This window comes from Dermacentor andersoni, chromosome 8, assembly GCF_023375885.2.
Source record: "Dermacentor andersoni chromosome 8, qqDerAnde1_hic_scaffold, whole genome shotgun sequence".
NCBI classification, from domain to species: domain Eukaryota; kingdom Metazoa; phylum Arthropoda; class Arachnida; order Ixodida; family Ixodidae; genus Dermacentor; species Dermacentor andersoni.
The window spans coordinates 81469810-81692699 of record NC_092821.1 but is presented as its reverse complement, the minus strand read 5'-3'; the positions used below and the strand labels follow the sequence as shown (position 1 = coordinate 81692699).

Below are 222890 nucleotides of genomic sequence, written 5' to 3'. Positions count from 1 at the left end.
AGCTAATAATACAAAGAAATTATTATAAACACGTCGCTTTAGTATAACCTACGCCATATCACCCATTACAAAGAAATTTTCCTCTCCAATTAAAACGACTGCCATGTGCTACAGTTAATGACATCCTCAGCTGAAAATTATGTTTCTCAAGTAGCTTTCCACAAAATTGAGATCTGAGAGCTCTCACGTGTTGCAAGTTTCTTGGACAGAAAGATGGTAGAAGTTATTTCGATGGCTTGGCAAAAGTGACAATGAACATATAGGACATATTCGCTCTAAATTTTTCCATCGACATGCGTCTCAATGAACCACGCGCAAGAACTAGAACTATGACGCCGCCAAAGGCGATATTTATTGCTCCGTGCGCAAGGCTTTCCAAACGGACGTTACAATCTACAACTCTATCTTCCTCGACAGAATTGGTAATCAGGCACAGAAACCTGCAAATTCTATCACACAGTGGCTCCTGACTTTTCATTGTGTCATTGTCATAATAAGTAAACACTAAAATAATATGGTGCTGTACACTTTTATTGTCCGATTGCTCTTCGACAACCAGCTCTTCCTGGGACAAATTCGTAGGTGTTAAATAGGTCTCAAAATGTTTCTGGCGTCTTCAAAAAGAGTAAAAATCACGGTGCCAGCCACAGCACCTCTCAATAGTTCTAAATCACCGCCGACATAGTCTGAAAACTACACGAAACATTCGTGTCCCTCTGCCGCTATTTTCAGCTCTATGGATATCACAATGCCGGCTTTTTGAGAGCGATGATGAATGTGTCCTATATTGTGGCAGATAAGTTCGAATGTTAAAGGTGTATGCCCCTTTCAAAAGTGACCCTTAAAGAAGCGGCATAACTAAATAAATACTTGCCCAAAGCAAGCTTAATATGCTTTACAGGGGATATCACGGGAGTAATCAATTATTGGAAAAATTTTATAACGTGATAAGTACGTAAGCATACATAGCACACTTTCTCTGTTGTACTTTGATATCGGTAATGGTAAAATGCATACTGAAAAAAAAGAACACTCAGAAAGAAATTGCTATACAATACGCCGCCATGCTCTGAACAATGTAATGAGCATAGACTTTGGCTTGCTTTTATCACACATGTAAAGGAATGATCCCGTTAATGATCCAGCATCCAGTCAGGGATCCAGCGAGAATGTCACATTCCAGGAGTACTCATCATTGCTGGAGTAGAAAAATTACATTTCATTCATCAATAATGTTTGAACGGAAACAATCCCAAAAAACCACCACAAGGGGCAAAATAACTTTGCAAGCAATGCGTCGAAAGGAACAGTTCAGGGTTTTTTGTGTGTACGTGAACCATAAGGATTGATTGATTGATTGATTGATTGATTGATTGATTGATTGATTGATTGATTGATTGATTGATTGATTGATTGATTGATTGATTGATTGATTGATTGATTGATTGATTGATTCGTTCATTCATTCATTCATTGCTTAATTCCCGGTGCCCTTATATATGTAGCAATCGCAAATGATTGCTAGGTGTTATTGTCGAACATAAGCAGAAAGCTCACTTTCAACTGAGATCATTGTCATCACAGGTGGCAATGTTCTTGCTTCCCTTTACTGGTGCGCGCTTTGTTGCAGGTCAGTCATATCAGCGCGTGCAGAAGCACGGGAAGTGTGTATAGAACCGGTTTCATGACAAGGAGTAGCTCCACTACAGCTGTACCTCCAAAAAAGTTTATGAACATGAAAACAACATTTACTAATAATTAATTATACGAATAATCATAATATATCACAAAAAAACAAGTCACCTTAATCACTGCTTCCACGTACGTTTTTTTGTGGATAGTGCGTCTGCTATGCAAAATAGTGACCTTGAATCCTGCATCGCCCAATCTTCAACGGGCTCCAGATGTAAAAACATGCAAGCAACAAATGAAAATTTGAGTCTTAGTTTCGCCTTCCGAGTGGCAGCCACACTGCAACGAATACAGTGGTAACGAAGCAAAACATTTGGCAGGCTTAATTTACCAAAACTGATAAATATATGTTTATATAGCGTTTTATTCACTGCTGTGATTATGCCAGACAGTCGGCGTCCTTCAAGGCTCTCTGAATAATGCAAAGCCGATTAAAACGACAGCATCAGTCTGCGCCCTAAACCTAATCGAATGACTTTAGGAAAATCATAAATTTTGATTTTCCACCGCTGAAATGGCACCCCTGCGGTGAATAGAAGTGGTAGTGCGACACCACAGTCACGCAATGAACCCTGTAATCGCATACCCTGAACAGAAAGCTTATGCTTCAGCTTGCACGCCTTCCCTTCTGGGAAGACCTCGCTTGGTTTTTGTTTTTATATGCATGGCTTTACGGCTATATGTTCAACGTTACCAAAGTTCTTTCTGATATGATGGTTTGTGTATTAGAAGGTTAACAGTTGACCCAGTGAGGCAGATAATATCTTCATTTCCCCACTGTGATTGTGACCTTGTGGTCTGCTTCCCTCAGGGTTAACATCGTTTCCCGGGAATATCAATGTGCAGATGTGGTCCCAGGCCCTGTACACGTGCCTTGAAAGCGTGGGCATCACGGGAACCATCTACTTGGGCGTCCAGAGGTTCAACTCCTTCAAGAACAACTTCCACGAGTAAGCTATACACTAGCACACTGACAGCGACGATAATCTCGTGTGTGATGTCAACACAATGCCGTATATAGTTGATAAGTCGGGCTCGAGGCGTGACATCGCTGCTCTCAGGACGAAACGCCTCGCGTGTACAGGTGTCTTCCAAGCGCACGCGTCGTCTGAAATCGCCTCACCAAGGTGGACAGCCCCTTCGCTCGAAAAACTATACCCCTGAAGCTTAGGAAGTTGACCTTCTTCTATAATAACGTAACCACGAGCGGCACCGGAAGCGGCGGTTTCCTTTAGATGACGCGATGACGCGCAGGCGTGTTCTTGAGAAGCATAGCCTTATCTTTTACTCCAGTACGTAGAATAGTCGCCGTGCTGAACGATATAACTCAATGCACATTGCTAACTAGCGCCACGAACCCGTTTGCCACAGAGACGTGATGTCTGTACTCGTGGCTGACACCGCCTTCAAGGGTATCAGCACCTTCATGGCCTTCCTCTACCTCGGCCACTTGTCCGCCAGCATGGGCATGGATGTCAGGATGCTCATTGACTACGGTACGCAGTCCTGCACTACTGTTTGTTTAAGGCCCTAACCGCGTTGCTTCCGACGTTCGGAAAGCACATGTTTATTTCCTAAAGGTTCTGCTTATATGCAATCACGTTCCAAACAACGGCACACAAGAAATGGTGCTAAACGTTCAAAAGCTGCACAGCAGGCTATGAGGGACGTTGTGGTGGGTGCCCTGGATTAATTTTTGTTAACTGTGGTTCTGGCACCAGTCCTATAAGAATACATGCGTTTAAAAGGTAATAAAGAAATACCTTTCAATCTCCCATACAGGAGCCAGAACGCCGTTTATGCCTTTTAACCTTTTATAGCTGTGATCGATGTCCGTATTTGTGTAAACAGCTGTGCCATGATTATCCCCGAGGAGACTTTAGTGAAGCCCCAGATTTCCCTTGTTTCCTTTAGGTGCACTTAATACGTTTACTAGTACTCTAGAATTCCGGTCCTCATAAGAATGAAGGCGCCGTGGTTGAGTAATAAAGAAATACCTTCCAATCTCCCATACAGGAGCCAGAACGCCGTTTATGCCTTTTAACCTTTTATAGCTGTGATCGATGTCCGTATTTGTGTAAACAGCTGTGCCATGATTATCCCTGAGGAGAATTTTAGTGAAGCCCCAGATTTCCCTTGTTTCCTTTAGGTGCACTTAATACGTTTACTAGTACTCTAGAATTCCGGTCCTCATAAGAATGAAGGCGCCGTGGTTGAGATTTTCTTTCGTTTTTTTTTTTTTTTCATTTCTCTGTCCTCGTCCTACTCTCCTTCATACACCGTTCCCTCCCCCATTCCCCCTTCCTTGCATGCTGGCAGATCTACACACGACGACCTAATGCCAATGCGGTGTTATCCACACTCCGGCAATTATGAGCACGCCGCTGAAAAATGATTTTCTACATTTGTTATTCCCGACCACAAAATATCCTATCAGAATAAACAAAAGCGTGAACCAGGTGAGAACGTCTAGAATACAATTTTGCGTATCGAGATGCACCTCGCATTTGGACCGTAGTTTAATTCAGGCCACGATACGTACCCGAAATGTACGTTTCGCAAGGTATCACAGCTCTAAACCTGCAGCACAGCGACTGCACATCGCACTCTCATCTAATTTCACGCTACAAGCTTCATGATCAGTTTCTGTCTTTTGACATTTCAATTTATGCCGATGGTAGGCTTTCTCATGCAAGCACCACACTGCACCCTTGAAATCCAGCACGAGTACCGAAGCCGCGATTATTTTCCACTTTTCATAAATTCCCTGCTCATAAATGTTTCCGTGTCACGTGTACATGCACCTAATGTGTATTCCGAATTCTCCTATACGATTAAGCTGCTTGAGCTTCATCGCAGCAGCCAAGCTTTCGAAAACTCGTCCTAGAAGGCAAATTTCGCCTTTCCGCACAATTTGCACTCCTCGCGTTTCTCGTAAATCTCTTCGCCGCCGCTGAAACTTCGGGATGTGACGTTCTGCAACTGTTGTTAATATACGGCCACAGAATTCCCTTGCGACGTGACGTCAATTTCTCGATCAATCGAAGCGAATGCCATCGACAGCGTCGAGCCACGGAATGTGTACGCAAGTGTCACGACCAAACCCAATGTCAGATATTTTGGCGCCAGTGGGACGTCGAGGAAGCCCGTGCACCGTGTTATGGGAGTACTCTCTGGAAAACGCGCACATATGTACGATTGCTCTCTCCGGAAATGCATGCTATTGTCACAGATTGCGGGTTTCCAGACATCTTCGCCGCACGTTAGAAGCCTGACTTCCAGAAACGGCATAACAAATCTGCTTAGTGAAATAAAGGAAATTGGTAACACGATGTCGCATTTCATCGAATATAGCTACATTTCCTTCTGTTTTAAAGACAAACGATTCCCCCTGCCCCAATTAATGCGAACTTAAACACCCCACTTTGCATGGACTTTCCGCAATGTTTTTCATCTTGGTTAAACCCACGGCTATTTTCTGATGGAGGGAAAACAGTCAGACAGAGGAAACGAAATATTTACAGGGTGCTTAACAGGACACAAGTTCGATTCGCTGCCGTATACTGTGGAAACTTAATAACGGAATAAAACGACAGAAACAAGCGGACGTAGAGAGTTGGCTCTGGTAGTGCCTCCCGTAGTAAGCCCTCCCGTTTATCTGTGTGCCTTACTCTATCCTTGTCTTAAAAGTGCACTCCACCACAGTGTGCAACTCGCCCAAGAAACAGCGCACTAGCAGGAATTCAGCGCACGCTTGCAGATCCTGAGCAAGTCAAGCGGTCGCAGAGACCCGCCGACTTCAAAAACTGCAGTTTTTGAAGCAGCAAAAACTGCTTTTCGCGGCAGCGCAGCTACGCACGGCCATGGCCTGAGTATCTTCGCGGCGAAGAACGATCCTCAATCCAGTTGGCTTAATGCTATCAGGGGAACGCGACGCTGGACGCCATAGGAGCAACATTGAAGGCTTTAAACGAAGGAGCGTAGCAGCTGCTATACGAGTATTTGATTCATTTTATTTTGTGTAATTTTATTTTGCATTGTTTATTACTACGATCGCAATTACTTGGACACTACAAGCGCATTTCCGCTATGGTCGGCGGCGGTGGCGTGATGTTCCGCATACTGTCCAGGTGCGAAACATCGTGGCCGCGCACCGTATGCTACGGGCACGAGTGAAAGTGTGCTAAGGTGAGCGCATGATGGCGGCTCAATCTCGCGCGCGCGAGGGGGAAAGGCGGGGAGGAAATAGGCCATCTTTAGGGGGAGAGTAGTGATCGTTATACTCAGGCGGCGTCTGCTTATGGGGCGGTTGAGCGAGGCCGCGCGGCCGCTATTTCAAAACTATATGGGATGGGTACAGAGTCTAGGCGCACGCCCAAGACTGATAGCATCTTGCGCGCTGTGTTCTTGCCGCTTAGTTCGCCTTGAAGCTAGAGGCAGCACGAAGTTTAATTTGTTCGTTGGTGCCGCTCTTTCTCCCACCAGCATTTTGACAGCGAGCGTTCACGGTCATAGAGTGAGATGTGTTCATGTGTTACTGTACTTGCTTGACAGCATGCTTGTTAAGGTAGTTAGTAAGCGAATGCTTACAAGGTTATTCAGCTGATGAAATTACTATCTTTACTTCGTACAGCTGTCGAATAATTCGCTTTCGCAATCGATGCTTCGCCTTTCGGGCGACACTGTGGCTTTTCTTCATGCTGTCAGCCCTTTTTAAGGATTATACAGGAGTGGGGTTTTCAACATAGAATATGCATAAACAAAAATTATTAGAACGAGCAAGAATAGAGTTGTCTAATGCGCAAACAGGGAGCAGAAGGCATGCATAATGCATACTAATGTAAACGTAATAGTTTTTAGCACTTTATGAACTTCTTTCGCAAAAACAAAATTATTGATAGGTATCGGTTTTGAGGGTGCAGTTCTTGGTTAAATATATTCGGCCAACACTGAATGACAGCCAAAATTTCATTTATCCTGTAAGTGCAGAAATAGAGGACTAGATGACCTTGAAACGCCGCGAAATGATAGCGGCAGCGCACAATGAAAAAGCAACAGCAGCAGATCGCGCCAGCAGCAGAGGGCGAAGTGACCTTCGTGCTTACTACCGGCTTCAACGCAACAGCGCTGAGCGCGGCTGTCTGCACTGAGCGCGGCTGTCTGCACTGAGCGCGGCAAGAGCTTTAGTTGCTGCCGGAGGGGGGGCAACGCGGAAGGCATCGAGGAGTGTGGACGCACTCGCATCACGCTCCGCAATTTCCATGTTTTTCGTGTGGTCCAGTTCTTCGAACCTACGAAAAGTGCACCTCATCGTTTCCGGGAAGTCAAGCGGCAGCCAGGGAGGCCAGAATTTTGGCCCTTGGACCGTTTATCACGGAAATACGACCAAGGGATTGCTACCTCCACAAGTGAGCCAGTGTAAGCCTACCGACGAGTAGCGAGCGGCGGCAGCCGCGACGCCGGCTGCGACTCCGCCACCGCCGCGACGCCGACGCAGATGGCGTCTCAAACTCCTGCGCGTTGTGCGAAAAGCGGTTCAGCGGGAAGAGCCTCGACCAGCCATGATTCCAACACCGAAGAGCACATGGATTGCACGGACATCCGACCGCACCAGGCGATGACCACAGACGCAGGGATAAGCCCATCACCGTCCACCATCAACAGCGGTGAGAATACGACCGACAAACGCATTCAAGACGCCCAAGAGGGATGGACCACAGTTGTGTCCGTCAGGGAAAGAAAAATGCAACGGAGAGAACGTGCGCAGGAGCACCGGAAGAACGAATCTCCAAAGAACGCAGACAAGCCGAGATTTCGCCCGCGACGCAACGGGAAGAAACTACCACCCTTACCGAAGGACGATTTCAAGGTCATTGTGAGACCGCATCAAGGACTCCCGCTTCGAGCAATTACAACTCCCGTGTTGGCCCGTGCTATTATAGAGGCTTGCAATGAAAAGATCCAAGGTGAGCAGTTTCTGCTACGCATTAAGCCTGGATCGAACATTGTAATTGTTTCAACCCCAGAAAAGGAAGTCGCAAACACATTGCGCCAGATTACATCACTCAAGATAAATGGAAAACCCCATGCGGTGAAAGCGTATGTAGCTCTGGGGGACGGAGCAGTTCGGGCATAGAGAATTTTTTCTTTCTCTGTGGTTTGGGGGGTAATCCACGGACTTACCCCACATACGCCCTCAGACGTCCTTAAATCGAAAATCAGAGTGCGCACGCTAAATGTGGAAGTCGCTCACGCACGAATGCTGGGGGACACTAAGAGTGCCGTCATTGTATTCTTCGGAAACCTAGTACCAAGATATGTGTACTACGAGGGAGGCGAAATGGCCTGCTATCCGTATCGAAATACAGTGCAAGTCTGCAAAACATGTCAAAGGGTGGGTCACAGAACTGATGTGTGCCCACAACCGGAACTGTGTGTGTGTAAGGATTTGTGGAACGGAAGATCCTGCAGACGGACACGAATGTAACCCGAAGTGTGCCTCGTGCGGTGAAGCCCACCTAACGGGGGACCGAAGCTGCAGAAAGCGTCTAAAACAGGTTCGCCGACCAGAACCGTCATCAGGACGCCAAGAACGGAAGCCATCAAAGGAACGCAGCCTCAAGCGTAAACAAAGGTGGTTCGAGTCGGAGGAAGAAGAGCATGGATATACCACGGAAGGATCTATTCCCTTCGACCAGGAAAATTTCCCGGAAGTACACCGTCAAGAAACCGGGCGGGGACCAGAGAAGTTCAAGATGAAGAACGCAACACCTCAACACCCTCAGTCCAGGGAAACCATTGGCCAACCACAAATGGCGGCACCAAAGGTAAGCTGGGCGCAAGTTGCAGCTCCCACTGCACAACATCATACGAATCACAAATCGGTAGCGGATCAGAAACTTATAGAAGAAAATAGATCACTAAAAGCCAGTCTGGCAGAATTGAAGAAAGAGATGGCTGCCCTTAAGAGGAAGCTTTAGCTCGAGTGCTCCTATCTAAATACATGTAAAAGGAGAATTCGTTTTTCTCGGCAACCACTGCACCAAATTTGACGAGGTTTGTTGCATTTAAAAGACAAACTTAAAATCTAGTGACTGTTGGTTTCGAATTTTTGAGTTAGGTCGTCCATTTTTTATTAAACATCGGCAAAAATCGGAAATTTTCAGAAAACGAAACTATCAAGTTTACAACTCTGTAACTCAACCACTAAAAATTATAATAGAATTCTGTAAATTGCATCTAATAGTACATCTAAAGCGGACAAAATTGATATGTTACACATAGATTATAAAAAATTTTAATCATATGGAAATACAACTTTTACAAAACCGTTGTAACCAACGTAACAAATTCATGTAAGATGTAAAATGACATATTGAATTTGTCCGCTTTAAATGATCTAATGGATGCCGTTTACAGAACCGCGATATCAGTTCTCGATGCAGATCTATGAATTTGTAAACTTCGTGCTTCTATTTTTTACAAACGGTCAAATATTTGAAAATCGTTTTAAGAAAATTCAAACCCTAAATCGAAATTCCGTTTCCAACAGTCACTAGAATTTAACTTTCTCTTTCAAATGCAACAAATTTCATCAAAATCGGTCCAGGGGTTATCTCATAAAAACGTTTTTGCGTTTTACATGTATTTGAATAGGCCGCGTCGGAGTTGGGCCCGAGCTAAAGCTTCCTCTTAAGCAAACAATACACGACCTCGCAAACAAAACAAACGAAGCGTCTACAACACATGTTAGTAAACCCACACCAACACCAGAAGAGCCCATAGGCAAGCAGCTGGAAACAATCACACATCAAGTACAGATAATGTTCGCAGAATTGCGTGCTCTTAAGAGACACGTAGACGACTCCCTAAGCTGCATCAAAGTAACCACACGAAAACGCCTTAATGATAGCCCAGGAGCTCCTACCCGTCGTCCTAAAGTGATAGAGACGACGGATAGCGATAGTACCATTCATAGCTGACACGACACACAGAAACACTGAAAAGCTTGAGGTATGGCAATGGAATTGCCGTACGTTACGTAATAAACATGCTGCCCTTGCACAATATATACAGTCAGCGCCAGTCCTACCCGACATTATATGCCTACAAGAAATTGGGCAAATTACACAAAAACTAAAAGGATACGAGACGTATTCCAATCCTGATTATCCTAGGGTCGCCAGCTTTGCGAGAAAAGACCTGGCCCTCAGCGTCACGTATATGCCACAGCACGACACACAGCATCAAATACTAACGGTGTGGCCATGCAAAAGAAATAAAGCCAAGACTGTAATCGTAAATATATACAGTCCTCCTCGAGAGCGAGCACCATGCTTCGATACCCTACTAATTTATGCAATATCAGACATAGAGCGAAAAGACAAGCTGCTAGTGGTTGGTGACTTCAATGCACCACACTCCGCCTGGGGTTACAACAAAGACTCAGTGAAGGGGAAATCACTACTTGAGACGACAGATCGATACGGGTTAGAACTCATTACAATACCGGGGTGTTACACACGTTTAGGCAATAGTGTAGCGGCGGATACAACCCCAGATCTAGCTTTCTCGAGCCATCCAGGGGAGACGCGGTGGACAAATTTGGAGGAAAATTTGGGCAGTGACCATAACATTGTCTCGATAGGTATCAATTCCCCCAAAATCCGTCGCTCCCTAGGGAGGGCTTGCATTCAGACTGGACTGTATATCGAGATAAACAAGAGCAGCTCATTTTCACAGAAGATATTGAAACCTGGGTGGAGCAAATACGCGAAACACACGAAAGAGCAACGAGGGAGATTGCTACAACATCGGATATAACAGCGGTAGACAGCCGCCTCATACATTTATGGGAAGCACGCAGAAGCCTGACGAGACGATGGAAAAGACAAAGATTAAATAGAAAGCTCAAAATACGTATAGCTCAACTAACACAGGAGGCTAATGCTTATGCACAAACACTAGAAAGCAATAATTGGCACCAATTCTGTGAATCTCTACAAGGAACCTTACACACAAAAAATACATGGGCAATTTTGAGAAGCATGATAGATCCTGCAAGTACAAAAACAGCGACGAACCGAGATCTGCGATTACTTGAATGCGAATTTCGAGACGCTGATACCCATCTCCTAGACACACTAGAAGACATGTATATAGGAGCTAATTCCACGCAAAACCATGATACTCCCACATATTTAGGAGGGAACAATGAGGAGCTAGATGCCTCTATATCGGTGGCAGAGGTTTTCGCGGCAGCGCAAACTTTCAAGAAAGATACAGCGCCTGGACCGGACAAAATAACAAACGCCATGATTCGCAATCTTAGCCTCAATGCTTTAACAGGGCTAACAGATCTTTTTAACAAACATGTATGGACTGAAGGAGGTCAAATCCCACAGGCATGGAAGCATGCAGAGATAATTCTAATACCGAAACCATGGAAACCGAGGGACATAAAAAACCTCCGACCCATATCCCTTACCTCATGTCTGGGTAAGCTTTTTGAAAAGGTTATACAGATGAGACTCACTAGGTACATAGAAAACAGCAACCTTTTCCCGGAAACTATGTTCGGCTTTAGACAGCATATGTCGGTACAGGACGTGTTTCTCCTACTGAAAGAAGAAGTATTAAACACAGAAAGAGGAAATGCAAACAGATTCATAGTGGCATTAGATATAAAGAAAGCTTTCGATACCATCTCGCACGAAAGCATTTTAACGGAACTATCGAACATGCACTGCGGACAGCGCACTTATGAATACATAAAATCCTTTCTAGACAACCGCACAGCCACGATAGGGCTAGGATCCACCCGCTCAGATGTTCTACAGACCCCCAAAAGAGGAACGCCGCAAGGTTCAATTCTTTCACCGCTACTCTTCAATATAGGGATGAAAGGACTAGCGGTGAAACTACAAGGGATCCCAAACTTAGGACATGCGATTTACGCGGACGACGTAACTCTCTGGACCGCAAAGGGATCTTTAGGGGAACGTCAGGAAACCCTCCAGAAGGCAATTAGCATTGTTGAGGATCATGTAACAAAAGCTGGCATGAATTGCGCCCCGGAGAAGTCCGAACTAATCCGAGTAAGAGCACCTTATACACGAAAGGACGATAGACTTCCGATAAAGCTTGCTCTGGGAGGTCAAACAATACAGGAGGTATCTAAAGCTCGGATACTCGGACTATGGATACAGGAAAATGGAGCAGTAGGGCACACGATCGCAAATCTCCGGAAAACGGTTAACAGCGTGTCTAGGATGATAAACAGAGTAGCAAGAAACAGAAAAGGCTTCAAGGAGGAAGAGACAATAAGGCTCGTACAGGCATTTATCATAAGCCGTGTAACCTTTGGCCTTCCTTTCCAAAAAGTATCAAACTCGGAGGAAACTAAAATAAACGCCCTCATACGCACAGCTTATAAGGCGGCGCTTGGTCTACCGATTTGCACTAGCACGACCCTTTTTAATGCAATGGGTATTAGCAACACATTTGAAGAACTCGTGGCTGCAACACTGATTGCACAACGAGAAAGGCTCAATTCCACAGAGCAAGGTCGAACACTTCTCCGTCGATTAGGGTATCCACTCAGACCGGCACATTGTAACGACCAAACAGAAATCCTCCCACCGAACATACGAGCTCAGATCTCTGTGTCCCCAATCCCTAAAAACATGAGCGAGAAATACCACAGACAACGGCGCCTCGCACGGGCCAGGACACTCGAACGCAGGTTCGGTAGAAATCCGGAGGTTTATTACACGGACGCGTGCAAACAGGATAGCAAAACTTTTACTGTGGTAGCCACAAACGCACAAACTACTATTTCCGCAACAGTCAGAACAGAGTCGGTGGCCACAGCAGAGGCTACTGCGGTGGCTCTGGCTATACGTGACGCTGAAAATAGAGCACGTTCTGCGTTAATACTAACCGACTCGCAATCGGCATGTCGCCTTTTCATGGCAGGCACCCTGCCCAAACTCACCATCAAAATCCTAGGAAGAAATCTCACAGAACACAACGCTATTACGTGGTGTCCGGCGCACGCCGGAGTGAGGGGTAACGAGAGGGCGGACCGCCTCGCTCGAGAATATAGCATCCGAGCGACGGAACGCACTCTCGTAGAATCTCCGATCACAGCAAAAGATATCTTGGAGGCACAGAGACGAGGAAGGCAACGGTATAGCTTTCCAGACACATCCTTGGACTCAGCGCAAATGCGGGACTGGCGCCGACTACAAACCCGTACATACCCACACCTACTCCTACTACACTACATACACCCCACCCGGTATCCCAACACTTGCCCTTGGTGCGGAGGGCGGCCATCTCTTGACCATATCACATGGTCGTGCCAGAGTCGGCCACAAGAAATCCAATCACCCCTTATGGGGCAAAACTCCAACAGTAGGCAGTGGGAGGTGTGGCTAGCCAGCACGGTGCGGGAGGACCAATTGGCCCTTCTCGACCAAGCCCGGCGTGCCGCGATCGCCAGTGGGGCCCTGGACTGAGGGACCCACCCACTGGACCTGAATGTGATTTTTCTTTTAAATAAAAGTTTATACTACTACTACTACTGCTGTCGGAGCCAACCAGAGCACAACACCGCTCATTTATGGGGTCGACCCTTCTTTCGACGCCCGCACAGTGAGAGAAAACCTGGAAGCACCCGTCGCGGTGCTGTCATACTCGCGGAGTGGCACAAGCGTCACCGTCACTTTCGTCGGGAGCGTCGTGCCTCCAAACGTGCGACTTTCCAAACAGCTGCGCGCCGTTCGTGCCCGTCTGCCCCGACCACTTCAGTGCGACCGGTGCGGCGTTTTCGGCCACGCCGGCACCACCTGTTTCCGCGACGCCCGCTGCCTCCGCTGCGGTGAGTCGCATCCTACAGGAGACTGCCCCGCGGAGAAGCGACGCTGCGTCAATTGCGGTGGCCGACACCCTTCGACAGAGCCGAGCTGTCCCAAATGGCAGCGCGAGAGGAAGGCGGCCGTGTTGTTTTCTTCGTCTGTGCGGCCCCTTTCGAGAAAAAAAGCGCTTGAGCTGGCCGGCGCCACATCGTACGAGCTGCATACAGCCGCTCCGTCGACGTGTGCTCGCACCCCGCAGGGCCGATCTTACAGTGACGCCCTGCGTGGCCACAACACCCAGACGGCCGCTCCTGAGCCATTACGCGGCCCACAAACCGCTCCGAGCAGCGACCCCAGGGACGCGCTCATAGCCGCTCTCGCGGCTGCACTCCGTGCCTTGCTGGTCCAGTGCCCAGCTATCGACGGCAACGTGCGACAGATGTGCGACGCGGCTCTCGCCGCGCAGGAAGCTCTGCTTCACCACGACTAGGCGCGTCACCGCACCACATAAGCGAAGGCCACCAACTTGCCCACGCGCGCTGTTCGGACCGCCGCCGCCGCATCTCTTTCACCCCTCTTTCAATTCCCTCTCCCACTTGTAGCAGCGCGGTTGAGGTGTCCTCAACTGAGAGACAGTTACTGCGCTGCACTTAACCCCAATTTTTTCCTTCCGCAAACAAGAATCTCTCTCTCCCCTCCCTCTCTCCCATACCCCCCCCCCCCCTCGGCCCTTCACGTGATAGAATACGGCGCGTTTGCTCTCCGATTTCCTGATTCGCCCGTGTCAGATTCCGCCGCGATCGGTTTCCCTCGCGCGCTTTCACTCACGCATACAGCATGCGAGGCACGGTGACGGTTATCGCCCTTAAACTTTATGCGGTACGTCACGGCGACGGCGGTGGCGACGGCGAAAATGCGCCTGGAGTGTCCATATAAATGCTATCGCAAGAAACAGTTTACAGCTTTTGAGACTTATCATGCCCCAAACAATAATCGTCATCTACCTCGGATGCCTTTCCTTTCTTTAACGCTGCCTGACCGGCATGGTTCCAGATCACGAACAGCGTGCGCGTTATCAGCGTGACATACCATATTATTGACGGGAATGTAGCGAGTGCGGTGTTTTCAAGAAATGAAACACAAGCAAGCAGATGACGATAATTGTTTGTTATCAAGCTACGCCCCAATGGGTGTAAACATATTTTAGAGTGTAGTCTTATGTTCCACTTACATTCGATACCGAAGTACAGTTGTCAACAGCTGGGGATTTTGCTTCAAAACTATTTAGTCTCTCCCTGGTCCAGTCACGATAATTCCCGACAATCAATCCTCTCTACCATCCGTTCCGACAGTCCTGTCAGATAATCATTCATCATAACTGTGCGCGATACCGGTGCGCTGTGCACGCCCAGTGGACAAAACGTTCTCTGTGACGTAAATTTGGCACAGACCGAAGAATGGATGACACGGTATGTCATGTCAAATGTGAACTCCAACCTGTACTTTGAAGCCTCCATCACTAGACATGACATGACAAGAACTTTATTTGAGTCCTGAAGGACTGAGATCTTGGAGAGCCAAAACCTAAGGCTCCCGAAGATCAAGTCGGTGGCTCCTCCCACGATGGGACCGGGAGATGAAGTCCCGCCGCAATGTCGTGGGCCCTCTGGACAGCCTGGAGTTGAACGTGAAGATTACTGCTCTTGAGAGATTCCTGCCATTGTTCTTTCGTGATAGGTGGAGAGGCGTTAAGGGCTGGGCACAGCCAGAGCATGTAGTCAAAAGAGCATGAGTCATGACATTTGGGGCACGACTGTGAGCGTTCAGAATCTATCTTGTTAAGGGACCGAGGAGTGGGCTATGGACGGGTTTGCAGGAGTCTGGGTGTGGTAGCCTGAGGTTTGTTGAATTTGGGGTGAGGGGGTGGAAATGTCCTCCTGCCTAGTCGATAATGGGAAACAATTTCGTGAAAAAATACATAACGGATCCTTGTGGATGTTGACCTCGTTCCAAGCCTGGCTACCCGCGACAGCGCGGTGCGTGAAATCGCGTGCTCTCCGGTGGGCCTGCTCGTTAGGATTACATCCAAGCGGGTTAATTGAGCTATCTAGATGGGCTGGAAACCACGTGATTTGGTATCCTCCTTCGCTGCTCTCCCTAGTCCTTTGAAGAGCTTTAATCACAATGCTGTTCGCCTGTTCATATATGATGGCGGACGAGAAGGATCTAACCGCCGTGCGCGAGTCCGAGAAGACGATAGCGGGAACTTTTGAGCCGTGAAATGCCAGAGCGATCACCGCTTCCTCCGCCACATGGGCAAACTTCGTATAAACAGAGGCTGCATTGACCAGGTTGCCCCCCGCGCCTACCACCGAGACAGCGAACTTATCCCCACTGTCATATCTAGCAGTATCGACAAAGAGGGCATCTAGTTTCTGCTGATTTATCTTTTTAGGGATGGACTTGGCTCTCACGAATCTTGTACCTTCGTTATGCACTGGGTGGATGTTTCTCGGTACGGGGTCAACCATGATGCGGCTTCTGGTTTCCCGGGTCAAGCTAACTTTGGTCGCCGGTTCATGTCTGGGTTGGGTTCCCGCTTCTTCTAAAATCTTAATCCCGGGCTTAGTGGATGGAAGTCTCATTATCTGAGCCGCTGTGTGAGCTTCTATTAGCTCATCGATGGTACTATGGAGTCCTAGCTCCAGCAGCTTCTCAGTGCTTGTGGGCTGCGGAAGGCCGAGCACGTGGTTGAGGCCGGTTCTGATTAGGGAGTCGAGCTTTGCCTTTTCCGCTTTACCCCAATTAAGGTACGGCGTGATGTAGATGACATGACTCAGGAAGAATGCCTGATAAGCTCTGAGCAAATTGTCCTCTTTGAGACCGCCTCTTCGATTTGAGACGCGGGCTACAAGTCTTAGGACATTACTAGCCTGTCCAGTGAGCCTGTTGAGGGCCGTCTAGTTACAGCCCTTGGCATCAATGAGGAGACCTAGAATTTTGACCGAGTCCATCCTCGGTATGGGATGCCCATTTTTAGCTCGAATTTCTATCGGCAGAGTTTCCAGAGGCGCAAGATTTCTGACCCCCTGTCTAGACTGGCGGTATAACAGGAGCTATGATTTAGCGGGGGAGAGTTCAAGGCCCGTGTTTGAAAGAAAATCTTCGGTAGCCTCCAACGCGCTTTGGAACGAGCGTTCGAGCATGGCTAGCGATCCGCCCGGCGCCCAGATCGTGATATCGCCCGCATAAATGGCGTGACCCACGTTCGGAATTGCAGCGAGGCGAGTGGAGAGCTCGTGCATGGCTACATTAAATAAGAGTGGGGAGAGGACCGAGCCCTGCGGGGTGCCGCAGGTGCCTAGTTCGTAGGGTCCTCCCCTGACCATGCCTAGTCGGAGGTGTGCCTTGCGATCCGCGAGGAAAGATCTGCTGTAATCATGACACCGCTGGCCCAGGTTGCGAGACGAAATCTCCGTCAAGATGTGTTTATGCGCGACCCTGTCGAAGGCCTTGGAGAGGTCCAGTGCGAGTATCCCTCTCACGTCGCGAGTAGGGTTATCAAAGATTGCTTTCTTAAGCAAAAGCATAGCGTCCTGTGTGGACAACGCCTGTTTAAAGCCGATTAGGTTGTGCCTAAAGAGATCCTTGTTTTCAATATGTTCAGGGATCCTGTTGTGTATCGCGTGCTCCGCAACCTTGGCGATGCATGATGTGAGGGAAATAGGCTGCAGATTATATATATGTGGGAGTGTTCCTGGTTTGGGGGTATGAGTGCCACTTCTGCGGTACGCCACTCTATCGAGACCTGTCCACTTTACCATACCATATTTATTTTGGCCGTGACTATCTCGATTGCCCTATCGTCTAGGTTCCTGAGAAGTCTGTTCGTGATTCCATCAGGCCCCGGGGCTGATCTGCCATTTAGATTGAAGAGAACGTGTCTGATCTCTGACATGGTGAAAGGTTTATCTAGAAAGGTTCATCTCTGACGGGCGATCCGGGTCTTTGGCGAGGGGGAGATAAGTACGTGCTAAGCTCTTGGCTCATTCCCTGTCGGTGAGACCGATTGCGGTTTGCTTCTTAATAGAGTTCGAGGAATTTCCACGTTTATCATTCTAGGGCAGCATGTGCACTCCATATTTCTTCATTCATATTGTCCATCGCGCTAAACAGCCGCAACAGGAAAACCTCCTCGGAACTTGCCCGTGACCTAATTTTAATCAATGTCCCGTAGCGAGAACATAGCTTCAGAACTTGCCGTCACATGGCGCGTCTGTCTCGCATTACGGTGAGAAACATCAGAGCTTAAGGTTCGTAAGCCACATTCGAATTATCCACTATTTCGCCGATATGCTGATGAACGACGTCATTAACATACACAGCAACGCAACGATTCCGCCACATTTCTCCCCGTACTATGGAAGCACTCGCCAAAGCATGGTCGTCACCTAAAGAATTCAGAGCCCTTCCACTATGTGAAGATTGAAGACCAGCGAAGCTGTGTTGCCCTATATAGGTATCTTGAGCTCTATATGGTCGTTTGCTGTATTGGTTTAATAAAGGCACAAGCACATAACTTCATTTTTTGTTTCCTTTGTTTTAATTTTGTGTATCTTTGTTTCTTTCTTTGCTTTTATATTTTTATTCTTGCATGCTTTGTATTTTTGCATGTTTGCGTTCTCCTATATTATTTTATTTTTATTTTTGTGTCTTCTTTTTAACATTTTGTTTTGTTTTGTTTTAACTTTATATATATGCACTGACCTTTCGAGACGCATCGTCTAGACTAGCGTTTGGACAACAGCATTCGTCGCTCTGGCGCATTGTTTTTGTCAATATGATAACTTCGTTGTTTTGTCTTTTCTTGTATTTTTATTTTCATTATTCCTGTTTACTTTTCATTCTTTCATTTCCTTTTTGATTTCGTTTATTCACTTTCTACTTCAGTTTTTCATTTTCTTTGTACATATACACTAACGTTTCGACAGGCATGGAGCCCACAGGAGTATGTGCCATTGATCTTGGACCCTTTCTGCATAATCACCCGGATTGGCCCACATGACGATTTGTTTTTGTCAGCATCTTGGACACATTTTTTTTCAGATCCTAGACATAGACAGCTTCTCTGTAAAACTTAAAACGTAACTATAAAGATGTACTTACGGCACCTCCCGCATAAGAACTGTTTAATGTCAACGCTGAAGGCCCCTCGTTTATATTGACGTCAAACACAGGGTCCAGCTTCATCGTGAGCATCACGCCGCAAGCCGTGAGCCTAGCTCCGGACCCGGAGATCTGGAGCCAAGTGCACCTCCTGTGGCTGCTCTCGACGATGGTGCCCAAGTTCGTGAGTGCACTTGAGAGCCTGCGCCACCTATGTTCTCGTCACCGCCGCCGTAAAAAGAATAGGTCACTCGGCATGACTTGCACCTTTGCTCAGGAGTGAAGAAGCATACATGTTCACTTCTCTTTTAGGGCTTCTCCTTTATAGGGACTTTTACAAAGCATTTCACAACGTGTGTCATAAGCTGCTTCTGTACCCACAGCACCAGCCTAACATAGACCGCTCACATGGCATAGAATTATTACCTGCACACCGTTCCTAGTCTGTGTCGGCGAACAATGTAAACTCTTAGCACACATGGGGCCGTATAAGATAAGCCTTTTTCCAGTTTGTTTTTATTCCACTGTCATGACGTCAAGTTTACGCAACTGCCGACGCAAGCATCGGGCGTTAACTCGCTGCGTTGTACGAATCGACAAGTCCAGCGCTCTCCTAATTCATAGCAAGTCACTTTTGTTTGATTTCAAAAGGAGTAGCGTTGACTATCATTACACCTTTTTCCTGTCTAGTTGGCTGACAAAAGGCGAGGAGCACGCATCAGTGAGGGTTTTGCTAGGCCCGAGCTAGCGCGGTGAAAGTAAATAGCCGCATGGCGGAGGGTGGTGCCGGCATCTGCCACTGGCCGCTTCGGCGTGCTTAGCTTGCGGTGGTTGGTTGAAGATTACGGCGGCGTGTACCGGAAGGTTAGAAAGGCCGCTGAAACCGATCCCCATCGAGGTCGAATTGGCACAGCGATGTCGCAAACGTGCCCTAAGGCCTTGCCAACCTGATACTGTCCAGCAAAAACGTTCAATTAGGCAAATAGATTCATCATTCCCGGTAGCTCCCAGTACCCAGTGTCTGAATGATCAGTAGGTCAGATCAGTAGGCCAGTAGGATGATTAGATCTTCTATACCTGTCGAACGGGTAAGTCTCCCGCTAATCCGACAAAAAATCCCCTTTGTTCGGCATAATAATGCATCCTTACTGCGCACACGTCGCTTTGACGTGGTCACTTTTCGCAATTTTGAGACGTCGCGAGACAAACAGGCGAAATGGGCACAGCTCGAAATTTTTTTACCAGTGGTGGCGGGCTAATGTCAAAAAAGGAGAATTGGGAATAATTATTTTCCTTTTGTTCACTCTAATCATGCATAATGAATGTGTACACGTCATATCAGATGGAGAGCTTTCGTGGTTTTCGTGACGTCGCTTGACAGACAGGCGAAGTGGGATGAGCCCGAGAAATGTTTACCAATCGTAAAAGGCTGATTGCAGAAATGAACAGAAACAGTTAGGAATACCTTTGCGTTATAGCGCCCCTAGTGTCCAATTTTGGATACATCTGTGTAGATGACTCATGATAACTATGTCTGTTTCACTATTTCTAAGTGCAACAGAACAGCAACCATACATCTTTCACGAAATCAATCCTTCACCTGTCAACCCTTGCACATCTTAAGTTACCTCGTTTGAGCATTTGACATAACATATTTCATGATACTGCACACTGAGTTGATATCGCCTGCGCAAAGATAGTTCATTTCGCTCAGATCATGCACAAAAAACATCACATCACAGACAACCACCTGTTCAAGAATGTCTTAGGTAGTCTTGCATAATTAGAATTGTTTTAAATTTTTAAGGCGACAGCCTTAGATCTTTATGTATCAAGGTCGCGTTGTGAGGTACAGAAAATATCACGCTACCCAAGGAAGGCCAGAAACAAACCAAAGCGTGTCCAGTCGTGTATAAGAGTTGAATAATGATCAGCAAAGGTAATTAATGATAACATGGGGATTGGATTAGGGTGGATTAGAGTGGTTTCAGATGTATTAAGGTCGATTGAGGTGTATAAAGGGGCATTATGTGGATCAGGGTGGTTTAAAATCTAGAAGGAGGATTAAGGTGGATAAGGATTGAGTAAGGTGGATGAAGGAGGATTAAGGTGAATTAGGGCGAATTACAGTAGGCTTTACTAGGCTTTCACCTTCGCGTCTCTCAGGCGATAGCTAAGGACACCTGGGTTTCTTTATGCTTCATTTTTATCAACTAATCATTTGTAACCAACTCCCCTTTCTGCTGCCTTTGGACCTTCGGGTACGTTAATAAATAAATGAAATATTTGCACCACTCTGCAGACGGACGTATATGAATGGCGAGAATATCGATCATTACAAAATAATGTCCGTTATTGTTTTACTCTATTTAATGTGTCTGTGTGCGTGCGTGCTTGTGCTTCTGCTTCCGGTAATCCGCCACGTACCGTTCCTCTGTGCAGCTGATTGTCCCAGACATCATCATCGAGGCGCTGTCGGCGCCGTACCCGTTGATCCTGCGGCATCGCACAGCGGCGCACTTCATGATCTGCAGCCTAATGTTCATCATAAGCGTCGCGGGATGCAGCAGCGTGAGTGAAGCACGTAGTAACACCCGAAAAAAAAAAGACAATCAGCCGGGTACCCAACTTCTCAAAGGATTTAGTTTATTCGGGTATCACAGAGAGAGAGCAAAGGTTGCCTGGGGGACTATTCTGGACATATGGTCAAATTGCGCCATGGCGTAGACTTGGGCAATGGCTTTATTTTGAGCCAATTAGAGAGGCCCAGAACAGCCTCTGGTCGGCTCAAAATGTCGCCGTTACCGAATTCGATAACATGGCGGATTCTGAATGTCCAGAATAGTAACCCAGTAACCCAGATGAAAGAAATTTATAAGAACCGATCCAACAATAAAAGGATGAAATCCCCCGAGCGTAAAAAATAACACAGGCAAAGTTTGGGTTCCTGCCCGCTCTAAGCACCTGGATTACGCTATTTATAAAGATCTCCCGATTACCAGGCTAGGCTGCAAGGTTTTCTCCGGAAATGGGCCGCCTGAAAACTGGGCTCGCAATATCTCATCTTAGGCGCTTAAGCTTCCCCTAGTAGTGACACTTCCAATGTATGGTGAGAACCCTTTACCGCATTCAATTGTTTCTTTATGTACAGGGCGGCGCCAGCGTTGTCTCCGTGTTGGCCCACACACAGGGCCAGGGCTTCCGCCTCCTGATGGTAGCGCTTGAGTCGGTGGTCATCCTTCAGTTCTACGGTGAGCGAGCGTAACCTGCTAGGTTCACGTGCTTGTTGTCACACTTGGAACTATATAGACTAGTATAGCAGACTTCAAAACTCATGAAGAACAGCTGTACTAATGCAAAACTTTTCTGATATCATGACCCAAAATAGGACGTTGTGTCCAACCTACGAATAGCGAAATAGTCTCAAAAAGGACGTTGCACGGGAGCCTGAACGTGGCGCCTGCGACGATGGCAGACGAACTTGATTATTACATAGCCTTCGAGATGGAGCGGCGTGCATACTTATGATGATCCTCAGAGAAATACTTACTATTTCAGAGTTTCCAAAATGGAAGCTTTCATCCACCAGAGTTGTCCTCATTTGTGCATATTAAGCAGCCTGTTCGTGTTCGCTGTTCAAGTTGCTTATAATTTCAAAGCAAACAATGCGGGGATGCTCTTATAGTTGAGTACAGTGGGTGTTGCGCATTATCTTCAATTTTCACAATTATTTTAAGTGAGCTGTGGCAGATTGCCCATTGATACTCCTTGAGCTAGATTATTTGAAGAGGCAGCCTCGTTCAGTAACACTGGTTCACGTTTTATTCACCAACGCGTACCAGCAAGACATACCCGCTAGACGATATTCAGGGAAACTCACGATTATAAAATTTCGTTTAGTGTTTAGGGTAGTGACGGGAGGCGAATTCAGGGGGGGAAGGGGGGCTGTATAATATCGAAGACTAACGTGCGCTTAATATTTAGCAGACTCCCAGCAAATAACAATTACACCAGTGCAGCATTTGAAAGAGTGAAGTGAAGTGAGTGGAAGGAAAAGACGCGGAACAACATTTTAACGCATGCATAAATACCAAAGCGAGTTCACATGGGAACTTCCCGCCACCGTAGAACAAATGGTAATGCCTCGCACGTGTAGTTCGGAGGTTGTGGGTTCGGATCCCACCTATGGCAAATTGTTTTTTCGTCCACTTTCATTTCCCTTTAACTTATCATTTCTATACTTCAATAATAATTTACCCTAGCTTTCCTTGGCTTCATTATCTGTTGGCTTCATATGGTTGCAGCTAATGAAAATTCGCAGTTTCACACGAAAGGCGGGGCATCGATCGAAATAAATAATTATAAGACAGCTATTTGAATTGAGGTCGGTAGTGTTATCAGGTCATAAACAGCTGTAGACATTCGCTTACTCATTAAATTAACAAGCACGCTGTCACACGCGCCAGGCAAACAAGAACACATGTCAGTCAATGACCGCGGACACTCGTTAACAGAACGCTGGCATAATGAAAAGCGGAAGCAGCGGCGAGCGAATTCTCCTTCTTTTGCCTCTCACTTCAATGCGAACTAGGGGCAGGAGAACACAGTGCACACGAAGCTATCAGCTATTTCCGGTCGCCAACCTTTGAACCCATCGCAGATTGCCGTCAGTATATCACAATAAGAGCCGTCTTATCACAATAAGAGCCCGGCCCCTCTGTTCCTCTTCTCGTTTATTCGAGCACAAAGTGGAATGTGACGTTAGCGCTGGGATGTACGTATAGCCACAATCTGCAAAGTATACTCCACGTCCAATCTTCATGGGCACTCTCAAACTTGTGTTATCTCAAGCTTAGTCACTGACAAGTTCATCTTTAGAAACATGGTGGTAATTTGGGCGAGTTCGTTTAAAAGAATCTTCTGGGGGCCGATTCACGCTTACTGTAACTATGTCAATGGAGAGTAGGTTATCCATGGTGATGTTGTTTTAGCGTTGACTACGTTGCAATTTTATAATTCGAAGGACCGAAAAATTTCTTTCTTGATTTTACGAATTTCCGATTTGACGAAATAATTCGAGCGTTGTCATCAATTCGTTAAATCGAGCTTCAACTGTATTCAAACCGTTGGCAAACGTGCCCTGACCTTTAATTCTCCTTTTACCCTTCTGTGCCGCTAAGTCCGAGACTCACCGCCATAATGGTTCACGCTATACAACGATCCCACAGTTCCCCATTTGCCATCGTATGCACGCACCAAGGCATAAATTCTCATTCTGTGTTCTCGGCAACTTCGTTGCTGCAAATAATTATGGTTATTGCTGCAAATAATTATGGCTTTTGTGTGTCTTACACACGAAACGGACATGGACGTCTTTCCTGTGCAACTATTCGTGTGTCCGTGTGTAAGCGATAAACTGATCACCATAATTATTTGCAGTTGCCTGCAAATAATTATGGTTATTGATGCAAATAATTATTTGCAGGCAGCTGCAAATAATTATGGTGATCAGTTTATCGCTTACACACGGACACACGAATAGTTGCACAGGAAAGACGTCCATGTCCGTTTCGTGTGTAAGACACGCAAAAGCTACCGCGGCATTGTATTTGCCGATAATCCAGCCATCTGTCGCATAAACCATGAAATAACGAAAGCAACCACCGCCGACCCTAACGAGGCGGTGTTCAGTGTTGAGGCGGTGCTGTTCCGTGCATGGGCGCGTCGTGCAGCCTCGTCAGAATAAAGCTAGGGGCGTGATTAGGGCACCTAGATATTTTCACGCGATAGTTTTTGAGCGCACACTCAAAGAAAAACCAGTATGTATCAGAATTGGAAAAAAATTACCGCTTTTCTACTCATTTATTTCAGAAAGAACTTCGTTAAATCCACTTCGGCCAAGTTAGTTTCGTAGTTGCAAGTTGCAGGCAAATTGAAATTGCTTCATTAGAGCGAGAACTTCGTAAAATTGGGTGTCGTTAGATCGAGTTTTAGCTGTAAAACTGCACTGCTTTTGTTCACGATATCGTGCGTCAGAGCACTTCTTCCAGACTGGTAAGTGCCTCAACACGTACCATTCGGCAGGAACTGCTCTGTTACTAAAATACTAGACAATGCTGGTCTTCCGGCTTTTAGTTAAACTTTAACTTGAGTTTTTTTTATCATTCACTAGGAAAGTGCTGAGTGAACGTTCACTGCTGTCAGGGCTGCCAACGGGACTGAATTTCATTATAACCTGCGCACTTCAAGTCTACAGCTTCAAATGCCTTGAAATTTCACTGTCTGTGCCGATCAATGCTCTTGCGGGCACCCCGCATTGTACACTCGCATACGTATATTTCATTTCCACAGGTGCGCGAAGGCTGTCCATCGATGAGCAAGCCATGACCAATCGCGATCCGAGCACTTTCGTCAAAGTCTGCTGGACGTCGGTCGTGCCGTTCGTCATCGCTGTGAGTATGCAGGTCACAGAGACGAAGGCAGGCGGATCGAGAATTCGAAGGCCCTCTGCTTTTTCGGGGCACTCACACAGTTGCCACACTCTCCAATCCAAAAATAGACGAACTTCGCTGTGCTTCCAACCACCCTCGACACAGCCGCTTGCATTAAAAGCTTCTTGCTAAAGTGTACTCAGGCAGCAAGCGAGCGGCACTGCAATGTTTCCTGTGTCAAAAAATTTGCGATTGCTGTCGATGGCATGGCAACTGGTGATTTGACAGCCAGTGAAAAAAAAGTGTTATAGGCCACATCGGTGGTTTGGCAGAAGATGGTGGCATGGCCTATGGTAAAGGCCCGTATTCATAAAGCCTTCTTTCATGTACATGAGAGTGCTTCGTACGAACACGAGCCGACCAATCACGACACTAATCTTATTGTTCACGTTACCGTTCATCCTGGTGAACGAAGACGTTGCACCAAAGCGATGGCGACAAAGTGGTCTACTTATATATAGTAAAGGCGGCTGACCAACAACAAAGTCTTTACGAACGAAAACCTTTCTGAAATTTGGTCCCATGACCTTTTAGCGCAGATGCTGACGATAAGAGGATATGTACGGCTGATCTAGGCGTGAAGTGGACATCTCCGAGGCAATGCGAAGTCAATGTTACAATCTAGATAACGGTATACGTAGTTGACAAATTATTGATTGCTCGAATGATGTCGCTCAACGTTGAAAAGCAAACCGTGGTCTTTATGACATGCACCCCGTATTGACACGTGGTGGGGAGTTAATTTCTATCGCCGATGGTTATTTTCTTTGCACCAAAATGTGAATACACGAGGACTTTTACATTCCGCCACGGTCTGATTCCGGCCGGCAAAAGGAACCCGCTACCTCGTATTGAGCGGTTGAACGCCATAATGACTTGGCCACCGCGAGGCGGATAGCTTATGAACGGCGATGCAGAATGCGCAAGCGCGTAGTTGGTTTCCGCAACTGACTGTTTTTCTTCCCAAGTTCCTTTCCGAGCCGGAGCCGACACCGCGCGATTATGTGAGCGTCACAGGCCGGAACAATTAAGGTATCTCTTACGGCTCGCCTTTGTGACGAACCTTCGTATCGCGTTGCCAAAAACTACCCCATTTTCTTCCAGCTATCCCTCGAGCAATGGTGGTAATTTGGACAATTAAAGAACTCCAGAAACCCGGTATTACCAGCAAGCATAACTCGAACGAGCGCGCGCGCGTGTGAATATGAGCTTGCGCGTCTCGCTGTGCCCAAGTGCCCACTCACGCGCGTCTCTGACCAACTTGAGATGAAAAGTGAAAGAAACGAATATACAGCAACCCTTGAGTTGACAGCTGTACCCGGCAGTCGTCCCTTGTGCTCCTAGTTTTCTGTGTATGTGTTATCGTTTTTGTTTGTTTTCATTCTAGTTGGCCACGTAGCAACTCGCCCCGCACTCAGCCTTGTGGTCAGACTCACACCGATTAGGCCTGAAGAAGACGACTGTCGCGTTAGGCCGCGAGCACGGAGAGTGATGATTCCCTCCCTTTCCAAGGCGAGAGCGTCCGCGGAGATCTACAAAAATACAGCTCCCATCACGAGCAGCAGCTTGAGCCTTCGCCCATCGTTACGAGCACCTTGTGGAGCTGACCACATTTTACGTAGCGAACGTTTTGTTCATTATGTTGTCTCGTGTCTTCCTGGACTCTCTCGGGTGATGGACTTGGTCAAGTTCCAATAGCTTGAGCGGGTCTGCTTATGACCTGGTCAAGCCGGCGCTACCCGAGGGACTCGACAGCCCCTTCGCCATATGCCTGTGTTTAAAAAAGTATTGTTTAAGAGACAGAGATCATGACTCGGCGCCACGAGTGCATCTCAACAGCTCAATCGTGTCATACAGCGTAGAAGAGTGAGTATCAGTTCGAGTGTTAAAGCACAGAACAAGGAACAACTGAACAATGAAGACGAGAATGTAGGTGCTCACGGTAGTGCGTATCGTTAAGGTATCGCGCGTCCTTGAGAAAGCATTCCAAATATTTTGCAACCTAACAGACCGAACGCTACTCTAGATAATATGACCCGTCATGTCACAAGTCCTTTGACGGCCGTGCTGTGAAGTTCGAATCTATGGGATTATGTGCATGCGCGAAGCAACCTTGTACCGCAAGCATTTAACACATCGTGTGAGCAATGCAAGCAAGGTTATCGGGTTCGTCTTGCTTATCATTCATAGCTACAGGAAACGTAAGACATTGTTGAACAGCTCCAGTGCCCTACCTTATTGCCGTTCACAAACATAAAACATATATATATATATATATATATATATATATATATCGTTTGGCAAATCTCCGCGACCAAGTGGTTCGGATTATTGGTCTTTTCAAACACCTGATTACCTATAATTCCTTCAAAAAGGTTGTCTGGAAAGCAAGCTGAATTGAGTCGATCAATATCTGAGCTGCATGCTGAACAGTTCTACATGTACGGACACATTATTTATTTGCACTTCGCAGGCTATCATGTGGGGCAAAGTGGCGAGCACTTTGTGGCACGACTACCCCATGTGGCTCACGTTCATCATTGTCTGGTTCGCGTCGCTCGAGTTCAGCTTCATACCCGTCTTCGCGGTTACCTTGCTGGAGTGCACAAAGCTGGTGAGCACACAGCGTTCACTTCGAATGAACGTGCTGAGCAAACTGAGGCGACGGCTGTCACGCTTAGTCAAAAACAAAGTTACACCAAAAATAACTATATCATACGTTAAGCTGGATTAGTAAATTACGCTTCTAAAATACAAAAAAAGAAATGTAATTCTGGGGTTTTACGTGCCATAACCACAATCTGATTGTGCGACACGCCGAAGCGGAAGAATTCGGATTAAGTTTGATCAGCTTGAGTTCGGGAACGCTCACAGAAATATACACGGTTTTTTTTTTTTTTGCATTACGATTCCATTGGAATGCAGCCACTCCAAAAGGAATCCAACCCTCGACCTTGAGATTAGCAACGCAGTGCCATAGCCACTAAGCTACCGAGGCCGGTGCTTCTAATCTTCTAATAAAGTAATCATACATCGTTGGCGCTGGACAAAAGTTACGTTTGCCACAAAATCTTTCCGTGTAGACGACTGCAATAATAGCAGGATTATTGGCGCGTTATAGGCGTGCGTGAGCGTACACAGCTCACCAACAGTAACGGCTTTCGAGAAGACACTCAAATAACTACGCAAGCCTATGATTCTGTCTGCCCAATGTTGTGGCTGTAGCATCGTTCGCAGCTTGCGAGAAACTTTGGTCTTTATTTACACTAAAAATAGTACTTCAGCCTTAAGTGTTTCGTAAAAGAAAATGTACCGTGATGTTGGATTTATTATTACTGAGGGCGACCGGCCAATAGCGAGCAGCACTCAGGAACGAGACGTTTGGCGAATTCGGCCACATCGTAACTGCACATAAACTGCTGTTCAACGTAAAACTTTTTTTTCAACATTGCCCTTCAAAGTTTCGACGTTACTTCCCGATTTTGTCGCGCCTCCAGAAAGCCAAGCAGAGCGTCGCTCCGCTGCCTGTGCGGGTACCGTCGAGCTGGGAGCAAGCCATGATCTACCGGCAGCAGATCGCGGTCGAAGTCGTCGACAACCGGAAGCTGCTCGAGAAACGGAGCACACTGATGGCGGCGTCAGAAGTGGCACCCGGTCGACAGCCATCTCACAAAACGCGCGACTCCAACACGTCCCCGAACTCGGATACGGAGCACATGGCGAGCGACGTGTACGTGGCGTCCGATCGCTCAAAACGCGACGTCAAGTCGCCGAGCGACTGGCGAAACTTCTCCATAAGCGACGAGTCTCCTCCGGCCAGGAAGTCCAAGAAGAGGCGAGCGTCGCGCAAGTCCGCCCACGAAACGGGAACGTTGCATCAGTCCCGAAACTTGAGCTCGCTGCGCCGGTTAGCGAGGCGGGCTCAAGAGAAGCCAGCCAAGCCGACGAAGGGTAAGCCGGCCGCTTCTATCGAATCGACGCCGAGGTCCGTACTGGCAGAGGCCCCCAAGCCGCTTTACTTTCTTCCCCCCATCGTCGCTACCGCAGTAGCCGCAGTTCCCCCTCCAAAACCGGTGGACAAGATCATGCCCACGGCTGCAGAGCGCGACAAAGCCAGCGAGGAAAGTGGCGACAGCTTCGACGAGATGGACTTCGTCGTCGACTCGGCGCCCGTGCCCATAGTGTCCGCTCCGGCACCGTTCACGGATGCCGTCCTTCCAAAGCCGTCGGCCAAGCGGCTGCCGGTCATCGTGAAGTCATTCGAGGATGAAAGCGACAAGCCGGATTTCCTTCAGCGGTACCAGAACGCGGCGTCGGGCCCAGAACCAGCGTTCCGAGGGCGGCCCGCTAGACCGACGAGCGACTTACCCGTCGCCACGCACACTCCAGCGACGGCATCTGCTACCCCTGCTGGAGCCGGTGCTACGACGTCTCTAGCGCACAGCAAGACCTCTGGCCCGCGCGCGCTACGAGCCGTAAAGGACGCAGCCAGCCGGAGAGAAGAGCCTCAGGCGCCATCGGTGCCGCCCGATGGGCGACTCACTCCCGTCAGGAGAGCCTCGCGCAAGCGATCTATGTCGCGAATGTCGTCGATGACCTCTCAGAAGCCGGGCAGCTTCGCCACCTCTGGCCAACGCGTGCCGCAGGTGCCACAGGTGACTACGCAGGCATCCTCCTCGGTCGCCTCAGCTAAAGCGCCTTCTTACGGTTCAGTCACCCCAGCCGAAGCAGCACCCAGAAAGCTGTTGCACAGCCAACGCCGGAAGGTGTCCAGGCTGAGTCAGACGAGCGACAAGCCGCCGTCGGATGACCTGCAGTCGGCCTTCCAGACCGCGAAGTCGGCCAAGGACCACGAGTTGAGAAAAACTGCTTCCGAGCCAAACGTGTCTGCTCGGCATGGAGCGGCGCTTGCCGTTGGCGTTACCACTACCGGAGGGCCTTCAGACATTGGTGGAGCAAGCGGCGAAATTAAGCAGGCCGTGCACGATGAACCATCGCCTGCGCAACCAGGGCCTACCGGCAAGACGCTCCACACGGCGGCAGCAGCATCTGAAGCCGCGAGGTCGACCGGAAAGCGCACAGAGGGCGTCGAGGAACATCCTGGGAAGCACAAACCATCGTCGTCCGAGCCTCGACAAGATGGGGCGAAAAGTGTCGAAAGTTCCAAGGTAAGTGACGTTAGCAGAGACAGCGCTTACTTTGAGTCATTTTTTTTTCGAGAACCGACACCGCTGTTTCTCTTTGAATACGCAGTGCAGAAAGTGGCTGTAGTAGTTGCACTTATAATAAACGCCATTCGCAGTGAGCGTGTTTAACAACGGTAGACGTTTTCTTTTATTATTATGATTCATAAATGTCTTGTCTATTTATGGCCCTATTCGTCAATTTTTCTGTTACCATTGAAAGCACATACATTGGTGCACCCGCAAATTCCGGGCATTTCTATGGCCTTCCCCAACGCATAGCGTTTCCTACAATATACTAGAGGGAACTCTGGCGCTACAGTCATTGTCCTACCATGATGGGAAGTACATGAATTCGTCTGGTCTTCGTGCTTGCGGATTCAGACGTTCCTGTGGCTTTTTATATTACGCTATATAAATCTTATTGTAAATTTCAGGGCAATCTATACTCTTCGAAGTGCAGAAGGCACCGCGAACACGCACAATTGCTACTAATTGCAACGATTGAGCTTGTCGAAGTGGCCAAATCGAAACGCGTCAAGCGCCTCAAGGCGTCTCGTGCCCGCGATAAATTCATAAGGCCGTTTCACATCGCTTGTCGATACATGCGTCCGTGGCTTACACTACCTCTTCAGCCACCGAGGTGAGCGGACGCGGAATATCGGGCTCTTCATGAGCGCTCTCGGCGGCCCTCCCTGGCCGCGGTAACAGGATTGTAGCTGAAGTCGATAAGGATTTTGAGATTATTTTGCCTCATTTGCCAACAGGACGCGTCGTTATGAACACAGTGTTCTTGCACGGAGATGTTCGAGCGCGGCCCTTCACGGTCGAAGATTTCCGGGACGCTTTGCACAAGGAACGGCTGTTCCCTGACTCTGTGGCTTTGGGTGCCTGCCATATCAACCACGTGTGGGCCGTGACATTAAAAAGCCCGGAGGCGACGAAGGGGTTGGCTGGACTGAAAGAACTTCAGGTCAAGGGACAACGCTGTCTCGTCATCGACCCGCAGGAGCAGCAGGTGAGGTTCCGACTTAATTGGTTGCTCCACGGCATGGCAGACGACGACGTGCGTACGGCGTTGACTGCGTTTGGCAAAGTGACCGAGGTTACCGGGAGCGCTGGCGTGTGGAGGGAGTGAACGAGAAAGGTTCGACAACCCGGACTGCTCGTGAAGCTCAAGAGTGGTCTCAAGGTTGATAACCAGCCCCACCAGATTCACGTCACCCGTGAACTAGCACTGTTGGTTGCACCAGGTCGGCCTATGCAGTGCTTGCGCTGCCACGGTTCGGGACATGTGCGTCGCGAGTGCAAGGTGCCACGTTGCCCGCACTGCCGGCGTTTTGGTCACGTCGACGCCAAGTGCATTCGTTCCTACGCCACAGTGACGAGAACAGCCGACGACGAGGATTCAACGGTGCACATTATGGACGTGACCGAGGCAGAGGAGGCAGCGAAAGGTGGCGGGTATGTGACAACTGGGCCACATTGCGATGCCTCAACTCCAGCAAGTGAAGATCGATCAGAGGCAGTACACAGCCCGCCGGACTCTGCAGCAAAAACGGTTGAGGGAACAGACAACCCTGCAAGAGATGCAAGTTCTCAAGTAGCCGAAGCGTCTACGCTAGTGTCTAAACGGGGGGCCGCGAAAAGCGTCCCTCGTAGTGCTAGTGCGGACCTGGACGCTGTCGGCGTGTCACCGAACGCCAGCGGTGTCTCTGGGAGTACTTGCGTATCCTCGGCAGTCAAACGACCCCTGGAAGACACCACAAGCGAAGGAGACAAGGTCGGCGCGCAAAGCATCGAGGGACTGTTTGTGAAAACACCAACGGGTAGGCGCACGAACCTCAGGGCAAGGCTTGGCGGCATGGCGGATAGGATAGTTGACGACAAGTCACTTTCGCAGAGTGGTGAGACCGTCCCACCGCTCTTGAACTGGACGGGCAAAGTAAGCGCCACGCTCCGAGCCTACCTTTTCCAGAAATCAACGATGGCTCCTCAAACGTCACTAACACTCGCCACTTTAAAAGTTCGAGGTCTGACCTCTAGGAAAAAACAAAGTCAACTGTACCGGTTGTTAACGGAACAAGATCTTGAGTTCTTGGTTGTGCAGGAGACGAAAGTGGAAGAAGAGGAGGAGACGGCTATCATGCTGCGGGTTTTCACAGCACGGCATCACGCCGTTCAGAGCCACGCTCCTTGCATCCTCCTTGTTCATCCTCCTTGTTCGAAGGAATCCAGGACTGTCAGTGCAAAATGTTTCTTAATGTTCTTCCGGTAGATTTGCGCGGTGTGATTTCCCATATAGTGATATTTCCAGGCGTGTTATGTGTGTTTATGCTCCAAGTGTTGCACAGGAAGGCGTAAATTTCTTTTCTAACCTGAGACGGTATTTGGGCATTGATAAGCAGCTTGTGTTGGTTGGAGATTTTAATTTCGTTTTGAATTCAAGTGATAAGTCAAGTGGTAGAATGGTTAAAGGCAAAAGCAGTGAAGTGTTGTCACAAGTGATTACAGAGCATGAGCCACAGGATATTGCGGAGCGGTTGGAGGGCTCCCGAGCTGTGAAGTACACTCATCTTCAGGGCAGCAGCCATGCCCGCTGGACCCACTGTACCTGTCAGTGGATACATTCCTAAATTGTTGCAGTCATGGTGTTTCGCCGAGTTCGTTTACTGATCACTGCCTTGTAAAATGTCAATTGGGGTCAAAGAAAGAGAGCAAGAGTTTCTCGCGGAAGCGATGGAAATTGAATTCCAATTTATTAAGGGATGAATATTTCAATGTAGCAGTGATGCATGAAATTAAGAATATCCATTAAGATAGTGGGGACACAATAGGAGAGCATGCTTTCCTATTTTTATCTATTTTTATCTGTTGCTGGAAAGTTCCCACTGCAGAGGGAACTTTTCAAGCAACAGATAAAAATTCAAGCGATAGAAAGATCCAGCATTTTATTTTTTTAAGCCTAAAAGAAAGAGAAAGGGCTTAAAATGAGTTTTGGAAAGGTAACGGCGCTTGAATGTGAAACGCCAGGTGTGTATGCCGAAGATCTGCGTAGTATCAAACAGAAACTGGAGCTTTATCATGAGGAGCGTTATCGCGGAGCGCTAGTGAGAGTAATAGTAGATTCGATGGCTATAGATGAATGTCCAACAAAACGCGCACTTGGACTCTAGAATAAAGTCGCGCCCGGCGGAACGATATAGATGTTATTGAAGATAACGGGACAGAAATGACAGAAAATGACAGCATAAGACGTGCATTTGCTCGACATTAAGAAGCGCTTTTTGCTTCTAGGCCCGTGAATGCAGAGAGGTTTAAAGAAGAATGTTTTTAGAGAATGCCACGGCTGCACTACGACACCAGAGCAGTGTTGGAATCACCCATATCAGAAACGGAAGTAGAAAAGGCTATAGATAACCTGAATCTCGGCAAGTCGCCAGGACCCGACGGTCTGAGCACTTCGTTTTACAAGACATTTAAAAAAATTGTCTCGCGTGGTTTTTTGTTTTTTATTGAGGCTTAGGAATTAGATGTCCTGCCCCGGTCATGCGGGGAAGCACATACTGTATTAATACCAAAGACAGAAGAGACACAGAACTTAAAATTGGTTTCCTCATACAGGCTTACATCACTAACTAACTGTGATTATAAAATCGTGATTAAAATGCTAACAAGGCGGCTAAAGAAAGTAATTAAGGAATTGGTTTGTCCTCCTCAAACATGTGGCATTATGGGGCGTTTGATTGTGACTATATACATAAGATACGGTGCGTGATGGAGTGCTGCGAGATTATGCAAACAGGGGTAGTAATTGTACAGTTCGATCTTGAGAAAGCCTTTGATTGTGTACCTCACGGTATTTTGTTTGGCATTCTAGACCACATTAATGTCGGATCCATCACAGAAGTTATTTTAACTGTACGGTTCTTGTCCATTATATTCTCAAATGAGCACATTTTTTCTGTGAAACGTAAAAATCTGTACAAATATGTGTGCAATGTAGTGCAATGTACAGGGACATATACAGTGGAGGTCAAGGGCAAGACGTGCTTAAGCGGGTGAAAAGAATGCAAAAAACGCCAGGGACCAAGTCTTTCTTTTTTAAGCTTCACACGGATACGTTGCCTGTCAAAATCTTTTTAGAAGATTGTGGTTTTTTCTTACCATTGCTGTCACATTGCTTGATCTGTAAGAAATCGGAAGCTATAGATCACGTATTCTAGATTGTTGGGCGGGTGTCTTCTTTTGGGATGTACTTCAGAGGACTATCAAGAAAGACTTTCCTTTAGATCCACAGGGTATTAGATATTTATCTATAGAAGACGATGATGGACTGCCGTTTGACCTTATTATGCTAGTTGGCCTTCACTGTCTATGGCGCGCCCGTATGGGGGGGTTTCACTGCGATCCGGATGCTCGGCCTGCAGGAATGCTTTTTCGAGAATGCATGTCCAGTTTGTAGAAATTCAGAAAGCACAAGATTGTGTACCTGCGTGGGTGTCAAGAGTGGAGCCCTTGACCGCGCTCAAAGAATTCTAAAATAGTCAGCCCAGTAAGGCTGACACTTGGTGTTGAAAACTTACTAATTTATCTTTTTTTCGCAAATGCCATTTGTTGTTTGATATAGTAGTACAAAACAGGCAATACATTTTTAAAACAGCGTCTGTGGCTTAATGGTTTCAATATCCGGCTTCTGTGCTATACGTTCTGCGTTCAAATCCTGCCGTTGGACAATTTTAATAATGTTTATTTCATTACTTATTACACAATACATTGTTGAAAACGACGAGTTTATGAAGCCACAAAGCCGTTTGGAGCCGTAACAACGAAATTTAGGCAAATCCATGTACTTCCCATAATTCCCATGCTAGTACTACCGCTCCCATTGCAGCTCCCGCAGATGCTGGCGCCAGATTTCCCTCAAGTAATTATTGTATGAAACCATATGCCCCAATGTACTCGACGTAGTCTGCTCGCACTCGCCGCCGGCGCGCCTTCTCCAATTTTATTCCCGCCCAACGCATAAACTTTCTGTAAACTCTTTGGGGTGTCTGCAGACGTCATTCCGTACTGGTCCTTATTGGCACCCTTCTACAGGCACAACACCTAGATACGAGGACCGTGACCGCTGCCTCACAGCCGGAGGCTACCGACCACAGCAAGCGATCCGGTGGCAAGATGATCCGGTCGCTTCGCAAGTTCGCCGTCGGCTTCAGGCGCCATTCGCGTCGGCCGCCCCTCTCCCGCAAGAGTCTCGACTCGAATCAGAGCATCGAGGATGCAGCTGCTGCCAGGGCCGCCGACGTTTCGGCAGTGTCCGCCGGAAGCGCCGCTCGGCAACCGAATAACTCTGTTTCGCCGTCGGTGGCTTCCGTGGCCGGAACGTCGACGGCGCAGTTCAGCGATCCCCAAGCGCCAGAGATCGAAGCCGCGACAGGACTCTTTCAGCAGTGCGAGACAACTGCCTCGGGTCAGCGGGCTGCCGTGGATCATCCCCCCGCCGTCGTCGTGCACAAGTCAGCCTCACAGATGCCGGCCAAGACGACGTCCAGCGGGACGCCCCATTCGTCGTCGCTCGCCAAGGAAAGCGAGGGTGGTCCCACCGCTTCTGCCGCTCGCGTGAAGGCAAAGGACGCGGTGCCCGGCGACGCTGCTCGTTCCGCGGGCGTCCAGAGTCTCAAGGAATCACGGGACGCTTCCGCGAAGACCAGTGCTCTGCGGAAACGCCGTTCCCGTCGCTCGAAGAAGGGGCGGAAAACGAGCGACGAACGGGACGACCCCGAATCAGAAGGCCAGCAGTGATAAACGTCGAAGTTCACAACTGCAGCTTCATCTTTGCAGGTGTATGGCCTGCAATTCTATATTTGTGCGGAATACGGGGCTTCGAAGAACATGGGCCAAGAAATGTCTCATTTTTCATACTTTCGCTCGATCATTGGCTGCGTCATTATGGTCTGCATCATCCTGTGCTTCTATATATAGCGTCTTCATTTATTTTGTTCCCCTGCTTGTTCACATTCTGTCCTTTTCCTCGAGCATTTGAGCATCGCTGAGCACGTAATGCATAAATAACGCGATGCACCGGCCGAAGGTGTCCCCTTTTTTAAGTGAACTTCATGATAAACTGTAAATTCGACTAAGTGCCGGACATTACTTAGGTAGGCTTGATTCGTAAGCCGTCGTTTATGTGTACTCGTATGGGCACATTGACGAAGATGTGGTCAAGAATGTTTTCTTATATTTCAATTTACGTATTCAAGTAAAATTGGTCATACGCACGTGCATGCTCGTGCACAGTAAGTATCTGCAGAGTTTGCTGCTTTTCGGGCACAGTTAGCGGCAATTGCAAGACGCTGAATATCGGGCGTACAGCGTTATTACCATTGAAATGCGCACGCCACAGAGACTGACGCCATGTTTGAGCTTCAGCGAGTCGTTCCTTTGGCCGTGCATGCAAATGGGTGTTCTGTCATGAATGTGTGCCTAAATTGTGAACGAGGCTGCAAACAAAAAAGGTCGCAGGAAGATGGAGATATTATTGAACAGGGACAACAAGCAAAACCTCGCCATGTAGTTCCGACAAAGCTACGTCAGCTTAACGGCCACCTTTTGACTGACTGTTTTGAAACGGTGACCTCGGGCTGAGGTCAGATTCCTGTGTTCACCAACTTGTCGAAAAGCCTCCCAAGACTACGCTAAACTCATTGTTGATTAAAGGAAAAATTTTCGTCCACCCCGCTACAGCATTGTGAGCGAGCTGGGGGTAGGCGCGCAAAGTCGTCTCAATCCCTCCGAGCTCCAAAGAAAACTCATGTGGTTATCTCTTAAAAAAAGGTTTTCTGTTTGAAAATTTGTCCCAGTCTTGGAATCGAACGCGGGGCCAACGCCTTTCCGATGTTACTGTTTTGGATAACCAGGAGGTTATTAGATTGTATAGCGAGGCTGAATCGACAATTCGAAGCGAGGGGCACTGACCCCAGTATTCTACAACGTTTGGGCACCCCTCAACTGTGGTAGTCATTGTGCTTCATGGTCACCCACAGCAATCCCTGAAAAGTAATCAGTCGAGGAGCGGCACTGTGCTCAACTTGGTGGCATAAAAGAAGAGCTTCGGGCCAAGGGTCATTTGAGAATGTAGGTGTGGATGTGAGAAATCAGTTCTGTAGCAGCTCACAGAGGAGATCTGTTCTACAGGCCACGAGGATGTTTCCTTTCGTGATCCACCTTGCGGGATTCCCAAAAACTAATTTCCCAAACGAGTAGTTGCAGCCACATATAGAACGCATGAATGTTCAGCGTTCAGCGCCGACAAGGGTCCCAAGATGCGCGCGAGTGTTAACGACTACTGTTAGTACCCATGCCTCACGAAGAATTGCATACGACACAAATTGTGTCGATCCAACGCACTGCAGGAATCGACTTCAATCGACTTTATGCTAAGGCAGCTTGCAGACCATCCAGCATCGTTTGGTGTTCTACACGCACTTACGGAACGGACTGACATGTTTGTGGAAGACTTGACAGCTTTGTGTGACACGAGCATGTGCGTTTCGATAGCAGCAAGGTGCCAACGACTGTGACGACAATATTACTGCGGCGGTGGCATGACGGCTGATTTGTTGCTCTCCGTTGGGAAAATGTTAAGGTGTTTTAACGCACATGTCACAACATTGCACTCGTGCAATGTTCACGTTTATGCGGGGTTTCGTTGACAAGCTATGCACGACACACATAAAAAATATTTAAGCATCATTTTCACTTTGATCGAGGATGGGAACATACCCCGTGCCACATATCCAGCGATCCATGCCGACCTGAAGACATGCTCAAGCACCCACCAAGCGAATCTGAAAATAAAGGGGAAGCGGGAGGTTGGAATAACGAAACACAGAGCACTGTGGGGCCACAATTGAGCACTGTGGGGCCACAATTAAGTGTGAGGGGTGCGTGAAATCTGCAAAAGACTACTGATGCCAGCACAAATTACATTCTGCGTTTAAAATAGGATATCTTCTCGGGGTTCAGAGTTAACTAAAGATCGGTAGGCCCATTGGCTTTGGGAGCCCAAGGTAAAAGCACAAATAAGGCACTGCAGGGTGACATGGGTTGAGCCTCTCTTGAAGTGAGAAAAGCGCAGAGCAAAATAAGTTTTGAAGAAAGACTCGGGAACATGGATCAAAAGAAATGGGTGGCTAAAGTGCACAAGTATCTGTCCCTGAAAAGCGGGGACACAGAATGTAAGAAGAGGTCAAGAAAGTTGGCAACCAGTACAGGGTAATTCAAAGTGTAACTAGACGACCAGGAATCATCAGGAGGAGAGTGAGAGAAACAGAGACAGCGAATTGCATGCAAAGAATGGAAAGAAAACATACCATGGAATATTACAAGAATAGAAGAAACAAATTAGAACAAAAATCTGTATTATAACAAAAAGGAGAGCGCGAGAGAATAAACGTTTTTATTAGGTAACTGCAGCTTTGGGGAGGCGTCCTCATTCCAGAATGCCTTGAGCTCGGGCCGCGTCCTGGGCCCTCGCAATCAGCCCTTGCTGATCCTCGAGGTCAGAGCTGGCCAAGCCTCTCTCCCAAAGCTCGTTGGTGTGGTAAGGGTTCGGAGGATTTAATGGTGCCGCTCTGCAACCCCCTACTATGTGCCTGAGGGACCCGGGCTCTTCGCAGAAGCGGCATTGCGGAGAGAATTGTGTAGGGGCTATGAGGCGATTTCTGGTTGGGTGGTGGAATGTATTAACCTGTAGAGCGGGGAGTAATCGCTCCTGCTCTCTAGGTAGTGACGTGTCAGGGTGCATATGTTCTGCAGGTTAGCTTCTAGTGTTGTGTGATGTCTCGGTACGAGACTAGACGGTGCATGCGCTCGGGTTCAGATTCCTCGGCGTCGGCTCGGTGGGTCAAATCTCGAGCCACGTGGTTGGCGACCTCGTTGCCAGGAATGCCGTGATGAGCTGGCACCCAGGTTATCATGACTGATCTCGTTGGCAGCTTTTGATTGAGGATCTGGAGCGTAGTGGTATGAATTCTGCCGCTAGAAAAGTTGCACGCCTGTTAGGAGTCGGTCACTATGACTTCAACCTCTGTTTGGGAGAGCGCGAGGGCTATGGCCACTTCCTCGGCTTGGAGGGGATTGTTTCGGATGAGCGAAATGCTGCTCCGGTGTTCTTTGTTGACGACTACGGAGGCTGTTGTGAATGCGCGTTTGGGGTAAGACACCGCATCCGTGTAGGCTGTAGAGGGTAAAGTATCGTATTGCTTGTCTATGGCCAGGGCCGGGGCCTCCCTTCGCTCTGCGTGGTGCACTGGGTGCATGTTGCGAGGTAGAGGACGTACGGTGATGTTGCTCCGGATGGCATGGAGTAAGCTCACAGTCTCAGGTGGCGGATGGCTGAGAGGGGCCGAGAGCCCCAGGCGTAGGAGGATAGACCTCCCCGATTCCGTAACCGCGTCTTTTTCGCTGACTGGATAAATGTGCCTCGATCAGTTCCTCGGCCGTGTTATGCCCTCCTAGTCGTAGTAGGCGTTCTGTGGACGTACTGGTCGGCAGGCCCATCGCCTTGTATGCCTTTCTGATCATTGTGTTGGTTTTCTTGAATTCCGTCGCGTTGAGTAGTGCGTATAGAATAGCGTAAGTTATTCGAGACACGACGAAGGCTTGGACAAGCCGTAGCGTGTGCGCCTCCCGCATGCCTCTTGTCCTGGTAGTTATTCACCGGATCATGATCATGGGTACCTTGAGCTGTTGTGTTCTTAAGCTTGTGAATTAATATTGTGTCAGTGCGATCCGACTGGAAAACCATTCCCGATATCTTTACGCTCTGAGACGTAACGATGGTGTGTCCCTCCAGTTGTAGGTTGATAGTGGGCGAGTCGGATGCGTGCTTCTTTCGCGGTGAGACCAGTAGTAGCTCCGACTTTTGGGGGGCGCAGCTGAGGCCGCATGACTTAGCATAGTCGCTCGCCACGTCTGCCACTTCCTGCAATCGACTCTCCATTGCCCCGATGGACCCTGGAGACGACCAAATGGTAATGTCATCGGCATATAGGCCATGCCGGATCCCCGGGGTGTTATCAAGGAGTGGCGGAAGGCATATTAGGGCGATACTGAAAAGGAACACTGCGCCCTGTGGTGTGCCGCGCCCGCCCAGTAGGAAGGCGTTTGTGGCTTGGTCCCCGACCTTTAGGATGCCTTTTCTATCTGAGAGAAAATCTCTGATATAGGAATACGTCCTGGCCCCACAGCCAAGCGTGTTTAGCCTCTGTGAGGTTGCTGTATGCTTGACGTTATCTAACACCCCTTTAATATCTAAGGCGAGGATAGCCATGGGGAAGTTGCGTGTCGCTGGTACAATCACCTTCTCTGTCAGCTGAAGTAGGATGTCTTGAGTGGAGAGGTATGGACGGAATCTTATCATCGTTGTTGGAAGTTTCCCCGAGTCCTCCAGGAATGGTTGTAGCCGGCTGAGAACGATGTGCTCTAGAAGATTTCCTACACACGAAGTGAGGGATATCGGTCGTAGGTTCTCAATGGCTGGTGGCTTGCCTGGCTTCGGTATCAGACGAACTTCGGCCATTTTCCAGTCCTCGGAAAGGTCTCCTTCCCTCCATACTTAGTCAAGATGAGCGGTAAGCTCTAGTAGTGAGGGGTTGTCAAGATTGACAAGTGCCTTATTGGTAATTTGGTGCATTCCCGGGGCTGTGTGGCGTCTCAAGCCCACTATTGCCGCTGTTACTTCATGTAGATGGATGTCGTCATCTAGGAGCTCGTTCGGGGTGCCGGTGTAGGGTGGCAGACAGTTTGCTAATAACACAGAGAGCAGCTTGATATTTGAGGCTTGAGCTGGTTGCCTAAGGACAAAAACATACTGGAACAAATATTCGCAACAAGATGGGGCATGCGTATGCTACAGGAAAAATCCGGAGACCACTCAGCGCACCCTAAAGGAATGCGACGAGGTTCGCCCCAGTGAGCCCCGTAGGTAACGCACACCTTCCAGAAGCACTTGGATTTAAAGTGGACGGAAGCACCAACCGGTCAGCAGTGTAGATAAGCAAGAGACGTTAAAGTATTTGCTGAAAAGAAGCAGGCAAGAGAGTGATAAGGCCGGATCCGTTACAATCATAGGTAGATACAGGGTAGATAGAGAAGTTTTCAGGAAGAGGTTATGGAGATGTATACCAAAATGGTAGAATGAAGAACATGTATAGCATACAGGACTAGCTCAAGCATGCTAGGCGACTATTTGTCACCGCCCCATTTTAAAGGGGATGCCAAGAATTCATAATGATAATCATCATCATCGCTGCGCGGGAGAGGGGCCCCACTGTATTCCGGCACGCCGATTGCGCAATCGGGGATTTCAACCAGCCGAATCTACCATTAAAAATTCGCATTTACGCCGGAAAGGCGAAGCACCGATTGTGATAGCAAATTAGTAGACAGCTTTACGAAGTAAGCATAGTAGTTTTATTGGCCGTGTAAACTTGTAGACGATCGCTTCCTAACTAAATTAACAATGGCAGAATGTGTAATCGTGACTGAACGAGGGCGTAGAAGGAAACAGACACGCGGAGACAGCTATGTTTTTGTGTGTCTGCTTCTTTCTACGCCCTTGTTCAGTCGCGCTTACGTGTTCTATAATGGATTCAAACCAACTAGCCCGTCGACGTGTTTTAGTTAACCAGCACGGTGTCACGCGGGCACAGGTAAACATGAACACACATCGCTCGATGACAGCGGAAACAGTCTGTCAAAACGCTGGAGTTAGGAATTGCGGCAGCAGCCGCGAGCCAATTGACCTCCGTGCATCTGTCACTTGTACGAAACCTCGAAAGCACAGCGCATACGAAGCTACCGGCACTACGCGCACTCGCGCAAACATCGCAGATCGCTTTGAAGATGAGGCCCGCGTGGGCGCGCTTTTTAGCCAAGTCGCAGATCGCTTTCAAGACACACGAATGACGGCACCGCGTCATAATGGCATCTCCCAAAGGCGTCTACTACGGCGTCCGCGATTCGCGTGGCTAACGCCGCATAGAATGTCATACAATAATTACTAGAGGGTGCTTTGGCGCCGCAGTCGTTGTACCACCATGGGAACGATGGGAAATACATGGACTTGTCTGATCTTGGTGCTTGTGGATTGAGACGTTCTTGTGGCTTTGTATATTACGCTACATAAGTCTTATTGCCGTGTATTTCAGCGCAATCTATACTTTTCGAAGTGCAGAAGACACCGCGAACACGCACAATTGCAATCAATTGCAATGATTGAGCTGGTCCAGGTGGCCAAGTCGAAATGTGCCAAGCGTCTCAAGGCACTGGCATGCCCGTGATAAATTCTTAAGGCCGTTTCATTCGCTCGTCCATACATGCGACCGTGGCTTAATGGTTTCAATATGAGGCTTCTTTGCTAGAGTTCCTGTGTTCGAATCCTGCCGTCGGACAATTTTATTCATGTTTATTTGATTATTTACTACGCAGTACATTGTTGAAAATGACTAGTTTACAAAGTCACAAATTCGTTTGAAGCCAAAAGGACGAAGTTTACGCAAATCCATGTACTCCCATAATTCCCATGCTGGTACAACCGTTCTCACTGCAGCACTCGTAGACACTGGCGCCCGAGTTCCGTGTAGTATTTATTGTATGAAACTCTATGCAACGCCGTAGTAGACACCGCGGTTGTCTCCCCTCTGTACAGAGCGGCGGGCGAGGCACCCTAGCAGCTGCCGGAGAACGCACCTCCTCCTTCGCCTATATCCAGCGGCCGTGCCTGTGGAGTTAAAAGCTCAGTCGGGAGGGGGGGGGGGATTCGGCAGCGTAGTCTCGTAATCGTTACTTCAGTTTTTTCTAGTAGAACAGCATTTATCGTTCCAAGGAAAGTTGAGATGCTGGAAATGAGATGTTGACAACCATGACTGCGCGAAGTTATTTGCAGTGTAATATTTTCCGAATCGCGCCTCAGTGATAAAAGCTGGCGTAGGTAAAATGGTGATTACAGAAGCATCGTGGGATTCTACTGCGAGCGCATTTCCGCATTCGTTTAAGGCTACATCATTGTGGCCTTGCAGCCACACTAAATGCACCTGGCACGTGCCGCTTTTCCACGAACGTCTTTCAACGGTCTAGCGAGCTGCCCCGTAAATGCACTGAGGTATGTGGCCCTCTTCAATGAGCCTCTTGCCATATTGGGTCCCTGCCATACGTGCGCCACATTGAGCGAGTGATCAGCGAGGGAACTACTCTCAGCGTTCGCAACGCTTCAGTGCGCCGTGTAGCTCGTCTCGGATGCAACGCGCAGACTTCTCGGCAGCGCCGCTAGGTGGCGCGACACGTATAGAAAACAAAAGCGCCTTCCGCACGATGCGTTTCTCAGCGTTCGCACGTACCGGCCCGTCATGCATTCCGGGTGTCTCGCGCAGGCTTCGTGGCGGCGCCCGCTCGACGACGTAGAGTGTTCACACGGAAGCGCTAGATAGGAGTCCTGCTGAAGTACACGCCCCATGCATAAGGCGTTTCGATATTTGCAATACGTTGTGTCGCTGTATTGCCCGAATCCTAAACGCATTACCATTGACAATCATCGTGAGATGGGTTCTGCCTATCATTTTTATAACAGCACGGTTAGCATCGGTATTTCCTTAATTGGTTTGCTCGAGGAATAGAGACCGGCTTCGACCATTCACGTTTGTTACGGGAATCGCAAACTCGTTGCATGTATGCGGCGCATTGTGGAGCCACAGAGATAAGAGATGATTGTCTTGGAATAGACTTCTCTGTTGGTGTTCATTCAAGCCCCTCACTTTCAACCTCATCGGCACGCCCCTTTTCTTTTTTCTGTTTACTCCCATCTTCCTGCGATACTGAGCATAGCTGATACAATTTAGGCCGACCACTCAGCTTTTGCATCATAGTAAACCTCTCCTTCTCATCTCGGACCAGTGAGCAGGCCCGTCTTGCAATTCTGCAGTCCATTTCGCACGCATAGCCACCTTATCCAAGCCGTCGAAATAGCCCGACGCCGAAGTACGCCGTCCCGCGGTGGCAGCAGGTAGCCCCGGCCAACGTGACGCGGCGCGCGCCTCGGTAATGAGTCAAACGGTGTCCGCGCGCCTCGCACACGCGCTGACTCACGCATCTGCCACACTCTCGCCAGGCCAGCCACCATTTTGTTCTTTTGTTGGCGTCACACAGCAGCACCGCCACGGAATTTGGGGAGCTCCCAACACGGGGCCCGTTCTTCCATGGGACCCGATTTTGGTGCAGCGCTAACCAAGCCCGAGAAACGGGGTCCGCCTCAACTCCCATTCACAGCGTTAGAACCGAAGACAATATGTATGTACATAGCAACTCTTTAAGGACCCTTAGCTGGCATCAACTAAGGACGGTGTCAGCCGAAGGTGATGTTAACACACGATCTGTACATAGCTGATGTTAGAGCATTTGCAGTCATCAGTCAGGTCTGCCGAAATTCATATGAGAGCATTGGAATGTTTTAGGCACTTAGTTATTTTTCAGCGCAGTAATAGTGACCGGCATGTCTCTTGTATCAAAGGAGGGAGAGGGGTGGATAGGGCCCTTCTTTTTGATATACCAGTGTTCGTGCCTCGTGCAGGCGAAACCATGGCGCATTACGCTCTACGTACTGGGAGGTCATCCGGTCACTGACTGTGGGAACATTCGGGACACATTTGAAATGTCCTGCCATAAATACCGCTAGAACGATTGGTTTAATTTGGGTTTACATTGATTTCTGAAACCTCACAACTGTATATACCTACTTTTATTTCGACTTATAACTTATGCGACGACGTTCCACGATAAGTCTTCCGAACGTGTCGAGCATGCTAGGGGTCAAGGTCAATAACGCGTTTTGTGCATAAAGAACTGTGCATCTACAATAGCCATAAACTACGAATTAAATTTCAACGAGTCCAACTTCTGGATTACATCACGTCAGCGAAAAGAATGCGGAGAGCTTGAGAGAGAGGAACGTTGTCCATTTCTAGGTTCCTGCCATATTCCGCAACTACCACGTCTCGTCTTGCTGTACAACACGCAGTGCGTCGCGCGTACTGCGGCACCTGGAACTGCATAATCAGGAGCATCGTGGTGGAAACACGTGCACTATTTCCGGTTACGTTTCACTCATGAGACCAGAAGACGCAGCGCGGAATCGCGATACACTGCGCGCAACTCCTACAACTCTGCTCAATTTAAAAAAGCCAGTAGGCGGCGCGCGCGGCTGTTGGGACTATTTTTGACGCCGCGGAGCTTTCCCTCGCTCTCGGCGCGCGCTCTTCTTCGCCGGCACACACGAAAAAAAAAAGAAGAGCCCGCGGTGGTGTCTTCGAACCGAGGCAGCAGCCTGTATACACTTCGGGAGGGAAACTGGCGCCTGTCCTACGACGTAACTGCCTCGCGACGCTTGAAACATTCGAACGACGACGCTGACTCGAAGGGCTACTTTAACGGAGTGACTACGACGACGAGACGACGGTGCATCGAGTAGGCTTAGCGTGCTTCCAGCGTCTCTGAACGACTGTCGTGCGACAACCGCTTGGCCGGAAAGGTAACGTGTCAAGAGGCAGCAGCCCCGATCGTTCCTACTGCGTTCGTTGCCCCCCGCCACCGATTTTGGGTCCGTGCAGACGGCGTTCGTGGATTTGGAAGGTTGCAAGCTCGCGGGTGTAGAGTTTCACTTCCCAAAATCGCTTCACGTTCAGCGGTGATGCAGACGTCCAGAAGCGAGGTGTTGACATCGTGCACGTTGGATTCAGTTTATCGCTTCGTAACGTGGGTCTGAATGAAATTCTGTCAAGCTATTTCTTTGGAAACTAAAAAGTTGTGTTCAAACCGGATTTCCCTTCTACAACCGCTGCCCCCAAGTGGTACGTTGATTCATTCTTGAGTTCTTGGGAGAACCGAGCATAGCCTTGCTATGAGGGGCAACTTTCGTCTCTGTAAACGCCCCTACAGTGTTGTTTCTCCTTGCGGCTGAAGTATAGGGAGCTTTCTAGGTTATAGCGGGTTCACTCGGTACCGGTTGTCACAGCATGTCATCTGTTGCACAGCAACACAGCTCTGGTGGTGACAATACAATTTGGTGATGAGCGTTGTAAAGCCTTCTCTTGTTCTGGGCTCAAGAGCTGTTTCCCTCTCTTGTTATGGCGAGTTCATTACCGGTGTTATTTGCATTGGTTTAAATGCGCGTTAAGTGTCAGTGTTTTATCAGTCACAGGATGCATCAGCCGGTATAGTGCTCAGACTTGTGGTCAACAAGCTTCGCACTCTCTGGCACTTCTGTCAAAGACGCAAGCTTGCTCGCAGATGACGAACACCCATAGCAGGTGGTGCACTCAATCTCTGTCATCTTCAGCGAAATAGAAAGCGTTATATCATCTCTACCTTCAATATAAAGCAACCCAGCCACTTCTCTAGCGTGCGTGCGTTTACTCGGGGCAGCCCTCAGTCGTGCAGGGGACCCGTGAAGACCGAGATATTTCAGGGTCCATCAACACTTGGCACTAATTCTAGCGACTTTGGCCGCAGTTGCGATGCTGCGTGGGTGAGCGCGGCGGCAGGTAGGTGTAGATAACCTGATGTGGCGCCGTGTCCATGTAGCATCTGCTCAGGTTTCTAGACACGTACGTCGCGGAAACAGCATGTTTCCGGACGACTTCGGATTTCCCCAACATGGATTCGACTGGGCGCATCTCTAGCGCTGTTACTATATGCGACGCCATTTCAGAGCGGCCACAGTGTAGGCTGTGTCGGCATTGTGTGTAGTGAGATACAACGGAACGGAATACGACGGCGCTACGCAAAATCAAATCGTGGAATTGACGCCGTCCAGTTTGGTGTGACAGCTAGGATAGCACCATTTCGGATTGGATGGAACGACATTCCATAACATCGAGTGCAATTAGAGTGCGCAGAAAATCAATCGCTAAATAGGATCCCATTGGTTCATGCAAGGTTCTGTACTCAAGCATCCTATCCGACCGAATGGCATATCGTCGAATAGAGGGATGGGTATGGGCGTTGAGAAGTCTTGGGAGGGTTAGGAGGAGGAAAGGTACGTAGAGGCATGGTGCTGCTAAAAAGGAAATGCAACACAGGGGGTGTTCTTGAACTGCGGCTAATGTACTTCGTCTTGGTATGTTCATAAAGGTAGTACGCGCTGCAGAGAGTTAGTCTAGTTTCCTTGCGACGCGTTCACTCGTGGACTAACGCTAAAGCCTTCCAGAGTGGGCAAACTGCAAGCGAAAGCCTCGCATGTACCACTACCAGTCACGTCATCCCCATATGAAAACGCAAATTTCTCTTTAATATTCCGACTAACGTCGAAAAGATACGAACCTTGAACATTGCATTCAATGTGAACGCAAATCTCTGCTAAGCAAAAACATTTTGACCAGTCGCTGTTGTTAGGAAAGTGTTGCACAGCAATGGTACCTTAAGAGGTATTTGGCGCTCTTTGGCCTGAACTGGCCCTTGCACCATTAAAACCCAATCATCATCGTAATAGGTGTACTCCAAAGCTTGACCAGAAGTTCGACGCGACTCTCAACGTCACTGCTGTTCATTGGTGTTATTTCTTGCATCAGAAGGCCCAGTACGCAATAATAAGCTGAGCATCTACATGTAACAACTATTTCAGTTTTATTTTTCATGATGTAACACGCCATCTATAAAAGGTAAGTGTTCGCAAGCAAATATTTCTTTTTTATGATGGTTGTCCTGATGTGAACTGAATCTTAATTCTGAAGGCCTGAAACTTTTTTGTACGGCAATGTTCGCGCCGTGTTTCCAAAAAAAAACACTTATAAATTTGGGGGCCTTAAGAACACTTGGTCGTCATTTTGTCGAAGGATCGACATTTGGGTGAGTTGGTGCTGGTTGAACATCTTGAAGGGGCAGCGCAATACGACGAAGACAGAAGGCAGGAACAAAAGGCAGGCGCTGTCTTGTGTGTTCCTGCCTTCTGTCTTCGTCATATTGCGCTGCCCCTTCAAGACGTCATTCTGTTAAGAATGACGTCTTTCAACTTCGGAAGTTGAACACCTGCGAGTGCCGACCGCGGCCTTGAACCGCAGGCCGCGCGCGCAGGTCCCGAGGCCATCATGCCGTTCCACAGGAGCCTGTTCGGCCGCCACCGGGACAAGGACTGGTGGGACGCGTGGGACTACCCGTCGCGCATCTTCGACCAAAAGTTCGGCGTGGCACTCAGGGACGAGGACCTGTTCGACCGAGACCCGTTCGCCAGGAGGCCGTTGTCCACGCTGTCGCTGTCTTCGCCGCGAAGAGGACAGGTGAGCGCACTCTTGCCGGCACTCGCTCCGCTCCGGCCAGTTTTTCAGTTGGCGACGAAATTTGACATTTGACACAGTATCAGCAAATCAAACAATCGATCGGCGCACCTACTAATCCATGTCAGGCTGACCCGTGGCACGGAGAAGTTATATAGCATGCGCGAAAGCTGGCAGGTGACAAGAGCAGTATAGCACTACGCTGAAACGGTTTGAAGGCTCATTGGCAGCGATTAAAATGTTGAGCCGAATGATTCTAAAGTTTTCAGTCGAATATTTATCGCTTAGACGGGTTTTTACACTCACACGCAGATTTATGTGTGCGTGAGCTAAAAATTATCGTAATTGAAGATTTTTGCGCCTGTACGTCAATCAAAAAGTAAAAAAGGGAAATTCGCATCTACATTTGCCATTAATTTAACGTCAATGACAATCTGCTGTTTGAGTTGACATATACAACATACCAAGCTCACATAGTCGTAGGTCCAGCTACAGGGATAATATTCACTTATTCGTATTGTCCAGCTCGCTTAAAGTGCAGCGAGCATGGGTGGTTTTTCACTTGGGAGAGACGCAGGCGCCATCTTATAATGTAGTTCGGGACATTGAAAATCAGCCCGTCGCACCCTACCTTACATTTGAGAGCAGGCGAAGGAGGTGTTGCTGTTGCCTGGCTTTTTTTAAATAAGGAAGCATTTCTATGCCTACCCAACGAGAAATTTGTCCGTCCGCCACGTAAGACGAATGCAATGGGTCATAGCCTCCTAAACAATGGCTCATACCACCGTAAGCAAGAAAAAAAAGCAAGGGCTCATATACCCACGCAAGGCAGAGGCTACAAGCGCTCAGTAAAGTGAAGCGAACACTGCGTAAATTCACTGAAATCACCCATACAACACACAGAACCGCATACGTTTCAATAAAGAACAAGCTCAAAATAACCATCCGAACCATCTATAAAGCACTGCATTCCCCCCCTCAGCGATTGTAGTGGTGGTTTTGCAACAGCTTCGCTGGGCACCCAGGTTGATAAGAACCGATAAGAGTTTATAAGGGTCTGATCGTGTTCGATTAGGTTGATAATTACCGATGAGGGTTGATAAGGGCTTATGCTGGTCGAATCAAGTTTCATAACATTGATAATGACATCCGGTTGCGTGGAGATGAGCAAGTGGCACAATGATTACGCATACTTAGACAACTCAAAGAGGAGTTCCTCTGTGAAGTTTTTTGATCATGTTACCTCAATCTGCTAATCGCCGTCAAATAAAAAAAAAATCTGCAGCAATTAAAGCAATAATCGACTACTTCAAAGGTTAGTCGATCAATCGCTCAGCCTTAGGCAGAAGCCGTCGACCTGCCGATAAAGTCGGCTCGACAGCGCAGACATTGAACATTCGCGCTTTGCTTTCGTAGTCAAGATGCCTGGTCATCTTTAAGTGTAATGAAATAGACTTACCCCCGTATTCAGAAATGCATCTTAACTTGAAGCCCATGCTTGACTTGATTTTAATGACGCCTACCATGAACGCACCGAAAGAAACGCAATGAGTATCTTTGGCGCGTTCGCAACAGGCGTCATTTATATCAAGTCAAGCATGGGCTTCAAGTCAAGATGCATTTCTGAATAGGGCGGTTAGTCTCAGAGCTGAATGTGGATTCTGTAATGGAAGTCACTGAGCACGTGCTGGTGCCTTCGTTGTAATTCTGTAATGGAAGCTTCTCGTAAACTTTTACCCGCCAGACACGTTTCTAACAGCAAGACAAGTTTTTGGCGCGTAGGCTTTCAATCCTGCTTCTCTGAAGATGATGATGAATAAGACGATAATAATGATGATGTAGTGTATCGTGGCGCAAAGGCCAGATGTGGTCAAATTGCGCCACGTATCTTGCTTCTCTACTTAGAACCCACCGAAAGCGGATGACCGCACCCGAGTCATCATTATCAACCTATTTTTGTGTCCACTGCCAGGAAGAAGGCCTCTCCCTGCGATCTCCTCTTTGGCTAGCTGATTCCAACTTGCGCATGCAAATTTCCTAATTTCATCATCCCACCTTGTTTTCTGCCGTCCTCTACTGCGCTTCCCTTCCCTTGTAACTCTGCAACATTAATGGTCCACCGTTATATATATCCTACGCATTACATGGCCTGCCCATCCCCACTTTTTTCTCTTAATGTCAATCAGAATAGTGTCTATTCCGGTTCGCTCTCAGATCCACGCCGCTCTCTTCCTGTCTCTTAACGTTTCGCTTAACATATTTCGTTCCATCGCTCATTGCGCGGTCCTTAACTTGTTCTTAACGCACCCGGGTATTGCCACTCAACTAACAGATTTGACCGAGTCAACCAAATGCACGTGCAGCGAGAAACTCAATAACGGAGCGACGAATTGGGCTAGTTGGTGTACGTTAAGTTCATTGCTCTTGTGCTATGGGCAGCAGCAAGCGCTAAAGGGAACAGGAACCCTGACTGTGAAGGAAAGCACAACCTGACGCAAACAAGCGCAAGGTCACGTCGAAATCACGTGCGCATCTTCGATCTTGCCACTTTGTTTTTCTTCCTGGTCGCTGTTCCTCTTGTCCCCGCTAGTGCGTGGCACACGCAATGCAACAACAGTCATCTCTAGAATGGCCTCTAGGTAACCACGTCAGGAGCATCCATACGAGACAATATGCCCAGATAGATAGATTAATTGATTGATTAATTAATTAATTATTTAATTGATTGATTGATTGATTGATTGATTGATTGATTGATTGATTGATTGATTGATTGATTGATTGATTGATTGATTGATTGATTGATTGATTGATTGATTGATTGATTGATTTTTTAGGTTTAATGGCGCAAGGGCCAGGTATGGCCAAAGAGCGCCATGATATGCCCAGAGGAAGATGCACATTTGAGTTGATCAACGGCTAGTGGGCCAACATTACCTTGTTCTCCCGCTGTTGGAAATGTGACGAGGACATACATAGTCTACGTGTGTTGCCCAACGAAACATCGGTGCTTAAAACAGCGCGCGGCGTACGCAGGTGTCTGGCGGCGTGTGCGAGGTGGTGCCGCGGTCAACGGGCATCTCGGAGGTGCTCAACGACGATTCCAAGTTCGAGGTTCGCCTCGACGTGAGCTTCTTCAACCCCAGCGACATCACCGTCAAGGTAGGCGGACCTACGGGAGCTGAGACCAGCGCAACAGACCAGTCATGGCGAGAGCTCGCCGATTTATAAGCCCTGCCGCTTTTTCGGGAGAAGGTGGACGTCTTAATAGTTTGTCTAGAGGGACGAGAACCAAAGCTTGATTGAAGAAGAAAGGAACACTTACGTTCGCCAACGTAAAAGCATATATTATGATCCCGCTTGATTTTTTTTATCATTTTGCGAATAATGTAGAGCGCGCGCGTTAAACCGCAAACGGAGGCTCTTCCCTGAGTGATACGCAAGCGACTATCCCTCAGGAAGCGCGCGTATTCACGCCACGCATTTCTTTTGTTCGGAACAAGGTAGCAGTATTTGACGCCGCAACACAAAAACAAAGCTTTTTTCTTTTTTCTTTCGTTCTTTTTCATTGGGGAGTACATTTTTCCTTCAACCTTGTTCCTCCCTCGCCAGACGCTGAGCTTTCGTGAAACCCTTGAGCATAGAACTAAGCATAGACCGCAGCTTCTTGCGACAATGATGGCAGCAGTGGGATGGCGCTGATAGATGCTCGCGGCATGCAGATTTCTCGCGCCAGACAAACACTCCGAGAAATTGGTCCGCCACGCTTTCCAAACCACTGGCCAAGTGCTTCGTGAGGTTGCGCTACTGTTTTTTTGGTTCGCGGCAAGCGTCGGTTAGAGCCACACCAGAGCGCTCAGCCAGAAAGTGCGAGACCGATTCTCGCTGAGCTCCGCCGTGCTTTTCCCGCTATTGAAAGTCGGAGTTCTTCGCTAAAATAACTTAGCAGCACTAAAATACACTTATAACTTTTTAATACACACGAATGAACATTTGCTTACCGCGTAGTGCACAACGAAAGTGCGCCGTTCAAAGTGAACTACGTCAGGAAGAAATCGATTTTCTTTCCATCCACTTCATCTAATTTGATGAGGTTTCTTGCATTTTAAACAAATAAAGTAAATATACAGTAAGCGTAGGAACTCAATTTTCAATTTATTCTATCGACGCTTTTTACAAATGTTTTTGACAATTGAAGAATTAAAATAATATCAAAAACCAAGTTTTCAGCTTTGTAACTTAGTAACAGGGTAACGCAGTAACAGAGTAAAATTCTGTAACTCAGTAATGAAATACGATATCACAATTCTGTATACTGCACCTAACAAGACATGTAAAACGGACAATATTGGTGTATCATACACTTCTATGAACTGTAATAATTTGTTTGTACATTTGCAATACTGTTGTAAACATTGTGACAAATTCATGTAGGCTGGAACATTCATGCATCAAATATGCCCACTTGTTATGCTCTAACAGATGTAGTTTACAGAACTGGGATACCTGGTTCGGTGCGGAGTTACAGACTTGAATACTTCATGGTTTGACTCTTCTTTAACCTTCCTGATTTTCGAAAAATTTTGTTAAATATTATAGGAAATCAATCCGAATCCTACTTTCTAGAGTTACTAAAATTTAACCTTCTCGCTCAAGTGCAACAAATTTCATTCAAATTGGTCCGGCGGTTGTCTTGTAGTCGCAGTGTCGCCCAAGAAGCGAAGCGGAGATAACGATAGCAAAGTATTAGACAGCTACGCGAAGCATGATTCGTAGTTTTATAGGCCGCATAAATTGCAGTAAACAATCGATTACTAAGTTAACAAGCATGGTGTCACGCCCACACGCACGAACATGAACACATCTCACACGAGGCCGCGAACACTCACCATCATACAGGAGGTGATCATTTTTAAGATTTCCAGGTTTTTTTTAAAACTCGCCTTTGGAAGAGAGCATGATTCTGGTCATCCAGCTGGATTATTCAAAGAGCAGACATTACAAGTACGACAAATGGAAGCGAACATTCTACTAATTACCGAAAAAGATACAGTAGACTTCCTTTAAGACGAACTCGAAGAGACCATGAAAATTCGTTCGTCTTATCAGAAGAATGATTGGCCACATGACCAGGTGCATCCGCATATCTTACTTCAAAACGGTAAAGGAAGTAGACTTACAACAGGGGGGAAGTGGCATAAAATGTATTTATTTAGCTGAACTTAATCGAAAACTGTCTTCAAGTGTTACTCTTGCTTGGTTTCATCCAGTCCATGATGGATGTTTGGCGCTTCTGTGCAAATGGGCGAGCAGCCACAAACGATGTCATCTCACCTAACGACCTTAAAAATCCTTTTGTGCCTTCGCACTGCTAAATGTTCCCTAAGGAGTTCAAGCAGGCATCTGCCGCCTCACAGGTCGTCGGTGCGGGCTCCGAGCTAGCGTAAGTACGAAGCAGCGCGCTGTGCGCGCGGCAAGGCAAGGCAACCTCGAGGAAAGTCTAGATGACGTTGAGCGAAGTGGGGAAGGAGAAACGAAGCGAAGCATCGCGGAGGAGGAAGGCAAGCGGAGGCGCGCTGGGTTGACCTCCTCTGTCAGTTGCTACAGGTTTTGTTTGCGATACGCACGTACCAGGTTCGTCTCGTGATAACATCGTCCGTCGCGCGCCGTACGCTGTGTGTGCGAGTGAAAGCGTGCGACGGTGAGTCGACGATGGCGGCTCAATCTCGCGTATGCAAATGAGGAAGTGGGGGTAGGGAAACGCGCCGTCTTCCGTCGCGTGCGTGGCACCGGGAAAGGGAGGGAGGGAGAGGACCGTTGTACTTCGGCCGCGCGCGGTTGCCTGAGCTTCATCTTGGACGCAATCTGCTCTGGGGGCACTGTCTAGATGGGCCGATGGCTCGTAGCTTTGCGTGCTTCTCGTCGCTCAGTTTGCGTCGACGCGATAAACAGCGCAAAGATAACTTTGCTTGCTGCTGCTGCTGCGATTCCTCACGCCAGCGTTTGGACAGCGAGCGTCCGCGGTCGTCGAGTGTGTTGTGTCCATGTTTGCCTGTGCGCGCTGGCACCACGCTTGTCAATTTAGTTGCACTCTCAAAAAAGTGTACGCCCTTTGGGCTGTATATCTGCCACACAACAATAATCGTTATCTGCCTTGCTTGCGTTTGCTTTCTTGAAACCGCTGCGCCCGTTACTTTCCTGTCGGCAATGCTATGTCATGCTGATAACGTGCATGCCGTTCGTTACTGGGAGGTACCGGGCTCGCAGCGTCAATGAAAGGAAATGCGGACAAGACAAATGACGTTCATTGTTATGTGACAAGATTTGACTCAAAGGGTGAAAACTTAGAGTGCAGTAAGCGAATGAAAGGCGTTCTACTCCGGCGGCTGCTGCGTATGGCGCGCCCGCGCGAGCCCTGTCTTGAACACGAACTATGATGCGGACAGCTCAGGCGCACCGAGGGCCGATAGTTTCGTGCGCGCCGTAGCATCCATACGCTTGCACGTCACCCGCGTTCGCGAAATGAAACGTCACTGTCTCTTTTTATTTCCTCCTCTCCTTTTTGCCTCTGTACACGGGCGATGTCTCTAGACGGTGTTGGAGATGTGCGCCGCAGGCCTTAGGTAGGGTGCTGCGATGCGCCGCGCCCGTGGGCGTGGCGAATCGAGGCACAATAGCTCGCAGGATCGGTAGCGGTGGCCGCCATTACGAACGTTCGTCTTATACAAACAGCACGTCTAAGACGGTTTGCCTTAAGCGGATTTTTTTTGCATTGATTCTGTGGAAAACCAAACAAGCCTTCCCATGTTCATCATATCCGAGAATTCGGCTTAACCGAGTTCGTCTTAACGGGAGTTATCTGTATTAACCATTTAATTAATTACCTTACGGCACGTATTGTAATTTGCGAATTGTAGCCGGTGAGTTTGCAAGACGTATACACTTCAAATGAATCTCCAGGTTGACACCAGTTTCCAGATATAATTTCCCGAATTATGGGACGAAATACATAGGCGTTTTAGTTACTTTTGTGCTTCAATGCATAAACGAGCTTATTGCTAAAAAGCAGAACAACAGTGCATTTTTACGACGAGTTTGATTGCGCATATCCCCAAACTGGTGTCATTCTGGAAACTCATTCCAAGGAATACGCCTTCCAACTTCACCGGCTACATTTCTTAAATTGCTTTATGTTCCGTAATGTAATTAATTAATGTATTTCTGTTAATTAGTTTAATATGTGTTTCGATTTCTCATGCTAATAATGTCCCCCTCTCTGAATAATCCAGCCCAAGGACTAGAATTATGTCATCTGCACCAAGCGATTTTCAAAAGTTGTGGCCGAACCAATCTCACGATGACTGTTGACGGTAGTACAGAATCAGTATAGCGGCACAACTTATTGCCATCATCGAAACGAGTTATGTATGAGGCGTGTACTGCAGTGGGACTCCTCTTTCGTGCTTCACTCGGCGCCATCTGGTGCCACCGCTGCGAAGCATGCACGTGGCCTACGATATGCATGGCGCGCCGATGCTTGCGAACCCAGAGAAATACAGCATGAGGCAACCGTGCTCCTCTTTCGTGCATCTTACTGGCCACGCTGCGTCATCTAGCGGCACTCCGAAGAAGTCCATGCGTGTCCTCCGAGACGAGAAGCATAGCGCGCCGTTGCCCGCGAACGCTGAGAATTGTGCCCTCGCTTACTGCACAGGTGACACGCACTCAGTGACCCAAGTTTGCGAGAGGTTCTTTGAAGAGCCACACATAGTGCATTCATGGCGCCGCACGCTAAAACGTTGGCGTGAAAGGCGTTCATTGAAAGCGGCACATAGCCAGTGCATTTGTAGCGCAGCCTGCTAATGGATCGGGTTGCTGGCCTTGAGGAATCGTTGTGACGTGGGTTTAGTTCCGCTCAGCATCAGAAAAATTTAAGGGATCATTTTGGTCACTGTAGAGCGGCACATTCCCAATGGCAGAAGCCCAATTATACAAGTTGGCGTCAAATACTTCATTGAAGAGCGACCCACACCTACTGGAACATAACCCTTAACCAAAGTTGGCGTCAAAGAATCTCATTGAGTATCAGCACAGACCCAGCGCTCCAAGTCGGCATGAAATAGTTCTTTTTTCTAACAGCGGTGCCTACCCAGTCCCGCATCTACGGTGGCCAATGTCAGTGTGAATGAAGCTCGTTGAAAAGTGGCCCATATATACCTACACACTGACACATACTCAGTGACCGAAATTGGTCCAACGGTTGGTTTCAAATCCTGTTACCTCAGCACAGCTGCCCGATGCGCAAACATTCGACCATGGACACCCAGTGACCTAGGTATAGGCGGAAAAACGGTTAGATAGAAACATACACATATACTTAGATGCAACAATATATGATAGATGGATATATAGAAAGACACAGAGCCCCGGAAAGTGCGTGAAGTACCTTAATGCTAACGCATTAAAATTCCGGAAAGCTGAAAAATGATCACTCCGCATAACGCTGGCGTGACGAAGAGCGGCATCAGCGGTAACGATTTTCACTTCGTGCTACCTCCAGCTTTAACGCGAACTGTGCGCCTGAGAACACGGCGCACACGAAGCCATCACTCACCTCGGCTCTCTTAGCCTTTGTACCCACCGCAGGCTACCGCCAAGATAGGGTGCGCGACCACCTTCGGCCGTGTCACGCGCAACCTTGGCGGAACTATAGAAGAGGAGACCCGCGCTAACCTGCTCCTGTCCTAGTCACCCCCTTCCTAGCTTGCACGCCGCGTTCCTCCCCATTCCCCCTCCCATTTCGCGCTCGAGAGGGCGGCGCGCATTCTCCCCTCCCTTGCAAGCGCGAGAAGACGCCGCGCATCAAGCTACCATCGTTCTCGGCTCACCCTTCAGTGCTTTTCCTTGCCCTGCAGCATACGGCGCGCGGCCGCGACCTTCTCGCACTTTAACATTATACAAATCCTCACGGCGACCGCTGAACTTTGCTTGAAGTGTCCATATAGTTACTATCGCAGTAAAAGAATTTCTCCGTTTTACATGTACTTGAGTAGAGAAATCTGATTTCACCTAAAGCTAAGGCTTACTCCACTCCTTTTTGTAACGCACTTCGAGTGAATAACAGAGAGCTTTAGCGTGCCCGATGTTCCAGTATACGCAGGACGATTGCCTGATGAGAGGAGGCGTAAACGTGGTCGGCCGAATGGGTCCCGCCACCTGATGGCGTAGAACTCACCCGGACAACACAGAACCAATGTGTTCTGCTATGCTGTTGGTTAAGCGAAACATATTAAAACGGTAACGTGTTTACGATTAGGCCGCTTCCGAAAATTTACACCAGCAACGAAGTAGAATACACTTAGGCCGAGATGGCGTAAAACTATTTCGATCTGTTTTTGTTCCAAATCCTCCATCAGTCCCCCGTGCATAGGTCAAATGGCTTGAGCCCTACCCCATATATGGGCGGGCGCCGCGTTCAAGTGGACTGGGCCCGAGTCATTCTGATCTATCACAAAGTACTAATGGCGCAATTCGAATAAAACGTTGCAGCTCCGCCCGAAAGTCGAGCCATCGATTGCGATAGCCAATTAATAGACAGCTATACGAAGTAAGGATAGTAGTTTCATCGGCCCTACGTATAAACTTGTAAACGTTCGCTTACTAATTAAATTAACAAGCATGGTTTCAAGCGCACACAAGCAAGCGAACGCATCTCACTCGATGGGCGCGCACACTCGTTGTCGAAACGCTGCAGTGAGAAAGCGCGGCATCAGCAGCGAGCGAATTGACCTTCCTGCTGCCTCCCGCTTCAACGCGAACGTAACGTCGTGGTACATTTTCCTATGTGATTTTATTCCTTTCATGTAGTCCTGCCTTAGAGTGGTTGCTCTGAGGAAGGCAGGACCACATGCCGAAACTTTAGTACAGTTATCTTTAATGAGTGCCGTACTAGGGCCTTCCCACTTGACTAAATGTGGTTCTACGTGACAGTCGGTTTCGTCACAACTCTCAAAGGCCACAGGAGCTCTGTATGAGACGTTCACTTTTTGTTTACTTTATTGACGCTGAAAAACCCAACTTCTAGCTTGTGTAGTGAAGCCAACTTTATCAAGAATCAAACAAATATTTATGTGTATTCTACAAATAAATATATTATTCTGAGCGTATTTCTGCTATTTATTTATTGTGCACATTCAATCAAGCACTTGAAGAATTTGGCATTCTGGAAACGTTTCCTTTTTTTCTTTTTTTCAAAAATAAGTCGGGGGGAAAAGGATTACAGATACGTGATCTCAGAGCAAATAAGTCTAGCTGCAACAAAGAATATTAGTTGCTTTGCTTCGCTGACAACCTCAGGCATTACAACATGTTTTATCGTTTCGCACCTACTTGCCTACAAAAGTGGACAAAATACATGCGTCTCTGGCATAACACAGTACTCATCATGCACGACTAAACGAATGAAAATTGACTGGCAACCTAAGAAACCAAAGTGAACCTTCACTAATTCACGAGCAGGTAGCTTCACGCTCACGCGGCTCATGAAACATTATGTTTCATGAGCCGTCGAACAAAGGTGGTGACCGTCGTGTGCAGTGCCTAGGGGAAATGCATGCAGCGGTACGACGATACCTGTTTTCCTGTTTTTGCTCGTGCCACATCAAGTGATTAATCGCGATTAAATCGTTAATCGAAAAAAAATTTGAGAGTTAGAATTGCCCCGCACCGAGCTCTACTGGCGATAAAATCACCTCCAGCGCTTGTCGAATAGATGCCCCCAGTGCTACAGTTGACCTGCCGAAAGGGGGGGGGGGGGGGGGGGGACCGAGCCCCACCTTAAATAATAGAAGAGGGCCGGACCCCCTCCCCCCCCCCCCCCCGCCCTGAGCCCGCCCTGACACAATCCAACAGCGTCAAGCTCACATGCTCACATTGGTTGTACCAAGATAAAATAGGCTGTCTCTGCAAATGTGTGCGTTCACCAAAGGTAAACTTCTGTTTCCATATGTTGCCTTGTTTTCATGCCTTTCTTTTTCTCTTTCTTTTCTTTTTTTTTTCTCGTGTAATAATGCGATCTTCGCAATAACGCCTTGTAAGTTGATTGTGAGCACTTCCCCATGCACCTTTCCATGTCTCCCGTTTTTGCAGGCTGTTTTCTTTTTCTTAGTCCTCTGAAGCTTGCGGAAATATACAGACATATATCTAGCATATCGAAGCGTTACAAAAGCGACTAAAATCGAGCCAAAACAAGGTTATTAGAGTAGTCGGATGGAAGCAAAGCGGCCGGACGTACGGGGCTCCGAAAGGATGTTATTTGTATGGTTATCATCTATCAATTCTATCTCACTCTAAAGCAAAGGCAGTTGTTTTTCTCCTATACGGTTACATGTAAACCTTTGTCCTTGTCCTTATACACACCACTGGAATTCTCTCCTCCCGGGGTTGGAACTAATATCGTACCAGTCTCCCAATGTTGACCCGAAGCCAGAGCATGCATTGGGATATAGAACAATGGCAAGATTACCTGGGCGGTAGGTTTGCTCTATGCGTGTTCACGTTAACTGCCCTCGTTTTGAACCGCCATATTATTAGTGTATCTCGCAACACTTATTCGCAGTCGTGGCAGCTTTAAAAACGCCAAATGAGGCTCATCCTACAAAAGTTCACCAAGGTTGGACTAGTTGGTGCTGCATAATGGATGCTTCCCGGCAGATTAGACAAGGGTGACAGAAACGGACACGCATAGCGTTGAACTTACAACTGAACTTCATTTTCCTGGGCGCAGCACTGCACGTATAGAAAGTGTATGCTGCGCCTGCTTTCCGTCCATCCGTGCCACCAGAAAGCATTCACCTTTGACACCCCCAAAACTTTCGTCTTTGTATTTGTTTTCACGTATTTAGAATACCAACAAGATGCATGCAGAAGCGGCTTGCTTTTTCACGCTAACTATGACTATATAACGGTTGCCAGCCCGATTCATAAGTGGCTATGCGCTCAATACAAGATCCATAATGAAAGTAAGGCGCATTTTCTGGGAAAAATAGATTTATTGACCGGACATGCACAAATGATGAAAATTCTTCAAAACGCTCTCCCCCTGCATATACTTGCGGAGACGTGTCTGCCACGCCGGACGGCACCCTGAAAGACCTCGACAAGAATGTCTCTCAGGAACGCTGTAACTTGCTTTTGGATATTTTCCAGGGTCTCCCAATGCTTTCCTTTCAGCGATCTCTTCAGTCGGGGAAACAAAAAAAAAAGTCGCACGAAGCCAAGTCGGGACCGTAAGGGGGATGGGGGACCACCGGTGTGTGGCTCCGGAGGCCACGAAGTTGGTAACGATGAAGGACGTGCCTGGGGGCAGTGTCATGGTGGACCGTGGCTCGACCGTATCTTCATGTCAGTCCTCACGCGCGCGACCCGGCGTTTCAATCTCTTGAGCACCTCCAGGTAAAAGGCTGAGTTTACAGTTTCTCCCTAAGGTACAACCTCAAGATGGACGATTCCTCGGGCGTCAAAGACAATGAGCATCGTTTTGATGAGATACTTGCTCATTCGCGCTTTCTTGTGGCAGGGGAGTGATTTTGTGTGCCACTCGCTGTTCTGCCATTTCGATTCTTGGTCGTACTCAAACATCCAGGATTCATCTCCGGTTACGATAGAGTTAAGAAAGTCCGGCTCATTTTTAATCAAATCCAACAAATCTGGGCAACGCAAAACTCGAAGTTCTTTCTGATCTTCCGCGAACACTTTCGGCACAAGCTTCGTGCAGACCTTGCGCATTTGCAGATCCTCGGTCACTATCCCATGTACCGCAAATATGGACATGTGTAGGGTGTCGGCAATTTCCAGGATGCTCAATCGATGGTCGGAACGCAAAACTTTGCGCATGCGATCCACGTTTTCGTCGTTTCTGGTCGTTGTCGGGCGTCCAGGAGGGCCAACAACGACCTCCTCCCGACCCTCCTTGAACGCCTTGTGCCACCTCCCGGACTGTGACCTTGAAATGCAGTCGTCCTTGAAGGCCTCTTGAAGCATCTGGAATGTTTCGGTTGCATTCTTTCCAAGCTTCACGCAAAACTTGATAGCGTATCACTGTTCAAGCGAACGCTCCATCGCGCCGTGTTATCCGGTCACACTGCTCGGAGTAAACTGGCGACCGGCTGCGTTGGCAGGGCAGAACCCTCACGACATTTCACAACCGGTTTTACCGGGCTGCCATGGATAGTCGCGTCATATTAAAATCATGCGCATTACTTTCATAATGGGCTCCGTAGGAACATACCCTTTTCGCCGCCACTAACGGCAGGTTGCACCATGTGTCTGAGCCGAAAGACAGCGTAAGAGGCGTACACACATGACTTAGTTCAGGTTCATTTGTTATACTGTATCCTTGACTTGTCCGTGACTATGGAGTTCTTCCTTCGCAGTGTTTACATGAATGCGACAGTGGCACATCGCATGAATCTATTTAGCTCATCACATTCACTTAAAGGAGGTGGTACGCTAAGAAAGCACATCGCCTTAATTTGCCAGCAGGGGGTAGCTTAATAACGCACCGCATCAAAGGGAAATGAGCGAAAGTGGGATGGTTGGTACTTGCACTTCACCGTGCTAGGTAAAGGGCTGCGGTCTTCCTCATATATATATATATATATATATATATATATATATATATATATATATATATATATATATATATATATATATATATATATATATAGGGAGAGAGAGAGAAAGAGAAAATAATTGTCAAATTAAGCGAATAGATACGTCCCTCAATTCGCCAAATTATCAGTGAAATTCTTTGGGGCAGCGTTTCTTGCGGTTTCTGTGCGGTAATGGCGACCACTGGTTGTTGCTGAGCCTCACGCCATTGGCACAACTTTTCTTCCTCCTTCCGCGGTGGTCATGGCGGCTTTCCTTGAAGTTGAGCCTGGCGTCGCTTTTCCAACTTGCGTTACTTTTGTGACACAGCACGCTGGGCCGCCGCTTCGCTGAACCATCAGTTTCACCGGCTTCTGGGCGTGACGTCAGCGACTCTCCGACCAACCAGCGAGGTCCGGAGACACTAGCGCCTTTCCCTCTCAGTCGGTTTTCACTGCTAGCTCCGCTTCACGGCAGCCCTCCCGTCCTCCCACGGCGCTGCCTTCTGCCTATTCTATCTGTGGAGAAAGTTCGGCCCCCGACCACGAAAACGGGGAAAGACCCCCCAAAAAAAGCGCACCGACGATTACAATACTCCTAATGCGACATTTGAGCGCAGCTTTATACGTGTTTTCATTGCGCCTTCGGGCGCTGATCAGTGCTCCCGCAAGGGCTGTAGAAGATCATCATCATCACCACCAGCCTATTTATGCCAATGCAGGATGAAGGCCTCTCCCTGCGATCTCCAATTACCCCTGTCCTGCGCCGACCGCTTCCAACTAGCGCCCGCACATTTCCTAATTTCGCCGCACCACCTAGTCTTCTGCCGTCCTTTACTGCGCCCCCCGCCCCTTCTCTTGGTACCCATTCTGTCAACCTAATGGTACAACGGTTATCTAATCTGCGCATTACATGACCTACCCAGCGCCATTTCTCTTCTCTTGTCCATTATAATATCGTCTATATCCGTTTGCTCTCTGATCAAAACCGCTCTCTTTTTGTCTCTTAAAGTTATGACTACCATTCTTCGTGCAATCGCTCTTTGCGCAGTCCTTAACTTGTTCTCAACCAACCTTTCCTTTCTCACAATAAACCACTTCTCTCTCGCGCGTTATATTGGCTGGCGCGACTGTCTTATGCGGCAGGTTGCGAAGGGAACGAAGTGTGGCCTGACTGCCTCGCTATCGGGAGATCGCGAGAGGGAGCGCGTGGGTGACGCGTAGGCGCGATTCACAGCCTCCGCGGCAGACAGACCTCCGCTCATGCAGCGCTTTGTTTCCATACATGGTATCGGTGTACGCGCTTGCCGCATGCCATCGGTTAACAGACGATGGTACACTACTCTAGCGCCATCTCAGAACGGTCGTCACCGCAGAACCGTCTTGCGTGGGACTATAGACCTCAGACTCTGCCCAGGCGGCGCTGCGGAAAAACCCGTCACCAGCGCCCCCATCGGAGCCTTGGCGCGAACTGAGTAGTGCAAGGAGAGCTGTCCGCAAGCGAAGGTGCATAGGCCACAATGGACCCTTCTCTTTCGTTTGTGTTGAGGCACGGTTTCCTAAAAATCAAGGACCTGGAAAGCTTCTTCCGCCCATCCACGCTTCGGAAAGGAAGATTAGCAGGGCGAAGTACGTGTACAATATAAAATAAAGTCTCAAGTGTTATTTCGGTGTGCTGCAGCTCGCAAGTACAGAGAGCATCAGGTTTGTCTATAGGCATATCAGCATAAAAATCTAAGCATTTCAAATTGTTTCATATTGAATATGTCCTGAACACAAGACTTATTAAGCATCTCCTATATGTTTATGTATTTTATCGTAATGTTTTGTCTCGCAATTACTTGCAGAGAGTAAATCCTTTCATAGCCTTTTCCAGGGCAGCAAACAGAAAACGTTTTCCAAGGCAGCAAATAGCGTGCGATCATAACGAAAGTAAGCTTCCTACAGTGCCTACGCGCTGCATCTTTCTTTCCCGCAGGAGCTACAGCATCGCTCAGTACCTTAATTTGAACTTTTTGCAGACGCTTCGAGCAACAAACGCGCACAAATAAATGTAAATAAACGCGACATTTTTTTTTCTTTACACATGTGCGTCATTTCGCAATTACTCATCTAGTGCTCCTACAGCAACTTTATTGCCCACATTTGAAAAACGCAGTTGAGCAGGCTCAGCACATTGCGAAGCGTGCTTGCTGTATCGGCGCAGGAAATACAAAATACTGAAAGTAGAAATGAGCTCGCGATGCAACGATGCTCTAGAACAGGATTTTGAATTCATAAACGAACCAAAATGTTCGGTTAAGCTGACCTGCCAGATCTCTCCGTTTCACTTGTTGAGTCAAGCGGAGACGGACGTCTGTTAAAAGGCGGAGATATCGATGGCACATAAGCAAGATGGTTCGTAACGTAGTTTTTCTGTTACCAACGAAGTGGCGGCTGCAGATTCTTGAGTTTTCGCTTAGTTACCAAGGTCCTCCGTGAGAGCTACGCAACACAATTACAGGAGAAAAAAATTGCGCACTTTCGCATGCGAGCCGCTGTGTTGTGGGGAACGCAAGTAATCCGATTACCGAACAGTTTGAACGGCCCGTATCAAGCGCTCTCACCTTTCCCCTTCATACGATCGCGATGGAAATCGGTAAAACTGAACGTTGTTATTCCGTCCTTCACGTTCATGGCAATTCACAACACAACAGTAGCGTCGATTGCGGCGTTTCTCTGTAGCGCGCGGAGCTATCGCGGTTGCCGTCGTTTCCGCCATCAGTCTGAAGAGTGAGCCAGCAAGCGCTTTATGGCAGTTCGGAGGCGCGTCCGACTAGCGTAGAAATTCATAGCTCTCTTTCTGGGTGTTAAATGCGCAAAACACTCGCAATATGGACCAAAATCTAGTCAAATCGTTGTTTCGCAGTCGCTATAGCTGCATAGGCAACTTAGCAAGGGAGTCGGGCTTCGCACTACTCAATTACTGCCTCTTCGCACCGGCAGGTGGCGCTACGCGTCTTGCAAAACTCCAGAGTCTGACGTCCATAGGCTTTCCTTCTCGTGCTTTCGCCATACCTTCCTCCTCCGCTTTCATCCTCGTCGTTCCGCTGCAGCCTCCTCCTCCACTTTCCTCCTCGCACTCTCTTTGCTATCACCGTCTTCCATCCCACGCTTCGCTCTGCGTTCGCTCTTTTCATCTTTCGCTGCGCTCGTTCGCTCGGTTACGCTGAGGAACGCCGACGCTCAACGCAGGAGCGGGTGCCTACGAGCGGCGCTCTAAAAAACTATTCGCTTCGCAAATAGCACGAGCTCACTTCGTGCGCCGTCACACGAAGGCCGAGGCGCGAGAAAATACCATGCGCTAGCGCCGCATTCGTATACAAGGGCGGCATCGTCTTGTGCGAAATTTTGCGGAGATTACTTCGCTGCAAGGTGCCTCCTAACCCTGATCTTACGCGCGGCCATGTTCGACGCAGGTGGTGGGCACGGACTGCGTACTGGTGCATGGCAAGCACGAGGAGCGCCAGGACGAGCACGGCTTCGTGTCCCGCGAGTTCACGCGCCGGTACATGCTGCCGCCGGACGCGGACCCCGACCAGGTCAGCTCCGAGTTCCTGGCCGACGAAGAGGGGGTACTGGTCATCCGTGCCGCGAAGAAGACGCCCGAGCCGGCCACGCTCAAGGAGCGGGTCGTGCCCATTGCTGTGCTTTCGCCCAACAAGGCCAAGGCCTGAGCAAATACACGGTGTTGCTATTTCTTGTGTCGTGTCGCTGTATGTATAAGCATCGCTACGCCGTGCCATACACTGCTGGTTCGGCCAGCATAACGCAGCGCAGAGACTACAGGAGGGAAACAAGAACACTCGCTAACTGAAATTTATTCAAGGGATGCAGGAATTTATATAGCAATGCTCAATAACAAAAACTTCAAAAACAGAAAAACTTAATGTCATGCCTACATTGCGATGTGCTGACCAGACCAGTCGATACGAAAAAATCGGCGCTGTATGAGGGACGCAGTGGCAGTGGGGTACGTGAAAAGCATTGTGCGTGCAGCAAGGCGGTGTATGGGCCCTACAGGGTAAAAATGACGCAAAAAGATTACACAACTAACGTTCATTATAGCATTAGAAAGGTTACATATGCCTAAATCATGTAGCAGCTAGTGGGGGCCTTACGGTCTAATTTTGCAATCGTGCTCGCTCCCATTTCGTAGCGGGCCCGTTTGTTTTGCCGAGGTTGTTTGGGCACTGTAGGGTGAGAAATGAATCCCCTACTGGTGGCGCCCGAGACAGCCCTGGGCCATTAGAGTTCGCCGCACTCGATGGTTGGGGCACCTGCGCTTGCCTCGGGCTGGGACGCGTAGCCGCGCAAGCGAGACCTATCCGCAATTTCACACTTGTATAGGTATTAAAACTCTTTATGAGCGCCATTATGCGTTTGAAAAATTATCCCTACCGTGACATAGTGAGCACTCGCGAACGCGAACGCTTCTGCTCCGAATCGACAAACGTACTGCCGAGCTACGTATGCCTCTTTGAACGCCGCGTGCGAGGCTAAATTTAGCTCCGATTGCATCATGCGTGGCTATAAGGTGCCTCGATAGTACCGCTTCGTGGCGCGCTAACTTCGCCATCTGCGCACGGAACACATGCATGGTCGAATAATGGTTTCTTTCCTGTACACAACGTTACCAAAGTGCATGACATTTATTCATGAATTCTACAGCTTAGATCTTCAGCTTACGTCACAGCCATATGTAGTGGGGGTCCTACGTACGGTGTAATCTCGCAATCGTGATCACTCCCTATTCGTATATAGTAGCTCTCTGAGGTCAAAGGTGGAATGCACGAATCGGCATTCCTCTGTCTTGTTGCCCTTGCCTCAATTCACGCTATTTCTGGACCGTACGTGTCGAACGCGGTTTGGCCATGATCGAGCAAATGTGAAGTTTCTACAAAACTTACACACTTGCAGGCCTCTAACTCCTGATCAGCAAATGTTTGAGCTTGATGGATTATACGAACTTACTATGCCTGAGTGACCTCTCTCAAACGCGATCACACACGCTCGGATGGACAAAGGTATACTGCTTAGCAATGCCTCTGAACTTCGAGCGAGAGGCTAAATGTAGCTCCGATTGCGTCTACACAACGATACCAAAGTAAGGCGCGTGGGTAGTACGGTTGAAAGATATCAGCGACAATGCTGTAAAAAGATGTTTGCGTTCCATGCGGCTTTACCAAGCGACCCCGTTTAGACAGTTCACGTCAAGAAATCCTGCGGTTTTACTTCTGAAAACAACAATCTGTTTATGAGGCACGCCGTATTGTGGAGGACTCCGGATTCATTTTTACTGCCTGAAGTTATTTAAAGTGCACTCAAATCTAAGTACACAGGCGTTTTTGCCTTTCCCAGGCATCGAACTGCGGATGCCGCGGCCAGGATCCAACCCACGGCCGAACCCGTGACCTCGAGCTCAGCAGCGCGTCGTTATAGTTTTTTTTTTATGAGGCATAACTGCAAATGGGTGTCAGCGAACACTGTTTTTTGAGCTCAGGCTCCTTCAAAGAAGCAAAAGCACGCTTCGCTTTCCCGTTCATTCCTCAATGCGTCGGTCTTTTCTGCTCTCGCTCTCCTTCCGCCGCACGTTCGCCCCACGGACTAGGGAAGTATCCTCTTGGTCAGTTGTACAGTCAACGTTCGATTTTTCGGACTTCCTAGGGGTCGCGAAAGCGTCCGAAAAGTCGGGCAGTCCAAAACTATGAATGCGTTTTTTTACTGCCCTTAGTGCTCAAATTGCCACAAGCACGTCCAAAGATGCTCTGGAGGCCTGCCAGTACACTAATTAGACATATCCGTGCTCGTACTGTGAGAGGAGACGGTGGGTGCACGCGTGTATAGTTAAGGAATACATGCTGGGTCCCGTGACAACTGCCCCTTCCGACAATTAAGCTTCACCGCAATACTTTGCGTGTGCTTCACCGCGTAACATTTCTGTATTGAGGCGAAGCTTACTTTCGGAAACCGGCATAATGCAACGCTTCGTGCTTTCCGAGCTTCGAAACCATTGGCGAGGATTACAAAGACCGAGTCGGCGCCAGTGTTTAACAGCGGCGAATTGCTAACAGTAGTGAACGTCGAAGTAGCTACGCCTAGCGTTGCCGCGGTGGTTACGGCTGCCAGCGGATCTGCGTGCGAGAGCGCCGGTTCGAGGCGGCGAAATAGTCAAATGGCGGCGGTGGTGGCTTTGATTAATGCCGTTTCGGACTTGCGGTCAACGCAAACAGTCAGGTAAATCGGACGGCGAAGGATTCTTCAGTCCGAAATTTCATACGTTCTTATAAATTGACTCTATGGAGTACGTGGTGGTGCCGCGAAGCCGTACGAATTGTCGGGCATGTCCCAAAAATCGGGCGTCCGGAAGAACAGGTCGTTAACTGCACACTGGCAAGTCCACCAGCCGACGAGACGGCGTCAAGGACGATTCGCTACGATTCTTCTGTTACTCGAGCCAGCATTAGTGCGACTTTCGTTCCCTTTCAATAAAATTTTAGCTAATTTTTTTTTTTTTCATAGAAGCACGAATTCCCTGAGTTTTCTTTGAGTATTTGCAGGCTATTCAATATACCTGAGAATTCCTATTTCCCTGGACTGGTAGACACCCTGGATTAGTGCTCGCTACATCTTTTTTTTTGAAGCACAATACTAAATCTGCACTTAGATTACAAGATGTCCACGTCTTTATGGACACCTAAACATCTACATTGTTGCATGGGTAGACACACTGCAGAGGCAGTGCAGTGCTGGCTTTACGGTTCTTGAAAGTTGCGTTCATACTCGTTCATTTCTCCTACGGGGCACTCCCCAGCCATTGATATCTGCTGCAAGTGCTCCACATACCTCTCGAAGCACCCATTGCTCAGTTTTTCGGGACCCGGCAAGCTGTATCACAGCTAAGCTCAAGCTCTATGGCCACATCTGCATTTCAACCGGCATCTCTAGTGTGTAACCATAGGCATAGTTCACAGCACTATTCCTTAGAATACCATATGATGAGCTGATGGTAAGGTCCACACTATTGTACAAAGCTCCAATCAAGTATCGCGCATTGCTGTGCATACTGAAGTAGCCCATCTTGTGGATTGCGACACGACACAATTTAGCAGAGACAAGGTTGCTGTCCTGAATGTCTGTGGCACATACCCACAGTTGGGGATTGGCCATGGGTGGTTACGAGAAACAGACAACAGGAATACATAATGCGACAGCAATTATACGTACACTCCAGGCGAATTTCCGTCGTCGCCGTGATGTTCCGTATGAAGTCCAAGTGCGAAAACATGTGGCCGCGCGCCGTATGCTGTGGGTGCGAGTCAAAGCGTACGAGAATGAGCCGAGGATGGTGGCTCGATCTCGTGCGCGCAAGGGAGGAAGACGGGAAGGAAGCACGCCATCTTCCATCGCGCGCATGGCACAGGAGGAGCGAGGGCGTTCCACTCCGGCGGCAGCTGCGTATGGCGCGGCCATCCGCGGCCGCGCGGGCCCTACCTTGAGAGCGACCCGCGATGGGTACTGAGTCTAGGTGCGCTGAGGGCCGATAGCTTCGTGTGCGCTGTGTTCTCGCCGCTTAGTTCGCGTTGAAGCAAGAGGCAGCACGGTCAACTCGCTCGCTGCTGCTGCCGCCGCGCTTCCTCACGCCAACGTTTTGAAAAATGAGTGTCCGCGGTTATCGCGTGAGATGTTTATGTTTGCCTGTGCGCGCATGACATCGCGCTTGTTAATTTACTTAGTAAGCGGATGTTTAGGAGTTTATAAGACCGATAAAACTACTACTTTTATTTCGTATTTCTACTAGTTTGCTATCACAATCAATGCTTCGCTTTTCCAGCGAAAGTACAACTTTTTTTTAAGTCAGATAATTCTAGAGTGCAGAAAAATATAGAAACAAGCAGTTCAATATGAACATAAAACCCTTAATTAAAGAACAGAATAGGATCAGCCTAGCAGAGTGTTTGATTTCGGTAATTCCAGGCGGCATTGCAGATATTTTTGTATCTGAGCCCTAGAGGTTCCGAAAAACAGGATTTGCAGGCACAGACAAATATACTCAAAAATGCAGAGCAAGCTTTGCAGTATTTTCCTTATATATTTTAAGAGTAAGCTATAGCTCGGGTGCTGCAGTCTCAATACATGTAAAAAGAGAATTCGTTTTTCTCGGCAACCATTGCACCAAATTTGGCGAAGTTTGTTGCATTTAAATCAAAAACTTAAAATCTAGTGACTGTTGGTTTCCAATTTGTGATTTAGGTCGTCAATTTTTAGTAAACAGTGCCAAAAATCGAGAATTTGCAGAAAACGAAACTATCAAGTTAACGCTGTAACTTAGCAATGAAAAATGATATCACAATTATGTGAACGGCATCTAATAGTACATCTAAAGCGGGCAAAATTGATGTTACAAATGAATCTCAAAGAATTTAGAGGTACGTAAATACAGCTTTTGCAGAACCCTTGTACACAATTCCCGTAAGATATAAAATGACATCAAATTTGTCCGCTTTCAATGATCTAGTGGATGCTATTTACGGAACCGCGATCTCTCTTCCTGATGCAGAGCTATCAATTTATAAAGTTCGTGTTTCTATTTATTTCAGACTTTCGAATTCTCGAAAATCTTTTTATCAAAATGCAGGCCTAAAATGAAAGTTCACTTAGGACAGTCACTAGAATTTAACTTTCTCTTTCAAATGCAACAAATTTCATCAAAATCGGTTCAGGAGTTATCTAAAAAAACGAGTTTGTGTTTCCATTGTATTTGAATAGGCCGCATCAGAGTTCGGCCCGAGCTAAAGCTGCCTCTTACCAACAAGACAAAATTAAAAAAAATTCGTGCCAAACCTTCATATGGTAGCGGATTAGCCAGCGAAGCTATCAATCGCCGACCGAGCAACCATGGCCAAACTCCGTGTCCAGAAACATTCTCTTCTCGGTGAAGAAACATAAAGTTGTTCTTTATTCTATGGAAACATTCTCGCCTCGGTGAAACTCGAAGGAGATGGCAACTCTGGCTTCTGCCGCTCGGACGTAGACTCGGACGTAGACTCGAACGACCTAGCTTGACGTTTACGAGCAGCCTCCAGTGCTCGGTCTTCATCGGTAGCTCGCGTGCAACGCAGACGAGTAGACTCTTGCATCTCTTGCTGACGTCCTTCGAAGGCAAAGTCACTGGCCGCATTCTTCGCTTTCGCACGAGCACGTTGTCGCTCGCGTCTCTGCTGTCGACGCCTCTCCTCGTACTCGGTTTGTTCTTAGGCCGTGCGCACAACGAGTGATCTTCCAACTTTTCCCATTTTTGTTTGAGTTGCAACATTTCCAATGGTCTACCTCTGCAATGCACCATTCCGTTCTTGTACCCTGCGACGGCTACTGCCATGCACATCGCTGTGTTTTCCCGCCACAACTGCCGGACGGTAGTATTGAGGGCAGACAACAGCAGACGCAGCCGGCAGCAACGGTGGCCAGCGCGGGTGTACTCCCCCACTGCGCGGGTGCAGCGCGTGGTGAAGTGGCGTGTCCTTTCTTCCTTATGCGCCGTACTATCGTTCATTATCTTTTTTGTTCACTTTACGGACGTTAGCCAGCCCAGATAGCCCCCTACGAGACCACGCATACGGCTCATTCATATGTCCGTGAGGTAAACAGCTTTAATGTAAAACAATTGATATATTGCTTTAGCCTCATGTCAGAATGAGTTTGATGGAGAGGTAACCATTTTAGACCTACATAAACAAAAAGTTTTGGTTGCAGTCGGTTAGTGTTGATACACGACAGCTCAGCCTTGTGACGCGAGACTTCAAAGCACTGTTGATAGGACTTTTGCTAGCCTGTCTTCTTTCTCCTCCACTTTGCTCCTGCTTTCCTATCCCTTGGCCTCCAAAGCATTTATTCAACTACACTTTGCAGATGCCTTCTCAAAGCAGCATCAACTCTGAACAAATGCCACAATCCTTGCAATGCAAGACTAGATCCACCTGCAGCCACGATCATTAGTACTAATGCCACTTAACATGGCAGTGTATACTGCTTCAGAGGCTGCCTAGGCTGCATAGGCTGCCAGATAGTATTACAATCATTAGAGAGCATTCATAACCATTCATGCAGGCTCCCTAACAATCATTCTACCAAGGTAAGGGTTACAGGCACAGGGGTAAGATGGGCAAGCCTATGTATATAGAACTCACAAAAAGAAAGTGTCTGTGAATGCAACATAACTTATAATTCGATGTAAACTTCCATAAAATTTTACTACGAAATGTACTTTTATTTTTAAAGGCACTATCTTTACCAGGAGAGACATTGATTACGTAAGTCTTACTTAGGGGCACCCCACCATAAGATCTACCATATTTTTAAGGGGCTGTTAACATGGCACGTCTTGGGAAAAGTTTAATGCAGATTCCTTCAAGCAATATTGCAGTAGGTAGCCTGCTATCTGCGTTGCTTCGACTCCCTGTGCACAATCTTCAGGATTGGCTCCTGTTGTCACAATGTCACTGTTGTGATTACCATACCGCTGTCGTCATCATGATATAGGTGGCGTTATCTACATGTCATCGTTATGATGCCATCATCATCATTGCTGTTGTACTTTTGTTGCCAGCATGCAACCATCGTCAACGCTGTCATACCGTCGTCACCACACCATTGTCATTATCATTCCATCATCGTAATCATACCGTCGTTGCCATGCCATTGTGATTCTGCAAGCATCGCCACTGTCTTCATGCTGTCATCACACGCACACACAATGGCCTTGCAAAGACAGACATGTTTGACCAATTAACACTTTGCAGAATCCCAAATGAGGCTAGATAGCTACTTACAAAAGGCTTTGCATAACATGATTCCTACAGTACATGGGGTTTGCTTTTTTATTAACCCCTTCAGGTGGTAGGAGCCTGGTGGTGCAAGAAAACCAACTTATGGAGCTCTTTCAGTTTGGCTACATGGAGTTTGGTTGACCAGATGTCGATATAATTTTCGTTTGATGTAACAGCACATTTAGCTTTGTATTGTCACGGCAGCTTTACTGTGTTCAGAAATCATTCTAATAAGCGACAATTCAACACAACCAGGTTCACTATAATCAGGTTTGACAGAACACAGAGCTTTTAAGATCTATTCAATGGCTTCATAAAGAACAGTCTTTATGACTTCTTTTATTGTTCTGCACAATTTTTTTCACTGCACAAAAACAACATGGAGGAAGTTCACTCCTGTGCACTGAGTCCAGCCACTGGTGGCTAGAAAACCACAGTTTTTCATTGCTTCACGCACACTAAAACAGTGTGATCAATGAACACTTGCACAAGAACGTAGCCATAAGATGCTTCCAAAAGAACCTAAATATACCCAGGTTCAGAATCATGCACATTCCAGACACCACACTGATAGCGTTCTCTTTAAGAGAAAAGTGCCTGGCATTAAATTGAAATGTTTTTACACAAGGCTTACTTTGTGACAAAGAAAAATCTAGAGAACAATTCCACAAAAAAGAGCAAGCTGGCTGTTTTAAAAAGACTTCTAGGCCAGCTGCCCACATTAACACCAGCCTGCCTTCGACAAACCATGACAAGCTTATTACAGTCCATGGGGCCTGCACACCAGCAAAACAGAATGTCATGCACGTAGGAATGTGAGACTGGGAAGCGTTTCATACACTGTACTTTTGTTGCAATGCATGCATCAAATGCCATGCGTAACACGGTCTGCTCAAGGCTTGAAAACCACAGCGTACGCAAAGCTGCACTGTTTTTACAGTGGACGGTTGTCCTTGCTACACTTTGCACCTTCTTTAATTTACATGCACCTTCATTACCGAAGGCAAATAAGTGCAGCACAGTTCTACCCCGTCACCGCATCACACCATCTGCGAAGTAAGCAATGCCAGTAGCTGCTCCCTATGACAGGTTGGCGATTGCAGTTGTGTGCATCTCCCTGAATTTCCTTGTACTAAAAGTTGCGGCCCAAAGAGATAAACACCATTCGCTAGCTGCATTACACTCGGCAAAAACATTGCAGTCAGAGCACTCACCTGTCCTCTGACGAGTTCTAACTACAGTGCGCAATCTCCTTTGTGCACGAATGCCAACAATAAGAGACCAGATCCCACACCCTGGCTGGCTGCCTCCCTGCCTTCATTCTCACAACAGAAACAAGTGGCTTCACACTTTTGAAATATGCAAGATGCACAGTTGGCATAAAAAGAGTTTGCGGAGCGAAGTATCTGAGAAGAACCTGCGCAATTCCACAGCCTCGCATTCAGATTTCCAAGCCTGTACTACTTGTATACAAAAACAACAACAGTCCTTTAACTTTCTACATTCTACAGAACAGGAAAGACTGCAGATCTCATAACTCCACACAATACAATGGTTACATTAATGCAACCCACTTTTTAAATAACATCCTGGTCATAACATTTGGCTGTGCTCTTGCCTTTTTAAAAACAATGATAAGTCGTTTGAGAAGTACACATGACACAACTTCCCGAACAATAATATCAATGGGAAATCTATGGCGAGCATGCTGTCATTCGGTCATTTAGCAGGCAAAAACAATTTCTTATATCAACCGCAACAGAATACAGCACTTGAAATAGACTAGCCAGAGCTTTTACCAGCAATGTCCAGAGGCAATGTGGGGGCACACTCTTTGAAGAGAGAAAAAGACCTAATATCCACTATGTCAGCTGTAGAACACTGCTATTGTGGGGTCTTCATGCTGCACAGTGAAGAGCACCTCGCGGAACTTGTCCAAAAGAGCGAGGAGGTGAGATCGGCGCACATTCTCGTAGTACATGATCTCCTCGAGGTGATCCTTGCCCTTGAAGCGTGGGCACAACCTGAAACGAGTGGCACAACTTTATTTTAGAAACATGTTACAGAGTGCATCGTGATGCGTGAAATGTAGCATAACCATGCAACTTAAATGCCTTAAATACTATATCAAAAACAAGAGTGGCATTATCTATTCAAATAAGACACCACCGAAAGTAGAAATAAAATGCTGTACGAAATTATAAAGGTACAGTTACCAAGAGTAAATAATGCAAGCGTAATATCTCAATATTAAAAGAACATTTCGAGAAAACACACATCTTTTTTAAAAAAAACATTATTTCAAGTAAAAAAAATTCAAAACTTACTCCCACAAGGTGGACAAAGATACAAATTCACATGCAATATAGGAATGGGGTGGTTTTTTACATGCACACCAAAAAAGTAAGAAGCTTTAAGTATACATACAAAAATATTGCTCTAAAACTCTCGTGTGTTTGCCCCCTCCTGCCTCTACCCCCTTCCCACAAAACTCATGATTGGCTTGAAAAACAAAGAAAAAAACAGTATAGACTCACAAACTTCATTGAATGTACAGCACCCAATCGATCTATTACTTCTAATGAGCCACAAGAAATGAAAAAAAGTAAAATAGTACACACATTTGGGAATTTGTTTTACTGGCACCGTGATTCCCCTGTTTACTACAGACACGTTTCACAACTTATAAGGGCTACCCTCAGTAACATCCATCCAAAAACACAGTAAAACCTCGTTAAACCGTACCTGCTTAAACAGTAGTTTCGTTTTAAAAGTAGTAAAGTCAAATCCCCGACTCAGCGGCCATTGAACATAAGGTGTTTTGTATCTGCATAAACCGTACCAGCTTATTGCATACGCATAGGTTAAAACGTAGCGTTTCCACTTTTCGTCGTGCAAACATGGCGGTGCGTTGTCTCCATCGGGCGGCCCGGCAGAACAAAAAGCCTCAAAGATCGGAACAACGGCCTCCAAGCGCCCTGCGCATTTTGCATGTGAAGCCACAGCAACATCAACATCATTTCGACACCGTGCCAGAGAGCGTTGTGGCGTCGTGCAAGCGAGGACCCGCGTCATGCCGAAGCTCGGATAAAAAGGGACGCTGAGTGGCTGAGTGCTTAGCATAAAAGAAAAATTAGACATTGTCCGTGCTATCGAACGTGACACAAAGTCGCCGCCGCTGGCACACGACAGGGATCTGATGTTGACTACGGTGTGTGGCATTCAGAATGCGAAGAAGTTGCTCTGCAGCGCTGCTGCAACCGAGAAAAGATGTCGGCTACGAGGTTCAACTTTTTGCCATCATTGCCTCTGTTGCCGAAGTGTCAACTAGCGACAGTGATGAGGACGACACGGAAAGCAACAGCACGGGCAATTCAGGCCTGACAGTGGTAGAAGCTGCGCGTTATGTCAGCCTCATGAAGGCAATTGTCGCGATGAGAACAGCACCCGGCAATGAAAAAGGTGCCCCGGGACTACTGCAGCACTACCGGCCGCGTGCACAGAGAATACGTAATGCCAATGAGGAATCTGCCATGTGAGTGTTTGCCGAGAAGAGGGGGCTGGCTGAAAAGCCGGCACGCAGCTTCAGTAAGTTTGAGGCCGCTGTCGTCGTGCTAGGCCGCAAAATAACACTCTTGTCGCGCAAAGTGAATAAATACTGCATGTTTTTTTCCCCTTTTATTGCACTCTCTCTGAGTTCCGTGTTCCGTTTTCGACAGGTAAGTGGGCGATCTCGTGCTATTTTGGTTAAACACTACTATCGTGTAGTACGTACTTTTTCCAAGCTCCGGCCAACTATGGTTTAACGAGGTTTCACTGTAATTACGCCACTACAAGTTTCGTCGCTGCTGCTAAACAGTCTTCAAGCTACAGATTCTTCAGTGCAGGTGTCTGTCTTGTAAGTTCATGGGCTCTCCATATTTAAAAAAGCAATATGCCTTAATGCATTAGCAGCTAATGATAATAAAGGGGCTAATGGTCTTTTTCAGATTCTTCTTGTATGAATCAACAGATCATATTACAATATAAAACATAAGCCACGTGTATACAGGGTGTTAGTGTTTTTTTTAAGACCTACAAAATATTTAAAAATTACTTGTGCTTGCAGCACAATTGTAGTGCTTGAGCTGGATTACGTAATTATGCGAATGCAATGTGCATGAGAAATAAAAAAAATGTGAAATTGATTACCAAAATTTGCCGAATCAACTTTCAAACTAATTACTTTATTGCACACATATTTGCAAATGACTAATTCTAGAAGGTGACCTCGCAAGACATATCCATTTGTCACGAATTCGGAAGATGACACTAGTTTCGAAATATGCGTCTCCATGCTGTGCGATGAAATACACTGGCATTCCAATATTTTTGTGTTCCAATGCATAAATAACCACTACGCTAGAAAAGTAAGTGGTACAGCAAAGCCTTTTACCATACGTTTGACTATGCGTGTCGCAAAAATGGTACTAGTTTCAAAATTTGCTTCAAATCTTGTGCTTCAAGATTGAAAACTCAGTGGTTTCCATTCGTAAGTTGCAATATCTGCACTAAGTTAATTAGTTAAAAGTTAATTACAGAAACTTTGTAAATTAGTAACATGTGTTTTTTATTTTTTGCACAAGTAATGTCTGTTATTTGAGTAATCCAGCTCAAGTAATAGATTAGCGCTATATCCTACAGACTAATTCTTACAAATTTTGTTAACTCTAAGGTAAAACACGTGGCAAAATACCGAGAGAGCTGGGAACCTTTGAGCACCTGAGAAAGAGCTTGCGGTCTTCGAGGTTCCGGTAAGCAGGCACCCTGGCCACGGCCTCCTTCTCGTCCCAGGACAGCGCAAAGCGGCCATCAGACTCTGCCGGCGAGAGGTCTTCGTCGGAACCGCACTTCGAAGACTGGCTGGACTGACTCGGGCTGCCAATCATGGAATCTTCACTGAGTACTGCATGGACGACAACATCAGGATTACAGCTGGCTTGCCGAGATGCAGCCACTTCTACAGGTACAAGAGGTGCAGATGCACATTCAAGCCACGAATAGAATTCTCACTAATTTTCACGCACTTGCCTATGTACCCACTTATGTATTTACCTTTTTCATTTCTTTTACAGAGATTTTTATACCTGAAGACGAATATCTGAATTTTACATTCAAGTGTCTGCGATCTGCAAATGTTCAAAGATACTTTCAGGCCATTTGTCAGCCCAGGTTAAAGTCATGGGCTTGTTATAAGGAAATTGGTCATATGTTCCATAGAAAAAGCATACAAATGTGTGTTGGCTTTTTCATTTTATTCATAACATTACACTGCACTTTTGAATCTGAAACCGGCAGTATGTGCCTTTAAAGTGAGCTATATTAAGATGGATTTCTTGGGAACAACTTCACAATAAGGTACTCTTTTAAATCCAAATATCAATTCATGGTATATTGATTAGGCTAAACTCTTCATAAGCCAAACAGATTTATAAGGAGCTTTAAAATTCTTTCTAAAGGAATTTTTTATTAATTTTCTTTCTTAAATGGCTCTAGTAATGTGGCACCTGTAAGATGCCCAGAGAAAACATACACAAGACCCCTTAAAAGCCCTATAGGCTACATTACTGTACAAAATGCAACTGCTCACAACATGTAACCTCACGTGTGCTTCTGACATGGCCTGATTATGACCAATAGGACTTGTTAATTCAAGAAAACTTGGGCAGATCTGCCCAAATTTCAGTGGCTGTACATGATGGACAGTGCACAGCTACCAGTGTTGTTTAAGGGGTGACCGTGTGCTTCCAAATTTTGTTCATTATTTCTGTGTAGATTTTGACGAAACTTGCCGAGTTTATGTATTTCAATGTGCTAACTTATGATACTGTATTTGCACAAATAGTTTGTGTATTTCAATGTGGTAACTTATGATAATGTATTTGCAGAAATTTTCTTTCAGAAAACAATGGGTCCGAAAATTGCCTGCGCATTAAGACCGCATACAAAACCAAAATGGTGTTCATGGTGATGACCACAGACTACCGTTGGAGCCGTGCGATACGGCGTCATCGCCACTACAAGAGGGCAGCAGAGCGTTTTTTTCTTACTGAGAGGCTAGCTTTCCCACTCAAATAAGACATTTAGTGGTAAAGTGTGCTTTACAACGTTTCGCTAGCAGCACGAAATGATCGCAAATTTCTACCCAAATATTCTTAGATTATATAGCAACAAACGATAAGAACCGTGTTTGCTCCCACACAGCCAGCAATATATTCAATTTGATTCAAGTATTCGTATCCAACCAAATATTCGAACTTTGTGAATATTTGCATGCCCCTATTTTTGTGCTATTCCTTTTCGCGCTTTTCATGTGTCATCAGTGGTCACAGCAACACTCCACACCTGTTATCAACAGCATCAACCGATCAGGAAGAGTGGCTTAGAATCGAGCGGAAGGTGTCACTACAAAACGAAGGCCCGTATCTCGACCACTCTCATGCTGTCTCTACAGATAGTATAGTCAATGCATGCACTGAATTGTCATTGCCAACTACTACCTAGTTTCGGTTTTGCGGAGCGCCGGCAACATGGCTGATGACCATGCCGGTGATGTCTCAAAACGAAACTATGGCTATTTCAGCTTGACTCGGTGGCCACCCTAAGCATTCGTGCAGGCGGAGTATGATTTATTGCATGACGCCCTGCATGGTACCTGAAATTTTGGTCATCTCTATACATTCTCTATGGGTTTGTGGTGGAGCTGCGAAGCTATCCAAATGATCAGTGTCCAAATAATCGGTCTTGATTGCATTGCTTTTTAAAAATTTCTGTAACAATATTTGTTCATAGACGCAGACGAAAAACTATGTACAAGTATATTTACAAGAAAATACGCTGCGCTTGGCCAAGAGGCAACAGCCCGCGCTAGGTTCTAATCGTCGTCGTCGTCTTCTTACTGCTCGGCTCTTCGTCATTGGAAATACTATCCCGTAGCACTACCCCCAGCGGCAAAAGCGCCGTCCTGGAGCGACTAAAGGCCGGAGTCTGAAGCAGTGTAGTAGGTCTTGAGCCTACTGACGTGCACAACATCACTAGATGCCAGAGTAGATGACGAGGTTGAGCTCACAGGAGCAATTTTGTGCGTCACAGGCGTCACCTGGCGCAGCACGCGGTAGGGCCCTGTGTATCGCGAAAGGAGCTTTTCTGAAAGTCCGACGTGACGAGAGGGCGACCACAGGAGCACGAGTGCAGCAGGCGAAAACTGTACATCACGGTGGCGGGCGTTGTACCGACGCTGCTGCGTGGTTTGCGAGTCTGTCAGTCGAGCACCGGCAAGCTGGCGTGCATGGTCGGCGAGGGCGATGGCGTCGCGCGCATACTCGGTTGTTGAGATCGCAGCAGGAGGAAGTACCGTGTCAAGGGGCAAGGTCGGTTCGCGACCGTAGAGTAGATAAAATGGAGAAAATCCGGCGGTGTCATGCCGGGAAGAATTATAAGCAAATGTGACGTAAAAAAGGGCAACGTCCCAGTCGTGATGGTCCTTCGAAACGTACTTGGACAGCATGTCGGTAAGAGTACGGTTTAACCGCTCTGTCAGGCCATTGGTTTGAGGATGGTATGAGGTAGTCAGCTTGTGTTGAATAGAGCAGGAATGCACAATGTCGGCGATAACTTTTGAGAGGAAGTTACGACCACGGTCAGTAAGCAGCTGTCGCGGGGCGCCATGCACTAAGATAATGTCACGCAAGAGAAAGTCCGCGACGTCAGTGGCGCAACTGGTAGGGAGAGCCCGCGTGATAGCGTATCGGGTGGTGTAATCAGTTGCGACGGCTGCCCATTTGTTCCCAGAGGATGACGTGGGAAAGGGACCGAGGAGGTCTAATCCAACACGAAAGAACGGTTCCACAGGGACGGTGATCGGCTGGAGATGACCGGAAGGTAGCACCTGAGGTGTTTTATGACGCTGGCAGGGATCACAGGCAGCAACATAGCGTCGGACGGAGCGAGCGAGACCAGGCCAATAGAAGCAGCGGCGGACGCGGTCGTACGTGCGGGTTACCCCAAGATGTCCTGCAGTGGGTGCGTCATGCATCTCAAAGAGCACAGTCTGTCGTAGATGTTTTGGCATGACAAGAAGAAGATCAGGGCCATCAGGGAGGAAGTTCCTTCGGTACAGAATGCCGCCCTGTAGGACATATCGGCGAACGGATGCGTCGGTAGGTGTAGAGCGCAGACGCTCGATGAGTACTCGCAGCGATAGGTCTCGGTACTGCTCATCGGCGATGTTAGCGAAGGCAGACACAGAGAAAATGTCATTGGCGGTACTACTGTCGGCGTCGTCAGGCTCGTCTACCGGGTAGCGAGACAGGCAGTCAGTGTCCTTGTGTAGTCGGCCAGATTTGTAGGTGACAGAGAACGAATATTCTTGGAGGCGTAAGGCCCAGCGACCAAGTCTTCCTGTAGGGTCTTTCAATGAGTACAACCAACAAAGCGCGTGATGGTCTGTGACAACGGGAAAGGGTCAGCCATATAAGTATGGGCGGAACTTCGCAACCGCCCAAACTAGGGCCAGACACTCACGCTCAGTGATGGAATAGTTGCGCTCCGCGGGCAAGAGGAGCCTGCTGGCGTAAGCGATAACACGGTCGTGGCCACGCTGGCGTTGTGCCAGTACTGCGCCAATTCCGTGACCGCTGGCATCAGTACGGACTTCGGTAGGCGCAGAAGGATCGAAATGGGCCAGAACAGGAGGCGTTGTGAGAAGGTCGATTAGAAGCGAGAATGCAGAGGCCTCGTTATCGCCCCACTGGAAAGGGGCGTCTTTTTTCAAAAGCTCGGTTAGTGGTCGTGCTATGGCCGCGAAATTTTTCACGAAACGGCGGAAGTACGAGCAAAGGCCGATGAAGCTGCGCACATCCTTGGCACACTTCGCAACAGGGAAGTGCGTAACAGCATGGATCTTGCCTGGGTCCGGTTGCACTCCGCGTCAACGAGATGTCCAAGGACGGTAATCTGGCGACGGCCGAATTGGCACTTTGATGCGTTGAGTTGCAGACCGGCTCGCCGAAAAACGTCCAGGACTGCTGAGAGGCGCTCAAGGTGCATAGCGAATGTTGGGGAGAATACTATAACGTCGTCCAAGTAGCACAGGCACGTGGACCATTTGAAACCGTGAAGAAGGGAGTCCATCATGCGTTCAAAAGTGGCAGGAGCGTTACATAGACCGAACAGCATCACCTTGAATTGATAAAGAACGTCGGGTGTTACAAAGGCAGTCTTCTCGTGGTCGAGATCGTCCACGGCAATCTGCCAATAGCCGGAGCGAAGGTCAATAGAGGAGAAATAGCGAGCACCGTGGAGGCAGTCAAGGGCGTCATCAATCCGAGGTAGGGGATACACGTCCTTTTTGGTAACCCTGTTAAGGTGCCATGCAAAAGCGCCATGAGCCATCCTTCTTTTTTACCAGCACTACAGGTGACGCCCATGGACTACATGACAATTCAATAATGTTCTTGGCAAGCATTTTGCGAACTTCGGTGTGAATAACTTGACGCTTAGCCGGTGATACTCGATACGGGCGGCGATGAATAGGACGGGCATCGCCGGTATTAATGCAATGTTTGACAGCTGTTGTTTGGGCCAAAGGACGATCGTTAAAGTCAAAAATATCTTGGTAGGAAATGAGAACGCGGTAGAGCGCACGAGCGTGCTCGGAAGGCATGTCGGGTGCAACCATCTTTTGTAAGTTGGCGATGGTACAAGTTGCCGACTGCGACGATAGAGGAGGATCAGCTGAATTGTCGTCTACTGAAATCGATGCTACAGAGTGATCCTCGAATGAGCAAAGTTGGGCCAGAGACATCCTGCGTGGCAGCACTTGTGTCGTCAAGCCAAAATTGACCACTGGCAGGCAGACGCAATTCGCCGTAATAGATAAAACTGTGTGAGGTACTGTGATCCCGTGTGTAAGGAGGACGTCTTGCATAGGAGCCGCGATGTAGTGACCGTCGGGGACTGGTGGGGATGACACGAAGTCAACGTAAGTCAGTGCCGAAGGTGGCAAGAGAACGAAGTCGACAGAACTGAGGCGAGTAGGGTGTTGTTTAGCGGGATCCAGAACAGGCAGGTCGAGGTGGAGAGTACTGGCAGAGCAATCGATGAGAGCAGAATGTGCGGAGAGGAAGTCTAAGCCGAGGATGATGTCGTGGGGACAGTGAGCAATGACTGTGAATAGCACGATTGTTGAGCGATCGGCAAAGGAGACGCGGGCGGTACACATACCAATTACGGGGGCTGTTCCGCCATCGGCGACATGGACAACAGGCGTCGTGGCGGGCGTGATAATTTTCTTGAGCCAGTTACGAAGGTCAGCGCTCATTACGGACAAATGCGCCCCAGTGTCTATGAGTGCAGACACAGAAACACCGTCGACTTGCACGTCAAGAAGGTTCAGATGAGTGGGCAACGTCAGTAGAGGATTTGGTGGCGTAGGGAGCAATGCAGCGTCACCTCGAGGCGCTGCATCGTCTAGTTTTCCGGCTGGGACCGGCGTCCGAAGGGAGTCGGCGAATAGGAGCGACAGGGCTAGGGAGAGCGAGATTGTCGTCGTTGGGGCGAAGGCGAACAAGAATAGGAGCGGTTCGGTGCAGGAGAATCAGCGGCGGCGTTATCGGAGCGTGCGGCATAGGGACGGGAAGGGCCACCTGGGGGGCGTGAGTAGGCAGTATAAGTAGGCCGGGTCGGGGAACTCCAGCGACTGCGACAGTGCCGAGAAATGTGCCCGATTCGATGGCAGTGGAAACAAATGGGCTTGTCGTCAGCAGTGCGCCATTCAGATGGGTTGCGGGAACGTGGTGGGTAAGAAGATGCGGGATGGGGCGGAATCGAAGAAGCCGGGCGGGTATCAGGACGATGGGCCGAGCAGATGGTGTGAAGACCCATGTTTTCAAACTCTTGGTGGACAACTGCCTGGATCAGTGAGACCGTGACTGCAGATGTGTTGGTGGGAATGGAGTCGAAGGCAGCCGGATAGGCGGCCTCGATCTCACGCCGGACGATCCTGGTAACATTGGCAGTGTTGTTGGGACGAGGAGTGTCGGCACAGGAAGATGTCGCTGGGGTGTTGGGCAGACGGGCAAAACGCTGGTCAATACGTCGGCTTTTAGCGAGTTCCAGGCGGCAGCACTCTTTTATAACAGCATCCACCGTCGCTACGTTGTTGCAAACGAGCAAGTTGAAGGCGTCATCGGCAATGCCTTTGAGGATGTGGGCAACCTTGTCGGACTCGGTCATGTGGGTGTCAACTTTGCGGCACAGAGCCAAGACGTCCTGAATGTACGTGACATAGGGCTCTGTTGACGTCTGCACACGGCCGGAAAGCGCCTTCTGCGCGGCAAGTTGGTGACCGTAGGGGTTGCCGAACAAGTCTCGAAGCTGTGCCTTAAGTGAATCCCAACTGGTGAGCTCATCTTCGTGCGTGCGATACCAAACTCTAGGTGTGCCACTGAGGCAAAAGACTACGTTGGCGAGCATAATAGTAGGGTCCCACCGGTTATTGCGGCTGACGTGTTCATACAGGCTGATCCAGTCATCGACGTCTTCCCCATCTTTGCCCGAGAATACGCCAGGATCACGGAGAGCGGGGAGAGTGATGTAGGTCGTCGAAGTGGCAGCAGGTGTCGGAGCCGGCGGAGTCGGGTTGTTGTCGCCGGGAGCCATGAAGGAAGGCTCGACGTACCGTCCACTGCAAAGCTCCGTGACGAGGTACAGGGAACGTCCACCTCCACCAGATATGTTATGTAGGAAGACGCAGACGAAAAGCTATGTACAAGTATATTTACAAGAAAATACGCTGCGCTTGGCCAAGAGGCAACAGCCCGCGCTAGGTTCTAATCGTCGTCGTCTTCTTACTGCTCGGCTCTTCGTCATTGGAAATACTATCCCGTAGCAATATTGTAACCAAGCGCAGCCAGAGACGAAGCTGAGGACATTACCGAAGACAAAGACGCTCGCTGATGTTGTGCGAACTGTCTTCCATCTTGTACGCCAGTGAAAGTAATGTAAATACCTGTAAACATATCTAACGCTCTCTTAGCTCCATAACATTTTGGTGGAGGTTGCAGGCTCTTCAATATGCACGAGAGATTTACGCAGCGAGCATTCCTTGGCTACATCAGTAATGCCAGCTCAAGGCGTCACTGCTTTGAGCACGTCAACACCCATGCCCACCATCACCGTAGCACAATCGCACGACCCAGGAACCTCTTCTGGCATGCATAATACCGACTTTGAAGATTGCCTTCAACTATACAAATGGGTGAGCACGAACAATTAGTGGGACCAGACCGTCATGCTCGCTAACCCATCTTCAACCTCATGGGAATGGCATGCGTCTGGTTTGAGACCCAAGAAGAAAAGAACCTCACTGATTTGTTTGGCAAGCCTGTTGGCCCCCACCGTGCCACACAGAAAGACTGTGTGCAGAGTTCAGACTTGCACTAAGTTCTGTGTGACATATATCCAGAACATGCTTGCGCTTTGTTGCAAGGTTGACAAGAAAATGCCAGAAGCGGAAAAGGTTGCCCATATCCTCAAATGAATTGCAGACGATGCGTTCACTCTCTAAGTCTTCAAGAACTCTTCAACAGTGCATGTCATCAATGCTGAATGCCGCCACTTCGAAGAAGCCAAAAGCCGTCGCATTGCCCACCACTTTTCTCACCTTCCTAACACGGCTGCAAATCTAGCTGCGAGAACCTCCATCTCCCACCCATGCCAGCTGCATCCGACAGTACTGAGCGCACCATCTGCTGGGAGGTTTAAGCTGCCTCTACAGTTCATCCCCAGGTTCATGCCCCAGACGATTCCTATGCAACCATATCCCTCATCCAGACCATCGTACTGCAAAAATTGGCCAACGTCGTATTCCAGTCACGTTGCCCCATGAACAGACCCGACTGCCGCTCACCTGGCATACCCGATCTACCACAAATTTCGTACGCTCGTCCTCATTATCGAAATCATATTTCATTTTTCATTCCAAATTTCATTTCAAATTTCATATCAAAGGTTGTCCAGGACCTCTTGCACGCCTGCCCTACAAAGCACAAGTTGACAATGGCGTACCACCCTCAGACCAATGGCCTTACAGAGAGTCTTAACAGAACTATCAAAGACATGCTTGCTATGTATGCTTCTGCCAACCGTCGTGACTGAGACGTCACTTTGCCCTTCGTAACATTTGCTTATAATTGCTCCCGACATAACTCTGCGGGTGTCTCTCTGTTTTACTTACTGTACGAAAGAAACCCTATGCTGCCATTTGACACACTCCTTCCCACCGTTCTTGACACGTCGTTAGAATACACCCGTGACGCCATCTTCAGAGCTTTAGAGGCATGGCAAATTGCTGACCGGCACCTTACCGCTTTGCAGGAAAAGCAACGACACATCTATCATGTCCACCATCACGATGCCCACTTCAACTCTGGTGATATGGTCCTTGTTTGGACAACGTCATGGCGAGTGGGCCTTTACGAAAAGTTGAGCTCGCCTTACTCAGGCCCATACCGTGCTTTGCGCCAAGTGACCGACGTGACATATGAAATCACGCCTTTCAATTCCACCATGTCTTGACATTCCACCGATGCTGTCTACGTCATCTGCCTTAAAAGCAATACCACTCGGATGATCTAGCAAGCACCGGGATGCCACCTTCGCCACTGGGGGTCATGTTACCAAGCACAGCCACAGATGAAGCTGAGGACAGTACAGCAGACGACAACGCTCACGGATGTCACGCAGACTGTCTTCCATATTGTATGCCACTTAGTGCGTTGTAAATACGAGGGCAAATCAGGAAGTCTTCATCCCTATTTTTTAGCCAAATTATGGCTGTAAATGCGAAGTCAACATATCCATTACCAGCAGTGGACCCTTTGATGGACCGGCCTGGCATTATTTGCCGATAAGTACGCGGCATGGTGCTGCTGTTGTTGAAGATGGCGGTTGTGCTTCACACGTCTACGGTGTACGAGCAACAAAGTGTTATTCATTTTCTATGGAGCAAGGGGTGAACACCCATCGAATTGACAGGGAAAAGCAGCCCACATATATGGAAAGGTGTCTCGCTTTGAGAAGTGCGAGGTGGTGGTGTTGTGAGTGTGCAAAAGGCCATGAAGACTGACGGTTCTTCCACAATCAGCCAAACGAATTCTACCACAGGGGCATCTCAAATTTAGTGCAATGTCTGAAGCAAGGACTCTGTGGAAAAATGGTGTAAGGTACTTAGAATAGTACGTATATTTGTAATTACCTGTATGTACGTTATTTTGCCAAATAAAATAATAAAGGCAAAGACTTTCTGATTCACCCTCGTACCTGTAAACATACACAAACCTCTGTTCTCCCCGTAACAATATTATAGGCCTACTACACTTTCTAATTGTCTGCCTTTTCTTTTGCAAAAAATAATTATTGCAAACGGCTATGTAGAACCATGCAGAGATATCATCCCTCCAAAACTGCGACCCCATCAGAAATGCGGTTTCCAGAAAATGAAATAAAACATTTCACGACATGTTTGTGGTGAAGGTCGAACCAATTAGAGATGTTGCCGGGGTCCAATCAAGCAAAAATAATAAATGCTCCACACAAACCTGGAGCAAAGGAATGTGAAAAGGTATTTGGGCCAATTTGCAGCTCCCGAGCAGTCTCCTCGCCCCATTTCATTTGTTTCCCCCAACAGCTTCAATGTCAACTCAAATTATGGGGTTTAATGTCCAAAAGCAACACAACAGCTATGACGGACACCCAAGAACCACCTGGGCTTCTTTAATGCATGCCCAACCCTATGTATGCAAGAGTTCTTGCATTGCACTCCCACTGGAACTTGTCCACTGTGGCTAGGAAGTGGCCGTCATGCTCCACAGCAGAATGCCATAGCCACTCAGGCACAGCAGTGGGTCACCTAATAGTTTTGCCTAGCTTAATGGCTGCTCATTTATGACTCTCTCGTGCACCACCAAATTGCTAATTTTTTCATTATAATTGTTTTTATCATTTCATTACCCCCAGTGCCAAGTAAAGTACTGTTGGTACTGTGCTTATTCATATTCAGAGGGGAAAAAATTTACAGTCTTCCTTCACGGGCAAAGAAATGAAAGGAAGAGCAAGGTTCAGTGCTGAACTCCTGCTCCTCGGATAAGAATATGCAGTGGCAACAGGGCACAACACAGCACTGCAGAGCCAAGCAAGCAAGGCATGAGAATGCGCCCACTTGGCCTTCGTCATCTTTAGAGTGAAACACGCTGTGCATCGCTTACATCTCTAGAAACCCTAAACTTTCCATGCATGGGCTGTGCATGCACATTCAGTACTATGACAGCACAACAGCAGCAGCACCGACAGCATGGACGCGGCTCCAGCATTCCCACAACTGATTTTGCAATAAAAGGCCTGGGCCTTGCACAACGCACTTGCAAAGTTACAAAGGATGGCAGAAGCACTTCAAAGGAAATGACACAAAGTGGACAGCGTATTTGCCAAGCATCGCTAGGGCAACCTTTCACTGTAAAGCCATCAGCATCACTTCTGACCTGAGCCACTAAAGTCCGATTGGCTGGTGGCCGGTCGGTGACCCAGGTGAGGTTCCGACAGGTAAGGCCGCGACCCGAGGTATCCGTTAGAAGGTTGCTCAGTTGGCACGAGGTAGACGTAGGTGTGCAGCTGCATCAGAATCCTCTCCTGAAGCATCCACACCAGGATCTGCAACAGCTGCTTCTGCAGACAGATAAATCGGAAAGACAATGCAGAAGATTTGCCTACCACTGTCTGCAGCTGCAAACACTACATGAGCACTACACCAGTGCCAACAAAATGAGGAGTCTCAGAAAAATGTGCTGATCTACCTATCATCATCATCATCATCATCAAAGTCTTGAATAATTAGAGCAACTTTAACTATGTCTTATGATTCTACCAATAACCTCTAGCGTAATAAATTCTACAGTATGTTTTGCAATGTACCCGCTTTGTGTGTTCAAAATTTCAGCCCAGTATGGCTTTTTAGTTTGCCTACAGCAATGGTTTCGAATATCCCAATGGATGTTATTTTCAATTACAAGAACATAGTTACTTGAGCCTCTTGAAATTAACCCAGGTCTTTATTGTTCTACCTACTTATCACATGCAATTATCACTGTATGCTTTGAAAAGTTCATCTCAATACAACTTTTAGTACTCTTGTACAGGACAGAAACACTTGCTGTGTAGACATACTTATTGCAAATGCTTATTTCTACATATTTACAAACAATTACAGTAGCATTAAGAGCTTCATTAAAGCTAAGCTTTGTGTTCTGTCCACATATGAATTACATATAAAATGCATAAACTGCTTTGAACTATGGTAGCACCTAATTAGTGACATCTATCCAAGGGCTGTTTGCAATCATCATCAGTCTAATTTCAATGCAATACACAGACTCCTAGAAATATCTAATCAACTCTGGCCTGCATTAAACAAACATAAGCTATGTAACTCAAATTTCCAGAACTTATATTTATATCCAAAGTGTCACTATTGACCTGGTTTAGCTACAAAGCTACATATACAGTTAACGTCCTATTTTTCTTACTCCCTAGGGGCCGCAAAAACATCCAAGATTGGGCAGTCCAAAAAAATGAATGCAGTGGCTCAAATCACCACAGGTACATTCGAAATATCTCTGAAGGCCTGCTAGTACACTTACTAAGCATATCTGTGCTCATACTGTGAGAGGATGGGACAGGAGATGGCGGGTGCATGCGTGTGTAATTAAAATCTATACACTGTGTCCCGTGACAGTTGCCCCTTTCCACTCTTAGTATGCATCACCGCGATACACTGTATGCTTGACCGCACAATACCACCGTGTTGCGGCGAAGCTGACTTTCGGGAACTGACATAATGCAATGCTTAACCCTTGCCATACTTTCCGTGCTTTGAAGCCATTGGCAAGGATGGCAAAGGCAGAGTCGGCAACACTACTGACAGTGGCGAATTCTATAGATGAAAAACATGGTAGCAAACAGATGAATACTTGGTAGCGAATGTCGAAGCAGCAAGGCCAAGAGTTGCCGCAGTGGCTACGGACACTAGAGGGATCATCGTGCGAGAATGCTGGTTTGATGCTGCAAGATAATCAAGATGGCAGCAGTGATGACTGCCATTTTAGCCATTTCTGACCTGCGATCAAGGCAAGACATTCAAAAAATCGGATGGCGAAGGGTTTCGGCATTAGAAATTTCAGATGTCCTTAAACATTGGCTTTATGGGATACAGGGCGGTGCCACAAACACATCTGAATTATTGTGCATTTCCAAAAACTTGGCATCTGAAAGATCGGTCATTGACTGTACACCAATTCAAGTGCAGCATTGAATGCAGCTAACATCCGAAAACATATGTACAAACTACACTTGAGACATACCCGCTCATTCTTCAAGTCCATGGGGTCGTTCAGTTGGGACAATGATGTTGGCAACGAGAACTTGGACATAAATGCCGGCAGGGAGACTCCGGGAAACATCTCTGCAAACCTCTCGTGCACCGGAGATTTTCTGGAAGTGAATTAAAACATTCATTTCAGTTGTGTTAACTCCATTACAACGAAGCTCAAATGACATGGACCAGAGCATTAGAAAACACATATTTAGTCATCCCAAATGTACCAGGTTCATATACATATAACGAAAGCATTGATTTCTGCTCAAAAGAAAATACTAGAAGAAATGTCAACAACCAGAGGATAATTATGCAGCAGCCGCACTACCATAATCCATGATTACTGAGAGCATGTCATTCACAGTCCGGTCTCGTGGACAAGCTGCCAAGCGAACAAGTAACCACTGAGAAAAAGAAAACAGGAAGAACAGACTGAGTTGATCTTGCAGACTATGTGAATACACTACCGTAATTTGAAGGAACAGCAGCTATGCCCCATACACACATTGTTTCAAGTCAATTTTACAAAAAGAAATTCTTATCGAGAGCCATGTACCAAAGGCAGACTCTTGGTGCCACTGTTAGCAGAAAAAGCTGCTTCCCCAGCTGGCTCCAAGGCACAGACAGGGTTATCATAGCAACAAGGTAACCATATCGAAAAGACATAGCAAAAGACCATAAAGAAAACTCATTGCAAAAGCCGAAATTTGGACAGCCGAAAAATTGGGCAGTCCAAAAAAAAAACGAACGCAGGCCTTTTCGTGCCCCTAAGCGCTCAAACCACCACAGGCACATTCTAAATGGCTCTGAATGCTTGCCAGTACACTTACTAGGCATATATGTGCTCGTACTGCGACAGGAGATGGCAGGTGCACGCGCATATAATTAAAAAATACACACTGTGTCTTGTGACAGTTGCAAGCTTCTGGCTAACCGTGCTGTGTCATCTTATTAGTCTGTGCAGAAATGAAGATAAATCTTTACTTATACGCCCCTTCAGCATTCAAAAATCACCATCAAGTAAGCTTTGTGATTGTGATGGAGCCATACTTTTGTCATTCGGTGATGAAAGTCAGACTTTGCATACCGCTTTGATCCGAGTTGACGATAGAGAGTTCATAAAAGAAAGAAATTTGGGACCATGGACACGACAGTCATGCGAACAGAAGGCCATCGGAGCCCTGCTGCATTTTTTTCAAGACTGGTCTCAGTGACTTCCTTTGAATGTGCTGTGAATGCTGTCATGAGCGTTATCCATTTCCCTTTTCTACCTGTTTCCCTCAGGATAGGGTAGCAAACTGGACGCAACCTGGTTAACCTCCCCACCTTTCCTCTCTCTCTCTCTCTCTCTCCATCAAGCAGTCAAGCGAAGGTTCCAGTGCAATCAAACCAACTCACAGATTGGTCGGTGCATTGGGAGCAAGGACGTAGCAGTTGCTCTCGCACAGAGGGTAGATGATGGTGGCCTTCGCCCAGTAGACTAGATGCGCTGACAGCTGAAATACCTGAGGCAATGAATCCTCCTATAAGCGATCCAGCCAAACACAGCCCACAGGCAATTTTTTTAAATGTAAATAATAGTAAAGGAGCATCAAACTTAACTCCTTTTTGAACACATGAAGCAGAGTAAAATACTCACTCAAGCGCATGGCTCGATTAGAAAGCTAACAGTATGTGTTCTACAGAAGCTTGAGAAGAAACTAAGGAACACCCCATGAACAATGAAAAGTGATAGTTGTAACATTAAGACTGTAAGACAACTGTGTGCATTATACCTAGAGCAAACATTGTAGTTGAGAGTAACAGGAATAAATAAAGTTTGGCTGGCCATGCACTCCGTAGGGCAGATAATTTGTGGTGGTCTTTTAAAGTTATACAATGGCTGCTAAAGGAAGGGAAGTGCAGTCAAGGTTGGCTCAGAACTAGGTGATGTGATGAAGGAATTTGTACAGGCATAGGATGAAAGTGGCAGCTACATCAAAGGCATAAATAGAGACTGCAGAAAGAGGCCCACAGTGTACATAATAAATTGTAGGAGAGTTGTGAGCTGGGTCAATTTGTACATATTTCTGAGAATTAAACCAGTTAAAATACAAAGAACAGACGTGAGACATGGCACACACAACGACTGGTTGGCAGTCATGTGTGCTACATCTCTCCTCTGTTTTTCATCTTTTTACTGGTTTAAGTCTCAATACTAAATTAGGTTTGCGATGATAATGTATTCTGCTTATTCTGATATACAGTCTACATACAATTTTTCGGACTCCCTAGGGGCCACGAAAACATCCGAAAAATTGGGAAGTCTGAAAAAACGATTGCATGTCTTTTACTGCCCCCAAGAGCTCAAATCACGACTGGAACGTCCGAAATAGCTCTGAAGGCCTGCCACTTATCACACAGTACACTTATTAGGTTTACTGGTGCTCGTACTGTGACAGATGGCAGGTTGTATAATTAAGGAGTGCATACTGTGCCCTGTGACAATTGCCGCTTTTCACTCTTGGTATGCTTCACCGCAATACTTAGTGTATTATTCGCCGCGTAACATCACTATATTGAGGCGAAGTTGACTTTTGAAAACCAGTATTATGCAATGCTTTGTGCTTTCCAAGTTTCTAAGCCATTGGCAAGAATTACAAAGGCAGAGTCGGTGCCATTGATAACAGTGGCGAATTGTTTCAATAAAAAAACACGGCACCAAACAGCAAGAAGCTTGGTAGCAAACATCCAAGTTGCTGGGCCTAGCATCGCTGCGGTGGTGGCTACTGCCAGTTGATCTGCATGCGAAAGTGCCTCTTTGAGGAGGCGAGATAATCAAAATGGTGGCAGTGGTGGCTTTGATCAATGCCGTTTCGGACCTGCGGTCATGGCAAAAAGTCCGGAAAATCAGATGCCGAATAATTTTTGCGCCCGAAAATTCAGACACATTCTTATACATTGGCACTATGGAGTATCATGGCAGTGCCGCGAAGGCGTCCAAATTATCGGGCATGTCCGAAAAATCGGGCGTCCAGAAAAACGGTCATTGACTGTATTCCAGAGTTCCTTACTTGCAGTATGCTACAGTGTCAATAGCATTGTATAAATAACAAGCCCCTACATTATCCTTCTTGTTTTTTGTTCATACCTCTGTTCTTCTATAATGTTTTCTCTGCAGCTTACTTGCCTTTATATTTGCATTTTGTCATTTCTCCCTAGTTGTTTAAGGGTCTCACAGCAAAGGCTTAACAGCTGTTCTTGCAAACTATATAGATGATTGATTGACAAACGAGATATATTCAAGAAATGGAAAAGAGAGAAGGCAGACTGGCCGTAGCACACAAGAATTAAAACCATTTCCCCTGTAATAGCACCAGATGTACACAGGTGGAGCAGCGATGCATCATAATTTGCTCAACCAGCTGCATCAGAACACCACACGTGCCTGTCGCAGGGTAAGGTCCGTATCTGCAGCCAGTTGCACCAGGCTGCGCATTGGGCTGGCCATGTGGATGAGTCGGACTAGTGTAGATGATGCATCTGTAGGTAGAGATTCCACCAGCTCCCTCGGGTCCACCAAAAGCAGAAGGGAATGGTATGGCCTGGAAAGTATGGCATGTCCTGGAAATGCTAATGCATTCTCATAATCATCACAGGTGAATTTTGCAACACGTTTTTAACTTTGTTTTTTCTTTCTTCTTGTGCATGCGTACCTATCCCCTAACTCTACCCCCCCTCCCCAAGAGAGAAATTGCAGAGTACGAGGCCATAAATGTAGCAGCACTACCCTCATATTCTGTGCAGGAAGAATTTCAAGATGATCTACCGGTATGAACATTCACAGAAGGCAAGATTAATAGCTGCCATCATATTCTCAAACAGCACTTCGAAAAAATTATCTAACAATGATGTCAATGCATTGTTCTTTTTGTATGGTGAACGTCCCTATGTTAAACCAGCATGCTGCCCATCTATAATGCCCATATAGAATTACGGGTCCTGCAGTATATGTGATTAAATATCTGCATGTTTCTAGTAAAGCGCTACAAGTGTACAAGAAGCACATGCAAAGTCACAAGCAAAATAGCACTTCGTTTGCCAGTCATCAAAGTTAAGTGGAATAGAAAATTCCAGTATGCACAGCATAAAAAAGAACACACAATGCAGATGCTCACCTGAGTTGTGTCAGGCACTTCTGAATAGCTTCGGCCTGTTGAAACAGAAAAAGAGTTCACAGTTATTTAATGACCCGCAGTGTCAACATGTCCACGAAAAGATCATGATGCCTCTTAAGCACAAAATTCGTCTGTGAGACAACCTTCTCGGTGTGCTCTTGCTTTTGCTACACCAACTTCTTCCAGCTCCACCATGCAATACAGTCGAACCTAGATATGATGAACGCTATAATGAATTACTGGATGTAAAGAAGTAAATATAAAACTTGGTTGGCGATGCTTTTATTGAATAACAATTTTACAGCTATTTCGAAAGCAAAAAATCATGAGCCATTCCATTCTGTGAAGGTGGATGACCAGCAATGCTGTTTAGTACACGGCACAGAGGCGACACAATTTTGAACAAAGGTTCAAACACACATTTATTTATATACATTTGCGTACACTATATAATTATACACACATATGTATATATATATATATATATATATATATATAGTCCATGCAAATTCAACACGTCAACGTCAACAAAAATTATCAGCAATGGCTCATACCCCACTAAGCAAGGAAAAAATGCAGTGTGTCATCCTAGCATGGGAAACAGATTCGTTCAGTGTCCTTGGATGGTAAGTTGAATTCCCTCAATTCCTCGGTATGCCTCAATGAGGGACTATTTCTTGCATATCGGCTAGCTACCATTATAGTATAGAAGGAACAATAAATGCCATTTTGTATGCTTGCACTGCTGAGCTGTTGAGCTCTTCAACCCTGCAGCCTACAGATCCAAATGGTGCACGATGGCACAAAATAAAAAAAGCAAGTCACCTTGACACAGCTTCTCGCCAGGTGCAGCCGGTGGACCTTGTGTGGTAGGCAGAAGGAGACGTTGATCCAACGGTTGATGTGCAGCTGTACTGAACCACTGCTGTGCAGCCTGCAACGTGACCACAACATCACTGCAAGCTGCCAAGAAACTAAAAACTATTTATCAGAAACTTCATTAGAAACCAGAAAGTTGTGTATAGCAGCCAGTTGGATAATTAATCAACTAATTTTCACTAGTTGTTCTTTAATTATTTACCATAGTGCACACATAACACTTGCAATCAGTGCTCAGGATATGTCCACTAGTAGGTATTGAATAATTTAATATTGCACCGTGTCACAAAGGTGGGCATCGCCGCACAGCAAGCAACTCACACCACATGACTCATGGAGGGACAGAGTGAGAGCATCATCTGGCACTAAAATATAAATGCCACCATCTGCTTATGTGTGTAACTGCAGCGAGAAAGAAGGCAAAATTAAATGCGCACTCATACCTGGATCACACGTGCATGCCACGCATGAGTGGAGACACCCAAGACACTGAGGCAAGCACAGGCTTATTCTCTGCTGTCTGGCAAATGCTGCAGAGTGCAAGTAGTTGTTCTAAAATAAATACAGAGCAGTAGTAATCGTAAGACAACCCTTGAATTTGGCACGGTCTTTTTCCATGAAATGCGCCTGCAGGTATGAGTTCTGCATTATTTGATGCCACAGTGCATAAAGAAGGCTTTCGGAGAAAACAATTAGCAGAATGCCAACGCTTTTCACCACAACTTTGGGCATAGATATTTTTAACCTGGTGTCAGTCTCAGGAGTCTTACTGAGTAGATGTGCCTTGAGACGTGGGCACCTTCGATTCCACAGGACCAATATATGCACTTAGGTTAGTAATTAGTGAAGGTTAGTTATCGAGACCTCACTGGCAAACATCGCATTAATTCTGAAGCTTGCGACCGCTACGACTTTGAGCTAGCAAAAGTTATTTTTGCTCTGATATTGCTTTATATAATATTAGAGACAGTTGTCCCTGAAACAGCCCGTACGTGTACACATTGTTGCAAGATCCCCATACATTCCTTCCTGTGCCCATCACAAGGGCTCCACAAACCTTTACTGGTCAACAGTAAAAAATTAAATTAGACAAAACACCCTGCCAAGCAAGTCTCAAAGGCAACCAAGCACATCATTTTTAACTGCAAAACAATCACTGCTACCACATTAATTTTGGCACTCACTTTGACATGCTAAATGACACAGCTGTTTAATCATGAGGACATGGGCAACTATGTACAGGCCCACTTCATAATTCATAAGTGCACTTCATCGCATTACCCACTTGCCCAAGCAAGAGTGGCACTGGCCGCCATTTAAGTGAGGTTATAGCGCAAGCCATGCATGGTGGTAATTGTTTGTCACACGCGATCTCATCGCAGCAGCCCCATCTACATTTCATTTCTACATTTCTACAAATCTACACTTTCCATCTCGGAAGACACACAAACGCTTAACGCATGGCCATTACCTTCAACATGCGCACTAACTATCTTGCACAAAAGGTAGCATTACAATTGGAAAATTGTAAGACAGATTATGACCAAGTATTGGCTGCGGACTAGGTGCAGGTAGAAGATATAAAAGATGTTCGCACCACCGTTACCACCAGACAGAGGTCAGCTTGGCAAACAAGATTACAGTTCTGCAGGATCCTAAAATCCGAGTGCACCTATTCATCTCAAGTGTGCCCAAGAAACCTCGTACAGTTTCGAAACGTCTGCTTTTTTTTCACCTTGGCTTGATCAGTGACCATGACTTCATTCACCACACAGTTCCCAGTCGTTGTTCGGAGAAGACTGCCTTAGTAATGAGGAAAGTTGGGCTAGTTGGTGATTAACCATCATACCTTGCTGGTGAAGCAGCGCACTGAGACGGACACAGTGAAGATGCACAAGAAAAGATGACACTCGCTGCATTCGCAACTATTTCAGAACACACACTTCATATTTACATACCGACGTCTGAGGGTGCGCAGGTATATAAATATGAAGTATGTGTTCTGAAATAAAAGTAAGCCTGAGTCAAGCTGCCAGCGTCCTTCTAACATCACTTATAACACATTGCTCGGGCAGAATTTTTTTTTCTTTTTTTTCCATGTGATTTATGCCACAATGTGTCATTGAGCTGCAACAAAAATAGCAAGGCCAACTTACTCGTTGTATGCCCGCTGCAAGTCCCGGGCCAGCTGACTGCGTTTTAGGATCAGGTAGTATGGTGATTCCCCACTGTCTAGATAAGTGCAGATAACAAGAGACAACAATAAGCAAGTCATATTTGTCTACAAATTTGCAGTGAAATGCATTGGTGTTCTGCTCCTAATTTCCTGGAAAGCATTATCGCATGTACTCTATAATCTAGGCCGACCCCCATCATTGGGAAGATCAGCAGAAAATACAAAAATATTTCCTCGAATGTAAGCCAAATGCAAAAAAAAAAAAATATTCATTTGACTGCAACAAGAACATGCATTTTGTTACGTTTTGTCGATATGTTTAAGTAGACAGTTGTCTGAACTTGTATTGAGCGATGCCCCAAATGTTTGCAACCTCACTCACCTTCCTATAATGTTAGACATTTCCTCTTCTCGTGGTGTTTTGAAGAAATTGCAAACATATTTTTCCACCTCGTGGTGCCAATTTTTCTGCAGTACAGTAAAAGCCATGCGCTTCCCAGCACAGTTGAAAAGACCCTTCTGTTGTCTCGGCTGTACTATGGCCGATAGATGATGTTCATAGTCTGAATTTTATCATCTAAGCTGACCCACAGCTTTCATACAATATTTTTCCGAGAAAAACATTGGCCTACATTTAAGTAAATATGGTAATCCGCAGGCACAGCCCTAATTTTCCTCGAAAGACTTTGCTGTACACAGAACAGTTACAAAGCTATGTAGAACACCAATGTATTTTACGATACATTTTGGTAGCAAATGTATCCAAGCCAACTGGACGTACACTCCAGAACCGAAGACTGGGCAACAAACTTACAAAAGTTACAAGCTAACTAGTAATAAATCATTTGCTAAAAAGACTTAGCAGCGATTCTTCAACACTACGTGAATTTGAACAGCAAGTCAGATAAATTTCTGCCGCAAGTTGTAACCCTGTAATGCCCAAACATAGTTCTACATCACACAAAAATTATAACTTGTTTATCTTTATTTTTGGCCATGAAGTGCATGCGCACAGGATAAACAATGAAATTTCACTTGACTTATAACTTGTTTAGTAGAGTAACTAATCAATTAATTGACTTAACGAACTATTTACAACTGGAGATCTCAGTCCAGCATAACAAAAACGCTACGATACGCTATGCAATGTTTCCCATGCATAAATAAGATTTTTGAGGTATAGAATTCAGTGTAGCAGATATATGTTGGCTCAACTAGAAAAAGTTGCATGAGCTTATTTTGAAAAGAAACACCCTGTATTTCGCAAATTACAGATTTCACAATAAGGGATCATGCGCAACTGAAGGCGGTACTCTTGGTTGTTTCCTTTCAGGGATACAATCATTTTCACAAGGTTTTGCATGACTACAGCTCCCGGCACATCACCACCTTTTGGCAACAGCATTCCAGGCACAGTTGCAAGCATGCCACCTTAGCACTGCATCAGGAACCCGAAAGTAAATAACAGAGAATGCTGCCCTTGAACTAAAAGAGGCCAAACCATTACTGCGAACAGAATTTACTGGCTCAACAGCCCAATATTTACAGTGCGATGGCATGTTACAGTGAATAAATCCACTGCGGCTAAGCAGCACAAGAAAACGCACACACAGGGTACATTGGACAAGACAGTGTACTGACTTTCAGTTAAAGTTTATTGCGACGTCCACAAATACATAGGCAGAATATGAGCACTGTCACACAAAAATAACAAACAACAAGCAAAAAAAACTGAAACTCATGATGCATCCAGCAAAGCCTTCCTTGGGCGACATGACTGAAGCCTGGCTTACACACTCATCACCAGCTTTTAATAAATGACAAGCCTCAGTTATCGATCTAGTTAGATCATTCTTGCCCTTAAACAACTCCGTAGTTTCCTGAAACTTAGGATAGCATTAGCACGAGCAGCAGTGCGAGGCCAGATGGGCTAAATCACTCTTTTTTTTTTTTTATTGCAGATCTATATATTGCTTCCCACATGACAAAGGCATGAAATAGATGAGGCTTGTTGCACACCTGACAGAGGGTTTCACATGCTTCCCCACACAGCTGCTCCGTGAGATAGTCGCATCGTTTTCAACTTTTTGCTGTAATGCAAAGCACAAACTGCCCAAATGCAGAGGGGCTGAGAACAGGGTCCACGCTATAGCGACTGGCCACCATTTAGAAACCATGCGAGAAGTTATGCACATATGGGACGGCTGTCTCTACACATGCAGGTGATGGTGCACGGGCCTGCGTTTCCTTGACCATACTTAACTATATTTACAAATCATTTACAAGCGGACACAACACAGTGCTCGGGATAGCCTGCAGCCCTTCACCAGATGACTAGTAAAACCTTCATTCAACACATGCACACAATTATTTGCCGCAGACACACAAAAAACAAATGGCATTCTTCACAAGCTTACATTGTGCTAACACATAATTAAGAAGTGACTTTTCGGGTGGGGTGAGTACACAGAGCAAATATGTTTATTATTACACTTTTTTCCCTAGGCAGCACAAAGGTGAACTTCAGGCCAAGACACCATTCCTTGAACATCTTGAGAACATCTGTGGCCTTGATGTTGAGTTCAAACTTCTCCAAAGACAGCAAGTAATCTTTAATGTACCAGTACACTCTGAGAGCTAAACCACTTGAGTTGCACTCAATAGACCTGTTGACACCACTGAAGATACTGCTCAAAATGGGTGCCAATTTAAAGGGGCACTAAAGATGAATACTAAGCCAACGTGGACTGTTTAAATACCATTCCAGAAACCTCACAATGCTTGTTTGATGCTAGAAAAGACTTTTTTTGCGAAAAAATTGCATCTGAAGAGTCCGAATTGCAACTTAAATCTCTGGCCACCTTACCAGGAAGTGGTGACACTGAAATAAGCCATCACAGCCCTTTGTTGCCATCGGTGAGCAAAGGAGGAGGAATAAACATTTATTGATGAGAAAAAAAGAAATGGGGGAAGGGAGCGGATCAGGGTGGGTGCCCCGGTGAGTAAAATGATGGCCAAAAGACGGTGTGGTACAGTTTTTTTGTACAAAACGTAAATGTTCGGCCATGGAGAAACCAAGTCAAGACAGAGCAGTGAATGTGCCGCTGCAACTGCTTTTGGTCAAGTGGCATGGATTGTTCGGGCATTTTGCGACATACATGGAAGTTAAATTCACTGCTATTTGCAGTTTGTGAGAGTTTCGCAAGCCAACAAAACCAGCGCGGCATTGCGCCATAACAAAACTACTGAAACGCGAAAGCACGGGCAGCGAAGATTTGAGTGAAAACAAAACCTTACTGCCCGCATCGTAGTCAAGGGTAATGACGTAAAGTCAATGAAGCTTTTTTTTTTTTTTTTTAAGTGATATAGAACTGTACAAGTAGCATTTTTTCTTTTTTTCATCTCATAATGCAATACAATGATGTTTTTATTATGAGCGGTTGAGCACTAGTAACAAAGTTTAAATGATGAGTGCCTTTGTCATCAGGCAAGTACTTGAATGTGCCAGGGAAGTCTCTAATCGTGTCCTGTATTTATCTCAATGACTTGATTATTAAGGCTCTGTTTACAATAATATTGATGCCTTGGAGATTCTGAAGCACTAATCTATCACTTTAGCTTGACTTAATATTTGCCATTAGTGTCTCTTTAAACCCCATGCAAATCCCAGACTCCTGCACGATGAAACTGTTGGCCCGTCCAACCGAGGCAGAATTTGAACCAAAACTAAGCAACTTTGAAAAAGCTTCAACAAGCACTCCGCACTTTTGCATAAAGACAAGCTTGTCATTCTCTTCTGTAGTACACTTCTTAACAGACTTCAAAAGCTCAGTATGCGGTATAGAATAAAACAGGTCCTCCATTTCAATAGACATGGCCTTGGAAGTCTCCCGGATTGTGCTCCCTAAGGAATTCCACTAACACATTGAAACTATATAACAGGAAGGGATCCTTGACTTCTACCGAGGCCAAATGCAATGGCAGGAAGCTGGAAACATGGTGTTGTCAAGTGCCTCTTCTCAAAACTATGGCTCCAAGGGGCACCCCAGTTTTATATCTCTTAATGATGTAGAGCACCTGTGGTTTCACTTGCTTAGGTTTGCATATGGATGCCGCTAGGTTCTCTAAATTACTGACGCTTAAGCACTGTCATTGCCTGCACCTTCACCTTCGCATCCACAAGTTCGAAGTTCTTGTCAACTGCATCACGTGCCTTTTCTGAGAATGCGCTTCCGGAAACAACAAAGAAACCCTCTTCGTCCAGTTTCAGTCGTGTGAGCCCATCCGATAAAAGGTGATAAACCACAGGACCCAAAGACAACTGCCTTTTCCTTTTACCATTTGCCTTTGCAGCTACATCAACACATTATTTGTCAGCTGTGCAACAGGCCTCATCTATTCCCTACCTTTGTCACGTGGGAAGTGATATATAGGACAGACGGGCAGGTGCCTGAACAAACGTTGGGCCAAGGACGCGCCTGCAATAAAAACAAGCGATTTAGCCCATCTGGCCACACACAGCCGATCTCAGTGCCAGCTTAAGTTTCAGGAAACTACGAAGCTGTTTAACCCCTTGAGCACTTTATTTCTTTGACGACAAGTGACCTTATTTCGCTTCTCTTTTATGGCACATTTTCAAACATCAATTTCTCCAAAACACTAACAAAGTGTCTTAAAAAAAAAAGAATTCACTTCACACTTTACGCTGCAAACCTCATTTTATATCTTTACTAAACAATATAAATGCTTTTTATTTTACTTTATTATTTACGAGCTACTGCAGGGCAAGATGTGGCCCAAGCAGGAGTGGAAAATCGTTCAGTACGTAGACTGTGTCTGTTCGTAACAGAAAGTTACAAAAATGTGGCTAAACAGAACAAGTAATATTTCAATAAAGTATACCTGTACTAAGCAATCTCAAAATGTGTCGTTGCCGCAAACGGCACAGTCTGAAATGAGGAAGAGGCTTTACATTACAGTCCTTCAAGATCAACTACTATGCGAAGCAAAGTTCAGCACCAAAGCAAGTTTTTCACCCATTCTTCTTCTGCTAAGGCCGGTCACAAAGTGCGTGAAATTTTATGAAGCTCCTTTACCAGATGGCTTGCACCAGGCCCTGCGCGACCCACAGGCAAGCTGTCAGTGGAAGATACCATCTCTGAATAGCTCCTGCCAAAGGGCACCCAAAGAGTGCAATTCCACGAAGGCCATTTTTGAGCGCTAGCAAAGTGCTGTTATCTATGCAGTACAAGTGAACGCATTCTGTTTGTCCAAATCGTTTTGAAAACAGATACATTGCCGTGGACGAGCTGAACTCGTTTAAAGCAAAGTTTACCAGTATCGCGCTGACGAGAGCTAGAAAGGGTGAGAGAGAGAGAAACGGGCTGGGAAAGGCATAGAGGATGAACTAGGCCCATCCAATGCGCTTAAGGGGTTAAGGATAAGCATGCTCTCACTAAATTGATACTTGAGGCTTATTATATTATCAATGCGGGTGATGAGTGCATAAGGCAGGCTTCGATCATGTTGTCGCCGAAGGAGGTGGCTTTGCTGGATACGTTACCACTCCCTGTTTTTTGCTTCTTGCTTGTCGTTGATGTTTTTATCTGATAACAGTGATATCCTGCTCATGTGTTTGTCATATTTATATATATACATACATGCCAACAAGCTTTAGTTGACAGTCAGCACCCCATTTTGTCCCATTTTTCCTGAGCACATGCTTCCTTGCGCTGTTTAGCCACAATGAATTAATACCAACTAGCTCAACTTTCAATGCTTCTGCAGAAGTGTTGGCTATGTCAGATCGCAGTAAGTAAGGCTTGCATGAGAATGTACCACCTCTGCAGCCCACCCCCCCTGTCTCTAAAGAAAAACAACCATTTTTTAAACACATTCTTTTAGATGAATTTGACTGATCAATTGATTTCCGATACCATTGCTGACGCTAAAAGGCACCTTGAAAGAAAGCTCTCTGACACCATGGACAGTGCCAACAAAAATCACCACAAGCAGCTTTATAAATGAAGGAAACAAGTAGAGAGCTCACCTTCAGGCATGGCCACAGTGTCGTCATGGGCTCGCAGCATGCCCTTGAGCTCATAGCTAAGATAGTTGCAGCGATTCTCTTCAGAAGACAGGGCTATCGCAATCTTGTGCGTGAAGTCGTGGTAAAAGTTGACAATGTCGTGACTGGCATAGGCCTACACAGAGCGCGCAAGAAAGATGTGAAAGAACTATTGAAGTTTGTGCAATGATACACTGCGATGAGTAGTCAGAAAGCAAGCACCAGCACACAGTATTATCGACACCTCGACGACTAGTCAACAAGCAGGTGAAGTTGCAGTACATTGGCCACCGCTTTCTACACTGCATACATACCAATTTTTTTTTTTCTTTCTTTCACTGCTTTTTGCGTTGCATTCCCAGGTTGCCATTCTGTTACAATGTTGACATCTCTCACTAACCAAGAACAAGTCCGCATACATTCAGATTCGAACATATTAGCTATACCTTGAGGGCGAAGACGACATTGAACATGAGAAATGTCGAAGTCTCCCGCTTCGAACACAGCTGGACGGGGTGGCCCACAAACCGTACATCATTCACCTTCAGTTCAAACTTTCTGTTGCAGAGTTCACTCTTGGTGGCAAAGAGGTTCGAGAGGGCTTTGTCCGAGATTCTGCCACGAGACAAGAAGAAAACATTTATCACCTAAATTTGCACAGCAAAAGATATGTTATCTCAACAAAGCTTTTAAAGCAAGGCAAGTGAAAGGCCAGAGATTTCGTTCAAAACACATTGCAAAACACTAAAACATTCACAAAAGATGGAACGAAGCACCTGTGTGCCTATGCAGTAACTGCCTCTTGAGAATTTTATTCAGCACTTATCAGCTCTTCTTGGTATGAACGTGTATGCTACACTTATACGAAACACATTTAAAATTCATGTGTCATCAAAAAGAAGAAAGCAAATACTGCCAAGTGCTTGTAGATTTTCACAATTCAATTAAGTTATCTTTAAGTGTTCGGCATGTTAAAAATTGTAAGTGAAACGTTCCAAAGCTGGCCTAAACATCGCAGTACGATATTCATGCATTTCAAGCATAACTCACAAGGGCAGTGCGCCTTACAATATACTTACAAAACTAAGTTCTTGTCGGAAATCTCAGAACAGCTCCTGGCTCTGAAATGAGAAATTAAAAGAAAACCATAACGTCAGGTTTGGTCAGAGAGGGGAGAGCAGGAATAAATCCGTTCGCGACGGTTGCAAAGTTTGGTTCGCACCTCGTTATATTCAGCGTGTCTTCGTTCACAGCGAGCGAGTACGGGTTGGTCCGCTTTCCTGAAAAAGTGCACATTCGAGTGCATAAATACTCCACGTGGTCTTTACAAGTGCATGCGCAACTGACGAACACGCTTAAAAACAGCTGCTGCCGCCGCCGGCATTGCAGGTCATTTAACTCACTGTTGGCATGCGAGTCACTTTCCGTGTCGACGGCGTACGGGTACCGGAAGAGAAGCCGATCACCTTTACTGCCTGATTTAACTAAGTATACACCTAAGGGGCTAGCTTCATCCATGATCAGGTAGTGACTTTTTGAGTACTCCGAGGTGTCATCGTTTCAAAAACACACCTCCCAAAGCGGCCTCAAATCACGTAAGCCGACGCCAAAGTTTTTAGAAAGTAGTCCCACGTGATGACAGTGGAGCGACACAATGTTTGTTGACGTTCAGGACAATTCAACCTGCCCTTGCTCAAAAACTTTCCGTTATGTGTAGCACATACATACGCCGTATTATTTGTCTTAAGTGGCTTCGCATTATGACAACCCATTGCAATCATGCGACGCTGTGATTTCGCAGAAAACTTCCGAACTATTTTTTGCACGCGGACGTTCAATGTGCAGCGCAGGCGAAACTTGTATCTGCTTGTGCTCGTATCGCAGAGGCATCAAAAAATCCCGCCGGGCGGTACCGTGGTGTTTTTGGCTGGGGTTTCTCTAATCTGACCGCCGCGACGGATTCCTTGACAGCCTGCATCCAGCGCATGGAGATAAACAAGGCGAAAATTCTCGAAGAGAAACTTCGAGAAGCGGCATGCTACGGCGACGAAGACAGCGTGATCGCGCTCATCGAGCGGAACGTACGCGTTAACTCACAGCACGACATTAATGGATGGTGAGTTATCTAACGAATGCGCAGTGATGTAGTTCTCAGGGTGAGGAGACTTCTAAATTTGTTCATAGAGAATGATCGAAAATAAAAAAGCCAGTAATTGCGGTCTCCTAAGCGTGCGTCTTCTGTGCGATGCTTTCGTGCAGCGCCATGAAGCCGACCGCGTGTTTTGCAGGGGCGTCAACCTAACGTACGGTTATGATAATTACCTATGCCGCAATCTGGAGTTCACGTATATATTCGTTCGCTTACATTTGTTTGCTCGGGCTGTGTGTTTACATCTGTTTGTTTCGCCCTGAAGTAATGATAAATTTCACCTGACTCTTTTGTGGGGGCGGTTGACATACAAGTGCACCTTTGCCACGTTACTTTCATGTGGAGCAAAGAAGCTGCTCTACATAGAGTGGGCGGAGGGCGCAAACGTGCTTATAAGTAGAACTGTGAACAGGTGGTTACAATTCTTCTTCTTCGAAGGCTGCATGATTGTGTACGTTACTTTCTCAACCATGATGCTACATATGCGCGATAAATGAGTTTGTTAGCTTTGCTGTTGACTATAGGATTATATAAACTTGAAATGAAATATTGTTTTTGTTATGCTGAATAGCAGGGCTATCTGTGCAACGTAGTAATTAGGCGTGCTGCTTATTGAGGGAGATTCTGACGCTAGATCAATTAAGGAATAAATTTGTGTACCTTCCATGTACAAGTGATTGTTTGCATTAATTAACTGAAAACCGTACATTAGATATAGTTGCTGGCTATTTAGTAAAATTGTGATGTAAACATAACTCAAGAATTAAACTTGCGTGCTTACCGCATACCACTTATAACAGCTATTCTTTATCTGCGTAGTTTCAACATTGGCCTCATTGCTGGCATCAAATAACTGAAATGGTACACGTATGTCCATGGTTCCATGCTATACGATTGCACTTAGTTGTTTCATTCCATTGTCTTTACAAGCGTACAAATATGGTGTGTCATAAATGCTGCCTATTTGAGAGCATGTTGTACTTTTTTGTAGTGTTGTGCTTGGTATTCAGCCAGTTTTATAATAGCTTCTATTTAATCGACTTAAACATTTCACTGTTCATGCCTCATAATTATTGCGACATACCAATTATAATCTTCCCTTGGCAAGGAAAAACATTTGAAATGAAAAATCACATGGCTTCTTCGATGCTATGTTTGCAGGACACCGCTGCACTGGGCTTGTAAGAGGGGTCACATTGCCACTGTGCGGTACCTGCTCAGCCAAGGTGCCGATCCCACCATAACGACATTCAAGGGAGAGACACCAGCCGCACTTACTGACAACGAAGACATCAGAGCGTTGCTTGGAGGTGAGCCCTATGTGCACACGGTGGACCATAAGTGTTTCACAGTATGGTCCACTGTTAAAGGTAACACAGCTATTATTCTACCAGAAATCATCGTTGAGATAGGCACAAAGTCCCGCAGGCAACTTTTTGTGTGCCGTAAATATTCGCTCAATTGATTGTATCTGCCAACTTAAAAAAAAAAGACATTTTCAGTAAAGGTGAAGAAATTATCTAGTTGCCTTCATTAGTGGTTAGGTTCTCCCTTTAACAGTGTGCCATACTGTACATAGTCGCAATTATATGAAGCCAACAGACAAGGAAAGCGTAGGAAAAAAATTACTTTCTTTTTCATTGAAATGTAGAAATGATAAAGTAAATAGAAAATGAAATTGGGCAATATAACATCTTGCCATAGGTGGGAACTGAACTCACATCTTCGAATTACGTGCGTGATGCTCTTAGCAATTGATGTACCGCTGTGCAATTTTCCCAACCACATTCACGGGTATTACATGTGCATGCTAGATCTAGCCCTGGAAGTGCTAGTCAGCACCACAACTTCTGGCCATGGCAAAGGATGCAGAACATCCATAGTACATGAACTTAGGAGAAGGCACTCCAATAAACCTTCATATGCCACCTGACCTGAAGGCATCGAAGCTTCCAGAATTCGAGACCCTCTGTACTGTACAATGAGATTTCGCGGCCATGAATGGCCATCGTCATAGGTACTAGGAAGAATTTCTGCAATGCATTGCAGTTTAACTATACTTCTTGGCAGTATACATGTTAAACCTCGTTATAACAATATCACATGCAACGTAAAAATCCTTTTGTTATATCCACTATTCGTTATAAGCATATGTGTTACATGCTGACCTCGGCAGCTAGAAACATTGTAGGTTTGCCTTGTTATATATCTGATAAATTATGCCTGTGTTGATTATGTAGAGGTTGGACTGTTGTGCTAAGAATTAAATTATGGCTTTTTACATCCAAAGCATAGTCTGGCTAAGAGAGATGTCATAGTGGGAGGCTCTGGAACCATTTTGACCACCTTCAGTTCTTTAACAGGCACCTAAATTCAAGTACACAAACGGTTTCATGTTTTGCCTCTGTTGAAATGCGACCACCATGGCCAGGCATGGGACCCTTCACTTTGCGCTCAGCAATAGCCGTGTCATATCAGCAGAGCCACCCTGGCAGACTCTGAAAAAGTTATAGAATATTTTATAACTTTGCACATCAGTGGCTATAATTTGATCTGCTCACCTGTAAAGCATTTACAAATTTCACTGGATGCATATTTTTGCTGTTTTCACATTTGTTATGCAAGCAGCCACTTAGACCCGCCAGCTTGAGTTATTGACGGAAACTGAGGTTTGATTATTGTGGCTACAAAGCATGCTGTGCACAAATTGCATTGCATGTCGTTTGCTACAATATGCACATAATTTTACTTTGTTTGTGTCTTCGTCTATTTTTGTTCTTGCTACTAATAAATAGTAGGTTCAATGAAAGATTGCACTTAGGCTAGTTAGTTCTTCATAGATGCGAAGTTGTGCTGCATAGCTCTCAGGATGCATAAACTAAGAAGCGCCATCATACACACATGATGATGGAGAGACCAATAGCTCTTTTTCTCGCATTCACAAGCCAGAATATATAGGATATATGTCTATGAAAACTAAATAAAAAACTTAACAAGAAGGCAAGAAATGTGAAAAAATGCATGCACCTTCAGAATCAGTCCTGCTTCTTGGCTTTGTCTAGCTGAAGTGACATTATTTCTTGGTCAGCCAGTACTACTGAACATGTGCTGATACATGTTCCAAATGCACTAGAGAACATCTGAAAGCCTTGTCTCCCGCTTTCATTATTTTCGCGCATTGCAGCCTGTTTAAACAATGCAGTATAACCGCACTAGTGCAACGTGCACAAATGTTTCTGGGTGATTGCAGTTGTTTACACCGATTGTTGTTATCTTTCCATGGGGCCTCATTGACACATCAACCAGCTTGGCCCATGTGTCATTGACCAGTTTGGTCGATTGGATATTTTACGAAATCTTGTCTGAAAATGTAAACAAAAATTGGCCTATGCTAATTACTTTAATTAGGATAATTAGTGTATCGCAGGCAAAATGGCCTCTTCGCCACTGTAAGATGTCTCGTAATCAACATCAAGGTCCTCTGAATCAAGCTTTATTAGACATACTTAAATTTCTTCATTGTTCAAAAGACACGCAAAATTTCTTTTTTTTTTTCTTTTTTTTTTTTTTTTTGCTGGTCCACCATGCTGGTAAACAGGAGACACAAGCAACGCCGACACGTAAGCTTTGTCATGCCATTGGCTCGCAACAGGCTCCGAGACTGTACAGCTTTTCCTTGAAGTCATTGTGTGGTCTCGTGATGTGGTCTCACATCAGCCTGGCAAAATTCCTGGAGGAGAAGGGCCTGGCGTAGCGCATAACAGCACTGCTTGGCTAAATGACACAGTGCATAACACCGTGTTGTGAATCGCTGTCGCACATATATTTCTCTGTACTTTGAGCACTCCTTTTTTTTAATATTCATAGCCGTGTATTTATAGTTATATCCCCTTTTCACTCTTTCATATTTTCTTTACGTCTATTTTATTGTAACTTTCCCCTGCCCTATCTATCTTTTCTCTTAGCCTGTATCTTTTTCACAGCTGCGGACCAGTTCGGGTGTCAACTAGGAAGTGAGACAGTTACGACGTGCATGGTCCTTCATTTCCTTCTTCCTTTTGTCCTTAATACAAGAAACCACCACTACTACTATAAAAAGCAAAACTTGTCGTACAATTTTAATTTATCCACTTCTGTGTAGATGGCGCAATTAGCTTACGAATGTTTTACCTTCACGAATTGCCTCGGAAACGGCAGGAAGGGTATGGGAAACATGACACAGTTTTGCTTGGCCAAAGGCATGCATTGATGCCAAGACATGTATACGTGGGCGCGGCAATTGATGGGTTAAGGGGTCGTCACTGTGTTGCATGGGTAGTATACGGAGGGGTAGGCTGTGTGGGATAGTGCGGCAGCCGCAGTAAGAGCGCATGGCTGGTCGAAGAGAAGCTGCACATATTCTTTCAGATTTTCAACTTATAAGTTAAATCACACAGACTATGTGTAGAGTACGAGCGTCTAGTGCTTTTCTGTCTAAGCCTATATGCAGCAAATGAGTAATGGAGATTGGGGGTAAGTAGTGTGATATACTGGTGTCACATAACCTCTTCTGATTGCGATCAGGTCTAATCCGGATCAGATTACTTGATTGCGACCAACAATGACTGCTGCTACACGGTTGAACGATTCGGATCCAGATCCGGATCCGGATCCAGTTTGGCCGAGGTCAACCTGGTGTACCTATTGTCGTTAGTGGGGTCCATAGCACTTATAAAACTTGCCTGATAAGCTGAAAAAAATTGCAACATAAATGCTTTTATTTCTGTTCAGGAAAGTATTATTTTGTTTGTCGTTATGGGTAGGGCTATTATCGTCTGCTGATTGTTGGAAACTCTCAGGATTCAGAACTACATGGTGATCCGCGTACAATTGCGATCAAGAGGCTCGATCACAATGCACAGGTTGCGATTGTGTGGATCCGGTTCAGACCCGATTGCGATCAAAAGCGACCGTGCGACACCAGTATAAAAAGCAATTAGGGTTGTAGGAGGCTACTAATCCAGCCCCACAATCACTGCACAGTTGATATTTTTAAGTCCACAGAAGCTGAAAAGCTGTTCCCGTTTTCCTTTTTCTTTTTTTTTTTCTAGTTGAAACAGTACTTGATACAACCTTACCAGAAAGCCTGTGTGTTTCTACCATGCAGAGGTTGGACAGGGTGATGCAACCAGCTCAACTCCAGCGCTGCCAATCACCCCTCACTTTCTGAGTCACCCCACCATCGAGTACAAGGTGGACCTCTCGGAACTCTCACGAAGCACCAGAAACGTCGATGCAGACCTTCCGGGAAAGCACAGCCTGCCCCACGACAATGGCCAGTCAGATTATTCTAGCGGCCATCAAGGTATAGCACCACTATAGTCACGCGACTGGCCGGAATTGCAGCAGCAAGTGCCGCTCACAAGAAACATGTGCCCACTCTTTCTCAGAGGCTAGCGGGCTACGTTGCTTATAACCGCCAGGCCGACTGCACGCTCTTGGAAGAGATGCTAAAGAAAACTATTAAGCCGAGTTAGATCAACAGTTATTTGCCTAAAAGTCTGTCAGTGTTTTCTGTGTGCCAGTATGTGACTTTGTTGTAAAGAAAATAGCCACAATGCTGCTGCACCTCATTTTAAATATCACCCACGCCAAAATGGATGAGTTTACATAATCTGTGATCTCCCTCTGTGCCACTCTGTTAATCGCTCAGTTCTGACATCACACGAGAGGTTCCATTGTCCAAAATAGGTGGTACCACTTCAATTTTCCATTTTCGTCATTTTCTTGCTTACAAAAATTCTGTTCTCTCTGCAAATGTCAAATTCATAGCTGTGGAAACTTACCCTTTCTTAATATTCTCCTTTAGTGTCCCTTTGAAGGCGTTCCTTCTGTTGCCCTAAGTTTAAACTCCCAGGCGAATGGTGGAGGTCTATGGTGGAGGCACAGAGCAGCCCGTACACTTTCGACAAAGGCTGTACTTGTGCCAGCGAGTCGCCTTGTCATAGTCTCCCTTTCTTTCATTCTCCTCACTATTCTTTGCCTGATAGTGCAAGTTGTGCTGCTAAGCTGACAGACATGGCGACACTGACATGTTAACATGAAACACATGCGAATCTTTGCACTGTGTATGTTTCCCATTTATGTGTCAGTGTCCCTGTGTATGTGTGTGTGTCACCTGAGTAGTGCAACTAGGCGCAACTCACATCATCGAGTCATGCCAAACCAGCTACTGTATAAACTGGAATCTAGGTCAAGATTTTTTTCTTGAAAAAAAAAAAAAAAACGGAGGTGAAGTCGCCCTCGTCTTATAAGCAGCCTTTAGCTCAATGTGAGTTACCTGGCCAAGTCAAGGTCAGGAGTCGACCTATATTGTGGGTTATACAGCACGCTATGTTTCATACATAACAAACAACACTTCGAAAGCTAGAGAGATTTCTCTCACTGCTTGCTTCCGTGACCAAAAAATTGCGCGACACACTTGAAAAACAAATATATGGGCATGCGCCATTTATTTCTATGTAAAATTATAAGTCTCATGCACTTAAGTTGCAAAACATGACTTATTTATTACACGAAAGGCATCAAAAATCTGAACCCATTTGCTACCAAACGAGCACATTGGCACGTTTCTGTGACCACCAGCCACAGTACATCTCTTACGCTCACGACCAAAACATATTATGCTGCCTACTAGAAACACAGATGTGAACAAGTAGTATGCAATCTGGTGTAAATGTGCGTCCACAAGTTGTAGTTGATATATATGGTAGTTATTCTGCAGGAAACATTGCTGATCAAAAAAGAAACTTTGCTGCGAAATGCGCAGAGTGCGTCATCTATGACCACGTTGCCCGCTGTCTATAGCCTTCTATGACTTGCATTGCCCGCTATGTATGAGACGAGCTCCTGTCAAAGCACTTCTAATTGCTATTCGTGCCCTCCCCCCCTCGCCTACCTTGCTCAGGCATCGCTGTGGCAGGAATCATTTCATCTTATGAAGTGGAGAAGAGCCCACTGCCTGTTAGGCAGAAACTAAACCCATGTCTAGAAGTATTAGCTCAGTAAAAGATCCCACTCTGTTTCCTTATTCACCCTCCTTCCTAAGTCTTTCTTTCTTCTAGTGCTAATATGTACTCATGAGTATTAGCTCAGCCAGCCGTGGTGCGTGTTCGCCACTAGGGCTGGCACTTCAGTGCTCATGCTCTCGAGGAATGGTGAGGAGGTGAGTTGAGCCGCAAAATCAGGACAATCCCTCGCCTAACTTATTTTCAAAATTCTTTATACTATTGTGGTGTGATTTGTGTCATTTGTCTGGAGGCATTGTTAGTGTTAGCCGTCGACAGAGAATGGCATGCTTTCGATAGTGGTCTTCTACTGGTTTTGTTCTTGATCAAGGTGTTTTGCCTCGTACATCAGTGTAGTTGTGCAGTCATGTTCAATACAAGCTGCAGCACGCTGCCTGTGGTCAAAGGCACTCCAAGACTGCATGGTGGCGCCAACATATATTTCATAAGTACAAGTAATTGGAACAGTGTTTAGTACTTTCATTTCTCATGTGTCAGTGCCATCATGCAGTGTAGCGAGTCCCCTTCGACCTCTGACATTGTGTTCAGTTCATATTGAATGCAACTGTATGTACATAGCACATCTGTGCAAATGTCCTACCTTGTAGCAGTGTTACTGTGTGTTGGTGCAGTCTTCTTTGTCTGTGCACCTGCCAATCACAGCTGTGCACTCTGTAATGATTGATGGCATGTTCATTTCCACTAAACCACCGGAGTGCCTCCTTTCTGTATGTATGCAGTTCACAAAGAGATCGTGATCAAATGGAACTGACTGGTGCCGGCAGGCAGTCAGATTGCTGTGAACTGAACTTCAGTGATAAAATTCTTTATTGAGTGAACTTATGCCTACAATAGGAAAGTACAACTAGTACAACTAGGCTGCAATAGTAGGTAATACTGACAGCACACTCAGAGGTCATCAGATGAAATGAGACATCTTTAAGTCAGCATGGACTTATAGGCGAGCGCCTAGCCAGGGGGGAGGGGGTGCCCATTGGGCACAAGACTCCCGCCCCTCTTGTCCCCTCTTGAAATTTCTGTAGAGCAGGATTCTGTCTGCCTGGCCACCTTTTCTCTCTCCCTCCCTCCGTCCCCAGTTAAGTGGGTGCCCTCCTAAAAAAAGTTCCTGGCTCTGCCACTGTGCATTTTAGATCGGCGAGCGTGACAATTTGAGAATTTACATTGTACATCACTGACATAACATGTTTTAATCTCTAGTACCTTCAAGAGTTGTCATTTATTTTTATTGTTTTTTTTTTAATGATTGTTTTAGCTTGCCCATATATCTGCCTCACCAGGTGAGCTTCCATAAAACACTCGATTATGCTGTCATCAAGCAGACATTACAGATGCATTGAGTTGCTTTTCCCCTCATGAAAAAGATATAACATGACAAACTGTCTTCTCTTATTTGACTGAGTACAGGTTTCTTAGGTATGTGATGCGGCAAGTGCTGAGGTGAGGTCTTTCTCTTACACTGACAGAAGAGACAGACCTTGTGCTCAAAGTGAGGATCGCATACCTTGACGATCCGGACTTCATCGAGGTGGAGCTCCCAAGGACAGAGCTGACATTCGCCAACCTCCTGCGTACCTGCTGTGACGAGCTTTGTGCTGATTTGAAGCGGGTCAGTTGTTATCACATTTTTCTGGTTATGGTCATTAACTGGCCTGCAATTGCAATCCTTTCGTCTGCTTTTATGGAAAAGTCAGAGCAAGCATTTTTTTTTTGTGTCGAAACTATTAAGAAAGAATGCTCAGATTGCCATATATTTTATGCCTTACAGCATGCATTCATAAAAGTCTGGCGTTTGCTATCATTATGTGCAGGAATTTTTTTACTCTCAAGAGTCAGCTATGTGCGAGATCTTTGCCACTTGCTGGCGCTCTATGGCTGTCACATGAATTAGATGGTATGGCACAACTTTCGTAGACGGTGCCTCATTACTGTAGGTAGCTCTCTTAATGGCCAGAATGTCAGATCACTCCGTGACAGCTAGCACCGTGAGGTAGGAGCCAGCATACATGAGAATGCACAAAGATAGGCCTTGCAACATGTGAGGGGCGATATGCGACAGAGAGGGCAACACTTGTCATCCAGCTTGCTGCATAGATGCGCTTGCGTCTTTTTTGGCGGCAGGCTAGTGGCACAATTTGAGTGCGGAAAGTGGTGCAATTTCTCATTCGCCAGTATGTTACGCAAACTCATTTTCACTACCCATTCATCTCCCTCTCTTGGCTGCTGTTCACTTTCCTCTAGGTCATTTTTGTTATTCTGATAGACAGCCGGTGATCTCCTAGATATGTGTATTACATGACCTGCCAATTCCCTTCTGTCCTCATAATTGCAACTAGAATGTCATCCACTCGTGTTCAGTCTCCTTTTTCATGCGGTCATCTTTTTACCTCACAATGTCATCCTTAATGCTTTCTTTTAATTATCTTCAGATATGCTACACCAACCAGCATTTCAGCATTGAGTGCAGCATCTATGTTGACAGAATTCGGATGTTTCAAAGGCTTGTGTAAAGGCTATACTGTGCAATAGTAGTTCAGTCACATTTCCACAACAACCCATGTTTTTTTTTTCTTGAAAAAATTTTGTGTATTCAGTCGTGTTCTTTCATTTGAATATTACATGCTAAATTTCTTCCCTGCTGCTTACCGTTATAAAGCTGTGCGCCACACTCCTATTTCTATTAACCAGAATGGATACTATACACACATTCGAAATACATTCCTGATGCAGAGCGTTAAAATCTCAAGCATGCGTTTGATCTGCTGTTCCAAATGACTTGAAAAAACAATCTGCGAGTGTAATACCGTGACATCTGTGATCTCACCTCGTGTATTCTGCCAATGTTCCTTGCAGGTGCGCAAGCTTCGCAAGCTGCCCAACACCATCCTTCGCAAGGACAAGGAGGTGCAGAGGCTCTCCGACTACCAGGAGCTTGAACTGGTGCTGGACAACGTCCAGCCAAAGCCACAGCCAAGCCCAAATCCAGCTCTGCCCACTGTCTCGGGTGGGAATGCAAGCGTGGCCCTAAACCCTGTCGTTCACCTCGCTGGCCTCCTCTCGGGCGCCAGCTACAACTCGCCGCCGGGATACCTTCCCAACGGTAGCGGAGGGACAATGCCAGCGCAGAATGCGTTTGCCAAGTCGGCTTACTGTGTGAATGGAACCATCCTGTACTGAACGGACGGATGCGTGCGGCATAAAGCTTGGCATTGGCCTGCTCCAGGAGCGATATTCTCATTCAGTAGCTTTCGGAGGTATCACTTCCAAAGAATGCTAATTGGCTAAGCCAGCGGGCAGAGCATGTGACGCTGCATTTGACGCCATGTCACACAAGACTGAGTTTCCCTAAAAGGGATCAACCAGAAACCTAGCCCGATACCTAAAGCTCTGCACCTTGCAATTAACCAGTGTATGAGCACTCTTTAATAACGTGTTGGCTAGTGCTTGTAACAAAAACATTTCATGAGGGATGGCAGTGTGATATGAATGACATAATCTAGTCACGGCTGAACAGCATTCATATGCTGGCTTATAATAACGTATTGTGGGATGGTAAAGGCACAAGCCAGTCACAGTTGACCGGCACTTGTCTGCTGGCTAATCGTGGCAATAAATTCGGTGGCCGAGGCACTGGTCAGCCACGAGAGGCATGCACTCGTGCACCGACTTATCAGAATAAATGATGTGATAGTAAGGGTAGTGGGTGATAGTGTCACAATTTTCCCCTGCTTTTGTATTGGCCAGTCGCAGCAGTTCACAGCTTGATAGCCGAGGCACTGGCCAGTCGCAAGTTGCGTATAAGACGCTTTCTTTACACAGCCATAGCTGTCGAGGCTGGCGATCTTAGCGTCATTTCAAAGTGAACAGCCATCAAGTCTTGTCCGGTTGATGATGCGCGCTACGGCAGGATTGCCCTCATGGCTTTCAGCATGGCCAAAACTGTCTTTGTTTGCACGTGTGAAAACGTTGCCTGAGCGATGGCGGAAACCATATTTGAGATGTGTAAACACAATGGAGTAGCAATTGTTCTTGCCACCGCATTAACTTTCAGAAGTGCACTAATTATTTTTTTCTTTCTTTCGGTGGCAGACAGACAAAAATGTGCTCTGCAGGACAGCATCCATATCGTGAGCTTAGATAACTAGCAAAGTAATGTGCTGCTGTCAGCTTCAGTAAGTTGGGTCTCTAAGTATGTTCGGCAAGCTCTAGAAGCGCGAAAATCAGAGTAGTCTGCTGTCGAAAACACAAGTCCAATTTGTTGCCGAAAAGGCACGTACGTGTTGCGCGTAACTATGCGCAACACCCACTCACTAATGCTTTTATTTGTCTTGGTAGCTTTTGAGGCACTGAAAGATTTTGAGTTGGAGATGTGCTTCCGCATATTGCCTTACAACTTGCCCGCAAACCTGTTCAGACAAATGGTCCTGTGAGACTTAAGTGACCATTCTGTTTTCAACCAAACGTTATGGCCAGCTGTGCTCAAACTTGTACACGCACAATGTTTACATTGTGCCATTTGATATGAGAATTCATCTCTAATGCATGGGTTCTTCCTTTGTTTTTCCTCCGTATTTTAAAAACATTTCTCATGTAAAATTTCATTTTGTGCTATATGTGAATTTCAAACATTTTCAAGCATTATGCAATGGACCTAATCACAGTCCTAACGACTACAGGCTATCTGTAGCTAGAGATATAGGGCAAGATATTAGTCAAGGACAGTGGAATTGACATTACGTTAGCTTAAAGCGCAGAGCATATAAATTTATGCAAAGCAATTTTCTCTTCATCAAACAATATATGAACGCTATTCCTTGTTTATTTTTTATTTTATTTTTGTTTTATCGTTATTTTTTTCTGTTCCGAAGTCACCCCTCATACCATGTACGGGGTTCACGTGATGTGGATTATTAGAGTAAATTAATTTTGTTTCATTTTAGCCTACGTTTTGTCCCCAGCACCTTGACCGAGACATTTGTGGTATTTTCCCTTTCAGGCAACTCTATGCTGGAAAGTGGCGGAAAACTTGCTCAACCTCGAACTCTGTTCATAACAAATAGAGCACATAAAGGCTGTGGAACAACAGCATAAATATTAAAACAACCATGAAAGCGCTCACCTATAGCTGACGCCTACTCGATTGTGACTGAGTGCCTTCTCACTTGTGTCCTGCAGCTTGTCCTCACGTCATCTAAATCAACGAAATCTGGCTAGTCCAACTGGTAGTTTCTCAAACATTAAAGGGGACAGTACAGAAACATAGAATTTGAGCAATGTTGGTAAATTACTCTTCTGCGATACCAAAAAAGTCTACTTGTGCCATGAGTAGAGAGTCTAGGTAAGCCGGAAGAGTCATGAAATGGAAGGACAAGTGGCGATGCCGCTTTAACGCTCTCGCATCAGCTCACCATGGCATCAGTGATTTCGACGTCGTGTGTTGGGACCTATGTAACCTATTGTCTGGAATGAGGCACTGCATCCTATTCTAAAACAGTAAAAGGCTGAACTTTGCAAATTTCAAGAACTTCTGCAGAGCAACAACGGTCCCGAATGCGAGAAAAGTACATTGAAATCCGTGACGTCACGCCGATGCACCAACACTCGGGTAACGGCGCAAGATTCTCCAAACAGAGTCAGCCCACTATGATGTCATGGGTTTTGACAGAACCTGCTCCGGCCTGGTCAAGTTTTCTATCGGTAAAGGCAGACTCCCTTGTATCCCAAGGGAGCAAAAAAGGCTGAACTTGCTAAAATGCAATGAGAAAGTGTGGACGGAGGGTGTTAGCACATTTCCTAAGCCTCTGTTTTCATCAGTGTTTGATTCTTGTTATCTTTCTTTTTTTCATGCACAAGTAATAATTACATAAAGATATGTCAAACCTTGTTCGGGCCTATATCCACGATGGCTAGCAACAGGTTGAATGTTGAAGTGCATTATTGACTATGTTATTTATACTATATTACAAGTACAGAATATGCAGAAAGTTATTTCTGAAGTGAGTGATATGTACCAAATGAAAATTTTCTCGTAGAGGTGGTAAAATTATGCGTCAGTTTAATGTTATTGGGCACAAAATTCCTTACGACAGCAACCTTGAATTCCAATAACGTTCACCAATATTTGTTTCTGCAACTGGTAGAGTCAAGTATTCATAAGGTAAATGTTAAATTCCAGATGGTTCTTTCATTTTCCTTTTCCTTTTTTGTTTCTTTTTTTGGTCCCAAGCTGAGAATGAGGGCAGCTCATAAAGTATGCGTGGCTTAACAGTTTGAAAGTGCGTAAATTGCCAGGCACTGTTTTCAATTTAAACTAAGCTATTTCTGAGTAGGCAAGACAATTTTTCTGTTCGAAATAAGCTTATCACTTGTCTATATTTCAAGCCAGGCTGCAAGTGCTTTACACAGCACAGCATAAAAGCTGTGCTGTGTAGCGTCAGCGTGTCACAATATGTTGGCCATTCGGCGTTCGTGTGATTGTTTCGACCCATGACTGTTGCTCTCATGTGATAGGTTGTGATCCCAGACCCCAGCATATCTTCTGCCATGCGGCATGTTTTTGATTGTACATAAACCACACTAGCAACTTATTTTGTACATAGCATATCGGAGTTCAAACTATGCATGTCATGAATTTTTGTTTGTGATGTTTAGGTGGGTGTGTTTTGACGGATGTTTCAACCATGCTATTCGCTTTTGTATGTGTTTACTTGTGAAGCTGATGTGGGCTGTTGCATTCACAATTCTCAGGACCACTGACACTGACACCACAACTAACATGATGTGCTGTGCTGTGTTTGACTTAGTTTGCTCTGTCTAGCCCAAAGTTGACACATAGCTACTTACAGTGCAGGTCTTAAGCTGCTTCAACAATGCAACAATGGTATCCTGGATGCACTCTGGGCAGCTACCAGAAGAGTTTAATTTTGCATAGAGAATTTAGTTTCCCTGCCTCAGTCTTCCAGAAGGCTGAATGAACCATGAGGTTGTCAGACATGGTCCTTTTCAAGGCTGTGGCCAGAGCTGTATATCCTTTCAGGGAGAGTTTCGTGGAGCACTTTGTCGTGGCAAAAGTCTCGCAACTATCTCCAAGTAGTCTGGTGTCTTCGTAGTTGCTACCGCCTGTGCCGCTTGAGAGCGCATGTTACCTCATAGCACTGTTCTGTGCAGATAGTGACATTGGTCATTGCTCTGTGGTCGTCTAATCGCAGTGGTATGTTGGCAGAAGACTGCTGCCAAGCAGAAGTTCCATACGGACGATGCAAAACTCAACGACGACGACCGTCTCATAGCAACTGCTATGCATTCATCACTTGAGGTTCTTTCCTTTTTCAAACTAATGCTCATTTCAGCTAGTCACAAGGAAGAACCAACATTGCATAACTTTATTAAATGTGGCATATTTTTATGATAACCCGTTCGCCTCTCTACTGGAATTTTTTACACGACAGATAAGTTAGCACCTCTTCTGATGCTTTCTTACGAACAGACTGCATGACTGACTTCATTTTACTTTTACATTTCACTGCAGAGTTGTCTACTGTGTGTACAAACGTTATTCACTTTTGCCACAGCGAGAGATAAGTTGCCGGCATTTGCATTCTCACTTCTTGGCCTTGTTGGGCTTCATTTTCATTGTAAACTAGTGTGTTGTGGGCTCTTTGTATGCTGTCTCCAATATTTGCACAGAAAAGTGCCTTTCTTGACCTGTGTCACTTTATTGTGCTTTTATGTTCCAGCCGTGTTCCTAGTTGTTGTGAGTACGTGACATGTAGTGCAATGCAAGCTCTGTGTTATGCTAACAGCATTCCCTGCTCTACGTATAAACTCTTCTTTTCTGTCAAGAAGATATCGTTAGCTGTAGGTGCCATGTAGCTTTCAAGCATGGTCCAGCCTTTAACAATTTCGCAAAAGTTTTTCACCCTTTGAGAAAAAAATTATGTCAATGCCATCTGCACGAGAGCTGCACAACATTCCCAATGAATCAAATTCGAAGCGCAACAACAAATCTAATGATAGTGTTCTGTCTGGTAGCACAACACAGAATAAGAGACTGGAAAGGATCACGGACATCTTTTTTAAACCTCGCCGCCACCTGCAAACGCTTTAGGCATGCACAACTCTCTTTATGCATCCCTTTAATGTGGCCGGCGCTAGCTGAAAAATTAATGTTGTGTCAACAAAACGACGGAGTTATCACGGATGGACCATTCTTGAAGGCGCTAGCGTATGTTTGTTGGCTACATAGTCATTGTAGCTCTCGAGCCTTGTAGAGAAATGGCGCCTTTTTCTCGGTGACCCAGAGTTTATGAAAAGTAATGTAAATGCAACGTGTCCATTTGTTATAACAAAAGCAGGAGCAGATCGTGCAATCTCCGTGCGTGTTCTCATGCAAATGACGTGTAGGGATACAGCTGTCGGTGAAGCAATTATCCTAGCAGGTGAAAAGAAGGGATTTCGTACTACCATCAGCTGTTAGCTTTGCTTTTGCTTCTAGGGACCAAAACATAGGATCGATGACCGCAAGCACTGCGTCTTCTGCGAGAGGGTGCTTAGTGCTCCCTTTGTGTAACTATAATGTCTCCGTGAATAATGTGATGTTGCTCCGTACGAAAATGCGACAAAACCCTTGATAATGCGCATTGTGGATGTTTTGTGCCACTTGATTTTTTGGGATCACACCCGGCAATTGCCCGCGCATGTTCCGAGCTTGGTGGCATAGTGGTCAAACAGTTTGATAGTGCTGGCAAGCTGCTCTTGAGCACTAAAAACGCGTAGATTGCTTGCATCTGCTTTGTTAATGATGAAATGGCAACCACACAAAACCTTGTTTCCAATGTGTTTTGAATGTGGCATCACGTAGAATTGTTGCTTTCATTTCATGCTGCGAAATGATGGCACTGAAATTAGTGCTGAAACAACTCTTGGAAATGGCTGAATATTATATAAAGCAGGTGGGCAGCTAGTCCTTGTGTACGGCTGAGTCTTATTATAATTCAATTACATCTGGAAATAAAGAGCCTTTATTATATCCAATGTTCTTTTGTAACATGTTTTTATTATGTTCTATATTTGCTTGGATATACACAACAACATTCGCAATTGGGTCAGTGTGAAAGAAGCACAAACAAATGATGCTGAAACATGGCGTGTCAGCAGTGCTAAGTCACAAAGATGCACATGGCTTTATTGTGAACACAAAATCATGTGACACTATGTGACAGTAGTGGCAGCGGCACTATACACAGGCTGATCGTGCAGGATCAATATGCTGATTGTCCAATGTTTTGGGCTGGCCTAGCCAAGCCGTTGGCCAAAATATGAATACACATCCCGAATGTAAAGTTTTGTACATTGGATCACCCAGAACATGTTTGTAAAGTTGACATTACAGTAAAATGTTGTTTCAGGCCTGTTGGTGCACATCGGCTTCAAGTAAAACTGCGCGGTATAACGGGAACAAAGCGAGACATTGAAACGACGGGGACAAGCATTCATTCCTGTCATTACTGTGTCTTGCTTTGTTTATGTCGCATCGAATAGTTTTACTTGATGCCATTGCAATTTTCTCTTGCTTGGAATTCGCCATTTGTGCTACAGGAATATGTATCTTGAGCTGCGAGCAAACAAGTGTTGGCTACACTGGAAGCTCTGTCATATAAGTTCTAGTCTCTTTTCAAGTGATGTCAACTGTGGATTTGTAGGTAGGACTAATGTTAGGCCCTGTTGTTTAGTTGTCAACAACACTGAGTGCTTGTGTTGTGTGTCCCTTTCTTCGTCTTTTGCTGCACCCTAAGTTTCATTGCTGTAATACTTTTATTATTTGTTGCCAGTTCTAATGCAAATGAATTCTGCCATTCCAGGCTCTGTTAGAGTGACATTTAAATGTTGCAGAAAGTGAGGAGTTTAAATTAACCTTATCAGTTCAGCAATTCGCTGGCATAAATTGGCTACGTAATACAAACATTGGTATTGCATGGCACCTTGCTTAACGATGTACGACTGATTCACCCGACAACATGCGCTATTAATTGGCTGTTCTCAATGTCACACTAAAAAAAAGCCTAGTGAGATATCTGCTGCTGCTCACACTATACGAGAATAAAGGATGGTCGAGTATTTTAAAAGATAGCTGTCCCACTGTGTCACCTTTAACTTATCAGTTTTATGTGTCTCTTCCGGGGTACCATTGGAGTTGACTGGTCTTTCAGATGCTTCTTCACTTCCACTTGCAGCAGTGCAAATAAAAAGAAGAATTGACAACTGGCATGGTGAAACATCTGTACCAAAGTTCACTTTTTGTAGGCAACTTTGGCAATAAAGCATTTTTTCTTCACCAGCAGTGCATCTTGTTTAACGCTGCAGATGCAATGTGTGTGTATTGACACTATTTCAACCATCTCCAGGCATGACGTGCGCAGGAAATGGTGTTTCATGTCCGCCACATTGGCCTTGAGTGGCGTCCTAGGGCTAATCTTTACACACACACACACAAATAGGTCGAACCTTGACATGGCGAACACTGATATAGCAATTTATCAAATCATCATCATCGTCGACCTATATTTATGTCCACTGCAGGGCAAATGCCTCCCCCTGCAATCTCCAATTACCCTTGTCTTGCGATAGCTGATTTCAACTTTTGCCTGTAAATTTCCTCATTTCATCACCCTACCTAATTTTCCGCCATCCTCAAATGTGCTTTTCTTCTGTCAGCAGCCATTTTGTAACTCTAATGATCCACCGTTTATCTACACTACGCATTACGTGACCTGTCCAGCTACATTTTTTTGTGATAGCAATTATATGGACACTTCAAGCAAATTTCTGCCATCACCGTGATGTTCTCTATAAAGCCCAAACACAATAACATCGTCGCCGCGTGCCGTACAGTGTATGTGCGAGTAAAAGCTTGCGAGAGTTGGCCGACGATAGCGGCTCAATCTCGTGGCGAGGGAGTGAAGGGGGGCATTCTACTCCAGCGGTTGCTGCTTACGGCGCGGCTGTGCAGGCACCATAGCTTGAAAGCAATCTGCTCTGTGGACAAAGTGCGCGGCCGTGCGAGCCTCATCTTCAAAGCGATCTGCCATGTGGACAAAATGCACACGCCGAGTGCCAGTAGCTTCGTATGCACTGTGCTTTCGACGTTTAGGTCACGTTGGAGCGAGAAACAACATGAAGATCAATTCGCTTGCTGCTGCTGCCATGTTTCGTCACTCCAGGGCTTTGACAGTGAGTTTCCGCGGTCATCGAGTGCGATGTGTTCATGTTTACCTGTGCACGCGTGACACCACGCTTGTTAATTTAGTAAGTGAATGCTTACAACTTGCATCATCATCATCATCAGTCTGGTTATGCCCACTGCAGGGCAAAGGCCTCTCCCATACTTCTCCAACTACCCCGGTCATGTACTAATTGTGGCCATATTGTCCCTGCAAACTTCTTAATCTCATCCGCCCACCTAACTTTCTGCTGCCTTCTGCTACGCTTTGCTTCCCTTGGAATCCATTCCTTAACTCTTAATGACCAGCGGTTTTCTTCCCTCCTCATTACATGTCCTGCCCATGCCCATTTCTTTTTCTTGATTTCAGCTATCATTAACTCGCGTTTGTTCCCTCACCTAATCTGCTCTTTTCTTATCCCTTAACGTTACACCTATCATTCTTTCCATAGCTCGTTGCGTCGTCCTCAATTCTTACAACTTTATACGGCCAATAAAACTACTATCCTTACTTCGTACAGCTGTCTACTAATTTGCTATTGCAATCGATGCTTGCGAGGTTTTTTTTTTTTTTTTGGCTTAATGTCAATAGAATATTGGCTATCCCTGTTTGCTCTCTGATCCACACCACTCTCTTCCTCGCTCTTAACATTAAAACTAACATTTTTCTTTGCATTGCTCTTTGCAAGCTCTTTAACTTGTTCTCAAGCTTCTTTGTTAACCTCCAAGTTTCTGCCCCATATGTTAGCACCCGTAAAATACAATGATTGTACACTTTTATTTTCAAAAACACTGGTAAGCTGCCAGTCAGGATTTGGCAATGCCTGCTGTATGCACTTCAACCTATATTTAGTCTTCTGCCGCTTTTCCCCGGGTCATGTCTTGCAAAGCCCTTCTAACTTGATCGCCAGTTATAGAAGGAGCCTCTATATTGATCCGGTTCACCACTACTTCAAATGAAGGTAGTGTGGCTGCTCTGGGTACTGCACAGGACAGTATGGAATTATACTTTTACTGTATCATAGAAACTTTTTAGAGATAGGTAGTACCAGGCAAGTTCGTGCTTTATAACGACAAATTGGCAGCACGAAGTGATGACACAATTAAGTGCTAAATATTAAATGAAACTAAATGAGAACAAACAGAACTTATACGCAGAGCAGCGGATGTGGCAACTATCACCAAAAGATTACTTTAGTACCATATGCGGGCAGGTAATCTATTTCTAAACTGCAGTGAAACAGAAGGTCTCGCAACACACATATATCATCGATATATTGCGAATCAACAATACTTCAGGCTGCCCTATCAGTGTGTCTGGACAGCACATTTGTGCTTGATAATAATAAATTGCACTTGCGTTTTTCACCATGCAGTGACAAATTCAAAGACAGACAGCTGTCTCCTCGAAGAAGCAATCACAAGATTGGAGCAGTCTGATGCGTGTCCTGATTAGAGGCCAGACAGGCACTATAAAATGATTTTTTGGGCGCCTATAAGCAAACTAGAACTGTTGAAGGCATATATAGGCGGCAAATACTGTAGTTTAGGAATGCATAAGGCTTAATTAATAAGAACTTCCATCTCGCATCTGAGGATAAATTACGATTTTCTAACACAGCCAACTTAATCCCTGTTTTGTCAAATTCGTGTTATTTTCTCGATGAAATCAAGAAGGCGTATGGCATAGTTTGAGACTTTCCTAAAATCTAATGTAACTACATATTATACACCACAGAAAAAGTTGTGAAAGCAGTGACAATTAAACAAGCGTCATCATCAAGATTTTTGTATATCACATGTCTCTTTTTTCACTGGGTTTCAGCTGCAGAATATTAATGCTCAATATTCACCGAAGTTAGTGGCATATACGTGTACTACTGAGCGTTCAACAATTCACTGCCCTCTGGAATTGCAGAATATTCATTGGTCAGAACCTATGACAGTTCTTTCAGTACGGAAAATTAGGTATTTTCGTCCAAGACAGAAGTTTAGAACTATATGAGCGACAGGTCATTTGGGGAGGGTAGTGATCGAACCTTTCCTGAACGTTCCAATTGAGCCTGAGCATAGAAGTTTCTCGATGATGTTGGCTAGAAACGTCAATTAAGTGAGTGCACAAGTAAGCTAAGTGTAGCGTCACATGGAGCAGTATGAGCGCTTCTTGCAGTGAAGCGCTAGTCAGCAGCAAAGCTGTTGATAACAGCCTCTTTAGGGGCAAAGTGTTTGTGGTAAGAACTGGCTACCTACAGTAACGTCCCCCATCAGGTTATAACATTATAAACAAAATGAGGCAAGACAAAACGCAGAAAAAAGCATTTTTAGGCTATGAAAACTCCAATATAGGCACCAACTATGACGTAGGAATTTGTAGGCATAACAGAGGTGCCACTAACATGTTTCCAAACCCATAGTTTATGCTTATATGTTAAATGGGCACAGTACGGATGTAAAAAACAATAGGCATTTTATCTAAAGTTGCATTTTACCTAAAGTTTCAGTCTCTAATCATGATGCATCTACCTACCGCTGCTGAAACTGAACTAAACTGCTTATCAACTAGTATAGGAGTAAATTATTTAGCTTACTATCTGACAGTTTTCAGTATATTTTCTAGGGTTTAAAATGCATAGCCACTAATTTAGAGAAAAAAAATGAGTCGAAAATGTCGTGTCAGTATATATACTCCTTTAAACCAGCCTCTATAAATAAATCAGCAGGCTAAATTTATGATATGCTGATTCACAAAAACGTTGTGGATTGGTATCAAAATGTTGTGAATCAGTAGTATTACTAGTAGTGAAATAATTTAGAGACAGTGCCAGGTTTTGTAAATGTGCTGATGGAAATGTGGCTAAAACTATTTCTTCTTACATGCATACATTATATTTCGCGGATTTCAAGACATACCGGGACCACAAAACACAAAAACGGCCATTTGCAGCACAGAAAATGCTTTCAGAAATGTTTCTTTTTTTTCCCTCTAACCATTGCTAGAGGGAAAAAAATGAGGTTCCGGCATTGAGCAAGACAAATGGAGTGCAACTCATCTCACTTGGGCGCCTATTGAGAGTTCTAGCTACGGCACTTCTAAATCAATGGAGTACACTAAACAAAAAGTTGCCTCATGTGTCCCACGAGCATGGTATTCAAGAGATGCGGTTATTGTATAAGAGAATTAGCTTGAAACAAAAATTAAGATTAGCAGTGGGCACACAGGAGGGTGCCAATCAGCTACGCATTTCTGCATATGTGATGCATTTCCTTGGCATTACATCCACATTCACAATTAGCATATAATTATTAGCACAATTGTTTGGTCCCATGCAGAGCTGTTCCTTTATCATTAACAAGCAGAACCCTCGATAGTCTCAACTCCTGTAATGCGCACGTAGTACACACTTTAGGTTAAGTGCCTCAGCCAGTGATGATGTCATATCTGTGCTATTGCACATGGGTTTCAATCCATTGAATCCCCTATCATTATTCCGGACATTGAGATAGAAGATAAATATATGCCAACTAAATTGCTCGAGAACCTCTCATTTCCCCATGTGGAAACACTGATCTACGCGTACTGAAAAAAAGAAAAAAGAGGAAAAAGAGTTCGTTACAGACATCTATGTCTCGAAGCCACAATTTGGGAACAGAAACGCCATATTGTGAATCATATTTGGCCCCGAGTTTAAAGCGGCAGCCAAAACTGCCTAAATTAGCATTTTCTTTTTCATGGCACATACCCCCATCAAAACATGGTCTCAACAGCAAAGAATTAAACCTCCAACCTTATATTGAGAAGTGGAATGATTTGAGCTAGCCCAGCGGTTGCGAATAGTATCGTGCTCTTCTGTTGAACTCATCAATGGTTCTGCCTTAACCCACTTTATAGTAAATCCTGTTTGCACTATAAAAAAATTTTACACCCATTAGACCTCTATCCTGTCCCCAACAACAATTGTCACCCATCTCACATACAATTCCTTTGAGGAACATTGTGCACTCGCAGTTTCAAACTGATGCACTTATGCCATTCGTGATTTGAAAGTAGAGGGTGCATAGCGTTAAAGAAAGGAGAGGCACACAAATAAATGATGATTAATATTTGAGGACAAGACAAGCCTTGAAAGGTACAAATGTTTATCAAATGTGCTAAAGCCCCTGAAAAGAAACAGAAAAGGAAACAGGTAGTGCAGCGCCTTTTGTTTTTATTTCCAAAGGAGCTGCCCTTTCTTTTCCTGAATACTTTTATTCTCTTGGAAGCACGGCCATTGTAAATGCCCCCGCAGAACTACCAGGCATATGGTAGCCATAACCGAATTACGAGGCTGCTGCCAGCACGTGTTAAAACAACTTTTATTCTTACATTTTTGCTCCCACAACGATACTACCATCACATAAGACAGTGGAAGCCTGCTGGTCATTAAAGAGGCAGCGCACACAGAAAAATAAAATGAGAAAACTTCAGTGATTAATGCTCATTTAGTGCCACAGAGGCAACAAGTTCTCACAGTGGGCGCTGAAATCTTCTCGACAACAACTTAATCGCTACTCAGACAACATTGCTTTCATACATTATTGTATTGCTTGCCGTGTTCTCCGAAATGCAGGTAGATTTTGAGAGTCTACTATGGTACATGAAATCCCACATAAATCACCAAGCACCAAAACTGCACCATGGTACATCACAAGAAACACTAAAATAGTGGCGAGGATAGATCATCAACATCAACCTATTTTTAGGTCCACTGTAGTACGGACGAAGGCCTCCCTGAAACCTCCAATTAACCCTGTCTTGTGCTAGCATATTTCAACTTGCGCCTGCGAATTTCGCTATTTCTTCACCCCACCTAGTCTTCTGTTGCCAACTGCGCTTCCCTTCCCTTGGCACCCATTGTGTAACTCTAACAGTCGACCAGTTATCTACCCTATGCATAACATGGCCTGCCCAACTCCATGTTTTTCTCTTAATGTCAACTAGAATATTGGCTATCCCCATTTGCTCTCTGACCCACACCACTCTCTTCATGTCTCTCAATGTTAGGGCCAACATTTCTCATTCCATCACTCTTTGCACGGTCCTTACATTGATGCACACCTTACTGAGAATAGATACATTTCCATTATAAAACACTACTTTGGATTAAATTTATTTTTGTACCAGGTAGATCCTTTAATTGGATGATTATTTCACTGAAAAAAGTTGCTAAAAAAATTACGAGCTTCAGATTTCTCTCTGACATGCATGTCTTCCACAGGCTATGCATTCCTATGAGTAAAAAGTGGTATAAACGTCGTTACGAGTTGGTACCAGATATTGCATGGAATGAGGGTTTACAAGATCAGTCTTTTTGAAGAGTTCATTGAAGTAAGTTCTAAAATTAAATGGCATCTCTGCAGCTTAAAAACAATGTTCCATAATTTTGGGTACATTGCACAGGCAACATTTGGTTTTTGTGTAGCTCAGCCACTACCTGGGATAGACCCATACTTCTAGACTGCACTTTGCTCAAAATTGACCCACGAAAACGGCCAAATAGTCACCAAATAGTTGTTACAGAAAACTGGCTTGAACTCACCAAGAATGCTTAGCATAAAGAAAAAAAAATTACACCATGGCGCAGTTTTGGGTACATTGCACGGACATTTGGTCCTTGTATAGCGTGGCCTAGCTTTCAACTGCCACACGAGTGTGCGCTTAGCAGCCAGTGGCAATGATGTGCAAAGTTAAGGTGTTGTTTTTGCCTAGTGGTGAGTATGAGGTTGAGGAGGTGACCAAATAGCTGACGGTGTCATTGCGACAGAAAGGATGAACAGGTGGACACAGAGAACCTGGTTTCAAGTTTATCATTTCTGCCGAAGTAAAAAGAAAAAGGGAGCATATCTCAACTCTTCACACCAGCCAATTAATGACAAGGATCGTCAAGAATGGGGTGGTGCTGTTCGAGATATACAGACACACTTTATCCTCCCAAGACCCCTAGCACATTGTCTTCAATAGTTCTCAAAATTATTCATTAGAGTGACATTAATGAGAAACCCTAATCAGTTGCAACTGGTAAAGCGTACTTTTGGAACTTTATTTTTATAAATTTCGCGGCAAAAGATTTATTACTGAAAGGGAAAATGTAGGCCAAATTTACGTTCTTTAAAATTTCGCTACAAAACCTCTGCACCAGCGGATCAGTGTAATGTCGCACATGCCAATGTATTTTCTCAGATTTGGGCTGTTGTGATGCAGTGAATGTTCTCAAAAATGCCTACATTCGGTCTCTGGCTCCTTTAGAATGCAAGGCAGGCGTTTTTTATCGATAAAAATTAATGAGGCCCGAACAGATGCCTTCGAAACCAATGATGTCACAGTGGCATCGCCAACCACCTTTCCTTTCTTTTTCTTTTCTAACTTGTGTCCTCTCATAGTAAGTGTGGCTTTCTTGATATTGTAGAAAGGTAACTTTCTAATACACCTATGCTTATTGTTTTCTTTAGTGTCCCTCTATATATCCATCCCAGATATCAATTTGGCTGCATGCAGAACTGTGTGGAAGTCGTTTAAGCTTGTTCTTGCCGTCAGCTTCAAAGAAAATGGAGACTAATTTCATCTACACCATTGCATCATCACGCGCAATGAGATGCACTCGGAGAGGCATGTTTGCAGTACCGCAAGATCACATTACAATCCAGGACACAGCACCAATGTGCATGTGATGTTGCGCCTTCATTTACGCATTGTGACAAAGAAAGCGGTTTTTACAATAGCAAACATAAGGAAACGGTGTGTTGTCAATGTAAATGTTGCTTTCAGCAGATAACCCTGTACTTTATAAAAAAAAATTTTTTTTATCACATTTGTTCAGTTGGACCACATTTAAGCATGTATCATTATAAGCATGTATTTGCTACATGCCGATATTCGTGGGAAACATTTTAGACTAACCTCGGTGCATCGTATAATTCGATATATCCACGTTTGATATATTACAGTTCGAATGCAAATAGATTAAGAACCAACTTGACATGCCTTTTTGTCTCTCGACTAACTTGGCGTCTCGGGAGGATATATCAGGGCCTGTGGGCTACCAAGATGCCGGATCAACAAAACATGTTGTCACAGTAAGCACAGCACTTTTCATACATTAAAATGCTTCCTGGCCTGATGCCCATGTGAAATGAGATGGTGCTCAAGCGTTTCCTTTAGAAGGTTGTTCCACCCTCCGACTTATGCAGAGTGACAGATGACTGTTAAGGGAAAACACGGGGAAGGCGGGAGATGAAAATTCAAGACGATAAGCAAAACAAGAACAAGGTAAAAGCAGGAGCCAACTTTTCGACAAGTGGACTTGTCTTTTTCAATATGGCTGTCAAGTATGGCCTCTAGACACTTTCGATGCACTGCGGGAAACTAGCAGATAGCTTTCTATTCAGCAGCGCAGCTTTTGGGGCTTGTTGGTGCATAATTTGAATGCCCTGGCCAGTAGGTCGTATCCGAAACATGGCAATCATCATGTTTCCAACTCATGCAATTGCTTTTGGCACATGGAACCAGCAAAAGTATTAGCCTTCAAGATTAGATTTTTTCACTCAGTGAGAGCGGTCACTGCGGTGTGGATTTGGTCACCACCTTTTGAATTGAAATAGACACTGATTGTTCTTAATTCCAATTTTCTTGGTGATTAAGTCATCCCTTGGCACTGAACATGTACTGAGAGAGATTTTTATAAATGCTACTTACGGCCCAGCTTGACATCATGTTTGCTTCTAGCATCCCTTTGGAGTTTCACACAGCTCTAACAATCATACTTCAGTACTTTGCAAATGGCAGCATCACACATGTGACTGCAGAGTGCTGCAAATTACCCTGATAAAATATCTTTGAACAGTTCCCAAGTTGTCAATGGCTGCCAAAAACAGACTTTCCATGATTTCTTTCACACATCCTGCAAAGATATTTGGCATTGTGCCCCTCCTCTCTTTGGATAAGGCAAATTATTGAACGCCGAATTATGCTTCTGCTCCTAGCCTTTCATTTGCACCTGTCCACAAGCCTATAATTACAATAGTGGAATCCAGGCCACTCGCACATGCTAACGTGCATTCAAGCTTTTGCAGCAGATCTTTCTCTTCAGCTTTTTATTTCTTATAAACAGCATATAATGAAAGCACTCAGAGGTGTTTGGTCCCCTCACTGCAATGCTGCTTTTATTCACACTAGCAAAACATTGCCAAGTTGTCTGAGCATCTGAGGGCACCAGGACCACACTCCTCGACTTCCTGCTCGCCGGATGAAGCAGGAGTCATAAAGTACTTTCCAGTGATTAGTGCAGAAACGTGTGTGTCTCTCGACTTCTGTCCATGCTGTCTCAAGTTTCTGCACTAACAGGGCGTCTACCAAATAGACATTTCCAAATTCCCCCAGTTATTCAGGTTTTTCCCTAAGTGCCTTTGCGAAATTCACTGAGTGATGCAGAACTATGTTTTATGTCGAGATAGGCTAAAACCATATCGGCCGATGCTGTCACTCTCTAGTAAGGATATGAAAATCTTTCTAAAAAAAAATTACTTAATCCAATTTGAATACTAAGGAGTAGTGCTTATGTTATTCAAAATGAGAACAGAAGGGAGGGGTTAGCAAAATGCACAGCAAATAAGATGTCTTCGAAAAAAATCGCAAATCGAGTCGGACATTCTCAAATACGAATAAAAAGGAGATGCGTACAGAAGAAATATTTTCAAATATGAGCTATCTCTATCAACTTACAGCAAGCTCAGTGGTATGAGACCCAAACTTTGTCACAATTGAGATTCTCTCTGAACAGCTCAAAATTCAACACCAACTGTCCTGACAAACTCTCAGCCCGCGCACGACGCCTCAGTGTTGTGCTTCACTGCTTTAAAGTGTTTATTTTGGTATGGATGAGGGACACCTGCATCTTGGCATCAGCTAACACTTTGTTTTTTGAGCTCAAGCTCCTTCAAAACAGCGGCAGCACGCTTCCTTTCCCGTTCATTCCTCAATGTGTAGGTCCTTTCTGTTCTTGTCCTTCTTCCGCCACTCGTTCGCCCCATGGACCATTTGGAGCATCTTCTTGGTCAGTTGCACAGTCCAGGTCCAATTTTTCGAACTCCTTAGCGGCCGCAAAAACTTCCGAAAAATTGGGCAGTTGGAAAAAATAAATGTGTCATTTACTGCCCTTAAGGGCTCAAACCGCCACAGGCACATTCGAAAACGCTCTGAAGGCCTGTTGATACACGTATTAGGCATATCGGTGCTCGTACTGTGACAGGAGCCACCGGCTGCACGCGTGTTTAATTAAGGAATACATACTGTGTCCCGTGGCAATAGCCCCTTCCCACGCTTGTTTTGGTTCACTGCAATACTTTTGCATATGCTTCACTAAATAACATTTCTGTACAGAAGTGAAGCTGACTTTCAAAAATCGGCATTGTGCAATGCACCATGCTTTCCAAGCTTCTAAGCCAATCGCAAGGACCACAAAGGCAGAGTCGGTGGCATTGCTCACAGCAGCAAATTCTTTCAATGAGAAACGTGGCACCCAACGGCAAGAGCTTAATAGCAACAGCGAAGCAGCTAGGTTTGCCATTGCCACAGTGGTGGCTACGGCTGGCGGCGGATCTGCGTGCAAGAGCGCTGGTTCGATGCAGCGAGGTGATCAAAATGGCATTAATGCCATTTCGGACGGCGAAGGGTTCTTGCGTCCGAAATTTCATACGCTCTGATACATTGGCTCTATGGGGTACGTGGTGGTGCCGCGAAGCCATCCAAATTTTCGCGCATCCTGAAAGTTGGTCGTTGAGTGCACACTGGCAACTCCAGCCGATGACAGGGTGTCAATGACTATTCATTACGATTCCTGTCTGTTACTCGAGCCAGCATTAGCACGACTTTCGACCCTTACAATAAAATTACAGCTTAGTTTCCCCGATAGAGGCACTAATTCCTTGAGTTTTTCCAGACTACGCAAAATCCCTGAGAACTCCCGGTTTTCCCGGTTGGTAGACGCCCTGACTAAATCACTAGAAGATATGACCTACCAACAAGATGAAAATTCAAGTCTCCAAAAATTTGTTTACGCTTCGACTGCAGAACCTTCGTAAGAAGTTCTTGGAACACAGTAGGAACATTCTCCACGATATTGAATACAATATGAATTCGGAGCCAAACACTGCAGGCCATAAAGAGTGTCCCTTCAGAGATGATGCAAACACAATGCATCACATACCTCGAAGAACACCCAATTAAATACATTGGTCCACTTAAACTGGCTCATTCTGAGAAGATAAATAATAATAAAAATTTTAAAAACACTACTCTTGTACACAAATGCAAGTCCTTTCCAGGCTATATTCTAAGTATGTAAGGTTGTCTCCTCAATCACAAGAGCTGGCGGGATGACGGTACAGTGTTGCCATCCCTCTTCCTACAATGTAACACTGTGCTTATGTCATTTCAAGTACACATGTGCATTCACTCAAGCTAATGATGACTGAGCAAAATGTGAAATACGATAAAGCATGATGTGCAAGTGCCCTTTGGTTCTTCGCTGTAGCCATAGGCTGCGATGATACGTCATCTTTCCAGGGCTTTGATGAACGGCAGTGTTGCGTGCAGCTTTACAAAGCACGAAAGTCATTGAAGAAGTGCTAACACCGCACAAAACGACGAAAAGGGAAAAAAAAGTACGACGTGGCACAGAGCACATCGCTACTTGTTTGCGAACCAACTGTATCAAGTGATTTGACGATCACAGAGCCACGACGGGATGGCACGTCACTTCATCGACTCGGGTGAGTTCGAAATCCCCGGCAGCCCTGACGCGCAGTCGCTGCCACCAGGCGTCCACATGCGGTCGCAAATCGGCGCCGAGAGCGACCGGGAAGCTGAAAGAGTAGACGTCGTCTTCCATGCCAGCCGCGGACGACGCTGTCCCCCTCGCCACGTCTCGGCGTCCTGCGGTCGGAGCGGATCGCACTCGGACAACGTTCAGTTCCTCCATGGCGAGGCAGTTGCCAGCGTCGGCACCGCCTTCGAACCAGTACACGACCGGGTACCCTAGTAGAACGCCGAACGCCGTGCAAAGGTTCCATTCGCCGTCGGCGGGTTCCAAATCGACGAACACGTCGCTACGGCACGGCGAAGCCGCCACATCGGCCAGTCGTCGCTTCAGCGACGACAGCATTCCACGCACGCCCGCAGGCGGCGATGCCAGAGCGTTCGGGGAACGCAGCCCTGCCGAAACGTCAACGAACTTCACGTCGACGCTGGCGTCTTCGAGCCTACGAAGAGTCTCGGGAACGTTGCAGAGCAGCACATCGCGTCCCAACCTGACCGCTCTGACGTCGTCTCCGGTAACGAGGAGCAGCTTTTCGTCGTTGCGGAAGTCTGCCGTCGTCCCGCAGAGGCGCAAGCAGTCGGCGACGGTACTTTCGGTCGGTTCGTTCACGTCCCACAGATAGCCCGGTTTGTAACCGCGCGCCGTCCACAGCACGCCGGGAAGGGCGGCCGCGACCGCGCGCCGGCACCGCGGAGTCGGTGGGCCGCGCACGACATTCTTGAGAGCGAAGTCCTCGTTCATCTCCGGCGACGCGTGGCAAACACATGCGGCTACAAATGAAGCGCAAGGCTTGGAAGATTAGTCTCTCTAGAGCATTTTCAGTGTAGAATTCTCTCAATTTTTTACACGCTTTTCTTTTTCACATGAAGAAAGCACTTTCAAACATCCGTGCTTTCAAACGTGTACGCGGCCATGCTGGATTTTTTCCGACTTGGCAAGTCTTCGACGCTACTCTTATCATATGCTTATCATCATTCATTAAAAAATGACCATTTCAGTGCAAAATATTTGTTAAAGCTAAGTTTATGCCTAGTACGCGTACAGTAAATATATTAAAATTGTTAATTCAATATTTAATTGAGATGGTACTTGCTTTTCTAATCAAGCGCACGGGTGTCAGGTTTAGCCTCGTGTTCAAGCGCTTCAATCGCTTGCTGTATGCTCCCTCCATGCTCATTAGCTCTCTCCTTTCTCTTTCCTTCCTCTTCACAATCACACCATATGATCACACGATCATACACTCTCTCTCTCTGCATGCAAGAAACGAAATTCGCGCCATTTCGATTAGCTTCGCCGTGCTCCATCACGGGTTGCAGAATCAAGCGTCCTTACTTTCTTTAGATCACTATCATCCGCACTTGCACTGCAATGAGCACCCCCACGATCACGATGAACGAAGCAATGGGCCAACTCCAGCGAGCAGAGTCTGTCAGACGTTGCGTCGAAATATTTGCCGGCCTGCTGACGCCCATCATCGGGCAGTCGCGCATTCTGTATCTCGGTCTCTTAACTCTCGACGATCATTTCAACGCACGAATTGCCGAGCGCGACGGCGACGCTCGCTGGAGGCCCGAAGAATCAGATATACATGAACTGTGCTGCGAACTCGCCCGGTGCAGAAAGGCCGCCGAGATCCTGAACAACCGAGACCCCTTGCCGCCCGTCATGCTGAAACATGCGACCATACACTACAGCTGCGGCGAAGCGACGCTCCATTTCTTTCACATCGCCGGTCTCGGCGTCGTCATGCTGATGACGCAATCGCCGCCAGTGCCCGAGCTCCTGGAGCGTCTGAAGCCTGCCTTAAAAGAGCTGGCCACGAGGATGCGTCAGCTGGATGTTGAACGGAAAGCCGTGCGCGCAGTACAGGACAGTCTGAGCTTATTACTAACCCGCTTCGCTTACGACGAGGAGACCAGAAGGCGCTTCGTCTTGGCTAGCGTGCGTCGTGCACCCATAACGATAGCCATTCTGGACTTGGACAACTTCAAGAAGCTGAACACCCAGCTTGGCTACGTGCAAGCCAACGAGGTCATCGCCAGTGTGGGACGCCTGATCCGCGACTTCGTCGGCGATGACTGGGATAGTGCCGTGGCGGGTCGGTGGGGGGGCGACGAGTTTATGTTTACGTTCGACGCGGACGGAAAGTTTGTCCAACGCGTCGTGAGACGACGCGTACTAAATAGACTCCCACGTTTGAATCCCAATTTCGCTGACCCTGGTTTTTGTGCCAAGTTTCGCGAATTCGGTGGCTGTAGCGCGTCCGTTGGTGTAGCTACGTGTCGATTCGACGCCGATCTTGTAGACGGCGTCGATGCGTATGTGACAGCACTCACCAATAAGGCCAACGAAGCCCTGACGAGGGCCAAAGAGCGCAAGAACTGCATAGTACTGTATGACGAATTGTGAAGATAGCTGCAACGGACGCCGTTTCAGGTATCTGAAACGTTGTGCCGTTGCAGCAGCTTGCAGATAGCGGGCAAAATCTAAAATCGCACGCCATATTACGCGCAGGGTAGGTTGGCGAAGCCGATGGGCGGTCGTGTCGAGTTAACCAGCCGTTAAATTAACCGGGGAGGGGGCGGATTACACATAAAGAAAGGACGATGGATTAATGACAGAACGGCCACTGGGAAGTTAGGATTTTTGAGAGTACTCAGTGCAAACTATTTTAGTTTACTGTGGTGGCTTCTCAAGACCCAAGAGAGGCAACGGGGTTACGAAAGGTGGAGCCCGAATTGGTCCATGAGTTGGGGCTCACCGAGTCCTCCACAGCCAAGGTTGTGTGCGTAGTACTGTACAATCTTATACTGGTGTCACACGGCACACTTTTGTTCACGATCAAGCCCAATCCGGATCGAATTTCTTGATCGTGATTGGCTCCTTCGCGCAAGGGAGCCACTCGCACTCGAAAATTTTGATCCGTATCGGGTTTGATCGCGATCAAAAGTGTTCGTGTGACACCAGTATTACTGGCAATGGTCACAAACTGCTAGAAAATTTCGTTTCCTCAGATTCCTGTGTTCCATAAACTTTTTGGTGCCGATTGTTGGTGAAAATGTAATATTTTGCCGAGCATGGTATTGCTACTGTGTTTTAGCAGTCTGCGAGGTTGCGAAGGTTTGTAATGGTGCTTCATTTGCACGAAAAAATTGTGGAAGGCTTGACGACGATGCTCCCACTCGGTTATTATAATACTCCATAGAACTTTGAAATTATGATGTTTATTATCACAGTCAATCCAATTGTACTCTTGTTTCACGATTAGCAGGCAGCACTGTATAAGTTATGCAGGTTGTGCAGTCGTAGATGTTCCTCTCCGCATGTTTTGCAGTGCAGTTGTTCTTGACAGCAACGCTTTATTTTGTGAACGTCGGGTTACATTAGATGTCGCATTATCTGTTCCTTCTAGTGTGCTGCATCCTGTGTTTTGATAATGAGCACAAATGGTGTGCCGCTCGCAGAAAAGTGTCACTCTGCTAGTTGGGTGGTAAATAAGTTCAGGTCTGGCCATGCTGTAAGTGTGTCATGTATTGTGGTGCGAAACAATGAGACTTAATGTCGAATTACATGACACATACCTGTCTGTTTCGCACTTAATGCACAATTTTTTGGTTTTGAATGAGAGCTGTGTGAGAAATCTCGCTAGCCTTCATGGTGTTGCCTGCCATGTATGAAATGGTCCAATGCATGACAAAAGCTTCTACGAATCTCAAAAGCTATCAGACTTGGCACGGGTCTGCTGAACCCTCTTGGAAACCAAGAAGTTCCTGTCATCAGTCCACCTATTGCTTGGCCATTACTGAACGCATTTTTCGTAGCCCGGTGCGTTTCATTGCTGCAGCAGACCACTGGTTATCTTGAAGAGTACAAAGCCTTAGAGTGCAAATATTCACTAACTACATTCCTAATGTGTCATTGCCTTAGAGACCCTTGTGTAATGTCAAATGTGGCTGCGGGGTTGTCTGTTTCCTGGGGGCCTTCTTTCATGAATTATTACCGTCCGGTGAAAGTGCACGAAAAGTACTTTGGATTGCGACACATTACAGTATTTTTTCAGAAACATTCAGCATCGCGCTGCTTAGCGATGCTTACCTATCGTGACCTGAGCCATTGTTTTTCTCGTAGACGTGTTGGATGAAAGTGAACTTAATAGTACAACCATTCAGAAAATTATCTCCGATTGATCTAATTTTATCCCTATCTTGTGTATGCTTGCTGCGTGCTCACGAACTTTCAGACTTTCTACGAAACTGTGTCTGCCATAGCCTGGTCACAGTTCAAACAGCCCGAAAACTGTGCATCAGTGATAAGACAGTAAGATTGTTATATATTTTTGTATCTTCCTCTCAGCATTCCTGTCTGATTTGCATTCTTTAATTGTGGCATCTCCAAAGTATTCCTTACACGTTTTTGTGCCTGTCAGCTGTCGGACAATGTTGGCACATTGAATTGTTTGCTCGCCATTCCCGGTGTAAATGTGCCTGCTTGCTCAAGCATTGTGCCTTACCCTAGTCTGTGCCAGGACATTGTCTTGTTGTACGGTGCAATATGTCGTTTTTGTTTGTTAATAAAGATGTATTCTGCAATTTGTCCAAGTGGTACTTTGTCTACGTTGTCCCCACGGTCGGATAGTCGTGAAGAGTAGACGATGAGGAAGGGAATCTGGCGAAAGGAATCACTACATCATACTGGGCTTCTGTCTACTTCCGTGAAGGAAGGAAACAAGCTAGGCGAGAGCATTACGTTGCATAGCCAGTTTTGTCAAGCGTTCCCTTTACCTGCCATGATGTCGTCGTCCAGCTATTCACAATTTATCATTGCAGCCCAGAGTAGAAGAACCAATGTGATTACGCACACAAACTGGGTGCTTAGCACACATTTTAACTAGAAATTTCTGTTTGTAATCGCTGTTTGTAGTCCCTGCCACTGGCAGTGATCACCATTTTGGCATGGCTTATGCAACATACGTGCGAGGCCACTGCTGTATCATCTGCTTTGAAACCACGTGCCTGCCGCGCCGAGAGGGCGCATGTCCACCACTGTGCGAGTGCTCTAGTGGAAACCAAATTCAGCGAGAATGCGTGGACAGGACATGTAGAGCTTCTGTTCAGAGTACCAACACTGAAGAGTGCAATGCCTTCTTTGTCCCACGTTCGGCTCCCATACATTTTGTTTCATTGGTGCTTTAAAAAACTTGAACGGCTTTGGACACCTTTTGCTCCATATGCTCTGGCATCCAGCGATGCATTTAGGGGTATCGTTGCACTGTGCCTGCAATTGTTTCCCTCGGGTCATAAAAGCTGCAAGCTAGACAAGAGCTGCAGAAGCTATCTTGAGCTGACCGCCGAGACGCATGCAAAAACAAAACCATGTGTATGTTGCCTACACTGACCATGCAGAACGCACTTCATTTCATCACCAGACTGCTGAACAGTTCAAGCGCAATAATGAAAAATTTCACATACAAATTTTATACCACACCAAATGCACTCAAATTCTATCAGCTTGCTGTGGAATGCATATGGTCCAACATGCAATGCACAATTTAAGCTCAAAAGTTTCAGCGTCCTGGCCCTTTCAGCAAATGAAATATATATACCATAAAGCTTTCATTCCTTTGTTCATAAGTTGGTGCCACTGCATGAATGGTGATTCAAGGAGACATTAATTTCTCGCTGATAAAAATTTACTCTGGTAGATCTGCTCGTCTATGGACCTAGGTGTGCTTTAGTATGTGACAGCAGTAGAACTTTGTCCTGTTTCAAGGAAATTGTGCACTTGGTGCATACTTAGATATCCAAGGCGCTTTCCATAGACAAGCGTGATAGGATCACCTTGCTAAACTTCACCCTAATTTCAGTCAAGAAGACATGTGGAAACCTCTAAATTAGACGCATCTAAAGCATAAACAAAGTTGCTTGTTGGAAAACCACGAGAACTGTACACTATATCTGGTGAATGAAGGTATATTGACTAGGCCAATACGTTTTGACATCTTGTTCGGTGGGCTATCTGAATATTACAGTGCCAAACCTCGTAACAAAGTCATACCTGACACAAAAATACTTTTGTTATTTGCGACTTTAAGTTAACTCCATAAATTTTTTTACGCACCAGTGTAAGTGGTTCACCAGTGAAATAGGTGATATTTAGTTTGAAGCCGCAAAGGAAGCAAGCGGCGGAGGAGGCGAAGAGAATTGCTCACCAGGGAAAGTATGAAGGAGCATGCAGCGAAGCAATAGAGGAAAGTTTAGGTGGTATTGAGTGAAATGGGGAAGGAGAGCGAAGAGGAGGGCAGGTGGAGGCACTCTGGATTGACCTCCTCTGGCAGTTGCTATGGGTGCTGTGTGCAGAATGGACGTACCAGGTTTGTCTCGTGATAACATCGTCCTTCAGTGACGTGTGGTATATGTGCGAGTGAAAGTGTGCAATGGTGAGTTGATGATGGCAGCTGAATCTCGCGCGCAAGGGAGGAAGCACACCCGTCTTCCCATCGTAGGGGGGTAGGAGAGGCATTCTACTCTGGCAGCTGCTGCGTACGGCATAACTGTGCGAGCCCCATCTTGAGAGCAATCTGCGATGCGGACAGTCTAGGCGCACCGAGGGTCAACGGCTTCGTGTGCGCTGTAGCACCCATGCGTTTGCGCGTCACCCGTGTTCACAAAGTGGAATACCGCTGTAACTTTTTTTTAGGAGTTGACTTAATGAAGCAACAAGGATTGCAGACTGATATTTCAAACTGGTCTGAAGAGAGGCATAGAAGTCATGTAAAGTTGTAGACTTTTCATGGAACTTTCAAGTACCTCTGTTATCTTCTTAGACATTGCACTGCAATATCCTTTAAATTCTCAACATTGATGCGCGCTGACACCCTGAAGCTATATACTATACACTGCTTGTCAGTAACCTCATCTGTAGTATCACCATGTCTGTGATTAAATCCTTGCATGTGATAAACCCTATGTAAGCCCAACTCTCATGGTTGACACCTTAACCCTTTAAGAATAGGTCAAAAATTGCGTGTGCATGAAAAAACTAAGTTTTTTTTGCTGCTTTAAATGACAAGTTTGCAAAGCAAAAGCATGCATAAACATTGTATGAAAAGACAGCGAATATTAAAAAATAAGTACAATGTAACAGACGGATGTTTTCTAAACGCCTTTCTACGAAAGACAAACGTGTGTATACTATTTAGGTACATTCTATTCGCCCTATACTTCACAAACTCATTCACTGCGGTTCATTGTCAGTTACATGGTCATGCAGAACCAGCTCTGTATGAAGCCTGCATCATGCAGATAAATTGAGTGGTGATGTGCAAACACCATGTTACACTAATAAAGCAAATAGCAAAGTGTAGTACTCCATGAACTAGTTCAGGAAGTGCAGATGAATCAAATGATTATCATTCATGTATTTTATCCCTCGACAAATTCTATAAGGAGCAGGCCAAGCTGGAACATGAGCCCCCCCCCCCGAACGAAATTTCTGGCTACGCCACTGCAAAGTATGGATGGTTCCTCACTTAATATCACCATTGCTGGCAAAAGAAGGAAGGAAAAAGTGAAGAAGGAAAGGCAGTGAGGTTAACCAGTTTAGCTCAACCGGTTTGCTGTCCTACACATGGGAGCAGGATTGGGGGGGGGGGATGAAAGATGGGGAGGAGAGAGAGAGCACATAGCACAGCACACACATTGTCAGTTACAGTCCGTCACTCTTGCGTGGTATGGGACATCACTGTCATAGCCGCTTGTCCATGCTCGTCTCTTTCAAAAACCGAAGTAGTCCCTTCGTCGCCTTCAGCTGCGATGTATTCTGTTGGCAACATGTGAAATGACAATAACTGTGGCTACAAGCTTCTGTGACGGTACACGAGAGCCCCAAAATCAAGCACCTCCTGTCGAGGCCAATCAAAAGATTGCGAGGAAGTGTCCCAGAGGCTGTTAATGATATAAGTTTGATGAAGATTTTAGATGCCATCGGTATGCTACCTAACCAGGACCAAAGTGCCGTCACTTGCTGGATACAATCGTTTCTCTTTATAAACTCGAGCCCACTCCGAGAGACAAATGAAAAAGAAAGAAAACTGGAACATTTTCGAAAGAACAAACAGCTTTGCTGCTTCGAGATAAAATTTAGTGCAGCCCCTATTTGAAGGCGACTGCATGCATACTGTATGCTGTACCAACCCATGCCTACAAATTTTTACGGAGAACAAATGCACTGATCCTGCCGCAACCGAGCATGGCAAGGAACATGTCTGCCTCTCTGCAACTGTCTCCACTTCCTGAATCATGAGGTGATAATTTTCTGCAGTGTATCGACAGAAAGGAGGAGAATGGCAAGAAAAGAAAACCATGCATACTTGCTGACAAATAGTTTTTGTGTGCACACGCAGCTACCCTTGTTTGTGCACTTGTTCACTATGGTGATTTTACAATCAAGTGCCAATTCCTACACTCTTAGGCAAAGTTACACCCTTCGGGGTGTATCTCTGCCACACAACAATAATCGTCATCTGCCTTCCTTACGTTTCCTTTCTTGAAAACGCTGCACCCACTACTTTCCTGTCGGGAATGCTATGTCATGCTGATAACGCACATGCCGTTCGTTACTGAAAAGTACTGGGCTCGCCGCGTTAAAGAAAGGAAATGCGGACAAGACAGATGACGATTATCGTTGTATGGTAAAAGGGTGTAATTTTGCTGAAGAGTGTACCAGCTCTAACACAGAATTATGTACCATGTGTACAGTGCTGCAACTCTAGGACTTTTCCATTTTCAGTATTGTCATGCTTGTCTGTGTTTTGCATTGAAGGGTTCTGTAAGTACATCATAGTGCTGCTTTTCTTTAAAATTTTGTGCATCACTAGGAGTTTTCGTATGCAATAAATCTTATCTTGACTGTTTTGTGAGGAATTGTGGCTGAAAATTTTTAGAATGCGATCTGGAAGTACATATACAGTACATCAAGATGAATAAGAACGTCTAGCCAAGTGTGATGGTTGCATGAAGTGACCCACTTCGGATCATTACAATGTAGTAATAACGAGGGCTTCGATAAACTAGCACCAGTGTTGCCTCAGAATGCCCCGGTTTTCTTCCAATTACAATGTGCCTTTATAATGACAATTTCTGTACATTATGGACAGCGAAGTATGGCCAGTTTTCTTCTTGCAGTAGCGCAAATCACCCAGTCGGGGAGGGACACGGAGTCAGCCATTTAGGCAGCAGCTGCCGTATAGTGATGCAGCAGATGTCACATCACGTGATGTGCAGGACTGGAATTTGTCTAGCGGGTGTTGGGGTGGCAGGTAGCAGGCCGTCGTGAAATTCCTGCCCTTGGTATGTTCGCACCAGCTGATATGTTTGCACCAGCTATGTTTGCATCAGCTGATATGTTTGCACCAGGCGATATTTTTGCACCAGGCACCAGATTGGGCGTTAGGTAAGGAGCACGGGCTGGAGTGATGGCCGTATGTGTGATGCAGAGTTTGGGTTCGCGGGCGACGAGCTGCGGCAACTACCGTGAATGCCTACCCAGTTCATGTGGCCACTTGCTGGACGGAACAGTGTAAACTGGCGTCTGGGCATATAGCCAAGAAAGCTCCAAGCTGATTTTGCGCAGCATAGCATAAACTGACAGTGTCAGAGAGGCAAGGTTGCACATGCAATACCTGCGCTTTTCAACAATGCACAACAGGCTGGGCAATGGGAGAACGTGGAACGGACCCACGGCGTCGACCGTCACATCTCAAGTAGGTGTTATTTTAATGAAGCACAACATCAAGCTCAAGCATGCAAACAAATTTTCTGCTGTGCTGGCATTGTTAAAAAACGACGAACTGACTCTACTGTCGAGATTAGTTTTAGCCGGATTTCCCGATTATTTGAACGCTCTGGCGGTCCCACGCAGGGTGTGAAATATCGGTCGGCTACTGTATTACTCTTATAGAAAGCTTGCAAAATTTGTTTCATGCCAGGAGATGATGGTCTAGCTACAAAGAAAATCATGGCGGTATGAGTGTCGCAATTCTCCCGCAAGTCAAATTGCTTGTGGTCAAATGGGCTTCTTTACACACTCGTGCTGGCAATCTGGAAGTCATGCTCTGCAAGGTGCCAATGCTCAGGTCAGACTCCCACTCATAGGTGGCAACAGCATCCCATAACAAGCACCAGCAATGCAGTGTGGAGAGGTACAGTGATGCGCATTTTTCCCTTAGCAACTTCAAAACATGATTTAGTGCTTACTGCTGATGATCATTATTGTTAAAATTTCACATCGATATCACATCTTGTGGTATGGACTGCTCAATTGAACTGTTACTTGCCCAATATGTCCTGAAAAGAAAATTTTACAAATTTTCCTTCGTCCGAGCCCTCTACCAATAACATGTGTCTAAAACACAGCGGCCATAATGTCACTTGGCTGCCTCTGTCACCTGCTGCAAAGCCAAGCACGGCCTTCGAGAAGATCCATTTCTATTATTTGCTGGCCAAGAAAGGTGAGAAGTGTGCACGTGTGTGTGGGGGCGGGGAGGAAAACGACGACTGCTATGTGGACATTATGAGGTTCACAGACAAAGGAAAATTACTCTTTTTTTTTCTCGACAAAGCAGGCAAGTATAACAGTGTCAAAAGTTATTTTGAATGATTCGGATCATAAAACATGACACTTCTGCATAAATCTGAGCAGGAAAGATGCCCAGCAGCGAGTGAAATTCTTTTTATATCTAGCTAAGAGAAAAAAGCAGGTCACTGCATTGCTAGTAGGCTGTTCAATAGGAAGATCCAGTAACACTGGCCAAACTGCATTCATTTTCTTTCGAATGCAAGGCAACTGCATTCACTGCAGCACACAACTGCATGACATGTAACTGTATTCAAGAAGTCAGTGGCTGACTATAATCTGGAAAATGTATTACCGCGTGTGCATTTTTTTCACCTGTTAGGTCACAACGGTCAGTTGTGACTACGCTGACGTGCTGGCACTCATGCCACGATAGGCGCCGTGCTGGGACTCACGTTATAGCGACAATCACCAAGTGCACGTGTTGCCAACAAGAAAATTATGCACTTAGCATCCCTGCGGCTTTGCCAAGATTGCTTCACTGGTATGCACTGCTCATTTATAACAGTTTAGCCGAAGTGAAGTTTTGTTGCAGCTGGCCTTTAACTAAGGTCATCTTAAAGTAGAGTATGGACACAACATTCTGACATACTAAAGGAAGGTCCAAGCTCTCTAAACCCTTCAAAATAAACAAAATAAAAGAAAAGGGGCATCACTTGTTTTCGCAAGCCAGTTTTAGTTTCTGGTTTCAGTACCATGATGGTGGATGCGTCATGGTGCAATGCTCCTCTCCGTTTCAGCAAGGCGATTGCCGAGACTGCCAAATGCGGTGCAGCCAGAACAGAAATTGTGCAAGCCTATTGTTCATTCTTTCATGAGAATCATTGTATCTAGCATAACTGCTACACAATATCGGCAAGTTATGCCGTGTAATGACATCACAATGATCTTGGTAACGCTTGGGCCTGTATGTAAAGACCACCTTTAATACCAAACTAAGATATGCCTGCGCACTTCCTAAGCGTAATCCCTTTAATGCAACAAACACCAAAGGCAGAATTTATAAATTTTGAAGATAGATTTCAAAAGTAGATTTCGAAAATATAATATGCATCAGCATTTCGGAAGAAATGTAAAGTGCAGCGGTGAGCAATGTGACAGGGAAAGCCTGATTTTAGACTCAAGGAGCCTACAGTGACTCTGGGTCAGACGCAGTACACTTCCACAATGCCAAAACTTCAACTTGAAATCAACTTGGCAGATATATTTGCACGTCATGCTCACACTTGTACAGTAGACTTCTGTTAATTCGACTTGGGTTAATTTGATTTTTCGGCTGATTCAATCCCAGCCGAAGTTCCCAGCCGGTGCCCATGCATTTCTATGGGCCCAAACTTTCATTATTTCGATTCTAAAATGGGCTTTTGCCGGCTATTTCAAACTTGACCAATAAGCATGCATGGGCCTTAGGGCCTTATCATAGTGACCCCGATAGCAACGCCTTTAGTGGCAGCATGTGTTTCGGTGGAGATTATAGGGTCAGTGAATGCATTGAACACAAGTAATCTCTCGTTGAAAACACCTATTTTTGGCCAGCCCTAGTAAGATTTTCAAGCAATGAATGTAGCTCACAGTGTTTGATTACGGTATTTAACCGTTTCTAATGAGCGCCTTTTATTTTATTTTTTTTAAAATAAAATTGGGCCGAAAATTGCCTGCTTAATGCAATCAGACATAAAACTAAAGCTGCTATGAGGCAGGCAGGGCCCCACTCATAATTTCCGGGTACTTTAATGCCCCGGGTTGGGGATATCAGGGTTGGGGATATCACCACACTACCACAAAGGGTAGATATCTATGGCAGGTGGCTTTGGACCACAACCTCACTCTAATCACTGATCCCTCCTTCCCAGCCAGAATTGGCAATTTATCCTCCAGAGGCACCACTCCGAACCTCACCTTTGTGGCCAACTCGGGGTCAGTAACGTGGCACAACCTTAACAAAAGTCTCGGTAGTGATCACTACATTCTCACCACTTTGATGGAAGTACAGAGCAGGCCCCCAAGGGAATTCAAATTCACGGATTGGGACCTTTATCACAAAATCAGGGAGCAGGTTGCTGAGGACCGCCAGTCACCGGAATCTTTCGACCACTGGGTAGCACAACTCAAAGAGGATGTGGCTGTGGCCACCAAGTTCCTAGTTACTGACCTTAAGGTTGACAGGATGGACAACCGTCTAGCGCACCTGCTCGAAGCTAAAAATGCCTTTCTAGTCAGGTGGAAAGGACAAAAGCTCAACCGTAGGCTCCGCAAAATAATTGCTGAGCTGAATCATGAGATTGAGGAACACTGTCAGACGCTCTCTAGGCAACAGTGGGACGAGGCTTGTAGCTCAGTTGCACCGCAAGTGGAACTTGCTCAAGCACCTGCTCAATGAATCAAACTCGAAATCCAACCAAAGGGGGGCAATTGACAATATTGTCCATGTGGACAAACTGGAAGGCTCAGACCACGAAATACTTGTGCAAAAATACCTGTCGGTTGATCTCTCCATGCGACACTGACTACCCCCCTTACGAGGGCTCGCACGCGGAGCCTCTAGACGAACCTTTCAGCACGGCTGAAGTGAGGGAGGCCCTCATGGGACTGAATGGACGCTCGACCCTGTGCCTGGGTCGGATCTCTAATAGGCTCCTTTCATAATCTGGACGATGCTTCCATACAAACTCTCATGGACGAGATTATCAGGGTGTGGGAACAGGGTGCCGTCCCGGAAGCGTGGAAATTGGCGTCAGTCCTCCTTGTCCCGAAACTGGGGCGCTGCCTGGGTTTGTTTAATCTCACGCCCATATTGCTTACATCCTGTATAGGCAAGGTGGCTGAACACGTCATTAACACCCGCAGTTCTAAACACACTGAAGAACACGGTCTCTTTCCATACAACACGATCGGCTTCCGGCTGGCACTTTCGACCTAGGACATGATGAAGTTAATCAAAAATCAGATTATCGACGTTCAGCCGAGAGATGTCAGGGCAATCCTGGGACTTGACCTGGAGAAAGCCTTTTACTATCTCTCGCACATGCATATTCTCAAATCCATCTCTAGTTTTGGTTTGGGGCATAGATTCCATGCATTCATCAGCTCCTTCCTCAAAAACAGAAAGGCCACGATTAAGATAGGAGATCTCGAATCGGAACACCTCGTACATGGCTCCAAAGGTACTCCACAAGGTTCGGTGGTCTCACCAGTATTATTCAACATTGCTCTCTGTGGGCCTTCCATGAGGCTCTTGCAAGTCAAGGGCATACATCATACCCTTTAAGCCGACGATATCACCATCTGGTGCACAGGTGGCAGCAAGGGTAAAAGAAGAGGAGGCACTCCAACAGGCTGCGGATTACACCGGGGCTTTTCTTAGTGGAGCCGAACTATGACTCTCTCCAAGCAAGTCCGAACTTTTGCTGTACAGACTCAAGAGAAGGGGTGCCAAACCTAAAGGCTGGGTCTCCCTCTCGGACGTCAATATAAAGCTTCGTGCCAGCTCTGGTCATCTCATCCCTAGGGTAGAGTTCATCAGAGTTCTTGGCATGCTTATAGAGGCTGATGGCACTATTGCGCAGACCATCAACAAGATCACAGCTAAAACAGAAAGCATGGTTCAGCTCATCACTAGAATCTCCAACTCTCGAGGTGGCCTCAGGGAGAACAATTTACTAAGGTTGTTTCACACTTTTTCAATGAGCCACATTACCTATGTTGCTGCCATGCACTGATGGCAGAGTAATGAAAAGGCTAAGCTCAATCTCCTGATCTGCAAGAGCATCAGGAGAGTGCTAGGGGTCCCTTTGCGTACTAGCACAGACCCGCTCATGGAAGTGGGTATTCACAAGACGTTGGAAGAGATAATCGAGGCACAGCGTATGGCCCAGGTGGCCAGGCTCTCCTCCTCGGCCACGGGCAGGAGCACCCTAGCTGCCCTAGGGTGTAGTCCAGCTCTACAAGAGGAACACAAACATGATTTTAATAAGGAGTAAAGGGCTTACATTACGGTCTCCTTTTCCCTGCAACGTGCAACTGCAGCACAATGCAGGGACGCGGAGGGACAGGGGTGAAGCCCTGAAGCCCTGCTCAAAGACGTCAGTGCGAACCCGGAGTCTGCATGCTTCGTAGCCGCGGCGCAGTACGGTCGATCTGCCAACTTCTCGGCCGTTAAGATTGATCACACAGGTTCTGTTCTCCACTCCACTTCTATCGGGAATGCCATTCCTGCCAAGGCTGAGCAGGTAGCTATCGCCCTCGCTCTCCCTGACGATTCTAAGCAACATATCTACACAGACTCACAAGCAGCGGTCAGTGCCTTTGTGTCTGGATCGGTATCAGCTCAAGTAACTCGCATTTTAGGTCATAGGGATATTTCTCCTCACACAATCACCTGCTTTCCAGCTCACCTCGGATCACATCTGGCCCCCATGGCCAACCTGAATGAGATTGCCCACGTCCGAGCGCGCGAACTAACTCGCCCCACTGGGCAGCCTGGGGGATCTTCGGACTCCAATCTAGTGGTCATTAGGGACATTCTCCTCACTTTTCATGAGATCATCAAACATTATAGTTGGGCAGGAGGGTCTTCCCCCTTCCTCATGAGAAGCTCTCTAGAGCACAGGCACCTACCGTCCGCATGCTTCATACCAGGTCATACCCTAGTCTTTATTCCCACAGCCATTTCATAGAAGACCTTGCTTGATCCAACATGCCCAGATTGTGGTGTCACTTGTACATTAGATCACATGCTCTGGCACTGCCCCTCATTACAGGGTCGTCAACGCACGACCGAAGAGGAATGGAGCTCCATGCTAAGGAGCTCAGACCTTATACATCAACTCAAGGCCGTTCTGAGGGCCAACGACATGGCGGTGAAGCTCGGCCTGCCCGTGCCGACGTGGAAGCGGCCTGCTGCTCTACCGCCTTGAGCGGTAGCATACCTCAGGCCCTAATTAATGTTCTCTGTCTGTCCGTCTGCCTTCTCAACATTCGTATGCTTTGCCGCATACCACGGATGTATTGCACTAAAGCAGACGTTAATAATCATGTGGCGAAGCTGAGTTTAGAAAACCGGCTGCCACTATACAACAATTTTTCTTGCTAAAAAAATCGGGTGCATGTTAGATTTTTACTTTGTTTAGAAGCTTTAATGTCATTTCTCTGTTAGTTTTCTACTTTGGACACATAAGAAAGAGGGTGGGCGTTTTATTCGGGGGCATGTTAGAATCAGCCAAATACTGCCAAATGAATCAGCAGTGTGTTTTGCCGTTTTTCTGCATCTTGTTTAATTCCACCAGCAGTCAGGGTCGAATTAACGGAAGCCGACTGTAATTGTTATTTGAATATTACTTAATTGTTCCCTCTCATTTAGCTCACAAGTGTAAATCCTATAACACATTTAGACTCCGACAAGTACTGCCTTAAGAACAAAGTTCACCTCATAATCAGTCTCACATGATGTTCATACACAACACACTCGATCACACCCATGCCGCCACACAGAGAACGACAGCGTCGTCACCACCGAATGTTGAGTGCACTTGTCGTCTTCTCCAAGGCGCGATAAGTAGTTCTCAACAGCGCTGCATCACCACTACTGCAAATTCCGTTGAGTGGGTCCTCAAGGCCGAGCCAGTCTTGGTACACGTCCAGCATGGCCCTGTTGATGCCAGGTGGCTGACACTGGACCGCATTGTAAGCGTCTTCGACACGCCTCAACAGAGCCTTTGAGTCACCATCATCTGGTCGCAACTGCGCTCCTCCATTGAGGCACCCTGCATGCATGAAATGGTTGAAATGGATTCCACCATAACTGACATCTCATGGGGTCACTCGGCTTTCTCACATCCCTTGATGTCGGTCTCGCCTGCACAGCTCTCGCATCCGACATTCTGCTTCCCCGCATGACATACACGCAATGGTGGGAGCACAGCCTACTGAACTCCAGACCTGCACAGATCTCCCTTGCCCAGCAGGCCTGGTCTAGTTCAATCGTTTTGCTGGCAGGGCCGGAACGCACAGGCAGAGCGGCGTTAGTTATAACCTGTTTGCTGTCATCTGCTTCTGCGATCTGTTCAATGCTCGTGCTGCCATTTCGGCAGGCACAAAGTGCTTGTATTGGTGGTAAATGAATAAATTCATGAATATAAAAAGAAAATGAAATTTGCGAATGTTTTGCATTAGAAGAGTGAAATTAGAGGAAGAGGTACGGTTCAAGAAAGATAAACAACGAGCACAGATGGCAGATGCAATGCTGGATGGCATAACTTTCCCTTTCCTAGCCTCCATAAGAGACTGAAAAAATTGTTATAAAAGATTCATAGATAAACTAGCTTTTTTGAGTTGATTACAGATAACCTAATGTCACAGATGACATTAGGATTTACTACTGTGTGCTGTAATGAAAGGGAGGGTATGTGGGAAAAGTTTTCACAAGTAATTCCTGCGCCTGATGTCTGCAAGAGATTAATCGAGTCTTTTTCAAGGAAAAGTGAGTCAAAAGCTTTGCATAAGCAATCCCAGTGCTTTAAAATGTGCTGCACTGCAGGCCTTCGACGGAATGAGTGCCACTAATTTTAACTCTTAAAAGTTACCAGTAAGTGTGTCACAAGTCCAAAGAGAGAATTACACATACAGCTTCACTGCGTACATATCTCTTGCACCACCGTTATGCTGCCACCTTACCATGCAGAAAAGTTAGCTTTGCAGTTTGTAAAGAGTTATTGTCACGAACTCTTTCCAAACTGCAAAGCTAGCTTTTCTGTGTGGTAAGGAAACAGCACAACGGCGGTGCGAAAAATATGTACACAGTGAAACTGCATGTGTAATTCTCTTTTTGAACTCGTGACACACTCACGGGCAACTTTAAGAGTTAAAATGAGTGGTAATCGTTCTGTCGTCGAACATTATGGTGGTTTCCTCTAAAAAGCACAGAAATGAACTTTACTATGTAAACAATGAAACTGTTGTGAACTCTGTGAACTCTGTAAACATGACAATGTGCAAGATCTGTACGGTTTGTTACTGCGTGAAAAAGGCAATAGCAGCGGCTATTTAACGTTATTTCAGAGAGCAGTTGTCTACACGCACCAACATTTTTCATTTTCGGACAGTCAACACTGAGAGCCGAATGACTGATCAAAGCCTTGCGACATCACTGTCACTGTGTTCGCAAAAATCATCAACCATGCAAGCAGGTCATCACAACACAACAGCCACCATTCTAATTGCAATGCCACCCCAGTCAACCATACAGTAGCAGACGAACAGGTCATAAAAGCGACACCAACGGCCATCAGTTGAACGAGAATGAGCGCAAATGGCTTCCATAGAAGCTGAATATCTGTGTAGGTCTGGAGTTCCAGTAGGTCGTGGGTGGGACTTGGTGTCGCAGTTAGTTATGCAGCCATGACAAGAGATTGGGTGAGTGTTCAGATGCCAGCACCACCTGACAGTGTGGATAATTCAGGCATGAAAGGAACCTGCTTCCTCCTCTTCATCTGCCAGACAGAGGTGCGTGTGGAACACACAGTCAGTCCACGTGCACTGCCATCTCTCAGCTGCCCAAGTCATTCGTGGGACTGCACTCACGAATGACAGGCCTTGGTTTGCGTTCATTACGGCCGAACATTCACTAGTAACCTTGGACAGCAAGTTGAACTGTCTCATTTTCTCGGCGTGTTTCACTGAGGAATTCTTCCTTGTATGTACATTGGCTAGCTGGAATTTTGAATAAAAAAGAGCAATAAATCAGTTTATTGGAACGAAACAAAAAAAGAACGGAAAAAAAAACATTTTTGCTCTGTACAAAACATAACTGAAACATTATTTATTATTTCATTTCAGAGTGAAGCCGAAATATTTTTGATCGGTTTGAGGGGAAAGTCGGCAATCCAAAACAATCAACTTCAGGCAACGTCAGAATTAGCGCCTGTATTTCAGGCAAGGATAGTGCGAGCGATAGCCGATAGAGCGCTAGACTAACCTAAGCCTGTCACTTAGTGCACTGGCAGATCGGCATTGTAGCAAAGCCCAGAGCTTGCGTGCTGAAGAGCTTGTCGTTTTGCTTTCTACGGGTACAACGCTTTGTTACCAAAGCTTTCTTCTTCGTGTTAAGTTCGTTTTATTGGAATAGCGGTCTTGCGTTTCCGCGAGTACACTCGATGACGTGCTGCTTCTGAGATCATGCCCAGTGCCTTGACTCAAGGCACTGAGCATAATCTTAGAATTTATAATTTACTAATTGAGAAAAGGAAATACTGTGTTTATCATTACTTTGCTTTGAAAATGTTTGCATGTGAACCAAAACCATTATGAACTGTTACAGATAATTTTTTTAGTTCTGGAGCAGAACTGGAATGGAACGTGTTTTAGTGGAATATAACAAAAACAGAATGAAAAAAATTTTGTTCCAACACCCTGTAAAAATACCATTTTTGGGTTTGTACTGCAGTGTTCTGATTTACAATTTTTACCAAGAGCACTTCACACCCCATGACAAAGTTTTTGATAATCAAGATGCATTGCTGCCATGTTTATTTTATACACTACCATCAGTGCATGTATAATATACTCATAGAGTGATGAACTTTATTGCTGTGTATTATTAATATTACTATTAGTATATTGTTAAACATGGTGTTTGCATATGACATTTAGTCTGCTGAGTAAAGTTCATTTCCCTATCACTGCGTAACACAAAACTTTGGGGTGAGTTGATGACTCTGATTCACGTCCTTACCAAGCTAAACGTCAGACCAGGGGCTAGGCTAGAAATATCATCATCAGCCACAGGCTGTAAAGAAAAATTGTCTCTGCTTGGCAAGGCGTTGAACTTTGGTCCACCTTGTGGCAGACTGGCGTTCTTCCATTAAGCTACATCCTCAGCTCGTAATGTGCCACGCAAATTGGCAGTGTTAGCTGTGATGGCACTTGTTCCAGCAAATGAAAAGGCAATGGTGGCTACATTCCACAAAAATATGTGTTGACAAACTGGAGCATAAGCAGCTAGCAAGTGCATATTAGGAAAACATTACCTTTGCAGCGGCCCAGTGGAATTTTACATCAAGAGAAAAATAGAAGAAATGATGGGATCAATGTTGAAATGGTAAAAAAGTAAAGTTCACATGGGTTATATGTTAATAAAATCGTTAAATAAAAATGGCCAAGAAAGTATGCTCGTTGAATGTCAAAAAAGGAGGCAGAAGCAACAAAAACAAAGAAAATGAAGCCCTTTCATTTAGAAGTAGATTACAAAGAATTGTTGAAAAAAGTTTGAATGTTTAATCAAGCAATTTACTACTACAGAGCAAAGAGTAACAACAGATATAAAGTTGACTGGTAAGTTATCAGTTCACAGCTATTTGCTGCGTGGATTCAGCAGTTTCCAAAGAATTCAATGGAACTGTCATTGCATGGGCACATCAGCAATGAATAAAACACATTTTAATGAAGCTTGCATTACTTTCAAGTTAACCAATGCAAGAAGGTTAATGGACAGCTGGGGCTTACCAGCAGGACAGGCCATGATCTCGATGAAGTGGTACGGACACTTTGCCCGCTTCATCTTCTGCACCACATTCTGGATGTTGCGGAAACCATTGGCGATGGCAAAGCGCAACACAGTCTCCCCGCCAACCTCCAGGGTCACTTCTCGGAAGTCCTGGTTCCTGCGGTGGTTTGCGCCAATCAGAATGTGCCAGTGAGTGACCACACTCAGGGTACCTCAATAATGATACTACCATTTGAGTATGCATCAGTACTACTCTGCTGCTGCTGTTTCACCATAATCAGCACAAGTTTGTTTCCCCTGCAGGACAACAAAAAACTCTGTTGGGGATCTCCAACTACCCATGTCTTGTGTCAGCTGACACCATCCTACGCTTGCAAGTTTCCAGATTTCATCGCACCACCTAGTTCTGCACCAACCTTGACTGTGCTTTCCTTCTCTTGGCACCCATTGTGACCACCGGTCATCTGCCTTATGCATTAAATGGCCAGCCCAACTCTATTTCATCTTCTTAATCCCAACTGCAATAACACTGCCCCCGGTTTGCTCTATAATCCACACAGCTGTCTTCCTTTCTCTTAACATTACACCCTAGACTTCTCGTTCAACCACTTGTTGCGTTGTCCTTAACTTCTTCTCGAACTTCTGTGTTAACCTCCAAGCTTCTGCCACATAGATTAGTAGTGGTAGAACACAATGATCCTATACTTATTTTCAAGGATAACGTTAAGCTGCTGGTAAGGTCCAAGAATCTGGTTGATAAACCACGAGAAAACAAGTCATCTTTCATTGTCGAGTTTGCAACGAACAATTTCTCAACAAAGAAGCCTTTGCCTACACTATTTGATCAACAATGTCCGCCGAGTATCTTGCTTTTATAGTTTGTCGCAATGCTTGCGAAATTTACGACAGTTCATTAGGCCGCAGGCTGGAGAAGGTGACGCCACGTGCTAGATGTGGTGGGAGTAGCAGAACTGTGCTGTGCAACCTTTCGACCCCACGAAATTTTTGCCCAGACACGCTGTACGTTAGAGGAGGAAATTGGCGATCGATGTCGGGCTATGCAGTTACCATCAACAACGGCACAATATGTACTGCACATGCAACAATGCTTTACTGCTTAGTCCATGCCACTGTGCTTCCCACTGCCTTGCCATACTCCTCACACTTAGTGCCATCCTGTGCTCAGCCTCAAAAACCTCAGCACCCACACTGCTGCCATCTATAGAGATTCCGTGAAACCCCTGCTCGCTGGGACCGCTGCTGTCGCTTCGCAGTACAACATGCAGTGTTATTGAGAGCATTCCTGATTTACATTTGGCAGCGTCACTGTGAAAGACGCACAGTATTGTGCATATACTGCAGTAGAGGGCAATAATCAATATAACAAAATAATGGATATAACGAAGTAAGTTCAGCTTCTCCTTCAACTTCATTATAACAAGGTGTGAGTGTATTATGAGTGCAATATTTATTTATGTCATTATGCCGAAAAAGCAAGTTAGCTTGACACCATGATAACAAATTTATTATGACAACCATGACTATGTTTAACACAAGCAGTCATTTCAAATGCACAAGCACACAATGCACGATGCAATGCAACTTGAGTATGCAAAATTTTAACTATAGCAAAATGGTAGAAGGAACCACTATTGACCCTGCTGCAGATGTAAAACTGACAGAAGCAGTGAAGAAATGTGAAATGTGGAAAAAAAAGAAAACCACACACACACACACACACACACACAAAACACACAACACATCACCAAAAGCTTTCGTGCAGATGGCACCACTGTATGCCATCATGCAGGTGACATAAATCAACCAACAACTGGCTATTGCTGCACCAAATATAGGGTTAAACATCACGCAACAGTGCTTTGGCAGGGACCCTGTTTCATCACCTGAGGGTCTTGAAGGCAACCTCTTCAGGCCTGCTGTGAAAGAGTAGCCTCGCTGCCTCCACAAAGACGTACTCGCAGTAGCCACCGGATCCAGATCCTGGGTGCCTATAGGGACGGCCGCCAACTTCACAACGGAACCTGCACGGCATTTCAAAGATTAACAAGGCTGACACTGAACCTCCAACTGAGGATGCAAGCATTACCCAGCACAGTGACTCAGTTCCTATGCTATTCAACTGCTCTTGAATGTGATGCCGCAGGTTTTGATTCCCCAGCCATGCTGGGTGCATTCTAATGAAAACAAAATGTACCATACTTACAGTGCACCATGGCAGTCAAAATTACTTTGGGGCACACCACTGTGGCTTCACTCATAACTCCTGCCTTGTTTTTGAGCGTAAAATGCAGTGGACCAATTGTCAACCTTAGGTAAACGACGCCAGAAATGGGCTCCACATTGAAAAATATTATGCCTGAGCATGGTGCCTGCACTCACCATGATGCGAGGCTACGAGATGCCACATGTGCACGTGCCTGGGTAGTTAGGCACGTGCAGATGTGGTGCACCGCTGTGCAATCACAGCACGATAAAATGCTCTGACGCGATTTGCTGAAACGCTCCAACATCTACCGTCTGTCCGTGTGTTGTTCATACAGGAAAGTCTACCTGTATGAACAACACACGGACACAGGCACTGTGCCATGAACACAACAGCTGCTGTCAGAGAACATTTTCTTCACTCCCAAGATATTCAAAATTTCTGAGCTAGTTCCCACAATCTCAAGGCGCCAGCTTTAGAACCCCGACTGGTGTACAAGTGAAGAAGATACTGCGTAGAAACAATCGGCTCCTCACAAGCAGCGATTCTTCACTCACAGCGAATCTGATGCAGCCGAGGGCAATTCACCAAAAGACCTGCCCTCTTTCACCAGCATGGATTCAACTTCAACTGAAAAAGAAAAAAGAACACTTGCTGACACTTTGAACAAACGAGCCCCTCCCTAAAATTATTACAGTAAAATCTTGTTAGTACATAGTTGGCAGGGAAAGTGGATCAGGTAAGCACTGAGTGATGCACTAATTAACTGACAATGACAGATAAGCAGCTATAGCCTTACTGGCCAAAGAAATGTGTTAGTTCTCACTCAAACACACATGCACACAAGTCTCATTTGTGAGCAGGCAGCAAAAAAATCTGATTTTCACTTGCTGCCGTGGCGGCCTTGCAGCAACGATGGCATTCTCAAACTCAAGGCCACGAGCCAGTTTATCCATCAAATTCGACTTCTCCGCGAACGCCCTCATGACATTCAATGCACTAGCCACGTTGAATACGGAAGGGCCGTCATCCATTTCGTCATCCATGACAACGACATGGAAGCACTAGAAGTTATGGCAGCAGGAAACATGTCATGGCTACCATGTTTTGATGTCACTGTCAGTGGCGACTGCAGCCCAGGAAAGGTCCGTGCACCGTAATTTCACTATCTATAGTCTGCACGCACGACATTTTGCCGATTCCACGTTTGTACGTACTGAAAAATGAAGTAAGTACTACATACTAACCGAGTGGAATGCGTTAAGTGACTACAGCTTAAGCGTTCAGCCAATACATTAGGTTCAATGGCGACAGGATGGGGGATTCATCGCGACTATACTTAAACCAGAATTACTTATTAAGCGGGTATGTGTTGACCAGGTTTTACTGTACATAAATACAAGCAGAGTCCAATTGCTACATTTGAAAAAAAATGACACATGAGAAAAATTTCAGTGGCAATTTAGCAGTAAATGCAAGAGTAATGCATTGGCATTATGTTGCACCTATTTCAGGTCCAGGATTCATGATTTAAACTGTGTTCACCACACTGCACAGTGTTGTTCAGGCGCTCACTACACCTCCTGCCCCTTACAGGAATGAAGCACAACTGACAGTGGTCGGGAGCAGACCACTATATATAAATATATATACATACATATATATACATACATACATATAACTACACTTCTGACAGGACTGTTTTCGTAGCTGCCGCTACATAATACCTTGTGTCGTGTCGGCGGCCTCCTCCCTTATTTTCCTGAATTTGTCCCAGTTGACAAATTTAGGTTGTCCAACCTTATTCTGGTGCGGTCCTGCCCTTACCGTTATTTCTGGTATATTGTGATCGCTCCCAAAGTCGTGTCGCGTATTTGTCCACTGTGTTTCCCCTATGTTCTTGGTGAACAATATTAAATCTGGCGTAGTATTTGCGCAAACACTGGTACGTATTCTCGCGAGATGGGTCGGTCACGTGGGTCAGGCCTTCCTGTTGCGCGTCTAGCCAGAGGTTCCTGCCTTTTTGAGTTTCAATTTTGTAGCCCGATGCCGCGTGTTGGGCATTAAAATTGCCTCCAATCACTACCGCTCGGATGTCCCCTATGGCTAGGGTTTTTCTAAAGAGCGTTCGAAATTTATGATATCTGCATTTTGGACTGCTGTAAATATTTAGTACAAAGGGACTGTCCTTCGTTTTCTGTGTGGGTATGAGTTCCAGGAGAATGTGATCGATCGACTTAACCTCTGTGTCGTGTTGCACGACTGTGTGATTCCGCTTTACCAACATCGTTAGCACCTTCCTCTCCCCTTTGGCACTACCAAGGACTTGTATCCCGACAATTTTGAAAGCCCGTGTGTTTCCTGCATCATTATAATATCTGGGCTTTCTTTGTCTTTAAGGTGTTGTTGCAGAATGTATCATTTTTGATCGTATCCTCTACAATTCCATTGCCAAATCGTGTATCTATTTCGTCTGTCCATGGCGGCGTTACAGGTTTTTCAATCCCTCGGCAGGTACCGGGATCCTAGTTTCTTAACCGATGCCCCCTATTTTTTTTGCGGCCCCCATATTGCTAGTTTGCCCTTGAAGTCAGCCGTCATTTGTTGCACTTGCTGTAGTACCGCCTTTCCTAGCAGCTCTATCTTTGCCTCAAGTGCCATAACTTGTAAACTGCATTAAAGAAATTGAACAATATGAGCACCAACTAACAAGAGGCATTTCACATAAATATGCACAGATATGCTCAGTTCACTACCCCTCTGCAGTGTATTTTCAATGTTCTCCATCATGAACCTATGCATGATATAAACTGGGAATGCATAAATGAGGTTGTACAAGTACTTCATTCCTACATAATGTATGCAATATCTAGACGTTATACTGCAAACCATAAGCATAAGTTTATGACCTAGTACAGTAGACTTTTGTTAATTCAACTCCGGTTAATTTGATTTTTCAGTTAATTTGATCCCGAACGAAGGTCCCAGCCAGCACCCATTAGTTTCTACGGGCCCAAACTTTTGTTATTTCTATCTTAAAATTGACCTTAGCTGCGTAATTCTAACTGGACCTGAATGGTCAAGTTTGTAACTATGGTGCCCCCAGTAGCCATCCTCTTAGGGGCAGCGTCTGTCTCGGCAGTCCTTAGGGGACAGTGAACGAGTTGTAGATATGTCGCCTCCTGTTGGAAATGCCTAGCTTCGGCCTGCCCTAGGAAGCTTTTCAAACAACCATAACTCACAATTACCAGACTCTAACAAGCACACTTTTCTTTTTCATGAAAACTGGGCCACAGATTGCCTGCGCAGTGAATACGAAGCCAAAACCGCCTTCGTGACGTGTTTCATCGCATGACGCGGATGCATTGCGGCGAAGCTAGCATTAACGTACCGTGCGGCAAAGCTGACTTTCGGAAACTGGCCGACATTGTGCAGCACATGCGCTTGATAATTCTTCTGGAAAAATCGGCGGCGCGTTACATTTCTACTTTGTTTACTAAATTTAATGTCATTTATACGTTAATTTTCTACTTTGGACACATATGTGGTGGGCGTACGTTTGAATCGGGGGAGCTTGTTGGAATCGGGCACATACTGTCCAAATTAATCAGAGACATGTTTTGGCGTTCTTTGTGCATCTTGTTTAATTTGACCCGCCAGAGAACTCTATCGATTTCGTCAGTCCTGCCAGGGTCGAATTAACGGAAGTCGACTCTAACAATAAGGCTAATTTACAGTCCTTTAGTGACCTGTGCTTAAAGTGCTATTTTAAATTGCACAGAAAAGAAAAATCAAATCTGACAACTAAAGAAAGCAAATCATTTGCAGATGTGTGCCAATATGAAGAACTCGCACACCAAAGAGAGCGAAGCTGTCTAAGCTAGTTCTCACGCTCTCTGGAAGTACTAAGCGTCTGTTTGCTGGCTCACAGCCTTGCTTGAATGCAGCAGCAGTTACAGTATCAGCTCTTACAGAGGCTGGCTGCACTGCAGCGCCATGGCATCAGCCTTCACTGCTGTGCAGCCACACAAACTCCTATCTGACCTACAACATGGACCCAGCACAAGGAGATGTGAAGAAAAAAATTATGGATTGCTGGATAAAAGAGAACATGCTAATAAGTTGTCATCTATTTAAATCAGACTCGTTACAGGAAAAATGTAACCGATTACATTTACAGCTGCTTCATTCAAAAATGTAATTGATTACAGTGACCAATTACAGGCTCCAGTAAAGTAACTGGGGAATTACTAAAATATAACTGATAAGATTTATGTTACTTTCCTCCCAACCTCAATAAACATTGCACGAATACAGTAAATGGCCTGGCTGTTTCAGTGTGTCCTTTTCAGCCATTCACAAGTCATTTACCTTCCCTAACAATTGTGTTTCGAAACTTTCATGACTCATCTTCTTTTGTTTTCTTGTGAATGCATCAGCAGCAATGCTGAAACTCACTCGCTGGAGGGAAGGACAGCGGGGTAACGTACAGACGTCTTGCACACAAGAGCGTGGCTACTAAATGCCGCAATGCTCGCATTTGGCTCCTCTATGAAGCTCGGCACTTCACTGTTGCTAAGGTTCAGAGAAGGCGCTCCCAGTAGCACAAATGAAAAGCCGAAAAAGATCGTCCATAGCTGACTCCCTGGCATCGATGTCTGAAGTGGCCATCGTTATCAAACCATAGCAGAGCCTTTTTAATTTGTTGCCCAACATCTGGTAGAGCGTTGGGATGAAACAAGTACTGAGCGTATGGGTTTGCCTCTGTGAATATGAAGATCCGTCAGGCATAATGTCATCCATGAGGCCTCGTACAACCGCAGGCATTTTATAGTGTAGGTCCCGCCAAATAGACGATATGCAAAACCTAGAAGTGCACTTCTCCACACACTTTCTTCGGCGCATCCAAGATGGTGGACCTCGAGCTAGATTTTTAATTGAAGTATCAATCTGAGGGTCAGTGACATCATTCTTGCCACCATCCATTCCCTGTACTGCCCAAGGTTTCAAAAAGCCTTTCTCAGTTTTAACAGCGCTGCTAGCAGGAACGTGGCCATCTTGGTTAGGGAATGTTAGCTCTGTGGGAAAGCCTGCTTACAAACTTTTGCACATCGTCTAGTCAAGTGCTCAAAGCTGCGTCGCCTGTTACAGCTTCCTCTTCAATAAAGTAACTGGTTACATTTACTAATTGGTTACACAAAAAATTTAATGAATTACAGTGAGCATTACTGAGTAAAATGTAACCAATCAACCACAAGACTATCAAAATTTTAATTGGTTACAAGCAACTAATTACGACATAATTCATTAAGTACAAGTCTGACTTTACTGAGATATATGCAAGGTGACTTCTGTATTAAAATTTATTATTACCATTTAAAGCAAATCCTGAGCTCCAACACGCACTGCGTTGCATTTACACTTGCTGTTGACCACACTGTCATGCAGTGGCCTTCACTACTACATGAAAACCACTGAGGACCTTAACAGCTTCACTGTAAAAATATGAGACCATTTTGAACTATTGAGCTGTGACATGTTCTCTGCTGCACTGAATGTCTACATGCAGTTCCCATAAAGACGAAAAAGCAGGAAAGTCAAGGCAATGTGCAAAGAGCATGTTGTACCAGATGTGATGACACAGTCCACATCTCTGGTGTTGTATATTTCGTCGTAGAAGTCTGTTCGTGATGCTTCTAGCTTCTTGTCGTAGCAGGGCATCACACTGACGTGGTAAATCTGGCCATGGAAAACAAAAAGCAAAGCATGGTTGAAGGCTATTTGCATGCTAATAGTTGCGACATTTTAAATGTTTTCCATTAACATTAAAGCTAAACGTCGATATAACAAAGTAGGCAAAATCGGCAATTATTTTCGTTATATCAAAATTTCCAAATTATCGGGCAATCGAAAAAAAGGAAATTTGAATGAGAAAGACAATTCATTTTGATGAATTTGAGAGTTGGCGACGAATTATACCTTTTCATGCCACGTCGACGATATATTCATATAGGCGGTATGAATTAAGCAAAGCTTGCCACGCTTTCGCGTGCACTCCGCTCCCGCGACTGATAGCGTGGTCCCAGTGCGGGCGATGCTACCATGAAAAGCGCTGGCAGCAGGAAGCGAATGCTTCGTCTGCATCTAGCTCCAACAGGTCACCGAAACTTGAGAGTACACAACCTTTAATACTAAGTGCGTGGGAAGACAGCTTACACGACGCCACGCTGTCTCGGCACGCCCACTTTTTACACACGTGGCAGGTTACCTCTAGAGCAGGGTGCACAGCTGTGTATGTGCTCAGCCGTGCCTCCAGCCATGTGCAGCCACAGCCGAGATGCATGCCAGAAACTGCGACGTGCACTAACTTGCCCCCACCCACCAGCCCCCTGGGCACGCTTGATCATGCTATTGCGAGCTGGCTCCCTCCCCCTCTTTCCTTTTGCTTGCGCGGGGAGGTGGCACTCGTGCGTGAAGCCATCATCTTTATTTCTCACCCTCGCAACTAAAGCACAAAGTGCACCGGGCATGACAGCATCTTATCGCACTTGGACTTTCTACGGAACATCACCTGGCTTCACTTGGTGGTCGCTCTTGTCATGCTGCGTGCTATTTGAGAGGTGCATTTGCAAGCAGCCACTTGTAATTCAATCATTTAACCATCTGTGTCTGCAGAAGTTTCCATTTATTGTCTCGGCATTCCTTTGCTGCAGAAGCAAAATTTCGTTATACTGAAATTGCATACACATACACTTTGTTATATTGAGGTTCTAATTACATAGTGTTCAAGAGGTTATAAAAAGTTAAATAATTCATTATATTGAGAATTTCATTATATTGAAGTTCGTTATATCGAGGTTTAACTGCAATAATATTTTAAACCAGGACACTAGGACTGTGGCACATAATGCTGCCATGTGGACATGAGAAGCGCAGACAGGCGTCAACAAACTGAAGAAATTTAAGCTCATTATTGGACAAGCATGCGCACACTAAACACATGCTGCAACTTCAGATGGTGACAGTGACAACATTGTTGGCAATCGTCAAACTGAAACATACAGTCTAAACAGGCCACCAGTTTTAGCTGTTTTATGGGCCATTCTAGGTGAAACCCATGGTGAGCAGTAATTTTGGAACTTACTACATTCATTGTGTAGAATTGACAGGATAAGCTTGTCTTTCTAGGAATGCCTGCAACATTTACGTCATAAAAATGGCACACTTTAGTGGGGGACTCCAGATTAATTTTCACTAGCTGGAGTTGTCCAATGCATTTCACCCTCTTCGAAATGTGGCTGCCATTGCAATGAGTGAACCCACGACCCCGAGCTGAGCAGCACAATGTCATAGCCACTAAGCTACCATGGTAGGTTACCGCTGGGTATCGAACTTGCACCCCTGTGGCAAAGTTAATTCAGGTGCCAGACTCTCTAACCACTGATCGATCATATAGCTTTTGGTGTTTGCCAGTTTGAGTGAACTTCTGCGCACCATGCAGGCTACCGAGAGTGGTGTCAGTGCATGTATTTTGGAGGCCACAACTGATTACACCATACGGATCAAATATGATGCGTGTATTGCAAAGTCTTTCTAAAAAGACAGCGGTATGCATTGTGAAATTTCACTGTTCCTACAGTAAATGAATTCAGAACTGAAGAAATCACTAATGTCTGCAGATATTTTCGACCGCATTGAAGGTGACAACAGTTCCACCATTTTTTTGTGTTGCCGCTCTCTACGAGCCGTTTATGAGATGCTCCACCTGAACATCCGGTTCACTCACCTGGTCAGGCTTTTTGCCCAGTCTACCGGCCAGAAACTTCTTGACCAATGACCCCATGACCTGCTGTGGCGAACGGGCTCGGCTGATGTGCGGCAGCAATACGTCACCATGAGTCTTCTCCGCATAACAGACGAATCCTGGACAAATGATACAGTTGCTTTAAAATGCAACACAGTAGTGAACCCCCTATCTCTACCAAGCTTTACTAAGAATCAATGAAAACGGAACTCTTTTGTTGTTCGTGTTTCAGCAAGGCCCGGTCCGCAGACCAAGTTATTAAGCACGGCAGAAGAAACTGCCACAATCTCAAAATCAGTTGTGCTGCTCTTTTCGGGGAAGTGATTTATTGATTGATTAAGTTTATTGTCTGAAAGCAACACTGGTGCAATGAGAGAGACCGCAGTGGTGAGCTCCAGATTAATTTCAACTATCTGGAATTCTAGAATTAATGCACACCTAATCGAAGTACACAGGCATTTGTGTTCACCTTCTGGTATCCTTACCTGGGCATGACGATGCCAAAAGAGGGAGGGCAGTTCGATCGCTGTCCCTCCGCGCCCACCGCTCGAGGAAGTCTCGTAGCACCTCGATGAGGGCAAACTCCCGGCCAAATGTGGAGTCCAAAACATAGTGGGCCCCTGCAGTACCATGAAAACAACTTCAGTGCTCCGTGACATTGCTTCGTTGGGATCGCAGCTGTCATAAAACACAGAAATCAGCGAAAGTGGCAAGAAAAACAGATTCACAGAATTGAAGCTGCCACAGCTGCTGATCAAAGCCGCAACTTCGCTTTTGGCAGCAGAAAACCACAGTCACTGTGGCACTCCCAAGCTGTATAACACTCGATTATATTAAAGCCAGTGCTATCCACATTTACCGGTGGACGCCTGTCACGGATTTGAGCAGACAGCCTTGGCTGCTTGTTGCTGCTAGCTTTATGCACCTCTTTTCATGTGTTTCTCAAAGTTTGTGTGCTGTAGGAATAATGAACTTAATAACATTCAACAGAATATGCCTGGCTGGCCATGATAGAGGAGACAAAAGCAGCTGGTGAGACCCACCCAATGTCTTGAAAAAGCCAGTCAGCCTTGCTGAAGCATGCTCGTAGCCGACGCCATACTTCCCAGCAAATGAGGCAGCCACCTGAGGAGCTACGGTGATGACGATGAGCTTGCGTTTTTCTTCAGGCTGTAAGACACAGATTATACTTATTGCTCATGCCATTGAATGGCAGCATGTGCTGCACTGCAACTACAACGAGAGTTCATGCGAATTTAGCAAATGGCTGCTACATAGAATACTACAATTTGAAGGCTACTAAACAAACTATCTATATGTGCACAACTGCGTGCCACGAACAAGCTATAACCTGTTTGTGCGGACATTAATGATGCACGTCTCATAAGAATGCTAGAGAATATAGCTACACTAATGGTCCTCACGGCACCCAGTGATAGTTAGCATTGCTTATGGTGCAGCCAATATTGACTATAGTCCGTATTATCTAAAAATGATGGGCCATTCCACTCTGCAAAGGTGGCTGACCAGCGAAGCTGTTTAGCACATGGCACCGAGGTGACAGAATTTTGAACAAAGGTAAGAATATATTTATTGTCCTGATTGGTGGTCATCGTGACAATAGGTACGCACACACATTCTCGCATCACCTCTGTTATTAAATGTGTCCATTACGTAAGACAACGAATGGCTCATTACCCCCTTAAGCAATGGTTTACACCACTGTAAATAAACAAAATTTAATGCGGCCTCCCAATTACGACGACAGAAGAGAAATGAAATTCTACGCTGGAATGATGAACGGCAACGGAGCCAGCTGTGGAAGACGATGATGATCCTCGAGCCATAGCTGCTGATGATAGTTGTTCATGATGACAATAGTTTCCTCTTACCAATGAATCGCTCATACCTCCTTAAGCAATGAGCGGCAACAGAGCCAGCTGTGCAAAGAGACGACAACAACGAACGCGTGAACCGTGGCACGAGCGCATTCGCACGGTTGAGCCGAGGGGTGCGGGTTGTTTGTGGATGACGGAACTGCCCTAGCCTTATAGAGCTTTGCTGTAATGTCCATAACGTCCCAGGTACTGCAAGAAAAGCCAGGTTAGTTTTACAAGCAAAACTTGTCTATGTTTAGACTGAATGTTCGTGTCTGTTTGCAAAAATCCGATGGCTCATGCCCTGTAAGCCAGCCAAAAATGCAATGGCACATACACCTGTAAAGCAGAGGCTACAAGACTTTAACATGGTTGTTTCATGTTACATTCATGTTTAAATGCTTCTCACTTTAGTGTTGCACTCAGGTGAACGTACCCACTACTATAAGACGTAAGTGTGTAGATTTGACATTTGCAAGCGACATGTGTGACATCGACATGACCGAACCCCTTGCAATATACCGCACTGATCACAAGGCTACTCTGCTCACTTGCAGAAAATTGACTAGTAAGTTTCCGTTGTTCAATAAACATGTGTTTCACTGCCAACAAAGCAAAAACAGTGGCCGATTACATTCATGTTTGAACGCTTCTTGCTTTAGTGTTGCACTCAGGTGAACGTACCCACTACCAGGCACATACCCATGCGCCGGGGGGGCCCCGGCCACCCCTGAAATTAAACGGCATAACCCCCTCACGCCCCCGCCACCACTCCTCACAAACATTCCTAAAGCACCGCCAAATCTATCTTGAGACTTTACAGCTATTCGGTGGTCAACATTTTGCTGCCTTTTTCACTCCTTTTGTATGGCAGCAGTTATTGGCATCTCCTCAGGTGTGAAGGCCAGTTTTCTCATCGATTCGGTACCCGCGCAATTAACTCGAGATGGGTTCAGTTGTCAGCATCTATTGCAATGGTCCCACACATCGCTGTTGCTTTGTTAGTTCAACTTTCTTTGTTTAGGCTGATCCAGGGACCAGGAAAGGGATTCAGTTTGCAGACAGCTGGTCTGCATGCTTGTGAAACAAGTTGCGGCCGCAGAAAACGCCAGTCATGTTTAACTTTTCCTTTTGCTTCATTATTTCGTCGAGCGACAGCTCGCCACGGCGCTGGCAGATCCTCAGAACCACATACACATGATATAGGTTAGACAAGGTGGAAAATAAAATCGTGCAAAAGAGCGTCCATCATCAAACCCGGCAATAACCATTAAACCCATAAGCAATATGAATGTCACCCGTTACCTTGTCTGATTTTTCCTAATCATATGGCACTTTTCATGCAAAATTGGCAACTGGAAACAAGAGTCGCAAGGAGTTGAGAAATTAAGCGAACTACTAAGGGAGAGAGCTGAGGCAACAGCGAAACAAGAAGCAAAAGCGACAATTAATAAATATAACCGTTGTTTGTGAAAATATTTATGGATCAACATCTTTTTATTTAAAAAGGAGTAGAGAAAACACTGCCAGAAGTGTGTTTTGAATGACGCTTTTACAGTTATCAGTCAAGCCACCTGAGGTAGCGTCTCTGATGTGCATATGTGAGTGTTTTTCTAACCTTTCGCGGTGGGCGCTGTATGTCTAGAACGGCAGCATCCTCTGTTTGCAAACGAAGCATGTGACATCGAGATGACCGAGCCCCTTGCAGTATACCACAGTGATCACAAGGCTACTCTGCTTACTCTAAAAAAATTGACCGGTAAGTTTCTGCTGTTCAATAAACATGTGTTTCGCTGCCAACAAAGCAAGAACAGTGGTCAATTACATTCATGTTTGAACGCTTCTCGCTTCGGTGTTGCGCTCAGGTGAACGTACCCACTGCTATAAGATGTAAGTGTGTAGATTTGACATTTGCAAACGATATGTGTGATATCGAAATGACCAAACCCCTTGCAGTATACCACAGCGATCACAAGGCTACTCTGCTCACTTGCAAAAAATTGACTGGTGAAGTTTCCGATGCTCAGTAAACGTGTTTCACTGACAATTTGTCTTCATTGATGTCACCAGTATCCATACAATGCACATCTCGTTAATCACAAGGGCACATTCAAGTAAACATAAAGCTGATGGCAAAGGGGACGGTTAGGTATACAAAGGGTCAAGCTTCGCTTATCATCCATCTTCACGGAGTGGAAGGGGCGACGATTTTTTCTTTGTACGAGTACATTATAATAGCTTACAAGCTACAACTCTGCAATACATGTGCTGCCATGGCCACTACGTATCGTTCAATAACCAGTGCAGCCACACTTCAGACCTCAAGATATTGGGATGCACATATATTACATGCCTTTAATTAGTTGAGCTCACAAAAACTTACAACACGGTATATTTGATCGCGCTGAGTAGTTATGGCTGTGAATTGACTGCGTTTGTCGAAAGTTTTGAACTTTGACAAGAGAACTTGCTGTTTAGCTAGTTGGTACCTGATACAACAAAAACAGTACAAACTTGTAACGAAACAAGGAGGAAGGTCTTTGCCCTCAGGTCATTCGATAGGCGAGTAAATGATCTTGAAATTGCATTGTAAAACACTTCCGCTTCTTTGAACTCTTAGAAATAACAGTGGTATATCATGTCGCAACTTTCTGGATAATGCGCATGTTATCATGCGAAACACTCAGCTTCAAGTTAGGAAGACCTGATGAGCTATGCTCCTAGCCTATTTCTTCTCTGCATTTCTAGTGTTCCGATTCTGTGACTTCAGCAGTGACAACAGACAGACAAGTCTGCACGAAACGTACTCACCAGTTCTGCGTTTTCCTTGAGCACGTTGTAAAGCTGCTCGGCGCTCTGCTGGGTGATCAGCACGGTTTCCGCCGAAGTCACGCAGCCACTGCATGCCAGGCAGTCCGTGAGCGTTATCTGCGCCTTCTCCAGTTTGGAAGTCTGCCCGGACTGCGCGATCGAACACCAGCACGGCGATCACTCGATCCGCTTTCCTTTTCCGCATTTCTTAATACACAACTTCGAAAAATGCGCTCTTCTCTCACCTCGTCAACTTGGAGGTAGGAGCCATCGTCCCCGATTTTGATAGACCCAAGTTTTCCGGGACGTCTCTCTACCGTCACCGGCTTGATGCATTCCTGAAAAAAAGTATGCGAAGAGTTGCGAAGACGGCATTATTTGGGGAACGCGAGCGTGCGCGCTTTGCTTGTTTCCGCGTGTCGTAATCGCGACACTCTAGTTACGCTTGCTTCGTCCTGGCGTTGGAGACTTCATAATTGTATTCCGCATGCGGTGACACTTACCTGAGAGGGTCCGATAAAGTCATTTAAATCTGTAATTCGCAACACGCCGCTAAAGCCGTCTGCCATTCCTCCGACCTGCGATTGAACTAAACAAACGATGCTGGCTAATCGGGAAAATAGGAAAAGTTAACTGCGGTATCGGACCGCGAGGGACCAATCAACTTGTAAGTTTGCATTCGCTGCGATACCGCTGTTGTTTCTAGGAGGCAGACGAAACGCGTGAAACTCGGTTGTGTTGCTCACTTTCGCTGCCCTTGTTTTGTAACTTTCGTTCCGCATTGCAGTGACTATGGTATAAATCGTTCGCCGTAATGAAAGACATGGTTGCCGATGGTGCGGGCGATCAGGTTATCTTGGCGACGGGTGGCTACGACCACAGCATTCGTCTCTGGCAAGCGCACAGCGGATTGTGCCAGCGGACGCTTCAGCATGCCGACTCCGTATCCTTTGCACGCTTTTGAAGGTTTATTTTGTACTGATCTGTGTCATAAAACGACATTTGGCAGTCTGCGTTTCATGCATTAATTAACGATTTCCTTGCTCGAGATATGAATGATGTAAAACTTGGGTTACGAGTTGGTTCCCTGCAGCTCCGGCTATAAACGGCTTTATATTTCATGAGCTTGTTGCTCTTTGACCTTGACTCAGTCATTCAGCAAGTGAACGTGCTTGAAATCACTCCCGATCGCCAGCATATAGCTGCCGGAGGTGAGTTTGTGAAACGCAGATTCCTTCTACTCCGGCGCTCGTAAAATAGCAGCGGTCATGCATTCCAATAGAGTCATTTGGCGAGATTGCTGGGTGCTTTTCTTGTCGCGGCGATATATTTAAGTTTTTACAAGTACTGCTCCAGCAGGGCACATGTTACCGGCAAACAGAGTCCTCAGGAAAACACCCGAGATTATAATAACGCTGTGTCTAAAGATATGTCGCACGCGTGCCTGCTTTTGCTTCCGTTTCGCTAACTGTTTTTGCAGAAGGACATTTATTTAACTCAAAGCGGATCATTAAAAAATGTTTTTGAAAGGTCACAGAGAGCAGCATACGAAAAGCCTGGCACGAGCGAAGATACCTCTCCAGGACAGTAGGTGCCCGGTCTATATACGTACGGACTCTGTACTGCTCCCCCGGGCAAATAAGTGATGAGAGTGGCTTGTTGGGCTAGTTGGTACATGGTTATACTAGGAGAATGCCAGCAAACTTGAGAGTAGAAAAAAAAATCAAGAGGCAGACATGGACAAAGAGACAGGAAGGTGGCCGGACTAACAACTGATCTTCATTCATGAAAACGACGTCCCCCAAGTCCGTACTGAAGATGCGCAGGCACATGTTTCATGAATGAAGATCAATTGTTAGTCCAGCCACCTTCCTGTCTCTTTGTCTATGTCTGCCTCTTGATTTCTTTTTTCTACTCTCAAGTTTGCTGGCGTTCTCCTAGTAAAATCAGTGACGTTATATTGAAGGCAAAGCGCCGTAAGGCCAGAGAAAGGTATAATCTGGCATGTCTGACTCAGCACAAGCGCTGCAAGTGCGAGAAAGTTTGTTCAACATACATCCGGCAACGAAAAAGACGCCCTGCGACTTCTACAACACAACTCAGAACCTTGCCTTATTTTGCTCGCTCATCGCCTGTAAGCATGCTAGTGTAAGTTTGCCTTCTACTGACTGATTCGTGTCTTTTGACAGCAAATGTCTGGAATATATATCTGAACAATGACAGATTGAGCTAATTATACAAAACTAGGGGACGTCCATACGACGTCCCCTAGTTACTTCTTGTGACAACCTCGTTACAGAATTAAGTATTGATATTGCAGTAATAATACGCATTGCATGATTCTGCGGATATGATAGCACGAGTCAAGAATGCTCATGCTGCAAAAGAATTGGTGTCCATTCCCTGTCCACTTCCTTTCGTCAGCCTACATAAACCGCGCTTTCTGTTTTTCATCATGAACATGCCTCAATTAATTTGCCCACCTGTCAATTCCACGCGAACTGCAGCAGTGCATAGTAATTTTGCTTAAGTGGCTCTTTAATTAACCCATCCAATCGAGACATCACTAACCAGACATCTTTTATGTGTGTATGTACATGGCATTTTCAGGCTACCAGCACATCCGCACCTATGACATCAACTCGACAAACACAAACCCTGTGATCAACTACGAGGGGCTTGGAAAAAATGTGACTGCCCTGGGGTTCCACGAGGATGGCCTATGGATGTACTCGGGCGGCGAAGACTTCTCAGCTCGCATCTGGGACTCGAGGTGAGATTCAGCGCGGTAGCCTAGAGCTTGTTCCTCTGCGCAGCACATAACTCTGCACTGATTAGTCCGTCACAAATACGCAAGCCCTCAAACTGTGTGCCGTGTCACTGTTTGCATGACGCAACATGGGAGCGTAATGGGAATTTTCCTTTTCAACTGACTGCGACAGCTCTCGATCATCTACAAGACCATATCCAGGAGGAATGAAACTTCCAGAATGCATCACTGTGGAAGTGTGTCCTAGTGAAAAATTTTGTCTGGTAATCAGCTGGTTCGATCTTGTAACTGGTCTCTACTGGAGACCCGCTCGGGAGCAAACTGTTCGTGCTGGAGGCTAAGCGGAGACCAGCTGGTTGATTCATGGGTTTTGACATCGCGTAAGGACACTGGTGCTACGTTAGATGTCATAGTTGAGGGCTAAAGATTAAGTTCGACCACCTGGGGTTCTTTGAGATGCATCCGAACCCAGGTGCACAAGCATTTTTGCATTTCGCCCCGATCAATATGTAGCTTCTGTGGTAGGGAACCAAACCTGTGACCCTGTGTTCAGTAGTAGAATGCCATAGTCACTGAGCCACTGCGACAGATGAGTCAACTGGGCATGGTATTCCAGGATACAAAACAACTGGCCCTAGCTGCAAGACAAGGTAGAATCAACTAGCACGGCTTATAACCTCACGAAAAAATGCAGGATGAGGGTAAAGTTATTGCTGTACAAGTGCAGGGAACGTCGAGACAGAGAACACGCTAAGATCATGAGAATCTCTTGGTGTTCCCAGTGTGGCCAGTTATCAGCAGCAAAGCATGCTTATCAGAACTATCGCTTGCAAGAATATTGCCAAGGCATTGTCAGGGCTCTGACTCTTTCTTCAAGTTTACTTTACTGTGCAGAGCAGGCTTGTCTGCTTTTCTACAAACAGAACTAAACAAACCCGAAACACTTGAAGTGCCGCTAGCATTTAAAAAGAGATTTTATATTGGCATTCTCTTGCTGTGGAATCCACTGTGTAGCCTATGTATGTCTTGTCGGGCACAGTGAGAAGACCATCAACCTCATCGAGCACGTCCCCTACTAGCTTTTGATTTGAATGTCTGTGTTCCTGTAAAATATAAGTGCCATTCTTTGTGCTACAATGTGTACACACGTCAGCCTCTGGACTCATAAATGCATTTTTAGAAGTGTGAGGCTGAGAGTGATTTATTTACAGAAAGGCAGAGAGGTCAGCCGAAGTGTGAGGTTGAGTCAGTAAGTAGACTGCATAGGTGCTTTCATGTTTATAAACATCCACATTGGTGGATGTCGCCAAGTGGTGAAAGTGTGGCCAAGTGGCACATTCCACAAGGAAATATGCAGAAGACAATTTTAAACTGTGAATTGGTGCAGGTAAATTTTTAGTCAGACTTGGGCGGTATTCACACTGGCAACTGGCAGAGATCACGTGACTAAGTTTGTCACAAAGCAATGGTCGCAGTATTGCTCAGGTGAAAATACTACTGATTTTGTGAAGCTGCCTGGAACAATTTCTTCTGTGTCACAATGCAGGCGGAAAGCATAAAAATAGTTCATTGCAAATGGGTGCAAAATAGTACAGACACAGAGTACAACACGTACCCACACAGATGGTGCCACTTCCAAGTGTATTACTAGTAGTGCCATCTGTGCATTTCCTTCCTTGCCCATGTCTAATTTGTGCTGATGTTTAGAGCAGCATTGACTAAGTATACCAACTTGTGTAAACTGCGACCACCTTCGTGATCACAAATGACCCTTCCTGCCTGTTGCTGTGCACACCAGAGCGAGGGCGCAGACATGCCAGCGAGTGTTTGAGACCAATGCCCCAGTCAACTGTGCCTGCCTGCACCCAAACCAGTGCGAGCTCTTCATTGGTGACCAGACTGGCAGCATCTATGTCTGGGACCTCAGGAATAACCACAATGAGCAGTTGGTATGTGGACACTACTTGTTCTACTCAAGCCAGCTTGGTTTCAGAGGTTTGCTGGATCGATTCATAATGTTTTCAACACTGCTCTTCTTTCAGTGGTGCTCTTGAATCAAGTGATGCCTTAATGCCCTTCTATGTAGGTGTGTGTAGCATGAAGTAGTGCAAATCATTTTTCAAAAGCAAGTGCTTGCAGCCTTCCAGTTGTTTTATGTTCACAGCTGTCATGAGTTGTTCCCTGGTTCAAACTGATGTGAATTAAACGGGCACAACATGGAAGATGAAATTGTGAAACAAACATGCTGCTATTAGCTAGTTCTGCCTCAGGCTGAAAACAAAGAGAAATTCCAACTCCATTTCAAAATTAAATTTTGGGTCACTTCCATGCTGGATGACTGTGCTTTTTAACTTGCACCACTGCAGTATCTGGCGGCACAAACACTAAAGCTTTGCATGTCCTAAAGCTAACTTAGTGGCAATGCTTAAGGCTCAGTGCTTCTCACAACTCAAAGATGTGTTTACTCTGGCAAAACGAGCAGTTTATTTACATTGCATGCACATGCAAAGTATAATGCATTGTATGTATGTACACCTGCATGGTAATGTTTCTGGCATGCAGAATTTCTGAAACTCATGAAGTTCTTTGTGGCCTTGGCATGTAGCTTCCTTTCAATGGATTCATTGTGCATGTGGGTGTCAGGCTTATACTGTGTAGCCCTTAACTACTAGTGTGCATGCTTAGGCCACATCCAGTTTCTTTTTTTTCTTTTTCTTTCTTTTTTTTCAGTTAAGCTGAAGTTATGCTAAGGTCTGTGGCTGTTACAAAAGGACATTAAGGCAGGGTTCATTATTGGCAGAGTGTATTATTTTGCATACATCAAACAAACTTTGCATAAGTGTGTGCAAAAAGGCTTTTCTTTTCCATTGCAAAACAGACACTAGATTTGGACGTGTCTGTCCAACACTTGGACATCGATTCCAGTGGCCAGTACCTGGCTGCCATAGACAACAAGGCAAGCTGCGTTTTCTTTGTCTGCTTTCCCTTTATAACAAGCACCCTTAGTTATTTATATATATTCTTGGGGTATGCGAATATCCGAAATTTTGAATGTGAGTCAAATATAGTCCTTGCTCGTCTATCTATTTTATTCAAGAATTCACTATTAAAAATTGTTGAACAGGCCTTTCTGCTCTAATATAAGAAGATAAAACCAATGGAGCTTCCAGGGAAACAGATCAGATGCAAATAATGCCTTTTCTGAATGATTCTGCTGCTCGAGAGCTGCGTTTGTGTCGCAGAGGCTACAGTTATTGAGAAAATACGGGCAGCAGATAATTTATTTTGAATATTTACCAGTCAGTCAACAAGAATGCCTCGCCTTAGACAGTTTTTTCTTTCTAATATACAAGTGCTGCAGTTGAGTGGACCTCCAGTAATGAACGCCATTACGGGCATTAGATAACGTACAAAAGCCTCTTCTTCATTTGAAATAAAAGAATCATTTGATTCGATATGTGAAGGTTATTTTTCTCAAGTATATTCGCATTTGATTAGAAAGTTTAGCTATTCAAACACCCTTAATATATTTTAATCTGATGTAATACGACATTCACATTCTTATACAATGCTAGATTTTTTTTTTTGCTCTGAAGTCTCAGCCACAGTCGTCATCCGCAGTTGTCAAGCATGATCGTTTGTTGTGGAAGTGGTTTGCTTTGTGGTGAAAGCAAACGTTTGTGCCTATAAAGTAAGGAGTGATGTGATTACTACAGTGGTACAGTCTATTTGTTGCCTCATTGAAGAATGTGCCCATCACTTGATGAGCATAAGCATGATGTGATGAACTAAAGAAATAATCGGGCCTTAATATTGTTACGTAGTAATGATAGTGAACAACCACAGCAGCACAGCACAGGTCACAAAACTGACTGTTTATTGAGCGAACCTGTGCCCATCAAAATAAGTAACATGGAACTATTATAGTGGTGAGCAAACTTGTCGATTGTCGAAATCTGATCTGCGGGTCAAGCGTGTCGGCTTTTGTACATGACTCGTTGCAGATTCCAGCGTAATTTCCAGTGACCACGTGCCTTCCAGAAAGTACTATGCAATTCGTGTCACGCACGCGATCTGATTACACAAGGCTCGGTGACAGCAGACAACGGATAGAACCTGCGATAACATTCGAGAAACTTCCGACACAGAAAGGCGCGTCTTATGCTGAGTGATAACTTTCAACATTTGTTAGCTGGCAAAGCGCAGTCGCCGGAAAAAGACAAAAACAAGTGCACGTGTCACTGCGTAGTGGAATGCTTTTTACCGGACACAGCCGCGTTTTCAGAATCTATAGTTCTTGTTCTTTGTCTTTTATTTAGCGTATCTAATATTTTGTCTTTCTTTTTCGCAGGGGGTGTGCTACCTGTTCCTGCTGGGGAGTGGCAGTGACAACCAGATCTCCAGCCCCGAGCGGATGCTCAAGTTCGAGGCGCACAAGCGCTACGGCCTCAAGTGCCGTTTCAGCGTCGACTCCGAGTAAGCGCGTGTGGTGCCAGAGTGGCGTTGCGCAACGACTTGTAGGATCAACCCCATAGCTGGGGCCGTATTACTGGGCCAGTCATCATCAGTTCCTGACCTCTTGACATGGCCGTGTCAGACTAAACACATTGGTTCTTGTCAGGTCGCTGAAGCTAACCAGCATTGTGCTTGGTTAGTGCCTGGCAGACCAGACGAGATCATACCAAACCGTGAAGGCTCCCCTTCTGTTGTGGAATAACCCACCTGTCCAATTTGACCAGGGCAGTTGTGCAGTCCTCGGCAGCACATGCCCTTCCCCCCATGTATCAGAACAGAATGACACCTTGGGTACAGCAGTTACCGTATATAGCCGATTATAAGTTGACTCCGATTATAAGTCAACTCCCCAACTTGCAACCTCCTCTGGGCAGAAAAAAAGGTTGATTCTAACCACAGCCTCAAGCTATGGCCCGAGCTCACCAATAAATTTTTCAGAAAAGCGGGTCATGCAAAGGAACATTTATTTGTCCACGAGACACCGCTTACAACTCGTCGTCGTTTGAGAGAAGGACTCCGATTATAGGTCGACCCCCGAACTTTGGAAGATCATTTTATAAAAAAAATACATCTACTTATAATCGGCAATATACAATTCTTGTTTTTGTTGCAGGAGTATTGATTATGCCTAAATATGGGTTCTAATGAAAATGATTAACTGTCAATAGCTTTCTCTTACAGGTAAATCTGTGTGCTAAAGATTACACAAAAAAAAAGTCCGTACACCAGGTGCAAACTGCTCGCACAGTGTTAGCACCTATTTTCCCACTTTGCTCAAGAGATGAACAGTTGATGGTTTGCACTTCATATCCTGTGTATGAGAGCTTTAGTGTGGCTTTCTTGTAATTTACTGTGCACAAATTTAGGTATGTGTAACAAGCTAGTTTGCTGTCAGATTTTTTTGTTGTAGTTACAGCTGATTGACATTTGAGGCATTACTTATAATATGCACTGGTTGCTTGCTGAAATGTTATTTATTGTTGCCATATTTCTGTTTAGATTGACATGCTGTCCATCCAATACGAACCACAAATTTGACGTAAACACTTGATAATGTCTCATCTGTAGCATACACGTAGTGTATTATTCAGTTTTCTTGGTCTTGTGAAGTCTTGACAAATGCACTCTGTGGTGGCAGGCTGCTGGCAACATCGTCGGCCGACACAACAGCGCGTGTCTGGAAGGTGTCAAACCTGATTGCTTCCGGTGATGATAATGGGCCGGAACGACTAGTCCGGCGGAGCTCTTCGCAGTCATCGACAGGAACTCGCGCATGGAAGGTGGCCAACACCCCCCCAATGTGCGAGATGAGCAACATCAACCAGCGCTGGGTTTGGGATATTGCATTCAGCTACGACGCACAGTTCCTCATTACAGGCGAGTTGCTAGTCTTTATTATGATTTTCCAGTGGACAACTGTTTAACCGTTTCGAGGCCTTAGACAAGCTCAGTTAGTATATAACAAAGTCACTTTTTTTTTTTAATTTTTTTTAATATTGGGGGGGTGGAGTGGGGTGGGGGGGGGGATGCTTTTCAGAAACATGTCTCATTGAGCATATTTTGGAGCTGTTAGTAGGGTTTTTGATAAATTGAGTGTGGGAGGGCAGTTTGACAGTTATCATTAGATTGCGGTATGGGTTCTGACTAACTGTTATACCCATAAAGGCATAATTTATAGCTGCTTAAACTATTTTATCACCATTTTGGTTGAGGGGTTAGTGCTATACTTGGCACCAGAGCTGTCAAGCCGTGTTCTGCATGAAAAGAAAACCCAATAATAAATAAAAACAATCATGATCATAAAATGAAATGTGGAAGTTGGAAAAAGAGAACATGTCTCGGAAGATGTGGAAGCCTGCCTTTTGTCCCTCTGAAAATTGACACGCCAGCTAACTGTGACTTGACCGTTTCGATGAATCACAGTTGCTAAGAGCCATTGTGATTTGTGCTACAATGCACAAGACTGTTTTAAAGGAACACTAAAGATAGAAATAAGTTTATAGTCCAAGACGGATAATTCGGATGCCTTTGTGACACTGGCACGTACTCCATAGTGCCAATGTATAGGAATGCCTGAAAGTTTAGACGCTGAAACTCTTTGCTGTCCGATTTTTCGGACTTTTTGCTGTGACCACAGGTCCAAAATGGCATTAATCAAAGCCACCACCACCACCATTTAGATTATCTCGCAGCCTTGAAGTAGCGCTCTTGCATGCTGACCTGCTAGCAGCCGTAGCCACCACTTCAACACCAGGCTTAGCTATTTCGACATTCGCTGCCCTGTTTTTCATTGAAAAAATTTTCTGCTGTCACCAACGGCCCTGACTTCACCTTTGTCTTCCTCACTGATGGCTTCACAGTGTGGAAAGCGCGGCAAGAATCAAGCGTTGCATAATGCCAGTTTCCAAGACTGAGCATCGCTGCAATACAGCAATGTTACACGGCGAAGCATACATGATCTCTTGCAGTGAAGCATACCAAGAGTGGAAAGGAGCCACAGTCACAGAGCACAGTGTCTATTCCTTAATTATGCACGCGTCCACCCGGCGTGTCTCATCGCAGTGCGAGCACCGATACATCTGTGTTCAGAGCTATTTCAGATGTGCCCCTCGTGATTCAAGCACCTGGGTGGCAGGCAGTAAAAGGGATGCGTTCATTTTTTTTGACTGCCATATTTTTCTGGCGTTCTCACGGCCCCTAAGGAGTTGGAAGAATTGGACGTTAACTGTAGTTGTACGTGCTAAATTGCCCTCTTACTATAAATAAAAAAAAAAGAAAGAGAAACTTTCACCATGAGCGGAGGTTTCATAAGCCAGAGCAAAAGGCACAAGAACAAAAGACAAGTGGCACTGCCAAATCCTCGTCCCACTCACCACGACATCATGGATTTTGATGGTGCCTGCTCGGGCCTAGTTCACTCACTATTGGTAAGGATGGACTGCACTGTGTCCTAAAGTAGCCACAATGAATTTACCAAGTTTCAAGAACTTTCATTGAGTCTCATTGGCCCAAATATAAAACACATACTTTGGAATCCATGGCGTCACACTGACGTACTGGTGCTGGGGTGTTTCACACGAAGTTCTGGAAAGGGAGGTTTTGCCTATCTCGTCTCTCATCCAGTAATCAACCTATCTTTGCAAGATAAATTAAAGTAGAGTTTAGGAAGAACACTATCAGTCTAAGCCGACTTGATGTTTCTCTTTTGTGTCCCTTTAAGACTTGCAAAGTTGGCAACTCAGAATATTACCATGTAATCACTAGTGTGTCATTAGTGCAGCCTGTGGCATAACAGCTGTTCACTGTCTACGATGCATAGCTGCAAAAGATTCCACCTGTACGTCTCCCTGGTTTCTTTCAGATTCACTGTGGCCAGCTTAATTAGACCATCACGGGAAAAAAAAATAAACAGTCGGATGCTGGGGAAAAAAAATTAATGAAAAGATGCAGACATAGTGCTGTCTCACTTCTTTTTTTGTCCCTATTTTGTGCCATTTTTTTTAACCATTGCCACTCGCCAATTAGCTCATCGTTCTGCCCTGCCACAGTGCTTATTGGGCCATTTGAAAGCAGTCTATGCGATGTCCTCCTTTGCAGCATCATCAGACACTGTTGCCAGGCTGTGGAGTGTCTCCCCAGCAGAGGTGAAGAGGGAATACAGTGGCCACCAGAAGGCACTTACAGCTCTGGCATTCAGAGACAGTGCTTGACAAGCCATCACATCTAAGCATTGCCTTGGACAAATAAATATGTTAAGTTTCTCTTCCATACAAGGGCTTCTTTCTGTTTCATCCGAATGCAACCTCTGTCACTACAGTTTAACCTAGGAAGCATGTACCACTGGATGCTGCATTGAAGTGTAAAGCTAACACATATTCAGATCATGGAGTGGCTTTATTTCTTTTTCTTCTCACTGATCTTTTAACACTTGATTTTCAAGGCTTAGTCTTTGATTAAATCATTACTACAGCTGATGATGCTCATATGACCATCATTATACAGTCGACTTCTGGTAATTAGACCCTGATGGAACGAATAAAATTGATCGAATTAATCAAGATGAAAAAGACAGCCCAGAACACACCACTGATTCATTTGGCAGCATTTGCATGATTCTAACACACCCCTGAATTAAACGCACACCCGTTTTTATATTTCCAAAGCAGAAAAGTAAAGTGGAAATGACATTAAAGCTCCTAAAGCAAGTAGAAATCTAACCTGCACCTGATTTTCAGCAAGAAAAATTATAAACCATTCCACTCTGTGAAGGTGGTTGACCAGCAAAGCTGACATTTCCCTAGTATAACCAGCAAAGCTGTTTAGCACACGACACGGAAGTGACACATAATTTTTAACAAAGGTACGAACTCATTTATTGTCTTGACGGATGGTCATCGTGATGAAAGGTATGCACACTTATTTATTGCCTTCGTCAGTGGTCATTATTTCACTCGCTACTGCAATCACATTCTTTGATAATGTCAAATCGATGCACGTACGCCACTGGGTGGCCAGTTGGGCTGGTGTGGCATCGCAGTGGATATGACCACAACATAATATGTGTAAACCACTCCCTTTTCGGTACCGACACATCCACATTGAAATCACCGACGACAACAGTGGTAGTGTCATCGCAGCTAATTCACGCAAAGTGAGTAGCCATGAACCTTATAGGACTATGAGTCATTGCATATTTTGCTTGCTTATGGGGGTATGAGCCAATGATGATGAAGTTTCAGAGTGTCTACCAACCGGGAAAACCGGGAATTCTCAGAGATATCGAATAGTCTGGAAATACTCGGGGAAAACTCGGGGAGTTTGTGCTTCTATCAGAGAAAATTAGCCGTAATTTTATTGAAAGGGAACGAAATTCACGGTAATGCTGGATGGAGTAAAAAAGAGTAATCGTAGCGAGTGTACTTTGACACCGTGTCGTCAGCTGGAGTAGTTGCCAGTGTACAGTGAACGACCGGCTTTCCGGACACCCGATAATTCGGACAGCTTCGCGGCACCACCACGTACCCCATAGAGTCAATGTACAAGAACATCTAAAATTTCCAACGCAAGAACCCTTCGCCGTCCGATTTTCCGGACATTTTGCCGTCACCGCAGGTCCAAAATGGCATCAACCAAACAAAGCCACCACCGCCGCCATTTTGATTATCTCACCGCCTCGAACGGTGCTCTCGCACGCAGATCCGCTTGTAGCCATAGCCATCGCGGCAGCGCTAGGCCTAGCTGCTTCAACTATTAAGCTTCTTGCCCTTCGGTGCCGTGTTTATCATTGAAAGAATTCGCCACTGTCAGCAATGCAACTTCGGCTTTGTGGTCCTCGCCATTAGCTTCGAAGCTCGGAAAGCACGGCGCGTTGCATAATGCCGCGTTCTGAAAGTTACCTTCGCCTTAATACAGTTATGTTAAGTGGTGAAGCATACGCGAAAGTATTGCGCTGAAGCATAACAAGCGTGGGAAGGGGGCAATTGTCACGGGACACAGTATGTATTCCTAAATTATACACGCGTGCACTCGCCATCTCTAGTCACAGTACGAGCACCGATAAGCCTAATAAGTGTACTGGCAGGCATTCAGAGCGTTTTTGGATGTGCTTGTGGCAATTTGAGCCCTTCAGGGCAGTAAAACACATGCATTCATTTTGTAGAACTGCCCGATTTTTCGGACGTTTTCGCGCCCCCAGGAAGTACTAAAAATCGTACATTGAGTGTGCAACTCACCAAGAGGATGGTTCAAATAGTTTGTGAAGTGAACGTGCGTAGGAAGGAGGACGAGAACAGAAAGGACCTACGCATTGAGGAATTAATGGTAAAGGAAGCCTGCCGCCGCTTCCTTCAAGGAGCTTGAGCTTAAAAAACAAAGTGTTGGCTAATGCCGAGATGCAGGTGTCCCTCATCCAAACCAAAATAAACTCTTTCGAGCAGTGAAACGTAACACTGAGGCGTTGTGCTGAGAGTATGTCTGGACAGTTGAGGGTGACTTAACAGCTGTTGAGAGAGAATTTCACTTGTGACAAAGTCCGGACATCATACCAATGAGCTTGTAATCAATTGATAGAAATAACTCATATTCGATAATATGTGCTTCTGTATGCATCTTCTTTTTATTCGTATTTGAGAATGTTCGACTCGATTCGCAATAGGCTTTACGATTTTTTTTCGCGGGTATTTTATTTGCTGAGCATTTCACTAGCTTCTTTCTGCCTCCCCTTTCTGTTTTCTTATAGAGAAAAATAAGCACTACTCATTATATAAACTGGATTAAGTCGTTTTTTTTATTTTTTAACATGCTTACTAGAGAGTGACAGCATCGGGCGACATGGTGTCAGCCCACCTTGACATGAAACAAAGTTTTGTGTCACTCAGGAAATTTTGCAAAGGCACTCAGGGAAAACCAGGAAAACTCAGGGAATTTGGAAATGTCAACTTGGTAGACACCCTGCAGTTTTCGACATGCTGTTCTATGTGCTGTATGCGTGATTAGAAAGAATGTAAGCACTGATCGCTTCAGTTTACTGAGTGCTTGTAGCCTCTGCCTTACGGGGCTATAAGTCATTGTATTTTTTGCTTGCTTACGGGAGCATGAGTGCTTACGGGTGTATGAGCCATTGATGATGATAGTTTTTGTTCACGGAGAACAAACATGCATGGAACCTTGGCCATATACAGCTTTGCTGTAAAATAAGCAAAGGTATAATGTGTTGCACAATAATGACTGGTTTCCCAAAGTCAGCTTCTTCGCTGCAATATATCCGGTTATGCGGTAAAGAATACAAACGCTGCAAATGCAGTTTTGGTTGCATATTCGACTGTAGCGTGCAGGTAATCTTCAACCCAATTTTCATGGGGAAAAAAGCTACGCATTAGAATCGGGCAAATACTGCAATCAGAGATGTGAGCTACCATAATTTTTTGTATATCTTCCAAGAGTAGGCCGAAAATATGAGTTTTTGCTGTCGATGACAATGCACTTCTTGCCTCCTAAACTCTGCCAAGGCATGCCGCGACTAAAGGGGTCACTATTGGGGTCACCATAAGAGGCATGCACATGCATATTGACTGGTCAAGTTCGAATTATCCGTTGAAGGCCAACTTTAAGGATTCAAATAACAAAAGCTTGGGCCTGTAGAAATGCATGGGCATCAGCCACAAGCTTCAGATTGGGATTGAACCAACCAGAGTCAGATTGACGCAAGTATACTGTAGTTGGTTTTAACAGTACATTCGACTGGATCCTATTACACTGCAACTTCATTTGCAGTGATGTGTAGTGCTCTTCATAGTGGAGCCAGATAAATCCAGCTCGAGCCAAATGTTCGGCTGCTCCCAGAGTAATTGGAGGCGCCATGTGACCAGAATTTTGCCAGATACTGGTTGCGCTTCCAGTTCCAAGGTGAGAGCACCTCCGAGTGCTTCGAGCTGGAGCACAGTGCTTTGAATCGGAGTATCCTACAAAAATTACTGAAGAACTCTAGCGCTGCAATCGTGCAGCTATCATGGGAACGATGGGGTAGTAAATGGATTTGTCAAGCCTTGCAACTTAAGATGTTCTTGTGGCATTATAATCATCTTTCTACATTTCCAAGTAATCAGAAGTCTTCTAAACACAGCAAGGCAACGAGTCTTTGTACCCAAGCATAGTCATTGCAGATTGTTGCATTTTTAACGGAATATTTTGTAGAAAATTATCAATTCGTCAGGTCACCAAGTTGTTTGAAGCCAAGCAAATTCATGCAGTACTGACCATCATTCCCATGCTGACCGCTCTAGCACACACTGTCACCAGAGTTCCCCCTAGGAATCATTTCAGGGACCTGCATGCTTCGAGTGAACCAGGCAAACGTGTTCCTAATAATCCGATTTTGATGAGTCAAGTGTACTTACGGAGCTCGGGCACCAGTGTATGTTTCTGCGGCAATGTTCCTACTTGCACGTTGTTAACGACTTATCTACCATTTTGTTCTGCTCTGAAAGAACTGCAGATTTCAGAAAAGTACAAGAAGGAAGAGTAGGAATGGGGTAACACAGACATGACGGGTGCAAGCAATGGTTCATTTCACGAGATTGCTCTGTATACACTGCGGCTTTTTGGTAGAAAACTTCATGAAGACATTACATCATGCTTTATGAACAAGCACCCACTGCTTGAGTCATTGCCAAGTTGTTGGCAAAGTTTGCGAGGAAGGTCACTTCACACCGGCACTTTGGCAAGTGGACATGGCTGCACATTTATTGTCAGCCAGCAATGAAACTCAATCTAAACTGCAGGTCATCACTTGCTCTCTAGGTGAAATTTCTAGATTGGTTATGGAGTTATTGTAGTAGCATCGAAAACTTCTATAACCGTGTTTCACGTTTACATAACCATAACTTGGGGACACATCAGGAAGAATAAAGGCGACCTAGGGTGGGGCATTACACATAATGCAAAATGTGTGCCAAGTTGAGTTTTCGTCTACTTTCACTTCCTTCTTTTTTCCTAGGTTAGCAAGTTAAACCTCGATATAACGAAGTCCGTAAAATCGGCACTTTGCTTCGTTATATCGAAATTTCATTGTCAGCTATCGATTCTTCTTAAACGGAAAGGGGCCGCAGAATTTTCCGAATTATCGGGCAATCAGAAAAAGCAAATTTGAATGAGAAAACAATTCATTTTGATAAATCTGAGAGTCGGTGAAGAATGGAATGGTTTCATGCCACGTACGCGGACAATATCTTTTCAGCGGTACGAATTAAGCGAAGCCAGCCACGTTCTCGTGTGCACTCCACCCCTGCTGCAGATAGCGTTGCCTGCACTGGACGACGGCAGCGGGAAGTGAATGCTTAGTCTTCCTTTCGCTCCAATGGGTCACCGAAACTCGAGATTATGCAACCTCCTATACTAAACACGCGGTAAGACAGCTGGCATGGTGCCACACCGTCTCGGCACACCCACTCTTTGCACACGCTGCAGATTACCTCAAAAGCAGGGTGCGTGGCTGCGTATGTGCTCAGTCACACTTACAGCCACGTGCAGAGGTGGCCGAGACGTGCGCCAGATATCGAGACACGTGTCAACTTGCCCCCTCCTCCACTGCCCTTGATCGCGTTACCGAGAGCTCGCTCCCCTCTCCTGTCCCTTTGATCGCGCGGGAAGGCGGCCTTGTGAAGCCACCCTTGCACACTTACCCTTGCACACTTTCACTAGCACCTAAAGCACACACTGCACAGGGTGCGATGGGATCTTGTCGCACTTGGACTTTATACAGAACATGATGCGCCTCCACTTCGGAGGTCGCTCTTATCGCGCTGTGTACGATTTGAGAGCTGCTTTTGCAAGCAGCCGCTTGCAATTCAATCATCTGACCATCTGCGTCTGTGGAAGTTTCCATTTATTGTCTCTGCATTCCTTTGCGGTGGCAGTGGAAGTTCGTTATATTGAAATCGCATACACACTTCGTTAGGTTGACATTCTAAATACACGGTGTTCTATGGAGGAAAAGAGGCGATGAAAAGTTAAGTACTTTGTTATATCGAGAATTTTGTTCTAATGAAGTTAGTTATACATTGATGTTTAACTGTACTTCAATTTAAGAGTTAATTTTTCAATTACTCATCCTGCCTTAATTTATGCAGGTTTTACGTGGTTGTTGGGGGAGACATTGTAGCATGTTTACAGGACTGCCAAAACAGTAACGTGACCTCATAATTCTTTACTCTCCATCCTTTTGTTGTACCCAACTAAACAGTCGCACCTCGATATAGTGAATCGTTGGATACACTGAAGTAAACTTAAGTTTTTGTATATTTCTTTTGCTAGTCTTGGCATGTATAATTATAACAGTTATCTTGTACATCACAAAGTTGTTTTTGTGTTGGACGCGACTTCATTGTAACGAGGTTCGACTAAAAGTGTGAATGAACCAAGCATGACAACCAACCAAAAGAAAGTCACTCTGCGGCACTCCAGGTGAGGCGGGGAAGAGAGCTTTTACACAAATTTATTAAAATTCTGCACTGTACAGAGATTGTCAAAGTGTATAAATAAAATGAGGAGAAGAAACTAAGCATGTCCTGGTATGCCGCAACTTTATGCCGGGACACGAGATCAGCGGGCGACTCCTCACACCTGGCTAGGCTGTCTGAAAGTTGGAAAGTGGTGGCCAATTGGAAAAAAAAAAATAAATAAATAAATAAAGTGTGCGGCAGGCCAAGCTTCACAAAACGTCAGCAACTTGGTCAGGCTAGAAATGGCAAAAGCAAGAAAATGGGCAGTACTAAAAAAAAAAAATGATGCAATGATGCTGACTTTTGAAAAACCCAAAACGCACTCGCTCAGAAATATGAACCTGCAAGTACTTTGGCAAGCACTTTATATCTGAAGTTTTAAAGCTTGCCTTTCACACTTCTTCACTCTCTTCAAAAGTTTGATAGGAACATGACGATGCTAATGCTCCTGGAAGAACCTGGTAACAGCGGCTAATATCTAATCCTGCCACACGGCACAGGGGAAGGTAACATAATAATAGGCACTAAACATATTGCCATGAACAGTGTAGTGCGACAAAAGATACATTTAAACTTTTTTTTTATCCGCAAAATAATATAGTTTTGTGCAATTCTCAATTATCTGTATTTTGTAATTCCCTCCCTGCTTTGACTTCTAGTTTGCAGTATTTTATATATACATAATAAGAATAAAACACCCAGCTGTTTAGGAATTTACCAGACATAGGTCATCATCAGAAATGAACACAACTCACTACATGAACTATTGACACCAGCCATAATTGCCCACACATGCTTCTTCCAGTGCTTCATGCTATGAGCACGCTTCGGGCATATTGCCCAAATTCTGCAGCACAGATCTAACCAGAAGTGCGTTAGAACAACTGCAACACGTTTTCAATGTAATTATTTTTGTTTTGGCTTACAGCTTTGAGGTACTAGTCCACTGTGTACGACGTAGTTTCCCAGCCTGAAGTCCACAAGTACGTTGCTCAATGAAGCCAGTAGCAAAGTCTAGCGAAATGCAGAGATTATCACCCTCATGATGGGCAAATGATCTAGCACTAGAGAGCCACGTTAATAGTACTATTACAGGGTTGTTAATTGTTACATTGTTTCAATATTGTTAGAGGTTATTGCAGACACAGAGTACACCACGCGTTAATATTCTTATTGCCCACATGTTGAAGGATGACAACCCTTAAAGGTACACCCAAGGGAAAAATAACTGCGGCTGTATTAGCCAGGCACCCTTCTAGAATACCAAAAACAGCCACTGTAACTGCAGGTACAGGTGTGGCACCAGAAAAGGTGCAAAAACTAAAGACGGGCCGCAGTGCCATTTCAAAAATTGCCACACCAGCTTGTCGAGACGTCACGATTTTGGTGGTGCCTACTCCAGCCAGGTTAAGTTTTTTTGGTCAGTAAAAGTGGACTGCACTGTATTCTGAAGGAGCCAAAGACCCAGATGAGCAAGTGTCGAGGACTTTAACGGCCCCACAATGGCCAAATTAAAAAAGTAAAAGGATATTAGAAATTTGTGCTATTAGAAATACCAGCGCTGCGGCTTTTTAGTGCACAACTTGGAAAATGTTAACTTCATCTCCATTTTTTTTTTTAGATGATCAACCTATTGGCACAACAATAATGCAAATAGAGTTTTCAAACATTACTTTTATCAGTCCAGACTAATTGCGAGTTTCTGTTTAGCGTCCCTTTAAGCACTTATGGAATAATACAGCCATGTCCCAATGCTGCTTGCACACAATATGAATGATGTCGAGTGGCAAAATGTTAGGCTTATGCAAATATAATTTTTTTGGTTCGAAGCGAAGTGAATAGTAATCAGCATCGAATAATTTCAAAGTGAATAGTTGTGGGATTGCCATAAAACCTTGACCCAAGAACCAGGTATTGACAGATCTAAGAAAAGTTGGTTCCTTGCATGCAAAAGAAAAATGGGTTCATCTCTGGGGTCGGTTCATTTTCAAAGTGCCATTACTGGGATAATTTCCTGTAGAAATGCAAGTTATTTCTTTTTTCTTTTCTTTCCAGGGTGTTGTAACCAGGGATGCGGCTTATATGCAGCAAAATGCACATATTCATTCATATCGAACAGAGTGATATTCGATTGAATATTCAAAATATTGCATATTTGCACGAGCTTACAACATGTAGGCCATTAAAACAGCACTCACCAAACACCGGTTTCATAGTGCCAAGGTCTTTCACTGTGCTAGACATCCAAGAGCTGATTCCAGTAATCTGCTGGCAGCGACAGCAAGGCTTCCATCACCTGAAAATGTAGAAAGCAAAGGCTTGCCGTATGTGTGATTGTCCGTGAACCAATATAGATACAGTAGAACCTCGTTCATATGTATTGGGAAAAAAGAAACAGAAAAAAATGCACTAACTGGAAAAACGTACGATTCGAAGTTGAAAAAAAGACAATTTGACGGACTCAACTGTAGCCGACATCTACGTAATGCGAAGTGTTGTGCGAATTGTTGCAGCACGAGGCGACATTGCATATCAAGCTGCTGGGCCCGAACAACCCAAGAAGCTTATTGACATTCTCGTATTCTTGGTGGAATTCTTAAAGCATTGCATACTACCTTAAGACAGCAACGGGAAACCAGAACTGAAATCGGGTTGGCGGGCAACGCCGGGACACGATGTCGCCAGAGCGAAACATGAGGCTCACTTTGCGCCGCCTGCAGCAGGGAACGGTGGTGTGTTTGGGTTATTGCCTATTAAAGGCGTGCAGTACGCTTCCAATGGCACTACACCTCACGTACCGTGAAACAGGTGAAGATGCTTATCGCTATAGGGTTGGCAGCAATGCTGCGAATGTGACAGGTGATGAACCTGCAGGAGATTTAGTGGTACTGGAATAAGAAACCGAGTGTACGTCGGTGTTTGCACTTGAGACGGGCAGGTGAGTAGTGCGGGGAAGCTGCTACGGCAGACTGCTACTGTTCTTGAGCATGCGCGCCTCGCACCTTTTCTTGTTTACGTGCGACTTAGCAGATCGAAAATGTGTCATAAATCGCAATTTGACAATGTGCCGAACATTGGTTCCAAAAGATTGCATTTTCCGGGAACATATGAATTAGTAAAAAAGAAGCTCAGCTGTATTGGGCCATTTTTGGGGTTCTCGATTGCGAACAGTGGCAGTGGGGAATTGTACGTAGTGGGATCGTATAAACAAGATTCTATTGTGTACCACCTGTTTTATTGTTAATATTTTTATTTCATACAATATAAAAATCAGCTGCAACGGATACTGCTGTTCTACCTGTACAGGCAACTTCTGCAAGAAGCAGAAATTACCTGTAGCATCCAAGAAGCCAATTAAAAAGAGTCACTAAATCACTAACTATTCACCTTAGGGCTCTGCTGCAAAAGTGAAGCCACATATTGTAATGTCATATCCAGTAAGCAGAGACTCCAGGAGAATCACCACTTTCGAAATAACCGTCCCCTCAAACATGCTAAAAGATGTGTTGGTGTTGCACTTTAATTCCAAGTTGATGGAGGGAGACATGTTAGAAACAGCTAAGCTAAAATGCCAATGTACTATTTGCAGCCTGTTTCAAGGATGGGGATCTTCAAAGACCAAAAAGCAGTTCTCTTGAAGGGCATTCCAAAAGCGGTGCTAGTCATAAAAAAGCCATGTAGACACTACTCCTCAGCTTCAATTCTCGATTACAGTCAACTTCCCTTAATTCAACCCAATAAAACTATTCAAATTATCCGGTGGGTAGAATTAAACAAGGTGCAGAAAAAAATATCAGAACACCACTGATTCATGGCAATATTTGCCCAATTCTAACATGCCCCTGAATCAAATGTGCGCCCAAATTTTATGAGCCCAAAGAGGAAAACATAAAAATGACATTAAAGCTCCTGAACAAAGTTGAAATCTAATGAGCATCCAATTTTCTTAGCAAGAAAATTAGCAAAGGTTTAATATATGTTGCACCATGGTGGCTGGTTTCCTAAAGTCAGCTTCTCTGCAAAATCACTTCCCCACATGTGGTAACATGAACACCTGAACAGGCTGAACTGCACTATGTACACTTCCAGGTGATAAAAAAAAAAGAAAGAAAGATTCTGTTTCAAAGAAATTTGCCAGTTTCAGCCAAAGTCAACACACATTCGAAGCAAAAGCAAGGCTTAGCGTTACGCTCGAACTTCTCACACGGTGCTCTAACAATATGCGCAGGCAACACGGGATGATGTAGCACGCGAGACAACTGCCACTGTGCAGCAGGAAAGGCGCCCTTCGCAGATGCCAGGCGTGTCGCAACGCTGGCAAGGCGAGGAGAGGCAGCAAGCAAAGTTGCAGGCCTCGCACCTCGAGAAGGGACCAGTGGGAAAGCACCAGCGTTTGTCAGTGCCCAATGAAAGGCTCAGATACACTTGGCTTGATTAGTGTTCCCTTCTGCTCAGACCAGTGTTTGCAACACAGTATGGTATTGTGCCCACAGGTGCTCAGCAGAAACGCTAGCGTGTATGCGTGCAACACTCATGCCTGCAGTAAAAGCCAGAATGCTGCCCTGGCTCTGGCAGAGCCGACCGAGACGAGCGTGACCGTACATCCAACTTGGCTTTGTCATCTTTTTGAAGCCAATGCACTGTGCATCTCTGGAAACCTTCCAACCGTCCATGAACTACAAATGTCTTTATTTATCATTTTATAAATTCATTGCAAAGCACTTTGAAAGTCCTATAATGGTCACTGGCTCCATCAGTGGACACCAGCATCACTGGTAGACATCAAAACGTCGGGAAAAGCATGCCCATAAAAGCTATCGCTGCAAAAAAGGGCGTGTTGCTTTCTACAATATCAAACTTCAGTTGGGAGTGTGCATCTGCGTCTGTTCCTTTCATCTGTCTTGCGTCTTCTGCACCATTCCCAAGTACGCATCAACAACGTACCTGGTTCTGCTGTTCCATCTCGACGAAGAGGTTGGGCACCGTGGCCACGTCGTTGACCGAGCAGCCGACCACGGTGGGGGCGAAGATACGCGCCAGGTTGTTCAGGGGCATCTTGGCCTCGGGGTGGGCGGCCACCGTTTGCAAGTGCAGCACCAGCACGGCCAGGGTGTCCCGGTTGGCCGGCGGAAGCTGCATCACCGCCTGCCACATGGCCCACACCCGGTCCTCGTGCTCTAGCTCTGCACGGGGAAGGAGGAACGAAGAGCGAGACAGGTTTACACGGGGGAGCTGACAACATCCACAGCTTTGCAACTGTACCAGTTGCAAAGCTCTCTCTACAGGCCCCACATTTCAGCACAGCCAAACCTCGATATAACAAGCTGTTAGACATACTAACAAAGTAAGCTTAAAATGTTTATCACTGAATCAGCATCTAACAAATATAACAAATATTAGATATAACGATAGAATATGTGCTGGATACAACTTCGTTATAGTGAGGTTTAACTATATCATTGGCGAAAACTGTAGGTCACCAGCTGATTGAAGAGCTTCCTATAGATAGATGCCATTTAGGCCAACTTTCTATGATACCTGCTCAGAAGCTAAACAATAGATCCAATCTAACCTCATCAGAAACGTACTTGGAAGCTGCCTTTGTCTTTAATGCTTTTTTCACCTTTCTTTCTTTAGTAATTGTCTGTCTCATTTTCTGCAATGATGGACAAAATAAAACTGAGTAATGTCGTTTTACCAAGAACACTAATAGAATATGGTAGACTTCTGTTAATTTCGTAATTAAAGCTTGACCATTCTCCATGCATGCACTTGACCCCTTTGAATACCAAGATAGTGACCCCTTTAATGGCAGCATGTCTTAGCGGAACTTAGGGGACAGTGAACACAAGTCATCTTCCATCGAAAATGGCTATATTCAGCCTGCCCTAGAAAGATTTTGAAGCAGTAATGATACCCTACAATGTCCAATTACAGTGTTTAGCCGGCTCTACGGAGTCTTTTTGCCAAGACAGTAGGGTTAAAAATTGCCTGCATGGTGCAACCAGATACAAAGCCAAGACTGCATTCATGGCGGGAACTGCATAACGGCAAAGCTGGTTCTAGAGAACCGTGTGGCAAATTAACTTTAGGGAACCAGCCATCATTCTGCAACGCTTATTAGGCCCTTGCCTATACTGCTTGATGAAAAATTGGGTGCACGTTAGGTGTATACTTTGACACATAGAAAGCGGGTGCGTGTTTACGTCGACGGCATGTTAGAATCGGGCATGTACTACCAAATGCATTAGTGGTGTGTTTTGACGTTTTTTCGGCATCTAAATTCGACCCATCAAATAATTAGATCCCTTACGTTGGTCCCGTCAGGGTGGTATTAATGGAAGTCTACTGCATTCAAACGGTTATTGCAGAGCACTCTGGCAATACATACTTCAATCATTGTGCAACACAGCAACTAAGCTTCACTGCGAGCATAAGTGGGCTCAAATGGCAATAACACAAGAACGATATTCAAGCCACTCACTGCTTGTAATACAGCTTTAAAGCTGCCTTTTATGAATTATTGGGCAGGTATATGAAGCAAGGTTAGTAGTTTTATCACCTGCACAAGCTGCTCTAAACATTTGCTTACCAACTCATTTATCAAGGACGTTGTCACTCACGCACAAGCAAACACAAACACCTCATTCGATGACTGCGGGCACTCGCTGTCTGAACGCTGCCATGATGAAGAGCGACAGCAGTGGCGAGTGAACTGCCCTTCGTGCTGCCTCTCACTTCAGCATGAACCAGACACGAGCGAACACAGTGCACACAAAGCCATCAGTTATCTCGGGTCCGCTACCCTTCGAACCAAGCTCAGATTACCTTCCAGATAAAACACGCAATATGCATGGATGCGCTCAGTCGTGCCATGAGCAACTGTAGCCGGAGTAGAAGCAGACACACAAGCTACCCTGCCCCCCTTCATCGCCCACCTCCTAGCACCAACGCCAGAAATTTGTCCGGGGTGGCCATATAATTGCTATCGAAATAAAAGTGCAGGAAACTAATGTTTGAATAGGAACAACAAAAAAACAGAGGCGCCTAAGTCTTGCTCAAGGGGTCAATTCTCACCTGTTGCGCTGACAAAAGTGTGCCAGAGTGACTTGGTGATGAGGCTCTCGCGGAGTGAAAGCAGGAAGTCCTTGAGGACTCCACACACAGCATAGATGTCAACCTTTGACTGAAAAAAACGTGGGCGAACAACTGGCAATGCAAACTCGATGCCATTCTGCAAGCAAAGAATGTTCCTCCTCCAATCAGGGCAAAAACATCTATGTGAGCACAGCACATACATGTAAACAAGGGAATGTACTATCGACGTCAAATTAAATGGGAACAGCGGAGCGTGTGGCCAAATCATAGCTAAAACCAAAGAGTGCACCATCCACTCATCACCATTGACAGGCGCGCACATCAGGCTTGACACAGCACTGCATGATGATGCTCCCTCTACACTGCGACATTTTCATTTCTGTTCCAGTTCTCTTATTTGAAAGCTTGGAAAGAAAAATTGAGAAAAACAGAAGCTGGAATATCACAGTAGAGGGCGAGTACTAACGCACAGGACAGCGAAACCGCATGTGCCATATGCATCGAATGCAAACAGCGATGCGCGTGATACAGCTTGTACTGTCACCATTACTGCGCCATGATCATTTTTTGGCTTTCAAATAAAAGAACCAGAACAGAAACGAAAATATTGCAGCATAGGGGGACCACCTTCGTGTAGTGCTGTCAAACTGGGTGTGCACGCCTGTTAATGGTGATGAGTGGACAGCGGACACTATACCTTCAGTTATGCTTCAGCCACATGCTCCACTGGGGAGGTATTCTGTAAGAGTCTACCTAGTGGACTGTCCATTTCGGCCGTTCCTGATTGGCTAGGGCCGCTCGTATACTCCTCGCTTGTACAGCTGCATCCAATCAGCAGCAGCAGAAATGGACAGTCCACTAGGTGGACTCTTACAGAATACCCCCCCCCCCCCCTGTTCGCGTTTCGTTTGACGGCAACAGTACACTGTCTGCCAATATGAGAGGGAACACTACCATGTTCAGAAATTTTTGCCAACATGCAAGTCTGAATCTCACTCACTGCACTGTTATGTTGTTCCCCTGTTAAAAAATCCAGCTCACAGAACTTCCCCTTCTTAGACGCACACATACAATGAAATTTACCAGCTTTGAACATGAAACTGGCGCTCCATTTCATATTGGTGAAGAGCGTACCCCGAACAGCAAAAGCTTTCGGAGCTCGCCATCCTAGAAACAATTTTATTTCATTGCAGCCAATCCATCCACTTTTGCTATCAATAGAGGCAGTAGATGCATCCCATATGACAACCAGTACACGTGCATAAGCTGTGTCATGAGGAAATTGCCTATTTGCAAATTCAGCACTCCAGAATCTTGCTGTTGGCTGTACATCTTGGCAGCACAAAGTCTGAGTGCAACAAGACCAACAACAAAAAAAGATGCGCGTCCTCTTTGTTTTGCACAGTCAAGGTGGCCAGACAAATGAGCTCAATATTCTCTTTGAAGAAATGTACAGTGCTCAAAGTAGAAGATGCGATATTACCAGCCCTTCACACCTTGCTGCATATTGAAAAGCATGTACTTTGTGAGGCAGCAAAGAACCTGAGCATCACAGTCACTGGCATTGCTGTTGCCTTGAATAAGCTGTACTTGAAAAACTGCTCATACCACTGAGGTTAGTCATAAAATGCACCGATAGTTGTGTACTTGCATCATTCATTGTATTTCACAAGGAATGTGCAGGAATATCATTAGTGATGTTGCCGATACTAGTTATCGTAGACTCTTGGCGCGATATAGACAGTGTCAGCTAATCCATCTACACAGTGCACAGTGTGACACCACCATGGTGCACACCAAGTAGCAAAATGCATGACCACAATATTAGTCAAGATGTGGTTAACGTGCGACACATGGCCAATGGTTGCAATGGACACTGAAACTAAGATTATTTCTGAGGGAAAGCCTCTGTGAGGTGCCAGTTAGCCATCTTGAGCACATGGCACTCTGCATATTGTGTGTACACAATTACAGGCTGCCTTTATTGAATACTACAGTGAAACCGTGTTACTACGAACACTACATTACAAAACTTCTCAGAAATCCCCTGCTAGTTTTAATGTGAAAATATTCCAGTACTATCAACTTTAGAATACTGAACGTTTCAGAACAATGATGGTTATTCAGTTTCCATGACATGTTAACAACGCCTCAGTACTACGAACTAATATTCCGAAATCTGGATTCTCAGAGGCATAGAAAGTGGACGCCATGGTGCATGGGTTTGTAAAAGCCGAGACGGCGCCCAAGAAAAAAGTATGTAGGAAAGAACTTTCTTTTTTCTTTATCTAATGTGGAGGCAACAGCGCAACAGGTTTTGCAAGCGCCTGCTGCGAGCGCATGCTCCGCCCAGACAAATGTCGCCTAGCAACAGACACATGTCTCGTCTTTCTTTTGACCTTTCTGCACACTCCTCTTCCTTTTCTGCTTCTTTCTGTGGCCGTACTAGCTACGCATGCAGAGAAATGCGATGATGTAACCTCCATACCTGCACTTTCTGGACGGTGTCATTTATGCGTGCTTGCACTTTGCAATAGTTCAGGTGTCTACCTCGAGTGAGACAGGCACAGTGTCCATGGCAAGGAACGTGAAAAACAAGAAACATTGTGCTTTGGAAGCAAGATGGAGCTTCCTTCTTTGTTGGTAGTTTTCTTGGTGTCAGCGTCTGTATTGTGCAAATCATTTGTATATCGAAAAAAATATATCGAGAACAGTGCAGGCCTGAAGTCATCAGCGACGTTTTCGTGGATAGCTCATGTGGCGACAACCTATGAACTGATGGGCGTAATGGTTAATTTTGGGGCTTTCACTATAACGACCTTTCAGAATAACGAACAATTTGCACTAGTCTCCTGAAGCTCATTATATTGAGATTTGACTGTATACCTTTCCCAAAATGTTGCACATTAGGGGCCATTTGGACTAAAGTCCAATATGCCTTTGATCAAATGCCAGTGTCTTGTGTTGAGACACCAGAGTAAGTAATGTCATTTGCGGCATGCAGTTATGCACTGAAAGTATTCTATTCGGATACTTAGGGGCTTACCAAGTTTGGGGCACCCTTGCCTTGCTGGAAGCGTTCCCTTATCTCACGCACTTCACGTTCCGAACCAGATACCCTGGATAGTAAAACATGCAGTTAGGCTGTCCCGGTTGTTCTCAGCACACAGAGAAAATGAGCAATAAAAAAAAAGAGCATCGAACAAGCTAAAGCTTGACAGCTCTTGAAATGTTATTAAGCTATTCACACACGCAAGTCATTTGTAAAAAGCTGCGAATACCCTGAGCATTTTTATCATAAAAGCACTGGAAAATAATGAAGATGTCAGGTGAAAATGAAAGTAAGAAAATATTTTTATAAACTTTACCAAATGAGAACCTGATGAGCATCTCTATTTAACAGGTCTCTCGCCAAATATAGCAAATTCATGGGTAGCTTAGTAGTGAAAATACTGCATTTGCACGATTCTAATGCACACTTTCCCATTTTTCGAGTGCACTCAAATTTGAATGTGCATTACAATCGTAACTAATTCTACTCAAAATCAAGAACTAAAGCGATTCTTACTAAAAAAAAAAAAGCTCAATGCAAGGTAGCTAGCCATACTGCCATCGAACGGACACTTTTGTTTTTCTCTGCCTTCGTGTGCGATTGCCATTTTCCAGTTTGCCGCGTGTGTGGCATTTCTGATGCATTAGATGGAACTGAAGAGCACTTTTTATGGTCAGTAGCCAGCATAAAAGAGGGGTCGTCGGACTCTGATAGCGACTAGCCATTAAGATTCAGCTGTGTGCAAGTCCGTATGCCTTTGCCAGTTCCATGAAATCGTTTCAACATGGTACCTGTCGACTCGGGTTTCATTATTTGATGCGCATGGTAGAATCGTTACAGAGTTCATTTTTAAAAAAATATTTTGGCAATAATATAACTGCATGTTACAATCACGTATGCGATAGAATTCTGTAAATGCTGTAAGCTTTTAGCCAATAACAAACCAATGTGTGTGGATTTTTTAAATTTTTAGCAGGTTACGAAGAATATTTAACGGTATTTCTGTATCTTGTGCTTTAGCGGAACGACAACAGCGATCTGCAGTGCCCGTCTCTCCCTATTGGATGTTGCGACAGAACAAATATTTGTGTATTTCTTCTGGCACACTTTATAAAACACTAAGCACATTTTGAAAGGAACTCAATAAGCACTTCCTGCACTTGCAGTGTTGTCGCCACAATAAGAGGCATTTCCAGGCTTTAAACATGCCACAAGCATGTTAATTCCACCCTCGTTAATTTAGGAAATTGGATAATTCAGACTCGTCCTCTGGTTCCGGCAGGCATATGCATTATTAAATGCTTCAAACTCTCGTTCATTCAGCCATGTTTGGCCGCACATTGGTTAATTCACACAACTCTCAGAGCTTGACGAGTGCAGAGCGCCGTAAATGTGCGATGCTAAGAGCAAACACGGCGCTAGTGTGGAACGGAAACGAAGAGGCACAGTCCGCATCACCATAGTCACCAGCGGCAATCGTATGTGAATGACAGCAACGCCAGCACCCTTTGTCCCTATTCGTGCCATTAAACCCATAATTCCTGCATTTACTGCCATGCATAACACGGCCTCAGCTGCATGCCTTCATAACAGTGTAGTTGCCTACCATGGTCGCATGGATAGCGACCGCGGCTTCATCCGCAGCGGTTGCGGCAAACAGTAGTTTTTTTTCTAACTTGGTGCAAAGCTGTCGAGGATGAAGAGCACCCGCTACATCACGATCGACGGACGATCTGTTGGCGACCAGCAAACTGGCTAAAAACAATCTGGATTTGCGCGTGGCAGTGAAAAACGCGGCTCAAATGACACGCGCTATGGCCACGCTGCGAAAGAAGTCACAATGCCTTCGTCACCGAGTGCTAATCAGTCACGAGATGAGAATTGCAGCTTCCACACTGCTTTTGTGCAAAATAGAAACGTAATTTGCCAGGTCGTTCAGTAAATAAAAGACTTGACATAGCAAGCATTTTTTTTATTGTTTTCTTGGTAACCTCAATAATGAGACATTCAGTTAATTTGGGCATCCTTCTTGGTCCTGTGAAATCCGAATTAACAAAGTTTTACTGTAGCTATTTACTATGTACTCTATCTTCTTCCCAGCTGAAGCTTTTCATAAGAATATTTATTAGATTCACAGAAGCTCGACACATCTTTGCAAGTTTGAATGCCATTTAACAATATCCTTGCAGAAAAAGAAAATAAGTGCGTGCAAGGAAAAATTAATGTGGGCACTGCAACAGGATGAAGCACAACACAGACATCACAAGAAATTCTTGAGGCGGCAGAAATTGTCAGACATGAATCAGCATGTTACCTGCTTTTTCTCTTAATTATCTTAGCTAAGTGCAGATAGTGGCCCGACATTGATGGCAGTATAAATTGAGCTTCTAATTTTGCGTTGATAGTTTCAACCTGACAAAGTGAGTCATTTTTCTTATTCTATGTCTTCTGGGTGCCTTCATAAGATATCCTTTTAACTTCAGTGTCCAAGTGCACATGTGCATTTGAAATTAATATTTCTTGGACGGCCAGGGTGTTTTTTGTGTCTGCTTCACTGTTTCTTACGTAATGGTCTGCTGACAAAAAAAAAATTGCCAGCAGAACCCACCTCACGATGAATGTCGACATTAATGCAAATAGCATTGAAGCAATGTGCTGTATTTATTCAAATATAAGGCGTTTTCTTCCCCAGAATCCTTAGCATCAAAGTTACCCTCACCATATATGCGAATTTCACCTTTTGTGTGGCTTCATGGCTTCAAGACAGTGCAACCAATAGGCATAAATGCTTCAAAGGGAGCTTTAGAATCTATTCGCTATGCTAAATTTCAAGCTACAGACAACACTTAGTTTGGTTTCGAAGCTTTTTTTCCATTTTCCTTTCTTTTTTTCTTCCAGCCAGCGTGTCAGACGCCGTTGACACGCCAGCTAACATGCGAGCGTTGACACGTGCTTGACATTCGGCCAGGTCATTGGCCTTGTGCACAGCGCTCGTTTATTCTCAATTCGACACGCTGACACACCTTCACTCGTTGCCACACCCACCCGCCTTATGCCCTCTCCCCTTTAGAAGAAGCCCACCTATATATACTGTGGCGAGGAAAGCATATGTCGCCTTGACGAAGACAAGTCCACTTGTCGAAACATTGGCTCCTGCTTTCACCTTGTTCTCGTTTTTCTCATCTTCATGGCAGCGCGAATTTCGCCTTATAGTGTGGCTTTACGGCAGCGTGCACCGCCATGCTGTGAAGCCACATTATAAAGCAAAATTCGAGCTGCTTTGAAGCCACACCTAAAGGAATATTCGCACATAACCCACACTCCGCATGTGGAAGCGTCATACCCCCCTATTTCATGGTCGTCATTTTACGTTTTGGTGGTGCTAGTAATTTGACATTTCAGGCAATCCCTCCCCCCCCCAAGTCTGAATATCTGAATAATCTGCCGGCTACTGTATATAGCCTATATTAGTGTGCATACCTCGCCTTTTTTACTTAAGTCCCTTGCCTTATAACCATAACTGCATTATAATCGAATAAATACGCTATCAACACACTGTATCGACACCACCAAAATGCATCACGTACGAGGCACGCATGCGGACATGCTCCTCTCCCACTCATTTCTCTATACACACTGCGCCATACAGTGCCGTCACCGCAATGTACGTGCATGGCATGTGTGAATCAATAATATTCAATAAAGACTGTCTGAATATATATAATGCTGGTTCAATTCTGTTCAGCACTAATTAAGTTTTAAAGGATTTTTCTTTTGTCATTGAAGTGTGGCACATTCTCAGTGGCACACACTCAGTGACCCAAGTTGATTTGACGGGTGCTCTCAAACAGAGTTCCCTCAGCACAACAGCCCAACGCTGTAAACATTAGACCGTGGTCTGCATAGTGACGCAAGTTGACGAGAAAATGGTTAAAGACAGAGAAAGTCAGAGAGCCCCGTGAAAGTGCATGCAGTCCCCAAATAATGCGAATCACATTAAAAGGAAGTAAGACTGCAACACTGTCCCTCAACTGTTATCCTGTGAAGACACGAATGCGTGCTGACCGATAGAGGCCCACACAGTCCAGGCCTCTGCGCTCCACCTCCTGGATGCAGTGGACCACGAGTGCAGGCACCATGGGTGCCGTGGAGGGGACGTGGTCGGAGATGAGCGTGCCCCGACGGCTGCCCGCTCCTCCACTCTTGGGTGTCTCGCACACCGGGATGCAGGGCAGCGGCACCTGGTGCAGGCAATTGGTTTTGCATACACTTAGGCACACGCAGCGACAACATACGAGTTCAGGCTTGTCGATACTGCACGAGTGAAGCGAACGCAACGGGAAAGAAGTGAGAATAAGTATGCACGATGGCATGGAGCGAGGTAGACGGGAGAATCGATTCCACCATCTTTCAAAACGTTAGAAATAAACTCCGGTGCTCTACGCACCTTAACCACAGTCTAGTTATGAGGCACGCTATAATGGTGGGGACTCTGTATTAATTATGACCACTCGAGGCTCTTTAACGTCCACCCCATGCAGGATACACGAGCGTTTTTTGCATTACATGTGGCCGCTACAGTCTGGATCGAACAAGCCAGCTCATGCTCAGCAGTGCAATGCCATGTAATGCCTCAGCAAAGCATTGCACCGAGCCGTCCCCTGTGCTGCCTTCTGCTTGTTAGCACTAAAGGTGTGCACCAATGTGCGGACAACGCAAGAAGTACCTGGAGCATCTTAGGCCGAAAGCTGCCGATAGGCCTGTAGGAGTACATCAACATTGTAAATTATGGTGGCCTTAACAAAGAACAATGTCATTGCAGTTTTGTAAATGCTCGTTAAGTGCAGATGAAAAAAAAAATCTATCCTGCTGGAAAGTGCACGATGTTGCCAACTGAGAAAATGTAGAAACTGCACAGCCCAGTCTCTGTTAGGTGCCAATTACTGCCCATCAGCACTACGCTTGCATTGGGCCACAAAGGCACGAACTGCCAAAACATTAGTCTGACTGCCACACTCCGTGAGTGGGCACTCCTTTATGTTACTCCATGCAAAATGCGGACTTCCAGGTAAGGCTTTGGTGCAGCCACTACGGTGATGAAACGATCTCTGCTGAATGCCACAATGAAGAGAGATTCCACAATGCGAATGGACGTGGCTCCCAGAGACTTGCACCTCACAGCTGAGGAAAAGTTCATCAGAGTCCAGGAATTGTACCTGGAACCAATGCCTGACCAACGTGATCACTTCTACCGAGCTAATCAGAAGCCTAAATGTCCTTTGTACAAACTTCTTTTAGAGTCTAAGTTGTGTTATGTGTTCTTTCATCCTTGTATCTTTTTTGTAACACACTTAGCTCGTGCAGCCAAGTCTCGTTTCAGGATTCGAACACATAAGATGCATGTCAGAAACTGTTACAAACTTGTTAGAGGTGCCTGAAACAGCATCGACTGACCTGGTACTTGCACTCCGGGTGGCAGATGGCATTGCAGCGGCTGCATCGGTAGACTGTTTTGTAGAACTTGATGCGCTTGCCGCAAGGACCACACGTCTCCGTCTTGATCACCGTCTTGGGGCAGAAGGTGTGCTGTCGGGATAGCAGCTTCTCAGCCGAGTTGCTCCGCCTCGGCATGGTGGCACTCGCTGCAACCTTCCCGCGCCTCTGGGCCACCGGAGTGTTCGGTGCAGATCCTTTGATGCCCAGACGACAACAAAGAAAAGATAGCAAGATAAACTTTTATCCGCTGCGACTGGTGCAGTAACACGGGCAACCACAAACAATTACTCAACGAAAACACTTCATCTGTAGGACATCTACATCATGTTCCAATATATGTGCATGATGTTGGAGACAAATATGACCTCTGCAAGTTATCAAACTTTGGATATCCAATCAAAGACACCCCAGGGACGTTGTATCTGAACTTCTCGGCCCATGCAGAGACAATTGCTCTCCCAGAGACTGCCTTTCAGTTTCCTCATCACAGAATTTTAGTTTAGACCCTCTACTAGTCTAACCTGCGTTTCCCTATCTTAATGTATGGTAATCAGAGGAACACACAATGAAGAAAGAAAAAGTGCAGTCCTACTTGTGTGCTCGATATCTGTTTGGCGATGGATTGATAGATTTGCAAGGCTTAGTGCAAAAGCTACAATGTGGCTATGAGGGGTGCTGTATTGGAGAATTGTGGGGACTAAGGTATGCCCTGGCGCCTTTGTACTGGCATTCACCTATTCTGTTGTTCCTATGCCTCTCCCTTTCCACTCGCGATGGTTGTGGATGGTGGCCTTTGCCAGGAACAGTTTCCAGCAGTAGTGCTTCGCACAGCTGACTGCGGTGGCCACGGCATAGCCAGCGCCACGGTTAGAGCGAGTGCGAGCGAGATCGCTCCATTACAGCACGAGTACATGCACGTTTTCCTCTCATCCGCCAGCCCCTTTGTTAGGGTCTCAGTCTTGAGCTCGCCTACGCTGCCTTTGCTCTTACGTCAAGCATGCACCTTGTGTTGATCCTTTTCCAAACGCTACGCCAAACAGCAGCGTCTAGTGCTTGTGCATTGCACCTAGTGATTGTGCTGTCGGAAGCCCAAGCCGACAAAGATTGCCCGAGCTCTCACATGTAGACCTATTGGTTATTGCAAGAGCAAGCAGCCTAGCAGAGACTTTTTGCAGCGGCATGTTGAGGGGAGTCATCCTCCCACAGCAACGTGCCAGCGGCGCCCCTTTCTGCATTTTTCGCCCTTGGCGAGGGAGCCCTTTGAATCCTGCGCTGGCCCAGGCGTTTGTGCAGTGTTGGGTGTCGCCGGACACAAACAAACTGTTTCCACTAACTCAGTGAAATACTGTGTTCTCATGCGTGCGCAGCACTCGGTGCCTCTTTTAGTGGCCCGAGTGTGCCCTAGAATACAAGAGGCGATGGCTGAGGTGGGCCTGTGGCTCGCTAAGCTCGAACCCGTGGTGGCTGGTACTCCTGCGAGATACGATACCCCCGCAAACTCCAGATTAGCCTTGACCACCTGTGGTTTTTCCACATGAGCCCAAATTAGGTGCACAAGCATACTGCAGTCACCACAGATGAGGACCGAGCCCGCAAGACAATAGGCCTCACTGTGATCAGAAGGCCCAGATGGGAGTTTCATGGGAATGAAATTTTCGATCTCCTAAAGAGTAAGAAAAGAGCGAGTCCAACAAGGTGAGAAATACAAAAAAGAAATGAAAAAAAAAAGAAACTTAAAGGGCCCTTCACTAAGCCACATAGAAAACTTCGGTTAAACACTGTTACATGCCCTCTAGGAAGTGTTTCACTGCATGAATTTTGCAAATTGGTTCATTAATAGCCGAGATAGAAATATTTCAGCTCTGCACACCCATGATTGCAGGAGGCGAGTGCCACCGCCAACATAACACTCTCTCCACTTGCAGTCTAACCTCTGCAAGCGAAATTTCTTCCCTGCGTTCTCCCGTACCGGAGCTCGTGGATCACGTGATGCAACGTCACCTCCCCACCCCTCGCTTTTTATTTTTTCCTCTTTTTTTTTTTGCTGAGCGGCACACTTCTGCCGATGGTGTCGCGCACGAGCTGTTGCATTGGTCTCCTTTCACACGGCACACAATGTTGTGGGCTGTGCACAAGTACACCCGACTAGCGGTGAAAGTCAGTCCTACACTAACCCTGAGGCAGTAAAGAGGTTCATAGAGTGTGATCGCACACTGGAACACTGTAGAAGATGACAGTTATGTTGTCTGCATGTGCGACTGAATGATGTGGGACCAAGCAGACAAAACGGAAGTACATCTCTCTTGCTGTGAAGTGTAGTAAACCAAAAACATGCAGACATTTGGTTTGTGCGCTATTTCTCTAAACTTTAACTCGTCTAGTGAAGCCACAGATTGCACAAATAACAGATGTTGCCTTGAATAATTCTCAAAGTCATGTGCCACTACGAGTCGATCGATTCTTCAATAGTACCGTGCAAGCGTCGACTGACCAACTGGTGAGCGCCTTCTAAAAGTGTGAAGCGACGAGATCGGCAAGAGTGGCCCGTGCACTCCAAGTTCACTGGAAGTGCAAGTTTTGTCTGCTAGGCTCTTTCCACCAGCACGACATTGCCCGTGGCATGATTAACTCTGTGCAAGTTCCCCGGCTTATTGGAGATAACGGCTTCCAGTAAACTTCCAGCATGCGCTGCTCTTGCTGATCTCGTCGCGTCATGCGATTAGAAGCTGCTGACCCTGCCGGCCAGTCAATGCTCGTGCAGTGCTGTTAAAGAATCTATCGACTGTACGAAGGCGCACTTGCACATATACGTCACCTCTCTGGCTGGGACCGCGGTGCCCGCAAGGAGAAGTCCAAATAGCGGTTGGATTGAAATTTCAGCTCTTGCCACAGTGTGTTGCGATGTAATACTTAGCACACATGATCGTTAGCATGCATTGTGTGCACTGTGCTTGTCAGCTCAAAATGGCCAGACCTGGTGAGGGGCCTTTTAGTAGGCACATTTCCAGTTATATTGCGAACAGACGTCACAGACAGACTGAACTAAATAATGCAGGCAGCACAAATGTTGCTATGTAAACGGATTGGCATTGTTGCAGCATGCCATTGTACTGGATGTTGCATCATACAGAACTAGAGCAATTGCTCAAAAGAACAGATCAAGAGTACAATCCAAGGCACGGAGGTACTATGTTAGCATGAATGTAATGCAAGGTATTATCAGCCTGTCAATTCCCTCGAAAATCTTTGTGTTATTACTCAGGCAAATATGACATTTCAATGATGGAACAAGCAACGAGTGAACAACACACGTGGCTACTGCCATTATTACTCAAGCAACTATGACATTTCAGTGACAGAACAAGCCAGGAGTGACCAACGCGTGAGACGTGGCTGCTGAAAGCACTGCATGCAATACATTACTGACCACTAGAGTACTTGCTCAAAAGAACAGATCAAGAGTACAATCCAAGGCACGGAGGTACTATGTTAGCATGAATGTAATGCAAGGTATTATCAGCCTGTCAATTCCCTCGAAAATCTTTGTGTTATTACTCAGGCAAATATGACATTTCAATGATGGAACAAGCAACGAGTGAACAACACACGTGGCTACTGCCATTATTACTCAAGCAACTATGACATTTCAGTGACAGAACAAGCCAGGAGTGACCAACGCGTGAGACGTGGCTGCTGAAAGCACTGCATGCAATACATTACTGACCACTAGAGTACTTGGGCGTTGTCGTGGGTGTCAATGCCATCGTGGGTGTCGAAGAAGCTGGCGTTGGCGGTGGCGGTGGTGGCGGGGTCGGTGCCATCGGGGGCAATGGCTGCGTGACCACCCGTGAAGTTGCTACCAGTTCCTTGCCATCTGTGATTGTCACAGTTGTGTGCACCATGTTTGTACAAGAGCGGTCAAGTTCATCGTTTGCCTGAAATACAAGCGCAGGATCTTGCTGTAGGAACTGTGTGTCCATCCTGTGTCAACAATCAACATTCCCTGCAATGAAACTTGGCAAGTATAGTCTATTTGATACACTACTATGTGTGTAAACTTGGGACATAAGACATACAAGAGGACAGAGATGTGTTAAGCCAACCTCTCTTGCTCCTGCATGCTAACACTGGTGGCATCTTGACCAAATGACTAAGGAGGTTTAACATCACAAAGCAACAAAGTCACAAAGTAACAAAGTCAGAAGGCTGGGCTAGTTGGAACGTGGATATTTGAGACAACTTCAAAGCTCAGAAAGGGGAAAGAAATGCTCAAAGATACGAAGAGAACAGGAAGGATACAGAGTCCTAGATCGCTCTTCCTGTTCAAAGAATCAACGGCACAAACTAGACAAGGATAAAGAACAAGACAGGATGGGCACCGAAATTTCAAATGAGTTTATACTAGGGGTGTGCAAATATCAGAAAATCTCGACTATATATATTTCTAATTTAATATATTTTTATATTTGTATTGTATTACTAATATTCGTAGTCGATTCGAAAACTAGATATTCAAAATATTTAGAATATTCGATTGGATATGAATATTCGAAATAAATCGAATATATTGCTGGCTGTGCGGGAGAAAACATGGTCCTTAATGTTTATTTCTATCTAAGAAAGTGCGTATGATTTTGTGCAGAGTTTTGCCATAATATTGTTACGTAAGAAGACGCAGATGGAAAGCTATATACAAGTATATTTACAATGTAATACGCCGCACTTGGCCAAGAGGCAACAGCCTGCGCTAGCCTCCAATCGTCGTCGTGGTCTTCTTACTGCTCGCCTCTTCGTCATCGGTAATACTATTCCGTAGCAATATCATGCTGCTGGCAAAATTTCACCTGTAAAGCACACTCAGCCACTGGACGTAAAAGCTTTGAAGAAAAGCCAGCTTCTCAACAGCAAGGGTGCACTCTTTAGCAGGTTTCATCCCCAGTACTGAGCTTATTTTCTGACAGCAAATGCGATGAGTGATGACTGGTACAGGGTCAAACGACTCTAAATTTACGGGAAATCGATGCGGTATTGTGTTCATATAGGAGGTCAGGCCGCCATTGGAATATGAACCTGGCAACGTTTAACGCTAGAACGTTATCTAGTGAGGCGAGTCTAGCAGTGCTATTGGAGGAATTAGAGGGCAGTAAATGGGATATAATAGGGCTCAGTGAAGTTAGGAGGCCAAAAGAAGCATATACAGTGCTAAAAAGCGGGCATGTCCTGTGCTACCGGGGCTTAGCGGTGAGACGAGAACTAGGAGTCGGATTCCTGATTAATAAGAATATAGCTGGTAACATACAGGAATTCTATAGCATTAACGAGAGGGTGGCAGGTCTCGTTGTGAAAATCAATAAGAGGTACAAATTGAAGGTCGTACAGGTCTACGCCCCTATATCCAGCCATGATGACCAGGAAGTCAAAAGCTTTTATGAAGACGTGGAATCGGCGATGGGTAAAGTCAAAACAATATACACTATACTAATGGGTGACTTCAATGCTAGGGTAGGCAAGAAGCAGGCTGGAGACAAGTCAGTGGAGGAATATGGCATAGGCTCTAGGAATAGCAGAGGAGAGTTATTAGTAGTTTGCAGAACAGAATAATATGCGGATAATGAATACCTTTTTCAGCAAGCGGGTTAGCCGAAAGTGGACGGGGAGGAGCCCGAATGGTGAGACTAGAAATGAAATGGACTTCATACTCTGAGCGAACCCTGGCATCATACAAGATGTAGACGTGCTCGGCAAGGTGCGCTGCGGTGACCATAGGATGGTAAGAACTCGAATTAGCCTAGACTTGAGGAGGGAACGGAAGAAACTGGTACATAAGAAGCCAATAAATGAGTCAGCGGTAAGAGGGAAACTAGAGGAATTCCGGATCAAGCTACAGAACAGGTATTGGGCTTTAACTCAGGAAGAGGACCTTAGTGTTGAAGCAATAAACGACAATCTTGTGGGCATCATTAAAGAGTGTGCAATGGAAGTCGGTGGTAACTCCACTAGACAGAATACCAGTAAGCTATCGCAGGAGACGAAAGATCTGATCAAGAAACGCCAATGTATGAAAGCCTCTAAGCTTACAGTTAGAATAGAACTGGCAGAACTTTCGAAGTTAATCAACAAGCGTAAGACAGCTGACATAAGGAAGTATAATATGGATAGAATTGAACATTCTCAGGAACGGAGGGAGCTCCAGGAACGGAGGAAGCCTAAAAGCAGTGAAGAAAAAACTAGGAATCGGCAAGAATCAGATGTATGCGTTAAGAGACAAAGCCGGCAATATCATTACTAATATGGATGAGATAGTTCAAGTGGCTGAGGAGTTCTATGGAGATATATACAGTACCAGTGGCACCCACGACGATAATGGAATAGAGATAGTCTAGAGAAATTCGAAATCCCACAGGTAACGCCGGAAGAAGTAAAGCAAGCCTTGGGAGATATGCAAAGGGGAAAGGCAGCTGGGGAGGATCAGGTAACAGCAGATTTGTTAAGGATGGTGGGCAGATTGTTCTAGAGAAACTGGCCACCCTGTATAAGCAATGCCTCATGACCTCGAGCGTACCGGAATTCTTAGAAGAACGCTAACATAATCCTAATCCATAAGAAAGGGGACGCCAAAGACTTGAAAAATTATAGACCGATCAGCTTGCTATCAGTTGCCTACAAACTATTTACTAAGGTAATCGCAAATAGGATCAGAAACACCTTAGACTTCTGTCAAGCAAAGGACCAGGCAGGATTCCGTAAAGACTACTCAACAATAGACCATATTCACACTATCAATCAGGTGATTGAGAAATGTGCGGAATATAACCAACCCTTATATATATAACTTTCACTGATTACGAGAAAGCGTTTGATTCAGTCGAAACCTCAGCAGTCATGGAGGCGTTACGGAATCAGGGTGTAGACGAGCCGTATGTAAAAATACTGAAAGATATCTATAGCGGCTCCACAGCCACCGTAGTCCTCCATAAATAAAGCAAGAAAATCCCAATAAAGAAAGGCATCAGACAGGGAGATACGATCTCTCCAATGCTATTCACAGCGTGTTTACAGGAGGTATTCAGAGACCTGGATTGGGAAGAATTGGGGATAAAAGTTAATGGAGAATACCTTAGTAACTTGCGATTCGCTGATGATATTGCCTTGCTTAGTAACTCAGGGGACTAATTGCAATGCATGCTCACTGACCTGGAGAGGCAAAGCAGAAGAGTGGGTCTAAAAATTAATCTGCAGAAAACTAAAGTAATGTTTAACAGTCTCAGAAGAGAACAGCAATTTACAATAGGTAGCGAGGCATTGGAAGTGGTAAGGGAATACATCTACTTAGGGCAGGTAGCGACTCAGATCCGGATCATGAGACGGAAATAATCAGAAGAATAAGAATGGGCTGGGGTGTGTTTGGCAGGCATTCTCAGATCATGAACAGCAGGTTGCCATTATCCCTTAAGAAAAAAAGTGTATAATAGCTGTGTCTTACCAGTACTCACCTACGGGGCAGAAACCTGAAGGCTTACGAAAAGGGTTCTACTTAAATTGAGGACGATGCAACGAGCTATGGAAAGAAGAATGATAGGTGCAACGTTAAGGGATAAGAAAAGAGCAGATTGGGTGAGGGAACAAACGCGGGTAAATGACATCTTAGTTGAAATCAAGAAAAAGAAATGGGCATGGGCAGGACATGTAATTACGAGGGAAGATAACCGATGGTCATTAAGGGTTACGGACTGGATTCCAAGGGAAGGGAAGCGTAGCAGAGGGCGCCAGAAAGTTAGGTGGGCAGATGATATTAAGAAGTTTGCAGGGACGACATGGCCACAATTAGTACATGACCGGGGTTGTTGGAGAAGTATGGGAGAGGCCTTTGCCCTGCAGTGGGCGTAACCAGGCTGATGATGATGCGGTACAATAAGGCACATGTTGGTGAGAACAGACAACTAGCAGAAATTATTGAATTTTTCAAAGCCAACATGAGCCAAACACATATCTTCTACTATAATGGCTTACTAGTTTAATTTTTTTACCAATGACAATGTAAATGCAATGCTACTACATGTCAAGATAAACCAACTTGCGAATCAATGCATGTGCGTATCATTATTCGATATTCAATGAAGTATTCATATTCAATTCGTATTCGAAAATTGTGATATTCGCACCCTCTAGTTTATTGATAATGAGAATTCTGTTAAAACCACACAAAGACAAAGAACACAACTGTCGTGTTCCTTATCCTCATCTACTTCACGCCATGAATTTCTTTTGAATGATGACCCACAAACTAGCTCAAACCAAGATTATGCTACCATCTTCTCTTATAAGGTCATTCCTTTTCCCGATTAAACATTGGAAATGTCTTAAATGTCACTGAAAGTATGCAAAAAATATTGAATGGTGCCAAATCAACTAAAGGGCCCATCAAGGTCCATGCTGAGAATGTAAATTAATTTTAAGAAGCGCAAACACTAACCTTGGACTTTTTTTCAACCGGCGATATGCCTTCAAAGAAACAGTGCCGCCGCTTGCCCTGTGAGCGGCGCATGCTGAAATCGGCAGAATCATCGGTGACGTCCAGGTCGTCTCCGGAAGGTGAAAGCACAGAACCTACGGACTCGTCAATGATGCTCAGCCTGAAATACCAACATTAAAGAGCATCTTCATCAACTTCCACAAACTAGCTGCCTTTATACAACCTCCACAGTTGATTCGGGTACCAATGTGGAGGTGGCTAAGTTAGGCAGAGATAGATTACGTATGCCTGCACTAATATTTTTAAAAATGCTGTTCTTGCAAAGCTGGGTTCTACGTTGGATAATTGTAAGCAGTATCTTCACAGTAAAAATGATCCCACAGTAAATTATCACTGCTAGGCAGACTCCCAAGGTAATGAGCTCTGAAAGCAAATTTAACCAAGGCAGATATACATCCATCGTGTAAAGGATGCAACTACTCATCTACTACAGCGATAGAAGTCCACACAAGACAAAGTGTTCACAGGAAGGTGGACACATAAAGCGATCAACGAGAAAGCTTCAGCCTGGACAACAACATTTCGACAAAGAGGCTCATCTTTGTCAGAGCAACAGCTCAAGGAGTCTGCTTGCGTTCTTACAAAATTGAAACCTTTCCAGACACATGCTGATCTGAGCAAATCATCCATCAAGACAGTGAAGCTGTAGAAGAGAGTTCTTGCATCCTTTGTCGAAAATACTAGGAGTCTGTCTGCTGGCAATTCTTAGGGATGATTCATCATTGACGCCGCCTGTGAATTCTTGCAGATGCCCTGGTCGTACGCCCCCTTCGCGTTTCTAACACAGGCTTTGTTGTCGGACCACGAAGTCAGCTTTCGCAGCCACAGCCATACGGCTTCCTAGCTAGCTAACAACCTCCTACACGGAGTTAGTAAACATGACACAAGAAACAAAGATAACAGATTACTGACTAAAATAAACTGCGCAACGAAGTTCATATCTATTCGAGTAACAAGGTAACTTATTTCATAATCATTGATAATTAGTATTAATTACGCTCCAATGCATATGTTGGAGACAGATGAAGGCTGCATTGATGACTGTTCCCCGACATTTAACAGCGAGCACGCCGCCACCAGAAAACTGTTGTGGAAGACCCCTTGACAGCACTGTTGTAGAAGTTGTTAGGGTAACTTGGCTCGACTGGCAAAACAACCCAGCAAAAACACATTGTCCATAGGACATCTGAATCGTGTTCCAATCTCTACGCACCATTTCAGAGACAAAACATCCACAAGATGTCCATTTTCGGATATTGTGATATGAACACCCCAAGGATATAGCACATGTACATTTTTCAGCACACATGCGGATATTTGTCCTCTAAGAGGCTTTGTCAGAGTCTCCTCGTAACAGAATTATGCACATTTTCTCGCGTGTCCTAAATACGATCTGAAGCCATCATGTCTGCTGCAATTTACTTTGGGAACTTCAGCAACTTCAATAAGCCACTTGCCTTTGGCGGAAGGCCTAGAAAAATTAGGAGTATAGTACACTTCTGCAAGCGAGTGCATGCGCGCCAAATTTGTACACACAATGCATCTTCTTCATGCATGGGCAGCGACTGAAATGCGATAGTACTAGGAGTGCGTGGCTGCCGGCACTTCCTGCGCAAACAAGAATTGCTGGCAGCCACGTCAATTGTCAAACCAATCCAACCAATCGTCAAAACGATTGCAGTGCCTGCATATTCAGTGGTGGGCCTTGCACCCAATATACAGAGTTTTGGATTAGTTGTTCTGCACATTCCGGCCCAGCTACAACTATGGGAACACCACGAGTAGTGCGTACTCCTGAGGATGAAGCTGCCTACCATGAGTCAGTGAGAGTTGGCTCATGAACGGGCTTGTCGTCGTACGGCCAACCCTGAGCTGTGCACCAGAGATGCAGAGTTCAAATGGCAACACTCCTAACGCATGCTCACCATGTGAAGCATGCAAAAGCGAAATTGAGGTGAACTAATGGTGAAACAAACTGCTAGTGAAGTTTGACTTGCTCTTCTTGCACTTAGTCACACTTGGTGTAACTAACACAGCTTTGCTGTTCGACCACCTTCATGGACTGGATGGGGCGGCAATATTTTTTTTTCTACTTTGGACGCAAAGAAAGTGAGCACACGTTCGATTTGGAGGTGTGTTTGAACTGGGGAAATATTGACACGTGTGCTTGCGTATCTTTCTCGGGACACCGCCTTCCACCGGCTAACAAATGTTAAAAGTTATCGCTCAGCGCAGGACGCGCCCGCATGTATCGGATGTTTTTCTAATGTTATCAATGGTTCTATCTGTTGTCTGTTGTCACTGCACCTTGCGTAATCTGACTGTATGCGTGACGCGAATTCCATAGCACTTTCTGGAAGACATGCAGCTACCAGCTATTACTCTGGAACCTTCGGTGACTCATGTATAAAAAAGCCGATGTGCTTGACCAGCTGATCAGGTTTTTGATGATCGCTGACTGTGTTTGCCGCTATCGCACTTTGGGTGTAGCCCGTCTTTTGTGGGCACAGGTTCACCCAATAAAGAGTTAGTTTTGCTACCGAGTCCTTGACTGTCACTGCTACATGACAATACCACCAAATGAATCAGTGGTGCGTTTCGTTTTTTTCGTTTCATCTCATTTTTTCATTTTAATTGTATCCACTGGATGATTCAATCAACTCCGTCGGTCTCATCAGGGTTGAATTAACGGAAGTCAACTGCATTAAAACCAACTTTTTTACCCACCAAGTGCAAACAATCTTGAAATTAAATTGTGATCACCTAGGGTTCTTTAATATACACACAAAGCACAGTACACGTGCGTCCTTGCATTTTGCCCTTATCAAAATGCAGCCGTCAGAGCTTGGATTCAAACCCACGACCTCGTGCTCAATGCCACAGCGACCGAGTAACTGCAAACAGTTTTGTAAACATTAATCCTGTAGTTCCATACAGCAGCTGCCTGGCCACAGACAAGCACTATGCGATTGGGTTGGCCAGCAAATTGGAATTGTATGAATACCCTGCAAATAAATTTGAAAGGCTACCCTGTCAGTGTAAACCAATAGGTTGCTCTTCAGTGTCCCATTAAAGCAACAATAAAGTAAAAAAAAATAATAATTTCGCCGGTACTAGTAAATTACCCTCCCACAATACCAGATACACCACTCTTAATGCCAGAAGAGGCTTGGCAAGCCAGAAAAGGCGCATGAAGAAAGAACGGGTGGCGACACCGCCGGGAAGTTCCTGCACCAGCTAGTCATGATGGCATGCATTTTAACAGCGTCTGCTAGAGCCTCGTTAACTGCTCATCGGTAAAAATGGACTACATTGGGTTCTACAGGAGTGAAACATCGAACACGGCAAGTTTAGAAACTTTCACCGAGCCAACGTGGCACAAATACAATAAAAATACTTCGAAATCTGCGACGATTCACTGATGTACGATTGCTGGGATTTAGGCATGAAATTACAAAAACTGAACTTTCACCTTCATTTTCAATGAAGGTCAAATCAGTAATCACTTCACTAATCAATATCATGAAATTAATGCAAATTTGTTTGAAAGGATAATTTATCGGGCTAAGCTGGGTTAGTGGTTCTCCATAGCGTCTCTAACAAGTTGCTACACAGCGTCCTATTAAGGTGTCGTACCTGCTGCCACTTTTTGCTCCATCCAATCGCCATATCAAGGTGAAGAAAACAGTTTCCGAGCTGGTTTTCTCCTCGAAAAACTAGCCACTGGCGATTTAAAGGCCACAGCTCCAGATTTCTATCGCTGCTCCAGTGACAGTCTAAAATAAATCGGGGAACTTCTAATGTCTACACATTTTAGAAAAACCCTGCGGACACCTTACTCATTGTTTCCATCGAATACAAGGGACCAGTTTATACGACAGTATTATGAATTAAAAAAAAAGAAATTGGCACGCCAGGAAGAATTTTGAAATTTCATGAGCTTTTACAAGAAAGAATATGGGATGTTTAAGAGGTTAAATGTTATTTTGTCAAGACACTGTTTTCACCTGAGCGATGGGATACAATACAAGGCATTTCAATGCACATGTTTAAAATGGTCTTTCTTAACTAACCTGGCTGTGGGATCCTGCAGTCCGTTGTCAGCAGGCATAAGAATCGAGAGCTTCTCGGCTGTCTCATCGCAGATTTCAGCATTGTTGGCAAGGAGGTCGCGAACCTGATCCAGCTGGCGTTGCTGAAAAAGGTTTGCCAAAGGAAATGTTGGCATGCATTTCACGAGAAAGAATGAAACAGTTTAAACTTAGACATTCTTCAGAGCACCATTTTACTAGATTTTTCAGTAAATGGTTCATCAACAGAAGAGAAAATGGAGGTCAAAGTAATGGTTTCGAATTTTGCGCCAAAATCCAGTGTCTGCACGTCAATGCGACAAAACTGTTTTCCGAGTTTTCTTGTATTTCAGCGGCTGTAGTGTAGTAAACGTTCCCCAGACTAGGCAAGCACAGTCTTTGGCCGTTTTACAATTACAATGTGGACAGTCTTTACCGCCAAGAACTTAAATAGGCTTGAGCAGGTGCCGTTGAAATCCACCTCTCTGGCGGCTGGTGTGGAAACTTCAAGGCGGCATTGTCACAAGTCTTTCGTTTTTACACCTTTTCTGTCTTGCCAAAGCCACTTCTCCCTGTAAGAGTGATTTTTTTTTGGTATTGTAGAATAATTTAGTAATACAGTTCAAATTCTTGTTATCTTTAGTGTCCCTTTAAGGGCCTGATATGAGCTCAGTCATTTCTGACCGAAACTGCCTTTTTTCAATTTTAATAAACCTACGGTTCAAATTCTGGACATTGACAGATTCCGCCTTATTGTCAGATTCACCTATTGTCAACTTCGATTGGCCAAAGCAGGTCCAGAGGTCTGCTATGATCTCTCCAATTGGCTCAAAATGCTACCATTACCAAAGTTGACATGATGGCAGAATTTGACAGCGCCCAAAATAACATCCCTGCCCCATCCAATATATTTTGGATCTGTAGCACATTGAACAGTTTTGTAGTTACCACAGAACGAATGAAACGGCCGATGGTGCAAGACCATACCCATAGAACTTGGGACTGGCCACAGAGGAAGTTTTGGGAGGCAGTTTACAAATCGGAGTTACAAAAATCAAAGACCGCTTTTCAGAATTTTTTCCAATAAGTGTTGGCCATTAGGGGCCTTAAAGGGGCCCTGAAACACTTTTCTAACTAATCATGAACTCGCCTCACTATTAAAGGATGTCTTACAAATCTCATGCTGCAAAACATTTTTCGCATCCTTCAACTATAAGTGGAGTTATTGCACCAATACCCGGCTTTCCCTTTCGTCTCCACTAGTGCACTGGAAGCTACAGAGCAAAGAAGCCAAGAGGGCAAAGCCCTAGCCAAAAGTTGAGCGTCTCGGTAGTGAAATGCAGCGAAAGGGTTCATCGCAGCAGCCCATGGTGGCTGCACTAGACTACGCTATGCAGCACCCTGCTGCCATCTTGGAGGTCATGTGCAGCGGAAAGATTAGACGATTCTTCTGCCTTTCTGAGATCATAGATATCTATAGATCTTTCATTAACTCAATATTACCAATTATGTATTACTGAGAGTGCTCTTGCAATCACGAAATTGCCTAATAGCATTGTTAGGTTCAGCTGCTTTCGACAATGCTACATGGTGACATTGCAGAAGAAAGAGCAAGCGATTTTTCGCTGTTTTTGACAGAAGATTACAAATTCCCTGCTATGTGCAGTGCAGTAACATTTCTACCACATGGTCACAGCAGCCTCTACGACAAATCGGCAGTGTTTTCTAACTGTTCAAAAACCACGTCAGGTACCCTTTAAGAGACCACACATGCACAGCATGTGCCATTCTAATGTTTTATTTCAGAGCTTTACCTTTTGCTGCGACTCTTCTTCGCACCTTTCTCTGCGCAGCAATTCTTTGCGCAGCACTTCCCTGCATGAAATAAAGAGTTTTACAGTTAGCCAAAGGGCTATTTCCATGCGTATGGTTGTACGTGGTATTAGCGTCGGTGAATGGAACGCAAGAAAGTACAGAGATCACACTGTGTGGATAAAGCAACACACACTGAAAAGGACAAAGAGAGTGTTGCATTTCCTTGTGGTCTCTCCACTTTTTACTGTTCAGCGTCACCCACACAATATAATAATTCAGTAATGTGGCAAGTTAAGACGCATTTCCTTTCCACCACTTTGTTGTGGTGTTGCCACGATTCTGGATGGTATGCTTTCATCCTTGGCAACAAGGAACAAAGCAATGTACTAAACCTTTATCAGGGTTGTAAATCATAAGTTTTATTTTGTATTTCAACACTCATGTTGCATTGTTTCGCAATAGGTTGGTTGGGCTTTCCTATCGCAGAAGCGCAGAGGATTAACACCACCCCAGTGGCTCGGCGGCTATGGTGCTGCGCTGCTAGCATGAAACACGGGCTGAGCAAGAGCTGAGCATGGGCTTGATCCCAGCCATGGATACTACCTTTCAGTGGGGGCGGAATGAAAAAAAAAAAAAAAAAAACTTGTGTACTTGGATTTAGGTGTGCATTAAGAAACGCCAAGTGGTCATAATTATTTCAGTCCTCCACTGTGGTGTCTCAATCAAACCGTGGTTCTCGCACATAGAATCGCACATTTTATTATTAAACATCGAAACACACCTTGTGGCTGCTCAAGCCACCACAAATACGCTAGATAAGCTTTATACCGCTTTTTCACCAAATGTTTAGAACGTTCTAACTATACCTTGACAGGCGAGAGAACATAAACAACACTGGTTAAGAATGATGGAGTCTCTTGACATTTCTCCTTGAAGGGGCACTAAAGGCAAATACTAAGTAAATGTGGACTATTAAAATATAATTCCAGAAACCTTGTAGCGCTCGTCTCGTGCCAAGAAAATACCTAGTTTGTGAGAAAATTGTGTGTGAAGGGTTCGCATACCTTTAGTGCAATTCATAACGCCCACCCCTGAGCGGGGAGTGGCGATGTTGCATATGCCATCACCGCTTTTTAATGCCGTATGTTAGTAAAATGGTGCCAAACAGATGGCGCTATGGTTTTCTGCACAAAACACAAACGCACAGCCATGGAGAAACTAAGCCAAGACAGGGCAGGGCGTTGGATTAGCCGTTGCAGCTGTTCTTGGTCAAGTGACATGGACAGCCCAAGAATCCCGCGACATCACAAGGGCGTGGCATTCTCTGCTACTTGCAGTTCGTGCAAGTTTCACGTGCCAGCAAAACATTATGCGATAATGAAACTACTGAAACGTGAAAGTGCGGGCGCCGCAGAGCGGAGAAAATGAAACCTTTTCACCACCTGCATCATTGTCAATAACATCAATGAGTTCATTTTTCTAAAAATGAAACGAAACTGGACAAGTAGCATTTTCTTTCGTCTTATAATGTAATACAACTATCCTTTTATTACGAGTGGTTGAGTAGTAGTGACAGATTATAATGGGGAGTGTCTTTGGCATTGGGCTAGTACTTGAATGTTCCAGAGGAGTCTAATTGTGTCCTGGCCATTTACCTCCATTTCTCAATCACTAAAGCTCTGTTCGCGATAATCTGATGCCTTAGATGTTCGAGCATGAATACCACTTTAGCCTGACTTAATATTTGTCTTTAGTGTCCTTCTAAACGAGATCGGCTGCTTGATCTGGTTCATCCTAAACTGCTTTTCAGTCAATTAAAAATACCTCGATCAATTTATTGATTTGCTTCATTGCCTTAGAGCAACGCTGGGGATATGTGAAGAGTTGTAACAAAGGGCTCTAGATTATTTTGGAGAATGTAGGATTCTTTAACTAGCATAAAACTAAGTACATGTACGTTCACTGATTTAGCCACAATTAAGATGTGGCCACTGTGGCCAAGAATAAAACCCATGACTTCAACAGTGGAATGCCGCAGTTACTGAACTACCACTGCAGATTAGAAAACTGAAAAAAAATATCCCACATTCAATACAATGTTCCCAGTCGGTTCTGCGTTTTCTTTCCCCTACCCTTCATACTAGACATGAAAGTTTCGTAGTGGTAATGGGCTACTATGATGGGTGCATGCTTTCAATGATGTACGTCTGCATGCTGTTACACAATATTCCGATGCACAAGTCACCTCAGTGACAGCATCACATGGCAAGAAAACGCTTACTTGGTGTGGGCAAGGTTTCGCTCAAGTTCGATGTTCGTTTCGGTCAACAAAGCAACCTGCTTCTTGAGCTCAGCGTTTTCGACGATGGCTGCATGCCACTGTCTGCGGCATACTTCCTGGTTACGCACAAATTCCAACATTAGTTCTGGAAAATGCAGAACAAAATAACTCTCAGTCAAGCAGCAAGTTAAGAGTCCATTGTAAAATTATTGCCCTCTCATGAAGAAAAAGCAGCGGTAAAGATACGCCTTTGTAACATGCTTTTCGCACAGCCTTAATTTACACTAATTTCCCCATTGGAAAACGTTGCGAAATTTTAGGCCATGCGAAGTTTTTACGGAAGAAATATGGACACTACGCTAAGAATTAAGAGATCGTTTTGCCAGCTAGCTGTGCTGGCTGTAACCCATAAAATGTTGTGCATTTGATTTACTTCGCTGCACAAGCTCACATTATGTCAGGAACAAGATTGTGCGTGCAGGCACACCAACAGATTTTGAGCAGGCAAGCTGATGCATCCCTCAGATGACAAGTGAAGCACAAGATGTATGCAAGAACATGCGAGAATGAAGAGGTACCTAGAGGGTTAAACAGATGACAGTGTTTGAAAGAGGAAGAAACAGTAAAAGAAAAAAAACCGCACAAAGGAGTTCTTGGGGCCCAATTGAGCTGTACAGTAGACCTTGAAGTTTAGTAGCCGTAAATATAAGTACTTGATTCACAAACAATTGCGGCCGCAAAACCATAGGATTTCACAGTATCAGCCGGAAACATGACGAATGCCACATTCTGTGTGTGCAGTGTGGAGAAGGGGCAATGACAACCTCCCCGTGAATTCCTGAAGGGGCCCTGAAACACTTTTTGAACATAGAAAACCTTGCTGATCGGCCATAGAGGCTGCTGTGAACATGAGCCAAATATGACCGCACTGCATGCAGCAGGAAGTTGGCAATCTCATGTCAAAAACAGCAATAAATCACTTGCTCTCTCTTGCTCTTCCTTCCGCAGTGTCATCGCAAGCAGCTGGACCCACCAACACTAATGGCTGATTTCGCAATCGCGAGAGCATTCTCAATAATACACAATTGCAAGTTTTGATTTAAATGAGATACATACGCCTCAGAGTTATCAAAAAGGCAGAAAAAACATTAAATTTTTGCACTGCCAGTCAAAACATGACAACTGCACAAAGCTGTATCTGCTGCGCGTGGCCTCAGAGATATACACGGCGTGCTGCGTAGAGTTGTCCACTGCAGCCACCACGGGGTGCTGTGACGAGCCCTTTCACCGCCACGACATTCAACTTTTGGGCAGGGCTTTGCTCTTTCAGCTTCTCTGCTGTGCAGCTTACAGCACGCTAGCAGAGACAAAAAGAGAAAGCCGGGTATGGGTGCGATAACTATATTTACAATTAAAGAATTCGAAAAAGTTTCGTGGCACGAGATGCTAGAGACAGTGTCCTTTAATAGCAAGGCCATTCTAGGATTAGTTAGAAAAAAGTTTCAGAGCCCCTTTGAATGCAGATTTCTGCGTCATAGCAGTCTCCAGTAGACACTCCAGACAACTGGAGTAAATGCAAGCGAGTTACGGCATTGGTAAAGATGAAGGACAGTGTCATTTTGCAGCCCCATAAGTGCAGCAGAGTTGTCAGAATCAAATGCAATACAAGCACAGTTCCATCGGTTGTAGTCGTTAACTTTGAGAATGCTACATCAGGCATGTCATTGTAGTGTATAAATATAATATAAAATTCCACTGCACATAGGTCAAGGGTTTCACAACCTGATACTGGCAGTCAAGTTATTTTATAGCTACATTGACAAAAAGTCTATAAGAACTTCTGCATATGCCCTTATGGCACATCAAAAATGCATGCTAAATGACCCTTAATTTGCCTGTAAAGCTGAATGCAAAGAATCCAAAAGCTTTTACAGAAGTGGTTTTGAAAGTGCAAATAAGTACTAATGATTTTTCATATTAAGAAGACTTTATTGTCAACAAAAATGTTTCTAGCATGTGCTGCTGCACCTAAGCACACCTAAGCATTGTGTATGGGCAGGTAGATATAAAGTAATAGACCTTATATTAAATACGCGAGTTGGATGCGAGGACATAGGACAATACACGACACTAGAACAATGTCACTCTACGAAAGACACACAAGAACACACGAAATACAATTTGTGCCAAAGAACGAAAGTGTACATTACGGTCTGAGAAACGACGCGAACAGTTAACCGTATCCTGCGCGGTCACGTCGGCTGTGTTAAATACCACGTTGACGCCCTTTAGCTTCATAGCAGTTTAACTCATACTTCAACGGCCACTTCCCGATTTACTACATGGTCAGCTTGGCATAAGCGCTGTTCTTAATTAAAGCTGGCCACTATCGGCTGAAAAAAAAAAATAATAACGCACCTTCGGTTGCGGTGTCGGTATACGCGGTATGCCGTCGACAGAGGTCGTCAAACTGGGCGACCAACGAAAGCTGCGGATCGCCTGGTGACACGAACATGGCCCTGGAAAGAAAACAAGCGCTCGATAACGCAAACTCGCGCCCCCTACGCCCTACAGAATCCATGGATAACAAAAATTACGCTCGGACTGCTATGACCCCCTGCAGCTTGAGTTTAATGCTTCGCAAAACGTGAAATCTGGGCTCTTAACAACCTAGCAACGAGTTCCGAGGGACAGCACCAAACAGTCAAATAACAGACTCTCCCGTAACGGGCGAAACCAAGGCACAGCCGTGTCGCTCGCCTACATCAGCAATTCAAACGCACCTCTGCTTTTGGACCTCGGGATTCCTCGAAGAAATGAGCCGATGCTAAGCAACAGTGGCGAGCTAGAAGCGCTGAAACAAGAAGTCGCCACGGTTTTCACAGGTCGTCATTTATATCAACCGCCGCATTCTCCTCGAGCTCACAGTTAGGCCGTTTCAGTCAACCGCCGCTGTGTGGCAGGCCAGCAAGTGTGATCTTCTGAGCTTGCGAGGATTGTGCAATTGCCCAACAAATGACACTACGTTCTTTTTTTCGTTTTTATTTTCTCAGCTAAGATATAAACTAGAATGTAATCAACGTTACTAGAACCAGCAACTCAGTTTCACAGCTCAGCAGAAAACCATTTCCCGAGTGGTGATCGCTGGAGCCAGA

General features: G+C 45.5%; 8 protein-coding genes across 13 annotated transcripts; 4 read left to right on the top strand and 4 right to left on the bottom strand.

Moving 5' to 3' along the window:
- The first annotated feature begins 14596 nt into the window (after positions 1-14596).
- LOC140212974 (sodium-dependent dopamine transporter-like) lies at positions 14597-28168 on the top strand. The gene is made up of 7 exons (XM_072284096.1): positions 14597-14618; positions 18791-18903; positions 21162-21290; positions 21871-21970; positions 25071-25171; positions 27684-27824; positions 28136-28168. Exons 1-7 carry the CDS (start codon positions 14597-14599, stop codon positions 28166-28168), a joined length of 639 nt encoding a protein of 212 aa, XP_072140197.1.
- Positions 28169-28746: 578 nt separating this feature from the next.
- LOC126538721 (alpha-crystallin B chain-like) lies at positions 28747-66109 on the top strand. Of its 3 annotated transcripts, none has more exons than XM_050185448.3 (4): positions 30302-30378; positions 48520-48722; positions 51756-51881; positions 65827-66109. In XM_050185448.3, exons 2-4 carry the CDS (start codon positions 48534-48536, stop codon positions 66082-66084), a joined length of 573 nt encoding a protein of 190 aa, XP_050041405.1. In that variant the 5' UTR covers positions 30302-30378; positions 48520-48533; the 3' UTR covers positions 66085-66109. The 3 variants fall into 3 exon arrangements, with proteins under 3 accessions (XP_054930896.1, XP_050041405.1, XP_050041401.1); XM_050185444.3 differs by lacking the exon at positions 30302-30378 and adding an exon at positions 45684-45979; XM_055074921.2 differs by lacking the exons at positions 48520-48722; positions 51756-51881; positions 65827-66109 and adding an exon at positions 35494-36395 and having other exon boundaries at positions 28747-30378.
- A 7443-nt stretch (positions 66110-73552) lies between these two features.
- On the bottom strand, positions 73553-105600 carry Nprl3 (GATOR complex protein Nprl3). Of its 2 annotated transcripts, XM_055074922.1 has the most exons (15): positions 105383-105600; positions 105202-105259; positions 105059-105100; positions 104426-104594; positions 103962-104115; positions 102319-102390; positions 97893-97968; positions 95683-95791; positions 94858-94892; positions 94128-94284; positions 92099-92205; positions 90687-90816; positions 88812-88995; positions 77995-78178; positions 73553-75257 (listed from the first exon to the last, which is right to left on the bottom strand). In XM_055074922.1, exons 1-15 carry the CDS (start codon positions 105495-105497, stop codon positions 75101-75103), a joined length of 1749 nt encoding a protein of 582 aa, XP_054930897.1. In that variant the 5' UTR covers positions 105498-105600; the 3' UTR covers positions 73553-75100. The 2 variants fall into 2 exon arrangements, with proteins under 2 accessions (XP_054930897.1, XP_050041409.1); XM_050185452.2 differs by lacking the exon at positions 102319-102390.
- A 230-nt stretch (positions 105601-105830) lies between these two features.
- LOC126538722 (ankyrin repeat domain-containing protein 40-like) lies at positions 105831-123528 on the top strand. 3 transcript variants are annotated; one of them, XM_050185451.2, is made up of 6 exons: positions 105831-106095; positions 107290-107438; positions 111275-111472; positions 114659-114801; positions 116046-116196; positions 118189-123528. In XM_050185451.2, exons 1-6 carry the CDS (start codon positions 105965-105967, stop codon positions 118281-118283), a joined length of 867 nt encoding a protein of 288 aa, XP_050041408.1. In that variant the 5' UTR covers positions 105831-105964; the 3' UTR covers positions 118284-123528. The 3 variants fall into 3 exon arrangements, with proteins under 3 accessions (XP_050041408.1, XP_050041406.1, XP_050041407.1); XM_050185449.2 differs by having other exon boundaries at positions 116046-116292; XM_050185450.3 differs by having other exon boundaries at positions 116046-118282.
- Positions 123529-128745: 5217 nt separating this feature from the next.
- Positions 128746-136250, bottom strand: LOC126538724 (UPF0739 protein C1orf74 homolog). Its single transcript, XM_055074923.2, has one exon. It carries the CDS (start codon positions 135999-136001, stop codon positions 135171-135173), a length of 831 nt encoding a protein of 276 aa, XP_054930898.1. The 5' UTR covers positions 136002-136250; the 3' UTR covers positions 128746-135170.
- Positions 136251-145835: 9585 nt separating this feature from the next.
- Positions 145836-170761, bottom strand: LOC126538725 (cytosolic Fe-S cluster assembly factor narfl). Its single transcript, XM_050185454.3, has 11 exons — positions 170611-170761; positions 170353-170445; positions 170108-170257; positions 166463-166589; positions 165905-166039; positions 165402-165538; positions 163243-163354; positions 158173-158245; positions 157296-157433; positions 155391-155548; positions 145836-151654 (listed from the first exon to the last, which is right to left on the bottom strand). The coding sequence occupies exons 1-11, from the start codon at positions 170674-170676 to the stop codon at positions 151398-151400; spliced, it is 1446 nt and encodes a 481-aa protein (XP_050041411.1). The 5' UTR covers positions 170677-170761; the 3' UTR covers positions 145836-151397.
- A 62-nt stretch (positions 170762-170823) lies between these two features.
- Positions 170824-181165, top strand: LOC126538726 (target of rapamycin complex subunit lst8-like). The gene is made up of 8 exons (XM_050185455.3): positions 170824-171050; positions 171267-171318; positions 172718-172880; positions 174676-174826; positions 175756-175833; positions 177229-177353; positions 178531-178769; positions 180990-181165. Exons 1-8 carry the CDS (start codon positions 170922-170924, stop codon positions 181100-181102), a joined length of 1050 nt encoding a protein of 349 aa, XP_050041412.1. The 5' UTR covers positions 170824-170921; the 3' UTR covers positions 181103-181165.
- Positions 181166-187353: 6188 nt separating this feature from the next.
- LOC126538729 (rac GTPase-activating protein 1-like) lies at positions 187354-222679 on the bottom strand. Its single transcript, XM_050185456.3, has 14 exons — positions 222519-222679; positions 222154-222254; positions 219736-219880; positions 217454-217514; positions 215643-215764; positions 211510-211669; positions 206761-206971; positions 202995-203230; positions 201606-201781; positions 197535-197607; positions 194468-194576; positions 192335-192573; positions 189589-189686; positions 187354-187524 (listed from the first exon to the last, which is right to left on the bottom strand). The coding sequence occupies exons 2-13, from the start codon at positions 222248-222250 to the stop codon at positions 189627-189629; spliced, it is 1689 nt and encodes a 562-aa protein (XP_050041413.1). The 5' UTR covers positions 222251-222254; positions 222519-222679; the 3' UTR covers positions 187354-187524; positions 189589-189626.
- Between the last annotated feature and the right edge of the window lie 211 nt (positions 222680-222890).

Bases quoted from the DNA above. Each gene is read 5' to 3' on its own strand.
- LOC140212974 (XM_072284096.1), top strand. From the start codon at position 14,597: ATGGTTCCAGATCACGAACAGC. The intron at 14,619-18,790 runs GTGCGCGTTATC...CGTCAAACACAG, and splicing joins GGTTCCAGATCACGAACAGC to GGTCCAGCTTCATCGTGAGC. The intron at 25,172-27,683 runs GTGAGTATGCAG...TGCACTTCGCAG, and splicing joins TCGTGCCGTTCGTCATCGCT to GCTATCATGTGGGGCAAAGT.
- LOC126538721 (XM_055074921.2), top strand. From the start codon at position 28,768: ATGATCTACCGGCAGCAGATCGCGGTCGAAGTCGTCGACAACCGGAAG. The intron at 30,379-35,493 runs GTAAGTGACGTT...ACCCTTCTACAG, and splicing joins AAAGTGTCGAAAGTTCCAAG to GCACAACACCTAGATACGAG.
- Nprl3 (XM_055074922.1), bottom strand. From the start codon at position 105,497: ATGGATGAAGCTAGCCCCTTAGGTGTATACTTAGTTAAATCAGGCAGT. The intron at 105,101-105,201 runs GTGCGAACCAAA...TTCTCATTTCAG, and splicing joins GACACGCTGAATATAACGAG to AGCCAGGAGCTGTTCTGAGA. The intron at 97,969-102,318 runs GTAGGGAATAGA...GCACTTATCTAG, and splicing joins TCACTTCCCACGTGACAAAG to ACAGTGGGGAATCACCATAC.
- LOC126538722 (XM_050185449.2), top strand. From the start codon at position 105,965: ATGGAGATAAACAAGGCGAAAATTCTCGAAGAGAAACTTCGAGAAGCG. The intron at 107,439-111,274 runs GTGAGCCCTATG...TCTACCATGCAG, and splicing joins CATCAGAGCGTTGCTTGGAG to AGGTTGGACAGGGTGATGCA. The intron at 116,293-118,188 runs GTAGCGGAGGGA...TTTCCCTTTCAG, and splicing joins GCCGGGATACCTTCCCAACG to GCAACTCTATGCTGGAAAGT.
- LOC126538724 (XM_055074923.2), bottom strand. From the start codon at position 136,001: ATGAACGAGGACTTCGCTCTCAAGAATGTCGTGCGCGGCCCACCGACT.
- LOC126538725 (XM_050185454.3), bottom strand. From the start codon at position 170,676: ATGGCAGACGGCTTTAGCGGCGTGTTGCGAATTACAGATTTAAATGAC. The intron at 166,040-166,462 runs GTGGGTCTCACC...ATGGTACTGCAG, and splicing joins TGGCTTTTTCAAGACATTGG to GGGCCCACTATGTTTTGGAC. The intron at 151,655-155,390 runs GTAAGCCCCAGC...TCATGCATGCAG, and splicing joins GATCATGGCCTGTCCTGCTG to GGTGCCTCAATGGAGGAGCG.
- LOC126538726 (XM_050185455.3), top strand. From the start codon at position 170,922: ATGAAAGACATGGTTGCCGATGGTGCGGGCGATCAGGTTATCTTGGCG. The intron at 171,051-171,266 runs GTATCCTTTGCA...TCAGTCATTCAG, and splicing joins CGCTTCAGCATGCCGACTCC to CAAGTGAACGTGCTTGAAAT. The intron at 172,881-174,675 runs GTGAGATTCAGC...TGTGCACACCAG, and splicing joins GCTCGCATCTGGGACTCGAG to AGCGAGGGCGCAGACATGCC.
- LOC126538729 (XM_050185456.3), bottom strand. From the start codon at position 222,250: ATGTTCGTGTCACCAGGCGATCCGCAGCTTTCGTTGGTCGCCCAGTTT. The intron at 211,670-215,642 runs GTTAGTTAAGAA...TTGGTATTTCAG, and splicing joins CTGCAGGATCCCACAGCCAG to GCTGAGCATCATTGACGAGT. The intron at 189,687-192,334 runs GTACGTTGTTGA...CTACATTTTCAG, and splicing joins AGATGGAACAGCAGAACCAG to GTGATGGAAGCCTTGCTGTC.